We start from the raw sequence: 288,358 nt of genomic DNA, 5'->3' as shown, positions 1-288,358 counted from the left end.
TGGTTATTATAATGTGTGGCTGCTGTCAAAGAGAGAGGCTTTTGTTGTGTGTTGCTTTTAAATGTGTTCCCTGACTGAGGTGCACTTTCAGACTAACTTCAGAATAGACCAAAGTCCAGATTTTTCTCTCATTTACACTAGAATAAACCCAAAGTAATGCTGTTGATATCCTTGGTGGTACTCTAATTTATGTTGGTGTAAATGAAAACAGAATTTGGCTGCTAGGGCCTGATTCTCCACTCATACTAATTTTCCCCTGGTGTAATTAGGGAGGCATCTGGTCTGGAATAGGACTCAGGAGGCCTGGGTTCTGTTTCCACTCTGCCACTGACCTGCTGTGTGACTTTGAGCACATCCCTTTCCCCCTCTGTACCCTGGTCTCATCATTCATAATAGGTAATAATGAATGCCACTTTCCTTTGTAAAACTGTTTGACATCTATTGATGAAAATCGCTAGGGAAGAACTCAGTATTAGATTCTAAGGCCTGTGTTATACAGGTCAGACCACATGATCACAATGGTCCCTTCTGGCTTTTAAATATGAATCTGCATTGACTTAAATGGAGCCACTCATGATTTACACCAGTGCAAGTGAGAGGCCTATGGGGTCTAATATTCCACTGCCTTGCAGTTTATGTAGTCATTTACTCAATGGGGTGGAGAATCACGCCTATTGTCTTTAAAATGCGTGAAATTTTACTAGCTGTAAAACAGTGACAAATGGCTCCATTAGTCCTATGGTCCCTAATCACTGATCCTCGTCCTTTCCTAGAAGTTTCTTTTTACAAATGACCTGTAGTTAACCCAGCCTTGTAAAACTGTCATGGACACTTAGTCCAGATACAAGAGGCACCTATATTTTCCATGATTATTATTACTACTATTATTATTATAAAATAGTGGAGTGATATTTTACTTGTTCGTTTTAAAAAAAAGAAAATCTCAATACAAGTGCATGAGTAGAATTTTTCAAAGGGGCATGAACCCATTCCTTACTGTTCTACTTCCCTACACTTTTATCCCACTATTGGGGAGCTTATTGTAGAATAGAGGGCAAAACTTCTTCTTACTTGTTATAGTTCTATGATACCAGGCCCTATGTGTTGCTCCTTTTATTATGTCAGCAGATGGTGCCAAAAGAATGGCAAGAAAAGTCATCCTATTAGGCCAAGAGAAAATTCATCACTTCCATTTTATACCCTGCAGTTCTCTCGGCGTATGGATATTCAAGGGTTTATCAATGACATGTTCAACAGAGCTGTGAGTATCTACAATATTATGTCTTGTTCCTGAATTCCTTATGCCCATGAATACTTCCATTGAAGTCAATGGAACTACACATATATCAGGCCTTTAATTTTGAAAGAATATGCTATTCCTAGTCAGGATTATAGAGTAAAACAAAGAGACTAAACAGGTGACTACAATTATTTAGACAATTTAAGAACAGGCACCATTTTAATTCCAAGTATTAGTACCAAACACATTTTCTTTCAGTTTCTAAAGCCATTTATGTAAAAATAAATTACATGTATTGGTAATAACTTTTCAGATTGCATGTTACATTGCATCTGCATTCATCTATGTGGGCTTTCTTTTGTTGCAAGTGCTTTGGGAATCTACATAAATATTTCTACAGTTCTTTTGTAAATGTTGACAAACAAAAGACAGAAATTTTCAGGCTGAGAGCACAGTCTGATAGAGGAAATCAAGTCAGTCATTCAAAAGACTTAGCAACCTATGTAAATCAGGAGTAGTGAAGGCAATGGCATAAGTAAAAGGAGAATCAGGCCCATTATATGAAGACTTTCTTGTAGCAAAGGATGGCTTTTGTAGCTTTTTGGCCAGTTTGTCGTGTAGTTGCACACATAGATTGTCAAAATGAAAACAAATTTTAAGAATAGATTGCAGAATGGAAATTTTCTGTGTTTTCCCTTTCATCTGTGTTAAGTGAGATATTTTTAGGTAAGCAGGGGATTTGTCCCATCATAGTAGGGGAATTTCTCTATGTTCACAGTACCCCAGCTGAACTGAGTGATGAAGATGTTTGAGTCCTCGCTCCGATTCACTTCACCCCGGAACCTGTCCACCTTGACTTTCTCTCCCAGCCCCATGTGAACAGGACTCGCATCACACAGGGAAGACTGAGCCCAGGAGTTCCTGGGTGTTTTATCTCAGTTTCTCCGTGGGTACTCCTACTCGAAGATATTCCTCAATCACTTGTTAGGAATTTAGTTACACCAAAACCTAGTTCTTTGGGGATTAAAGACCACTTCACAGCATAAGCACTGTGAGGACATGGCTTGGGTAATGTTCAATGCAGCAGTCTCTAAAGTGCAAAAAAACTTTACAATTACAATAAAATGTATGAGTTCAGTGTCTTCTCCCTGGAGCTGGATGTGCTGTTGTGTTGCTGCAAGGGTGGCACTTGGCCAGGATGGGTTTGGCCTCTATGTGACAGAACCCGTTCTTCCACCTTTGGCCTTCTGGCCTTCCTGTCAGGCCACATCCCTCTCTGGGTCTGGCACTTAATGTCCTCTTGACAGACTTTGGGAAAGAGGCCCATCTCTTCCTCTCTCCTCAGACCAGCATATACAACCCGGCTGTGAGAGAAGGAGATTCACCCCACCAGTATCACTCCAGTCCCTCTCTGTCTCCAGCTGCTGCTCTGGCTGCTCTGAGCCGCTGCTCTGAGCCACTGCTCTGGCTGCCCAGGCTCTTGCACTTTCCTGGCTGTGCCCCGGCAGTCCCAGCTCACATGGAGGATGGGGTCTGGGCTTTCAGCTCCCACACTGGCCTGCCTGACCTGTCAATCCAGCTGACTTGGAGCAATGGCCTCTCCCCATGGGCCCAGCCCCTCCGTGGCCCCACCCCACCCCTTCCACCCGAGGTCCCACCCCTCCTCTTCCACCTGAGGCCCCACCCCACCTTGCCCCTTCCATCCGAGGCCCCGCCCCCAACTGCTTCTGTCTGAGGCTCCACACCTGCCCCTTCTGCCCAAGGCCCCACCTTGCCCCTCCTCTTCCACTGGAGGCCCTGCCGAAGGCAGAAGGGGTTGGGAGCTGTGGACCCTCCACCTGGCTGGCGGTGGGAAAGCTGAGAGCAATCCCCGGCTCTTGTCCCCACCCCACTGGCCCCCCGCCCAGGACAGGAGAGTCCACGGCTCCCCACAGCTGCCCGTGAAGCTCTTACCATGGCCGGGCTGTGGCCCCCCAGCCAGAGTCAGGTTGGGGTAAGAGCTGCGTGCAGCGCCACAACCCTCCACTTGCCTGGGGTGGGGGGCGGAGAGCAGCCCCCTGGGCAGCGAGCCTGCGGGATGGAGACACAGGTCAGGGGCTGCTCTTCACCTCCCCAACCCGGGCAAGTGGAGGGTCCACGGTGCGGTGCCCCACAGCTGCCTGGGCTTGCTGACTGGCCGGGCACGGCGGGGCCTCAGGGTGAATAGGAGGGGTGTGGGCAGGGCCAGTGGGAAAAAGTGGATGGGGCAGGCCCGTGCACTTTCAAAAAGTGGGAGGGCCACGGCACCCTGGCTCTTCCTGTTCCGGCACCCTGGCTCTTCCTGTTCCAGCACCCCTGCTCTGGGCTATTGTTGTGGTTACTCTGGCTGTTTGGGCTGTTGCACTCTTCCTGGCTCTGCGCTGGCCTGCTGCATTCTCCCTTGCTTTGCCTCACTATACCTGGGCAGCTGCAGCTCACATGGGTGGAGGAGGGCCTTGGACTCTCTTGGACCCTCATTGGCCTGCCTGTCCTGTCAATCTGGATGACTTGGCGTGCTTGCCTCTCCCCATTGGCCCTGGGGACCTATCTGTCTGATCCTGACTCCTCTCTCTCCTGAGATTGTGAGAGGGCCAACAAAAACAAACGAAACAAAAAACATACACTGACATACACTGTCCTTTTTCTGCTTTGGGCTACATCTTGGGCTCTGCTCAGAGCAACTTCACAGAGCCCCTTCAGTCTTTCATGGTGACCTTTGATCCAGTCATCAATGGTGGTCATATCTTCCTTCTTGGAACCTTCTTTGGTCAGGATGTCCAGTGGCAACCTAGGATCTCTGCCGAACATATGATAAAAAGGAGTGTAACCGGTGGAAGAGTGAACATGACAGCTGTAAGCCAATACTTAACTCAGGGAGATGCTTCTTCCAGGTTCGCTTCTTTTTGGGTGGAAGTATCCTTAACATGTCATGCATGGTCCCGTTAAATCTCTTACACTGAACATCTCCTTGTGGGTGGTAGGGCATTGTCCAGCTCTTAGGTATGTCATAATGCTTACACAATTCGGTGATAACCTCTGTCTCAAAATTCCTTCCCTGGTCCAAATACAGTGGTGGTGGACAAGTGTAACATATGAGCCAGTGCTTTATGAGGATCTGGGCAATCGTCCGCTCTGATTTCTGTTTGGAACAGCAATGGTAAAGGGGTAGACATGTCAGTGAGGATGAATATATTTTCATATGCATCTGAAGACCTTTTTAGCTGGGTGCAGCCCATTGCTAAGACTTCCTTTGGATCTGTAACACTGGTGCAAGTTAAAGGAGCACTAGTATGAGAAAATATGTCTTCAGCTAGGGAGCATTGCATTCATTGCTTAACCCAGAACTAGACATCCCTAACCACCATGAGCCAGTAGTAACTTCTCATCATCATCTCATCATATCTCCAAAGTGCTCTCTGTGGTCATGTGTAGCCGCATAGACTTTCTTGAATAGTGATACTGGCACAACCAGTTGCCACATCTCTTCTCCATCTCTTGGGTCTTATAGCAGCTAGAATGCCACTCCATGGTGTAATTTAAATTATTCCCACTGCTGGATTAATTTCTCAGATTGTGGGTGCTTGGTTCCAAATGTCCAAATAGGCCTTGTTAGCTTCATGACTGCTGCTAGGATTGTTTCAATGTCACCCTGCTGCTGCAGGACCCCAAATCTCTTCCCAGGATTACCTTGAAATCATTGTGCCATTCCTGGAAGACACAGGATCCCCCCTGGCCACCACTGCATTCTGGGGAGCATTCCTTACATCTCTATCACACTCAGGTTCAGGCTGCTCCAGCCACAGGCAGGCCTGTGTGACATCTTCAGGGATTACTAGGAAATTTCTCTCCTCCTGTTCCTCCATTAGGAGCAGTTGAGACAGTGTGTCAGCGTGGTGTTTTGTCTTCCCAGTTTGTAATGCACTTCAAAAGCAAATTGTGTGAGCTGGGCCACCCATGTATGCTTAACAGCACCTTTGTTGATGGTTGCCAGGTATCAGAGAGGATTGTGGTCTGAAACAACCCTGAACTTCAAATACATTAAATAGTCCTTAAACTTTTCTGTGATTGCGCACTTAAGGGCAAGCAGCTCCAGCTGAAAGGCACTGTAGTTCTTGTAGTTTTTCTCTGAACACCTAAACCCATGACTTGCATACACAACCACGCTTTCAGCCCCCTTTGCTTTTGACTGAGTACCATGCCCAGGCTGTGAAGGCTCCCATCTGTGGTCACTATGAAAGGCAAACTGAAATCAGATTTTGCGAGTAAAGGTGGTGTCATTAACTGTCGTCTGAGCTCATTGATGGCTTCTTGATGTGTCATCCCACGCAAACTGTAGAGACTGGCCTTTCCCCTTCTTTTGGTCTTATTGGCCCACTAGTCAATGTAAAAGTGCAGCATTGTGTGAGGATTTTGGGACAAATCGTCTGTAATTACTCATGAAACCCAACGCCTGTCTCACTTGTTTGGCATTCTTAGGGACAGGTCAGTTTTTCAATGCCTTGATCTTCTCTTTGTCTACCTGAATGCCCTGTCTTGAGATCACATGGCCCAGGAATTTGACTTCAGTTTGTAGGAAGCAACACTTGCTAGGTTTCAGTTTCAAGCCATGCTCCTTCAAACATGTGAAGACCAAATCCAGCTTTTCCATATGACTTTCAAAGTCTCTGGAGAACACAATAATATCATCTAGATATATCAACAAGATGTCCAGAATGTAGATTCCCAGTACTCTCTCCATTAGCCTCTGGAACACAGTGGATGCATTGGACAACTGAAATGGCATATGTGTCCATTCAGACAGTCCTAAAGGAATCATCACTGCAGTCTTTTCCCTGTCTTGTTTCTCCACTGCTACTTGGAAATGGCCCAAAGTCAAATTGAGGATTGAGAACACTCTCGCATTTCCCAATGCATCTAATGGTTCTTCCACCTGGGGCAGTGGGTAGGTGTCCAGGAACGTCACTTCATTCAGTTTACTGAAATTGCAGCAGAACCACACTCCACCACCCTTTTAGATCACATTACTGCAGGCATTCGTCAGGGACTGTGGTTTTCCTTAAGAACACCTTGCGAGATCAGATCCTGGACAAGCTTTTTAACCTCTTGAAACACTTGTGGCAAAATTCTCCGATGACTCTTCTTCATTGAGGTGGCATCTCTTGTGGATATACAATGCATCACTGTGGTGGTATAATCAAAGTCTCACTCATCCTTAGAAAAGACTTCTGGATGCTTCTCTAGCAGTGCCTTCAAAGGTAACCTCCACCTGAGGGACCACTTTCTCAGGCCGGTGTATCTCTGTAACTCTGGTTTGAGGATATAACTCCACAGCCTTCACACCTGAGTTTAGGAGTCTCACTGGTACTCTTCCTTTGATGGTGTAGTCCATTGTGGGTGGAGTGGCTCCCCCCCTCCAGGTCTGTGGGTGGCCAATCCGCCCCACTACTTCTCCGGGGGGGGGGTCACCTGATGTGAGGAATCAGCAGGGCAACGGAAGATGGGAACTCAGGCCTGTGATCAGGGCCGAACAACAAACAGTTACGGAACCCCCGCCCGTGGGTGGGGTGGGACAGCAAAGAGTCTCGGGCTTAGGCCTGTACGCAGGCTGGGCAGCAACCGGTCAGTTAGCCCAGGCCCTTGATCAAGGTGCGGTAGTAGAGAGTCAGAGGGCTCAGGCCTGCACTCAGGCTGAGCTACAAACAGTCGGGTCTCCTAGCTCTGGCAGAGGGCTGACAAGCCAGGTTTCTTCCCTAAGCGAGGGGGAGACTGCCACCCACGGATTGGGGTGGCGGGGGGGACGGGGACGCAGGCCCACCCACTCCACTGTGTTCTGGCCCAGGGCCCTAGCAGCGGCAGAGCGGTCTGCCACTGGGTCAGCAGGGATCCTGACCGCAACACGCTGCTTGCCGTCAGCGTTGCAGCCAGACGGGGTCGGCCACCCGTGGGCCACTTCCCAACTCCTTCTCAGGATGTACCTGGCTCTGTAGAGGGTCATCCTGGTTGTCGGGGAAGAAGACCTCTGTCAGTGCTTGCAGCTCCTCCATGCTCGGGTCCGTAAATGGCCCTGGCGGTCCTGGCCAGTCCTCGGCTCCCTTGGGGTCTGCAGTGGCCTCCCAGCTCGGGAGCCCACAGGAGATGTCTGGCTCCACCAGCGGCTGCCTCCCAACTGAGTTCTCCGGCACGCCTTTTGTACTTCTGGTCCTGGTTACTGACTTCCGGTGGGAGGGTTGAGCGTGGTCTGCCTCTGCCCACCAGGGTTCAGTGAGGGGCTTCTCCCCGTCTGGGTCTGTGGGCGGCCAATCCGCCCCATGACAGATGGCATTAGCCAGTATATTGGCTAACAGGAACCCATTAGGTAGGCTTGCCCCAGACGTAGGCTCTACAATCACTTGATGTCCGTTAGTATTTCCTGGTACTCAGCAGTGTGCATCACTGATCTTCTCACTCCAGGGAGGAATGACCACTTTCTTTTCTTCTTTACCATATCCAGTTTGCCCAGTGGGACTCAGGGATTGGCTCTGTCTCTCCACTCGAGCCAGTACTCTATTCAGCACAGCATTCTGCTTAGACTGCCCATGCCAGTTCATCCTCCTGGTTTCTTCTCTTGGCAACAGTAGCTCCTTCAGCTCACTATTGATGTTCATCCATAGAATTGCTGGGACTCCATCTTCTATAGGACTTCCTTCAGGGACTGTGTCTTTCAGTATGAATTTTCATTTTCTTGGCAACATCTGACCCATGTATTCTACATCTGCTTCTAGGCATCCCACTATAGGGATTGCCAATCCATTAGCTGCACAAACCCTGTGTTGTGCATAGTCAGCTCCTTATCCTTGAAATATTTTTGAAAATGTGACTCAGTAATGGTGAAAAGAAAAGGAGTACTTGTGGCACCTTAGAGACTAACCAATTTATTTGAGCATGTGGTGACTTCTGAGCCCATATCTAACAAACAGCTGATCTTCACCCCTGCTATAGATACTTCAGCAGTTAAGCAGTCTCCAAAGCTCGCTCAGAGTGTTGCTAGATACACTAGTGCTGTCCGAGTTCCTTTCAACACTGTCTGCAGGTTGATTTTCCACCAAGGACTGGCCTAGGTATCCTTACATCCTTGCTTGGCCTTCTAATGTAGAAGGGCTGCTTGTTTTCAATGTCTCACTATCCTTGGGCACCTAAGACTTTGATTTCCTTCTTGAGGGACATTCTCTACTTGTATGCCCAAGCTTCTCACACATGTAGCAAATGTACCATCCCTAACTGTTCTTCAGAGGAGATTGTTTGAATCCAGATGACTTCTGGTACTTCAGTATACTTCTTGATATTTTCTCCTTTATCACCACCTTCAGTATCTCTCCCTGCTGTACAACCAGTTCCTGGATAGCCTCATGTAAATTTTCTTACGTTGTGTCTGTGAAGAAGCTCTTTCCATGGCAGCTGATTCACTACCCAGCCTCTCCTTGTTTGGGGGATGGGCCCAGCATCATCCTTCACAAGGATCTCCTCTTCCTCAGACCACATAATGGCAGTTTACATGAAACTGTGGAATTTCTCATCTGGCTCCTTCTCAGCTTTCCTCTTCATTTCACAATGGAGTGTCCGTAATCATCTCTGAGCCCAATCACTAACTGCTCCTTCCAGATCAGATACCCAACTGGAACTTGTCGTGGGTCCTGGTACTCCACCTTGCTCATTTTCTCCTGGAGTTCAGGCATTTCTGGATGTTTACCTCTTTTTTTTCCATGGGCAACTCTGGGCAGGGATGAGAGTGTCCCTATTCCAGGATACTCCCAACTCACTTGTTACCCTTTTAACCTGTAATCACAGCAATTGATTTAAACATATATACAATTTATTTACACTAAAAACTATTTATTTGGGGATTAAAGAGCACTTACAGCATAAGCACTGTGAGGACATGGCTTGGGTAAGGTTTAATGCAGCAATCTCTAAAGTGCAAAAAACTTTACAGTTACAACAAATTTACAAGTCTGGTGTCTTCTTCCTGGAGCTGGATGTGCTGCTGAGGTGGTAGCATTTGCCAGGATGGGTTTGGGCTCTGTGTGACAGATCTTGTTCTCCACCTTCAGTTCTGGCCTTCCTGCCATGACACATCCACTTCTGGGTCTGGCACTTAATGTCCTCTTGACACGCTTTGGGAAAGAGGCCCATCTCTTCCTCTCTCCTTAGACCAGCATATACAACCCGGCTGTGAGAGAAGGAGATTCACCCCACCACTATCACTCCAGTGCCTCTCTGTCTCCAGCTGCTGCTGTGGCTGCTTTGAGCTGCTGCTCTGGCTGCCCAGGCTCTTGCACTCTTCCTGGCTGTGCCCTGGCAGTCCCAGCTCACACGGAGGATGGGCCCTAGGCTTTCAGCTCCCACATTGGCCTGCCTGTCCTGTCAATCCAGCTGACTTGGAGCACTGGCCTCTCCCCATGGGCCCTGGGGACCTTTCCTTTTCAGGATCCGGACTCCTTTTCAGCCCTTCCCCTTTCTCCTGGAATTGCAAGAGGACCAAACAAAGAAACCAAACACCAAGTTTCTGTAAGGGCCAACGGCCCCTTTACAGTTGGTTATATAGAAAATGATACTTAGGAAGACTTCCAGATGTTTCTTATTTAGGCACCTCAGAACCTTTCCATGCATCCCTTTTTACACTTGAAGAAAAGACCTTCAACTTTGGTGTTCACAAAAAGAAAAGGAGTACTTGTGGCACCTTAGAGACTAACCAATTTATTTGAGCATAAGCTTTCGTGAGCTACAGCTCACTTCATCGGATGCATTCAGTGGAAAATACAGTGAGGAGATTTATATACACACAGAACATGAAAAAATGGGTGTTATCATACACACTGTAAGGAGAGTGATCACTTAAGATGAGGTATTACCAGCAGGAGAGTGGGGAGGGGGGACCTTTTGTAGTGATAATCAAGGTGGGCCATTTCCAGCAGTTCACAGGAACGTCTGAGGAACAGTGGGGTGTGTATGTGGGGGGAAATAAACATGGGGAAATAGTTTTACTTTGTGTAATGACCCATCCACTCGCAGTCTCTATTCAAGCCTAAGTTAATTGTATCCAGTTTGCAAATTAATTCCAATTCAGCAGTCTCTCATTGGAGTCTGTTTTTGAAGTCTTTTTGTTGTAATATTGCAACTTTTAGGTCTGTAATCGAGTGAACAGAGAGATTGAAGTGTTCTCTGACTGGTTTTTGAATGTTATAATTCTTGACATCTGATTTGTTTCCATTTATTCTTTTACATAGAGACTGTCCAGTTTGACCAATGTACATGGCAGAGGGGCACTGCTGGCACATGATGGCATATATCACATTGGTAGATGTGCAGGTGAATGAGCCTCTGATAGTGTGGCTGATGTGATTAGGCCCTATGATGGTGTCCCTCGAATAGATATGTGGACACAGTTGGCAACGGGCTTTGTTGCAAGGAGGGATTCCTGGGTTAGCGGTTCTGTTGTGTGGTGTGTGGTTGCTGGTGAGTATTTCCTTCAGGTTGGGGGTGCTGTCTGTAAGCAAGGACTGGCCTGTCTCCCAAGATTTGTGAGAGTGATGGGTTGTCCTTCAGGATAGGTTGTAGATCCCTGATGAGGCATTGGAGAGGTTTTAATTGGGGGCTGAAGGAGATGGCTAGTGGCATTTTGTTAATTTCTTTGTTGGGCCTGTCCTGTAGTAGGTGACTTCTGGGTACTCTTCTGACTCTGTCAATTTGTTTCTTCACTTCAGCAGGTGGGTATTGTAGTTGTAAGAATGCTTGATAGAGATCTTGTAGGTGTTTGTCTCTGTCTGAGGGGTTGGAGCAAATGTGGTTGCATCATAGAGCTTGGCTGTAGACGATGGATTGTGTGGTGTGGTCTGGGTGAAAGCTGGAGGCATGTAGGTAGGAATAGCGGTCAGTAGGTTTCCGGTATAGGGTGGTGTTTAAGTGACCATCGCTTATTAGCACTGTGGTGTCCACGTTTCTGCTGCTGTCATTATCTTCATCATTAGTGATTTCACATTCTGGATCACATTGGTTTTTGTATCCCTTTAATGTTTTATTACTTCTGTTTTTGTGCTTTCCTTATGTTTCTGGAAAGAAGTTGCCTCTTTCTTTTCCTAGTCTTGTTTCTGCTTGTTCTTTCTCATGGATGCCAATTAATAATGAAGGCTATGTGTGTGCTTCCCCTCCCTATGGCACAATGTGGCTTTCCCTAGATCTCACTTTCTGTGAGAAGTAGGCCATCTACTGTTGCTTTCTAGTATGGATTCTAAACCACCAGATAGTTTGCCATTTGCTGTGCATTATATTGTAATGTTACATACATAGTTCCCCAACAGTAAATGCATCCAAAGATAGAAAGCATATATTACACTATTTATTGGACACTTATTATTTTTAAAATATATTTTAATACAACATAACCCCTCCATAACTCTAAAACGCTAAAACCTTACCTAGTTTTTTACATGATAAATGATGTGTTTGGGTTACGTGCCAAACCGCTGTATTTTGCTCCTAATTTTATTGTTTTACAGGTTTTGATTTCAGATTTACTTTTTATAAAATAAACAGTGCTCAATAGTAAGTCTTAGTAATTTAAAAGTTTTTTCAGAACAAAAGTTTTTCATAGTAATAAAGTAAACTTATCAGTAAAAAAAACCCCAAAAACTAGGTTACAGGACAGGAGGTGGTTGCTAACAGCCAAGAGAAGATGCGTTAATGACAGTTTGCAGCAGTTTAGCAGTTTTTTTGTGTTGTTTTTTTCTTAAGTGTGGTTATGAACAGAAAAGTGACTCTTTAAAAATGGCATCTTGGTACTGTAGATATCTACTCTCCATATGTCTTCTGAGTCATATCTGGATAGTATATTGACAAAAACAAGTTCTAATGCCGTCAGAACTGCACAGCCAATATAGCTGTGAAAAGGGAGCTGGAACAGCTTTTAATTCTGCCTATTGCATGATCAGCTGAGTGACCAGAAAGGTTCTGATTCCTGAATCGTTATTTCTGGTGGTGATGCAGAAGCTGGCAGAGCCCAGCTACATTTTTAAACTCTGTAGCAGGGTGAGCTTGTAGTACAGGCAGGTGTTTTCAATTTGATTTGGCAATCATTGCTGGAAAAGAATGAAATACAACAAAATTACACTTTTTGGACCATAACCGCTCACTCAAAATCACTTTTTATAGGTTGAAGTCAGATACTTCCTCCTTTTCTTCCTACGTTGACTAGCTACTCTACTACATTATCAGTGGAAAAACTGACTTTATCAAAGAGGAATAAATGGAAAATATACAGTATCTGTTCACAAAGAAAAGATTTGCATAGTAATCTAATTGCATATCTATGTTCACATAACTAAGTCTAAGGTAGTGGTCTTCATGTACTTCAGTTGGAATACTTGCATGAGTAAAGTAAGCAGAATTTAGCCCAGTCTCCAATAAAATATTTATCATAGGGTTAATTAATAAGCCAATAGTGAGCTTACATTACTATGTGCAGTTCATTCATTGGTCAATTTCAAGAGTATATAATGTTCTAGTGTATTGCTTCTTTTTACAGAGTTCTATGGAATACTATGGTGGTTGAACTTAAAATGTTCATTCTGGTTTTAGAGATATTCAAGTAGAATACAACTAGGATGGTAATATCTGTAGCGCTGGAATGAACTTAAATGTGCATGAACAAAATTGCAAAACAAATGTCACCTCTTTGGATATATTATCCCTTTTAAATTGAACAATAACAGAGACAGTCCTGCAGTGGATATTATGATTACACAGAAAATCAAAATTACAATTAAAAGCACACAGCATAGGACCATGGAAATGACTCAGAGAATGGAAATATGGAACCTCACACTTCTAGGTCAGTGATGAAAATGGATGGCAAATAGAAGCAACATGCTTTTCATAAAGAAGACAGTTGTGCTTTTTAAAATTGTTTTTTGGACTGAACTCCTGCTGTGACAATATTTTTTCTTTAAATAAAACCTTGTACGTTGATGTTTCTGAGTGGGAAGGTCCCCCAATGTCTACTGTCTGGAATTGTTGCCATCAATGTTATTTTCTTTTTGTGTTCTTTCCCTCCTTCCCAGATTTATACATGATAGGTGGGTCTAGTGGAAATGTACTTTGTTGTTGCCTCATGTACTTTGTTGCAAGAGGACTTAAATTCCATGGCAGGTCCTCAGAGGCACTTTGGTGTGGCAGACTGGAAATTCTGTGACAGCTTTATTTAAATTTGAAATGGTAGGCTTTTAATCAATTAAATATGAAATTGAACAATGTAATCAGTATAATAGCCCTCATGTTATCTATTCTGATATTAAATTCAATTTATTTTACATTGATTCCACATTTGAAATTGTTGACTTTTGTACTGACCTCTTATAAGAATTACTTTTTACAGTAGCACCTAGAGGCCACAACCAAGATCAGGGCCCCACTGTGCTAGGCACTGTGCAAACATGTAATAAGAGACAGTGCCTGCCTCAAAGAGCTTACAATGTAAATAAACAAGACAGACAAAAGTTGGGTGCAAAGTAGTAGTATTATCATTCCCATTTTACCTATGGGTATATGGGCCACAGAGTCCCTTTCAAGTTACCTAAATTCATACAGGAAGCCCAAGGTCACAAAAGATGAAGAACCAGGAACTGACCTCAGAGCTCCTTGGTCCTAGTTTAATGTCTTAACTACAAGGTCACCTTGCTACTCTGGAGCCATTGTATTCTAGAAGTTGTCAGGAATGGAGCTGGATGTTTTGGCAGTTGAATATGAGGCATTTGGAGCTTTTGGCACCTAAAGAGGTTTGGGAGGCAGTCTGGGATTGTCAGATAAGTACATTAGCTGGCTGTTTCTGCTGAAATGATCAGCTGTGCAATAGTTCACAGTGTCGCCATTTAAATGATCATCTTTAGGTTTCAGACTTAACCAAGTAAGATGAATGGGGTGAGTCTCAGAGCTATTACTTCAGACAGCTGCAGACTCAGGAAGGATACATGCTGCCTCAGTGTACATTTGGTTCATGTTTTCAAGAGGGTTTTTTGATTAGTTGTTGTTTTTTCTTTTCCTGAACTATAAGGTATAGAAAATTTTTTTTTTAATTGAAACTTGGATTTTGTAGTACAGTTCTTCCATGACAGTTGGAGTCTCTGGCAAATTCTGTGACCATGGAATCTCAGAATATGCTGGGCCCTGACAGCTGGCTAAATCACTGTTTCAGTTTAAGATTAATGTGAGGCATTCCTGGAGATAATATCATTTTCTTAAGAGACCACACTCTTGCTTTGTGTTTCTATTACATGTGACCTTGGTGAGATGCTTTTTTCTTTGACTACTGCAACTACTGCTCATCTTTGCTCCCCATCTAAACTCTGGGAAGGTTCTCAGGCAATTGCACTAGTCAAAACATTGCTTTTATTTCCCTCATCTTTCTTATCTATGCATTGAATTTGTTTGAAAATTGGTCATTTAGAGCGCAAACTCTTCTATAATGTGGGAACAATAACTGTGTTTGTTTACTAAGCATCTCTGACTTACTTGAGGAGGGGAATTGATCTGTAAGTTAACAGTGTCAAGCAGTGATCATCTTGCCATATGATTTTTATAGCTGTCTGCACATCTCTTTTAGCCCCTTCGTTTGCTTGGAGATATTGAGGGCTGGTGGTAATGTGCTGGAAATTATATCTTGCCATGGAAGCTTTGAAATCTTGCCCTATAAATAGTGGCCCATTTTTTGTAATGGTTCCTCTGGAATTCCCCAGTAAGCAGACATACTCCTAACCTTTCCAATAACACTTAGTCTCATTCTATCTAGCAAGCATGCAGTCTCTAAGTATCCTGAGTAATACTCTATTGCAGCTAGATATTTCTCTCCATTTAGCTCAGAGATTGACACCCACTCCTCTCCCATGGCCTGTCAGACCCAGGTGTTTTACGAAAGGCTCTTCCCTTTTGTGTTGGCTTATTGACCTAGCAGAACCCACAGGTTCTCAAGATTCTTTACTTGTTACAGGCTAATATAGAGTCAAACTGGAGAAATGGTCTGAAGTAAATAGGATGAAATTCAATAAGGAAGCATGCTTTTAAGATCGAGTAAGTGGTTTCTTTGTTTAGAAGACACATATTTTGAGGCTTATTTTTAATATATTGACCCTTTATCCCAGTATGAGTTACAGCAGGAGGTTTTGGTCTGCCTATCTAGTTTGCCAGCTTTGACTTTTTTCCAAAGAACATTGGCCTATAGATTTCTGTGACCCCTATAATTGCTTCTCCTTCTTCTAGCATGTGAATATATTTTGAATTTGTTGTGATTGGTTTCATGTTATCACATATCACATGTAAAATAGGAAAAAGTAATATTACAATCTATAGGGAAGGCATTAGTACAAAGAATACTCTTCTTTTTATGACTTGGAAGGAACAATTTGAGACAACTAGAACATTATACAATATGTTGTTTTGGAGAAACAAAAGAATAAACATGTTTTTTCCATTCTGGCATAGGTAAACATTACTCTGTTAATTAACTGTTGAGACAGCCTTACTTTAGGGAAACAGTGAAACTCAAAGGATTATCAGATAGTATAATTGTCTTCATATGTTTCATTTCACACAAGAACAGTCATGGGACAGACAAGTGTTTCTCTTATTTCCCTCTATATCAGCATAGAACAACATATCATGCATGTGTTGCCCCTGTATTATTTTGGTAATTTAGGCCCTGATTCAGGAAAGCACTTATACACTTGCTTAAGTCAATCCTATTCAGAAGAACACTTAAGCACCTGATTAAAGTTAAGCAGGTGCTTAAGCTGATTGATTTCATTTAAATTAAGCACATGCTGATGCACTGCCCTGAATAAGGATGATTTTCTGAATTAGGCCCTTACTGTTGAAATATTTTAGGATCACTGCTAATATCAAAAAGCTAAACAACCAAGAAAAAAGAAAATAAATGAAAAAATTAAGTAATTAACAAATGTGAATTTGGCACTGTCTGGATGCAGTAGGTTCTACCAAAGTTTGCTTGAAGTATCAATTAATGGGGAAACATGCACGCCTTCTATCTTTGGGATTATATCTTCTACTGTTAAATGAGAGTATCACTCCCATTCCCCTGTTTTGTTAATTTGTTTCTGGTCAACATGTATTCTTACATTGCCAATCTTGTCCATTGTGTAGGTTCTGTTATTGTTGCATTTTAACCTTTCTAACGTTCCTCCTTGATCTTGAGAAAAAATGGGACTCAGTGGTCTTTGTTAATGCTATAAGGAATTGTCCCTTCAGTTTTATCCTCACTGACTCACAATTCAAGAGAGACACATTTCCTAAATGCTCCCTTCAATGTTCTGTATCAGTTCTATTCTTATAACATTACAACTCCACAGGTTGTTAACCTATGACCTTCTTATACTCTAACCTTGACAAATAGTCATTGTCTGTTGCCTCATTTATAAACTGCCCTTTCAAGTCCAGTTTGTCCACTGGGCTATTCTGGATAACATGTGATTTTAGCTTGGGTTGGTAATGAAGACCACTGTATATTGACTGACAATAGATGCATTAGCTCCTGTGTCTATTTTAAATCTCACCGGTTTACCATGAATTAGCAAATCCACTTTTCAGGGTTCATCAGTGTTATCGGCACAAATAATTGAGCTAAGAAGAATGTCTCTGCGTGTTACTTCTTAATACCTTTTGTTCAGCACAAGACTGCAAAAGACTTGCAAAAGACTTTTCTTAAGGCATTTTTGCATTTTATATTTCTGGCTGTATACTCAGCTTCACATGTGTGCTGCTTTTGTGAGTTCTCTGTGTATTTAACTGTGTATGCTTGCTTTGTCTGTGCCCTTTTGTTGCTTGGGAATATTTTAATAATGTCTGCCTCAACTACTTGGGCAGCCTCTTGACCGGACTTCTTAGTGATGTGTCATCTCGGTGGCATTCTCTAGGGTTCAATTTGTTTATGACTGGAGATCCTCCCTTCAGTCCTTTTCAGAAATACCAATTACCAGTCTATCTCAAATGTGTTCACTTTTACTAGCCCCAAAGTTACAGCGTTATGTCTTGACAGATGCTTCAGTGGATTTCCCTTGTCTTTTTTTTGTGTGCTGGTAAAAACCCTGTTGTATATGCTATGTGTGGGCAGTGTAGGAGTACCCCTCACCTTTTGAGTGCTTCCCTACGTCCAAGTGTGGTGCTGCAGGGGTCTTTTCATTCTAGTGCCCCTTCCAGTACTTCTAGCACAGTCATTCCCAAACTTTAATAACCTGTGAACCCCTTTCATTAAAATGTCAAGTCTTGCGAACCCCCTCCTAAAAATGAATATTTCCAGGGATTTTCTCCTTGACCTGAGTATAAATTATAAAAGCAGTGATCTTGGAAATATGAAATTTGTTTTTATGACGTTTATTACACACTATTTATTATGAATTATTATCATTACAGTATTTTATTACATTATGAAAACGGCAACACTCTTCCAAGATCTCACTTTCGTAGCTTGTATCACTTTGAATAAGCCTGTTATAAGACAAGGCTCCTATGTTTCATCAAGGAATATCAGATGTGAAACAGCATGAAGGTATTTAAGAAGCCAACTCAAAGAGTTCCTTGCATTCACGCATTCAGGTCTTGAGCAGTCCAGGCAAACGACACACATTACAACAAAGCTTAAACTTGTTCTTCATAATTTTAAAAACAATACTAGCTGCCTATATAATTTTAAAAACAGCAAAAAATATCCACCTCCCTTTCCATTTCTTATAAGAAGTCTTGAAGTTTCAATCTCCTCAGTGTGATAGACATGCTTGCTTTGATCTGCTTAGCTCTTGGAAGTCCAGGGGCTCCAGGCTGCTGGCCCCGTGCTGCCCGGGGTCCCTAGGGACAGCTCTGTCCACCATTAGGGAATTTTTTCCTGAGAACCCCCTGTAACATTTCGCGAACCCCCAGGGGTTCACGAATCCCAGTTTGGGAACCACTGTTCTAGCATCAAGACAGTCTGTTGTCTTATGTGGCCTAGCTCTCCTACTAAATCACTGCTCAGTCTGTCCCCTCTCATGGTTAACAGAAAAGTCCAAAAATAAGGAAATCAAAGACCAGTGGTCTCAGAGTCTTTCCTCCAGCCTATGTCTAACCCTTGTAGTCCTTGACCATTTTCCCTCTCCTTTCTGAGTCTGGGGAAGAGCTGGGTTCCAGTCAGGGCCATGGTTCAGAGCAGCCAGAGTTAACCCTTCTCAAGTCCCTTGCTGCTCCCAAAGCTGTTGCCTACCTTAGTGGCCTTTTCAGCCTCTTGATTTGTTTCTCTGGAATGTTGGTTCTCTGACAGCTTCTCACCAGTTTGTTGGCAGGAACTTTTTTCCACAGTCCCTCTACTCCTCTGGCAACTATCCTGCCCGCCTCCCTTACAGTCCATTTACCCTCACACAGGGCTGGACTACCCAATAGGCAGACTAAGCACGTACTTAGGGCACCATCAAAGCAGGGAGCACCAAAAAAAATGAGATTTTTTTTGAAAAAATTTGATATTTGATATTTCAAAAAAAGCATTGAAGTAGTCATCATGGGAAAAATCAGAACTTTGTTAGACTTCCTTACACTCCACTACACACTCTTCCCCCGTTTTTCTGTTCTCTTTTTATTACTTATCCCCACCTAAACCAGGGGGGTGTCCTACTAATATGATCAAAATAATGTGAGGAAATCAGACCCCGTCAGGTATTGCAATAAATTTATGTTTTATTATTGATATATTCTTCTGAGTTATATGTACTTGATTGTTTTTTTCTTTCATATATATATTTTATATATATACATAAAAATAGTGTATGTTGTGTAATTTCGTTTTTTTTTTAAGTTCAGATAACTGAGATAAGGGGCAGGATGAAACGTAACCACAGAAGCATAAACTGGCAGAAGAAAAGAAACAAAAAACTAGAGAAATTTTCCAAAATCTTCCAAAGCTGACATCATTTTTCAAAGCAAATCTGTCAGAAGCAACATCTTCTCTCAGTAGCACAGACATCGTTCCAAAACCTGCAGGTGTTTTAGAGACTGACCCTTCTTCTATTGGTGAAACAAACACCATTCCAGAACATGTGGATGTGTCAGAGACTGTAACTGATCATCCTACTCCTGGTGGTAAAACAGACATTGTTCTAGAAGGTGTGGATATGTCAGAGACTGAACCGGCTCATGCTGTAAATAATAGAAGAAAAGACCTGGTATTTGGGTTGATTTCAGTACCGATGATGTAACTTACCGGATAGATCATGGACCAAATGACTGTCAACACCACACTGGGCCATTTGAGAAATCACGTTGGACTTTTACCAATGGCAAACAAACAAGATATTGTCCACAAAAAATATTTTTTGGCATGAAAGCGAATGGTGAGCAATACACTCGAGAATGGCTACTGTATTCACCATCAACAGAGTCTGTGTACTGTTTTGTTTGCAAACTTTTTGCATATAAACCTTCAACATCACGATTTGCTGCAGATGGATTTAGTGACTGGTGGAATACTATTTTAATTGAACCGAAAATAGCACTACTCACAGAGATTCAATGTTGACATATTTAAATCGAAGACAGGGCTTTGGATTGACACAAAAATTGGAAGAACAAATTAAAGGGGAGCGTGAATACTGGCAACATGTCTTGCAGAGTGTTGTAGCTGTTATTCAAACATTAGCTGAACGTGGTCTGCCTTTCCGGGGATCAAATGACACATTTGGATCATTGCAGAATGGAAATTTCTTGGGATTGTTGGAGCTTGTGGCTCACTTTGACCCATTTTTAGCAGGCCATATCTCAAAATATGGGAATGCTGGCAAAGGTAACTCATCATACTTATCCAAGACAATATGTGATGAACTCATTGGTCTAATGAGTGACAAAGTTCGTTCAGCTATTTTGGATGAAATAAGTACTGCTGGGTACTTCAGTTTATCTGTCAATTCTACACCTGATCTTTCACATATTGATCAATTGAATATTGTACTAAGATATGTGTCTCCCACAGATGGAAAACCAGTTGAACAATTTATAACATTCTTCAATTTGAAAAGCCACACTGGTGAAGAAATGGCAAATCAAGTACTGCATTATCTGTGCCAAGTTTGTAAACTAGATTTCTCAAAGTGCAGAGGTCAATCTTATGACAACGCTGCCAACATGTCAGGGCGTTATCAAGGAATGCAGAAGAAGCTTTTAGAACAGAACAAATATGCCATATTCATACCATGTGCTCAGTGGCAGATTCATGATTTTGCCGCCCCTAGGCCCTGAAATAATTGCTGCCCCCGGCCCCATATGAACTTGTTTTAGTTTTTGTACAAATTCGTTTGAACCGACCAGCAGCTGTTTCCTGTGGCAAGCCTAGGAGGGAGGGGGTAGAAGCAGAGCGGCTGTGTGCTCGGGGGAGGAGGCAGCAGTGGAGCGGAGGTGAGCTGGGGCAGGGTGCGATTCCTCTGCCGCCCCCCCCCCCCAGGTTACTTGCTGCGGCCCTCCCCGCTCCCCCAGCTCACCTCCACTCCACGTCCTCCCCTGAGCGTGCCGCTGCTCCGCTTCTCCTCCCTCCCAGCGCTTTCTTGCAGCAAGACTGGGACAGACGGGGAAGGAGGCAGGGCTGGGTATTTGGGGGGCAGAGTTGAGACAGGGGGGCGCAAGCACCCACCAGCATCGGTTAAAGTCAGCTATGGCTATTATAAATTTGCCCCCCCTGCAAGTTTGCCGCGCTAGGCCTAAGCCTTGTTGGCCTAGGCGATAATACGCCGCTGCATGTGCTGCACACTCTCTCAGTCTTGCTGGCCACAGTGCTGTTGATTGTTGTCCGGTGGCAGTAAGTTTTTTCTCAACAGTCCAGTTACTTTATACATTTTTCTGTGCCTCCACACACCAATGGGGAGTTCTTTAAACGTATTTGAGCAATGATCATGTGTTGAAATCTCTTTCTAATACTCGCTGGGAGGCACATGCAGGGGCAAAAAGTGCAATTCTGGAGTCCTACTCAAAGATTGTGGGTGCATTAGAAAGTACAGCTGAAGACCAATCACTAAGGGAGAAACTATACAAGAGGCAGAAAACATTGCAAACAAGATGCAAGAACTAGAGTTTGTATTCATGTTGACCATGTGGAATGAAATTTTACAACACTTTTACCACACAAGTCAAGCTCTCCAAGAAAAAGAATTGGATTTGAAAACATGTGTAGACCTCTGTCAATCATTAGCAGACCACTTACACACTTTGAGGAATGATTTTGAAAGATTTGAAGACAGTATCAGGCCAGATATCTTTTGATATAACTACAAAGAAGCCCAGTCCCACAAGCGAATCAGGAAAAAACAAGCAAATGATAGCAGTGCAACAGAAACAGCATTGAATCCTAGAGACAAATTTCACGTATCTACTTACTATGCTATAATTGATACACTTGAAGCTCATATGAAGAGGAGTTGTGAAGTGTACAAGGAAGTATCAAGTAGATTTTCTTTTCTAAACGATATGGACTTATCTGACGAACAATATTCACAAGGTTCCCAAAAGCTAGTTGACTTCTACCCTGTTGACTTGAACATGAATCTCTGTGGATAAGTACGGCAGTTCCACTGTTATATGCACGCAAAGTTTAATGAAACAGGAAAAATTCAATTCAGTCACATTCATCTTCATGACACAATATTGAAAGACGGAATACAAGATGTATTTCCAAATGTAGAGATCACACTACGTATTTTTCTCACATTGATGATTACTAACTGCTCTGCAGAACGCTCTTTTTCTCAGCTGAAAAGAATAAAAAACCCCCAGAGAACAACAATGTGTCAGGACAGACTTGATTCGCTTTCCCTATTACGTATGGAAGAGGACATGCTTCGTCGAGTCAGCTTCAATGAATTTATCCAGAATTTTGCAATCAGAAAATCTAAAAAGAAGCTATTTTAATTTCAGCATACATGTAAGTTTTGTCTCATTTAGAAAAACAAAATTTTATTTTACGGTATAGTATTGTTTTTATTTTGAATTACATATGGGGGGGGGCACCATAATCTTTTCAGTGTTTAGGGCCTCTAAAGGTCTTAATCCGGCCCTGCCCTCACAGCTACTGTGGGGCTGCCAGTCAGCTCTGACCCTTTGGTTGCCAAAGCAGCATGGGGTGTATAGGCCCCATGACAGATTTACTGTAGCCAACTGGGCTATAGGTGGTCAGGCCTCATGGTGAAAAAGCAAGAGTTCAGCCTACCGGTGGGCGGAATCCAGGAAATGATCCAAGGGTCAGTACCAGAGGGGCAGTGGCCAAATGCTCTCCTTTTCCTGGGAGAATAAATCTGCATTCTTCTTCTAATGACTGGAGCGATACTCCACCAAAAAGGAGTAAGGCTGCAGGCTAAGATACCACCTCATAACTCTTGCACTCATGTCCTTCACACAGTTCAGCCTCTTCAGTGGAGTGTGGTCGACTAACTGAAAGTGGTTGCATAGTAGAAATCAGCCGTGTTTCAATGGCCTCCTTTACCATGAGACACACCTTTTCAATTATTTCACAGGCTCTTCCATGGACAAGCAACTTGTGATTGAAGTATAACACCAGATGCTCCTCTTTGTCATATTTTTTGGACAGTACTTCCCCTATGGTGATGTCTGAGGCATCAGTCTGGAATATAAAGGGCCTTTCAAAATCTGGGGTCTGTAAGACCAGTTGGCTGCATAGAATCTCTTTAATTTTTTGGAATGCTGCCTGGCATTCAGCACTCCATCATACTTTCTGGGGTGTTGCTAATATGGCAAACATCACTACGAATTTTCTATAATCACCAGGTAGGCCTAAAATGGACCACACCTGTTTTTTTTATCATGGGGGTAGGACAGTCTCTCAAGGCCTGTACCTTCATCAGTTAAGGTTCTGATTACCCCATCTCCCAGGAGGTACTCTAGGTATTGTGTCTTCTTCTTGCTGAAAGCACATTTGGCCAGGTTTGCTGTTAGCCCAGCAGCCCATAAAGAGCATACAGCAGCTGTCACTTTCTCTAAATGTGACTCCCAGTCATGACTGAAGATTACTACATTGTCCAAACAGGTGGCCACATAATCTGTATGTAGTCGTAGGTCCTCATCCATCAAGCTTTGGAAGGTGGCTGCTGTGCTGTGTAGGCCAAAGGCCATGGCTATAAACTCAGAGTCCCGAGGACATAGAGAAGGCAATCTTCTCCCAAGACACTCTCATCAGAAGGATTTGCCAATATTTCTTCTTCAGATCCAATGTTGTTATATATTGGGATTCCTCCAGGCACTTGAAGAGGTCATCTACATGAGGGATAGCGTAGACATTGAACTTAGAGATCTCATTTACTTTATTGAAGTCTATGCAGAGCCTGAGAGGTTGGGTTTGGGGACCAGAAGTGTTGGACTGCGTCAAGTGCTTTTGAGATTCCACGATGGCACCCCAGCTTCTGCATCTTTTCCATGTCTTCTTTGACTAGGGCCTGCATCTTCTTAGCTGGCAGTTGTATGGTTCCTGCACCACCTTCCCTAGCTCAGGGCTGGTCTATACTACCATAGTAAATAGATTTAACTTATGCAACTTCAGTTACGTGAATAATGTACTTGATGTCAACGTAGTTAGATCCACTTACCACAATGGCTACACTGCCCTGTGTCGATGGGAGAGTATCTCCTGTTGACTTCCCTTACGCTTCTCGGGCTGGTGGAGTACACAAATCGACAGGAGAGTGCTCTCCCATTGATTTAGCGTGTCTTCACCAGACCCGCTAAATTGACACTCGCTGTATCGATCGCAGCAGTGCTGATCTACCAGTAAGTGTAGATATGCCCTCAGTCTTGATGTGGTGGAGTATCAGATCCATTTGTCCTGGCCTCTCTGAGAAGATGGCTTTGAACTTGCTTACCAGGAGTTTGGCCTGCCTTTGTTGCTTGGGGGTCAAGTGTTCCCTCAGTTGGATCTCTGAGCCTGTAACAGGCATTGGTATTTGTGGTCTTTGTTTTGGTTCATGGAAGTACAGAGATATACTATACTCTGGCTGTCCAGGGTTTTAACAGATTGACATGATAGATTTGTTTTTCCTTCTTCTGATCTGGCTGACGAACCTCAGAATCTACAGGGCCGACCCTTTAAGTAATCTCATATGGGTCTTGCTACCTGTCAATAGCTTAGATTCTGAAGTAGGTAACAGCACTAAGACCCATTCATTGAGCCCAAACTCTCTTAGTCAGGCCCCTTTGTTGTAGTCTGTTCTTGAATAATTTGGGTAGGTTCTGCTGTGAAAAATCATGTAAATCCTTCAAGCGGTCTCTCAGTTGTAGAACATACTATACCACACTGGGTGTTGTATTGACTTGTTCCTCCCAGACCTGAAAGTACCAAAGCTTTTGCAATTCCTACCCATTAACCTGTTCCACTGTTGTTAACTTTGGACTGGCGGATGTTTGGTTAAGGCTGGAAGAGCTTAACTCTGCTCCATAATTGCATTCCAGAGTCGGACAATCTTTCTTGATATGTCTGTTTTGCTCACACTGGAAACAGATCACCTCTCCTGGTGAAGTATGAGGTGGCAGATTGTAAGAGGCATTGGCCTGACTGTGCCACCATGGTTTAGACTTTGGAAAGTGTGGGGGAGAGTAGATTGGGGTAGCTTCTGTCATAAGGTCTGATCTGTCCAGGGTGAAGAGAGTCCCTTGGAACTGTATGACCTTGAAGTGGCCAACCCTCATATGGACCCCTGTTATGGGCCTTGGAGAGGTGGGCTCTCTCCCTGGTATCTTGCGAGGTGTCAGTCTTTAAGTAATTTTCAGTGAGCCTCACTGCTTCGTCGAGAGTCTCCAGTTGGTGTCTCTGTACCCACTCTCATATAGCAGCAGGGAGAACTCAGAGGAATTTCTCCATAGTTATCAACTCAGCCACCTGCCTGCCCGTCCTGACTTCTGGTTTCATCCACTTCCACTTGCGATCTTTAAGATTCAGTGCTAGCAGCTTGGGTTGTGTGAACAGGCTAAACTTCTGTTTGCTGAAACTGTGACAGTAAGTCTCTTCGCTTATTTTGAATATGGCTGCTTTTACCATTGGCTAATTGAAGGTGGCTTGATGATCTAGCGCCCCATAGGCCGCCTGTGCTGCTCTCATCAAGACACCTGCCAAGCAGATGGCCCGCATTTCAGGGTTCCAGTGAGCATAACTTGCAACACATTGTAAGGTCTCCAAAAAGGCCTCTGGATTATTGCTGGGCCTTACCTTAGATAGCATAGGGCCTCCTGACCAACCTCCCAACCCTGTCTTAGCTTCAGCCATCAAAGGTGAAGCTCTTCCAGCCAACAGTCAAACTAAGTTGTCCAGATGCTGTTGCTGCGCAACTACCATCTCTAGCATTTGCTGGTTTCACTATTGAGCCAGGGTTTGGGCTTCTTGTTGCTGTTGCTGGGCCACCGCTTGCAGCTCATTCGTGCTGGGCCTGCGAAGTGTTGTGTCAGAGCTTGCATTTGTCGTTGTTGCTCTTGCACGGCTGTCTGTTCTAGGAGTGCAGCATATTGCTTGGCAAACAATCAGAAAGATTCCTCCATCCTAAAATTCTGTGGGGATTCGTGGGCCTTTGCTGTGGTTATATGCCAAATCCCACTTCAGTACCACATATAGGTGGACACCCTTGCATCCAGAGTACCTCCCTATATCCAGGTGCAGTGCTACAGGTGTCCTTTCAGTCTCGCACATCCTTATGGCTTCAACATAGTCTATTATCTTATGTGGCCTAGCTCTCCTGATACGTCACTGTGCAGTCAATCACCTTTTGTGGCTAACAGAGAAGTCCAAAAATAAGGAACTCAAAGTCCAGTGGCCTGAGAGCCTCTCCTCTGGCCTTTGTCTGACACTTGTAGTCCTTGACCTTCCCCCTGTCCCAAGGAAGGGATAGGGGAACCCAGGTCCACCTGCTCCACTGGGCTCCAGCTCAGGGCTCTTGTTCAGAGCAGCCAAAATTAACCCTTCTGAAGTCCCTTGTTGTTCCCTCAGCTGCTTCCTACCTCTGAGGGCTTTCCAGCCTCTTGTTCTGTTTCTCTCTCTCTGGAGTGTTGGCTTCTCGGGCAGATTCTCACCATTTGTTGGCAGGAGCTTCTTTCCACATTTCCTCTGCCTCTCTGGCAGCTGCCCCGCTCTCCTCCCTTACAGCTGCTGTGAGGCTGCTAATCAGCTCTGGCTGGGCAAGCAGGCAATTTCTGTGTTGAACTTTGGTTGCCAAACCAGCATGGGTTGTATACACCCCATGCCAGGCAAGAAGTAGTAACTGAATTTTTTGAGGAGTATATCAGAGTCATTCAGTTTCCCTTTCTCTATAATTACCAAAACTTTGAAAATGTGCTCAGCCTCTCATCCCATTGCAGACTGAGTGAGCTCACCTATATTTAACTATCCGTTTCTTAGGAATTGATAGCAATTTGAAAGTGTTTCTTCCATTCTGGTCATTCTGTGTGTTTGTTTTATTTTGAAATATTCTGGAGCACTAGGGTCAGAGTTAGGCCTTGTCCATGTCAGAGTTGCAGCAATTTAACTTTAAATCTGATTTTAAATTATTTAGTTAAACTGTTCTAAATTCCAGTGTGGACATTCTTCATTAGCTCAAAACTAGATAATATTGATTTAGCTTATCCGTTAAATTAAAATGAACTGATTTGAGCCAGATTTAAATCAGATTAAGACTGTCCACACAGGAATTGTACTAGTTTAATGAAATAGGTTTAAAATCTAACTTTCAGTTAATCTGTAATTTTTAAATGCACTTATAGTTTTGTTAGTTACTTTTCTTTCTTTACTCCTATCTTCTATTCCCTAGTCATGAGAATTACCCCCATCTGAAACTCCATTAGATCTAATGGGACAAATTTGGAGGTAATGGGTGAGGGTGTTCATATTACATATTGGGAAGTCGGTATAAATCTAAATTGGTGTAAATTGATGTTGCTTCCATAGACATCAGTGTGAGTTTGTGACGGATTTCAGTGAGGGAAAGGTGTGGGCCCATATCATAAGACATAAAGTCAAAGCTTTTCTTAAACAAGATGCCTTTAAGAACAACAGCAAGCTGCAAATCAAACAGTTGGAACTTCTTCTTGGGTGGAAGTGAGATCTTGTGGTTAAGACATTGTGCTTGGAGTCAGGAAAAGAGGGTTAAATTCCTGGCTCTGCCACAGACTTCCAGTGTGACCTTGGGCAAGACACTTAACTTTTCTTTTCTCAGCTCCCCAACTGTAAACATGGGGATAATAATATTTTCCTGCCTAAAAGGGATGTTGTGAGAATTAATTCATTGATGTTTGAAGAGTCTCTGATTCTGTGGTGATGGAGTCCAGATGAATACCTAGATAAAATAGAAATTTGCAAATATACTCTCTGTTTTATTTATAACTAGAAAGGAACTCTCCTTGTTCAGTAAGCTAAGCCTAATGCAGAGAAGATTTCACTTCTGTGCCTGGTTAATAATACTAATGCTAAAGATTCAAAAAAAGTGTCCCTAACATCTTTTGAAAATTCATCTGTCAATATTTGTACTTAGCTAATATCTAATTGGCTTTATAACTCATTGCCACGGGTTTTCTATATGTGATAAAGTTAATGGAATTCTATCTTCTGATTGAGCACACTATGTTACGGAAAGATAAGGGCTGAAGTATTCATCAAAAATACAAAGCTAGAGCATATATTTTCAAACTGATCCAGGAGATCCCAGGGCACCGGGCCAGCTAACATGACTTTTCTGATATCTGTAGATTGTATGCAGCAGTTAAAAGGCAATTGCCAGGGAGTGGGAGAGAGATATTTTTGTCCTTTTTTTCTTTAGCATGTGTAAAAGCCGTAAATGTTTTTGAGTCTGAAGTCTTTGTTTGTTTTTCTTACATTAGAAATCCAGGTCTGTTATTCCTGAAAGACTGGAGGATGTAAAGGATGGTGATATTAGAGATGTCATGCAGGTGAAACCTGATTAAATTGGAGGGAAAATGATTTTTATTCAATCTATTTAAAATTGTTCTTTAACACTCAAATGCTCAAATAAACTGTTGGAGAAAAGCTGACTTTGTTAAATGTTCAACAGTCGGACCCTTCTCTTAAGGACTGAGAGGCCACAAAACACATCTGAAATCTTTAACAAATCCTTCAGCTATAGAAGAGAGTTTCTGATATAAAAAAGCAGAAACTAAAAGAGAAATTAAAACATTGGGTGAACACTGCTCCCCTTGAAGTAAATGGTTTTGAAAAAGAAACGTGGTGTCTTTCTTTATATATAATGAAGAAGCAAAAAAGATCGCAAACTTGAATTTGATTTCTCTTTACAAGTTAAATTAAACCAAAATATCCAAGGATTCAATTAAAAAAAATCATTTGGTCCCTGATCCAACATTCATGGAAGTCAATGAAAGGACTCCCATTGACTGTAACGGACACTGGATTGGGCCCTTTCAGGATATATTTTGGGCAACACTTGTCCAACCGTTATTTCATGTAAGAGAAATGGGGTTTATCTCCCTTGTGCACTCTAGCCTTCTATCAGCGACATGACATGCAAATAAGTGAGCCAAGTAAAAGAAAAGCAAAAACTGTTCCCATAGTACAAGCTCAGTGGATAGGGTGACCAGATGTCCCGATTTTATAGGGACAAACCCGATTTTGGGGTCTTTTTCTTATATAGGCTCCTATTATCCCCCACCCCCCGTCCCGATTTTTCACACTTGCTGTCTCGTCACCCTAACAGTGGGTATGGTTTTTGTTAAAGAATATCAACAAAATGACAGAGAGAGACAATAAATCACAGAACAAGACTGGGAGGCAAAGGGGTAGAGAGGGTGGAAGCAATTCCAGTTTGTCTGAATACAAAAACAGTCCAGTCATGTTAAGACCTGAGCCAGTGGGAAAATACGGTTTCACCGTGTTAAAATTTTTATTGTTTTTCAGCTGTAACAAAAAGGAGAGGTTTTTTTAAAAAAGTGAAAAATGTTCCAGCAAGATTAGGAACAGGAAGCTAACTCTGTGCCAAATTATCACTGATGTTCAGCCTTTACAGGTGCATGCTCTCCCTCGCCCTAATTCAGAGATGGGAAATCCCCCTACTTTTGTTCACACAATGTAGCAGTATGAATCTAAATATCTGACCTAGTTTATGCCCCTTTCTCAAGATTCTGGAGACTGACCAATGAGATAGAAATGAAGGCCCCAGTCATGCAACTGGCTTCATGTGGAGAAATCCTGGACTTGCACAGAGCTCCACTGATGTCACTTGGCTCCACAAAGATGCAAGGGGGAGACTAGGATATTGTTGTAGGATATTAACTAGATCTTTGCCCTTCTAGGAAAATTTCCCTCACCCTCTCAGAATGAAATATTTCAACATAAATAATTTAATACAGTCATTACACTATTTCTGAAACAAAATGTTTTGGAATTTTCATCTTTGGCAAATTTTGACTTTTTGTCCTGATTCAGAAATTCCATTTTCTGGCCAGCTCTAAGGCATACCTTAACATTATTCTCCTCTCATTTGCACATGATGCATCTCAGTTCGGATATTCTGCTCTTCTCTCATTTGCAGTTCTCTAATTCACTCCTACCCCGCCTCAGCCAGAAAGCTTGCCCCCTGGACTGCTCAGTGATGCAAACAGTGCTAGCTGTTCCTCCCTTCCTTTCACTCCTCAGTATGTGGTATGGGTGCAGTTTGGATGGGGGGAAATAAGAACATTCTTCATCTTCCATCCATCTAGACTGTTTATGCGGGAGGAACCATAATTAAGATCTCAGTCCAACTCTGACAGAAGTCATTGGAGTTGTGGCAGACTTTTAATTATGCACTCAGTGTTTTTTTTAGTAAATTTTAGTGTAGTTCTAGAAAGATGTTCAAAAATTCCAGAGGCTAAAGTTTACCCAGGGGCTAGATACAGTGTCGACTATGGATATCAGCCTGCCCAGCTTACTGCATCATAGTAGTTCTGCTCTGAGTTTGTATTGGTCAGCAACTGTGTGATGCAACATAACCCAGAGGCCAGTGGATTGAAATAATTGTTTGCACCACTTCTTTAGGTGCTCAGATACCACGAGCCTGGTATAAGAACCTAGTTAGATTGAACAAAAGGGAGACCATGTCAGGCTTTAGTCAGGCTTATTTAAGTCTGGTGAGATATTTTCTTTAGGTTTTCTAACTAATGCGTGGCTTATTGATATGATGGAGAGAATGGAAGCTGTGTGAGCCAATGCACTTTAGTCCTCATCATATAAACCTACCACTAGGGAAAATATCTATTTCATTGTATTATTTGATAGCAAATAGATATATGCAATGCTGCCTCTGACTGTGCAATGAAAATGTATGACATACTCCTATATCACTGAATTAAAAAGCATGCTTTGTTGAAAATCTTATTGTATAGCTAGCTAGCTATAAATATTCCATGAGTTCTGAAGTGCCATCTACAACAAAACAAATATCTTTCAATCTTTTTCATTATTGCTTTTTAAGTCATAACCAGTCAAATCACTAGAAATGAAATGCTGAAATGAAGTGAGCTGAACAACAAACTGGAACATGCCTAGAGCAGTGAACACGTTTTTAATTATTTTTTTGATTAATTTCCATCTCTTTATTCTCTGACTGTGATGAGTGATATAACAAAAGACTCTTCTGTAAGGGCCTGATCCAAAGCCTATTAAAGGTAATAGGGTCTGTCATACTTCCATTAAAATCAATGGAAAAGATCTCACATCAGTGGGAATAAGATTTAGAATTAGGGGAGCGTGGAGCACTTTTGAAAATCGCACACTACAGTTTGAATGCAAAGTGCCAATTCCTGCAATTAGAGGGTCAAAAATTTTCTGATGGAGATTTTCTGTGAGCAAATGCTAATTTAACTAACCTGAAATGTTTTGTGGGAATGTATTGATCTTTTTGACATTTTTGTGAGAAATTACCAAAATGTTTCATTTCAATAAGGCCAGAGCATTTTGTTTTGATGTTATCTTTTCAACTTTTGTATTACATATTGCATTATATATATATATATATATATATATATTAGTTATCATTTTAACTTTTGTTACATAACATAAGTAAAAACAATAAAGTTGAAAAAAACAGAGTTCAAGGGCTTGTCTATATGTGTTCCTCTTCTACTGGCCGTCTGTCCCACGTGCCAGAGATCAGAACGCTTTAGCCAGCAGTGTCCGTTGGTCTCACCTGCATCCTTCGCATCAACAAGCCCCTTCATAAAGGCATAAATGGGACAGAGCAACCATCCAACCTTCTCATCACCTATGTTTTAGGAAACATTCTTAGATTTCAATATTCTGATTTTGGATGAAATCAGATTTTGAAATCTTGGAATTTTCCCGCAGGATGAAAATTCCAAATTTCAACTACCTCTACCTGGAAACTTTTGTCAAATGAGTGGTCTTGTTATGCCATTAACTGAAATGGGACCGGGCTAATAGACTTTATTTGTGTTTTTTTTAATAAATATATATTGTTCCTACTTCCTCCTTTTACTTCATCATCATCATCATGCCCTTTCCCTTTGCTTCTCCACTGCCATTTCTTATTTTACACTTCTCCATTATAAGCCCTGTAGTCCACACAATTTATTTTTTAAATGAGCCAGACTAGGATTCAGGAGTTTCAGGCTCCAACTCCTGTGCTTAGACAATGCCTTTCTCTCTCTCAGTAAAATATATTATTTACTAGATGCTCACTGTTTAAATGCTTAGCCAAGCCCCATGAGAGCCTAGCTCCTTGATCAAAGAATACATGTTATTTCGCTAGAAGAGAAGAGGATTGAGAGAGGAAGTATAGGTTGCTGGGTAGAGTGTTGGTTTGGGATTCTGGAGATGTGGATTGGGTTCCTTGTTCCATCCCAGGCTTCCTATGTGACCATGAACAAGTCACTTAGTTTGTCAGTGCCTAAGTTCTCTATCTGTAAAATAGGGATAATAGCTGTTCCCTACTTCGTAAGGGTGTTGTGGAATAAACACATTATGAGGTGCTACAGAAATACAGGCCATATAAGTAACCACAGGTAATAGACTTGTTACTTCCATCTTCAGGTTCTAGTTGATTTTAACCAAGTCGTTACACATCCTGGGATTTCTGCCATTAGATTTCCAGCTGCTTTCATTCAGTATTCAGGCAACTTTATTATTGTTTGATAATGAAAAGTTACTGTAGCTGCTTCTTTGATAATGAAAAGTTATTGTAGTTGCTTTTTGAAAACACCTAAGGGCTGCCTGGTGATGTGCTCTATTTAGGCATGTGGGAGACCTGGGTTCAATTTTCAACTTATTCTCCCATTCTGGTGGAAAGAAAGGAAGAGGCATTTCTTGTCATTAAAAAAACAATTTTACTTAGCCCAGCAGATTGAAAATTCTAAATTAAGAAACACTGGTCACCATGATTAAAATCTAAAGCATATTTGACAATAGTTAGCATTTTTGAGCCGACTTGTGGTAGCCATCTTGATAAAAACGAAATGAAATTAAAATTTGTCACCTTTTTAAAAAATCTTTTAAAACCTTTCTTTCTACCACTGACTTTCCTAGTGCCGTCTTTTGTGAAACTGCAGTCTCTTCTTCATTAGGAAAAAAAGTGTATTTTAAAACTATGTTAAACTAACCCATATTAACCTGTGATAAAATTTCAGTGATGACAAGGCTGTTGTAATTTTAAATCATGTTAGATGGCTGTTGGGATCAACCCTAAGAGGAATCAGGGGGCTTTTAATACAACTTTTAATAGAAAACTTATTTTTATCATTATGAAGTCATAACAATAATAATAGTACAAAAGTATTTGGTACAGTTGAATGTCATGGGTTCTGTTGTAATTCACCCTATATTGTGTCAGACCATAATTTGACAGAAGTGTGTATTTTGTGTATGTCTTCACTGATCTTTAAAGCTTACCCAGACTGACCAAAAAGATGTCAACATGGGAGAGAGGGAGTAATATATCTTTAGTTTCCTGCAAAAAAGTATAGAAAAGAGCTGTATGCAATTAATAGCAGTGCCCAAATCCTTCAGCTTTTTTCAAAGGTCTCAGACACCAGCTTAGTTCTCAAATAACTGTGAGCTGGAAAAGCAATAAGAGGCATAAATGTGAAATGAGCATCTCATTCTGCCACAGAGCCATGCTATGTATATTACCACAGTGTGATTGTCAGAGCCAGGGACTAGAAGTCAGAACTCTTAGAATCTGATCCAAAGCCCATTCAAGTCAATGTGCGTCCTAGAATGGACTTCAATGGACTTTGGATTAGGTCCTTGGTTTGCATTTCTGAATCTGCTACTGACTCACTCAAAATCCTTGAATGAATCACGTGGAGAGAACTTTTTTTAAAAAAATCCCCTGTGGTTTTTTTTTAGAAGTCCAGATTTAGACATCTACTGTTAAGTGTCTCAAGCCAGACAACCATAAACAGGGGCATACAAAATCAGTGGACACATTTGACCATATCTACCAAATTCATCTCTGGCATAACTCAAGAGACAATTGAATTACATCAGGGCTGAATTTGCTTTTCTGTATCTCAGTACATCTATCTGTAAAAATCTCAGCTAACTCAGTTAATCTTAAATTAAATGAATGCTTATAAATTCCTTTAGATGAAAGGAACTATGACCCAAAATTTCAAACTTGAGTGCCAATGTTAGGCACTTAAACAATTGGCTTGATTTGCGGAGCTCCTGAATCTCCCACTGAAGTTGAGGGGTTTTGAACTGGAGTTTGGTTCATTAAGCTCAGGTATGCAACTGTAGGCCATGTGTTGCTATTATGAAACATAGCAGGCCTATTTTTCTTACAAATCTCTGTAAAAAAATGTATGTTTTGGACATACTGTGTTAGATGATTGGCTTCTTTCTTTCTTGGTGAGGGGAAAGCGTAATTTGGTGGTTGCATCTTTTGCTACTATTCTTATCAATATTACACGGATATTAAAGTAAAATCAAGAACCAAAACATACAAAACAATGAAATCCACAAGAAAAAGAATTTGACTCATGAAAGGGATACCCCTACTTTCCCTCTTGGTAAAAATGAATCACTACTGTATGTGAGCCTTAGGTACAAAAGTTTAACTGTAAGTATTTGCTTTCTTTTTTTACCCCTTTTTCTGTTTTAATCTTGCACCTACAGGTTTGTGGTTGCTATGAAACATAAATGACATTTACTTCAGTGGTATCCACAGAGGGCAGGGCCTTTACTAAACTCAGTCAACAAGCCTGGAAATTATTTTACTGTCCCCCTGTTTTGCTCAGTTGCGTTGGCACTGAATAAAATATGACAAGACTATCCTTTGTAAAGACTCAGGTGATTTGTGCTCAGACATGGAACCAACTTTTTCACATCTAAGGCCTAATGCTAGGCTCCATACCCAGCCAAATTTCAAATAGGAATTTTGCCTGAATAAGCAGCTCCTAATAGGCTCCTTAGAACAAGTATAGACTTCGATGAAGAATCCCGCTGATATTTTGCTTAGCATTCCAGTTAGATAAATCTATTCAAGCCCCTCCATCACTTTGGTACTCAGACGAGCTCCATGAATGAGTAGGGATTTTCTTCAGCGAGATCTGTGATAGTGCAATAACGATGATTCAAAACTAAAGATTGTTTGCCTGGGAAGCTGACAGAAACTATGGGCCTGATCCAGATCCCACTGATGTCAGTGAGAGTCTTTCCACTTACTATAATGGACCTATGATTGTAGGCCAAACATATAGGCCTCAACACGGTCAGTATAATTTACTGTGAAATATACACGTAATGAGTAAGGCACAAAGAAGTTAACATTAGTAGATTTTTCAGATAAAAGATCCTATATAAACCAGAATTCTAATTTTTCTGCCCTTATTGTTACAAACTGTTACAAAACTCAGCGAGTAATTATAATAACACCACATATTTATTCTGGCAAAACAAATTAAAATAATTGGGCCAAATCCTCCGCTTGTACAAATTAGTCAATTTATACCAGCTGAGGATCTGTCTCCTTGTATTTAAATGATCAAAGTTTAAACTAATGGATAAAAATAATATCTAAATGGTAATATGCTATTGAGGAGTGGCTGTTATAACTGCAAAAGTTCTACACTAGAGGCTACGAAGTATTAGTTTAAATACAGGTTAGTTTCTGTTGCACACTTGCTGAAATAAAGTTTCAAAGGCTATGAAAGTTGAAATGAATGGGAAAGAGATTAGGATCATTGTTCTGTCAAGCAAATAACCTTTTCATTTGACTCAGAGAGGAAAACAAAGTTTTTAAGCTGCTATCTGCAAATATGGCATTGTGAATTCACCCCATCAATGTTAGACAAACTTTCTATGACCTTTAATCCTAACCTTTCAGAAATCAATCAATTATAGAAAAAGTAAAATGACTGAACATTGCGAAGCAAAAAATTGTTTACAGTAGGCAAAACAGCATTTAACAAGATCTGTTATATTCCTATAACAAAAATGTAGAATTCTATCCTGACAGTTGTTAGTAATAATTAGGGTTTTAGGTTTGGAATTGGGAAGTCAGACATGTTCTCATAAAAGTTGGAACCATCATAAAATATAAGACAAATATAATATACCTTTCAAAAATAGCTTCTCTGGGTAGTGCTTACTCCCTTGTATGCTCAACCAGGTTCTCCGTTTCTGTTTAAAATCCTAAGTCTTTAAAAAAAAAGGCCATGTGTTTTCTTTTGAGAGGTGCTGGAATGTAGTGCTTTAGTTTAGAGTATGTTTCATATACTGTTTTTACCATCTCCACTTCCCACTTCATTGCAATAGAGCTGAATCATGAATCCTTCACTAATTCCAGCTATTAGTGGGGGGAAACATCAATCTCACTGGGGGTGAGGAGCAGGAGACAAGTAACAAGAAAGATCTGGGAGTTTAGGAGCAAAGTGTGTGAGATAGAAGAAGAAAAGGAGTACTTGTGGCACCTTAGAGACTAACAAATTTATTTGAGCGTAAGCTTTCGTGAGCTACAGCTCACTTCATCAGATGCATGTAGTGGAAAATACAGTGGGGAGATTTTATATACAGAGAGGACATGAAACAATGGGTGTTACCATACGCACTGTAACAAGAGTGATCAGGTAAGGTGAGCTATTACCAGCAGGAGAGCGGGAGGGGGGCGGGAGGGAGGAAACCTTTGTAGCGATAATCAAGGTGGGCCATTGACAAGAACGTGTGAGGAACAGTGGGGTGGGGGGGGGGAAATAAACATGGGGAAATAGTTTCACTTTGTGTAATGACACATCCACTCCCAGTCTTTATTCAAGCCTAAGTTAATTGTATCCAGTTTGCAAATTAATTCCAATTCAGCAAACTGGATACAATTAACTTAAGCTTGAATAAGAACTGGGAGTGAATGTGTCATTACACAAAGTAAAACTATTTCCCCATGTTTATTTCCCCCACCCCCGCCAAACTGTTCCTCACACGTTCTTGTCAATGGCCCACCTTGATTATCGCTACAAAGGTTTCCTCCCTCCCGCTCCCCCCCGGCTCTCCTGCTGGTAATAGCTCACCTTACCTGATCACTCTTGTTACAGTGCGTATGGTAACACCCATTGTTTCATGTCCTCTGTGTATATAAAATCTCCCCACTGTATTTTCCACTACATGCGTCCGATGAAGTGAGCTGTAGCTCACGAAAGCTTACGCTCAAATAAATTTGTTAGTCTCTAAGGTGCCACAAGTACTCCTTTTCTTTTTGTGAATACAGACTAACACAGCTGCTGCTCTGAAACCTGAGATAGAAGAGACGTCAAAATGGAAAGGAGCAGCTTAGTTAGGTAGAAAAAGAGAAGATGGGGAGAGAGAGAGAGAGAGAGAGAGAGAGAGAGAGAGGAGCAGGGGAAGGATAGAGAAGTAGGAGTGAGAGAGAAACAGGAGAAAGGAGCAGAACATAACTGTCCAACTTCAGCCTTTGGGGGGATTTCACCGACATGAAGGCCTGCCTCCAAAAATCCCAGACTTTTAGCAGTATTATGACAGTGGGGGTCACAGCCACAGATACTACAGCTATGATGCTGAATACAACAGAGGAAAAGCACTGAGTCTGTTACAATGCAGACAGGCCATAGAGAAGGTGGTTCTTGAATTCTTGAGCCCCATTGTGTTTGCTTTCATGTGAAATAGAGACTATATTATTGCTCTATTATTTATGGGGGAGATTTTAAAAATCACAGAAGGCAGTGAGGTGCCCAGCTCCCACTGAAAGTCAAAGGGATTTGGGCATCTAACTGCTGATTGTGCCTTCCCTCTGTATTATTTAAGCAGCAGAGTCAGCCAAAAGAAAGTCTCAGATTTTTCAGTTTTGCAGGTGTGGGGTGAATGTGACGGGGGTGGGGGCAGGGAGGGTGAAAAGAGGAAGGGGGATGAGATGAACAGTAAAACCCATATAGAGCCTGGGGCTAAAAGGAACTAGCAGTAGGTAGGGGGGAAGGAGGCTTGAGAGCAGCAGGAGGTGTATCTGGAGCAAGAAAACATGTCTGAGGCCTGAAGTAAAATCTGTTTTTTAACAAAAGGATATTACGTGTAATTACAGGTTTCATATGTTAAAACCAATTATTTCTTCATTAGGGAATCTTGCAACGTGACTGGTCAATGACTATCATTTCTGGAAGTGCACTGATACCTTTTGTTCTACAGTCCAAGCAGTTCTGTCTGACCTAGAGTGATGTGTTCAGGGTATCATGATGGTTACTGACAGAGTGCCATTTTCTACAATGCAATATATCACTTTGCCAAAATAAATGGAGGAGGAGGATGGAGACTGGAGGAAAGGAGAGGGACAGTGACTGACAGCATAATGTTTAAACTGTCAAATTCCTTATGAACAAATTAGCTGATGCTTATCTAGTTGACATTTTGGAGGCAATCCAGGGTTTTTATTTTTATTTTATTTTTTTTATCAAATGTGGCTTTTTATTGGAGCTGAAACAACTATCACTTGGCACCAGTTGTATTCTCCTGACAGAAGGCTTGTCTACACTTATATTTTATAGCGCTCTAACTTGCTGGCTCAGGGGGGTGAAAAATCACCCCCCTGAGCTCAGCAAGTCTGAGCGCTTTAAAGCGCTAATGTGGACAGGCTCCGAGCACTGGGAGCCGTGCTCCCAAAACTCTGAGCTAATTCCCTGGTGGAGATAGTTTACCAGGAGTGCTGGGAGAGCTCTCTCCCAGCGCTCGTGCTTGACCACATTCGCACTTCAAAGTGCTCCCGCGGCAGTGTTTTGAAGTTTCCAGTGTAGCCAGGCCCTTTAAAGTGTCGTATCTGGCTAACCGGGAGTAAACTTCTTCAAGTTTATGAAAACAGCTCATTAGGAAGGTTAAAGAGGATCAATTAGCAGGCTCAACCTAGAGCTAGGCCACAACACCAGATTACAAAAGACTGGGTTTTGTTATATGCTTGCTCAAGCAGGTCCTTTTTGCTATTCCATTTATTTTGCATCACGTTGTGTTTTCTTTCTGTTAAAACCTGTTGAAGTCAAACCCCTGACAATAAACACACGGAAGATAAACTCTCTGTGTGAAAGACTGAGGCTGTTGAATTGTTTTGGGCGGTTGTGCCAATGTACAGTTTGTAAAGGCGATTTCCCTCGGTGCAGATGAATGCTTTAAATGTGCTGTTTGGAAGAGCTCTTCAGAAGACCCTACTCAGGTTTTGTTCCAGTTCCAGCAGGTTGATCCATCAGCAGAGCATTTTAGTTGGAGAATGAACAATTTGTTACTTCAAATACCTTTGGGTTATAGATTATCTGGGAGGTTTTGGCTGAATATCAATGGGTGGTTAATGGCCTGGTGGACGTAGGGGATACTGTTGCCTGGGAGAACCCAAAGGCCACAATCAGAGGGAAGATAAATAGTTTCACTTCCTCTGTTCAGAAACAAAGACTAAGGAATATGAAAACCTTTGAAAGGGAAAATTTAAGAGTTACAGCAACCACATATTAGAGCTAATTGCCCGGACACTTTGCGAAATTTGATTTCAGCGTGGGGGGAACTTAATTTGCTCTTGGCAAACAAAGCAGAATGCTTAATTAAACTTAACAAAAATACGTTTTTCGAGAGAGGAAACAAGACTGACAGAACTTTGGCTTATCAACAAAAGGAAAGAACACAAAGAGAAAAGGATTAGTGAAAATGAAGATCAAGAGAGGATCAGAAATATATTGGCCAAAATCCAGGAAACATTTGTTACATTTTATAAGCAACTCTGTTCTTCCCAAGTGTGTAGAACAGAGGAACTAGCTGATTTTCTCCTAAAGGGATATTGACCACCCTGTATGTTAGTGAACAGATGCCCCTATAGCTATCAAGGAAGTGTTGATTGCAATATAGTCATTGAAACTGAATAAACTGCTGGGTTCAAATACATTGAAATCTAAATGGAAGGTTCATAAAGAATTGACACAATCATGTTGATTAATATAGAGGACATTAATGTCCAGTACATTATGCATGACAGAATGAACTTGCTCCGTGATTAGCAACAGTTTTCTTGGACTTTTCTTTCTGGTTAGCATGTTGATTCAGTGCACAGGCTTGATTCTTTGCTGCTTTGCCCTGGGTACCTTTTACACGTGTGAAAATTAGATGAACTACATTACTGTCTGATCTGATAGTGTTTTACACTCCAGGTGTTTTTCAGAACAGTAAATATTCTATATTTCTTTTCAACAGGTATAAGTGACCATACAAAGTGCAGGCAGTGGAGAATCGGGCCTTGTTCACATGAAATTTACTCCAGTATAGAACATTCATGCAAAGTTTTAAGCACCACTTACATATTGTATAAAAGGTGTAAGTGTTGCATAACATGATGTAGCCCTTCTGCAGTGGGACAACTTTCACCATGAAACTTATTTAAGCCCATCTTTTTTTTTTTTAATCAACAGTAATGATAGGAGCCTAAAGAACTGAACTTCAACACAAAAGAATGAGAATAGTATTCATAGTGGACAGGTGACAATGTACTAAAGCCTTCCATAATAATCTGAACAGATTCACAGTTTTAGTCAAGAATTGCATTGTAACAGCATGGCTTGCCCTTGGGTGGGAGAGCCTGGAGCTAAGCCAGCACTAATTACATGGCGATCTGCACCTGAGGGGAATCAGGTGATCCCAGGGTAAAGGGGCAGTAGGCAGAGGGTATTGAGAGTGTAATTGAGAAGCGGGGGACAGGGAGATGGGCAGAAGCTTGACAGTAAACAAGAGAAAACTCTCTAGGCAGGGAGGCCTGGGCTGGGAGAGATTCTGTCCAAGAAGCAGAGGAGAAACTGACAGACAGACAGACCGATCTATCCTCAGGGAGGAGGGGGCTGTGCCCATCTGAAACTGGGGCAAAGACTGTTTAAATTTGTATTTTGTTTGGAAAGACTTTGCGTTGGACTACTGGGAGAGAGACACTGAATGCGGATAGGGGCCTGAAGGGCTCATATGCACCTGAGGACTAAATCAATGGGACCCCTTCTGGGGATTGTCTGAATTACTTTGTGAACTGAATTCTTAAAAGGCCCCTGAAGAGATGGGATGGATGAGAGAGGCAGGGTGGTAGAGTGACCTCTGTCCACAAAGGGAGTGCATAAGAGGCGATCAGTGGCCACACCACTGTATGCATAAACAAGGAGATTAAACTACTGGAGTTCTAGGCTTATAATTTTAGGGAACTGATTTTCATTATACATTTTGTCAAGTCAATTCCACTGAAAACAGCAAACAACAAATAAACTTTTTGATCCTAAAGAAATTTGTGGCTGTTTTGTTGTGTGTTTGGATATAGCTCCCTCTCCTTCTGTTTAGGGGCTAAAACCCAGATCTGTAAAGATTGTTAGGTGCCTATAGGAGTTAGGCACCTCAATACCTTTAAAAATCTGGGCCTAAGGGCTTGATCCAAAGTCCAGTAGGGAAAACAGAAAAACTCCCATTGATTTAAATAAGCTTTGGATCATTGACTAAGTCAGTGGCTCTCAACCTTTCCAGACTACTGATTTCAAGAGTCTGATTTGTCTTGTGTACCTGCAAGCTTCACCTCACTTAAAAACTTACCAAATCAGACATAAAAATACAAAAGTGTCCCAGCACACTATTACTGAAAAATTGCTGACTTTCTCATTTTTGTCATATAATTATAAAATAAATCAACTGAAATATAAATATTGTACTTACATTTCAGTGTATAGTATATAGAGTAGAATAAACAAGTCATTGCTTATGACATTTTAGTTTGTATTGCCTTTGCTAGTGCTTTTTCTGTAGCCTGTTGTAAAACTAGGCAAAAATCTAGATATGTGATGTACCCCGTGGAAGACCTCTGAGTACCCTCAGGGGTACACGTACCCTTGGTTGAGAACCACTGAGCTAAGTAACAGAGACTTGTCAGGGGTATTTGCCATAGTGCCTGAAACCTTAGGGCTTTCTTGCATAATTTTTGCACTGCTTATACTATATCAGTTTAGAAACCAATATAGTTAAAGTGGTAGTACTCCCTAGTACCAATATAGTTATAGACTATAAAGGTGGTTATTCTACTGTAGTGTAGTCCCCTAAATGTACAGGAATATGCAAGCATCTTTATACCTGCTTACTGCATTCGTGCTGGGGATTGTACTGATTTAATTATAAAATCACACTCCTGCCTGAAATAGTTAAATAGGTACAGAAACTACTTGTAGTCCAGACCTTAGCTTAGGTTATGACACTGTGTTCTGATGTCACATACTCTTGTAATTAATTTTGAGAATAAACTTGCACTTTGTGAGGATAATATTTTTTACATTTCCCTTTCAATCCCTATCCTCCATCTCATTAAGAAGAGTTCCTGTATTTAAATTTAATCTGCTAGAAACTCTGTCATTGCAGGCTATTTTAAGTAGTTTAGTGCTGAGTGATTACATTATTTCTCCTACTAAAATAGTACTTCACCAAAACATGTAAATATTTATGTCATGGATAGACACATGGGTTAAGATATATAGAAAACCAATCTGAAGCTTTACTTAGAACTCAAAATGAACCCCAAACTCTTTTGAACGTTGAAAAAGGAAGGTACATTTTTGCACCATGTAAAGTTCCTGGTTTTACCCATGAAAAAAATCAGGTCTAGAAATACTGTAAGAGAGGGTCTTCTTGGGGTATCTTTGATCTTATCTACACTGTTGAAGCACCAGTGGTCTTGCAGAGAAGACAGGACTAAACCATTTTAAAAATGTGTTTCTGAGCTGTGCTGCAACCCTGATAAACTTCACAGCTGTAGCATGGTTCAGAAACACGAATTAAACACAGGTCAATCGTGTCTCTACTGCAAAACTGAACGGTTTTAGCTCTGTACGTGCACTATAAATGTGGTTTCTGGACTGTGGACAGGACCCTTGGCTTACTGTAGATGACACCAAGTTGTACTGGAAATCTAGTGAGTGAGCTTCACCTCGTACAATTTCCAGTTCTATTTCCAAATCAAAGAAGATTTGGAGCTGCTGCAGTTGCTTGTCCACATAAAACTTTTTGTGGCTAGTTTATAAAACCCATCATTTGGAAGAGCTAGGGTCACAGCTGAGGCTGGGTGGCTCAGGGGATTAAAGCACTACTCAGTCTTTCACCTCTAAGGCCTTGCCTACACAGGAAGGTTTTTTCAGTATAATCATTCTAAGGTGTGAATTTAAACTGAAATTGTTATATTGACATGTTCAGTGGCATATTCATGAGAGTTTTGTGGGCCCAGTCCAGTTCCTAGAAGACAGATGACCACTGCCACCAGATTTAGTACTAAATCATGGTCTGAGTCTCAGCAGTGAAGGAAGAACTGAATCTGCCATAGAGACTGAACAGTGTTAGAGAAGGGTCAATGTTTGAAGGGTACTGCCAGGGAAGTATGAAGAAACTTACCCTACTGCTGTCCATGATTATAACTGTTGTGGGGATAAAAAAAAAAAAGACTTCAGAATTAGAGGCTGTCAATCTGGAAAACAGCCCCAAGAATATTTTTTTAAATTGTGTTTGGAAATAAGTGAAGTTTACTTTAACCAGCAAAGATTATTATCACGTTTTTTTTACAAAATAATTAGCAGTGAATCATAAGGGACTATTTACAATGAGTCATACTGTGGTCAGATTTTCATGTATCAAGCAGGTATTTTTCTCAAAGAATACCTTTTGGTGGTTTTCTTAGTTTTCAGTTATTCAGGATATATCGTTTCTTAACGGTACTGAGACTTCCACAGCAGTTCATACTATGAATACTTCAGATTCAGATTGTCTGATCTAACTGATCACGCAACACTTCGTTCCTCTATCCAGTGCAGCTCAGTCCTTGCAAATTTTAAACTAGTCAAGTCAAAACAAAGACAGTTGAATTGACTTTAGTGTTAAAGTGTGGTGAGCAGGCAAATGTGTACATATGCAGAACCACTTTCCTGCTGATTGCTGTTATATGTGTTGTATAGACTTCTTCCCTTAGCAGAGCTTTCAACAGAGCCTCTCTGCCCCAATCAACTTAGGCCTCCCCCAAAGACCATTGAAGCTGATGGAAAGACTCTTACTGGCTTCACTGGGCTTTGGATCAGGTTTCTTGTACAGAATGTGGCCGTAACCTTGTTCATTGACCTAACTGCCTATAATGAAGACTAACCGATTTTTAGCTGAGTGCTGGTGCAGTATTAAAATCCATAATACAGAGGAATGTGTCTTTGGTGAAGATCTCCTCGACTCTCATTTTGGTGGTCATCTATGCTGTGACACCTTTTAGAGATTCAACAGTAGCAGTTTATGTAGGGAAGTGACTCAGACTTGCTGAGGTGCATTCCACCATGTGGAGTTCACTCCTTCTGGACATCAACCTAAGATCACTCCTCCCACTTTCAAAAAGCAATTAGAAATATTTGGTAAAGTTTTCTGTTTTGACTATCCATTGTAATGATGCCCCTTTCTTTGAATTTTTTTTTTTACTTATTTTTATACTGTGTATTTTATGCTTCTGATTGTTTTTCATTATTTTCACAATTAGTGTGGTAGGATGCTTTATAAATATAATTTATTGTTGTTATTCCATATTATAACAATCAGAGCTGAATATGCACCATGGAATTTCCCTGGATGTTTATTTCCTTAAATACTAAAAATATTTTTGAAATATTGTGAATAGCAAAAACTGACTTTTTAATCCCCATACTCTGTCTAAATGCCTCATATTAATTGTGTACTGAATAGAATGTTTGCAGCTCTGAGGAAAAAATAAGTTTTGTTCCCAGATACAGCACATTTTTAATATGTTGGGCCTGATTCTGCACACAACATTTGCTCTAAAGTTAATACACTTTTGGGGTATAGGAAGGAGTTCAGGATCACATCCATAAAATAGCTTTTGTAGTAGCTGCCTCCCCACCCACTCCCTCCTGGCTTCCCTGGAGTATGGGGTGTGTTATGCGTGTGATAGGAGCATTTTGTGGAACAGCTCCTGAGGGATCATTACAGCCAGCATAGGTTAGAGCAGCGCAGAGTATTCACTAATCTACACCAGTGGTCAAACTGGACCACAACTGCAAAAGTGACTTTAAACCAGCTTTGCCCATTTTCCCCATCCCCCAGGTCCTGTACTGAGTGGAATTTGGCTGGATCAGAGGAATTGGCTGCAAATGCTTCCTCTCGCCTACTATATAAGTATATTTCTATTGCATGTATGAAACAATGTGGTTTAGAATTGTATTATCTCCTTTTTGTTTTTTGACAGACTTTTGATCCCTTGCTGACTCATAAAAAGAGAGTTGGCAGGGAGTTGAGATGGCACATGTCAACTTGTGCCCCAGTCTTGATAGCAATGAAAAACCAATGCCTTTAACTGAAAGTCTGTTTCAGCCTTTGTTTCAGAAGATACCCTTTCGTTATCAGTGCCTGTTTTGAAACTCATATCTTAAAATAAGTTGAGTGCAAATTTTGACCTTGCACCAAATTCAAATGTGTCCCTTTAGTAAAAATATTTTATGTTTCTGGTTTCTGGGACATTCTTATAGTTTAACTTTTGAGCTTTTCTGCCAGTATATTTCAGAGATATTATGTCTCACACTTTCAAAACTGCCTCCCTAAATTATATCTGCAAATTCTGCATTCAGAATATCCTTCATTTACATATTTAAATAGGTATTTGCATATTAAAATGGCCACATCAATGGGCAAATAGGCAGTTGTCCATATTGCACACACACACGTTCATTTGTATATGCAGATGCAGCCCATTTTGAAAATACTTTTATACCAGTTTGTATTCACTCTGCATTGAGGGTTTTTCATGACACAGTATATATGGTGATTTCACAGAGTTATGAAATATCTTTCAAATCAAAAGAAAGAGAAAAAATAGTCCTTGAGCAAAACCTGCTCTCATTTATAACCAGGCTCCTCAATATTCAGTGACTCTGAGACTGTGAATTTGCCACAGAATTCAGCTCCAGAATTTAAGCTTTCATGGGGGGAGAGGGGGAGTTACTTACCCTTATGGTTGTGAAAAGACCTACCAAATGTGAACCAAGAGTAATAGATACAACACTGTCTACGTGATTCTGCAGACATCCTGAAATAATAGCTCTTACTGGTCAGGAAAGGGTTGTTAACTTTGAAATCTAATGAGTATAGTGGATATAAATACAATTTTCTAGTGTGGTGTCATTGTGGGCCTTTTAACTCTATCAACACTTTAATAAAACCTTTCTCCAGTCTATTTAGGAATGGTATATTCCTTCATTGCTTTGGTTCTTTCTACCTTAAAAATGTTTTTCAGTATTTTTTGGTACTTTTGTATCTTGGCCTGACTTTAGTCATTTCTGAATTTCTGGTACGTGGGGTCTTTTAGGGTCTTTTAGCACCTGTTGGTTGTATCATTTCCCACACTTTGTGAGGTCATGTGATAACACCTGCTGCAGAGCTAAAGGGCTTCTGCTGAGACACCAACCACAAAAGCAGACTGTGGTTTTGAGAAAAGTACATCTTGTTGAGGGTGACATCCAGCACTGTTGTGACACCACCTGCCTCCATGTTTGAAGTATTCTCTCAAGCAATGTGAATCATGTTTGACTTTGTGCTAATGTCGAAAGTCCAGTGCAAAACCTTGAAAATAAGTGTAAGTAGTATCAAAGGAAAAATAGAGAAGGGGAATAATTTTTAAGCAGCAGAGTTTATACTTATAGATTTGAAAGATGCACAAGGCCAGATTAAGGCAATCTGAGGCCCTAAGCACACCCCTACATGGGCATTCCTTTGCAGTGGCTCTGCTCCCTTGGCTACAGCCCCCATCCATCCCTGCTTGGGGTGGCAATGGCAGGGCTACCCACAGAAAGTCTGTCTGGTGGGCATGTGAGAGTCTGAAGTGTTCTTCTTTGGCAGGATGGAAACTCCCTCCTTCCTGGATCATTGTTCATTGTCTTCAGATGAACTGAGGTCAGAAGGAGGGGGAATATAGCCTCCCACAATCCCTGAGGGCTTGAACAGAGAACTTGAACAGAGGACCAACCACATCCTAGCAGAGCCCTCTTGCCCCCGACCTACAGTCATCTGCTAGAATGGCATCAGTGGGGGGCTCCAACATGCAGCAATCCGAGCTCCACCTCCAGCCAATTTTTGTGTAGATACACAATGATGTTTGAAAGATACACATTGACAAAAACATGAGAAACAGTGACGAATTTCAGAGACCAATAAAATTGAAGGTGCCTGTCTTCATCTTTAGATGCCCAAATACCTTTAAAAATGTGCCCCTTAGTTTCTTAGTGCCTCTCTGACCCATCTGTAAAATGGGGATAAAAATACTTACTACCTCACAGGGGCATTGTGTGGTAAACATGCCAGAGATTGTGAGGTGCTTGGTTACTATGGTAATGGGTGGGCATATCTTAAATATATACTAGTTAAGGCAACGGAGATGAAGGAATGCATAAGGTTTCTAGCATAAGGGGAGTTAAGGCAGTGAGGTAGTAGGGTGACACTGCAGAGATAGTAATAGTCAGATTGGAGATGGAGTCCTCAGGATCAAGAATGACTGCAAACTCAGACAGAGGAGGTCACTGAAAGGTCTCGCTCAAGAAGGGAAACAGGGGTGATGGATTTGTGATTTTAGATGCCACTTTTGATCAGTTCTGTCTCTGAAACACCTACCTGGAGGAGGTTCAGATGAAGCCACATGTATACCTGAGAACACAGAAAAGAAAGAGGTGGTGACCCTGGAAAGGAATCTTAAATGTCTAGAAAAACATGCACAGTTCGGTGCCATCTACGTAAAAGTGGTGGCTATCAAAAGCTTAAAGGTAGATCTTAATGACTGTGGTAGATAAAAGATAACATGCGTCTACATATTGATCATATATGAACATGAAATATGTGCAAAGGATCTAGCTCTCGGCGTTGTTAGCGGAAAGAGTCTCTGACTTCAGTAGGAGCTGGACCAAGTGTCAAGAGTTAAACATATCAAAATGGGTGCCTGTCCTTTTTGTCTTTGTGACTAAGAGCATGTGCCATCACTAATCAGGCTCTCAATCTGTTTAACTTGTCTTGTTATAAATGCTTTCTTGGTTTCACAGACATTTTTTATGGTTGTGCAGAATCAGACGGGTTGCAAGAGTGGGGTTGGAAATAATAACATTGAAATCCCCTCTCTGTTTTTGTTTCTCAGTGAGAGGCCCTCAAGGAACAGCAAAAAATAAAATTCTGCAGTCCAGAGAGGTTTAACGAGATAATGTGTGTTGGGTACTGAAGCCTATTCTGTGACCTTTTATAGGCCATTTATTTGATTAGCACAGAGCCCTTATTGTTAGTGGTGTGTAAAACCACCAAGAATGGTCACAGTAAAATTGCGTAATCAACCATTTAATATTGAGTAGGAGAAATTTCCACTAAGGAGTGGGAGATTCTTTGAAAAATACTCTGTGGTGTCAATTATCAATTAAATGAACTAAACACAATTTTTAAAAGGAAGGTGTAATGCATATTAATATGTAATTTGTCCATTTATTTTGACATCTGTAGTTTAGTTGTAATTTTTTTTATGATAAAAAGGAAAGAGAAGCATGAGTGATAAACAGCAGCTGCAGAGTTAGGGCTATGCTCTTAAGTAGGTGTATATTGATCTGTTTTCCCAGGTCACCCTCTTCTCTCACACACACTGAGCCCAGCATGTTGATCGCCTGATTCTTAATCTGTGGTCCCGTCTGACATTTGTGCTATGGTGTCAGAGCAAAATTTGAATTCTTCCATCTTCACCCACCCCACTGCTTGAAAAGTTGTACTCTGGCTTCACTTCCTGACTTTCTGCTCCATGCTTTGTTTCCCAGATGCTGCAGAGCCTCTGTAAACAGGTAATGGTGCACCGGGGTTCACTCAGTTTGCAGGGGTGAGGCCAGGGTCACATGCAAGCAACAGGAAATCACCAGCGACAGGAACAAATTGTGGTAATTTATGTACAATATTGATAGGCATTCAAAATACAGGAAAGCATATATGATTGCTTACATCCATGGAGGATGAATCATGCTGCTCTACATCATACAGTGCATTCCAGGGAGCAAACTCTGCCTGATATGCATACAAGGCTTCCATTGGCTTCACTAAGATTTTCACACACTCAACCAATGGCATAATGTATCCTCCAATTTTAAAGTACACTTCCACTGTGCGCCACTGTTTTGCTGAGTCATGGCTCTGCACTTATACAAATCTATATGTATTTTGTTTTTTGCTCGGGTTGGTCCCCCTTTTCACGTCACGATGGGAAAAGGAATAGTAAGATAACATAGATTATATATGCACTGTATTCATGTTACAGAAATGACCATTTTAAAAATAGCTGTTTTATTTTATGTGCAAAATGGGGCTGCAATTATGTTAGGCCAGATAGGATCTATTGTTACCTGCCTGGTTCCTATTCTTTTAGGAAGAATCTTTACCAGTGTGAAAGTCATTCTTCAGGTGCTTCTTTCCTGTCTCCCACAGTAAACGTTGCATTGGCCCAGCATAGTAAATAGCAATCACTTAAGAGCCTGATCCAAAGCCCATCAAATTCAGTGTGAACTTTTACAGTGACTTCAGTGGGCTTTGGATCAGATCCTAAAACAACAAGATCACAAATCCTGTAAAACTCTATTCCTTGGAGGAGAAGTTGCCTTATCCCTCTCAGGGTATGTCTACCCTACAGTCACTTCAGCAGTACAGCTGCAGCGCTCCAGGTAATCCATCTCTCCAAGAGGCAGTAGCTAGACGAATCCTTCCGGTGACCTTCCCGCGTCTACACCAGAGGTTAGATCAACTAACTATGGTGCTCAGGGTGTGAAATTTTTTACAGCCCTGAGTGAACTAGCTAGGTGGACCTATATTTAGATGTAGATCAGGCCTCAGTAAATACTCTGTGCCATGTGGCAGTGCTTACAAACAAACACTTTCTTAAGCTAGCAGAGTATTTTCTGTTCACAGAATTAAGTGCATTAAGTATGCAGTTGGCTTAGACTATAAATAATCACATTTGCTTATACCTTGAACAGATTGTCAGTTTAAGTTTTCTCATACGTATAAAACGTGTTACACTGGAGCAACACTTTCATCCATTCACTAGTTAAAACAGTGCAACTTTCCCCTCAACATTGCTGATGTAAAGAGATCAAGGGTTTAACCCTGTGTATCTATACTGTACTGTTAGTTACTGGTATATAACATTTTACAAGAGAAGTTTAATTCTCAAAGCAAAGGCGTAGGCTAGTTAAGTGACTAACAGCCTATTCATTGGCATGGGTGGTTTAAGACTTACGCAGCCCCAGCCCATCAGACCTTTGTGCCTTCTCCCAGTCTTGCACATCCCTTTAGACCTCCCTCAATTATTATTCTCCTTCTTAGTGTATATTCTTCTCACACTTCTTGTGTAAACTACCCCTCACTATAATTTGTTTAATCTTTTCCCCATGTCAACTTCAAAATAAAGGTAAGGCCGCCATGCCTGTGAGACTGGAATGTGGACATTGAACCTTGATCACCCATAAGGTATTGCAAAGAATTAACCACCATTATAAATATTCAACCAATTTGTGGAGGCAAAATACAGTAGAATCCTCTTCACTGGAACACATAGTGAATGGCCTTTGTCCCCTTTAAGGGGAATTCCAGTTAATATAAGAACAGCAGTGGAATTATACTAATTTAAAACAGGGATGAGTGCAGGGAGAATCAGGCCCACAGTGTGAAATATTTACATTTGTTACTGCGGTATATTTGATACGGATAAAAATCTTTCACTGGAAATGGTTAACAACCAGTGCAGACTATCCCAGCCTAGCACTACATTAGCAGGTGCTTAAGTGAAGAATTTAGGAAATTAGTACCACATGGCCACACCTGATAGGCAGTTCATATCACCTCTTGTCAAAACATAAAGTGTTAAACTATACTAACTAATTAATAACTGGATCATAAAAGACATGCCGGCATCAGTTTGGTGGTGGTTTTGATCCAGAGTGACTTTGATTTTAAATTGAATAATTATTCAATAAATAAATAAATATAATCATTTGACCAGCTACTGGAGACTGATAAAGAGAGGTTTCCTGAAGATATGGGTCAGTGAATTGTAAGCTGCGGTTTGTTTTTGCTTTCTGATATTCTTATTCAAAAATTGACAAGTTGTAAGTAAATACCAATGAGGATAAAACACCTATGCAAAGTAGGCCAGATCCCACTACGGCTGCTTTGAGCGACTCCAGTGGCACAGAACAACTGTAACGCCAGCTCAGTCAGATGGTGGAATAATCCCTTTGTATGCTCCTTTTGTTTGGCCAGCTGATGCATCAGGGAAAGGGTGTCTCTACATATTGGCAATCCCCAGCTGCTGGCAGGCATAGAGCTTTGGAGCTATTGGCAACCAGGCATAAATTAGAGCACCCTTAAGGCTGCTCTCATATGTGCTGGGGACCATTCTGGTTTCCTGGAACACCAAGGATGACGTAGATACAGCACAGATTACATCTTCACATGGTGAAAGGTACAAGAGCAGCAGACCCAGTGGGTCTACATATATGCATTTCTTTCTTTAAAGGAAAATAAGTTATTGCTTGAGCCCCAACTCCAAGGCTACTTGGAAGCTTTGACAATAAATACCATTATATCATTATTTAGGGCCTGATTCTGATCTAAGTCATGTTGGTTTAAATCAGAAGTAATTCATTTAAATCAAGTGTGTTACACAGGTGTAAAATTGCTGTCGGATTGGAATTAGGGCCTTAACATATGAATATTCTCTAGGTATTAGATCACAGATAGATTTATGTGTAACTATATTTATATTTGGGATGCCACTTCCCTCTATCCTTCTTCCCTCGTTTTTGAAAACAGTTACCTTTAAAATTATTAAAATACAATGTTTAAAAGATCAAGTCATTTGGACAACAATCGTTTCCTTTTTTCTTTGGTAGGTGATCATTCTCCTTCGAGTAACGTTTCTGTGGGTGCTCCACTTCAGGTGTGCATACGCCCCATGCACCTTTGATCAGCAGTGCCTTTTCGGTCTGCACATGCACCCTAGCTATCCTCACGCTCCGTACCAAGGATATATAAGGCAGTGGTGGACATATTGCCCTCAGTTCCTTCTCAGCTGCCTAGGCCTGAGATAGAGTGTGTTGCAGTCCTCATTTCTAAGCTAGATTCATTCCTCTTAGGGAATAGCTTAACTCTTACATTTGTTGTTTTAGGCCTTGTCTTTAATTAGTAGCTTTAGTTTTGTATGAGGGGATTTCTTTGCAAGATCTTCTCCTCCCCCCCCCCCCCCCCCAGCTCCCCGCAGGAGATCTCTCTCCCCTTTTGGGGGGTTTTATCCTCAGGTCATGCAGGATTTAAAGATTGTCTCACTTGCTGGGATTCTATCCCAGTTAGTGATGGTGTCTCTTCCTGTATCAGCTGCTTAGAGAAGCTGGTGCCAAGAAACCTAGGTCACCCCAGAGACCTGCTGTTTTGGAGATCTTGCTTCCCAGAAAGGGTATTGATGAGGTTCCAGGTGCCTCTGGTACTGAGGGCTCGTCAGCTAAATTTTCAGGCTCTTCTAAGTCCCACGGTACCTGATATACCTTGGTACCTAAACTGGCTATGAATGCTGTGCTAGGGGTCCTAAGAACTCTGCCTCAAAGAGGTCAGTACTGATTGCTAGCCCTGCTCCCACATTACCTGCCATTCTCAAATGGGTGTCGTAAAACAGTAGACTGGTACTGTTGAAGCCAAGGTCATCCTCTGTATCACCAGCAGAGCCTTGCCAGGTTTTGGTACAGATCCACCCAGCACCACAGGAGTTTAGATTCCCCAGAGACTTATTCACCTTGGATGAGCCGGAGTCCCCTCTACTAATGGGTACTGAAAGACTTAGTACCAGAACCTCAGGTGTCACTGGTACTGCACCTTTCTCCAGTACCTCCTGGCTCCCCAGTACTCACTAAAAGAGACAGGCAACCTCTCTCATCACAACCCCTGTCTGCTCCTCTCTTGGACTTTGAAGAGGATAAGTTCTTCTGACTCTTAGATTTCAGTATGAGACTCACTTGATTACCAGCCCAGAACTGCTTCTCCTGATATTTTTTCTGAGAAAGAAGCTATGAGACACAGACAGATTCATGTCAATCCTCATTCCTCCTGGCATGATCAATCCTGGATGCCCCCTCCTTTTCTTATGACCCTCCTCAATTGCAATATTGGAACCCATGAGTTACCTATTGGCAGCTCCACCCATAGGGAGCGCCAGAGACAGCAGTCACCTGCTCCTTCTGTCCCTCCGCATAAATCTCCACCTCAGGAAATCTTTTGAGGAGCAGGAGGCAAATGTTGATGAGGAAGAGACACCACAAACTAACATCTCCTCCTCACCAGATGGCAGTAATGCTTCTCCACCTCTTATGTGAATGATTTTAAATAGCTCCAGGAGGTTATGAAGAGGATCGCTGACTTCTTCTGAATCCATTAAAGGAGATTCACAAGACCCAACATAAACTTTTAGACATTCCACATTATGCAACCTTGGGTCAGGTAGCCTTACCCATGAATAAGGTTCTACTTGAACCTGCCAAAACAATTTGGCAGACCCCAGCCACCACATGTCCAACATGTAAAAGATCAGACAAAAACATTATGTTCCAGCTTAGGGTTACAGATTTTTGTTCATGAAATCACCTAATTCTTTGGTTGTTGATGTGGCAGGTAAAGTCATTCTAAAGCCACCCCATATGATAAGGACCAAAAATACCTGGACCTCTTCAGTTGCAAGAGCTACTCTTCCATGATGTTGCAATTCAGAATCGTCAACTACCAAGCGCTGATGGCTAAGTATAATCATACCACCTACAGCAAACTTAACTCTGTTATTGAATATCTCCGTCTAGAAAATAGGACCAATTTCAGAGAATCATCACGGAGGGCCTGTTAATAGTGAGAAATTACAGGCTTCCCTAAATGTGGCTAACATGGCAGCTTACTCTATTTTTACAGCCATTGTCATGCATCATGCCTCCTGGCTGCAATCCTCAGGAATCCCAAAGGAGGACCAGAACACCACTGAGGACCTTTTTTTTGATGGGCCCAAGTTCTTTAGAGAGTCCAACAATGGATCCTTGCATTCTCTCAAGGATCTACATACCTGCAAACAAAATAGGATTCAGCAGCTCACAGACAGTGCAGATATCCCACCCAGCCCAATTGCCTGTCTACTACAGGTCTTTGGAACTACCTAAGAAGAGATCTAGGTTCCAGAAGAGAAAAACATCTGCCACCTTTAGGACCTCTACTCAGCCTTCGTCATCATCCAAGTGTCAATTCTGATATTTTTGGTAGAGCATCAAGAACAGTCCCACCTTCAGAATCTAAAGCTGTGTTATTTTGACTCCCACCCTTTGAAGATTGTCTTTTCCTTTCCAAACCTCATGGGAGCAGATTAATTCCGACAGATGGGTTTTGGAGGTCAGAACATTGGGCTACTCCATCCATTTCACCTCTATTCCCCCACCCTATCCCTCTTCCCTATCACTTTTTCAGGGACACATCTCATGAACATCTGTTGAGATAAGAAGTCCTATCCCTTCTTCACACAGGAGCCATAGAACAACTTCATGCCCAACACAGAGGAAGGGGGTTTTATTCCAAGTACTTTCTGGTTCTCAAAAAGAAGGGTGGATAGAGACCAATCTTATATTTCAGATTGTTGAACACTTTCATCAAAACACTGAAGTTCAGGATGGTGACACTCACAGCTATAATTCCTTCTAGATGGCTCTCAACCTGAGCCATGTACTTTCATATCATAATGCCTCCATCTCACAAAAGGCTCCTACACTTCATGGTTATCCAGGAGCACTGTCAGTATCGAGTGTTCCCCTTCTGACTCTCTACTGCCACCAGGGTCTTTATGAAGTTTTTTCTGGTGCTGGCTGCTCAGCTACATCCATAGGTACATCCAACTATCTTCCTTTATCTTAATGATTAGCTCTTCAAGGGCATCTTGCACAACTAAGTACTATGACGGGCTATAGGAAAGTAGTGGGAGACAGATATATTAGCCCCAGGCTAAACAAATCCCTGTTACCAGGGTAAACAAATGACCGTTGCTCCAGGTTAATTAAGATCCTTCCAGAAAGCAGGGAAGACAGCTAGGTTGATTGGGACACCTGAAGCCAATCAGGGGCTGGCTGAAACTAGTTAAAAGTCTCCCAGTTAATCAGGTGGGGGCGTGTGTCAGGAGCTGCAGGAGGAAGCTACGCTGCTGGAGAAATGGAGCAGTACAAACCCTATCAGGCACAAGGAAGGAGGCCCTGAGGTAAGGGTGATGTAGATATTGAGGAAGTGGGGGCTGCTGTGGGGAAGTGGCCCAGGGAATTGTACTCGTCCTGTTTTCAAAAAGTCAGCTACCAAGAGCTGCTACTAACAGGGTCCCTGGGCTGGAGCCTGGAGTAGAGGGCGGGCCCAGGCTCCCCACTCCCCTTCCTGACTAATCACTGAGACTGGGAGACAACAGAGACTGTGCAAGGGAGGATAGCTTCTCCGCACCTCCCTTGCTGGCTTATGATGAAAATGGCTCAGTAGGCTGTGACCAGAGCCAGTGCAACCACTAGGTGAACTAGGTGGTGGCCTAGGGCACCAAGTGGTTTGGGGCGGTGGTGGAGCGGAGGTGAGCTGGGGCAGGGGGGCATGGGGAAAGGCCACCTGCAGCAAGTAATGGCGGGGGGGGGCGGCGCACAACCGCTCCCCGCCCCAGCTCACCTCTGCTCTGCCTCCTCCCCTGAGCACCGCCCCGCTCTGCTTCTCTCCCTCCCAGGCTGGCGCGCCAAACAGCTGATTGGTGCTGCAAGCCTGGGAGGCAGGAGAAGTCGTGGCATGCTCGGAGAGGAGGCGGACAGAGGTGAGCTGGGGCAGGGAGCTGCTGCACGCGGCTCCCCAGGCCGAGGGGAGAGAGGGGGCAGTGGGGAGTTGCCGCAGGGGGGGCTCCCCAGGCCGAGGGGAGGGGGTGTTGGCAGCGGGGAGCTGCCGCAGAGCAGGGCGGGGGCGGCGCAAGGTGGAAGTTTCGCCTAGGGCTCGAAACCTCCTTGCACGGGCCCTGGCTGTGACCCTTGCCTCTAGAGAGAGAAGGGCTATGTGGAGGGTCACGGTGAGCCTCTAAGGCTAGCATAATCCTCCAGGAAGCACAGGACTCACTGAGACAAGGTCAGAGCTTTGTCACAGTACTTTCTGCAGTAAGGGTAGCTATGGCCTTATTTGACAAGCTGGGACTTCAACTTAACAGAGGAAGGTTCACTTTGACACCAGTTCAGTGAATAAAGTTTATAAGAGCCTACCTAAATGCCACAACAACCAGAGCTTACCTACCAATGGAAAAGTTTTTGACATTTATGAATTTAATTGTGCAGGTTCAGTTGAGCCCACAGACATCAGCCAAAACTTGTCTGCAACTCCTAGGTCAAATGGCAGCTTGCACCTTTGTCATACTGCAGCCCAGGCTGTATCTACACTGCTCCCAGGTATGGGTGAGAACTGTTTACAACCCTAACAAACACAGTCTGAACAAATTATTGTTGATCCCTGAGTTCTAGACTCATTCAATTGGTAGCAAGACCCAGACAAGGTCTGTTGCTGGATTCTCTGTCACTCCACCTCACCCCACTTCCACCATAGTATCAGATGCATCTCCTGTGGGATGGAGAGCTCATCTATGAACACATACTATTGAAAGCAAATGGACCACCGAAGAGTCCTTTCTCCATATCAGCCTCTTGGAATTCAGAATTGTCAGATATGCCTGCAAGGACTTCCTTCCAGTGAGTAAGGGTGAATCCATCAAGATCATGACAGACAACATAACCTGCATGAACTAAAGAAATCATCAAGGAGGAGCACGATCCCCCTCAGTTGGTGCAGAAGCAATAGAACTGGTGCATAGACCACTGGATTTTCATTTTGGCCTGGGATTTACTGGGTCTTCAGAATACCATAGTCAATGGCTGAACAGACACTTCTGCCACAATCATGACTGGGAAATGAATAATCTGATTCTGAAACATATATTCTTTACTTGGGGTTTTCCAGAAATAGACCTCTTTGCCATCATCACCAACAGAAAGTGCCAAAAATTCTGCTCAAGAGGGGATCTAGGCCATCAATTTCTGGCAGACGCCTTCCTCATCTCCTAGTTGAGGACTCTCCTCTATGCTTATCCTCTGACCCATTGCTACTCAGAGTCCTAGACAAAGTCAAGCAGGACAGAGCCAAAGCAATCTTAATTGCACCATCTTGGCCAGGCAAATTTGGTTCCTGTACCTCAGTATTTCCCAGGTGCTGGGTCCTGATCCACCAGTTGGTGGTAGGAAGGTTCTAGATGGGTCGCCACATTCATAGCTGGATTAACCCATCACTGCGTCCTGGCCTAGGTAAACATACATTCATACATTCTCCTGGCCTGGGACGGAGGTGAGGCACTGAAGTGGGCAGTGGTTGGAAGGCAAACCCATCCGATATTCATCCCCACAGTGGTGGCTCCTTTCTTGCCAGGCCCAGCCCTACAGGACAGGAGCCACTGCTGTGGATTGAGTGCGGGGAGCAGCTCATTCTCAAGCTCCCTCCTCCCCTCTCTGGACCTCCGCTCTGCATTAGGCTGGGATTAGGGTTGTGATGTTGGCATGGAGTGTGCATATATTTAATCCTGGTTCACAGAACAAAGACCAAATGCAAAATGTAGTTGGTATATGTGATATATGTTGATCCTGTTCCTTGTTAAATTTCCAGTGACTCTAACTTTTCTTTGAATACTGAGAATGAGGCAACCAATATACCAGAGGGGTATCATGTCATTACCATAAATTGTAGTCTCAATATTAAGGTTCCAAATCCAGCAAAGTACTTAAGTATCTACTTAGACATCTGCTTTATGTATTTTGCTGGAGCAGGACCTAACTGGGTAGTAGCTACTAAAATTTAAAAGTATGGGGCTATATTCAACCCTGATGAGACCTTGCACTGAAATTACTTCAAGGATGAATTTGCCCAATAGTTCTTATCTCTAATTGTCAACTAAATTATTATTAATGCATAAATCCATTCCTGCTACAGTCGACTCAATTATTAAACACTATACTAGAGAGTACTGTATTGTCCCCTGACTCTCTTACTACCAGCTTTAGTTTGATTGACTATATACAACGTCTCAGACTTCAGTATCAGTATCTCCCAATCAAAAAAATGTGTTGGTTTAAAATCTTGATCTGGCAAGATTGTAAAAAGAGAGTAAACTTAATTCCTGAAAAGTCAGAAAATACCGAGCAAAGAGGGACTTTATTGCTCTTAGAAACTAAGGCCCTATTCACTCTGGGAACAGAACGGTACTAGCCTCAATTGTGTTTAAGCATATTGTAGTTGTTGTTAGCAGGTCTCTAGAAACTAACAAATTTATCCAATGAAGTGAGCTGTAGCTCACGAAAGCTTATGCCTAAATAAATTTGTTAGTCTCTAAGGTGCCACAAGTCCTCCTTTTCTTTTTGCGGATAGAGACTAACACAGCTGCTACTCTGAAACAGGTCTCTAGAGTTGCATTTAAATGCTGTTAGCCATGAAGGAAAATATCTGCAGTAACGATCAGCACAGAATACACATGCAACTTGAATTTTGGTGGGAAATTGTTATTTTGTGTATGGTAAGGGAAGGGATGGATGTGTATCCTGTTTCTCTTCTATTGTGTACATATTTTGGGGAGAATAACTTAAATTCTGAAAAAATTTCAGCTTGCACCACAACTTATTATTTGTGCCTTTCTCAATGAATTATTCCTCTGTATACACATATGAGAAAAATGATGCCATTCATGTAAGAACCTAATTCAGCACATCTGCAATCTACAAAGAAATCAAATACAGCAAATTATAATGTTTAGATTAATGTTGCTTTGCACAGTGTTTATACAATTAATCTAGAGTCAGATATACCTTAATAACTAACACTAGTACACTTTTAGGAAAGTGGCAATAATTTGGAAGTACAATGTGCAATTGCAGCAGATGAACCTATTAACTACTAGCACCAAAATAAAAAATAAGCATTTGTAATGTCTAATTCATTATTTGCTGTTATACATTATGGGAATATGAAAATAGGAAAGATGAATAGATATCTATAATGTAGCGGAAGTACAGCTAGACAAGGCAGTTTTTGTGGCACCAAAAGAATGCATACATCTCTGTGTTATAAAGACTCCAGAATGCATTAGGAAATTTTGACTAGAACTTTTTTTATTCATGTATCTCCTTTACACTTTGTGGCTAAAGTTTTCCCATTATCAAGACCTTGCATATTTTCAGCACCCACCCAGCCACATGGTATTATTATTATTTTTTAAAGGTCTGAGTGACAAGTACATTGATATAAATGAATCATCATTGTGCAGGCATGAAATGTTATCAGATTGGTTTTCAAGTAGATTTATACATTTGAGAAAGTGCATCTGCCATAGAAGATTAGTCTCTGGAAGATAGGACATTTGTTCTAGTAATGGGTGATAGAATTTTACATTTTAGACATGTGAAGCAAATTAGATAGTACATTGACATCTTGGTGAGTAGTTCCTGGTTATCAGATCCAGTGACAAAAACTAAGCTGAAAGGATAGTATTGTGCAAGATTATTGGTGCAGGGCCAAGTTTCCATTCTCTACTGGTTCCACTGCTTTGTGTTCCAAAACTGCAAATTTGAGTCTAGTATCTGGTCTTAATATAAAATTAAGCTAGCTGAACATGAAGAAGGGAAGTAAATAAACCTTCAAAGTGCCTGTGATTCCATGATGAAATGGCAATGTCTGCTGCAGAATTTTTCCAGGGCTACAGTAAAAGAGGGAGCTAGGGGGAACAGAGAAAAAGACACCACATTGAACTCAAGATTCTCCTGAGCAACCTCAAAGACTTTAGTCGCAGACCAAAGTATAATGTTATCAGTTTGAATGTGGCCATATGCCTCATGGCAATTGTGATGCTCCATGTCACACTTAAAAACAATATAATCAAATACATTATGTACATCATTACATTTTTCAGCCACAAATGCTCCACAATTCCATAGGCTTGATCCTGAGCTCACTTATGCAAAGAAATGTAAGTGGGGAAAAACTTGCATGCAGCAACACACAATCACAATGATGGTTGTTCCAGGCCAGCAACTTTTACTCATATAACAGGTTGTGTATATTCTAGGAACTGCTGATGGTTTTTCTTATGTTTTTCATACACAGAACAACCATATTTTTTACTCTGACAACTTGTATTTAGAATAACAAAACAACAAGAAAAACAACAAAGAACAAGAGTAAACTCCCCACAAGACAGCATTGTATGGATTTCCTTGGTAACATGCTGGTTCTGCTCAATTTACCAACAGCAAATTCACAGAAATTGTAAAGTTCATAACACAGAAAACAAAATCAAAAAAATTACCAGCTAAATACACCCCAGTTTAACAAGCTACTCTCCCAACAAGCAACTATAATTGTATATCCCCCTGCTATGGGGATATGTATGTCAGCAAATTTTTAATGCTAAGTGTTGCGTCAAGAATTTTGGTAGTGAGATGTCTTTATGTGGCTAATATAATCAATGGCTGCATCCAGATGAGGTGGATTTTGTAAAAAGTAATGGAAATTTCTGATCTATCTTCTGTATGCCCTCGTTATTCTATACATTTATCATGTCCTCTCTTCTTCATTTCCTCTATAAGGTAAATCCCAATTTTTTCAATGTCTCTTCATATAAGAGATTTTCCATGCCCCTAATAATTCTTATCATCCATTTTTGAACCTCCTTTATTTCTGTGATATTCTTTTAGGGGTTACGAGAACTGAACACACTGTTGTATGAGAGGGAATACCATTGATTTACATAATAGCATTACAGTATTTCCATATAATTTTCTGTTTGATTTGTCATGCATCCTAGAATATTGTTTGCTTTTCAGCTGCTGAAGCATATTGAGCAGAGGGCTTCACTGAATGGCCCTGTGATGGGGTGTACCAGCCTTGCACTGGACAAGAAGGTGTTAACCCCATATTGTGGGCAGAGGAAGCCATACACCCCCACCACTGCTGGGCATGTTCCAACTGGACCCTCAGTATAAAAGGGAGCAGCCCAGCTCAGTTTGAGCTAGCTGCTGAGGAGGGAGGATGCAGACTGCAGGCTCACTTCTAGGAACTGCTGGAGCCCTAGATCGCAGAGGCCAAGTGTGCTGAAACCCAGGCAGATACCCGACTACCTGCAGAAGCCCAAGAGGAGATGGAGTCATTGAGAGGTTCTCCAGCTGATGACCCCAGAGGCCCAGGAGACATGTGGACAGCAACACTGGAAAGCAGCATAGGAAGTAACCCAGGGGAACTAGACATTGATCCGGTTGTGGAACTGGGACGAAGGCAGTGTGTTTCAGACAGACCCCCACTGACCTAGTGGCAAATCCATTTGCTGCTATCAAGGCCCTGGGTTGGGATCTGGTGGAGTAGGGAGGACCGGGGTTCCCCTAGCCCAGATGCCACCCAGTCCTGGTGGCGGCCCACTTCCCCTGTTGGCCACTAGGCCAAACAGCCCTGTTGAGGAGGGCAGCCATATCGATTCTGGCCACGAAGCCCCGCCACGGAGGGGTGCCTTATTGACTCTGGCCATACTTCCCTGAAGTTAAGTGTAGTCATTTGGACTCAGCTGAGGGGCTATAATGCCCCTCCCTAAAGTGTGATGGGGGTAACGGCCCTGCAACAGGCTTACAGTGATGTCCAGGTCTTTTTCCTGGGTTGCTACAGTTAATTTAGGACCTTGTAAGGTGTATAAATAGTAACAGTTGTTCCATCCAAATATGCACTACTTCGCATTTGTCAACACTGAATTTCATTTACCATCTTGTTGCCCATTCATATAGTTTAATTAGGTCCCTCTGAAGTTCCTCATAATATTCTCTCGTCTGGACTAACCTAAATAATTTTGTCTTATATGAAACTTTTGTTACTCTGTAGCTCACCCCATTTTCCAGATCATGAATACAACAACACTGATCACAATTTGCAAACTTGTGATGCCCACTGTAAATCTAATACTGTGTTGCAAAATGATTTATTCCCACTCTTTTGTCTCCTAGCCAGTTTCTGAGCTAGATAGTGTCCTTTTTAAATAAAGATATACATGTATTAAATGGGTTCAGATCTTTTGAGAAATTCAGATCATTTATCAGTTAGATACATATTTAGTGACACTGACATTATATTTTAAAACTTAACCCCAAAGTGACACATGACAGTGCAGTAAGCCATCTGGAATTAGTTTTCTCCAAACCATGCCCTGTTTAGTTGTGGTTTTAAAAGGAGTGTTTAAGCACAATCTTTGTATTGAGTGCTTGATACTTAAAGCTTTTTAGACAGTTACAGGGTTGAGTAACCTGGGAATGAGTGGGGACTGTTCTTCCACTACGAGCAGGTAGGAGAAGGTAGCCTGTACAATATTTCTCTGTTCAGAAAACTGAAGGCCTTGTTAGACATTTAAACACAGTCGAGAACTGAGTAATTACTACTGAGTAATCTTGTTGTGAACCTTTTGGGGACTTAGAATTATACAAGATGAGTAGAAAAGAAGTTCTTTTGAAAATTTGTTGTGAGATCCTCAGAAGACATTTTACTTGTCAAAAACAGTAAAAACGAAAACTATACTTTTTTAAAGAAAATAAACACTATCTAGGAGTTTTATCCCATAAGCAGCATAAATTAGTATGAAATCTTTAATTAAATGATAATTTACTTTTTTAAATGTACTAACACAGGAAGCTATCTGACAGATGATTACTAATGGATTATGGATACCTCCAGGTCAACAGTTCAGATCAGCAAATTGATAACTACCAAAAATCATTACTATCTGCTGGCTGTTTGACGGCCTGTCATAAATATAAAGGGAAGGGTAAACCCCTTTGAAATCCCTCCTGGCCAGGGGAAAGCTCCTCTCACCTGTAAAGGGTTAAGAAGCTAAAGGTAACCTCGCTGGCACCTGACCAATGAGGAGACAAGATACTTTCAAAAGCTGGGAGGAGGGAGAGAAACAAAGGGTCTGGGTCTGTCTGTATGCTGTGCTTGGCCAGGGATAGACCAGGAATGGAGTCTTAGAACTTTTAGTAAGTAATCTAGCTAGGTATGTGTTAGATTATGATTTCTTTAAATGGCTGAGAAAAGAATTGTGCTGAATAGAATAACTATTTCTGTCTGTGTATCTTTTTTGTAACTTAAGGTTTTGCCTAGAGGGGTTCTCTATGTTTTCTAATCTAATTACCCTGTAAGATATCTACCATCCTGATTTTACAGGGGGGATTTCTTCATTTCTATTTACTTCTATTTTCTATTAAAAGTCTTCTTGTAAAAGACTGAATGCTTTTTCATTGTTCTCAGATCCAAGGGTTTGGGTCTGTGGTCACCTATGCAAATTGGTGAGGCTTTTTATCCAACATTTCCCAGGAAAGGGGGGGTGCAAGTGTTGGGAGGATTGTTCATTGTTCTTAAGATCCAAGGGTCTGGGTCTGTAGTCACCTAGGCAAATTGGTGAGGCTTTTTACCAAACCTTGTCCAGGAAGTGGGGTGCAGGGTTTTGGGAAGTATTTTGGGGGGAAAGACGCGTCCAAACAGCTCTTCCCCAGTAACCAGTATTAGTTTGGTGGTGGTAGCGGCCATTCCAAGGACCACGGGTGGAATACTTTGTACCTTGGGGAAGTTTTGACTTAAGCTGGTAAAGATAAGCTTAGGAGGTTTTTCATGCAGGTCCCCACATCTGTACCCTAGAGTTCAGAGTGGGGGAGGAACCTTGACATGGTGGCATAGTGGTGGGATTAACCTGAAATCATTTTGAGATCCAGTTGAGATTTTTTGAACTAGAAATACAGATTTTAAAAAGGAATTTTTTTTTCCTGTGGCTTTGAAGCAGCTTTGAAACTGAAAGCATCTTGGGTTTTCCCTGCTTTGTGGCCAAGCAGAGACAAAAGGGGATTATCTTGTGAATTGCAGGTTTTCTTTGCCTGGAGGCAGGGTACTTAACTCCTGCAGGGAAATTCACAGTCTTCCAACCCAGAGGTTTTTTTTTTCTTTTCTTCCTAAAAGTAAATAGGGGGTGTGTGTTCTACCCATTTGCTTTTTCTTTGGGCTGGGTAAGCAGGTTTCCAAGTAGTTTGGAGGTTTTTTGCTTTAAGTTGGGCCCAGAACAGAGACAAGGGAATTGTCTTTTTCTGTAGGCTGACAATCACTATCAGAGAATAGGTATTCTATTCCAGCACAGCAAAATTTTACAGCCAAGTTTTGTTTGTTTATTTCTAAACCTCGGGTGTAAAGTTAGTTAAAAACAGAGAGGTTAGAATGACCAAATCCTCAGCTCGACTACAGCTGGAATTAGCCAAATTTCAGGCTGAGGAAAGACAAAGGGAACATGAAAGACAGATAGAACTCATGCGGCTGAAGAAGGAACAAGAAAGGGAGGCAGAACAACACCAAGCGGCTGCTCACAGGAGAGCTATGGAAGCGAGGGACAAAGAACTGGAGGAGAAGGAAAAAGAGAGGAAGTATGTGGAGGAGATGGAGAAGATAAAGGCTCAGCAGAATATCCCAACAAACCCTAGTAATCCTTCTCCAAGTACCACTTCCCATCCCAGAAAGTTCCCCACCTACAAGGCAGGCGATGATACTGAGGCCTTCCTAGAAAACTTCGAAAGGGCCTGCCTTGGATACAACCTCTCTACTGACCAGTACATGGTAGAGCTGAGGCCGCAGCTCAGTGGACCCTTAGCTGAGGTGGCAGCTGAAATGCCTAAAGAACACATGAACAAGTATGAACTGTTTAAATCCAAGGCGAGAGTCAGAATGGGGATAACACCCGAGCAGTCTCGTCGGAGGTTCAGAGCCCTAAGGTGGAAACCAGACATGTCATTTACCCGACATGCCTACCACATTGTGAAACATTGGGATGCCTGGATATCAGGAGCAAGTGTTGAATCTCCAGTAAATTTGCCCTTCCTAATGCAAATGGAACAGTTCTTAGAGGGTGTTCCTGAGGAAATAGAAAGATACATCCTAGATGGGAAACCCAAAACTGTAATCGAGGCAGGAGAGATTGGAGCCAGATGGGTGGAGGTGGCAGAGAAGAAGAAAACTGGTCGCAGTTGGAGCGGAGACCAGAAGGGACCACCCCAGACCACACCCTATTACCGGGGGCCGCCCAAGGCCCCACCTACCTCCCAAAGAACCCTCCAGACCCCTTATCGTCCTGCCACCCCGTTCTCCAGCAACCCTCCTCGCCCCAGTGACCCGTCAGCTGGACGATGTTTTAAATGTAACGAGCTGGGGCATGTAAAGGCCAACTGCCCCAAGAACCCCAACAGATTACAGTTCATTGCACCGGAATCACACCAGAGGTCCACAGGCCCAGATACTTCCCAGATACCCTTAGAGCGGAGGGAAACTGTGAGTGTGGGCGGGAAGAAGGTCACCGCGTGGAGGGACACCGGAGCACAAGTGTCAGCTATCCATGCTTCCTTAGTGGACCCCAATTTAATCAACCCAGAGATCCAAGTGACGATTCAACCCTTCAAGTCCAACTCTTTCAATTTGCCTACAGCCAAGTTGCCTGTCCAGTACAAGGGCTGGTCAGGAATGTGGACTTTTGCAGTCTATGATGATTATCCCATCCCCATGCTGTTGGGGGAAGACTTGGCCAATCATGTGAAGCAGGCCAAGAGGGTGGGAACGGTCACCCGCAGCCAGGCTAAACAAGCCGTGAGGCCTAGCTCTGTTCCGGAAACTGCTATCAGGACCCAGTCAGAGGTGATGGACCTGGACCTTAGGCCAATGTCTGCAACAGCAGTAGTGGATCCAGTCCCAGAGACCCAGACGGAACCAGTCCCAGAACCGGAACCAGCCGAACAACCAACACCAGACCCTGTGTCAGCACTGAATCCAGTACTTGCAACCTCAACACCAGAGGGCCCCACTGAACCTGAACTGGCAGCAGCCGATAACCCTACACAAGAGGCTCAGCCGGAGCCTGAATCCCAACATAGTGCACCAGCGGAGAGCGGTTCACAGTCAACAGAAACAGCTCCATCCCCTATATTGCTTCCAGAGGGACCAAGCCTAGGTCCACAATCCAATGAGGGACTGATGTCTCCAGCATCAAGGGAACAGTTCCAGACCGAACAGGAAGCAGATGAAAGCCTCCAGAGAGCTTGGACAGCGGCACGGAGCAACCCACCGCCTCTCAGCTCTTCTAATCGATCCAGGTTTGTTGTAGAAAGAGGACTTTTATACAAGGAAACTCTTTCTGGTGGACACCAGGAAGACTGGCATCCTCAGAGACAGTTGGTAGTTCCAACTAAATACCGGGCCAAGCTCTTGAGCTTAGCCCACGATCACCCTAGTGGCCATGCTGGGGTGAACAGGACCAAAGACCGTTTGGGGGGGTCATTCCACTGGGAGGGAATGGGCAAGGATGTTTCTACCTATGTCCAGTCTTGTGAGGTGTGCCAAAGAGTGGGAAAACCCCAAGACCAGGTCAAAGCCCCTCTACAACCACTCCCCATCATTGAAGTTCCATTTCAGCGAGTAGCTGTGGATATTCTGGGTCCTTTTCCGAAAAAGACAGCCAGAGGAAAGCAGTACATACTGACTTTCATGGATTTTGCCACCCGATGGCCGGAAGCAGTAGCTCTAAGCAACACCAGGGCTAAAAGTGTATGCCAGGCACTAGCAGACATTTTTGCCAGGGTAGGTTGGCCCTCCGACATCCTCACAGATGCAGGGACTAATTTCCTGGCAGGAACTATGAAAAACCTTTGGGAAGCTCATGGGGTAAATCACTTGGTTGCCACTCCTTACCACCATCAAACAAATGGCATGGTGGAGAAGTTTAATGGAACTTTGGGGGCCATGATACGTAAATTCGTAAATGAGCACTCCAATGATTGGGACCTAGTGTTGCAGCAGTTGCTCTTTGCCTACAGAGCTGTACCACATCCCAGTTTAGGGTTTTCCCCATTTGAACTTGTATATGGCCGTGAGGTTAAGGGGCCATTGCAGTTGGTGAAGCAGCAATGGGAGGGATTTACACCTTCTCCAGGAACTAACATTCTGGACTTTGTAACCAACCTACAAAACACCCTCCGAACCTCTTTAGCCCTTGCTAAAGAAAACTTACAGGATGCTCAAAAAGAGCAAAAAGCCTGGTATGATAAACATGCCAGAGAGCGTTCCTTCAAAGTAGGAGACCAGGTCATGGTCTTAAGGGCGCTCCAGGCCCATAAAATGGAAGCATCGTGGGAAGGGCCATTCACGGTCCAGGAGCGCCTGGGAGCTGTTAATTATCTCATAGCATTCCCCACCTCCAACCGAAAGCCTAAGGTGTACCATATTAATTCTCTAAAGCCCTTTTATTCCAGAGAATTAAAGGTTTGTCAGTTTACAGCCCAGGGAGAAGATGATGCTGAGTGGCCTGAAGGTGTCTACTACGAAGGGAAATGTGCTGGTGGTGTGGAAGAGGTGAACCTCTCCATGACCCTTGGGCGTATGCAGCGACAGCAGATCCAGGAGCTGTGCACTAGCTACGCGCCAACGTTCTCAGCCACCCCAGGACTGACTGAACGGGCATACCACTCCATTGACACAGGTAATGCTCACCCAATTAGGGTCCAACCTTACCGGGTGTCTCCTCAAGCTAAAACTGCTATAGAACGGGAGATCCAGGATATGTTACAGATGGGTGTAATCCGCCCCTCTGAAAGTGCATGGGCATCTCCAGTGGTTCTAGTTCCCAAACCAGATGGGGAAATACGTTTTTGCGTGGACTACCGTAAGCTAAATGCTGTAACTCGCCCAGACAACTATCCAATGCCACGCACAGATGAACTGTTAGAGAAACTGGGACGGGCCCAGTTCATCTCTACCTTGGACTTAACAAAGGGGTACTGGCAGGTACCGCTAGATGAATCTGCCAAGGAAAGGTCAGCCTTCATCACACATCTCGGGCTGTATGAATTTAATGTACTCCCTTTCGGGCTGCGAAATGCACCTGCCACTTTCCAAAGACTTGTAGATGGTCTCCTAGCGGGATTAGGAGAATATGCAGTCGCCTACCTTGATGATGTGGCCATATTTTCGGATTCCTGGGCAGACCACCTGGAACATCTACAAAAAGTCCTTGAGCGCATAAGGGAGGCAGGACTAACTGTTAAGGCTAAGAAGTGTCAAATAGGCCTAAACAGAGTGACTTACCTTGGACACCAGGTGGGTCAAGGAACTATCAGCCCCCTACAGGCCAAAGTGGATGCTATCCAAAAGTGGCCTGTCCCAAAGTCAAAGAAACAGGTTCAATCCTTCTTAGGCTTGGCTGGTTATTACAGACGATTTGTACCGCACTACAGCCAAATCGCTGCCCCACTGACAGACCTAACCAAAAAGAAACAGCCAAATGCTGTTCAGTGGACCGGAAAGTGTCAGAAGGCCTTTAACAAGCTTAAAGCGACACTCATGTCTGACCCTGTACTAAGGGCCCCAGACTTTGACAAACCGTTCCTAGTAACCACAGATGCATCCGAGCGTGGTGTGGGAGCAGTTTTAATGCAAAAAGGACCTGATCAAGAATTCCACCCTGTAGTGTTTCTCAGCAAAAAACTGTCTGAGAGGGAAAGCAACTGGTCAGTCACTGAAAAAGAATGTTATGCCATTGTCTACGCTCTGGAAAAGCTACGCCCATATGTTTGGGGACGGCGTTTCCACCTGCAAACCGACCATGCTGCACTAAAGTGGCTTCACACCGTCAAAGAAACTAACAAAAAACTTCTTCGGTGGAGTTTAGCTCTCCAAGATTTTGATTTCGACATCCAACACATCTCAGGAGCTTCTAACAAAGTGGCTGATGCACTCTCCCGTGCAAGTTTCCCAGAATCAACTGGTTAAAATCGTCCTTGAGATGTGGAAAATATTGTTAGTCTTTATGTACTTGGTAGTATATTTAGAGATGCATGTGTCTTATTAACTCTGTTTTTCCTAGAGCTCCAGGAAGAAATCCCAGCCAGTGTTTCACCCTAGCTGAGATTTGGGGGGCGTGTCATAAATATAAAGGGAAGGGTAAACCCCTTTGAAATCCCTCCTGGCCAGGGGAAAGCTCCTCTCACCTGTAAAGGGTTAAGAAGCTAAAGGTAACCTCGCTGGCACCTGACCAATGAGGAGACAAGATACTTTCAAAAGCTGGGAGGAGGGAGAGAAACAAAGGGTCTGGGTCTGTCTGTATGCTGTGCTTGGCCAGGGATAGACCAGGAATGGAGTCTTAGAACTTTTAGTAAGTAATCTAGCTAGGTATGTGTTAGATTATGATTTCTTTAAATGGCTGAGAAAAGAATTGTGCTGAATAGAATAACTATTTCTGTCTGTGTATCTTTTTTGTAACTTAAGGTTTTGCCTAGAGGGGTTCTCTATGTTTTCTAATCTAATTACCCTGTAAGATATCTACCATCCTGATTTTACAGGGGGGATTTCTTCATTTCTATTTACTTCTATTTTCTATTAAAAGTCTTCTTGTAAAAGACTGAATGCTTTTTCATTGTTCTCAGATCCAAGGGTTTGGGTCTGTGGTCACCTATGCAAATTGGTGAGGCTTTTTATCCAACATTTCCCAGGAAAGGGGGGGTGCAAGTGTTGGGAGGATTGTTCATTGTTCTTAAGATCCAAGGGTCTGGGTCTGTAGTCACCTAGGCAAATTGGTGAGGCTTTTTACCAAACCTTGTCCAGGAAGTGGGGTGCAGGGTTTTGGGAAGTATTTTGGGGGGAAAGACGCGTCCAAACAGCTCTTCCCCAGTAACCAGTATTAGTTTGGTGGTGGTAGCGGCCATTCCAAGGACCACGGGTGGAATACTTTGTACCTTGGGGAAGTTTTGACTTAAGCTGGTAAAGATAAGCTTAGGAGGTTTTTCATGCAGGTCCCCACATCTGTACCCTAGAGTTCAGAGTGGGGGAGGAACCTTGACACGGCCTCTGAAAAATACATTGGTGATCTCAATTCAGTTCCCAGTACACAGGTCCTTACATAAGAAATATCACTTCAAGGCAGTCTCAGTGAAGGGTCTAGGGTCTGAATGATCATAGAGAATGAACCTGTTCACCTCAAGAGGAGCTAGCTCCAGGTTAAAGATTTTGGAGGCAGATTGGTAGGATACTGTGTCAGTGCTTGAATTGCTGTTATCCTATTGCACATGATCTGTGGCTAGACAGAGGTTTTAATTTATGTCCTTTGCTATTAGTCTTGTACCTTTGGCCTGGTCTACACTAAAAAATTAGGTCAATCCAGCTACGTCGCTCACTGATGTGACAAATCTACACTCCTGAACAATGTAGTTAAGCTGATCTAACCCCCAGTGTAGACGGTGCTAGGTTGATGAAACAATTCTTCCATTGACTTAGCTACTGCATCTCGGGGAGAACCCCTCCTGTAGGTGTAGGTAGTGTCTACACTGAAGCACTACAGTGGTGCAGCTGCAGCACTGTGGCTGAACCACTGTAGCATTTAAATGGGGGTAAACCCTTTCATGAGCATTACATTCACTTTAAAAGAATGCCACTAACTGAGCTTTAAATATAGCTTTAAAAATATGACACTGTCACATGGTTCTTGAACAGTTCGTTAGCTGGTCATCATCTCCAAATATTTATATCGGGCTCAGAGTGAACAGTACCTAGGGAAGGCCTATGGCACATTTATTATTATTATTATTTGCATTACAGTGGTGTCCTCATCATGGACTAGGACCCCATTGTGCTGGGTGCTTTCCAAAGAGAACAAAGATGGGGCCATCCTGAGCTCTATTGCAATACAAAAATAATAATACTTCTGCATGCTATTGTCCTTGGAATGCACTGTTGTTAGGTCTTCTTTTCAAACTATCTGCTAAGTGATAATTACACATTAAACTAAGACATATTGTAAGTTACAGGTTCCTTTTAAAGGTTACATCTGCTTTACCATTAAAATTATTGCTTCAGGGAAGCTTTGTATTATTGGCATGTATGGATTATACTACGTAGATTCTCCTGCATTGCAGAGTAGTTATGTTTATATTTTCTAGTGCCATTATTTAAGTTATTCACTTTAAATAAAACTTCCTAAGTCTTGAAAACAGTGTTAGGTTTGGTTATCAAATAAAGGGTATGTGGTTTTTGTCCCAAAAATTAGGGGTAATAAAAAAAGTGATAAATAAGCCAGTAAAACTGGTACCAAAATTCAAGGAAGTGTGATAAAATGATAAATTGATAAGAGACTGATGAGATTTGTGTTAAAAATATGAACAAGTTTAACAAAAGTGTTATATGAAATAGAAAAGACGCTGTTACTTTAGTGTGTTTAATATTTATCACAGATTTTAACATTTGAAAAGACCTAGTCATCGAGAGCAGTGTTTCTCAACCGTTTTGATACCAGGGACTGGCATACTGCGTTCCTGAACTGTGTCAGGGAGATCTCGGGGACTGGCGCTGGTCCACGCACCCGTTGTTGAGAAACACTGGTTTAGAGCATTTTGAGATGCATCAGTAAAGGTCCAGACTGAAGTCATTTGTTCTCCAAACCATTCATGATTTTACAGATCCTATCATATCCCCCCTTAGTTGTCTCTTTTCCAAGCTGAGCAGTCCCAGTCCCACACCCAAACTCTCCTCCAGAGCCTGTACCCCAAACCCTGTCCCACACCCAAATTCCCTCCCAGACCCTTAGGCAAGTGCGGTCAGAGGGAGGGGGGCAGGACTTGGACCTGTTCTGGGCACCACCGAAAATTATACAAACCAATTATAATTATGCAAATTATATTTGCCGCTCGGGGCCTGTTGATCTGGGTGTCAGGGCAATTTTGACTGGGCAGTGGCTCAGCTTGGGGAGTTCGGGGGGGGCGGGGGGGGCGGCGTACACCGGGAAGAAGGGCAGGGTGCAGTGTGTGTGGAAGGGGCAGTGTGGCTGGTACACGGGATCGGGGATGGCCTGGTCCGTGTGTGGGGGGTAGGCCAGGGACGGGCTAGGTGGGGTACAGCGCAGTCAGGGCCGTGGATGGAGTGACTGGCGTGGGCGGAGGTGCGCAGGGACCGCGACGGGTTCTGAGGGGGCGCGGGTGAGAGGCGCTCTGGGGCGGTTATTCGCAGCGCAGATGGCGTGGGGGGGTGCGCGTGGGGGGTGACGTAATTCGGGTTTGGCAGGGTGTGCACGTGTCGGGGACGGCGGGGCACAGACTGGGCGGTGCTGCCAGGCGGGCTGCGTTGGCCGCAGGGCGGGGTCAGGCTAAACGAGCCGGAGGGAAGTGGGAGGGGGAGCTGACGCGGCTCTGGGCAAGGGAAAACTCGCACTCAGAGCAGCTCCTCCGGCTGGGCAGTTGGCGAGGGAGTGCGCATGCGCATACAAAACGTCCGGGAGGGGGGCTGTTCCGCGCATGCGCACAGCGATTCGTAGAGGCCAGGCGGAGACCAAGATGGCGGCCTAGGGCTGCGGCCGCCAACGCCACCGAGTGTGAGCGACGTCGCTGCCGCCGCCATGGCCCGGCACAGGAACGTCCGAGGCTATAACTACGACGAAGGTAGTGAGAAGCCTCCGCCTTTCACATCCCCGGTCCCTACCAGTACCCCCCCCCCACCCCCCGGCAGGAAGCACCAGCGGCATTAACACGTCTCCCAGGCGGCCTCGCAGGGAGGGAAGGGGGGTGTTGTGTGTACGCCAGACCATGGACGGGGCTAGGCCCCGGGAACAGGAGTGGAATGTATGGGGAGGTGCTAAGCCCCGGGGGAGTGGGAGGGGGCTATTTTTCCTCTAACTTCCAGGGATTGTTTAGGGAGCGCATTTGACAGCAGTGTGGGTGTGCTCAGTCTAATTCTCTCCCTTGTGGAAACCAGTTCACCCGTTTCCATCGCTGTGTGGGACTTTCACAGCATGGCACGGGAGAGAGAAATATTTAAAAAGTAAAAACGCATTTTAAAAGCACAGAAATTGGCAGGGGAGGACAGGGCGGGTGTAGTACCTCACAACTTTCAGCTCTGTTTGAAACAGGCTACGTTTCAAGTGGATAGTGTTACCTTAAAACTTACGACAAGCTTATTTTCACCTAACCTGGCTGTGCACTGAGTGTTCAATGTGTCTCCCGGAACAATTTATGCCATCACAACCACTTGAAACATCAAGGTGGTGTTAGTTGTCTTCCTCTGTGTTTTAAGTTTGGTTGATGTCCCTAATCTCTTGGGGAGGACATGCAGGTCCCTGAAAGGGCATTTGCAGGGCATGTAATAAAGCATTTCGTTTCCAGACAACTTGTCTTAAGATGGGATTATTTAAGGCTCTGTGTATTTTAAATTTGCCTTCATATAACTATATTCTTACGAACACCTTCGTTAGTGCAGCTTTCTTTGGTATACTATCCCATTTACCTACACTGCAGTTTATATTAGGTGCGCATATACTCTTGTAACTATACCAGTGATTTTAAATAATGATTTTGCACTTCTCTTTAATCAGGTTCTGTAGCTCCCTGCTGCAATTCAGGTCTAATTTGTATCTGTTCACTCTCAAACTATATTATGAAAATAAGAGTTTCAGATCATGCAGTCACTAAAATCTTTTCCTTATTTTTCAGTAGAGCAGCTATAGTGTTTCAGCCTCCTCAGTGTAGTTGTTTCACTGGTGTAAAATGAGGTTTGCACTAGTGGCGTTTATAGCTTATTGGAGTAAGCTACACCAATGAAAGTGACACTACATCAATCCAACGCATCTACATTAGGAATGCAAATTAACCTAATATAGACAAACCTTAAGACTTGCTTGGAGATTTCTCTGCTTGATTGTTTCACCCCTTGGAGATGAACTCAGTTTCACCTAGTCTGTGATGGGGCTAAACCAGTGGTTCTGAAACTTTTGTACTGGTGACCCCTTTCACATAGCAAACCTCTGAGTGCAACCCCCCCTCCCCCTTATAAATTAAAAACACTTTTCAATATATTTAACACCATTATAAATGCTGGAGGCAAAGCAGGGTTTGGGGTGGAGGCTGACAGCTTGCAATCCCCCCGTACAATAACCTTGCAACTCCCTGAGGGTTCCTGACCCCCAGTTTGAGAACCCTTGGGCTAAACTCTACAAATGTCCCTACTTTTAAGTGGTTTTCAGTTTTCCTGTTAAACACTTGGGTCCCAATCATGGAAACACACATGGACATCTTTACACATGAGTAATCCTTTTCATTAAGACTACACTACTCACACATCTAAAGTTACTTGCATAAGTGTTTGCTGGATTGCAGTCTTTAATTGCTATATGTGTATAATGAACATCTTATTATGTACATCAGAAACTTGGTCTACAAATTCTGTTGTATCCAAATTTGTTAGTTTTGGGTGTGTGTTTGTATGTATACATGCGTTCACATACGTACATATATACACACCCAGAGACTCATATTATGGGGACATGCTACCTGTAGCATAGTTAGGGTTTTGCTGTGAGTTTACTTTTTGCATAGATGATGTAATTTTGTATTTTTGTGTAGGTAAATTTAAAAAAATCACTTCAATTGCCTGACTGGCCATATTAAATCTTTTGCATTCCAGTACTGACGATTATTCATCATGGAAATTAGGGACAGGAAAGACCATTTATACATCGAATATGTATATTTACTGTATTTCTGTCTTAAAATTTGCTGCTGGTTCAGTTCCACCGGGAGTAGTCATGGTTGAGTCCTAGTACATATCTGAATGACTCCATGGCTAAATCACAGGAAGGTGTTGGCCCTTTCTCTACACTAGCTTGCCCATCATTGCTGCCTCTGCTGAAGCTGCATTGAATGTGGAAAAATTTTAGGAGAAAACAAAAGAAGAAAATCCATCTTCTTCCCAGTGCAAAATCAAACTACTCTTGTGCTCACTTGATGCAGTATGAGTTCTTGGGGGCAGGCTTTCTTTTTAATAATTCTGATGTTCTTCCTTTACCTTTTTCAAAAATTAGAAATCATAAATACAAAAGGAGAGGGAGCTATTTTCAGATGGGTAAAAATGAATATAGTAGTAATTGCCCCACTTATTTATGAATAAATCTCGTAATGTCCAAAGAGAAGAGCGATGTTGTTTTTTGTTGTAATGCAATTGTGGTTTAAATCATGTATTTATGTAAATTTAAATATACCTGTTGCTGGTTTGGGGATGGGAACTCAAGAATTACCATAAGAGATCAAACCAGTGGTCCATCTGTCTAGTTGGAGTCCGGTGGCACCTTGAAGACTAACAAATTTATTTGGGCATAAGCTCTCGTGGGTAAAAAACCCACTTCTTCAGATGCATGGAGTGAAAATTACAGGTACAGGCATAAATATACTAGCACATGAAGAGAAGGGAGTTATCTTACAAATGGAGAACCAGTGATGACTAGGCCAGTTCAGTCATAGTGGATGTGATCCACTCCCAATAACTGATGAGGCGGTATCAATACCAAGAGAGGGAAAATTGCCTGTATCTGTAATTTTCATTTTCCTTCTCTTGGTATGGACACCTCCTCATCAATTGTTGGGATGGACCACATCCACTGTGACTGAATTGGCCTAGTCAACACTCGTTCTCCACTTGTAAGGTAACTCCCTTCTCTTCATATGCCAGTATATTTATGCCTGTATCTAGTCTTTTTTTCCCTATCAAGTTACAGTTAATTTAGGACCCAGTAAGGAGTGTGAGTGATTCAAATTATTATTTGCAATGTGTGTTGCCTTGCATTTGTCAACACTGGAATTGCACTTATCAGTGTGTATTTGTTCATTTTGTTTGAATTTCATCATGATTTGCTCTCCTCGTGGCTAATTCAATAATTTTGTTTCATCTGCAAAATTTCCCACATCACTGCTCAGCCCCCTTTCCAGATTAATAGGAAATATATTAATAAACACCAGTCCTAGTGTGGAACCATGGGACACTTCACTGTTAGTTTCTGACCATGTTGAAAAATGATCTCCCCTCGCCCCCATTAACCAGTTTCCAATCCGTGGCGGTACTTTACTTTTCACCCTATGGCTGCTATTTAGTTTCCTTAGCAACTGCTTGTGAGGAACTTTGTCAAATGGTTAATGAAAGTCCAAATAATTATGACAGCCTGTTCTCCATTATTCACTGGCTTATTGACATATCCAAAGAATTCTAATAGAGGTATGATTATTCTTTACAGAACCTGATTTGTCCATGTCACATTAAGTAGTCAGAACAATAAGCCTTTAATTCCCCAGATCGATGTGAGTGCCTTTTGTAGGGAAGGGTACAACATTTGCTTTGGTGTAGAAGCTGTTATTAAGGAGTGTGCATTGTTTTGTTAACATGCTAGCTACTTCATTCTTCATGACTTTTTAAAACAAATTATATATATTTTAAACTGTTGAGTGTGTACTAGTATTTTTTAAACAATATTTTAGTATATATTTTATTCTTTATGTTCACTGTGTATCTGTAAATACTAAGCCTTGAAAATAAGTTTCTTTTCCATATTATTGGTATCATTTGCTTCCTTTTAATGAGCTTTGAGAGCCATATCCTGATCTGAATAAACATAGACATATTTATTAGAAATAATTAATATTATCTTTCCATAGCTTTACATGTCCATACAGCTGCTCTGTTAATCTTCTCAGTACTCTTATAGTATTTTCCTATTTTATAGATGGAGAAGTGAGGCAAGAGATGGAACAGTCATTGAAAGAGCCAGGACATTGTGGCTCTCAATCTTATGCTCCTTCCTTCAAAATAGATCATGCTTCTTCCCAAGGAGGCCAAAGAGTTTATTCAACTGAGGATATGGTTATTACTTAATGACATTGTAATTCATATTTAAAAGGAAATAAAAGGAAAATCTACAAAAAACATGAGCAATCACATTGCTAGAAGGACACTTACTCGGTGCTAAATGTTTTCCATTCCTTCTCTAAAAGTCAGCAAAGTTCTTATTCTTGGAATAACTGTAATATAAGGGGACGATAAATTTAAAAAAATGCAGAACTGATAGTGATTTTTTTTTTAAATGAGAGTGGGAGAAGGAGAGAGACACAGAAATATAGGGGAGAAGTTGTAGAACAGACCACAGTGTAAAGAGAAAAAAGAGAGAAAATATGTAAATGGATGGAGAGAGTAAAAAGGATATGAGGGAACATCACACTTAACATATCAGAAAGAGAACAATCTACAAGAGAAAAGAAAAAGTGTAGTGAAGGTAGGAAAGAGAAACAAAGTATAACATTAATACAGGAAAGAGAGTAAACTACAATTGTTAAAGTTTCCCAAAATAGGAAGTTGATAGTGCCATAGTTACCTTTTTTTTTGTTTTAATGGTTTAATATGCAAGGTTGTGAATAGCTGGGGGATGGCAACACTGGTGTTCTTCACCTTGCTAGAAAATATCGGGGAAATCTTTCAAACCCTGCAGGTTAGACCAATCAATTTGCTGAGTGCAGAGAAATTCCTGGTTGGGAAAATGTATGTTATATTTCAATAATGGTACAGTATCCTTGCTTTTTGGCTGAAATAATTGCATTTAGTATAATTTTCTGTTATAGACTCATAGACATTAAGGTCAGAAGGGACCATTATGATCATCGAGTCTGACTTCCTGCACAATGCAGGCCACAGAATCTCACCCACCCTCTCCTGCAATAAACCTCTCACCTATGTCTGAGCTATTGAAGTCCTCAGATCATGGTTTAAAGACTTCAAGGTGCAGAGAATCCTCCAGCAAGTGACCCATGCCCCATGCTACAGAGGAAGGTGAAACCCCCCCCACAAGGGCTTCTTCCAATCTGCCCTGGAGGAAAATTTCTTCCCGACTCCAAGTATGGCGATCAGCTAAACCCTGAGCTAAACACCAGCTAGATACCCAGGAAAGAATTCTCTGTAGGAACTCAGATCCCACCCCATCTAACATCCCATCGCAGGCCATTGGGCCTGTTTACCATGAATAAAGATCAATTAATTGGCAAAATCATGTTACCCATCATACCATCTCCTCCATAAACTTATCGAGTTTAATCTTGAAGCCAGATAGGTCTTTTGCCCCTACTGCTTCCCTTGGAAGGCTATTCCAGAACTTCGCTCCTCTGATGGTTAGAAACCTTCGTTTAATTTCAAGTCTAAACTTCCCGATGGCCAGTTTATATCCATTTGTTCTTGTGTCCACACTGGTACCGAGCTTAAATAATTCCTCTCCCTCTCTGGTACGTATCCCTCTGATATATTTATAGAGAGCAATCATATCTCCCCTCAACCTTCTTTTGGTTAGGCTAAACAAGCCAAGCTCCTTGAGTTTCCTTTCATAAGACAAGTTTTCCATTCCTCAGATCATCCTAGTAGCCCTTCTCTATTATGTACTATGTTATATAATATATTACAGTAATAGAAGTACAGTTGTAGTTGCATTTTCTTTTGTGTAAGTGTGTTCTATTGTAGTATCTTATACTGAACCATCCTGCGTGTCTGAATGCTCAGTGCACATGAAAGTACTTTAGGTATGTGGTTTTATAAATTTATCCTTGAAGTTAAATATTCTAGTAGGAAATAGTCTGATTATACAGACAGTCCCATGATTTGCTTAGGTTCCATGTTAGAGGGGTGCAGAAAAGAATTAGAAGGTTCTTGAATTTTTTTCACTGTCCTATACATAGCCTATTGAATATTAACAATACATGTATTACTGTTCTTACTTATAGCTGATTAAAAGACACTTTTTATTGATGAACCTTAGAAATACTGAAGTGGAATAATTATGTAACTGGGGAGAGGGTTTTTAAAAATATTTAAGAAATTGCTTTTAAACACTCCGTACTTGTTAAATATTTAAAAATAAATTATATGCAGATTAATTCTTACTGTTTCTGCCCCTTAGATTTTGAAGATGATGATCTTTATGGCCAATCAGTAGAGGATGATTGTTGTATTTCCCCTTCAACAGGTTAGTTCAATGTTTGTCTATGCAAGTCTCATTTGGAGAAATTTGAACAAATATAGATGATAAAAAATTATACAGAATATTGGGACTTTCTGATGGGTAAAAGAACTGAGAAGTCAACGAAGGCAAGGCTGGCTGAGTAGTGCTATATTTGGAATGTGATTGGAGCAGCAGTTGCAAAAACGTACATTTATTTCCAGAACAAAGCTATTTGGACCAGATTTTTAAAAGTAGTTAGGTGCATTACTGCTATTGAAATCAGTTGGAATTAGGGTCCTAGGCACTTGACACACATCTTCTTGTTTAGGCAACTAAATATCTTTAAAAATATAGTCATTTGTCAGTCTGATTACTCTTTATTCTATAGTAAGCAGTTGCAGACATAGGTATGTATTTACAATATTTTTGGTCATGTTCCCCTATTTAAAATTAAATTGCTTCGTGTTCATTTTTAAACTTTGCTGATGGGTTTTTTTGTCCTTTTTGTAAGGAGTGAGGAGGTCCTCTCACCTTGTAAACAAACAAACAAACAAATGAAAAGACACTCTAGATGTATTCTCTTTTTAAACAAGTGGGTTGCATAGTTGTGCTGAGGCTTGTGTGCACCTGATTCCCTACAAAATCTTTCAACAGTAAGGTTTTATTTAAAAAGTGCCTAATGCTGGTTACATCTAGAAAGATAGCTTTGCAAGATAGCAGCAACTAAGATGATTGAATATAAACTATTGGGTGATGTGCATTTAAGAAACATTTGCTAAGACTATAACTTCTTAAAAGATGAGATTATCAAATTTGTATTTGTTCACAATAAAAGTTGGCGTTTTGCGAATATTACATTATGGTGTATGGGACCACTTGGTCAAATAATGAATAGCTGTTTTCTTTGACCATGTCTGTATGGTGTGTGTTTTTGCTACTCGTGATCATTTGTAGAAATTATTATTATTTATTATTACAGCAAAGTTTGAGGAGTCACTGAACTCTTGTTTTTGCATGGAAGCTAGAACATTTGTGTGTGGACAAGGCTTGCTTTTCTCATTTAAAAAGCTTTAGCCATCCAGGGACAAAGTAGAAACAAAACCAAATGTTTCAAGAAATCTGCTCACACACCATAAATAAAATATAGCAAATAGTTGTAGTGAATGTTCACAGACGACTCCTAGTCTGAAATTTCTTTACATAAACTTTGAAAATTATGAATAATGACTAGGGCCAGGATTCAGCAAAGCATTTAAGCATATGATTTAGGTGCTTCGCTTATTAGGGGTGGGATTTATGCATGTGTTTAAATTTTAAACATATGCTAAAGTACTTTGAATCATGGCCTGTTTTTGTAAAAATTAAAGCTCAAGAACAGAAAAATGGGCTGAATTAATTGAATAAACTTTGTTATGAATAGATAGAAACTAGTAAAAGCTACTTTAACCCTACACCACACTGGACTTTAAAACAAACTAATTATGGCTAATGTGCTTTTTTTAAAGCTGAAATAGTGCAAAGGTTTTTGAGATTTGGGGTCATAAAGTTATAAGTTGAGTCCTAAGTAAAAATACTTGAGAACTCTTGGTCTAAATTTTTTTTTTGCCTTTGAAAGTCTTCATAAACTTGATATTTTTGTTACAGAATACTGAACTGGGTAGAATTGTGCGTTATATTAAAAGGTACATGGATATTGACTTCTCCATAGGGTCTCTCCTCTTTTGGTGGAAGGGGGCCATCCGCAGTATTTAAGTATGGACTTTCCTTTGCCCAGTGCAGTCCTCGAGGCTAATAATTACAAAATGAGATTCTTTTTTCCAGATTAATTAATGCAGGCTACCATCAGTATGTATTTTCTTTAGCTAGCTTTTGTATTCAAACAATGGGATACTTGTTTGAAGGGAAACTATTCTTAATGTTCTGCTCCTGGTTGTTGTAGCTGCTCAGTTTATTTACTCAAGACGTGACAAACCCTCAGCATTTGCTGAGCGATTAGAAGAAGAGTATGGCTATGAAGATGTGCAGGAACCTGCCAAGAATATTACATCCAATCATCAGCTAACTGGAGTTGATCAAGGTAATTGTTAAGAACAGTTAATCAGTTCAGTCATGTTTTCATTCTTCTGTGATTTAAAGCCCTTTGTTGAAATCCTCTTATATTGAATTATCTTTTATTGCTAACCGACTTTTATTACTAACTGACTTTATCAAACTGCCCACCATTTTGGGGCCAAATAGTAGAACACCCATAAATTCTAAGGAATGGTCATATCTAATAATACATTCAAAAATAATCTCTAGAAGGCTTCAATTTCTAGCTTTTGAATCTTATGTCTTTCTACGCTAGATTAAAGAGTCCTTTAGTGTACCCAGTATTTTGTCCTTGTGAAGGTACTTTATATATTATAATCAAGTCACCGCTACTTCTTTTTTGTGGACACCAGAACTGGGTACAATATTCCAGTATTGGTTTCACAAATGTCATACAGAGGTAAAATTGCCTCCCCACTCTTTCTTACAACTTCCCTGTTTATCCAAGGATTGCATTTGTCCTTCTAGCCACAGCTTTGCACTGGAAACTCCTGTTGAATTGCTTGGCCACTATGACTCTTAAATCCTTTTGAGAGTTATAGCTTTCTAGAATACAGACACCCCACCCATTCTTTAGATATGGCCTGAATTCCTTGTTTCCTGACCGTATAACTTTCATTTTGCTGTATTAAAATGCATTTTGTTTGAATGGCTCCAGTTTACTAAGAGATACAGATCTCTCTCTGTGACTGCCTTGTCCTGGTCATTATTTACTACTCTGCCAATCTTTGTGGTCACAGGCAAGTTTTGTCAGTAGTGTTTTTATATTTACTTCCAGGTCACTGATGAAAATGTGGACTAAAGTCTCGTACCGATTCCTCTGGACCCCCTTTAGAAATATTCCCATTCAATGATAATTCCCTGTTGTAAACTTTGTGAGATCTGTCAGCCAGTTTTTAATCCATTTTGTGTGTGCTTTACTGATATTATATAGTGCTAATTTTTTAATTGGAAGGTTGTGTGGTATGAAGTTAAATGTCATACAAAAGTGTAAGTATATTACATCTGTCTTCAGAGTTACCTTTATCAACCAAACTTGTAATTTCATCAAAGAATGAAATCAGATTTTTTGACCTTTTTTCTTTTATGCCATGTTTACTGGCATTAGCTATATTTCTATCCTTTAATTCGTTATTAATTGAATCTTGTATCAGCTTTTCATTACTTTGCCTGGGATTTATGTCAGTCTAATAGGGCCATTGTCCAGGTTATCTCACTTGCCCTTTTTTTTGAATAATGGCACTACATTAGTACTCTTCAAGTCTTTTGGAATTTATTTGGTATTACAAGATACATTAAAAATTAACATCGGCAGGCCAGAGGTCTTCCGAGCCAACTCTTTTGGACTTTTGGGTGCAAGTTATCTGGGCCTCCTGATTTAAATATGTTTATCCTTGGTAAATGAGGTTTCGTGTCCTCCTTGATTACTAAGGGACTGGAAGGTACTTCATCATCCTCATGTGTTATGAATTCATTATCCTGTTTTCTTTTCAAATGCAGACCAGAAAGATTAATTGAACGCCCTGCTTTGTCTGCATCCTGATTAAGAATTTTGCCATCTCCATCAAGTAATGGACTTATTCCATTATTAGGATTACTTACGTTGCTTACATACTTAAAATAAAACAAAACAAAAAATAAAACCTCCACCTTTTTATTGTCCGTAGTTCTGCCAACCATATATTTTTCCCTGTTGCCTTCAGCTTCCCTTATCAATTTTCAGCACTTTTAACTTCTAATTTTTATCGATTGCTATCTATTTTTCATGTGTTATAAATTGCTTTTTCATTTCCAATTACTGCCTGCACTTGGGCACTAAACCAGGATAGGTTTTAGCCACAGTTGTCCTCTCTTTTGATAGTAGAATTGTAACTTTTTGGTCATCTAATAAACTCTTCTTAAAGAACTCACAATTTTCATTGACATTTTTCTTTCTGAATTTTCCTCCCAACCAATTTTGTTCATAATTGTTCTCAGCATTGGGAACTTAGCACTTTTGAAGTACCAAGTATATATCTTACTGGTTGGAACCATCCTCTTTTTGCCCGTAATATAATCAGGTCATGATAAGTGATCACTAGTCAACCACAAACTCTGAGTCCAGTGATTAATTCAGCTTTATTCACCATAATGAGGTCCAAAATAGTTCTTATATGGGTGCAATACTTTTTGTGTTAGACAACCATCTTAAATAAGTGAGAAATTTTAATGATATTTTATTACTATCTGCATGAGACTTCCAGCATATATTTCCCAAATTGGATTTCCTATAAGAGTTTTTCTTTCCACACGTTTCAGAGGAGGAGTTAAAGGAGTAATTCATCCTGTTCTCTGGTTTGATTTGGTGATCTGTGAAAGACCCCCACCATTGTTAAATTAGCCACATTGATTATACTACATGTATCATTGTTAGTTTTCTTGTTAAATATGTAGTTTGTTAAATGTATACCATAAAATAGTCAGCATGTAGAACCTTTCCAAGTTAACTTTACTCTGAATACTGTATCATCATTTATGAAAGCCTCTGTACATTTCCATTTAAGGGGAACAATGCGCTGGTTGCACAAACCCTGTGGAAAACTGACTCTGACGTAGCATGAGTGATGCCATTTGGCACTTGTATAAGAGACTGTATGACTGAGCACGGTTGATTGTCACTTGATCACATTTATAATGTGCAAGCTGAATAAAGGCCAGACCAGTAATATATGTATTTGGTGCTTTAATAGGGCAAATTTCACAAAGCTGAAAACAATTTTGAGGCAAGTCAGCTAGCTGGAAGAATTTAATCAGAAAAATGTGAATGAGAACTGGGAATCATTTAAGAACACTTTACTAGATGCCCCAAAAGCCACAATAGAGGAAGAAGGTTGTACTGGTTTAAAAACTGACCTTGTTTAGAGGGGAAGTGAAGGGAGCTATACATTTTTTAAAGATTATTTTTATATATATATATATATATATATATATATATATATATAAAAAGAGGAAGTTGATAATAATGAATATAAATTGGAAGTTAGAAATTGTAGAATAATGATAAGGGAAGCTAAGGGACACATGGAGAAATTTTTGGTCAGCAGAATTAAGGACATTAAGAGGTTTTTTTTAAAAAAAGGTTAGGAACAAAAAGACTCCTCACGATGGTATTGATCCATTATTAGATGGTAATGGTAGAATTATCAATAATAATGCAGTAAAGGCATTCAATAAATATTTCTGTTCTGTATGCGGGGAGGGGGAGATATAGTCTCACATATGGCGATAACATTCTTTCCATTCCACTAGTATCTCAGGAGGATGTTAAACAAAAGCTAAATTTAGACATGTTTAAATCGGAAAGGCCAGATAACTTCTACCCAAGAGTTCCAAAAGAGCTGGCTGAGAAGTTCACTGGACCGTTAAGGTTGCTTTTCAGTAAGTTTTGGAACAGTAGGGAAGTTCCAGAAGACTGGAAGTCGTCTAATGTTGTCCCAATATTTAAAAACGGTAAATGGGATGACCTGGGTAATTTATAGGCCTGGCAGCCTGACACCAGTCCTAGGCAAGATAATGGAGTGACTGATATGGGACTTGATTAATAAAGAATTAAACGAGGGTAATGTAATTAATGCAGTCAGCATGGGTTTATGGAAAATAGATCCTGTCAAACTAACTTGATACCTTTTTTGGATGAGATAAGTTTGGTTGATAAAGGTAACAGTGTTAGTGTAATATATTTAGACTTCTGTAAGGTGATTGACTTGGTATCACACAACATTTTGATTTAAAAAAATCAGAACGATATAAAATTAATGTTTGTTGTTTGCCATGTTGTTGTAGCCATATTGGTCCCAGGATATGAAATCTACAGCGTGGATGAGGTGATTTCTCTTGTTGGGCCAATTGTCCGAATTAGACCCGAAGAAGAGCTCTGTGGAGCTCAAAAGCTTGCCTCTTTAATGAACAGAAGTTGGTCCAATAAAAGATATTACCTCACCCACCTTGTGTCTCTTACAAAATTAAAGTCTTGTACTTTAAATGGTTTAAAAACTGGCAAACTGTTAGGTCTCAAAATGTAATTGTCATCAAGCATGTGTGTGTCCAGCATCAGTTCTTGGTCCTGAGCTAATTAACATTTATATCCATGACCTGGTAGAAAACCTGTCAGCATCACTGATAAGATTTGCAGATGACACACAAATTGGGGGAGTGGTAAGTGATGAAGAGGACATGTCAATGGTTAAGAGTGATCTGGATCGCTTGGATAACTGGGTGCAGGAAAACAAAATGTTTTAATATGGCTAAATGTAAATGTATACAAATAGGAACAAGAATGTAGGTCATATTACAGAATGGGGGACTCTATCCTGGGAAGTAGTGATTACGAAAAAGATTTGGAAGTCATAGTGCATAGTCAGCTGAACATGAGCTCCCATGTGGGGATGCTGTGCCAAAAGAACTTATGTGATTCTTGGATGCATAAAGGGGAACCTCGAGTAGGAGTAAACAGGTTTTATCTCCCCTATATTTGGCACTAGAGTGGCTGCATCTGGAACACTGTGTCCTGTTTTGATGTCCACAATTCAGGAAGGAGGTGGTAAATTGGAGAAGGCTCAAAGAAGAGCCATGAGAATGATTAAAGGATTGGAGAACCTGCCTTATAGTGATAGACTCAAATAACTCAATTATTTAGCTTAACAAAGAGAAGGTTAAGGGATGACTTGATTAGTCTGTAAGTATTTACATGGGGAGCAAATATTTAATAATGGGCTCTTCAGTCTAGTAGGATCGGTATAATGATGTAAGGCTGGAAGTTGAAGCTAAATAAATTCAGACTGGAAATAAGGCTTATCAGTGAGCCTAATTAACCACTGGAACAGTTTACCAACTGTTGTGGTGGATTCTCCATCACTGACAATTTTTAAATACATGCTCTAGGAATTATTTTGGGGAGGTTTTGTGAGCTGTGTTATACTGGAGTTCAGGCTAGATGATCACAATGATCCCTTTGGTCTTGTAATCTTTGACAGCATCAGTTTCTTTACTGTTGTGGTGGAGAGTATACAGAAACCCTTGCTGTGTCCATGCCCGCACCTTCAGACCCTTACTTAGCACGTCTTCTCAGCTTTATATACATGGGTGTGGGTGTGTTTATAGTTAGTAGTGGATTTTTGGTAGTTTTGAGAGAGTTTCTGCTTTTTTTGTGTAACTTGCACGACTTTACATAAAAATATAAGCATGGCTATACTTGATTAGACCAGTGGTCCATCTGTTCCAGGATCATGTCTTCCAACAGTGGCTGGTGCCAGAAACTTCAGAGAGAGTGAACAGAACAGGGTATTTATTGTGTTGTCCAGTCCCTGCTTCCAGCAGTCATAATTTTAAGGACTTTGAGTGTAGGGGTTGAGTTGCTGATCATCTTGGCTAATAGCCATTGATGGATCCATGAACTTTTCTGATTCTTTCTTTTTTGAACCCAGTTATACTTTTGTCCTTTACAGTATCCCCTGGCAGTGAATTCCACAGGTTGACTGTGCATTGTCTGAAGAAGTCCTTCTTTATGTTACTTTGCTGCCTATTGATTTCATTGTGTATCCCCTCATCCCTGTGTTATGTGAAGGGGTAAATAGCACTTCCTTACTCACTTACTCCACACATGATTTTATAGACCTCTATCATACTCCCCCCTCAGTTGTCTCTTTGAAACCTCAGTGGTCCTACACCTGGTCTCCCAAAGGGTTTGTGATATCCCTCAATTTTGGGGGAAAATCTGATGTGCATGCATGGTGTCTCATCTGCCTGAGAGGGCCCGCTCTGTAGTAACGTTGGTTTGCAAGGCTCTCTAAACTCAAGCTTGTTTGGACAGACAACTCTGACTCTATGGGTATGTCTACACTATGAAATCAGGTCGAATTTATAGAAGTCAGTTTTTTAGAAATCGGTTTTATATATTCGAGTGTGTGTGTCCCCACAGAAAATGCTCTAAGTGCATTAAGTGCATTAACTCGGCGGAGTGCTTCCACAGTACCGAGGCTAGCGTCGACTTCCGGAGTGTTGCACTGTGGGTGGCTATCCCACAGTTCCCGCAGTCTCCACTCCCCATTGGAATTCTGGGTTGAGATCCCAATGCCTGATGGGGCTAAAACATTGTCGCGGGTGGTTCTGGGTACATATCGTCAGGCCCCCGTTCCCTCCCTCCCTCCGTGAAAGCAAGGGCAGACAATCGTTTCGCGCGTTTTTTCCTGAGTTACCTGTGCAGACGCCATACCACAGCAAGCATGGAGCCTGCTCAGGTAACCATCACCCTATGTCTCCCGGGTGCTGGCAGACATGGTACTGCATTGCTACACAGTAGCAGCAACCCATTGCCTTGTGGCAGCTGACGGTGCAATACGACTGGTAGCCGTCCTCGTCATGTCCGAGGTGCTCCTGGCCATGTTGGCCAGGAACGCCTGGGCAGACATGGGCGCAGGGACTAAATTTGGAGTGACTCGACCAGGTCATTCTCTTTAGTCCTGCAGTCAGTCCTACTGAACCGTCTTATGGTGAGCAGGCAGGTGATACGGAATGCTAGCAGTCCTATTGCATCATCTTCTGCCGGGCAGCCATGAGATGTGGATGGCATGCAGTCCTTCTGCACCGTTTGTTGCCAGCCAAAGATGTAAAAGATAGATGGAGTGGATCAAAACAAGAAATAGACCAGATTTGTTTTGTACTCATTTCCTTCCCCCCCCCCCCCTTCCCCGTCTAGGGGACTCATTCCTCTAGGTCACACTGCAGTCACTCACAGAGAAGGTGCAGCAAGGTAAATCTAGCCATGTATCAATCAGAGGCCAGACTAACCTCCTTGTTCCAATAAGAACAATAACTTAGGTGCACGATTTCTTATTGGAACCCTCCGTGAAGTCCTGCCTGAAATACTCCTTGATGTAAAGCCACCCCCTTTGTTGATTTTAGCTCCCTGAAGCCAACCCTGTAAGCCATGTCGTCAGTCGCCCCTCCCTCCGTCAGAGCAACGGCAGACAATCGTTCCGCGCCTTTTTTCTGTGCGGACGCCATACCAAGGCAAGCATGGAGGCTGCTCAGCTCACTTTGGCAATTAGGAGCACATTAAACACCACACGCATTATCCAGCAGTATATGCAGCACTAGAACCTGGCAGAGCGATACCGGGCGAGGAGGCGACGTCAGCGCGGTCACATGAGTGATCAGGACATGGACACAGATTTCTCTGAAAGCATGGGCCCTGCCAATGCATGCATCATGGTGCTAATGGGACAGGCTCATGCTGTGGAACGCCGATTCTGGGCTCGGGAAACAAGCAGAGAGTGGTGGGACCGCATAGTGTTGCAGGTCTGGGACGATTCCCAGTGGCTGCGCAACTTTCGCATGCGTAAGGGCACTTTCATGGAACTTTGTGATTTGCTTTCCCCTGCCCTGAAGCGCATGAATACCAAGATGAGAGCAGCCCTCACAGTTGAGAAGCGAGTGGCGATAGCCCTGTGGAAGCTTGCAACGCCAGACAGCTACCGGTCAGTTGGGAATCAATTTGGAGTGGGCAAATCTACTGTTGGGACTGCTGTGATGCAAGTAGTCCACGCAATCAAAGATCTGCTGATATCAAGGGTAGTGACCCTGGGAAATGTGCAGGTCATAGTGGATGACTTTACTGCAATGGGATTCCCTAACTGTTGTGGGGCCATAGACGGAACCCATATCCCTATCGTGGCACCGGAGCACCAAGCCGGCGAGTACAAAAACCGCAAGGGGTACTTTCAAATAGTGCTGCAAGCTCTGGTGGATCACAAGGGACGTTTCACCAACATCAGCGTGGGATGGCCAGGAAACGTACAGGATGCTCGTATCTTCAGGAACTCTGGTCTGTTTCAAAAGCTGCAGGAAGGGACTTTATTCCCAGACCAGAAAATAACTGTTGGGGATGTTGAAATGCCTATATGTATCCTTGGGGACCCAGCCTACCCCTTAATGCCATGGCTCATGAAGCCGTATGCAGGCAGCCTGGACAGTAGTCAGGAGCTGAGCAAGTGCAGAATAGTGGTAGAATGTGCGTTTGGATGTTTAAAGGCGCGCTGGCGCAGTTTACTGACTTGCTTAGACCTCAGCGAAACCAATATTCCCACTGTTATTACTGCTTGCTGTGTGCTCCACAATATCTGTGAGAGTAAGGGGGAGACGTTTATGGCAGGGTGGGAGGTTGAGGCAAATCGCCTGGCTGCTGGTTACACGCAGCCAGACACCAGGGCGGTTAGAAGAGCACAGGAGGGCGCGGTACGCATCAGAGAAGCTTTGAAAACCAGTTTCATGACTGGCCTGGCTATGGTGTGAAAGTTCTGTTTGTTTCTCGTTCATGAAACCCGCCGCCCCTTGGTTCACTCTACTTCCCTGCAAGCTAACCACCCGCCCCTCCTCCCTTCAGTCCCCGCTTGCAGAGGCAATAAAGTCATTGTTGCTTCACATTCATGCATTTTTTATTTATTCATCACACAAATAGGGGGATGACTACCAAGGTAGCCCAGGAGGGGTGGTGAAGGAGGGAAGGAAAATGCCACACAGCACTTTAAAATTTATTGAATGCCAGCCTTCTTTTTTTTGGGCAATCCTCTGTGGTAGAGTGGCTGGTTGGCCGGTGACCCCCCCCCACCGCGTTCTTGGGCGTCTGGATGTGGAGGCTATGGAACTTGGGGAGGAGGGTGGTTGGTTACACAGGGGCTGTAGTGGCAGTCTGTGCTCCAGCTGCCTTTGCTGCAGCTCAACCATACACTGGAGCATACTGGTTTGGTCCTTCAGCAGCCTCAGCATTGAATCCTGCCTCCTCTCATCACGCTGCCACCACATTTGAGCTTCAGCCCTCTCTTCATCCCGCCACTTACTCTCTTCATCCCGCCACTTACTCTCTTCAGCCCGCCACCTCTCCTCCCGGTCATTTTGTGCTTTCTTGCACTCTGACATTATTTGCCTCCACGCATTCGTCTGTGCTTTGTCAGTGTGGGAGGACAGCATGAGCTCAGGGAACATTTCATCACGAGTACGTTTTTTTTTTCTTTCTAATCTTCACTAGCCTCTGGGAAGGAGAAGATCCTGTGATCATTGAAACACATGCAGCTGGTGGAGAAAAAAAAGGGACAGCGGTATTTAAAAAGACACATTTTATAAAACAGTGGTTACACTCTTTCAGGGTAAACCTTGCTGTTAACATTACATACATAGCACATGTGCTTTCGTTACAAGGTCGCATTTTGCCTCCCCCTACCGCGTGGCTACCCCCTCAACCCTCCCCCCTCCCCGTGGCTAACAGCAGGGAACATTTCTGTTCAGCCACAGGTAAACAGCCCAGCAGGAACGGGCTCCTCTGAGTGTCCCCTGAAGAAAAGCACCTTATTTCAACCAGGTGACCATGAATCATATCTCACTCTCCTGAGGGTAACACAGAGGGATAAAGAACGGATGATGTTTGAACGCCAGCAAACATACACTGCAATGCTTTGTTGTACAATGATTCTCGAGTACGTGTTACTGGCCTGGAGTGGTAAAGTGTCCTACCTTGAAGTACGCAATAAGGCTCCCCTCCCCAGAAACGTTTTGCAAAGGCTTTGGGAGTACATCCAGGAGAGCCGCGAATGCCAGGGCAAAGTAATCCTTTCACATGCTTGCTTTTAAACCATGTATAATATTTTAAAAGGTACACTCACCGGAGGTCCCTTCTCTGCCTGCCGGGTCCAGGAAGCAGCCTTATGTGGGTTCGGGGGGTACTGTCTCCAGGTCCAGGGTGAGAAACAGTTCCTGGCTGTCTGGAAAACTGGTTTCTCCGCTTGCTTGCTGTGAGCTATCTACAACCTCATCATCATCATCTTCTTCGTCCCCAAAACCTGCTTCCGTGTTGCCTCCATCTCCATTAAAGGAGTCAAACAACATGGCTGGGATAGTGGTGGCTGAACTCCCTAAAATGGCATGCAGCTCATCATAGAAGCGGCATGTTTGGGGCTCTGACCCGGAGCGGCCGTTCGCCTCTCTGGTTTTCTGGTAGGCTTGCCTCAGCTCCTTAAGTTTCATGCGGCACTGCTTCGGATCCCTGTTATGGCCTCTGTCCTTCATGCCCTGGGAGATTTTGACAAAGGTTTTGGCATTTCGAAAACTGGAACGGAGTTCTGATAGCATGGATTCCTCTCCCCATGCAGCGATCAGATCCCGTACCTCCCGTTCAGTCCATGCTGGAGCTCTTTTGCGATTCTGGGACTCCATGATGGTCACCTCTGCTGATGAGCTCTGCATGGTCACCTGCAGCTTGCCACGGTGGCCAAACAGGAAATGAGATTCAAAAGTTCGCAGTTCTTTTCCTGTCTACCTGGCCAGTGCATCTGAGTTGAGAGTGCTGTCCAGAGCGGTCACAATGGAGCACTCTGGGGTAGCTCCCAGAGGCCAATACCGTCGAATTGTGTCCACAGTACCCCAAATTCGAGCCAGCAAGGCCGATTTAAGCGCTAATCCACTTGTCAGGGGTGGAGTAAGGAAATCGATTTTAAGAGCCCTTTAAGTCGAAATAAAGGGCTTCATTGTGTGGACGGGTGCAGGTTTACATCGATTTAACGCTGCTAAATTCGACCTAAAGTCCTAGTGTAGACCAGGGCTTATACTCCGTTTTAAACCGACATTTCTTTTGTATATTCTTTCATTCCATCACTGGAGATTTTTAAGAGCACGTGAGACAAACACCTGTCAGGGATGGTCTAGATAATACTTAGTCCTGCCATGAGTGCAGCGGAGTGGACTAGATGACCTCTCAAGGTCCTTTCTAGTGCTATGATTTTGGTTTATTGTTTTTAGGATTGTCCATCACTTTATTCTGCAGTCTCCCTTTAATTTCCCTTTACTTTCTGTAATGTATGCAATATTAATGGAGAAGTCTGTCTTCAAAGAATATGGATTTTAAGACCCAGAAATCTCTCTCAGTTCTAGGAAAGGTAAGATTTCAGGTAGCTTTAATGCTAAAGTGTTAATCTAAAGATGAGACCATTTATTTTTATTCAGCTGCTAAGTTCCAAGGCCTGAAAAGATGCTGTTCACCGTAAAAGTTAAATACACTATCTGTAAACACTTAAAATGTCCTGTTAAATGGATATCACATGATTTATCAAATTACTTGGAATAGTTTTAAGATGAATGATTGCATTTCTTCTTTGGCATGAATACTGTTCATGCTGGTAACACCTCATAATTAAGTGTTCAGCCCTTTAAAGACAATTTAAAAATCATTAGATGTATTTCTTATAGTAATGTTTTGGTGAAATAATTGGAAAAACCTCTTCAGTGCTGGGGGTGAGAGAGCCTGCCAGAGGAAGAAATCAGGTTGCAATGATTTTATAATTACTATTCCTGCCCCACCCCAAATATATTTATTGCAAGTATGGTTTTAGTAATTTATTGTGCTATTTTATGAAAACACACGTTTTATAATTTTATAACTACTGATGTCTTTTGTAGCTCGTCTTTATTCGTGCCTTGACCAGATGAGAGAAGTGCTGGGGGAAGCTGTACCAGAGCAGGTGATGGTGGAAGCAGTGTTGAATTGTAAATTTGATGTACAGAAGGCTTTGGATCTTGTGCTTGCACAAGACAGTAAGCAAAATGTGAAGACCAAGAATGAAGAAGCTGTGACTACAGGAAAGACAACAAAAGGTATGCTTTTATTTAATTATGTTTTGGTTTAGATCAGTGGTTCCCAAAATTTAACAACCTGTGAACCCCTTTCACTAAAATGGCGTCTGACGAACGCCCTCCTAAAAATGAATATTTCCAGGGATTTTCTCCTTTACCTGAGTATAAATTATTAAAGCAGTGATCTTGGAAATATAAAATGTATTCTTATGACATGCTTATTACACACACTTTATTATTATTTATAATTACAGTATTTTTATTACATTATGAAAACAGCAACACTCTTCCAAGATCTCACTTTCATAGCTTGTATCACTTTGAATAAGCCTGTTATTAGACAAGGCTCCTATGTTTCATCAAGGAGTATCAGATGTGGAACAGCATGAAGGTATTTAAGAAGCCAACTCAAAGAGTTCGTCCTACACAAGCATTCAGGTCTTGAACAGTCCAGGCAAACAACGCTTGTTACAACAAAGCTTAAACTTGTTCTTCATAATAATTTAAAAAACAATACTAGCTGCCTATATAATTTTAAAAACAGCAAAAAATATCCACCTCCCTTTCCATTTCTTATAAGAAGTCTTGAAGTTTCAATCTCCTCTGTGTGATAGATATGCTTACTTGATCTGCTTAGCTCTTGGAAGTCCAGGGGCTCTGGCTGCTGACCCTGTGCTTCCTGGAGTCCGTAGGGACAGCTCTGTCCACCATTAGGGAATTTTTTCCTGAGAACCTCCTCTAACATTTCACGAACACCAGTTTGGGAACCACTGGTTTAGATTAAAGTTCACTGGCTGTGCATAGGATACTCGTGAGTTTAGAACTGGAAGATACTTGCACTATTGTATCAAAATGACTCATTGGAAAACAAAACAAAGTTCTCAATCTTCTATTTCTAAATACATTTCACAGTTTTAGGAAATATACAGAACATCTCTTTAAAGGAAGCAATAGTTTTTACTAAACTTAAAATCAAGTTTTAGTTTTAGGCTTGGTCCTCTCTGCTAAATTCAGAATGTAAGCAATCACACTTCCCAATGAAATTCTATTTTCTAATAAATACCTTAGTTATGTTACTACTTAAATAAAAAGTTAGCAGTTGGATAACTTATTTTAAAATTTTTTTGAGACAGCAAATTTTAAGACATTTTAAATGTTTGCTTGCGATATAGCAAGACTGTTTTTGTAGAGCTAGTACAATAGCTTGGTTGTGTAGATTCAGACCTCTTAAGGGTTGATATTAATTTACTAACTTAGTGTTTCTTTTAGTGGATAATTGGATAATTGTTGTTTTGCTAAATGATTGAATAAATGCCCTTCAGAACTCTGTTGTATTTGATTATAGAGACTATGATGCAATGCAATTTTTCAAATAACATTTAGTAATTAAAATGCCTTTCATGTTTCTTCTTAACTTCGCTGTTGCTGTCTCCTTAAAAAAAAAATGGAATTTTCGTTGTGACCGTGCATCTATCTGAAAATTATTGGCTATTGTAAGGTAAGGAGATTTACTTTATTCAGAAACTTTTACTTATTTGGAGAACTTGTCTTACTTAATAGAAAACACTTCAGCAAACACCAGCATGTCTGAGCTCAGTAGCCTAACAGTCAAAACTAAATCACCTTGTTACTTTTCAACTTTAAGTGACAAAACACTCTTCAAAGCTAAACATTCTAATATATCCTCAATTGAAAAGAAAATATCTGAATCTTCTCATAAATCTTCAGGAGTTCTACATTCTTCTCTCAGTAATAATATGTGTGAAGAATCATGTTATGAATCTGTCAGTAAACGTGTAGCAGTACAATTACCAGACAATACCAGCACAGTGAGTTTGATTTCCAGCAATGAAGGCAAAATTTGCTTTAGTGTAGGTGCTGAATTATTGGAAGCTAGTCCATCTGAAAATCCTTCCTGGAAGCAGTTGGAGTGCAAGGAATCACAAGACTTGAAATCTTTGATGATGCAGAATATAACTTACGATTATTTAAGTCTCCAAGACAGGGGACTACTTGGGGTCCAGAATTCTTCAGATCATAATAGTAAAGGAAGTATGGATAGTAGTCCTGGCTTAATGAGTGCTGTACGGAAACTGGCACTTGATAATGATATAAACTCTACTCAGAATAGAAAGACTGAGCTTTTTGAAAATTTTCCTTCATTTCTACAAAGTACCAGGCAAGACATCTCATCTTCAGAAATGGATAATTTGCCATTTTCAAAATCTGGAGGTCCATCACTGGCTGACCTACTTCAAGAGCACCAGAAAAGTAATTCAAGGCACTGTTCTTTGTCTGATCTTTATAATCAATCATCTACGAGTTTTACAGATTTGAAATTGGGATCCTCACCATTGTCACAACTAGCTAGTCAACATCAAACTGCAACTGGGATGTCAGAATTAACAGGATCTCTGTCTTCTCTGGCATTGTCTAAGGCTTCTCCAGTAAGAGAACTTGAGAATTTGTCACTTTCAGATTTAATTGCAGAAACCATTGAAGTAGATAAGCCTCAAGAAGCAAAAGACTGTTCGAGGTTCAGTATCACTGAAACGTGGCCTTCTGCAGGAGTAAATACAAACATTGACCTAAGTGTCCTTATAAAAAATCCAGACGTATCTGCAGAATCAGTAGTATGCCAGTCAAATACCATAATCCCAGAAACTAAAGTTTTAAGTTCAAAGCAAGGAAAAAATATTATTTTAGTGAAAGGAAATAAAAAAAGCAAAAAAAGGCATATTTCTAAGAGCCAGGATCTCTCTCTCTCGTGGATGAAGGCTCTCTGTGCCAGACCTTCAGCTTTTGCTTTAACTTTGTGTCTCCGTTATCCTCCAAAAGGATGTAAACGGCGCACAATTGATATCCATAAGACTTTCCTATACAGTAGGCAAGTACAAGAAATAAAAAATAAGGAAATTGGTCCTTTAATATCAATAACACCATTTGACTTTAAATCAGCATCTCCTGATGACATTGTAAAAGCTGGACAAAAAAGAGCCTTTACAAGAGAATAGTGTAAAGTAGGGGAAAGAAATAGTATTTATCCTTCAGAGCCTTTTTAAATGATTTTATAAATTTTGTATAGGGTGACTTTATAACTCAGAATTCACATTCTATATTTTTTAATTATACATTTGATAATTCTCAACAAATAGTTGGTGATAAAATTTGTGAATTTTTAAACTACTGCACTGAGTCTGTATTTTTATTTTTTGCATACTTTTAATCAACAAAGATACAACATGTTAATTTTCAAAGTCTTAATCTTTAATACGTAGGAATTGCATATATATAGAGTACTACTATACAAAAGTACATTTCTAAGTAAGAAAAAATAGACTTAATTTGAAAAAATCCTAGATTTGCCATTCAATTTTACTGTTTGGTTATATTGCAGAACGAAACTTAAAATAGATATTGCTCTGGATTAATTTGATTAGATGTACTTAAATTTAAAGATTAAGGTTTCTGATACGTTCCATAATTACTGTCTTGTGGCATGGTTTAATTCCCAACTGTTGCTTATTTCATTCTCAATTTCATTATTCTTTATATACTTTTTTTGGTCATAGTGATGTCACTAATCTTAGAAAATTGTGTTATTTTCTCAGAAGCACCAGTCATTTAAAAGAAATAACTCCAGAAAAATCTGTCATTGACCACTATGCTTGAAAAACCATTTGCTAGCTTTTCGGTGGGACCAGACTTTCTTATGACAGCAAAGTACTATAACTTGGGTGTTTTGAACAGATACAAAAATTGTAACTTTAAGTGCTAAAACTGGACATTTAAGGACATTTGAAAACAATTGTGGTGTTGTATATATTTCATCAAAATTTTTCTACTTGGAATCCATCACTTATTTTAAGTCTGTTTGAAGTGTGTAGGAAGAACTCCCCTTTTTTTTCCCCTTTGGTATTAGTCATTGCCTAGTGAAATGGACATGTTTCAGGACAAGCTATAGGTGCTATTTCTCCTTTTAGGAAAAAGTTACTTTTAGTAATGGAAATGTGTAATTTTACCTTCTCTTTTATTGTTGGAGCCAGTGCTCGTTATTTTGAGCCTTAATATGTGAGGCCAAAGTCAGGTCTTGAACTTCATTTCTTATCCAATAGTCATTGGACTCTGATGCTGTCTGTAGGTAGTCGCACCTTTACACAGGTATTTGTGTTTGTCAGATATTAGTAGCTTTTCACTTGGATTCAGGGACTACCAGTTAGTATGTTCAACAGTCAATCTGCAATATATCCTATAAAGGTACTATTACTACTAGAAAAATAAGCTTGTTCATAGTTTACCATAACTTTATTCAAATAGAAACAGGAAACTTATGAAATAATGGGTTAAATCTTAATGGTGGAGCTTTAATAAGGTGATTTATAAAAAATAAAACTTAATATTTAGAATTGTTCCTAGCTTTAAGAAGCTGTGTCAGTTTAGTCATAAAAATGTATTTGAAAGCACTGGAATGCAGGTTTCATTTGCTGTACATTACTTTGTTTAGCTGGTAGATATTTGTAAATTGTCACTATTTTCTTTAAACATTTTCTTTAAACATAGGAGTATCAGATTTTTTTTCTGATCTTCTAACCTCTCTAGAATAGAGTTCATGGTTCTAGTGCCTTTTAATAAAGATGGTAGCACTTCAGTGTTTATATTCTAACTGTTCAGCTTGCTTTTTGTTTTTGTTTGTTTAGTCACTCATATCCAGAAGTCTTTAGGAGCCTTAAATAGGTTAAAACATAATTACTGTAAACATAGCTTATTTAGGTAACTCAAAGAACAGAAGTAAAACCAAACGTCATCCTATTTTGCTCACAAATTGTATATATTTTTCCCGTCATAAACTAACATGGAAACAGTTTCTTGAGCCTTGTCCAGAAGGATGTCACATTCTCTCAAATTATGAGAAGAACTTTCCGCTGTCTCACACCTTAAACAGAGAAAGCCCTTAATGACTTTTGTTGCTATCACAGGGCAATCCCTCAAGTATGCTAGTTCTTTTATCATTTAAGATTTTCATAGTAGGTGCTCCAGTTTTACTTGCTGAACAATAAGCAAGCAAGGTAGATCATGGTGAGGCTGTTCACTGGCTCAAAATACTGACTAAATAGCTCAAAAATGTTTTAAAAAAATCTTCATTCAAGTTAGCTGTTTTCTGAAGTCTCTCTAAATATGAACAGCCCTTTACTTGATACCCAGAATCTATTTTTCCCATTAAGATTTTAGGTCTTATCTGAAGAATTTGTGCAACAAACAGATCTCCAAATTTATTTTAAATGGGATAGTGTTCTGACAGTGATGAAAAAATTGTTTAACATTTTAATAATTTTTTTTTTAATGGCCCAGTCTTTTTTAGTTTACTTTAGGTGATTTGGTCTTTTCTTGTTCCTGCCACTTCCTGATGGCTTGAATTGGCTTTTCTAATGGAGATGTTACTAATCTCTGGTGGAAGAAGTGCTGTTATATTTAGTGGAATAAATTGTTTCTTTGCTTCTGTCTTGTCTTCGTCCTGTTCTGTCTAGTCTTATTGTATTGTCTCTGTTCTCTCATTTCCTTTTTGCTACTCTTCTCCCAAACCCTTCTTTAACATTAGATGCTGCTAGCAGTTTGAGCCAAATTCTGCAGAAATCATACCTGCACAGAACTCCTGTTGATTCAATCACAACTTATGTGCAAGTCTCTGATGAAAGAATTCAGCACTTAGAACCCAGTCCTGCAATGATATCTGTGCAGATGAACCCATGGGCCTACACAGAGCTCCATTGACTTCAGTCGGACTCCAACCACATGTTGCTGTCCACCCACACAGATGTCATTGCAGATTGGGGCCTCAGTGTCTAACTTTACATGTAAGTACTAGGTGACTAACCCTTAATATTTCGCACATCTGTTGCATTAGTACTGTTGGTGATCCTGAGGATGCAATGCATAATGCTGTTCAGGAGGATAAAAATCATGCAGCGTGTGGTGGGGATTTTCTGACTAGACTGTAATCCTGCAGCCTGAAACGACCCTTGAATAAATTTGCACGGAGGCTAAAATTTTCAAAAGCACCAAAGTGACATCCTACATCACTTAGGAGCCCAACTCCCATTGAATACAATGAGATTTAGGCTCCTATGCCACTTAAGCACTTTTGAAAATTTTACCCAGTTTTGATTTATAACTAAATGGTAGCATGTTACTGTATTTTTAAAATTGAAACGGGTGTATAAATCAGTTACTCAATAAGAACTATGTTTATGTGGTTCACCACAGAATATTCTTAATTTTCTTCAACTACTGCATGATATTATGGCACCTGGAATTTTCATATAGCATTTGGTTGGTTGGTTGGTTCCAAAAGTATTTCTACCTAATGAACATTAAAATCTGTTAGTGAAATCCCTCTTTGTTTATGTTTTATATAAAATAGTCAGGGAGGTGGTTTGTTATAAATATTTCCTTAATAGTTTGCAGCCAGTCTTTAACTTTGCATTTGTGTATATGGGTCTCTTGTACTAATTGCTTATATATTGATATTCAGATTTTGAAATCGTAAAGTATTTGTGTCTATGCACACACAATGTAGACGTGAAAGAAAGCATTAAGCTACATGGAATATACTGCTTACAGTGTTCAGACTGTTGTAAAGTATAAATCTTTTGTACATTAAAGTGTTTTTATATGTAATTTTTTAAAATTAAGTGGGTCATTTAGTATTTTTTTAATGAAATTTCTTTGTGAATACTGTTTTTCATTTATGTACAAAAAAATAAAACACTCTGTAAAGACTGATTAAATAACACATGATTTCTTGCTAGTAATTTGTCTTGTACAAATTTTGTCGCTGTTAGCAGTGCACTAGCCATTTCTTTTGGGGAGGTAGGCCCCAGTGTATGACTAGATTTGCACAGATGTACTCCTGTTCCCATACAAGTTTCCGGAAATGACTCAGGCTCTATGCAGACAAATATATCCACACATATGGAATCCAGGTGCAGTATAGGGGTCATAGTTGGCCTTTTTTAGAAATGTAATTGAGAACCTTCAAGCTGTTAGATTATGGATAAAATTTTTAAGCTTCTCTAAGTTCTAAGCAAAAAGTAAAAGGGAACAGATATTAATGAAATAACCATCTAGCTCTAAAGAAAAAGTTCTGTGCCTGACATTCATTCTCAGGGATTGTTTATACTTACAGCTAAATTGGCACTGCTGCGATGGATGCAGCAGTGTCCATTTAGTGGGTCTTGTGAAGACCCGCTAAGTTGATGGGAAAGTCAACTCTCCCGTCGACGTCTGTACTTCAGGTCTCCAAGAAGCGTAAGGTAAGTCAGTCGGAGAGTGCTCTCCTGTCAACACAGCGCAGTGCAGACATGTTGTAAGTCAACCTTAGGTATGTGAACTTCAGTTAAGTAATTTATGTAACTGAAGTAGCATATCGTAGGTCAACTTTCAGCTTTAGTTAGACCAGCTTCAGACTGTACATTACAGTGGGGGCTATCAGTGCTGCTGCATTTAAGGTTGTACAGGTGTTCAGGCATTTATAACTGTCTGACACTTTTATCTTTCAGACTTAAATTTTCCAGGTTATTGTGTCTGCCTCTGGGTGTACTTGTTTTGGAAAAATTGAGCAACAACAACAACAAAAAAAAAAACTGAGTACAAGGCGAGTGGAAAATTAAACTTTCTCCATCAATTAAAAATAAACTTCTTTTAACAGCTTGTCTATGTAGTTCAGGAAGGCTATACTGCATATATGTGCAGACCAGTTATAGTCCTTGCCTCAGTCTCTATGCATCTTGCAGGTGAAAGCTGCACAGCTCCTAAGTAGTCCAGGTCTCCTGTGGCATGCCCTTCTGCAGACCTGGACTATTAGGAATCTGATACAGAGGATTCCAGTGATATCTAGGCAAATGAGTAGTTGCATGACATGGAATTTATTTTTCTGTTTGATAAAACTTAGGAATTTCATCCAAATAATTATGTTAAGAGAAATTAAGGTTGCATGGTGAAACATCCAAAAAAATCAGGAAATGATAGATAAGGCTGCACATGCATTCTTTTCCCCCTCTCCTCTCATCTAGAGCCTCATGATTTCTGTTTAGGTGTGGAATCTCTGCCACTCTGCCCTTCTGTCCTCCAGGCCGTTTTCAGAGAGCAAAGGGTATCATTGCTTTTGGGTTCTCTTCTCTCCTGAATAGTTGTGATGCAGGGCTTTTGCTGTGCTAATTTTCCTAAGTAGGAATAGAGTGTCATTGATTTGATTGTCAGTTTTGCTGTTGTCCACCAGACTCAGTAAACAGCAGTGAAAATGATCAGGGTCTTCATTTTCACTATGTTGCTGCTCATAGCTCTTCAACAAGCAACAGCACAGACACTAGAGTGGTTTCCAGGCATAACAAGAAAAGGCTGCATGGATTAATTTACAGGAGGTTAACTTCTTTTAAATGAAAGCTTAACTTTTACAGAAATAAAATGGTTAAACGTCTCTCGTCACATAGGAAGATTTAATTTGTAATTGACAAGTGACTTTTGAATGCTGTCCCATAGTTAGGGCCCTACCAAATTAAGAGTCTGTTTTGGTCAATTTCATGGCCATAGGATTTTAAAAATAGTAAATGTCATGATTTCAGCTATTTAAATCTGAAATTTCACAGTGTTGTAATTGTAGGGGTCCTGACCCAAAAAGGAGTTGTGTGTGTGGGGGGAGGTAATCGCAAGGTTTTTGTAGAGGGGGGTTGCGGTACTGCTACCCTTACTTCTGCTGTTGCTGGCAGTGGTGCTGCCTTCAGAGCAGCGCAACTGGAGAGCGGTGGCTGCTGGCTGGGAGCCCAGCTGTGAAGGCAGAGCCACAGCAGCGCAGAAATAAGAATGGCATGGCATGGTATGGTATTGTCACCCTTACTTCTGTGCTGCTGCTGGCAGAACACTACCTTCAGAACTGGGTGCCTGGCCAACAGCTGCTACTTTCCGGCCATCCAGTTCTGAAGGCAGCGGAGAAGTAAGGGTGGCAATACCATGACCCCCTGCCCGCAACTCCCTTTTGGGTCAGGACCCGCAATTTGAGAAATGCTTGTCTTCCCCTGTGAAATCTGTATAGTATGGGGGAGGAGGGGGAAGCACACAAGAGGCCAGATTTCACGAGGGTGAGACCAGATTTCACAGTCTGTGACGTGTTTTTCATGGCTGAGAATTTGGTAGGGCCCTACCTATACTTTGCATGAACCAATAACTAAACTTGGCAAATAAAAACTGTACACTAAGGACTTTCAGAAAGCAGAAAAATTAAATATATTAGATTTAAACAAATTTATCCAACTTGTTTTTCATATTTTCCCTGTTAGCTTGCTGATTACCAAAGCTGTTTGTGATTAAATAAGAGACTGCTCTATCACAGTCCATGTTCTATTTAATCCTTCAGTGAAGTGCTAAATTTGACACCTCACAGTCATTCATAGAGCAAAAATACTATCATAAATGCAAAAATACTAACTGCAGGATCAAGCAGGAATAGAAACTCTATTTGGAGGATAGCTCTTGTAGAACATGCATCTTGCATAATTATCAGATATGCAAAGAAAACACTGAAAAGCAAAGTAGTTTGGTATAATAAAAGCGTCCGTGAGGAAGATAAAACTACAGTAAATTCATAGATCAATGTTCTATTTCATACCAATTGGATTGACTGAATAGTGAAATTATAATGTTATAATCAGCAATGTGCAAGCTCAGTTGGCACATTGTGTTCTGTTCTGGTTACGGTCTCAAAAAAGATACTAGATATAGTAGGGGTTCAGCGATAGGTGCCAAAATTGATTTAAGGCTTGGAGAATCTTCCATGTATGACACTGAAAAGATTGAGGCTCTTTAATTTGGAGAAGAAATGAGTACGAGGGCATGTGGAAGAGGCACACAAAATAATAATACAGAGCAGGTCAGGCAGGCACTTACTGTTTTACATAATGCAAGGACAAGGGCCATTCAATGAAGAATTGAAAGACAACCAATTTGAAGTGGAGTAAAGGAAATACTACTTTGCGTGATACATGAATAACCTGTGGAATTAATTGCCACAAGGTACTGAGGTCAAGAGACATGTTACAACATGAGACTTAAAGGCAAACAGATATGCTGTTTAAACTAACAAAAACGTAGTTAACCTAAACCGTTGCAGTATACTTGTGTAGATGTAGAAATTACATCAATGCTTATAAGCGTTGTCATCAATGTCTGAAGGAAAAAGGTAGTACCTTGAAATGGTATGTTCAGTTTACCTTTTAAAATGTGTTACAGAAGAGTGGTAAGAATGGGGCCTGAACATGTTGATACAGTAAGACACTGTCCTTGACCCAGCAAGCTTACATTTTGAGACCATGATTCTGCAATGGGGCTCCACATGGATGGGCCCCTTGCATTCATGCAGAGTTGATTGCAGGAATGTGGACTAATTTTGTCATGTTCATATTTTACATTTAGTTCATTTTTGAAGGAATCAAGATTGATTGCCTTTGCTCTTTCCTTTTGTCTTGTAGAAAGTTGAGGAGAAAAAGTCTTAAGCTTGCTGCCTTAGACTTTTGATTGCCTTCAAAAAGCATGTGCAATAAGCTTAAAGGCACTGGTTGTTTGTTGATGGGGTTTATTTGGAGAATAGACATACAGAATAATTCCTTTCTCCAATTTATTTATCTGATACTCTTAAGTATGTAAACAAAATGATAAAATACTTTAAAAGCTTTTCATAAAATTCTCAGAATCTTAGACCCAGAAGGAACAGGTTTTCACACACAGGTCTTTCTGAATCACACTGCTTCATGAGAATTTCTGTATTCTTTGCAGTGCCCAAAGGTCTAACTGAGAGAGGTAATCTTTGGAATTTTGTGCTCTGCCCTATCCAACCCAATTACATGCATTTCAACTATATTTTTCACTAGACTACTTGTCTGCAAATAAGCCTTTCTGCAAAACAAATAGAGTAACCAGTGGCTATAGAAAGTAGGTAGCTGTACTGAATACTTGTGAACAGTGAGATGCTTCTTCCAAGTTCTGAACTATCAGTTTCATTCTGTGTTGCACAGTGATTCCTGCAATTATTTCTTTAGAAAGCCATGCTTTGTAATGGCATTGGGAGGAAGCATAAAAATAGTATGTGGTCATAATTACTTTCACAATGCATGTACACAAGGGGGCCTACTTAGGGTTGCATGGGCAACCTTAATTCTGGCATTTCCTAACTTTTCAGTGGTTAATTTTGTAACCTTAATTTTCTTTTAATGTAGGTTTGTTTGTTTTATATAATATAGATCAGTAGCTGCCAAATTTTTTTCTGCCAAGGATCTCTTTGGCATCTGACTACATGTTCTAGCCCCTTTCATTTCTGGTACTATTAGAATGACCCTGCCAGCGTGGGAATGCCCCTGCCATCATGACCTCTCTGCCATGCTGTTGAAGGACGCCATTTTGTCTCCATGCAGCAAAAGCAGTGGAATACTGTTCTGGCACATTCCAGCCCTGGCTCAAGAGACGGACCCCTGCATAACCCACAGCAGACCCCCCAGGGATCACTTTGGGGAACCACTGATACAGATTATATGCTTTTGGGCCGAAAACCATTTTAAAGCTTGAGGCTGTGCTACAGTATGTATTCATTGGTTATTACATGGAATGTGTTCAGAAAACTTAACTTCACAATAAAGTCAAGTAGGCTACGGTACTACTTTTAATGACGCTAGCTTTGTCTTGAGCCAGAATTGTTTTGGAAATTGAGCTAATGAGTTTTTGCCTTAGTTTGTAAGAGAGAGACTGTAGGGAGATTTAAATGGAGTAGAAGATTGGACATCATGATGGAAGATGAAATAAACTTAACTAAATTTAAGGTAATGCATATGGGCACAAATAGTATATACTTCTCATACACTAATGGCTTTAAACTTGCAGGATTTTCTGAGGGGGGCAAAAAAGGGAATAAGTCTCCATGCATCTGTAATGTACATTTAGAAATAAGTCTTTGCATTTTCTCTGCAGCTGGAACTCCACTCCTCTCCTCCTTTAAGTTGCTTTTTCCAGGGAGGTCACTCACTTTGAGTGCTTCCCAGAGAATGTTGCTGTGCTATACAAATTACTATGTATGTCTAATTTAATGTTTGTCTGATGTATATTAGCAGTTAGGGTCAAATAAGAAACTTTGAGTGTATTAAAGAATAGAAATTACTGCATTTCATGTTGCTATATTGGACAATGGTACACCATTGAATAGAGTGCTGTGTTCTTTACCTTAGGAAACAAAAGTGAAGTTTTTCAAGGGAAGAGCAAAGAATATGGTTAGATGTACACCAGAGATTGCAGAGACTAAAATTATGTAGAGGATGAGAATAATAAGGGGACCAGACAGAAATCCCAGACTAATGAAGGGCAAAGCAGAATTTGATATTTTTTCCTTTCTTGAGAATGTAGAGACATTAGATGATGGAAAAAGGACAAATTTAGAATTAATAGAATATAGTCAGCCTGTGAAATTTATTGCTCAAGGAAGTGGATGCAAATACTGTTAGAATGTTAAAAATGGTTAATTTTATGTCCATTAAAATGTGTAGCTATACTGTCTAAGGCAGTGGTTCTCAACTGAGATCCACTGCTTGTTCAGGGAAAGGCCCTGGCGTGCCGGGCTGGTTCGTTTACCTGCTGCGTCCGCAGGTTCGGCCGATCGCGGCTTCCACTGGCTGCGGTTCTCCGCTCCAGGCCAACGGGGGCTGTGGGAAGTGGAGTGGGCCGAAGGATGTGCTGGCCGCCCTTCCTGCATCCCCCATTTGCAGTTATTCAGGTGAATCTTTTGCCTTCTGAAACATTGGAAATAGACTGATCCAGGGTGTGATCCAATATTTGCAACTTGGATTGCAACTTCTCTGAGAAATCTTTAAAAAAAAAAAAACACTTCCAGCATAATTCTCATCTGAAAAATGCTTATGTAAAAAAATGGCACCCTCTTAGTCAAAAGGATGTGCTTCTTAGGCATATTCATTTTCATTTCTACTTGCTTTTTACTGTTAAAGATGTTTTCATTACTTTTTTTACTCCTGTTAGTACTATAGAACACACAAAAAGAAAAGGAGTACTTGTGGCACCTTAGAGACTAACCAATTTATTCTCTAAGGTGCCACAAGTACTCCTTTTCTTTTTGCGAATACAGACTAACACGGCTGTTACTCTGAAACCTATAGAACACACAGACATGCATACTGGTGAGTGAGCTAGATTTTATTCCATCTTGGGCCTCATTAAGAGAATTGTTAACCACTTTGATTAAGATTTTTATTTTCAGTGATGCATGAACCAGAAAAAGTCAGATCTCTGGTAAAATTTTTGGGGTTGAAAAAAAAAAAAATCCTGTAAATCTTCTTGTCCTCTCCTTCAGGATCCTTTTCTGCTTCCTCTACTGAGGAAGCATCAGTGTTTGGCTAGTGGAGCAACAGGTCTGTCATGCAGTTTTATCACCAGCTTCAGGGTCATGCTACAAGCTTCCTTTGCCAAGTCATTCTGTGCTGTTCTGTTCCAACTGATTTGCTGCCCCAATAAAGGACATCCCCTGCTATTGCCTGTACAATGTTTGGGCAAGTTACTTAGCTGGAATTTTTCAAAGGTGCTTATGGGAGTTTGGTGCCTAAATCCCATTAATTGCTCCATGACTCACTTCATCTATCCCTAAAATGGTGGTACTAACAGAACATTTGATCTGCAAGTTATTGAAGCAATAAAAATGGAATTCTGCTGCGTCTATTTTTACAAAATAATTTTTCAAATTCTGGTTGAAGATATTCTGTTTAATGCATATTAATTATTAACTTATGATACACAAAGCACTATATACTACTGTCCACAAACAAGAATGAAGCCTCATTCTGCCAGGTACTACAAAATGCATGGTAACAGACAATCTCTACACTAAAAATACTTAAAATCAAAATAGATAAGGCAAAGGGTTGGGGGAAATAGGCACAGAGAATTAAAGAGGCTTGCCCCAAGGTCTGACAGCTTGTCGTTGGCAGAGTTGGGAATAGAACCAAGGTCTTCGCAAACCAGTCCAGTGCCCTATCCATTAGTCCTCAGTGCCTCACTGGCAGAGATACAGACTACAGGGGAGACAGTATTTACTTAGTATAAATTGCTAATTTATTATTTTTGTTCATGAATGTCAAGTATTCTGGGAATTTTACAGACATGTCTGAAGACAAATTTTTTCTCCAACATACAGATAAAGGGGGCGTGATGGGGGCCGGGGCGGGAAGGAGAAAAGGATGCAACATAAAAGCAAAGTAAGCAGATGTGTGGTATATTTTTTAGCTCTACATTTTATTCTAAGTTAATCACCTTCCTCTGTCTCAACCCCTTCCCTTCCTCTTTCTTTATATCAAAACCTGTCCCAGTTCTATTCCATAAACAATTTTTGGCATATGAGCATAGCTTAGGTATGACAACACACTGGAACAAGAAACAGCCACTCAGATAAATGCCACAGAAGTGCCTTGCACTAACCCCTTTAGCTTACTATAGTGGTTCCTACTTTTTTGCTCCATGGTGATGGGGGTTTCCCCAATGACAGACACTTGATGGTCTGGCTTTCATGCTTCTAGATGTGCATTACAGTTGCAACAGCTGTCTATTCCAGAGTGCACTATAGTGGAATGTAAACAATCATATTTGTACAATTTGGGGATTAATATGCGACTTGAAAGGTGGGTAAAAAAAAATGGTTAAAGGGGGGACTAAAGTGGGTCATACTGAAAGGGTAGCTGTCAGGCTGGAGGGAGGTTTAGTGAACTTCCTCAAGGATTTCATTAATTACCTTGGCACAAAAAGTGGGAGTGTCCGAATAAAATTTGTGGATGACACAAAGTTAGGAGGTAATACCAATGCAGAGAAGGAGTGGAATATCATACAAGATGATTTGGATGACCTTGGAAACTGGGGTAATAGAAATGGGGTGAAATTTGGTAGTGCAAAGTGCAAGCTCATGCAATTAGGGACTAACAACAAGATTTTTTTTTTGCTATAAGTTGGAAGTGACATAGGAGGAGAAAGACCTGGGTGTATTGGTTGATCACAGGTGATTATGAACTGCCAGTGTGATGTGGCCATGAGAGAGGCAATGCAATCCTAGCATGCATCAGGCGAGGTATTTCCAGCAGAGACAGGGAAGTGTTAGTACCATTGTACAAGGCACTGGTGAGTCCTTATCTGGAATAGTAGGTGCAATTCTGATCCTCCATGTTTAAGACAGGTGACTTCAAATTTGAACAGGTGCAGAGAAGAGCTTCTAGGATGATCAGATGAATGGAGAACCTATCATGATAAAAGGCTTAAGGAGCTTGTGTTGTTTAGCCTCACCAAATGAAGGCTCAGAGGAGATAGGATTGCTCTCTACTTATATATCAGAGGGATAGACTCCAGGGAGCGAGGGGAGTTATTTAAGTTAGGGACCAATGTTGGCCCAAGAATAAATGGATATAAACTAGACATCAGTTTTTAAGCTTGAAATTAGACATTGATTTCTAACTATCAGAGGGCTGAATTTCTGCAACAGCCTTGAAAGGGGCGTAGCCTGGGCCAAAAAAACCCAAAAAACTAACTTGTTTCGAGACTGAGCTTGTTACATTTATGGAGGAGATGATATGATGAAGTTGCCTACAATGGTATATGGCACTGCTGCTCCCGCTATTAGCAAGTATCTCCAACAGCTGGAGATGGGACACTAGATGGGAAGGGCTCTGTGTTACAGCATTAAATTCTTTCTCAGGTGTTTGGCTGGTGGGTCTCTCTACATGTGCAGGTTCTAACTGATCAATATATTTGGGGTCAGGATGGAATTTGCCCCCAGGTCAGATTGGCAGAGACGTAGGGTTTTTTTTGTTGTTGTTTTTTTTTTGCCTTCCTCTGCAGCGTGGGGCACAGGCGACTTGCTGGTTTAATCTAGACTAAATGGTGGATTCTCTGTAACTTGCAGTCTTTCAAATCAAGATTTGAGGATATCAGTAACTCAGCTAGAGATTGTGGCTCTATTACAGGAGTGAGTGAGTAAGGTTCTATGGCCAGCAATGTGCAGGAGATCAGACTAGATGATCAAGATGGTCCCTTCTGGCTTTAAAGTCTATGATTAACTTTTGGCTGTTTTGTGAGTTCATAAAAATCTAAGTCAAACTAGAAAAACATACATCCAAATGCTAGACTTTCACATTGCATCCCTAGGGAGGATTCCCAGGAATTACAGTGAAAAATAAGTGTTCTGATGCTTATAATAATAGTGATTAATATATTTGTTTGCTTAAGATGCCTACAGCTTTTGTTCAGGATATAGGAACTATCATGCTTGGTTGTTGTATTCTGACCCACTCCAGTCTGCAAATCATTTTCATATTTACATCTAAACTTCCCAGTAGGAAACTGGAAATGTTGTCATGGTCTTTTACTGGTCACATTTTTATTTATTAAACATTTGTTATGGTAGCACCCAGATGCTTCAGTTAGTGATGTGCTAGGTGCTGTATAAATAAGTGTATAAAAATGTTTCCTGACCAACAGAGCTTAATGTTTTAGCTCTGATATAAAGCACTTGAAATCCAATATAACTGATTATTCAACTAGCTTTTAAATCATGGGATATAATGAGCTACTTCAAGACTGTTTTGTGTACTGAAAATATGTCTGCACAGACATTAGGACTTACTGAATCTCTGCACTAAAATACTGTGTGGGCTTTAGAAAGGAAGTGGCTTATTTCACAGAAAAATGTGTCATCAGCAGTGAAAAGCTTTTAAAATGTTCTGAGATACCTTTTTGAGATTCTCTTTATATACTGTACACCTACACTGGAAAAAATGACACTCCAGCCTTTTTTCTGAGAGAGAGAAGTTTTGCCTTGCAGCATTTTAACACTACAGTAATATAGTTTATTTTTCAAAGAATAGCAATCTATACAAAGTAGGTCATATAGCTAGCTATAGTACACATGAATACTGTGTATTTAGAAAATTTAAATTGATGATATCCAGTTGGAACTCTGTAGGGTTCCACAGGAGCCAGCAAAAGAATCATAGAAATGTAGGGCTGGAAGGGATCTTGAGAGATCTTCAAGTCCAGTCCCCTGCCATGAGGCAGGACCAAGTAAACAGACCATCCCTGACAGGTGTATGACTAACCTCCTTTTAAAAAAAAATCTCCAGCAGAATTAGTATTCTGGTTCCTGATATCCAGGTGTGGCCTATTTGTATCCCCCTGGATCATGTCTTGAGCAGATGATTAGTATGTATATCCGTTAATTTTCTGTTTGCCTTAGGAGAATAATATTTTCATTTTTGTTCCATACACTGAAGCGAACAATCAATCTGATCTCTAAACTGTGGGATTCTCTAAACAACAGCTTGCGTTCTGGAGCATTGTAGAAGCCTGATTGGAAAAATTTAAATAAACTAAACAGGTTTTTAAAAAAAAATTCTCCACAGTATGACAAACTTCACTCCCAATTTTTTGGTAGGAGCCAAATGCTTTTCTCATATGCTTATGGCAGAACTTGACTCCAATATACTTTTCTCCTTATATATGTAGTTTTTTCTCCTGCTGTCAGCATGAAGTGTGTGCAGTTATGGAGCCCATCTTATTTGCATAAAGATCCGCCAGGAGAGCAGAATTTTTCTTTAAGACAGTAACATTCTGCACCCCAGTTTGGTATCTGAAAATGTGTGGAGTAGGAAGGATAAGCTTTCATTGCGTCCGTGCTTGCATTTTGTTTTTTTGTGGATAAATGGAGAACAGTGTTTAATGTTGTCAATCCAGCACCTTCTGTGAGCACTACATTCCTTTAGCGCCTCTTCCTTTTATAGACCGGTATTTCTTAAAGGTGTTAGTTTTTCATTATATGTGATTTTTGTCTCTGCTGTTCAGATAGGTGCAGTTCTCAGGAGATCAGTTAATCTGCTTCAGAGTAATATTGTCAAAATTTTGATCAGTCTTCTACTGGTTGATGATAGATGTCTTATTGTCTAGAATGACTTTGAAAATTTCAGAGGAAATTAACTTGTTTATCACCTATATATCACAGGATTTCAAAGCACCGTATAGACCACTGCAGAATTAAGTCAATATGTAAACACTTTAGTGACCAAATATATAAATGAATACTTTGCCATTTCCATAAGATTATGGAAGAGAACATTCCTTCTTTAGTTGAGAATGTAGGAAGCTTTCCATTGTAAGGCTGATTTTGCCTTTTGTTTCCCCATTGTGTATCTCTGCAGTTCATATTTCATGTGTGAGATTTGAGTGAAGAACTTTTCCCCAAAACTTTGAGGTGAAATGGATAGTTTATTTATAAGTTATTGGACTTAAACAAAATTCAAGTAGGGGATGGGGGGAAAAACAATCCTACTCAGGTCCTTTTTTTGTGATGTCATCACTCCAAAAGAAATTAACAACTCGACCTAGAAACTTCAGATTTAGTCTTTTATCCATCCTTGCTGAAGTTCAGTTCATTATTTTTTGAGAATGGAGCTACTTTTTTTATATATATTCAATTTGGCACTTGGAAAGAGAAAAATCTCTCTTTTGAAGTCCAAAGGTCTGAGAGACCTTATGGATCTTCAGAAAGGTCATGTGGCCTGAGGCTAACTTTGGTAATGTCTCTCATGACTTTGCTGCTATTGTGCATAGCTGTTAGATTACAGATGTCTCCTGAAGTGTGTAGCTAAGCAGCCAAAGATTAGAGGAGCTCCACTTTGAAGATGTTGTTACTACCTACAGAGGTTTATGTCACATTAATGTTTCACAATTCTAAACAAACATTCCAGCTTTTGAATCTAGTAATAGACATCTAAGTATCAAAAGGACAAAAATCTTTAAGAAATCAGAGGGGTGGGAAAAAACCTTTAAACTGGATTTACATTTGTAAGTATGTATAAATAACATAAGGGAAAGAGCCTAAAAGAACATTGTAGCTTAAAAAATAAATGTACAAACTCAGGAAAAGCGAAGTTAAGTGTAAGTTTAAAAAAAGGGGGGCGGGAGGGAAGTATGCAAATGCAGACTTAAATAACAATAATGTTTCGAGTATCTTAGTACCCAAGTGTGCTAGGCATCTTACAATACAAGTAGAAAGGCATGGCTTTGACGTTTCTGTGTATTCTCTTCTCCACCTACGCTTACATCATAAGACAGCTTTCCGGCTGCATTTTGTTCATCCTCCTCATAGAAAGCATTAAGTACATATTCTAGTACATTATATCATACATGAAATAATAACCGCTACCCACCCATTATGTGTGTTCCCACATCTACACCGGAGAACATACTCCATTTCATTCTGCTGATATCACACTTTATATAAAGAAATCATCCAATCCTCATCTATACTTCTGGTATAGTTCCTTCATATAAGTCCCATGCATTTCCCCCATTCTAAACCTTTACAAATGATCTGTACATTAGTCCCATTTTAAGTCCTATATTTCTGTTCTGCATACCCTGCATATCTTTATGGTGATAGACAGAAAATTTTTAAGTGGACTGTCAAGGTACATGGTGATAAGATTTTCCTGGTTGAAATGCCAAAGAATAGGGAGGAGTGTAAGGTGCAAGTAACTTTGATACTTAGCATAGATACATATCTACTGTTTACCAGGATGCACAATGTGGGAGAAATAGGGAATAGTTATGGTCATTTGGGTTGCCCCAGCTCCACTTTCATACTTTGCTGTGTTTAAAATATTAAATTTGAGTTGTTAACTTTAAATCTAATAAATGCCAAAAAAAGTTTTAAAATAATTTCAGGTACTACAGCCATTTGAGTCCCTGCTGCTACTTTCCGTGGTTTTACAATCACATTTTCCTATATTTTTATGTTTTTCTCTTCCCTGTTGACCCACATAAAAAGAGGAAAATGACTAACCTGGCAATACAGGGGAAATGATGACACTATACACAAAGGACTATTCAGTGCACAAAGTAAGCTGAAAAACAGCGATAATTGTTTTCCTTGTAATTTTCCTGTTATAGACATCTTGCAATAATATTACTTTAAGTAAATATTTTTCATGGTGAAGTATGATTTGAATTTCCTGGCTTCTAATATTTGATATTTTTAAATCCTATGTTTTCTTAGGGTTACCTTCCCTAAAGTAATATATTTATAACCTTACCAGTAGTTTAAGGAAGCCTTTTTTTAATTTCAGCACCTGGGAATAGAGCTGTAAGTGTTCACCCTAGCTGTCTGCTAATTTACCTCACTGTACTAGTTTGTTCATTGTACTTCTCATTATTATACAGTGTAATTTGATTTTGTAAAGACCATTGATCTGGGTAGGGTCTCACAGCTCAGTTTTGATTCTGGTCTAGAGGTAACTTTTTATTTTTATTACAGATAGAGGGTGTTATCCATGCTTTTTTCTAATATATTTCCATGTCTTTTCTTACTAACTACCAAACACTTCGCTACTACTGAGATGGTGGTAATGTAAGTTCCTATGTAGATCTACTGGTGTCATACTTGGGAAGTCTTAAAAGATTTGCAGAGGTGTGTAATCACTGTTTTTCTCCAGTTTCTGTCTCTTCCCCCCTCCCCCCTTTGAAGCTGGAGAATGGGGGATGGGGTGAAGAGGACAAATGGACAGAGTATTGTGGCTGGCATCAAAGTTATTCAGAGTTTTAAAAAACTATGTACTATTACTTTGGAAATACATAAGTTTAGTTTACGGTTACAGTATATGCCCACAGTACTATTCTTTCCCCATGAAAGTTCTTTCCTTTTTGTAGATCATATCTTCATTTTCTTAGAGTCAGAAAATGGATGCTTACTTGCCTTTATGGGCTTGTCTACACTACCCGCCGGATTGGTGGGCAGCAATTGATCCAGCGGGGGTGATAAATCGCTCTCCCGTCAACTCCGGTACTCCACCAGAATGAGGAGCGCAAGCAGAGTCAACGGGAGAGTGTGAGCTGTCGACTTACCACAGTGAAGACACCCTGGTAAGTAGAAGTAAGTACGTCGACTTCAGCTATGCTATTCACGTAGCTGAAGTTGCGTATCTTAGATTGACCTTACAATGTGTATGATAATCAAGGTGGGCCATTTCCTGCACAAATCCAGGGTTTAACAAGAACGTCTGAGGAACGGGGGGGTAGCTTATGCTCAAATAAATTGGTTAGTCTCTAAGGTGCCCCAAGTACTCCTTTTATTTTTGCGGATACAGATCCAACAAACAGGCCCCCCCCCCCCCCGTTCCCTCAGACATTCTTGTTAAACCCTGGATTTATGCTGGAAACGGCCCACCTTGATCATCATACACATTGTAAGGAGAGTGATCACTTTAGATAAGCTATTACCAGCAGGAGAGTGGGGTGGGGGGGAGAGAAAACCTTTTGAAGTGGTAAACACCCATTTTTTCATGATCTGTGTGTATAAAAACATCCTCACTGCATTTTCCACTTCTATGCATCCGATGAAGTGAGCTGTAGCTCACGAAAGCTTATGCTCAAATAAATTGGTTAGTCTCTAAGGTGCCACAAGTACTCCTTTTCTTTTTGCGAATACAGACTAACATGGCTGCTACTCTGAAACATCTCAAAAATGCTGTAAGGATTACTTTGCTTTAAAAAAGCATGTAATTTGAGACCATGCATGTAAAGAACCCACCCCAAAAGATACTAATTTCTGAAATTTCTGTTCAAAGAGCGTTATAATAATGAATAGGATGATTCTGTGATGGAGACTCTGTACAGAAATTTTACAGGTTTTGTTTTCATACAAAAGTGAATCTGAAATTTTGTTTGAATCTTTGATACTTAAAATAGCAAATGGCATTCGGTGCTGGAATTTTAAACATAGCCTGTCTTCCTCCAGTCTGATTCCAAACCTGGTCTCCCCTCCCTGCCCCCCCCAGCTCTCTCTTGGATAGATGCAACCAGAATCAAAGATTATGGTTTGATACCAGATTACTAGTGATAGCCATTCTGTTACCTGAACAGTCAATTTAGTACTGGATTCACCATATACTTACGTATATGGCTACCCCACAGAGTTCTGATACATGCACACACCAGTCTGGCTGGTGGCTTCTGTTTCACACTATGCTTTTTGATGGGACCATGCATTTTTCATGCAATGCATTGGTGCCAGCTATGTAATCTGTGCTATCTGAATGTTTGGATGAATAATTTTAGGGCTTGTCTACACTTACCGGGGTTTGACGTGTGGCGATTGATGCATCAGCGGTTGATTTAGTGGGTCTAATGAAGACCTGCTAAATTGCCCACTGATCGCTCTCTAGTCAGTTCCTGAACAAAAAGCACAAGGGGAGTCGATGGGAGAGTGTCTCCAGTTGACATTGCATAGTGTGAACCCCGTGGTAAGTAGTTCTAAGTATGTCAACTTCAGCTATGTTATTCACGTAGCTGAAGTTGCATAACTTAGATTGATCTCTCCCCATAGTGTAGACAAGGCCTTAGTCTAAGAAAACTGCCTTCCTAGCTTTTTGTATAATTTAAGGTTTGTCACCATAGTTCTAGTAATGAGATGTGAATTTTTATCAGTGTACTTTTTACTGCTAATATATTGTTTTTAAATACCACAAAAGTTGTTGTTGCAGATAAACTCAGACTATGCTTAATCAGCCTGCTGCATTGATACAGCTTGGTTTTATGTTTTTCAAGTTGGATTCAAAGGAGCTTTAGCAGTTTCACACCTAGATTTCAAAGGTTTTTTTTTTCTGTAAATGTGTTGCCACTAACACATTTAAATAACAAAGAATACTAAAGCTTTTTCTCAGTATTTTTAATGCCCTCCCCTTCCTCTGCACTTTGCTCTTATTCAAATGTACTGTATATGTATACAGTCCAGGATGGTGAGGATGCAAGAGAGGAGAGTGGCAAACTCTGGTTGATTTAATTTTTTACTTCAGAAAAATACCAGGAGACTGAAATGAGCGGTAAGAAACGTAAGAGTTAAAGTGAATCTTCAAGCCTGTTAACCTGGCAGATGAGATGCTAAAAACAAAGAGGCATTTTCTCTAAATCAAGGAGGAAAACAATTTAGCACTAAAATTAGTCTCAAGAGAGACTTATTTCAAACTGTTTTCTGTCAGCCTGTTTGTAAAGTGAGAATCCCCAGACCTTGTGTGCTGTGAATAAGGTCCACAATGTCTTTGGAAACCAACTACAGTACATTAAATATCCAATCATACCAGAGCATGTTTGGAGCATCAGATTTTTTCTTTTGTAGCGGGGTCAGGATAACAGTTAATTTTTCTAGGTTCTGCCCCTTCTCCTGTTCTAAGTTGGTGCAACTGTACATGGGGGTGATATTCATCAGAGAAGTGTCCATTAAGCAGATAGAATTTCAGTCTCCCTCTGCCGCCTCCTTCAGGCTCCATCATGGGGGTGGGAAGTAGCATTGAGGAAAAATGCTAGATCTTGTTTAACATCGGGCAAATGTTCTGACTTCTGAGCCTCATGTTCCTAATTTAAAATAGGAATAGCACATAGGTAATGGGGGTGTTGTGAAACTTAATTGAGATAAAGAAGTGAAGATGGCTGGTTGGGAGAGAGCAACTGGAAGGTCTGGCAAAGACCTTTTATTAGAGGGTACATCCACAGTTTCATTCGAGCTTACAATATGGGGATCGTACGAGATACCTAACTGCCTTTAGATGATTGCATGGCAGCTGTGGCCAGAGCTGCTTTTCTTCCCCCGTTTACAGCTCCAATGCAATTTATAACTTTTTATTTTGGATTGTGAACCTCCTAATATATATGTCATCTTCACCTCAAGTTTAAAGTTGTCATGTTCCCTGCCTGGGACTATTGTGCATTTTAAAATAATTTGGAAAACAAAAGTTGCTGTAGGGTATAGCAGCATAAAAATCATAATGTATGAGCGTTTTAACACTTAGAGAGATTTGTTGTATCATACAAATGTTGAAATACTTTAAACAAATGCATTAGCATGAGGAATAAAATCCTTAAGCAAATACTGTAAACGTGTGCTGGCCATTTATTGGAGTTACATATCTCTACAAAATACCAGAACTGACTGGACTATATAATGGACTTCACTTGGCAAATTTTATTTCTTTTAATTGGGTTACGTATAATAGCAACCAGATGTGTTAAGCTAATTATCTTCATTTTATATTCACAATTCAATATTTTTATGACATTTGTTTTATATAAATGTTGCTCTGGATGGAGTAGTCGCTGTTTTTTAAATTAAACAAATAATTACTGAAAAAACAGGATTTGATAATGGAGACTTCACCAAATCCTAGGTTATAGTGGCACAAAACAGCCCTTCCAATATCTGAAAACCACATGAAACAATTAATGGTAACAGTCTTCAGTACATGAATAAAATGCAGGTTTCTGCCTTTCTGTTTTAAATATAACAATACCATTCACTTAGTTTTGTTTTTAAAAAAAGTTTACATGATTGTGTGTGGATAGGTAACTGTTGTATATCTGCTGCATATTTTTTAAACTTTAGTAAAACTAATACTATAAAAGGTATATGTATTCTCAGCAAACTTCATTTTTAACAGATCGTGTGAAATGTTTAACTGTACCTAATTTACATGTGCAAAGGAAAACAATTCATTTCCCATGATTCCTCTTACCATCATTTTTTTGTTCTTTAAAGGCTAAGAATATTTTTTATAAATCTTCCCCTACTTTACTACTAAATTTATTCAAAATGAGTATGTATTACTAAATGATTACATTTCACAAGCACTGTATTACATATTAAATATAATATTTTAAGATGTTAAATGTTAAGGATTTAACTTTCAAAAACTTAATTTTGACATTTGTAAATCAGTTAGGTCTGTTAATATTTTCTTAAACATTTTCCAAAGGGTAAAGGTTTCCAATAGTTCCTTAAACATTTTGAATGTAGCAGGCTTGTAACAGGCTAATCCCAGCTCCCATTCATACTCCCAGCATAATCTTTGACAAAACACTTTTAATCTGTTTTAACACTACACTGTAATAAGGTGGGGCACTCACCGCCACAGCACCTCCTGCTGGTCAGTCTGGGAATTAGGTCATCCAGTTCCAGAGCTCCCTCCTCTGACCGGTTTCTCCCCTGCCCTTACCTGCCCCTCTGCCGTCCCTTTATCTCCACCAGTTCAGGCCCCATGTCCCTCCCAGACCATGGTGCCCCTTACCTTGGAGTGCTGCCCTACGGCAGGGTCACCACACTCTGGGTCTCCCCTCCGAGGGGAATCCCAATCCCTTGTACCTACCTTGCCTCAGTGGCTACTGCCAGTCATCATTTAGTCCCTTCTCTCAGGGGCAAACTGCAGTCTGAAATGGCCACTCATCACTGGCAAGGGGGTTGGACTTGCTGCATTTTCTTTCCCTGGCTGCCTCCCTGCAGCACTAGTACCTCCTCAGGCCTTTGCCTCAAGGCCTCAGCCTGGGAGGTTGCCAGGCCAGAGCTCAGCTTGCCCTTTCCCTCTACTGCTCTGTCCAAGGTACCCCTGTCTCTACCAGGCAGCTAGGTCTTTCTGGAGCAAGACTGACCTCCTTCTCCCCAGGAGCCCTTCTTATACTGGCCCAGCTGGGCCCTGATTGGCTGCCTCAAGCTCGCTCATGATTGGCTTCCTGCGGCAGCCTTTTCCCAGGGTGTTTTTAACCCGTTCCAAACTGGAGCAGGGTGACCACCACACTACACCTCCCCCTCAAAATCCCACGCCTGGCGATAAGGGGGTCCTCTTGCCTGTGTGACCCAGAGATGTCCTTCCAGTTGAGCTCACTTCTCTTCACTTTCCTTCAACTTCAGGGCCAGGTCTTCCTTCTCCTTGTGGGCTTTCTGCAGCTCCACCTCCACCGTCCAGAGGGCCTGTTCCGTGGCCATCAGCTGCATACATAGGCTAATGTCCCCTGGACCCTCTAACGTCAGGGTTGGGGTTCCCGTTGTAGCTTGCTTGCTCACAGCCTGGGTCCTGACCTCTCACTGGGTCCACTCTGTCTCAGTCCCTTTTTCTGCCACCTCATGCTCTCGGGCAGGTCTACCGCCTTCACTGCAGTGTTGACCACGCTCATCTTTGCCTGTTCTGGGTCGCCAGGCACCTTCTTCTTCGGCCGCCCTCCCCTGAGGGGGCAGTGCCTCTTAATATGGCCCCGCTCGCGGCAGCCAAAGTAGACTCCCTGCTCCTCTGCAGCCTTGGGCCTCTCATAGTCTGTCTTGGGTCTCCCCTTCTCGCTGGGGCTCAACTGGATCCTCCACCTTGGGCCTGGGGACTCACACTGTAGGTGTCCGCATTGCCCGCAGGCCCAACGTGTCCATCATCCCCTGTCCAAGGTACCCTTGTCTCTACCAGGCAGCTACGTCCTTCTGAAGCAAGACTGACCTCCTCCTTCCCAGGAGCCCTTCTGATACTGACCCAGCTGGGCTGTGATTGGCTGCTGCAAGCCCACTCGTGATTGGCTCACTTTTCCAGGGCTATTTTTAACCCCTTCCAAACCGGAGTGGTGTGACTGCCCTGTTACAAACACTAACAATATTTCTAGTCTAACTGTTCTTGTATTGAATCCATCTCTATATTGCTTAACCTATAAAGGGAGTGGGTGGTGATAGAGAGGTATTATGATTTATTAATGTATATAAAATGTCAATGTATAGACAGTTTTACATACTACTAGACCTGATCAGACATCAGGATGTAATTTTTTGAAAAATATTACAAAACTTTTTGTAGTTTTGAAAATTTTGAAGCAGTGCTATATGCTACTAATTTATGTACGCAAAATAGTTACTTTTTTTAAATGCTAGATGCAATAGGTAGCACATTTTCATCCTTTTATATAAACATTAAGTAATAAGGGCCTGTTGTGTAGCTCAGATGATGATTATCTAAAAGAAGAGAAATGTCCATCATATTTAACAGTTTGTTTCCATCCTCTCTGATCATCCTCCCAGCATTAGAGACAAAGTGTGAGGGGTTTCTTTTTGCTTCATTGCCCTAATTTGAGTGTCATCCAGCCCTAATGCCACAATGCTTTCCTTGTGACTTGGCTAGCACATTACAGTACTATAAAATAATAAATGCTTTCCTTTGCTACTCCCTTGTCTCCTTTGGAGCTTACTGTACTCCAGTTAATGAATTATAACTGTTAGAGGACCCAGTTACAACACAGTAGTTTTTGTAATGTAGATGACCCTAAAGAAAAGTAAATTGCCTTTTACCTTCCTTTCTTTCTTACATTTGATCCTGTGTCCTCAAAATGGTTACTCCCATTATCTTGATTACCACCAACTCCATTTTTCTCTAACTTCCTCAACTCCCAGAAATATGATAGAATTCTCTTAGACCCTCGTGTGGCCAAGATACTCATAGGCATTAACTACTGCCTCATTTTTAACTGCATTTTGCAGCAAAGTGCTGTTCTAATGTCCTCCAATCACCTTTTGCACAACCATATCTTTGATAGATTTCTCTTCGGGTTTTCTCTGGCTATAGCATCGAAAGGGTCCTCCAGCATATCTACAGTGACTTCTTTTTGTTGATTATGGGTACTGCTTTTATGCTTACCTCAGTGCAGCTTTTGACACTATGGGCTGCTTCATCATTTGGTATTGTCTCTTACAGATGTAGGCATTTCTGGTTCTCTCTTGAAAATCTACACTGAAATCTGTCAAAGACATGCAAAAGGTGATTAGAGGAAATTAGAATAGCACTTTTCGTGCAAACACAATATGGTGGGGAAGAGTCAACATGGCTTTTGTAAAAGGAAAACATGGATCAAGAATGTTAGAATTATTTGAGAGGTCAACAAACGTGGACAATGGTGATCCAGTGAATATAGTGTATTTGGACTTCCAGAAGGCCTTTGATAAGTTTCCGTCACCAAAGGCTCTTATGCCAGTGTCAGCAGTAATGGGATAAGATGGAAGGTCCTCTCATGGATCAGTAACTGGTTGAAAGGAAAACAAAGGATAGGATTAAATTATCAGCTTTCACAGTGTAGAGAGGTAAATAGCAGGGCCTCCCAAGGATCTGTACTGGGACCGGTGCAGTTCAACATCTTCATAAGTGATCTGGAAAAAGGGGTAAACAGTGTGGTGGCAAAGTTTGCAGACTATAAAAATGACTCAGTATAGTTAAGTTGAAAGCGGACTGCAAAGAGTTACAGTGGGATCTCACAAAACTGGGTGACTGGGCAAGAAAATGGCAGAAGAAATTCAGTGTTGATAAATGCCAAATAAGGCACATTGGAAAACATAATCCCAACTATACGTACAAAATGACGGGGTCTAGATTAGCTGTTACAACTCAAGAAAGATCCTGGAGTCATGGTTAGTTCTCTGAAAACATGTTCAATGTGTAGCGACAGTCAAAAAAGCTAACAGAATGTTAGGAACCATTAGGAAAGGGATAGATAATAAGACAGAAAAGATCATAATGTCACTACATAAAACAATGGTACACCCACACCTTGAATACAGCATGCAGTTCTGGTCACCCCATCTGTAAAAAGGTATATTAGAACTGGAAAAAGTACAAGGAAGGGCATCAAAAATTATTAGGGAGATGGAACAACTTTCATGCATGGATAGATGAAAATGACTGGGGCTGTTCATCTTAAAAGAGATGACTGGGGGAGGGATATAGTAGAGGTCTATAAAATCATGAATGTTGTGGAGAAAGTGAATAAGGAAGTGTTATTTACCCTTTCACGTAACACAAGAACCAGGAGTCACCCAATGAAATTAATAGGCAACAGGTTTAAAACAAAGTAAGTACTTCTTCATACAACACACAGTCAATCTGTGGAACTCATTGCCAGGGCATGTTGTGAAGGCCAAAAGCATAACAGGGTACAACAAAGAAGTTTATGGAGTATAGGTCCATCAATGGCTGTTAGCCAAGATGTTCAAGGATGTAACCCTGTGGTCTAGGTGTCCCTAAACCTTTGGCTGCTAGAAGCTGGGACTGGAAGACAGGGAATGGATCACTTGATAAATTGCCTTGTTCTGTTCACTCCCTCTGCAGTGTCTGGTACTGGCCACTGGGGGAAGACAGGATTCTGTGCTAGATGTTGGACTGTTGGTCTGACCCAATCTGCCCCACTCTTACATTCTTATGACATAGTTCTGTTTCTGTTATTGCTCTTTTGTAGTCTTTGAGAATGACCTCTTCTCTGAGATCCATAGGTACATTTCCTGAACTTGTGTTTCTCTTCTTCCTACCATTTCTCCTGTATGCAAACCATAGCCAGTTTACATTAGGAGCTTCAGTTTTCTCTTAAATGAAATCCTCAGCCAAGTTTTCATTTCCTCTTGTCTTCACTATTGCAACGCTTTTCACCAAGGCTTTCCAGAGTCCAGAACGTTGTTAGCCATTTATAAAGTCTGTAGGCCAGGTAGTTTTAGATTTGCATCATTTTTTAGAAGAATACCCCAAGCAACTTAATTGGGAAAACACTGTAAATTCCCTGTTAAAGTTGCACAATTAAAATCACAAATAGGAAATGCAAAAATTAACACTCATGGTTAAGCTGGCTGCATTGCACCAGTGTTGTCCATGGTTTTTCTGATTAAATATGTCTCTTAAAATATTACTTTTTAAACTTACCAAAAGAATGTTCAACACAGCAAATGAATATTGCTGTTTGAACCTTAATGTTTGTACTTCTTTACTTTGATTTTTAGCCGTTACCTTTTTTGTGACACTATCTGACAGTATGGCCTGAAAATACTCTATTTTTTTTTAAATTGAAGGGTTTTCAATATATAATTGGATTATTTTTTTAGTTCTCTGAAGTCACAAGTCTTCCAGTCTGTGAGATTCCTCAACATGCACTCTGCTAGTGACATTGCAGCCTCTATGGGCATCCTTTGAATTATGGGAGGTGTGTGGTGGAGGATCAAGTAAGTACAGTTTTCATACACAATGACCTGGTTTTGCAAAGTAGTAAAAAGAAATAAGAGAAAGTGGAAAGCAAAGATAAAAGTAACACTAAGAGAACATCACTCACTTTCCCCAGATAGGTCAGGTCTTTGACCATTCATGGTCGGGTGTGGTTGTAATTTCACCAGTAGAGTGCACACTAGGGTACTAACAGAGTAGAAGTTCTGCGACTTCACAGGGCCTAAAGGAAATTAGATAAGATATTAAAACTAGTTATATGTTAGGGTGTCTCCAGATTGGGAATTTAAAAATCAGTTATGTGCTGATTGATTATCTTCTTTAGCTCTTTGGGACATGATCTTGTAACTCTAGTTACTGTACTTAATATCTTACAACTTTGATTGATATGCCACTTCCGTGTTACATTTCTGGAAGGTGTTTATTGAATAATGTTAGATAAATTGAACAGCAGATTTGAGGTAATCTTTCTTTTTGTTTAGGAAATAACCTTTATTCCAATATTATCCTGCTTCACTACCTTTCACACTTCAAATATATTTGAGTAATTTAACTTGTGTTTCTTGGGATCAGCTAAAGGCAATTCTGGTGCATAAGTATAAGCTTTGGGTCAGGACAGTTCTTACATTTGCACAGCACCTTGCATATTTGGGTGCTACTGTAATCCAAATAATAAAAATATATATGTGGTATACCTATATATGCATAAAACACTAACATCTTTGTTTCTAAAATACTTTGTCAACACAGACTAATAGCACCATCCTCTGGTGCTGTAATGTAAGTTTTAGATCAAACCTGACATTACTAACTGCATTATTTTTGGAAATGAAATTACATTTAATGTACCTGGTTTGTACATATTGTACTTTCAGTTTTACACACTCATATTGGGCCAAAGTCTCAACAGAAATTCTGTTAATTTGCATCGACTGTAATCAGTTCTTTTCAATTTAGGTTACTGGCTAATGGATATACCTTTTTAGGGCTATCCTACATATAATGCTGACTCTGCTCTATGTGTGCCCATTTATGGTCAGAGCTAAACTTCAGAAATATTGGGCTGAGTTTTTTCTAAATCTCAGTGAAAGCCATAATACAGTCATTTAAGTAAAATACGTTGAATAAGAAAACACCACCAACGATTCGTGGTTGTATGTGTGTGAGAATCAGATATTGTGGTGTTCTGTTATAGAAATGTACGGAGTGCAAATTTTTAATGTACAAATGATTGTTTATAACAAATTATGAGTTCAGATAAAATGCAGGGAGTTATAGATTGAGAAAGGATCTTGTTGAGCCTTACTAGGCAGATTAGCAAAGAAGCATGTATCCCACAAATCATGACTTTCCATAGGTACAGAATAAGCTGTATTGTCTTGTGATCATGTTAATTACTGGATTTTAGTCCATGGACTACAGGAATTTGGCACCAAAAATTCCAATGGAACTTTCTTGTTAGAAAATTGACAAGTGAGAAAATAATTCTTTTGGCTGACACATCACTCACTACTGGATCTTTAGGATTCTGCAAGGCAGAAACATCAGATAAGGCAGCTGATACGCATGCAATCTCTATGGAAACTGAAATGTGTGTGCCCCATCCAAAGCAGATCTTTGTTGTTGTTGTATGCTTGAGTGCTGCTTTGATGAAACTGGAAATCTTGAAACAAGCATTATACTCTTAACAGCAGCGCTTTTCTTATACTATATTAGATGTGAATGAGAAATAGCAGTCCACTTAGCCCTATTTGCATGTATGGTATACAGATGCTCCATATATGTGACTGAAATATAGTCCAGTTTAATGAGCTTCTAAGGTATTTGCATATTACACACAAAAACTGTGCTAAACTATTAATGTTGCAAAGTCAAGCATTCAAAAGTTAGGAAATGCCAAAATTAAGCCACAGAATTTTTCCCTATTGTGCCATATACCCTCTGTACTTACATGAGCACATACTACTTTTTGCCACAGGATGCCTGCCTCATTCAGTGCCCAGGATAGACCTGCTTTGGGGATGAACCAGAATTGGGCAGTGAAAGGAAATTGTTGTCTGTAGGATCCTGATTTATTTATTGCAGAAGTTGGAAGGAGTGTAGTGAGTGAGGCAGGGGATTGCAGGGAAAGAAAGGGTGGTGGTATGGTTAAGGCAGTTGAATGCTGCCTGGGAAGATTGGATTCCAAGGTTAGAAGGGACAATTTTGATTATCTGCTCTAACCTCCTGTATAACATGCCATAGAATTTCCCCAAAATAATTCCTAGAACATGCCTTTTAGAAAAGAAAATAATCCAGTATGACCCTTGATACATTATTCAAATGGTTAATTACTCTCACTGTTAAAAATGTTTGCCTTATTTCCAGTCTGAATTTGGTCTAATTCTAGTCATTGAATCATGTTCTGTCTTTCTCTACTAAATTGAAGAGTCTGTTATTAAATATTTTCCCCCATATATGTATTTACAAACTGTAATCAAGTCACCCCTTAATCTTCTCTTGCTAAACGAATAGATTGAGCTCCTTGAGTCTGTCACTGTAAGGCTTATTTCTTAATCCTTTAATTATTCTCAAGGCTTCTCTGAACACACTCCAATGTAGCAACATCCTTCTTGGATTGTGGACACCAGAATTGGACACAGTGTTGCAGCAGCTGTTGCATCAGTGCCAAATAAAGAAGTAAAATATCCACTTTACTCCTATTTGAGGTTTCCCTGTTTATACATTCAAGGATAGCTTTTGCCTTTTTGGACACCACATCACACTATGAGCTCATGTTCAGGTGATTATCCACAACAACTACCAAATCTTTTTCAGCGTTCCTGGCTTCCTAGGATAGAGTCCCCCATTCGGTAAGTGTGGCCTACCTTCTTTGTTCTTAGATGTACACATTTACATTTTGCCATATTGAGACACACGTCGTTTACTTGCATCCAGAATTCCAAGTGATCTAGATCAAGATGAATCAGTGAACTGTCCTCTTCATTGTTTACCACTCCCCCATATTTGTGTCCATTACAAACTGTTAGTGATGATTTTATGTTTTCTTCCGGGTCATTAATAAAAATGTTAAATAACGTAGGTACAGTAATCAATCTCTGTAGGATCCCACTAGAAACACAGCCATTTGGTGATGTTTCCCTGTTTATATATACATTTTGAGACCTGTCAGTTAGCCAGTAATACATATAATGCGTGCTAGGTTAATTTTTTTTTCTAGTTTTTTTAATCAAAGTGTCATGAGGTACCAAGTCAAATGTCCCTTCTGACCTTAAAATCTATGAGTCTTACAGAAGTCTATATTACATCAACACTATTACCTTTGTCAACCAAACTGGTAATCTCATTGAAAAAAGATATCAAGATAGTTTGACAGGATCTATTTTCCATAAGCACCTGTTGATTGGCATTAAATACATTACGCTCCTTTAATTCTTTATTTATCAAGTCCCATATCAGCCTCTCTGTTTTCTTGTGCAAGATCAGTGTCAGGCTGCCAGGCCTATAAATTACCCAGGTCATCCTGTTTACCCTTTTTAAATATTGGCATGTTAGCTTTCTTTTAATGTTCTGGAACTTTCCCAGTGCTCCAAGGCTTATTGAAAAGCAGCATTAATGGTCTAGCAAGCTCCATAGCCAGCTGTTTTAAAACTCTTGGATGCAAGTAATCTGGGCCTGCTGATTTAAGAATGTCTAACTTTAGTAGCTGCTGTTCAACATCCTCCTGAGATATTAGTGGAACGGAAAGAGTGTTAGAATTTGATATGACTATCTCATCTGTTTTTCTCCCAAATACAGAACAGAAATATTTATTGAACACTCCTGCCATTTCTCTATTTTTGTTGATAATTCTACCGCTTCCATCTAGTAATGAACCAGTATCATTGTTAGGATTCTTTTTGTTCCTGTTATCTATCTGTCTATTTATTTAATTTTATTATTGACATCTAATGCCACTCAACCTCCCCTTTTGCCCACTTAATCTTTTCAAAACGGGTCATAACCAGTGATTGTAACATTTCAGTCATGGCAGTCCTCCTACCATGTTTCAGTAATACCAGCTAGATCAAATTTACTCTCATAAATGAGCAATTCCAGTTCCTCTTGATTGTTACCCAGTCTCCTAGCATTAATGTATAGGCAGTGCAAGAATTTCTTCTTTTTGTGTCCTTTGGTTCCTTGATAAATTTTGTTCTCTCATCCTTGATTTTGTGCTGAATGCTCACATCTTCTCCTGACTTCTCTTGCCAGCCTGTCCCCAAGGAAATGGTCCCCCATCTACTGAGTCTGGAAGCCGTCCAAACTCTATAGCCCCTTCTCCCTATAGAAGGTGGACCAATGTTTTCCAAACCAAAACCCTACACCACTTACCTAGCCAGCAATCCACTTCCAAAATCTTCTGACTACTGTCTTTGTTTGTGGGACAGGAAGGATCTCAGAAAAGATTGCTCTATCCCTGTTTCAGGCGCAAAGTTCCCATGTGGTGCTAAGCAGTCACTTAGACCAGACTTTTCCCAGATGATCACTAATTTTATGTTCTTCATATTCTGGGTGCCTGACTTGAGACCCTGGAGTCTGATTTACAGAAGCACTGAGCACTCATAACTGCAACTGAAGTCAATGGGAGCTGTGCTTTGAACATATAAAGTGCTGTATAATGCTAAGTACTCTGAAAAATCAGGTGCTAGGTATCTTAAATTGGGCACTGAAAATTTCTGGATACTTTTTACATTAATCTTTGTGCCATAGTTCTCCATCTGTAACATGGGAATAATCATACTCCTTCACAGGCTTGTTGTGAAAATAAATCTGTTCATTAAATCTATTCATATTTGTGAAGTATTTGGATACTATTGTGATGAGCACCATAGAAAAAACCTCTAAGGAAATGAATAATTCTGTCTTCAGAACAGAGCATGAACAATGCACAGAAAATTAGGCATGAAGCGACACTTTGAACAAGGATGAGGAAAAACTATGAATAGCTGCTTAAAAGAGCACCCTACATTCTGTGTACGGAATGAGGCAAGAGTCCTGTGGACAAAAATGGTATGTGATCATGTATATTAAAGACTGTATCATAATGCATATGCACAAAGGAGCCGAATTAAGGTTGCATAGGCAACCTAAGTTCTGGCATTTTCTAACTTTTGAATATTTGACGTTACAACCTTTAATAATGATTTTTAATATAGTTTTTAAATGCAATTTCCTAGGTTTTTAAAAAATCAAACTGAAAAAATAGAAAATTCATTATGTGGCATTATCTTGACACCCATGTTGGTCATTGACAGGATTGGAATTTTTATGTTCATCGTACAGGCCTCTGCTGCTTGAGCTAACAGAGCAACTGATAGCAGTGGTAAGCTGTCATCCTGTGTGGGGACCAGTACTAGAGAGGGATGAAACACACAATTTGCCAGTGGGTTTTACAGATGTTTGCTCTCAGCAGAGGAATGGTGAGACTCTGGAATCCTGGATTCCACTCCAGGCGGTGGAGGGGCATGTCTAATGACACAGACTCTTCTACCTCTAAGCTGACTCTGTCCCAGTCCGGTCTCTTTCCTACCCTTGGGTCCTCATGCCAGTCCTTTCTCTTCACTTGGCCAGTTCCAGTCTCTACTACTCAGATTTCTCATCCTAGTCGTCTTGCCCTACTAGGCTCACCTCTCCATAATTCCCATCCCAGTTCCAGTCTTCCCCCAGCTCCTTGTTTTCTGTCTCCTGGCCTGGCCAGTTCTCCCCCAATCCCTGTCTTCCCCTCACCCTGGCCTTCAGTCGCCTCCCCAGCCCTACTACTCCTAGTCCACAGTGCTACTGCATCCAATCTTAATGACTCCCCTGCCCTCTTCACTCTCTCCAGTTCCTTGTCCCAGTCTCTTTGCCCAACCAGGCTCAGTTCTCCCCCTGCATCCTAACTTCTCATCAGATCTGTCTTCCTGTCCTCCACTCCTCCTTCCTGTACCCCACTGGTTCTCAGTGCCTGTCTCTCCCCCCCCTCCCCAACTATTTGTTTTCCTCTCCCTCCTGCCAACCTCCAGTTCCCTCACCTCACCCCAGGCTCCTTGTCCTAATTTACTCCCCCCTGCAGGTATGCCTCTTGTCCCCTCTGCGTTTGAATTAGGCGGTTTCCTCCTCCACACTGTGTGAGCCCAGCAAGGGGGTCATTGAGAGCACAGGAAAGACAGTCTGCTCACTCTCAGTTCAGGTGGCTGAACCTAAGTTCCCTGTAAGCTGTGTGGGTGCGAAGGTGGGGAGAGGCATTTCTCCCTCAGCCCCAGAGCTGCCACCTTTGGGGAGAGGCTCTCGGCCCTGACCCCAGAGCTGCTGCAGCTTGGGAGAGGCGATCTCCCCTAGCCCCAGCCCTGGAGCTGCCCTGGTCGAGGAGGCACCTCTCCCCCTGGCTCCAGGCTGCTGTGGCGAGAGAGGGCTGGGAGGAGTCCTCTCTCCCCGGGGCAGCCTGCACCCTGAGTCCCTCGGCCCCAGCTAGAGCCCACACCGCAACCCTCTGCCTTAGCCTTGAGCCCCTTCCTGCACCCCAAACTCCTCATCCCTAGGCCCACCCCACAGCCAGCACCCTCAGAGTCCTCACCCTCCCTGCACCCAAATCCTCTGCCCCAGCTCTGAGGCCCCTCCCACATTCCGAACCCCTCAGCCCCACCCCCACCATACATCATCTCCATATTGGTGCACATGACAAAATTCATTCCCCACATGGATGTAAAAAATTAGAGGGATCATTGGCCTGGACCCAGTACGGTGCGACGCACAGCTCCTCAGAGCAGCAGTTAAAGTTTCAGGTTGGGGCATGCCCCGTGCAGATGGAATCTGGGGAATTTTGCTGCTAAAGTCTGTCTGTACTGAGCATGTGCCAACTGTAGTTTTTCAAAAGCTTAGAACTTGGGCCAAATTTTGGATGGATTTTCACAGCAAAAAGCTAGACCCTGACACACAGCCAACCTCTCTGCCAAATTTCAAGTCCCCAAAGCATGTCAATACTAAACTTTTCAAAAAAAAAGGTTTCCAGGATTTTAACATGGGCAAAATGTATTTTTCACTAGCCTTATAACTGAATCGTTTTGGCTGAAAAATTTTAAAAAAAATTCAGTCTGAGGCAGACACCTGACATGGAAGTTTTTTGCCTAAACAGTTGAAATTCGGCAAAGTTATAAGAAACAGAAAACAGGGTTATGTACTTGGAAGTGTTGGACAACTTTGATAATAAGGGATGCTATTGACTCTGGCTATAATACTGCACAGTAATGAACTGTTCAAGACATAAGTTGTTGCTGGAAGTAATGTGGAGAAATCAAATTGGATGCTGTTTGCATTACTGTGTGTTCTGATAATTCAAACTAATCCTAATAATATACAGGAATTTGTTTTCAGTACCCTCCTGTATCACCTTCTGAATCAGAACCTTACCACTCTTGAAATTAAATATCCCTATATTCAGGCACACGCATAGAGTTACATTTTTAGCATTTTTCACTGAAAATGCCCGCTGGTAGTTTCATTGAAAAATTTTAAAAAATATTTTCATATGTTCACTGATTGAAACCTTACAGAGAAGATAATAGTTGGTAATAAGCCTAAGTTACCTGGAAAACCCCTATCTGTGGTTTGTATTTAGGAAATAACCTTTCTTTTAAAAAGAAAAACAAAACTCAGTGTTCTTATTTGAGGAATTGTTTTCAATAATGTCTTGTGAATAGCTGAATCTCAATATTGTGGGACTGACTTACTTTGCCTCCCCCCCCCCCCGCCCCCGTTTAAAATTTTAAAGTTTTCAGTTACAGATGTTCAGTAGTATCAACTGTACATTGCAAGTATCTTATTTATAAATGTTGTATTTGGTTGCAATGTTGTGACTTTTACTAAAAATGGCTTAGTTTTGAGTTTGTATAAGTTAAAATTGTAGAAAAACAGAGTTCTTTGCAAAGCAGAATTTTACATTAATATAGTTATAGTGTGAAGTTTGAGCTAGTTGGTGTATCTTTGCTCTTTGTGTTATCACTCCTTAAAGAGCTGCTGATGCCTCTTGGCAAATATAGAAAAGTCTGTTCTGTTTCATATGTTTTTAAGTTTTCCTTTCCTAGAGTCCTTTACTACTTTGTATACTTGTCTGAAAACCACATCCTATTTGTTCCAACTGGTACTTGTTTCTCATGTGCAGTGGACTTTGCTTTTAAGTTTTCTTGCTTGGTCAAAAGTGCCTTCTAGTGATGAGGACATTGTAAAACATATTTCAGCAGAACGTAAACTTTTAAAGATTTAAGTTCAGCAAACCTTTCAGATACTTTAGGAAGTCTGGAGGGGACATTGTAAAATCTGAGGATGAGGTAGTAGTGGTCTCCTAATTCTGAGTCACGAGGCATAAAGAGCTCATGGTCGAGAATCCTGAACTTTTGAGCTCTATTCCCAAGATCTAGTCCCAAGATTGCTGACTGCCCCTTAATACCTTGTACTTGTAGAGCAGTGGTCTACAACCTTTTTATGCACAAGTTCACTTTTTGAATGTAAGTGCAACCCAAGAGCTACCCTGTCCCTTCCCCAGAGACCCACCCCACCCGCTCACTCTTCCCCTACCCCCACTCACTTTCACTGGGCTGGGCCAGGGGGTTGGGGTTCGGGAGGGGGAGTGGGCTCTGGGCTGGGGCGAGGGGTTCGGCATGTAGGAGGGGGCTCTGGGATGAGCTTGGGGCAGGGGGTTGGAGTGCAAGCTCTGGGAGGGAGTTTGGGTGCAGGAGCGGTCTCCGGGCTGGGGCAGAATGTTGGGATGCAGGAGGAGGTACAGGGTGCTGGCCCTGGGAGGGGAGTTGGGGTGCAGGAGGGAGCAGGTGCTGGAACATGGGGTTGGGGTGCTGGGGCAGGGGGTTGGGAGTCAAGAGGGGGTTGAGGGTACAGGACAGCGTATGGGGTGCTGGCTTCAGGAAGGGGCTCAGGGCTAGGGGTTGGGGTGCAGGCTCCCTGCTTGCCCCGGCCCCACTCAGGCACATCAGAACCTTCTCCCCATCATGAGCTGGGCCACCTCCCACTCCCCCGCCAGCCAGTAGTGCACCATGTGGCCACACCACTCTCGGAAGGGGCCAACGTGACTCTGCGGCCCCTGGGGTTGGGCATGTGGCTACACATGCAGCCCCTCTCTGCAGCTCCCGTTGACCACAGCTCCTCGTTCCCGGCCAATGGGAGCTGTGGGGGCAGTGCTTGCAGGCAGGAGCAGCGCGCAGAGAACCCATCCCCCGCCCTGGGGACGCTGCTGCAGCCAGAGATTGCAATCAACTGGGAGTCTCCAGGATTGACCAATCGATTGTGATCGACCGGTTGGTGACCATGGTTATAGATCATTGTACAAACTCTTAGGTGGGCCTCAATGCATCCATGTAAATTAGATAATTGCCATTGAAGGTCCCATGGCAATCTTGATCTGCATTGTGTAGTAAGATTCCTGAGTTCGGCAGTTCTCTAGTACAGCAGACTGGAGATTTTGTGGCAGCTTCAAATATATTAAATTGAGTGTTTTATTGAATTAAATACGAAAACAAAAAATGAAAGCAAATCAATATAATATTCCCCATTTCTTAATTTGTTATAACATTTAATTTTATATTATCTCTTTTTAACTTTTCCGTGTGCTGCAGAGTTTTGATTGGGAAATGCATAATTATATTATGGAAGTTGTCAAGAAGCTGGAAGTTGGGTAAGAAACAGTGGAGATTTATGGCCCAGAGAAAGCTGCTGGAGATGCACATGAGCTGGGTGTTATAATGATTAACAGTGAAATAGTTAACTCTATTGATACTGAAATTTGCATGAATAGATGTCCCTCTAAACTTCCCATTGAGATGAAGGGGTGCAGTTCACACGTCACACAAGTGAAACAGAGTAGACTCAGGCTGACATCTCTGCATCCATTATCTTGCACAATGCTCATGTTTGGAATGTTTTTACAATAGTAATGGCATAGAAACTTTTTTTTAAACGATAGCATGGATTCTGGAGCATCATTCTGTCACAAGGGATGGATTTTGTGGACATGGGCCTTGGTTATCATCATAGTCACTTTACAGATGGGGTAATATTAAGTAGAGAAAGGGTGCCTCTATACTAGAAAAAATGACTTATTACAAACAGTACAGCACCACTACTGTAGTCCAGGGTAAAGCTTATTTTTCTTGATGCCGTAAAATCAGACCTGGAGCAGATTTATGTTACATAGAACCTGAGCACAGTCTGGTAGTACTTACATCATTGGTGGCTGTTGCCACAATACAGGTAGACTTAAGTGTAAACGACTACTTGCTCATGGGCATATAGAAAGTCTGTGACAGAGCAACGAATGGTGAATGGAGAAAGTGAATAATAAAGTGTTATTTACCCCCTCATGTAACATAAGAACCAAGGGTCACCCAATAAAATTAATTGACATCAGGTTTAAAAAAAACAAAAAGAAGTGCTTCTTCATGCAGTGCACAATCAACCTGCGGAAATTGTTGCCTGGGGATGTTGTGAAGGGCAAAACTATAACTAGTTTAAAAAAAGAATTAGATAAGTGCATGGAGGATAGATCCATCAATGACTTATTAGCCAAGATGGTCAGGGATGCAACCCCATACTCTGGGTGATCATAGTTCTCTGACTGCCATATGCTGGGACTAGATGATGGAGGATGAATGACTGGATGATTGCTCTGTTCTTTTCATTCCCTTTGAAGCATCTGGCATTGACTGCTCTCAGACGAAAGGATATTGGGCTGTTTGGACCATTGGTGTCACCCAGTATCATGGACGCTGACTCCGTGGGTGCTCCAGGGCTGGAGCACCCATGGAAAAAAATTAGTGGGTGTTTAGCACCCACCAGTAGCCAGCTCCCCGCTCCGCCCCCAGTGCCTCCCATCTGCCTGCAGCCCCGCCAATCAGTGACTCCCCCTCCCCCTCCCTCCCAGTGCCTTCTGCTCAGTGCAGTCAGCTGTTCTGTGACATGCAGGAAGCGCTGAGGACAGGGCCCACTAGTGGGAGGGGATGGAATGGGGAAGGAGGAGGCAGAGTGAGGTGGAGCAGGGGCAGGAAGAGGCGAGACGGGAGCTTAGGAGAAGGGGTGGAGTGGAGTTGGGCGGGGGTGATAGTTTGAGGGAAGGGAGCTGGTGGGGGTGGTGCCTGAGGTGGAATGGAGGGTTGAGCACCCCCGGGGCCTTGAGGAAGCCAGCGCCTTTGCCCAGTATGGCCATTCTTATGTTCTTGTGAATGGAAGCCAAAATATCTGGTTCTCAATTCCATTGCTTAAGAACAAGACTATCCTTCCTCACCTTTTAAATTAATTGACACATTCAGAACCTACAAGTGAGACTGATTCAAAGCTGAAATGATTCATGGCTTCTCAATGATTGAATTGATTTTTTTTAAAAAAGAACTAATATTTTGACCTTACTAACTTTAAATGTTCATAAATTAAAAGCTACTAAATCATTTCTTCAGATTTGGCATGTTCTGTAGAACTTATTGAGACGCCAAACCATGTACTGTAGAGTTCTCTATAAATGTGTAAGAAATTCTGGTTTATTATATTTGACAAATTATTTTATAGTAATACTGAGATCATATTTTACGTCACAAGCATGGGCAGAATTAAAGCTCAGTTTTCAACATTAACTCTGCATACTCTGAATTGTTGAATGTTTGTTTAAACATTAGTGCTGAGTAATCAATGGTAGGTATTGGCATATGTTTCTTCTAAAGATTGGAAGTGCATAATTTATTTAGACTGGAGATACAGTAATGTAATTTATAAGATAATGGGAAGGTACATATGCAGGGCTTCTAGTTTTAGGTTTAAATAAGTATTTAAATGGCAAATGCCTGCTATTAACAAAGCCAGAAAATATACTGAGAAATTAATCTATGCTGAAAATATCTCATGGTCTCTTCATCCTTTGCAATAATCAGTTTCACATCTTCCATATGTAGTTTATTTGAATCTAACTTCATTTCCTGGCAGGAGGATTCTGATGAATATATTTGACAATCACTGACAATTTTCAAATCAAGATTAGATTTTTTTTCAATACAATACGTGCTCTGAATTATTTTGGGGAAGTTCTATGGCCTACAGGAGGTGAGATTAGAGGTCCCTTCTGACCTTAGAATTTGTGAATATGTGAATCTATGATCATATGAATCTATGAAACGGATGCTGAGTTTTCAGTGCACAAATGTCCACAGCTACTATCATAACTGCCACTGATTTTTGGTAATCTCAGCAGAGAGTCCGAGGACTGAAAGGGCATTGAAACTGAATCATACTCCTTCTTAGAGGAGGCCCTTCCAGGTTAGGGTTAAGAGAGACGGGCTGAATGTTTGCGGAAGGTTGCATTGCTGCTTGCTTTGTTGTTGATTAAACTGGTCTTCCGTCTCCAAGGTAGTCAGTGTGACACTCTGTAAGGGCATTACATTTACACACAGTTGCTAAAAGTAGAAAATAGAAGTCCCACATATGTAAATGTAAAATAAAGGGAATATAGATTGATGTAAAATTTACAGAAGCACTTGTCTCGTTTTCAAAACTGACTTAGACACTTAGAAGTCGACGTCCCATTGGCTGTAAGCACTTAAGAGTTTAAGACACTTTTGAAAATGGAACATAGGCTCCTAAATTACTTAAGTGCATTTGAAAAATTTACCCTTGATCTATATTGTTGTTGTGTACAGCGATGTTAACAGTTTGAGGAGATATAACTGCAGCTTCCAGTTGCCATTGAAACAAGTAGGATGTAAATATTAGTCCAAATTCTCTGTGTGGCAGAGCCTTTGAACTGCTCAGGCAGAGCAAAGATGCTGTAATCTGGCTTTCAATATCCAGCAGAGAATTCCTTTGTTGGAGGAGAACTCCCCTGCTGGTACAAATATAGTACAGCAAGGTTCTGTGCCTGTGTCCTGCTGTTGGACTGCTTTGGTTCACATTAGGGCTGGGGCTGGCCCTGAGAATCAAGGAGTCCTAACTAGCTCCTTCATATTCCACCTTTCCCCTTTGCCAAAATGATCTTTGGCTCGATCGAATTCTGGGCCATTGTATCTGACCCTACCAAAGTAGACCCTAAACATTTAATCTTGTAGTCATAGAAATGTAGGGCTGGAAAAGACACTGAGAAGTCAAGTCCAGCTCCCTGTGCTGAGGCAGACCAAGTAAACCTGGAGTACCCCTGACAGGTGTTTGTCCAATCTGTTTTTAAAAACCTCTAATAATGGGAATTCCACAATCTCCCTTGAATCCTATTCCAGAGCTTAACTACTGTTATAGTTAGAAAGTTTTCCTAATATCTAACCTAAATCTCCCTTGCTGCAGTTTAAGCCCATTACTTCTTTTCCTATCTTAAAGGACATGGAGAACAATTGCTCACCATCCTCTTTGTAACAGCCCTTAACATATTTGAAGACTGTTATCAGGTCCTTCCTCAGTTATCTTTTCTTAAGACTAAAAATGCCCAGTTTTTTAACCTTTCTTCATAGGTCAGGTTTTCAAAACCTTTTATCATATTTGTCGCTCTCCTCTGGACTCAATTTCCCATTTGTCATCTTCTTTCCCATAATGTGGTGCTCAGAACTGGACACAGTACTCCAGCTGAGGCCTCACCAGTGCTGAGTAGATTGGGACAATTACCTCCCATGTCTTAAATATGACATTCCTGTTACTGCACCTCAGGATGATATTAGCCTTTTTTGCAGCTGTGTGATGTTGACTCATGTTCAATTTGTGATTCCCTATAACCTTCAGATCCTTTTCAGTAGTACTCACATCTAGCCAGTTATTTCCCATTTTGTAGCTATGCATTTGATTTTTTTCTTCCCAACTGAAGTACTTTGCACTTGTCTTTATTGAATTTCATCTTGCTGAATTCAGACCAGTTCTTCAGTTTATTAAGATAGTTTTGAATTTTAGTCCTGTCCTCCAAAATCTTGCGAGCCCTCCTAGTTTGGTGTTAACTGCACATTTTATAAGCATCCTCTCCAGTACCCATTATTCAAGTCATTAATGAAATATTGAATAGTAAACCTGGGGCACAGCTGGGGAACCATTTAAAGACTTACCAGAAACAGACAGGAGTGGAGGAGCTTCGTCGCTGCACTAAACGCCAGAAGCATAAAGGGAACATGATGACTGGATCCAGGACTGACCTTTCTTGGACCTCATTAGATATGCTCTCCTAGTTTGATAGTGAACCATTGGTAACTACTCTTTATCTTTAACAGTCTTTCAACCAGTTTTGCATCCACTTCATAGTAATTTCATCTAGAGCACTTTTCCTATTTTGCTTATTAGAAGGTCATGTGGGACTGTGTCAAAAGCCTTACTATATTCAAGATATGTCACATCTACTCTTCCCCTCCCCCCCCCAAGACCACTAAACACATCAAAGAAGGAAATTAGGTTGGTTTAGCATGGTTTGTTCTTGACAAATCCATGCTGGCTATTCCTTATAAACCTAATATTCTCCCTGTACTTACAAATTTATGGTTTAATAATTTATTCCAGTATCTTTCCAAGTATCAAACTGACTGGTATAATTCCCAGAACATAAGAACGGCCATACTGGGTCAGACCAAAGGTCCATCGAGCCCAGTATCCTGTTTTCTGACCGTGGCCAGTGCTAGGTGCCCCACAGGGAATGAACAGAACAAGCAATCATCAAGTGATCCATCCCCTATCGCCCATTCCCAGCTTCTGGCAAACAGAGGCTAGGGACACCATCCCTGCCCATCCTGGCTAATAGCCATTGATAGACCCATCTTCCATGAACTTATCTAGTTCTTTTTTGAACTCTGTTATAGTCTTGACCTTCTTGACATCCTCTCGCAAGGAGTTCCGCAGGTTGACTCTGTGTTCTGTAAAAAAAAAAAATATATATTTCCTTTTTGTTTTAAACCTGCTGCCTATTAATTTAATTTGGTGAACCCTAGTTCTTATGAGAAGGAGAAATAACAGTTCCTTATTTGCTTTCTCCACACTAGTCATCATTTTATAGACCTCAATTATATCCCCACTTAGTCCTCTCTTTTCCAAGCTGAAAAGTCCCAATCTTATTTATCTCTCCTCATATGGCAGCCTTTCCATACCCCAATAATTTCTATTGCCATTTTCTGAACCTTTTCCAATTCCAATATATCTTTGTTGAGATGGGGTGACCACATCTGCATGTAATATGCAAGATGAGGGTATACCATGGATTTATATAGAGGCAATATGATATTTTCTGTCTTATTATCTATGACTTCCTTCATGATTCCCAACCTTCTGTTAGCTTTTTTGACTGCTGCTGCACAGTGAGTGGATGTCTTCAGAGAGCACAATGACTCCAAGATCTCTTTCTTGAGTGGTAACAGCTAATTGAGACCCCATCATTTTATATGTATAGTTGGGATTATGTTTTCCAGTGTGGATTACTTTGCATTTATCAACATTGAATTTCATCTGCCATTTTGATGCCCAGTCACCCATTTTTGAGAGATCCATTTGTAGCTCTTTGCCGTCTGCTTGGGACTTAACTATCTCAAGTAGTTTTGTATCATCTGCAAATTTTACCACCTCACTGTTTACCCCTTTTTCCAGATCATTTCTGAATATGTTGAATAGAACTGGTCCCACTACAGATCCCTGGGGGACACCACTATTTACCCCTCTCCATTCTGAAAATTGACCATTTATTCCTGTCCTTTAACCAGTTACCAGTCCTTGAGAGGACCTTCCCTCTTATCTCATGACAGCTTACTTTGCTTAAGAGCCTTTGGTGAGGAGCTTTGTCAAAGGCTTTCTGAAAATCTAAGTACACCATATCCCCTGAATCCCCCTTGTCCACATGCTTGTTGACCCCCTCAAAGAATTCTAGTAGATTGATGAGGCATAATTTCCCTTTACAAAAAACATGTTGACTCTTTCCCAACAAATTATGTTCATCTATGCGTCTGACCATTTTGTTCTTTACTGTAGTTTCAACTGGTTTGCCTGGTACTGAAGTCAGGCTTACCAGCCTGTAATTGCTGGGATCACTTCTGATGCCCTTTTTAAAAATTGGTGTCACATTAGCTATCTTCCAGTCATTTGGTACAGAAGCTGATTTAAATGATAGGTTATAAACTGGTCGCTAACCAGTCTGGAGTGGGAAAGTCGACCATTGGACTCGTGTTGATGGAAGTGTGCAGGGCCATTAATCGCATCCTGCTCTGAAAGACCATGACTCTGGGCAACGTGCGTGACCTTGTGGATGGCTTTGCACAAATGGGCATCCCTAACTGCGGAGGGACGATAGATGGCGCGCACATTCCAATTCTGGCACCAGACCACTAAGCCACCGAGTACATTAATCGGAAGGGGTATTTCTCTGTGGTTGTCCAGGTGCTTGTGGATCATCATGGGCGTTTCAGGGACATTAATGCAAGCTGGTCCGGAAAGGTGCATGACGCACGCATCTTTTGGAACACAGGAAGCTGCAAGCAGGGACTTCCTTCCCGGACCAGAAGATCACCGTAGGGGATGTCGAAATGCCCATTGTGATCCTGGGAGACCCTGCCTACCCCTTAATGCTGCGCCTTATGAAGCCATACATGGGGCACCTTGACAGCAGCAAGCAGCACTGTGCGTTTGGCCATTTAAAGGCCTGCTGGCACTGCCTATATGAGAGGCTGGACAATATTCCCATGCTTATAGCTGCGTGCTGTATGCTCCATAATATTTGTGAAGAGAAGGGAGAAACTTCACTCAGGGCTGGACCACTGCGGCTCAGCTCCTGGAGTCTGAATTTGAAGAGACAGAGACCAGGGCTATTAGAGGGGCGCAGCACGGGGCCATAAGGATCAGAGATGCCTTGAGGCAACAATTTGAAGCTGAAAGCCACTAATATTTGCTGCTATGCTCGGGAGTGCAGTGCTTGTAATGCTGGGAGGTGATTGTGATTGGCACAGACAATGCACTATGAAGGTTTAAGAAAATTGCCTGTTGCTTTGCAGGGCTCCGTCTGCTTTCAATTAATAGAATAAAGATTGCTTTCAAACCAACACAATTCTTTTATTAAAAAACAACAACCGGAGGAGAGAGACAAACAAAAAAACACATCTGCACTGAAGGGGATGGGAGAAGGGAAGGTCCCAGAAGGTGGTGGGGTCCTGGAATGGTTAAAGATTTGTATATGGCCAGGTGTCTCATCATATATATCCAACCTTCTCCTTTGGAGTACAGTGCAGTGGGTACTGCACTTTAGCAGTGCTAAATTGCAGAGGGATGGGTATTGAGTGCAGTGGTACTGGGAATCCTCAGTGCTGGCTGTGATGGAGGAGTGGAATACAGTGGGTACAGACTGGCGCCAGGAGGTTGATAAGAGTGTGTTGGCAGTGTCTGGGGGGTTCATGGGAAAAAGTTTTGCGACAATGGCTGCAGGGGAGGGCGGGCGTGGAGCTGCTTGTTTTGCAGTGCCAGTGGTGCCTGGAATGTGTCTGCTTGGTGCTCCGTAATGTTTAAGAACCGCTCTGTAGCTTCGTTCTGGCCTGCCGCGTTTTCCTTTCGGTCCCTCTTCTCGCTGTCCTTCCACTCCTTCAATTCTTGTTTTTTGGCCGCGGAGTGCATCATGGCCTCATGCAGAAAGTCCTGCTTAGTTCTTTGTGGCCGCTTTCTAATTCTGCACAGCCGTTCAGCTGGCGATAATGAAGAGGGAGACTGGGCTGCCAAGGTCATATCTGTGAAGCCAAAATGCAACGTTTTAGAGAAGCAGTATTGTTTGCAACACACAGACCACTTATTCAGTGATTTAAAACTCAGCCACTATTCACATACCCTGTCACTAACTGGCTGACCCCAGGCAAGCACACATGACCCACAAGACCCCCAGAATGGTGAGTAACCGCAGGGGCAGGGGAAATCAGTGTTCCAGGACTGTACGGGGCACGTGGCTCTTGGGGAGAGCCAGCACTGTAGGTGGGGGGCCTTATAATCATTACTATCCCCACATTTTCCACAGGCTGTGTTCATTATGGAAGATATCTTGCTGGTGAGGGTGAGCAGGGATTCAAGGGTGGGACTTCTGCAAGACTGCGGCTTCTGCCCTGGCCCTTATGCGGCTCGCCTGTGTGCAGCAATGGTCCCGTCCCCCCCAACCCAGTGATGGCAGAGTGCTGCGGGAAAGTTACCCTTAATGGGGCAAGAAACAAAGCAGCTCTGCCAAAGAACCTGTGGCTGTGGATTTCCCAGTATCTTCATGAGAGTTTCCTGTAGATCTCTGAGGCAGATTCCTGTGAAGTGAGGGAGTCAATCAACACCCTGTTCTGCCACACAAAGACTTGGCATGTGGTGGTACACGCATCACACAAACACAAGCCTTCTTTCTACAACCCTCCTGCCCCCCAAAATTCGCTTCAGCGATTCCCAAAATCAAAGCCACTTACCAGGGGCCTCCTCTCCTGTTTGCGCTTCATGAAATCTGACTGCTGTGGCTGGCTAGCATCCTCCGGGATAGAGAAGAGCTCCTGGCTGCATGCATCTGTAGCCTCCGAGTCATCCTCTGCCTCTATGTCCCCCTCTCCCTCCACATCCTTGTCCAAGATTTCCTCCTCCTGGCTCAATTCACTCTCGACTGGCACATGAACCACCAAAGTATCTACAGTGACCTTCGCAATGGAGGTGGCGTCTCCACCAAGTATCGCATCCAGCTCTTTATAGAACCAGCAGCTCCTTCACTTTGACCCTGCACTGCAGTGTGTCCTGGTCATGGCCCCTTTCTGTCATGCATCATGAAATTTGTCAGTATGTATCATAATTCCTATGGCTGGAGCACAGCTGGGACTGGACAGCCTCCTCTCCCCAAATGCTGATGAGGTCCTACAGCTTGGCATTGCTCGAAGTGGGATTGTCTGGTGTGTGGAATAGGCATGGTCACCTGGAAAGATGCACTGAGACCACTGCACGCATCACCAAGCAAACAGGAAGGGGACTTTCAAAATTCCCAAGGAATTTAAGGGGTGGGGCTCACGGTCACCCGAGGGCAGGGCAGTAGAGTTCAAACTGATAACCAGAGAGGCAAAAACAGGCATTGTGGGACATCTCCTGGATGCCAGTTGCAGCGCTGTAATCGACCAGGGTGTCTACACTGGCACCGCTGCACTGTACCCCCGGTGCAGAAAGCTGTAACGCCGCTCTTTGGCGTGGTGGTTTTATAGCCCTGCAGCTGTGCAGTTTCTGATCACTAAGTGCCTTGGCAGTGTGTACACCTCGGGAGTTACAATGCAGAAAGCTGCTTTACTGCGCCGAAACTTCCTAGTGTAGACAAGGTCTTATTGTTCCTAGGGCACTATACAAGGACAATTCATTCTCCTTGCCTTCCTTTGGGGGGAGTGGATTGATGGGGAACAGGAACAGAAAGGAGAAGAGAGAGTTTTGTTTGTATTGAGTTGGGAGACTTTCTTGCTAACATTTTATGTATATATTTTCATTGACGTCCACAGTGTGTGAGGTATTTTCCAAAAAGAGAAGAAGGCACAGTCCTTACCCGAAGTGCTCACAGTCCAGTATTGCTCCATTTATTATATTGTGTTTTTATAAACAACTAAAGTGCATAGAGTGCCTCAGATGTGCCCCTGATCAGTATAAATAATAAAGTAACCTTGGTTTGAAGTTATATCTATTTGTGTGCTACAGTGGTATCTTCTTGCAGTTCCATTTGTGTGTTCGTTGTTTGCTCTGAACCTGCTTCCTGTACTGAAGTGGTATTGCAATGTTAAAAAGTTTATTTTTAATGTAAATGCTGACATGATTGCATTATTTTTACAGTTTGGGAGATAATCAACAGACAACTTTCCCCATCTAATTCTTCATGACGTTCACATTTTGTTCCCACTTCTTTGTCCAGCTCTTACAATTTTCTAGATTTAGATCCAACTTACTGCCTAATATTGTACAACATGAATGCTTTAGGCTTTGGTTTAACTCTCTCTTTCAATCCTGATTTCTTGGTTATATACAGAATCTTCCTAAGGAATCATATTAGCTTAATTGAATAACTTGATGTCTGTTCTACAATATAAAATGTAGTTTTTACTGCATGCAATTTTGAGTGCTTAAACATTACTACCAAAGTGGAAATACACAATTTGAAATGTCAAAAAGACATTGTAATCTTAATGCTCAGGTTTTGAAAAATTTTATCAGACAAGTGAGAAATTAAATTGTTTAATGCGTTTGAAGATATTTGGTTTGCTTTCTCAGAAACAGATGACAAATACATTCAGGGAATTAAAATTACATGGGGACTTGAGGTATTTAGCCCTTGGATCGTTGTCAAAAACATGCTACTTGATGTAGAGACCAGTGAAACTTTTAATATTAAATCTCATGAATCTTCAGGTTTAGAAATAATTACTGTATACCATTCCAAACACAGGACTTTCAGATTTCAGACGGTATGTAGCCTGTGTCCTTATCCCTACTAGGTTGCGAGATAGATCCAAAAATTACATATTACTGTTCATTATCTTGATTTCTCCACCGGCATTTCAGTTTCTTTCTCCTGTCCTCCCACTCATTTCAGTTTTTATCATTCACTGTGTCAAATAGCTAGATTTAGAAATCAGAGCTGTTTCTGTATACTAACTCAGAGTGTTCCAACTGGTGCAATCAGCTCATGGCCCTCAGAGACCAAGTATGGGCTCCTGAGACCAGAGTGGCTGAACTGGGGGAGCTAAGGGAGACCAAGGTATGCAGACAAGACTTTCAAGGACACGGTATAGTGGTCCCACCCTCATCCTGACAGTATCTGTGCTGTTGAGGAGGCTGAAAGTCTCTGAGAAAGGGAACATTAAACTGGCACAGAGGGAAATGATCCCATAGTTAGAACCTTCCTTGCAGAGGATGTCATGGTATCCTCTCACACTGAGGATATTTCTCCAGCGGAAGGAACCACTGTTGTAGGGAAGAGACAGGTATTAGTAATGGGATATTCAGTTATTAGAAATATAGCTGGGTTTGTGATTACTGGGAGAACAGCATGGTGAATTGCGTTCGGGGTACGAAGGTAGTAGACCTCTCAAGTCATCTAGATTGACTTATATGCAGTGCTGGGGAGGTGGTCATGGTACATGTAGATACCAATGACATAGGGAAATGTAGGAGAGAGGTCCTGGAGGCTAAATATAGGCTGCTAGGTAAGAGAGTAAAGTCCAGGACCTCCATGGTAGAATTCTCTGAAATGTTTGCAGTTCCACGTGTAGGGCCAGTTAGACAGGCAGAACTGGAGGATCTTGATGCATGGATATGAGAATGGTGTAGAGAGGAGGGATTTAGGTTTATTAGGAACTGTGGAACCTTTTGGGAAATGAGGAGCTTATACAGGAAAGATAGGCTCCACCTAAACCAAAACGGAACCAGATTGTTGTCATGTAAATTTTAGAAGGTAATAGAGTAGTATTTAAACTAAGAGCTGGGGGAAAGCTGAGAGGTGCATAAGTGCCCACAGTTTGGACAGACATATCCCTTAGGGGAGGATTTATTAAAGGAGATACTCTATATCCTAGTAAAGAGAGATGATGGAAGTTTATAAAGTACAGGTAGAAATGGAAAAGAAACAGTTAAACAAAAAAGAGTTCCATTAATTTACATCACATAATGGTAGATAGCTAAATTGTGACAAATTTTATGAGTGCTTGTATACAAATGCTACAACGCTAAGTAAGATTGGTGATCTTGAGAGCTTTGTTGTAAATGAGGATATTGATGTAATAGGCATCACAGAACTTGGGTGAACAATGATAATCAATGGAATACGGTAATACCAGAGTATAAAATATATAGGAATGACAGAGTAGGTCGCACTGGTGGGGAGTGGCACTATAAGTGAAAGAAAGCATAGAGTCAAATATAGTAAAATCTTAAATAAATCAAACTGTACCATAGAATCTCTATGGATAGAAATTCCGTGCTTGAATAATGAGTATAGCAGTAGTAATATATTAATGACCACCTGACCAGAATGGTGATTGTGAAATGCTCAGGGAGATTAGAGAGGCTACAATAATAGAAAACCCAATAATAACAAGAAATTTCAGTTATCCCTGTATTAACTGGGAACATGTCACCTCAGGACGGGATAGAGAGATAAAATGTTTAGACGCTGTTAAAGACTGCTTCTTGTGGGTTCCAGGACTAGCTGCTCCAAGGGGAGAGGCAATTCTTGATTTAGTCCTAAGTGGCGCACAGATTCTGGTCCAAGAGGTGAATATAGCTGAATCACTTGGTAATAGTTACTATAATGTAATTAAATGTAACATCCTTGTACAGGGGAAATGCCAAAGAAGATAACCACAGTAACGTTTTACTTCAAAAAGGGGAACAACACAAAAATGAGTAGTTAGTTAAATGGAAATTAATAGGAACAGTCACAAGAGTGAAATGCCTGCAAGCTACATGAATTTTTTTTTTTAAATACCATAATAGAGGCTCAAAATGTGTGTGTCTACACACACACCAAATGTAACAAACAAAAAAAAAGTAAGAGCATGAAAAAATGCTACTGTCTCTAAACAGCAGAGTTAAAGAGGTGGTTAGAGACAAAAAGACATCTTTAAAAAATTGGAAGTCAGGTCCTACTGAGGAAAATAGAATGGAACATAAACTCTGGCAAGTCAAGAATAAAAGTATAATTAGGCTGGCCAAAAAAGAATTTGAAGAGTACTTAGTAAAAGACACACAAAGTAATAGCAATTTTTTAAAAAGTTCATCCGAAGCAGAAAGCCTGCAAAACAATCAGTGAGGCCTCTGGGTGATTCAGATGCTAAAGGAGCACTCAAGAAAGACAAGGCTGTTGTGGAGATGCTAAAAGAATTCTTTAAAATGGTCTTCACTGCAGAGGACGTGAGGGAGATTCCCAGATCTGAGCTATGCTTTCTAAGACCACATCTACACTACAGCCGGGATTGAGGCTCTGAGATCGATCAACCGGCGGTTGATTTAACGGGTCTAGTGAAGACACGCCAAATTAACAGCAGATCGTTCTTCAGTCAACCCCTGTATTTGACCCCTGTATTCTACCCCCGATGAGAAGAGTAAGGTAAGTCGACGGGAGAGTTTCTCCTGTTGACCCCCTGTGGTGTAGACCCTGCGGTAACTTGACCTAAGGTTGACTCCAGCTACATTATTCACGTAGCTGAAGTTGCATTGCGTAGGTTGACTTACCATGGTAGTGTAGACATAGCCTAAGTGACAGATCAGTAAAGGAGGTTTTGGAACAAATTGGTAAATTAAACAGTAAGAAGTCACCAGGACCAGATGGTATTCACCCAAGAGTTCTGAAGGACCTGAGATTTGAAATTGCAGTACTACTAACTCTAGTATATAATCTATTGTTTAATCAGCCTCTGTACCAGATGACTGGAGGATAGCTAATGTAACACCTATTTTTATAAAATGGCTCCATCAGTGATACTGGCAATTGCAGCCCAGTAAGCCTAATGTCAGTACCAGGGAAACTGATAATTCTGTTCTTTACTATAATTGCAAACAGAGACACAGATGAACATGATATGATGGGGAAGAGTCAAAGAAAATTATGTCTCACCAATCTATTAGAATTCTTTGAGGGAGTCAACAAACGTGGACAAGGGTGATCCAGTGGATATACTGTACTTGGACTTTCAGAAAGCCTTTGACAAGGTTCCTCACCAAAGGCTCTTAAGTAAAGTAAGCCTGTCATGGGAAAAGAGAGAAGATCCTCTCATGGATCAGTAACTGGTTAAAAGAAAGAAAACAAAGGGTAGAAATAAAAGGTCATTTTTCACAGTGGAGAGAGGTAAATAACGGAATCCCTTGAGGATTTGTGCTGTGACTGGTGTAGTTAAAAAATTTTTTATAAATGATCTGGAAACGGGTAAACAGTGAGGTGGCAAAGTTTGAAGACAATAAAAATGACTCAGTATAGTTAAGTCCAAAGTGGACTGCAGAGAATTACAGGGGGATCTCACAAAACTGGTGGCTGGGGAACAAAATGACAGATGAAATTCAGAGTTGATAAATGTACAGTAATTTACATAATTCCATCTATACATACAAAATGTAATCTAAATGAGCTGTTAGCACTCAAGAAAAAGATCTTGGAGTCATTGTGGACAGTTCTCTGAAAAGATCAGCTCAATGTGTAATGGAGTCAAAAAAAGCTAATAGAATGTTAGGAACCATTAGTAAAGGGGTAGATAGATCATAAGGGGAACACAGAATGCCAGTATATAAATCCATGGTACTTCCACAACTTCAGTACTGTGTGCAATTCTGGTCACCCCATCTGAGAAAAGGTATGCTAGAACTGGAAAAAGTACAGAAAGGGCAACAGAAATGGTTAGGGGTTTGTAACCACTTCCACAAGAGGAGAGATTAAAAAGACTGGAACGGTTCATCTTAGAAAAGAGACAACAAGGGGGATATGATAGAGATCTATAAAATCATGAATGTTGTGGAGAAAGTGAATAAGGAAGTGTTATTTATTTGTTCAGTGAACACAAGAACCAGGAATCACCCAATGAAGTTAATAACTCAACAGTTTTAAAGCAAATATAAGGAAATACTTCCTTCATACAATGCACAGTCAACCTGTGGAACTTGTTGCCAGGGGATGTTGTGAAGACCCAAAGTATAACTGGGTTCAAAAAAAGAATTAGGTAAGTTCATACCATAGGTCGATCAATGGCCATTAGAATCATAGAATAGAATCATAGAATATCAGGGTTGGAAGGGACCTTAGGAGGTCATCTAGTCCAACCCCCTACTCAAAGCAGGGCTGATCCCCAATTAAATCATCCCAGCCAGGGCTTTGTCAAGCCTGACCTTAAAAACTTCTAAGGAAGGAGATTCCACCACCTCCCTAGGTAACGCATTCCAGTGTTTCACCACCCTCCTAGTGAAAAAGTTTTTCCTAATATCCAACCTAAATCTCCCCCACTGCAACTTGAGACCATTACTCCTTGTTCTGTCATCTGCTATCACTGAGAACAGTCTAGAGCCATCCTCTTTGGAACCCCCTTTCAGGTAGTTGAAAGCAGCTATCAAATCCCCCCTCATTCTTCTCTTCCCTAGACTAAACATCCCCAGTTCCCTCAGCCTCTCCTCATAAGTCATGTGTTCCAGTCCCCTAATCATTTTTGTTGCCCTCCGCTGGACTCTTTCCCATTTTTCCACATCCTTCTTGTAGTGTGGGGCCCAAACCTGGGCACAGTACTCCAGATGAGGCCTCACCAGTGTCGAATAGAGGGGAACGATCACGTCCCTCGATCTGCTGGCAATGCCCCTACTTATACATCCCAAAATGCCATTGACCTTCTTGGCAACAAGGGCACACTGTTGACTCATATCCAGCTTCTCGTCCACTGTAACCCCAGGTCCTTTTCTGCAGAACTGCTGCCTAGCCATTCAGTCCCTAGTCTGTAACGGTGCATGGCATTCTTCCGTCCTAAGTGCAGGACTCTGCACTTGTCCTTGTTGAACCTCATCAGATTTCTTTTGGCCCAATCCTCCAATTTGTCTAGGTCCCTCTGTATCCTATCCCTACCTTCCAGCGTATCTACCTCTCCTCCCAGTTTAGTGTCATCTGCAGACTTGCTGAGGGTGCAATCCACACCATCCTCCAGATCATTTATGAAGATATTGAACAAAACCGGCCCCAGGACTGACCCTTGGGGCACTCCACTTGATACCAGCTGCCAACTAGACATGGAGCCATTGATCACTACCTGTTGAGCCCAACAATCTAGCCAGCTTTCTATCCACCTTATAGTCCATTCATCCATACTTCTTTAACTTGCTGGCAAGAATACTGTGGGAGACCATGTCAAAAGCTTTGCTAAAGTCAAGGAACAACACGTCCACTGTTTTCCCTTCATCCACAGGACCAGTTATCTTGTCATAGAAGGCAATTAGATTAGTCACACTTGCCCTTGGTGAGTCCATGCTGACTGTTCCTGATCACTTTCCTCTCCTCTAAGTGCTTCAGAATTGATTCCTTGAGGACTTGCTCCATGATTTTTCCAGGGACTGAGGTGAGGCTGACTGGCCTGTAGTTCCCAGGATCCTCCTTCTTCCCTTTTTTAAAGATGGGCACTACATTAGCCTTTTTCCAGTCGTCCGGGACTTCCCCCGATCGCCATGAGTTTTCAAAGATAATGGCCAAGATGATCAGGGACACAACCCCATGCTCTCTCTGGGTGTCCCTAAACCTCTGACTGCCAGAAGCTGGGACTGGCTGACAGGTGATGGATCACTCAATAAATTGCCCTGTTCTGTGCATTCCTCTGAAGTATCTGGCACTGGCCACTGGCGGAAGACAGGATACTGGTCTAGATGAACCATTGATCTGATCCACTATGGCCATTCTTATGTTAAAATTTTTCTCTGGGGGGGCTGGATACTAGTTTTCTGTGAGCTACAAAAAGAAATATAATTACAGATTCTAGAATCAGATTTTTTTTAGGATTTAAGTTTTAGTTTTTAAGGCATTAAGGGGGTCAAGAAGTAATAAAATTAAATTAAATAAGCATTTTGAGATATGGCTGCTAGAGAGATGTCAGTGGGAAGAGAAAAAGCAAAATGATGTAATTTTTCAGGTTGAATAGCTCTCAGTTTAGATAGTCTTTAGTTGACCTGTGTAAGTGCTTTAAAACCAAACAAATACTTTGTTTTCAACCAGTGGTCTGTGAGCCATGCAACATGAGAAGTTTTCAATCCCCACCATTTATTTTAGACAGTTGTGTAATTTATGCATTACTAGCTGCATCGTATTTGTGTATGATCCATAAACTTAATAGCATCTCATGCATATGTCATAAGTAACTGAGTTTTTTGTGTCTATCACTCCTTTATTTTCTTGCGTTTTATTTTATTTTATCCCTTATTTACAACTCCTCTGGATGTGTGTGTGCTTGATCAAAACCAATTATTATTTTTCATATTTGAATAAAGTTTTTTAAATCTAAAAATTTGCAGTTTTTCTCAGTGTGTATATATATCTACACATATAAAAAAATCCTTGTATTAATATACTTAGCTCTTGTAAGCACATTTCACCCATAGATCTCCAAATGCTTTACAAATAAAAGTGAGCATCATTATCCCCATTTTAAAGGTGGGGAAAATTGAGCAAAGAGAGATGAAGATAAACTCATTAATTAAATATTTAATATTGTGACCAGTTGTGGGATCATAAAAAAAAAAAAAAAATGCACATGCTCTTTTGGCTTGCTCTCTATTAAAGAACTGTCTGTGGTATTCTGTTTCCTCACCTGAAACATAACTTTAAGAGCTTTGACCACAATTATATATAACCTGTATAGCAATTTGATTGTGTGGTTTTGAAGATATAGCTGTTGTGCTTAAAATACAATAAAAATTAACCATTGAGTGGTAGGATCAAACGACTCTTAACCCATCTTACTGTAGTCAGGCAGAACAATTTAAATACTTATTCATCAAGAAAGAATTGTTCATTTGGTTGAAAATTAGAATTACTGGTTTATTGGACAATATGACTGCATCTCAGAGCCATGACTTAAGAAGAAGGTTGCTGGGATTGTGAGATTCTTCTCTTTCAGAGGTCAATGACCCTTTTGCACAGCCTTCAAAGGAATTTGATTGCAAATTTGTTAGGTTTTGCAAGACCACTGGAATACCAGTTCACATAATTCAAAGTAAAACCGTATTATATGCGTGGTTTGGTTTGTTTAGTTTTAAATAGTAGTAAAAATATGTGACCTGAAACTCTCTCATTTAAGATACATACATTCAACAAGAACAAATCAACTCCACTCTGCTAGCCAGTGAATGAAGTACAGAACTTTTTTTCATTCTCATTGTCTGTGGGAAGATACCCTCGATCTTCTGCAAAAACTCTATAAAATAAATTATGTAACTTTTGAATGACACTGTCTGCATCTAAATCAGTGGAGAAACAATAGAGCCTTTCACTGGAAATACATTTGTTTATGTCGTCCCATGGGTAATTACATTGTAGATACACAATGAAAATGTTTGTATTTTACTTTAAGTGTGAAATTCACACTTTCTGGGCTGTCAGAAAATGGATTACATTAGGAGTTTAATTTGTAAAATCTTCTATTATGCTATCAATGTTCGTTCCAATTTTGAGTTCACACTTTAATTTTTCTGCTGCTAGGAAAACCAAGAGATTCCCAGTCAACCAGAATCGATTCTAAAATTGTGCCGAAAGTTACCAAAATGACTGTGTCTGGAAAGAAACAAGCTATGGGATTTGAAGTGCCAAGGTAAACCAAGCTTTATACCTCAAGATACTTTAACAGTTCTTCTTTCAGACTGGTGCACCTGTAGCAAGTTTACTTCTTTTTTATATATTTTTACAGAGTTTTTAGTGTACATTCTGCAAAACTAACCATCTTGGCTTCTTGTTTGACTCATAATTACTTTCAGAAGAAGGCATCTCACGTTGTGAGTTTAACAAATCCTTTCACTATGAATAGTGCAGAGATATCAACTAGTCAGATTATTTAAACATCCGCTTCATAGAATGCTAACGCTTATCTTTCTGGAGGCTAGTTTATTTAAAAATAAATTTTCTAAATGGAATTATGAGACAAGTCACTAAAACTATAATTGGTTATTCATTGAAAGGAAATAGCTTAAACAATGAGAACATAATTTATGGAGAAAATAATCACTTCAGGCTAATTGCCCTCCATTGCACATGCAACTTCCATTGCTTTAAGTGGAAGGCCTATACACATGATATTAGAAGGCAGAATTTGGCCATTTTTGTGCTTTCTCTAAAATAATACGATGATTGAGCAAAATTAGGAGGGTCAGATTAAATTAGGAGTTGTTGAGTAGTAGTCTTTCTTTTCACAGATTAAAGACCAAACAGATTAAAGAAAACAGTTCTGAAAATAATTTGAGTTCAGAGAGCTGAATCTTTAATAGTGAGCGACTGATAGCTAAGTGTCATACATTGCAACAGTAGAATCTCCTATTCCTTTTTTTATGTATTTAAAAAAGAAAGTTAGTGGAAGATGTAGTTTTAGAAATATATCAGGAATAAAGTGAGAGTGAAGTTGAGCTATGAGAGCATTGTGTGGGATGTCAGCTTTCTTCCATAGTAAAACTCATTCATTTGATAGGAAAAATATAGCAACATGTTAAGTGTCTGAATCAGAAAAAGGACATCACAAGCACCAGCAGAAAAAACTGCCCTGCACGGCTCATCAGTGTGTACAACTCTGCTCTGGAGTGATCATTTTAGAAATGAGAGAGTGTTCATGTGCATTCTGTGTTCTGCCTCTGCTAAGACTGCCAAGAAAGTTGGCAATTCTGTCTGTTACAGGATTTTCATTACTGTCCATCAACCATGCTATCTAAGGGCAATTAATTTCAGTTGTGATAGTGGCTTTGTAATATGGTGTCAACTCATGGGGCACTGCACTGAGATTATAATTTCATGCAGGCCGCTGAATATTCATCAGGTGGCAATAACTACTTTTAGCTACTTACCTGGAGCAAATTATAATATGTGAGTTGGAAGTTGAATCTAACATGTAACTCCTTGAGTCTTTCAAAATCCTGCCACTACTGCTGGGGAATCTGTGAAATAGAGTTAAGATATGACCAGGACTCTGGATGAAATCTTTTCCCTATTGAAATCAGTGGCAAAACTCTCATTGACTTCAGTACGGACAGAAGATCACCCTCCCTCTCTAGTGTTTCCTATGGCACCTTTTATAGTCTGTGGTTCTGCATGGGAAGTGGTAAAACTCGTTGCTCTGAGTAAAAGTTTCTAAAAAAGAAAGAGAAAAAGTAGATGGAAGTGATAAAGCTCTCCATCCTTCAACAGTCCTATAAGGATTGTAGGAATAGTTTTGTTTTTAAGTGCCCAACAAAAATCACAATTAAAAATATTCTTCATATTAAAAAAAAGCAGTTTGGAGCTGACCATGCATGTACCGTTGGTTGAACAACAGCCACACTTTGAGTTCCTGTGTTGTCCATTTCTTGGGGCAACTGGGAGGTAAACTCTGGAAGACTACTCCCATATCCAGAGGCTAAAGTAAATTCAGGATAGGCAGCTGGTGGTCCATTTCCTTCTTGAAATCATCAGTAGTTTTGGCAGGGTTGTCACTATCCCTTTCTCTCCTCTAGTGACCCTAAACTGGAACTGTATATGCCTCCCTTTTAGTGGCGGTGCTGTTTTGTATGCTAGCAGTCTTCAACTCTGAAGTAGCTGCTTGTCATCCAGCTGAGTTTGAATGCTCAGTATTCTGAGAGAGGTTTAATTTCTCATGCAGTACTTCCTTCAAAAATAGTTGGGAACATGATAGAAGTGATGCACTAATTAGGATGGGGGAAGACTTTGTTCTGTGCAAAAAGCTACCATTGTTTGAATGGAGCCTGCCTTCTTAATGGAGCTTTACTCTAGTGGAACCATGGAAAGGTCATTATTGATTATGTAAGATGTGAGATCTGAAGAGAGTCCTGCTAGACGGCCAGAGAAGCATCCTGGCAAACAAGGAGCACTTTTTGGAGGGTTAGTTGATCAGATTTGTGTTTTACATGCATAGTCAGGTTGGAGAAGGCCGTACAATGGACAGTTTAGTCTGTAGGAAGCCTAGTGGCGGTGCCTGTAGCTAGACCCAGAGTTGTTAGCCAAAATATGAGTGTTGCTTTACAAGCTTATCACTCCTTTGCAGCTGTTACACATGTAGTTCTGAACTTGAAACAAACAAAAAAGCCAACACTGAGTCTCTGTACTACAGTGTTTTCTTTTACACTAGTATGATCTGGAACACTGAAAGCATAATAGTATGTTGTTTAGGATCAGGGGGAATTGCAAAGTTTATTAATACCTATGAAAGATTCTTTATTAGCTTTCTTTGGTCACTCTTGATGTTAAGGTTCCATCTATAAATGGCTTACAAAGGTTTAAAAAATAGATTTTTTTTTATAAGTGCACTACAGAGGTTAGTATGTGCTTATAGCCATTAATCCACTTCACTGTTACAGAAGGTTATAAGGAATCTGTTGGACTCCATAACAATCAATTAAGCATTTATTGAAACATTTTATAAATACTTTATCCCTTATAAACTCTGTAAATGGAACCTTAATATAAAGTGTGATCTTTTCTTCTTTAAAGAAGCTTATTAAAACAAATGGATGGTTACTGGCAGTTGTGAATTGCTTATAGAGTTCTGGTTGCCTTTCTTGGTGTTGGTGGATATTTTACAGGGATTATCCTGGAAAAATGTGATTTGTTCATTTCTGACAAACTGCTTCTCTGCTCCACTAACTAAAGAAAATATTATCATTTTCTGTCTGTGCCTGAATTCATGAAAGAAACGAAAGCAAATGAGGATTAATTCAGCCATGCTGACCAAATGTGTGTAACTATGATTTGGAATGGGCAAACCAATTTGGAGAGCTTCCTTAATAAATGTAAGTTTCCCAAAGAGAGCTTGCTGTACAAAAGAGGTTTAGTATCCCTGGTGACTGGAAGATTACAAAGAATATTTAACTGAAATTCACATAATTAAACCGTATCAGAAGAAATTGCACATTTTATAATGCATTCACACAATTAAACCAAACAGATGGAACTGCACATTTTCTGTTGCATTTTACTTAATTTGCAGTATTGAGACAGACAGACATTCTAACACATCAGTCTCTAAAAGTACATAGATCACAAAGTGGTGTATGCATGTATTATTTGAGAACACTCAACTGCGTAAGCACTTTGAGAATTCTTCTAGGATAGAGGTTGTTGAAGCTTCTTTTCCTTCCATAAATTAATGAAAGAGTTTCCTCCTACTGTGTTTTGAACTGCTTCACTTTTTCTTAGTTTTTTTGCTTTTTGCCTATTTGAGGGAAGTTTGATGATCAATTTAAATACAGCTTCTGGTTTTTCAACTGAGGCTCCATGAGTATTTGGTACTATGATTCATCATCTTGATGCTTCTATTCACATCATGGTGTTGCATCAGTGATAGTAATGTCTCGTGTTGTGGCAATATTGTCATGTGTTTGATAAAATGTCATTGTGGTGCTTCCTCTTCTAGCAGTGACATCATAGTACCTGAAATAAAGTTTTGGGTCAAGTTGAGAACTTGGATTTGATTAACTGAGACCCTCACTCTATTTGCCAAGCGCCTCAATTTTCCCTGTCCCATTTATAAGCAGGTCCCCCAACCTATTTGCCTGACCCTCTACTTTGCAAAGTCCATTTTCTCCTTCCTCCCATCTTCAGTTGCACCATCACACTCCCTTCTGCTTCTCCAATCCTGATCCTTGAATTCCCAAATCTCCCCTCCCCTTATTACTCTTAGGTTTATACTCAAACCAAAATATAAGTATACAAATAAATACATTTAATAATCTTAAGATTGTGACTTCACTTACTTTTTCTTTCCTTTTCTCCTTTCTTTATTCCTTTTCTACCTTACATCAGCTACTCAGCGTAATTCTTCTCTTCCATTTTTCTTCTATAGTTTCTCTTCCTTTTACCCTCATCCCCTTTTTCCTCACCTCCTTTCCTTTCTTCCCTATTGTGCTTTCATCTCCCTTTGCAACCAGCACACCTAGTGTGTCACTCCTCAAGAGTCTCCAAACCCTCCTTTATAAAATCTTTCCCTCCTCGTGTTTCCCAAGTCCCCTTCCCAGTTCCCATCATGCAGCTCTCACAGAAGTGAGATGAGGAAAGGCTTTGTTTAAGTGTCCACTGTTTCAAAACTGCATTACCAGGGAAGGACACTCTGGGGACTCAGGCAAGGCTTCTTGCTGCATGGCAGCAGGACTTCTTTTCTGGGAGGACTTCCAACAGTAAGCTTTTTTTCCCCACTAATTTGGAAGGGAGGAGTGACTCCCCACCCTGGACTTGACATTCTGTTTTTAATTTCTTCAGTCCCATGGAGAGTGAACTATAGGTAAGGGTACTTATGTGACAAATAGCTAATGACTAAGTGGGGGGAAGTGGTAGCCAGCCATTAGGGGCCTCATTGAAAAGGTTCATAGTATTGCTGGAGGAGGATGGATAGTTAAGGCTGTGCACATAGGCTTCCAGTGATGAGATTTATGACCTCTATAAATTGATGGTCTCTTTGACTGTGCATTTTGAGATCCCTAAAGACTGCTGTACTTGCAATTGCACCCAGAACTCTGAAGAAAGAAAATCCCCTAGCATATAAAGCTTTACATTTTCTAAGTAATTATCAAAGACTAATTTTCTGAGAAAATTCTAATTATTACACAGCCATAAAAGATTACTGCTAAGAAATTGAGACTTTCATAAATATAGTTAAGCCAATAAAAAAGTTATAACCTGTGATTAACTTCTGAATCTGTTGTTCAGTGCTCTTGGTTTTTTGTCTTTGCCTTGGTATTTGGGTAGCCTTAGTATAAAAATCTCTAGAACAGTGCTTGAAAAGCTGCAGAAAAACTTCTGAATTCTGCTTTTGGGGTTGCATTAATTGTAGTTTCATATAGTTTCTTCTCTTTTAACCTTTGTTTTTAATTAGCCTGGGAAGTCATGTAGACAGTGAAAGGGGAGGTAGTGGGTCGCCATCTACAAAGTCAAGTTTGACCTCTTTTCTTATGCAAGAACTTCTCTCTAGATCTTTAAATGTCATAAGGAGACCCATATAAAGTATATCTGTTCTTTTGAATATGTGCAAGCATTACACTTTAGTCTGAAAGCACTGGGTGTGAAAATTACGAAGTATAAGTACCTAAAAAAAAGTCTCAGAGAAAAGGCTGGAAGAGCCTCTTAATCTTGATGGGAAAAGCCTCATACAAGTAAAGTATGTTTACATATTTAAGTCCGAAATAATGCATGACTTCCGTCAAAACTGATTTGGCCTACTTTATAACTTCTGATATTTAAAATCTACTGTTCAGGTAGTGGGAAAAGCTCTCTCACTACAGTTCTCTGTGCATGTGTATTTGGAGCAAAAACTAATTATATATTTTGTTTTATGAAATAGATGTCTAAACAGACAGGAATTGGGGAAGGTGATTTTGAATGAAATGAACGTAGTACTGGTTTGTTTCTAGAACAGGCATTCAGTTTAAACTTGACATACTATTTGTTTAAGTAATTTAAAAAAAAATGAAGGACTTTGGTATACAATGCAGAATAGGTGCTGATTTGAAATATTGTCTAGTAAAAGCAAGCATGGATGAGCGATGTTATATTTTTCTGTAGATTAGTTCAGATGCCGTCATTTTTCCCCCGTAACTACTTTTAAATATGAATGTTTTAATGATCCATTTCTTTCAGATCTTTAGCACAGGAAGTGAAGAATAGCTTCTTCAGTTTAAATTACAAGGGGAATTTATTTTGTTTGAATGTAACCAAGACAAAAGTGCTCACACACACCTAAATGGGGTGCCATGGGGACAGGGTCTTTAATGACCATCAGAAGTCATGGCCTTGGCTTTAGATCTCATCAGGAAGATGGCATCTTCAGCAGCACGTTGTCCTGATACAGTACGGGACCATTTCGTTTAGTTCTGAATTTGAGGAAAGAGTGTGACCTATGAAATCACCAGTGCCGCTTCCTGTATCACATGTGGTAGACTTCCTTTGCAGGTGTGCAACGTGGGTCCTCACCAGGCTTAATTTTTTTTTAGTTAGAAACCTGACTAGATCATAAGCTATTCTGTCTCTGACACTACAATTATAAGAGTTAGAAAATCTGGGTTAAATTGTTCCCTATAATTTGTGTCATGGAAAATAGCCCAAAGCAGTGGTTTTCATCCCTTTTTCATTTGTGGACTCTTAAAAAATTTCAAATGGATGTATGGACCCCTTCGGAAATCTTAGACATAATCTATGGACCTGCTGGGGTCCACGGATCACAGCTTGAAAACCATTGGCCTAAAGTAAGAAAGAGATTCCTAATAGGGTTGAAAACTGGCAGAAAATGAGTCAGCTACCCTGTTGGATGCCATCATGTGATAAAAGGATGAAGTGGAACACCATGCTGATCACAAAATTCTGATGTATATGGAAAAGTAGTTTTGGTTATGAAAGCTGAAGGGGAGGAAACAGAGAAATATACTCTTACAGGTAAATGGAAAGTGAATCATGAAAACTCACTCTGATGCAACTTGAGACTGCATTAGCTTCCATTGGTAGGCCTTCTTGGGACAAAAGTGATTAATAAAATTATCTGCCTACAGAAAAGCCAACGGCAAAAGGGTAATGGGGTTTGGAGGCGGGGGGGGGGAGGGGACACAGATACGATTATTGCAGTAACATCCTTCCATTCCCTATAAATATTTTTTTAAAGTGAAGTGTGGTTATGTGGCACTGCCTGGAGCACTTTCCAATGGCAAGCTGGTGCAGAACATGTACACCTGCCTCAGTTTCCCCTTGAAATCCACTCGTGAAAAGTAATATTTTATCTTAGTGGCAGTTTTGTAACCTTTTATTAATTTAAAGGGATGCAGTCCACAAATCTTCTCAAAAACAATTCTTCTAAAAATCCTAAAGTAAAACAAGTGTTTACTATGCAGAAGCTCTTCAATCCCATTCAAAGGTCACTGTTCCCAGATCACCTATCCGAGAGTCATTCACTTGGTCACAGTTCCTTTTAGCCTCTGTGTCAAGGCTGGATTCTCTAGGCCACCTACCTGAGATTTCCAAGACCTGCTTCTCGCCCACATTTTCTCCCATAGCCCCAAGTCATGTATCCCACAACAGAACTCCCTGCAGTGTTCCACTGACCAGACCTCTCTGCCTGTGAGTCCTACCCCTGCTCCTTGGATCTATCCTTCAGTATCAACCCTCTTGTACTGGGCTCAGCTTCTCTTAACCAGGCTGGTTCTTATCCTTCTTTATAGGGGCTGATTCACAAGGGGTTCCCCAGCTCTGGCCAGTCCTCACCATCAACCTTTTGCTCTTCCCAGTTGCTTATTGTACCAGCTCGCTGCTGCTGCTGCTGCTGCTGGGTCTCTCCTGTCCTCCTCCTGACACTGTCAGCTCTCTGTGTCCTCTTTTAAGCCCAGTTGAGGGTTAGCTGAGAAGTCACAGGTGCATTGGCTTTTTCCCTCTTAAAGGGCCAGTGTCACCCTCTGACATGCAGTATTTTGCAGTAATTGTTCAAAACAGTGCAGTCTCGGTAGTTTGATGTATTTGGGCCATTACACTATAATACTGTAGTATTGTTTAATGAGGTCTTTCATATCTTGCTGTGTGCACTTATGCCTTCCCATTGATCCCATCCTAGTTCACCAGGCAGCTTACATGCACAGAGACTGAATGAGTAGATTTTTCTGAAGCTCTGGGTATAAGCCAGAATGGGAAATTTTTCGGTCTTCAATTTTTGTTTACTGTGTTTGGCTTTTCTGTGGTGGACATCACCATAAGTATCTGAGCAACTCTAATTAATGAATTTATCCTTATGACACCTCTGTGCATTAGGGATTGTTAGCCTTATTTTACAGATGGGGAACTGAGTCAGAAAGAGAAAGGAAATGCTGTAACCAGGGTCACACAGAAGATCTGTGGTAGAGTTGGGAAGACAGCTCTTCCCGCAGATGTCCTGAATCCAAGGCCATCGCCTTAATCATAAGACCATCCTTCCCCTTTTTTTTTTTTAATTAAACCTACCTTCCCCAACACAACTCTCCATAAACATGGCAACCATGCTGACTTTTGGGAAGGCATTGGAGAACTCCTAGCACTCGAGTGGTTTAGCCTGCATGCATGCAACAAAGTGGGTGCATTATCAGCCCAAGTATTAGCAACACTCAGGCTTTAACCTATATCCGAGGACTAGTCAGCTAAGCTGTTTGTAAAACACCACCACAGTTGGGTGAGAGGTTCTTGTGTATGGACAGGAACCAGGTTAGGAACAACCTCCAGGTAAGAGTCCAAGTTAACTCTGCAGCAAAGACAACCCCTCATTAGTTGCTTCTCATAACTGTCTCTTCCCTCCCCATCAAAAGAAGTGGCCATGAGGAAGGGTTTTTTTGTCTTATCTGAATTTCAAATAGTACATGGGATGTTTTCTTCTTTTGCTTTTGTTCAGGCTGCTTTTCAGGCAGAATATTCAGAGCCTGTATCTGTCATTTGTGTTCCGTTGTTTATCACTTCCATTTTAATAGTCTCTAACTACTTATCAGAGATTCTTAATTTGAAGGGTTGGACTGTACTTGAAGAGACACTCCCTTTGTTCTCTGAAGCTGTAGGGCTTCAGTGACATTCCCTATAAATCTTTGTTTTCTCTTTGCTTTCCCTAGTGTGATTGCTGAAGAGAATGGTCATAGTGCTAATACACCTCAAAAAAGACCATCATCTGAAGATTCCAGTGTCACTTCTGGAATAGTTGAGTTGGTCTCTAAATCAGCTCTTCCATCCCAAACAATTCAGATTCCAGAAGAGCAGAGTACAGTACCTACTCCAGTGAAAAAGTCCAGCAAGACAAGACAACAAATAGATGTGAAAGCAGAGCTGGAGAAGAGGCAAGAAGGAAAACAGCTGCTGAATTTAGTGGTCATAGGTAATACCCTTTTTTCTTTATTTTAATTCCAAATTGAATACATTTTGGGCCAGAAATGTGTGCTTGTTGAGTCTGGGAGTGATGCAGAAGCAAGACACTTCTCCGTTTAGGAAAGGAAACATCTCAGATTGCACTAAAAACCTGTCTGCTTTACCCTCCTCTGTGGAGGGAGCCACTGCATGGACTAAAGTAGTAACTAGGCCTTCTGCCTATCCCTCATCCTCACCTTGTCAAAATAAAAAATACTTTAAAGTTGACTCATTTTTTTAGCATTATTCTTTTTAACATGTGTTTGGCAGAACAGAGGTCATTGTCAAACTTCACCTATTTCTTCTCTCTAGAACCCCCCCCCCCCCCCACTATGTATGATTATCAGACTCTGTGAATTGCATGAGCATGAAACAAAACTTCAGGGGATTAGATTCCCATATCTGCCAGTGTGTTTCTTTTCCAGCTGTATTATGAAGTCTAAAATGTGTAAATTAGTAATAGTAGTCTAATGGTTACTTCCCTTTTTAGGACATGTTGATGCAGGTAAAAGTACTCTAATGGGTCATTTACTCTACCTTCTGGGCAACGTGAACAAACGAACTATGCACAAATACGAGCAGGAATCCAAAAAGGCTGGCAAAGCTTCATTTGCGTATGCATGGGTCTTGGATGAAACTGGGGAAGAAAGAGAAAGGTAGGCAAGTTATCTTCTAGTGTGAACTAATGTTCTCTCTGATTGTAACGTGTTATTAATGTCATTCTACTAATTAGCTATGTGCTACCTATATTAAATGTTTTAAAATGTTTGGTAGGAAATATTTTATCCTCTTTGTGTACATAGATATACACCATTTTGAAAGAAAAGTCAGTGTCTTATCTTGGTTGTGGAAATGGAATGGCATTGAGAAGTTGGGTGTTTTTTGTTAAAATCCTCAGTATGAGGAGCTGATAGAATTTGTTTTATCAAGGCACCAGCATAGGTGAGGAGTTTAAGGAAGGTGAAATTTTTGGTCTAATATATCTGACTCGTTAAATTAATATTAGAACTATTTTTGAAAAGTCCCTGCCAGTAACATATTACATTGAAATAAAATCTGTAAATATTTTTTCTGTGTAATGCATTTTAAATTGTATTACAGTGAGGAAATACATGAGGAGGAAGTGATGTGGATAATTTAAAAAAAATTCATAAAATGGCTTTTTAAAACTGTAGAAATTGGATCTGTGGACAATGACCTTCTGTGTTCAGAAAAACATGAACTAAACTGTAGAATTAATATCTTACCACAGTTTTTGTGGTATTCACCAGTATCTTTGGTTTCATTTAAAACCACAGAAAGAAATTTGTTTATCTAATGTAATTGTATTTTTATGTCATGCTCATCACCCATGGTATCATTTTATTCAAGCTCCTCTGGTTGCATAGATAACCTTGAAAATGTAAACTGATGCAGAGGAATAGAGAGTGGGGTGGGCTGCAGAGCGTCTAGCTTTTTAAAAAATAAGAGAAATGAACTTGTGCAGTTCATACCTATAACTAAACTTCTGCATATGCCAGTCTTCCCGTACATATGTTCAGTACAAGCTTGTGTGTGAAAAGGCCAAAAAACCCCACTCCACCAAAAATCAGTGTTGCAGACAAAAATGTGAAAAATGTTTTTGTCTCAAAGTTTAAACGGAATTTGGCCATCTGTTAATAAAATATTTCTAAATGTTGCCTTCAAACGAAAGTGTTCTTAAACATCAGGACATACATAATGGAAACAATGTCTTTTCGCCTTTATTTCTGTAAATAAAAGATTTATTCCATGTTTTAAGGGAAACTTAGAGAATTTCCACCCTCAAAACAGGCTAAGAACTTCTTGAATGATTTTTCCCTCATCCTTCTCTGCTCTCAAGCCTATATTTTAAAACTAAAATGTTCTGAAGCTCTCCTCAAATATTTAGATAGTTCTTTGCTGTCATTTGGTGTCATGAGTAAAAAATAGATGGGCCAAGGCAATTTCCCCTGGGTGCTATTTAGTCAAATTTAGAATTGAGTCCAGAACTATTCTGCCCTTTCTGAATGATAACAGGCATATGTGAATGGGGGGGACATTTACGAAAATATAATCTTATTCCTGTAGTTATATACGCAGTAATTTTTTCTTGGTTGTGCTCTTGCTGGTGTTGATGCCTATTTTTGCAGGGGTGGAGAACTTCAAAATACTGACTTACAAAATATGACAGCTGCTTTGCGCTTTAGTAGTTAATTCTGAACTTTGCTACTTGTTCTTTGATTTGAGGCATAATCCATTATTGTATACAACTATCATATTATCAGCTTCTAGGACTTCAACTGTTTGCCTGTTCTCTTCCTATCTACATTTTTTGGCTGACTATACATCTCTCCTGCCTGGCATAGCAGAATTAGATTTGAATATCTTTATACATAGCAAAGCAGCATATAAAGGGGAAGGAGAGTAAAACTTCTCTCAGCAGCACGTGCTTTCTTAACTTCTTTAAGATGAAATTCCAATGCAGATGGATAGTTTCTCCAATGAAAGGGAAAGTCAGTGTCACAAATAGACTTATTAAATTGGCCAAAATTTAGTTCTGGTTAAATCAAAAGGCAGCCACAGTGTTCTGATTTGTTAAGTCTACTATTTAATAACTTTGTGTGGTGAACTTTGGAAGCAGTTGTAATGGTGTATTACATGTTTGTTTTATTTAAGGGGAGTAACAATGGATGTGGGTATGACCAAATTTGAGACAAAGACTAAAGTTATTACACTGATGGATGCTCCAGGACATAAAGATTTCATCCCAAATATGATCACAGGAGCTGCACAGGTAGAGAACATTTCTTAACTGCACCTATCAAATATAATGTGATGTTTTATAATTTCGTATTCTATTTTATTTGAATCTAACCTTTTTAAACAAAAAAAAAAAGTGGAATCTTTAACAGAGTTTCTATATGCTGCATATTATCAGTTAATAAATCTTATTCTGTTCTGTTCAAAATATCATAAATGTAAATTTATTCTGTGCTTCCTAACCTGTAGAAAAAATATGGGGAAAAATAAGTCTTTATTTTTATGTCTTAATCTTTTTCTAAACTGAAAGCTGACATTCTTTTCTGGACATTTTAAAGGCAGTATTTTAGGTTAGTCAACTATATTGAGGTAAAAGGTTTTCACATTCATTAACGAACTACTTTGAATACTTTATTGCACTAGGATAACTCCAAGAACAGTTTAGCTTTAAATATTCAAACTTGAGATGTATGTACTGCTCAACAGGTAGTGCTGAAAAAGTTTTATAGGGTAAAGTGTTGTAAGAAGCTTTGAGTGAAAACAGGAGATAACATACTATGTGGGTGTACAGGTGAAGACATTCAGGAGACTGAAGCTGGTGCAGATTGTATTGGCTAGCTTACTGGGCAGGCCATCTTGCTGGAAGCACATGACACTAATGCTCTGGGATTTGCATTTGCTGTCTGTTGGTCTCCGGGTGAAGTTTCAGGTGTTGGTAGTTACATGTTAAAGCCCTGAATGGCTGGGACCTGCCTGCCAGAGAGATCACCACTTGACATACTGACACAGTTGCAGTCTTGCAGAGGTGCTTGAGCTGGATTTCCCCTGTTATGAAATGAAGGGGACTGCCAGCAGGGTAGTCTCTGTGGGAGTCCTGGGACTCTGGAACTTGCTTTGCAATGTGGTCTTGAAATAGCCTGAATTCAGTGACCTACCAGGCATGCTTCAAAAGCTACCATCAATTTAATAGGGTTTTCTGGAGAGGATTTGAGGGTATGTTCTCAGAATGATGGGGAATGGAAGGAAGCTTTTCTTGCTGGCTGTCTGGGCTGAATTAAATCTGTTCCTTCGTGAAAGTTTGGTTTTTCAGTGTTGCTGGGTGTGTTTATGTTGTAAGATTGAGAGTAATGGCTGCTACAGCTTTGTATAGATGTTTTTTAATTAAATAAATTGAATGAGAGAGATTAACAGAGCTACATTTAAATGTATCTATCTGTGTGATAATTTTTTTCTTTAAAAGCATAGACTTAAATTTAAAAAACTATTAACAGAATTGATTATTTACATGCAGAGAAGTCAGGGTAGTCAGTTTGGGTTCTCACAAAGTACTGTTTTGAGCTGCTGCTTCTGCTGTGCACGATGCAGTCCATATTCCTGTTACTGGTTCGAATGTTAGAAGTTAAAATGTGTTGTAATGTTTTCTTTCCTATTAGAACTAATTCCTGTTTTACAATGTCCGCTTTACATTTTTGCCAGTTAGTTGGCCTTAGATGCTGACACTATAATGGCCTGCAGGAAAGTCTGACTAAACTATTGTGCAGACATAATTGCCAAAGTTTCAGTAACAGGCAAGAAGCAAATTTGGGCTCTACTCTCATTACTGTATATTTGTTTGAAAAGTAATTCCTAGTCATATTTGTTATAATGAGTCTTACCCAATACTAGTATAGAGGGCCTTATGTAATGTCTCAAAGTGCATCACAAAGGTGGATATTATCATAATTTTTCAGATGGAGAAATTGTAGCACACTGGGAAATTGTATGCCCAAAATCATACAAGTAGTCTATGGCAGATCTACTGGGCTGTGTTTTTTTTATGGTGTGGATGCTTATGCATGTTACAGAATGTCCATGATTTATTTTTAATTTTTTAAGTAGAAAAGGGGATCTTTAATCTCAGAAATATTGGAAAATGCTGCACTTAACTGTACTGTTTCCTTTAATTCTATTTAAATTATTGATTCATATTGGTGACTGTACAAGTAAGTAACATGGTGAGAATATACAAGTCCAGATCTTCAAATGCACCAGAGCTTGGGTCTGCAGGTGAAGATTAGGTGGGGCAGAGGAAGTTTTAATCCTCCTTTACACTCCTTCCATCCTTCGGCTGCCAGGGGCCATTCTAGCCTTTAATGTAATTAGAGGCTTGACTGATGTTCTATTGTAGGAGATTACTGGAGGCCTGCTATTGCCATGCTCCAGCACTATGAGGAAGTGTTTATAAAGAGGTGGTGTAGAACAGACTCTGATGGCTCTACAGAAATTGGGAGTTTTGCCATTCTGAGGGAATCCCCAACTGCTGTTCTGCAAAATGCAAAGCAGCCCTATCAAAGGCCATGATCTGTCCTGCAGTACACAGTGTTAATAAAATAGTTTATGCATTTTTCAGCCCTGAGCGTAATTTTTTTTTTAGGGCAACTGTAGATATTTGGAGGGTTACATTTTATTTGTTGCAGCTTTGGCAGTTTCGAGGTGTGGTTGGTTGGTTAAATGAGAGTCTGATGTGAGTTCCCTGTAACCTAAGGGGCTGCTTGGGCATTGTCATGACATTACAGAGTGATGAGGTATGATATGTCTCTGGGTCAGTTGGTGTGTGGCTCAGCTCACCTCATTTTATCCCCCTTATCACTTGTGTGAAGGAAGGGCATGAATTGGGACTCTGGCTTGGACCCAGGGTTCCTGGGCAGGCCTGAGGGCACGGAGAAGGCATTTCCCTTATACCCATTCTCTGGTTAGTAGAACGCAGGGCCTTTGATGCCCATTTGAAATCCACACTGGAACAGCTCTGTCAGGTAGTTTTAATAGTAGCTCCAGCTGGTTAATAGTTTTAATAAAGTTGCTGTCTCCATATTTAACCATACTCATAGTTACATGAGTGTATGTACATGTCTCATTGTTTCCCTGTCCACATTAGTGATCTAGAAATCAATCCTCATTCAACTGAAGTCATGCTGATATTCTCTTGGTGACCATAGAGGGTTAAGATGTGTTTTTGTGTGACCACTCAGGACCATATTTATCCATAATCCATTCTTCTTGTTGAAATTATTTTCCTAACCATCTTTTTTCTTACCTAGGCTGATGTGGCTATTTTGGTTGTGGATGCTAGCAGGGGGGAGTTTGAAGCAGGGTTCGAGACTGGTGGACAGACTCGAGAACATGGGTTATTGGTTCGCTCTCTTGGAGTAACACAACTGGCAGTTGCAGTCAATAAAATGGACCAGGTACTTGCTTAATAGTTTCCTTTAGTGAACAGTCTTGCGTCCCTTCCTGTGTGCCCTAAATTAAGGGGATCTGTGTTCTGAGGCCAGAAGGTTTGCCCTTTATAGAATAAGGCCCTCAGTTCATTTTCTTTCATAGTGTGCTCTATGCTGTTTTTCTCAAAAATATGGAAGAAACATTATGAACATTTTATTCATTAGGCTTAATCTTTGAACTGAAGTTTTCATAGAAGATCTTAGGGAAGGTACAGTATAAGAGGTCAATATAATTTGTATAGAGAAATATGCCAAAATCCAATATTTTTATCGAAATATGTTTTTATTTTAGGTCAGTTGGCAACAGGAGAGATTTCAGGAAATTACCAGTAAACTTGGCCAGTTTCTTAAACAAGCTGGCTTTAAGGTAAAGTAAATTTAAGATTATGAGATTTGTAAAGGATTGGGGCCTCCTATACAGCACCCTCTTCCTGCTAGATCCAGGCTTGTGCCTGCAGAGCCAGCTCCTTCACTGGGAAAATCCTGCCTAGGGTCCTCACAGAATCCAGGGAGGAGAGTTTTTTCAGTCATTCATTGCTGTGGGATTTTTATTTCAAGCCTTCTTAGTGAAAACCAGGATCAACACTTCACAGCCTCTTGTTTTTGTTGTGTGTGTGAGAGAGAGAGACAGCAAGTTGCCAGTCTTTTCCTATGTGCAGTGGGTAGGGTTTAATCAGCCAGCCAGCTACCAGCCTCTGAACCGAGGGGTATACCATCCCTTATACCTTCACAGATTGTTAACACTTTGTTCATACCTTGCTGGTACACTGGGACTAAGGTGGGATGAGTTTGTATCAGGTTTGCCTGGGCATATCAGCAAGGTCTGGGTTTTTGCTGTGCCGCCTGTGCTGAACCCATTAGTGGGTTAATGGGACATAGCAGAGTCTGAATTGTACCCCACATGCCCTACTAGTGGGTATTTAGGCAGTGTCAGGTGTGGACAGCGAGTGTTTGGTGCCCTTCCAGCAGTCCCACCCTCCCCTTACTTTAGATCTCCTGGGATGCCAGAGTTGTGGCTGGTTGCCTTCTTTGGAGTCTGGAAGGAGTGTTTTCATCAAGGCAGAAGAAAACACTTTCCACATTTTATACATCTTTCTTCTGGTATCCAAGAGGTCTTGTTTAGGGGACTTACTGTAGATAGTACACATTGTGAGTTAGCAAGTGCAATTTTGGGACCCTTCTCATTTGAGAAGGAAGCAGGCTTTGGTCCTGACACTCTTATTGCATGATGGGTGGGGGATGTCATGGGGTCTCCTGAGAGTCTTTTCCAGCCTCAGTAACTGCTCCGATTGTTCTTAACCACCCTTGTACTTTATTATATCTCTTCAGTAGGCCACAGTCGGGAGTATTGTGTACATATTTTTCACAGAGAATAGCCAGCTTCTTCTGCTTGCTTCTGGGGAAGGATACAGGATTAGCTGCAGCCAGTCCTGCCTTGCTTGAGGCTCCCTACTCTCCTCCCTAGCATTTCCTTCCTGTCTGCTTATATAGTCACAATTGTTGTGATTCCTTCCATCCAATTAAGCCCTCAGCTGTATCTCTGCTCAGTCAATTAGCACCCTCTGCCAACTGCCTGGCTTTCAGTCAGGTCCCAATTAATGTATATTGGTGGGGATTTGATGACCCTGTTACAGTGTCACAGTTTAGGGCAACTGCACCTGTATTTCCCCTCTATGGTCTGGCAAGGGCACCCACTTTCAGGCTTCCGGCTCTGCAGCTGGTGCCTTTCTTGGGTAGAGACCCACATCTTGCTCCCATCTGACCAGGGTATTTCCAGGCTGGCAAGTTTCCTGCCTTCCCTGTGTATTCCCAGCAAAAGCCAGTCTGCCTAAGCAGGGCATGCTTTGCTTCTCTTCCCAGAGACTGTACACAGTTTATTTGCCCCAGTTATAAGTCACCACACAGTTCTTTCTAATCAAGCCTATTTTATTCTTCAGGCAAAAACACTGCAGGGAAACAATAAAAGAGCCCACATGCATGGTAATAAGTTTGCCAGAGATCACCCCTTCCAACATGAAGAGAAGTCCTTCAGATCCCTGCCCAGAAGTTTTCCTGTGGTTTCAAGTTCACCACACTGTTTGCTCTGAACAAGAACACAGTCTTATGGGGCCTAAGTAGCCATCCTTTCTAAATGATTGGGGCCTTCTTTGGACCGGAGGTCCTGCCCATTTACTGGATCGGAATAAAACCCTGAATCAGTTCATCACCAGATTATTTATCTCAACCTCCATTCTTTGTCTGCTGGTCTCTTGAGAATCCAGTTTGAACCTTTGAAGAAACTGTGACTAGGTAATCAGCCAGATAATGGTTCCCTTCCCCAGAATAAAGCTTTGAGAGGCTGCTAACCAGAGGAATTTCAGCAGCATGCCCCCTTCTCCTAGAGACATTACATACTTATATGTTGTTGTGAGATTGTAATTGCATTGTTAATACAGTTGCCCACAAAGGTATTGCATTTAATGCAGTAAAGTTTAACTTAATTCCGTAAGGTTTATCCAGGGTATTGCATTATCTGTCACAAGGGGTATATGCATCAATGTCTTAAGCAGTGAGGTTTCTTCTTTGCATAGTGTCCCTATGGGTGCTCCACTGTAAGTGTGTTTGAATCCCTGCGCTGCTGATCAGAGAATTTCGGTAGCAATGTCCATTAGGCCTGCACATGTGCTGTATCTCCTCGTGCTGCGCTAGCCAGCGCATGCAGGCTAACCCCCTCAGTTCCTTCTCAACAGCCCCTGGCTAGAGGCGGAGCCATTAGCAGTCCATTAAGACTGTCGTTTTATTTTACATACCTATAGTTAGTCTCCTAGTTCTAGTTGTAGTCTTCTTCTCCTTTCTTATTTTATTGGAGGGAGGGGAAAAGACTTCAATTTCTTGCCTGCTTTTTCTCCCCTGTCGGGGACCCTTCCCCACAACTGGGTGTGCCCGGTATGCTGGTCTTCAAAAAATGTCTCACTACTAAAGAGGCGATCCCGATTGCAGAGAAGTACTCTCAGTGCATTCACTGCCTCGGGGAAGGCCACATACAACAAATGTGTGGTCTTTGTCAACAACTCTGGCCCAGATCTCACAAAGACAGAGAGGTCTGCCAGAAGACCATCTTCATGGAGGCAGCTCTCACCCCAGTCACCTGGTAGACATGAGTCTTCCCCACAGCCTTCTATGTCTAAGGGCTGTGGGTCGAGAAAACAAGCTACGGACTCCTCTCATAAATCATCTAAGAAGAGAGAGTGAGGTCCCCACAGTGAGCCTTGAGATAGCCATAAGCGATCACCATCTCGCTCGGTGTCTTTGGCACCGAGACCATCTCATGGTCTTAGTACTGAAGATTCCCTTGGCTCATGGAGGCCAGCAGCAACCGGTACTACTGACAGGCCCATGGACCTGATGGGCACGGGCACCGAGTCATCAGCACTGAAGGACAGGAGTAAGCACTCCTCTAAAAAGACACTCCCAGTATGCAAGTCCACATTAGCGCTGCCAGTGACAACTTCAGAACTGCTTCAAGATATTGAGGAACGGGAAGCCGGTACTGAGAACTATGTTCTCCTCCTTCTCCAGATGAAGCTGTCATGCCTCCTCCACCGTCTCTGGCAGATGACTTTTGATCCTTCCAGGAGCTGGCAAAGAGAGTGGCAGACACTCTTTAGATACCATTGGAGGAATTCAAGGACACCCACCATCAACTCCTTGACATCCTCCACTATACATCCTCCTCAAAGATCGCCCTCCTGATTAATGAGGCCGTTTTAGACCCGGCAAAGACTGTGTGGCAGAACCCAGAATCAGTGGTGCCAACCTGCAAGCGAGCAGACAAAAAATACTATGTGCCTGCTAAGGAATCTGAATTCCTATTCTCCCACCTGCCACCCAACCCCATCATGGTGGACGCCTTAAACTCCCGGGGATGACAACACCAGTCAAGGGCTACTCCCTAGGATAGGGATTAGAAGAGTCTTGACATTTTTGGTAGAAAAGCATACTCCTCAGCCATTCTACAATTTTATATCGCCAACTACTAGGCCCTCACGGAGAAATATGATTACATAAATTACTTAAAACTCAATAAGAAAAGGAGGACTTGTGGTACCTTAGAGACTAACAAGTCCTCCTTTTCTTTTTGCGGATACAGACGAACACGGCTGCTACTCTTAAAACTCAATGACTTTATTGAAAAGATGCCAGAAGCATATCGCGACCAATTTAAGGCCATTATCCAGGAGGACCAATTAGTGGCAAAGACATTACTGCAGTTTGCACTCGATACGGCAGCTAGGTCCATCTCCACACCTACGGTGATGCTATGAACGTCATGGCTTCGTTTGTCGGGCTTCCCGAAAGAGGTACCCTACGTCATTCTGATTGCTCCTATTTGGCCAAGACAGACTTACTTGTCACAGCTCGCATCGTGCCCAATGATCCCTCTCCCGGACATTCCGCACCTCCTCTTGCAGAACACTGAAAAATATTTGGGGGTCATGATGAATAATTATATGAACATTAGCTTCTGGTGCGGTGTTGTGGCCAAAATGGCTAATGTGGTCCTGGGATGCATAAACAGGGGAGCCTCAAATAGGAGAAGAGAGGTTATCGTACCTCTGTATTTGGCACCGGTGTGACCGCTGCTCGAATACTGTGTCCATTTCTGGTGCCCACAATTCAAAAAGGATGTTGATAAATTGGAGAGGATTCAGAGAAGAGTCAAAAGAAATGATTAAAGGATTAAAACATGCCTTATAGTGATAGGCTCAAGGAGCTCAGTCTATTTAGCTTAACAAAGAAAAGGGTAAGGGGTGATTTGCTTACAGTCTGTAAGTGCCTGCGTGAGCACAGATATTTAATAATGGGCTTTTCATTCCAGCAGAGAAAGGTATAATATAATCCAGTGGCTGGAAGTTGAAGCTTGACAAATTCATACTGCAAATAAGGTGTAAATTTTTAACAGTGAGGGTGAATAACTATTGGAACAATTTACCAGGAGCTGTAATAGATTCTAAATCACTGACCATTTTTAAATCAAGATTGGATGTGTTTCTAAAAGATATGCTTTAGGAATTATTTTGGGGAAGTTCTATGGGCTGTGTTATAAAGAAGGTCACACTGGATGATCGCAGTTGTCCTTTCTGGTCTTGGAATCTGTGAATCTAGGCCATTGTGGCAAACTAGCAACCTGCACTGGAAAATTCCTGCCAGTTGAGGGATAGGGTTAGGGGTTCTTCGCTGAGTTCAGTTGTTGATTACAGTTAATAGAGTTGCAGCCTTGACATGTAACCTATATTTCTGTGTTTGTCTCATTGCTTCGATGTACAGTAAATAGAAGGAAGCTGGATCAGCCAGAAAGGCCTTCAAATTTTGAATAAATTGAGTGTCCATCTTAATAGAAGCCAAGTGTTATCTTATTGGGCACAGTATTTTCTTTTTCATTCAAGGGAAATGTGGAATAGTAAGCAAAGGGTCCATAAGCTTAAAAACAGTTATAATATTGAAAATGTGCTCTTTGCTGCTGCTTTTTCATGAAGGTACCATTTTAGAGAAACACTGTATATTTATTGTAGACTTTTGTTTTGTTTTGTTAATAAGGAGTCCGATGTAGCTTATATCCCTACAAGTGGTCTTGGTGGTGAAAATCTAGTCACAAGCTGTCGATCAAGTGAACTCACTGAATGGTATAAGGGAAAATGTTTGTTAGAACAAATTGGTGAGTGTACCATTCTGCTTGATTTAATATTTATTTGGTACATTGTAATCTTGTTTATATCAAAAATGTTCTTTTGTGGGGAGGGAAGTTGGGTGGGGGAATAGAATGCAATATAGTTGATTACTTAAGTGAGAAATTGTGAGATGGTCTTTTTGATTACTAAATACAGGAAATCTCAAGGTATTATCAATTTTTTTTTCAGATTCTTTCAAGCCACCACAGAGATCAGTGGATAAACCATTTAGATTATGCGTGTCTGATGTTTTTAAAGGTTGGTTTTACTGTGTATAAATTTTATTTGACCAATCATTTTGAAGATGTAAATAAATCTCTCACATGAATGCACACACATGTAATATGTATGTGTGTGTGTATTCTGAAATAATTTTAAATAATTTTAAAATCATATTTCTTATACTGTTAAAATCTGACCATAAAATAAGTGTAAAAAGAGACTTCTGTTCAGGGGATTATTCTTCTTTTCTGTGTGCAAAGCACTTTTATTATTGTGTGTATTATTATTCATATGGTAGAGAAACTGAGGTAAAAGATTGTGGCTTGCTCATGGCCATACAATGAGTTGGTTGCAGAATGGGGAATAGAAATCAGGGGTCCTGGCTTCCAATCCAGTTCTTATTCTTTGAGACCATTACTAAGTGACACCGTGATCTGAGATTTAATATCCAACCTGACATAGTATCCATTAACGTATTGCCATATCATAAATTGTATTGTTTTACTGTTGAAACTTTAAGATTTTATCATATTGTTTGTATAGTGTGTACATACTTGGAATCAGAGTGATCGTATAGTAATCTGAACATCAGGTTTAAAAAGCCAGTGAAAATGGAATTAGGTTCAAATATTGGCAATGGTAGAAAAATGCATTCCATGCAGATTGGGAGAGGGTCTTTTTCAAAGAGACCTTTAAAAACTTAGGACCTATCAGCTCTGCAAGAACATTGAGGATCTCATGGTAAATACTGTAACACTAGATAAGGGTTTGTCCCAGTACCTTGGCCAAAATTTCCAGTACTACCACCATGACTGTACTGTGTATTGCATATGAGAGTAAATGTCATTACAGTTTTGCTATATGTATATAGTATGTAAAGCTCATTGAGAACCTTTGTGATGAAAGGCTTTATTATTTGCAGTAACTAATTTTGCATTGAGCTTAGTTTTACAGATATACTAAAGAACTAAAATGAATAATTTCAGTAAGCCTACTCTATAAGAAAATCTGCATTTTCCAAGTTTATTGGTGGTGGTGATTATGGGAAGTATATCCCTGTTTACAGATATAGGGTCTGTTGTTTAAATAGTAAATATTATTATAGTTGCACATACAGATCACACCAAGAATTTCTGCATTCAAAGCTAGCTTTGAACATGCATCCAGCTTTGAAATTTGGGCTCATAGTTTTTGATTTTAGGTTTTTGGTTTTTTTCTAGCATACACAGTTCTCTCACTTTCCACACTTTTGGGGTGTTATGTTTTTTATCATTTGACCAACACAGTAATAATTCATCTATAAGTTTGCTCTAATGGAGAGGAAAAATGTCCCATTGGCACATCTGGTAATGCTTTTCTAGGTACATATACTGGAGCACCTTACAGTAATGGCAATGAGTAGGAAAGGAGGAAATGTATTCCATCTCTGATGAATATAGCATACATACATACATAGAAGAAGTGTTTCCAGATGCACACTGAAACTTTAAAAACTTTGTTTAAAAAGACATTTTGTGTAAAACCAAACATACCTGCATATATGCAGTCTCCATAGTTTGGGAGAAACAACTTTGCTTCAAGTGTGTCCGTAAGAGCAAGAATAGTAACATACGACTCACCTTTTAATAAATAACCAATGTGAACATTCCTATGACTAGAAATGTACCCAGTATATAGACCTTCAAAGTGAGAAATATACTTTGTAAATCCAATACTTCTTTATTCATAAAATATGCTACACTCTTCCACCATTATTGCGGTAAGTTTGGGTGGCAAACCAATCTTTAGCTGATTTTCCGAGAGTATAAAATGCCAATAGAGCTCCCATAATTTCTGGTTCATTGGACAATAAACATGCATGAGGGTTTATTAAGGTGTCTCAATAAATATTTTTGTCTGTAAACAGTGTTTGGGGTGCTTAAAATAGGCTAATGATCTAATTCTTGTATTGAAGAGCTAAAAACTGGATATTTATGCAACCACATGAATTTTAAAGTACAGGTTTCTGCTCTTAGTTAAGAAAAATATCAGATCAAGGGGTTTTGGAATTAATGGTTTGTTTTCAGTATGATGTAAAACTGGTGACTTTACAAGTAATGAATACTGACTCAGCTGAGAAAATGCTTTTTATCACATTAAAATCTGTCTACATTGCTAATGGGTTAATTGTATATAAAAATGCATCTTACCATATAGTTAATTGTTTTATTATTTTAAATGATTAACATGCTTGTTACAGACCAAGGATCAGGATTTTGTGTGACTGGTAAAATAGAAGCAGGATATATACAGACTGGAGACCGACTTCTGGCTATGCCTCCCAATGAAACTTGCACTGCAAAAGGTATAGTATTCAAAAGCTTGTTTACTTTCAGGTCAATACTGGTCTAGGAACAGTTACTGAAATGGTAACAGGTTGTCAAACTGATACTAACTGTCAAACATAACATGTGAAAGCATAAACGAATTTTAGATGTGACGGTATAAATATCTGTCTTTGAAAGATATGTGAAAGTTCGTATGGGTTTTCATCTTTTTTACAGTGCTAGTTATACCAAATTTGTCAGCCTCATGTTTTTTTGAGTGAAAATATGAGAATTCTGCAGTTCATAGCTATAAAATGTATGAAACACAAAAAATCATTAGTAGTCAGATTTACTTATGAGCATTGCTATTTTTGTGTGGGTTTTAAACAGCCCTTGCAGGTAAACCTTAACTGCTGAAGATTTTTATATCCTGTTGTGCTGTAAGACATTCCTTGCTGGTGATGGAGGTACTTAGCAGACCAACTGGATCCCAGGTGCTCAGGGGAGAATTGCAAATATATTTCTGCAGTCTTAAAAATTTCAAGGAACAAAAGAGTGTTAAATCATATTTCCCTTTCAAAATATGCCAAATAAATTTCAGCATTTAATTTTATTTTTTCACGGTTTTCTTAATTCCTGTATCAACAAATGGAAGAGAGAATGGAATTTGTGTTGAAAATAAGTTTTGTTTCAGTGTATTTTTCTGATGATGGTAAAAAGTTACATAACTGAGGAAAATTGCTGAATATCTATTTGTGTTAACAATTAAGTATATAGTATTCAGCATTGGGGGAAATTAAAACCCATTTTTCTGATTTCGTCATATGGAAGAGTTGATGCTAAATTTATTATTTGTTTTGTACCACTGGTTAATGACTGAACAATTTAGCCCTCGTGAAAAAAAATTCAAAATATTTGTGCGCTGATATTAATATGCAAAGTAATGGCTGGTACATTTAAATATGTTAAGGTGAAAATGCTTCTCCATTACATGGAACAGAAGTAAAAAACATAACATTATTATGTGTTGGAACAAAATCGGCAAAATCTTCATACAGTTTGCAGTAGTAAAATGCATAGATATGCCCTGCTAGATATATTTAAACTAGATGAAAAATAACAATGGTTTAAAACATATGTTTATATGTGTCTTTTCTCCAGTGCACTCTGTTGCTCTGGTTCTCTAGTGCATTAGAGTCCAAGGGCAAGTTACAGCAGTCAGAGTATGCTAAGTGCGGGGATGCCCTGGCCACTTTCCTACACAGGTTGCAGGAGAGGAGGAGGTAGCACAGAAACTACTATGATTGGTCTACGTCATCTGGGGATCCTCCATCCTATGTTGGGAAGATCCATCCGGTGCTGGAGCATCACATAGTGGCTCAAATGTAGCTGAGGATTTGGAGTCATTATTTATTACATGCTTACATTTAAGGAAGAGAAAATAATGTAATATATTTATATTTCAATACAAACTTGAGGCATGCTAACTTGTATATGGTATGCTATTAGCTTATCACTTCTAACAGAAAGAAAAGTCTGAAGTTCATTTATCCATGTATGGGAGTGCCACCTGTAGGTGAAGTAATTATCAACACGGCTTAACAAAGTAGTTCCTCATGACATTGACATGCTTGAATTTGAATGACTCTATGCCTGTTCTGGAAGGGAGCAGGAGAGAGAGATTTGAAAACTAAGAAATACAGTTTGGTACATGTTAACATGGAATGTGTTTTGTTTAAATTGTTGTGATCTGCAGTGAAACAGACCTAGGTCTGTGGATGTGTGCAGTATTTACCAAAGTTTTCATTTTATAACACTTACCTTTCTTCTGATCAATATCATTCATTTAAAAGTCATGATGAATTTTTTATTCTCACCTATAAGTCTACACCAGTGGTCACCAACTGGTCGATCGCGATCTCCAGTGATGCAGTGTGCCCACCTCCCTCCCACACTGCTCCCGGAAGTGGCCAGTGCAGCCCAGGGGGCAGGGGTCTCCCTCCGCGTGCTGCTCCTGCCTGCAAACACCACCCATCCCCGCAGCTCCCATTGGCCGGGAGAGCTGCGGGGGCAGTGCTTGCAGAGAGGGTCAGTGCATGGAGCCACGTGCCCCCCGTCAGTCTCCCCCCCGGGGGCGCATTGGCCTTTTCCGGGAGTGGTGTGGGACTGGAGTAGGCATAGGAGTCGCTGGAGGTAAGTGCTGCCCGGCAGGAGGCCACACCCTAAACCTCATCCCTGAGTCCCCTCCCAGAGCCAGCACCCCATACCCCCTCCTGCACCCTGAACCCTCTCCTGTACCCCAAGCCCTACCCTGAGCCCCCTCCCAGAGCCAGCATCCCAAATCCCCTCCTGTACCCCAGCCCTGAGTCCCCTCTTGAAGCCAGTATCCCATACCCCCTTCTTCACCCCGAACCTCCTCCTGCACCCCAAGCTGCAGCCTGGAGCCCCCTCGCAGAGCCAGCACCCTGTACCCCCTCCTGCACCTCAGCACTGCCCCACCGTGGAGCCCCCTCCTGCACCCAAACTCCCTCCCAGAGCCTGCACCCTGCAACCCCTCCTGCACCCCAACACTCTGCCCCAGCCAGGAGCCCCCTCCTGCACCCAAACTCCCTCCTAGAGTTTGCACCTCTCACCCCCTCCTGCACCCCAAACCCCTATCCCAGGGTCAGCCCAGAGCCCCCCCCCCCCCCCCCCGAACCCCAACACTCTACCCCAGCCTGGTGAAAGTGAGTGAGGGTGGGGGAGAGCAAGCAATGGAGAAAAGGGGAGATGGAACGAGCAGGGTGGGGCTTTGGGGAAGGGGCGGGCATCAGGGAAGGGGAAGGGTAGATCCTGTGTTGCCCTTAGATTAAAAAAGTGATCTTGAGCGTAAAAAGGTTGGAGATCACTGGTCTACACCCATGAGTGCATACCTCACAAACAGAATATAATACCTATTTAGTAGCTTTCTAATAGATAACATGATGCTGCAACCCAAAATCATTTGTTGCATCCTTCTATGACAGTGAGCCAGCGAGCGCTAACCCATGTAGGGTAAATGAAAGTTGACACTAGAACCATTAAGGAACATGAAAGGCGGTGTAAAATATTCATGTGCATCAGAGGATGGGTGGGGCAAGCACTGTGGTATTAGTGCACAGTAGTATTTTCGAGACCGCATCATCTGCACTGTGTGACTAGCGGCAGGTCCACTCCCATGACTTAGACAAAGCCATATTAATATACAGGGTGGAGTGAGAGCGATAAGTCCTGACCAAAAAAAAAAATTGTTTCCTTTGTGCTTTTAATCAAAAGCTTTTACTCTCAGCCCATTCATATTGAAAATTGATGAGTAATGGTTGATGAAGCACAAATGGCCCAAACAGAGCTGTATGTTTGTAGCTCAGAACCTAGGTACTTCACTGTGAGGTTCTGTTCTTACTCATTTCCAGGAATCACACTGCATGATGAACCAGTTGATTGGGCTGCAGCAGGAGATCACGTTAGTCTCACTTTGACCGGCATGGATATCATCAAAATCAAGTGAGTCCAAATCTGAGTTTCAGTCTAAGCAACCGTTTGTTTTTAATGAAAAACCTTGTAACTACTACACTTTACAGTCAGCGGTTTACTTGAAGAATGATTTGGTTACCAGGATATTTAAAACCAAAGTGATGCATATCACCTGGCCTGCATGTACAAACGTTGGAAACATCTGCTGCATGTGCAACGGCAACCTCAGAAGAACACTGTTCGTGTTCATGATTAATTCACCCTAATAATGGCAGAAGTGACTGTAAAAGCCTTTTGCTTATGCTTCCCATTCTTGGAATCTTAAAACATACATCTTAATTGCTAAATGGAACTTCAGAGAATACTCTAATATTATATTTAGAATTTAGATAGTATAAAAGATTTACCAAGAATTCACCAAATTGTAAATCATCCAGACAACAAAGCATGTCTAAACTGCCAGCACGTACAAGCCTTGTACCAGTAACTAAATATGGCCAAATTTGTAGTGAACAATTCATTCAATAAATTTAGGCCCTTATTCTGTTTCTAAATTATTGGGAAACAGATGTCAATTTTTCAAATAAATAATAAATGGTTTATATAAGCATATTTCAGCCTACTCATATCTAACAATGTGTTTGCCACAACTGTTGCAATGAGTATTGGCTATTTGTAAATTGCTATTCATGCAACATTGTTGGTAACATAATCCATATGGCTTCTTTTCTGCTTCTGGGTCAGACTGCCAAACTCACATGGGTCTTTCAAGCTGGTTGACCAAATGCTTCTAGCCTCTATATTTGTGCAAATTTATACTTTGTTTATGAAAGGAAAGAAGACAGTTATTTTGATTTCCTTCACTGCAGTGGTATTCCTGTGAGAAGTCCTTGTGCTGTTGTCAAATGGAGTTAGGGTGGGATTTGTGCTGTCCATGTTCTGTAGGTGGTTTATCTTGGGTGATGTAAATTTTTGGGAAGTAGAGGTCCTTAAGTTTCAGGTCTATTGAAATTGTTGGTATTTTGTTCTGTCCAATTCCTAGGGCATGGCTGCGTTGCCCAGATCCCTTGGCCAAAGTTTTTTTTATGGTCATGTTTAAAAGGGTACAACTGATGATGTTGTGTGTGAGTAGCAAAGTGATGTATGCATGGGATAGGGCATTGGTTTTCTTTCTGTATGTTTTTTTTGTTAGTGGAGATCTGGTTAGTTCTGAGTGACACAGGGCAACGCTCATCCCCATCTCCCTTTGCCCACAAAAAAATGATTTCTTGATTTAACATTGCCAGTTGCTCTTCTTAGATTCAGTATAGTTCTATTATGAAGGTGGATTTATTTTTTGCAACTGAATATAGTGCTGATGAAAGTTGCAAGGTTTGACAATGCTGGAGATTGAAGCCCTCAAGGTACAGAACAGGTAAATAATAGGCAGCAGCACTGCAAATTTGCCCATCCCAAAATATCTTGCAGAGAGATGACCTCTGGGTGACAGGCTAATTTATTCTCCTAAGTGTCTTTTCTCACCAAATAATGTCATTTCAGAAGAATTTTAGCAGTGGAGGTACTTGTCCATTTGGATCTTGCCATAATTCTTTGTGCTCACCCATAAAACAGCTTTTATATCCTGTAGTAATGCACTTGACTGGGTGCTTTAACAGTGTGATGTTTTCTTTTCACATACAGCATATTAATGTGTCACTTCTTTAACTTAGTGTTTACTTAAAAATATACTGCTTAACATTTTTCCAATATGCTATCAGAATATTTGTCTTTTTTCTTCCTCTTGTAGTGTTGGCTGTATATTTTGTGGTCTCAAGGAACCCATCAAAGCCTGCACTCGTTTCAGAGCTCGAGTCCTCATCTTTAATATTGATGTCCCCATTACTAAAGGATTCCCAGTAAGTCTTGAAATATTCTTCTCTTTGAATGTTCTGATTTTCTTTCTAGGTGGCTCAGTATTCTTTTTGATAAAAACCAATTTTAAACTCGGAGAGGAAAAACTTAGTAAACAAAATTGTGAAATCAGTGGCATTCTCTTGAAATTCCAGATTCTAGTTTAAAGAGGCTGCAGAGTTACAGCTTTGGAGGTAGATGCCTGTGTCTGCTGGTTTCTGATATGATGATATGCCCTGTTCAGAGAATGTGGGGGTTTCAGCCATGCCTGTCATTAATAAGACAGTATATGCGTGATTGTAGAAATGCACTTGGCTGTAAATTACCTAAAAATCTCAGTACCTGCCACAGGACTGCACTGATGTGGTAGGGTTCAAAAATGGATAGTAACCAAAAAACTTAGAGTGAATGAAGTATTTATTGTAATGTGTAAAAGTATAACTCATAAGAGTGATCTAGCAGTCATGTCCACAAAGATCCCATAAAGTCCAGGATGTGGCTCCCCAGGAGATAAGCTCTGAGTGAAAGAACATGTTTATGTTTACATTGTAATTTGAGGTGTGATTGCAGCAAGCACAGACACCCCTGAGTTAGCTTGGATCTAGCTAGCTTGAGTAACAATAGCCGTGTAGCCATAGCAGTATGGGCTCTATAAGTCTGCCTGGGACCCTGGGTATATACTCAGGAGGCTATCCCTCGCTTCCACTGCTTCATTGCTATTGTTACTTGAGCTAGTGCTAGCTCAGGTCTGTCTACATGTGCTGCAGTTGCATCTCAAATTGCAGTGAGTGTTTGTGAACATGAGGTACAAATGCTTCACTGAGGAATGTCCATCAGTAAAGCAATGGATTTTATACGGATGCCAGCGTGTTGTGCTACCATTGGGCCAGTTCTTTATTTTGGCATGTGCATTAGTAGACAGAATTTTTCAGAAGTCAAACTTCAGAGCTTGAGGATCTTTCAGGCTCTTACAATGTAGGTAGGTGTAAATGTAGAATTTTAAAATGCAAGTTACTAACTGAAAAAAGTAAACTATTGTTATTTTAGGTGCTTTTACACTATCAAACTGTAAGTGAGCCTGCCACTATTAGACGATTATTGAGTATCCTTCACAAGAGTACTGGCGAAGTCACAAAGAAAAAACCGAAGTAAGTATTTGCAAGGTGAACATTAATTACCATAGAAATTTGGCAGGTTCAAATTGGTTAATATAAAACAAATTGGATCATATTATTCCCAAACATATTCTGTTTAACGATAAAGTAATAATATACTTGCATATTCTATACTGCTTTTCATCTGTAGAGCTCAAAGCACTTTATAAAGCAAGGTGAGTATCTTTAGCCTTGTTTTGCAGCTGCTAAGGCACAGAGAAGTGAATTGACTTGCCCAGTGTCACACAACAGGTCATTAGCAGAGTCAGGAATAAAACATGGATTCCCTGATTCCCACCTCAGTGCCCTGTTCACTAGATCATGCTGCTGTAGTTTTATTTCCTGAAACAGGATAGAGTCTACAGTATGGTTTTAGACACTGGTTGACATATTGTTGCATGGCTGTGACATCGCCAAAATGGCCCACTCCCAGCGAATGCATGGCTGGACCTCGCACTGAAAAGAAATGCAGAGGAAATCCTGAATCCTAGAAAAAAGATTCGTGTGTTTTGTCTCTAGAGAAGAGATGATATCAGTGCCCCTCAGTATTCTGCACTTTCTCTCTCATCTCACACTGATTTTTTTTCTTCTGCTCTCACAAGCTAAGCAGAGATAGCAGACTCACTACTTGGTTGGGTGACCACTAGGGGGGAAATGGAGGTGATGGTGATTCAGTAGAGAGCACTCATCTGTCTAAAGCAGTATTAAATCAATGCCCCAGCTTGCCGGTATTGTCGTTCACATGAGACTTAAAACTGAGATCCTGCTGCTTGTGGTCATTAAAGATCCCTTGATCTTTCACAAGAGTAGGGTTATTAGCCTTGGTGTTTAACCAACATCCCTCTTGGGTAATTACATTCTGCTTGATTGAATTTAAAAATCCAACGTGTAGTTTCAGTTGGACACAACATTTTTCCCTGTTTGCCCTAAGCTGTTGTGTGTTAGTACTGTGCACTGTTAAACAGTTGTCCCATGTTGTTCTACATATGGAAGTATTTAATTCCTGTAATTTCTAGTGTCTGTAACACACTTTGACATGCACCTAGATCGGGGTTCTCAAACTAGGGGTTGTGACCCTTCAGGGGGTCACAGTGTTATTACATGGGGGGTCGTGAGCTGTCAGCCTCCATCCCAAGCTCCGCTTTGCCTCCAGCATTTATAATGGTGTTAAATATATTAAAAAGTATTTTTAATTTATAAGGGGGGGTCGCACTCAGAGGCATGCTATGTGAAAGGGGTCACCAGTACAGAAGTTTGAGAACCACTGACCTAGATGAAAACTGCTATGTAAATGAAACATCATTAATTATTAACAGCAATTTAGAAAGAGACTACACATCCAACTTGTGGAAAAAATTATCTACAGTGTTTGGCATTTAGTAATAATAGAGAAAGTTGGGAGAGAGCTTTTAAAAATTTACATTTTATTTCAGAACACAAATAGATGAAGCAATATTTAAGTAATCTGAAAGGAAAATGCACAGGGAGCTCTTAGTTCAGCTGGAGTTTACAAAATTCTCTAACTAGAGTTGTCTGCTTTAAAAAGGAGAATTTCACAAAGCTGAAAACAATTTATGAGCTAAATCAGTTGGGAGAAATTATTTAAACAAAAGAAATATGAATGATAATTGGGAGTTATTTAAGAACATTTTAATAGATGCCCCAAAAGCCTCATTTGGGAAAGAAGGCTGTATTGGTTGGCTGAGAGGGAAATGAAAGCAGCTATTTAAAAAAAATTCTGTAATATATAACAAATGAAAAAAGAGGAAGTTGATAGTAATGAATATAAATTCCAAGATAGGATTTGTAGAAAATTGAGAAGGGAAGCGTTCGGACACAAGGAGAATCTATGACCAGCACAGTTGAGGACAATAAGGAGGCGTTTTAAAAGTGCATTAGGAACAAAAGGAATCTTAACAACGGTATTGGTCCATTACTAGATTGAAATAATAGTAGTAATGCAATATAAGTCAATGATAATGCAGAAAAGGCAGAAGTATTCAGTAAAAATGTCTGTTTTAGAGAAAAAGCCAGATGATGTATTCATATCACACGATGACCATGAAATACTTTCCATTTCAAATGAAATTGAAAATGCTAAGTAAGCAGCTACTAAAGTCAGCAGGTCCAGATAACTTGCATACAAGAGTTTTAAAAGAGCTGGCTGAGGAGCTCTCTGGACCATTAATGCTGTTTTTCAATAAGTATTGGAACATTGGGGAAGTTCCAGAGAACTGAAAGAAAGCTTAATATTGTGCCACTATTTAAAAAGGGGAAATGGAATGACTTTAGTAATTATAGGTCTGTCAGCCTTACTTCCGTCCTGGCCAAAATAATGGCATGGTTGATACAGGACTTGAAAAAGAATTAAAGGAGAATAATATAACTAATGGCAATCAGCATGGTTTATGGTAAACAGATCCTGTCAAACTAACTTGATATCTTTATTCAATAAGATCATAAGTTTAGTTGATAAAGATAATAACGTTGATGTAATATATATAGACTTCTGTAAGGTATTTCATTTGGTTCCATATGACATTTTGATTAAGAAACTAGATTGATACAAAATCAACGTGGTATATACATTAACTGGATTAAAGCGCGGTTAACTGATAAGTCTCAAAATGTAATTGTAAATGGGGAATCATCATCAAGCAGCTGTGTTTCTAATGGAGTCCTACAAGGATTGGTTCTTAGCCCGACACTATTTAACATTTTCATCAGTGACCTGGAAGAAAAGACAAAATCATCACTGATAAAGCTTGTGGAGAACACAAAATTTGGGGGAGTGGTACATAATGAAGAGGACAGGTTACCGATCAAATGCAATCTGGATAGCTTGGTAAACTGGGTGCAAGCAGACAATATGCATTTTAGTACAGCCGAGTGTACACTCATAATGTTTAGGGACAAAGGATGTGGGTCATACTTACAGGATGGGGTTCTCTATCCTAGGAAGCCATGACTCTGAAAAAGTCTTGGGAGTGAGGGTGAATAATCAGCTGAACATGAGCTTCCATTGCAATGCTGTGGCCCAAAAGGCTACTGCTATCCTTGGATGTATAAACAGAGGAATATTGAGTAGGACTAGGAAGGTTTATTACTGCTGTATTTGGCAGTGGTGTGACTGCTGTTGGAATACTGTGTTCAGGTCTGCTATCCACAGTTCAAGAAGGATGTTAATTAATTGTACAGGTTTCAGAGAAGAACCATGAGAATGGGGGGAGGGATAGCTCAGTGGTTTGAGCATTGGCCTGCTAAATCCAGGGTTGTGAGTTCAATCCTTGAGGGGGCCAATTCGGATTTTGGGGCAAAAATTGGGGATTGGTCCTACTTTGAGCAGGGGTTGGACTAGGTGACCTCCTGAGGTCCCTTCCAACCCTGATATTCTATGAATGATTAAAGGATTGGAAAACATGCCTTATAGTGATAGACGCAAGGTGCTCCATCTGTTTTACTTAACAAAGTGAAGGTTGGGGGTAACTTGGTCACAGTCTGTAAGTACCTACTTGGGGAACAGAAATTTGATAATAGAAGGTTCTTTAGTCCAACAAACAAAGGTATAAAAGATCCAGTGGCTGGAAGTTGAAGCTAGACAAGTTCAAACTAGAAATATGGCACAAATCTTTAACAGTGAGGGTAATTAACCATTGGAACAACTTTCCAAGAGGGATAGTCACTCAAAAGTTTTAAATGAAGATTGGATGTTTTTCTAAAAGATTCTCAAACAAGAATTAATTAAGGGAAGTCTTATGGTCTGTGTTAAACCTGAGGTCAGACTCAATTATCATAGTGGTCCCTGCTGGCCTTATAATGTATTAATCTATAACTTGCAATTGGATTAGATTTTTTATCTGCTGACAGATGTTTCACTGTTATTTTATAGATATATTGATAGATATAAAAATTGGGTGTTTTAATATTTTGTTTGCAGGGTCCTCACTAAAGGACAGAATGCTTTAATAGAACTACAAACACAAAGGCCTGTTGCCCTGGAATTGTACAAAGATTTTAAAGAACTTGGAAGGTTTATGTTACGCTACAGCGGATCCACTATAGCTGCAGGAGTTGTCACAGAGGTACGATGCTTTTGTAACAGACTTTCTAGAATGTTGATTATGGAGAGGTGGCAGCTTCTCCATAATAAAGGTTTGCAATCAGTTTCCATGACAAAGCCCTATTTTATCAGCCCCATTACTATGGATTGGGAAATTAATTTGACCTGAAAATTGCCAGATGTACTGTGAAGACAAAGGAGAACGCTTCTGCAAAGTTTTGAGGAAAATTTGTCAAACTGTTCTTTGAATTACAGGTCATTAAATGAAAAGAACCACGGTTTGAAATTTTAAAATGTCTCTTCTTCATATCACTCCAGCTAAAAAATGGCTTATTACTATCCCTTCAAAGTTTCCACATAGATAAACTTTCCTGAAAACTTTTCCCCCAACTATGTTTAAAGAAAATAGGTTGCAATTAAGCAACATTGTTAATTTTTGTTGTTACTAGCTTTGGGCCCAGTCCTAGTCCCACTGAATTTAAAGGGCTTGTAAACCGAATCCTGCTTGCACAGATGGCTGTAGGAGTTTTCTGCTGTTAACTTCAGAAGACTCAGGGACAGGCACTATGCGCATGTGTAAAGACTTTTTGTCTTCTATTATCAGGATTGCACCTTTGAAAATATAAAGATTCTTCTAAACTGACAGACAGTGTCGTCTTTTTTGAGGCCTGTGTTTTTGGATCTGTAGGACCTGAGTTCTCGTTCCAGCTGTGTTTAGTGTGTTATGGAAAGGTGCTGGTATCATCCCACTTTTATACAGAGGCCCATGGTTTAATTATTAGAACTCTTATCCCTGTGCTTAAAACAATTTCCCAGAGCTCGTGAGGCTTTGTGAACTATGTTACAAAGGTGTCTTAACATACTTTCTTGTCACAGTTTACACAGGACTCCGAGCTAGGGCCATGATCTTATAAATCACTTGCACACATTTAACGTCGCTACTGTGAGGTGTCCCATTGGGACTCCTCATAGTAATAAAGTTAAGCACATGCCTAAGTGCCAGTAGGTTGGGGCCTAAATAAGCTTGTGGCTTGTTAGGCCCTTCTTTGGAAATAACTTTTTGTAGGACTCAGTGTTGTTTCAAAGAATTTTAGAGAAAATTCAGACTATTGTCCCTGAAAATGTATCGGTAGATAATCTATTAGAATGTATACATTATGACCCTTTGGTGGTGGTCTCTGTTTTTTTGCTGTAGTATTTTCATTTGTTTTGTTTTTTTTATGAAATGACAACAAAACCTACAGCTTTTCTTCTTCTTCTTTTTAGATTAAAGAATGACAGTGGTGCTAAGTCTTCCATGACCCAACCAAAATGCAATCAGCCATCCAAACCGCTTTCCGAATCCAGTTACTTCAGCTGAAGGAACTAAGTGCAATTAAATTTAAAAAAAAAATAAAATTTAAATCCACATTGGACATTTAGTGAACTTTTTATCAGTCTCTGCCTACTGCGAAACAAATGCCAACTGACATGGAAATGCTAATGTTGCACAATCTCATTTCAAAAGGTTCCATATTTCTCTGTGAAATTCACCCCACATTTGCAGCTCATAGAGCTTTATGGAAACTTGATTGGAAAGGTGCATTAGAAGATAAGATTGTTCCATGATGATTCACCATCTTGCTACTTCCAGCCATAGACTGTTTACATTTTTTCTTTGATTTGCTCATTGCTGCACATTAATCCAGTAAAGTAACTTAATTGGTCTAATGTATTTTAAGGTTTGAGATGAATGCATTTTCAGGGAAAAAATAATTGTTTACTTCAGTTTCAGAGAATGGTATGTAATGTCATCCACAAGATTATTTCCCGCATCCCAAAATTTATTTAAAATAAGAAAGTTTAATTTCATGTGTAGTGGAAGCTGTGCCAACAATGACTAATTTTATTTTTGAAGTATAAAAATATAATAAAGTAGCCTGGTCTGAGCATAATGTTTTGCCTCCTTCAAACTGTATTATTCAATTTAAACCCGTGCTAAATTCCATTACACTGAGTATAATTTTGCAGAACAAAACATTTCTATGTAAACATTATAAAATAAAACTAGAAACTGCATACTTAGCATGTGAGAGTATGTCTTCACTGCAGAGTTAGTCCAGGCTCTTATTTGCGCATTGCACCAACACCCCTCCCATCATCGGAAAAACCCACTGATCCAATTTTAGTGATGCTTTCAACACGAGATTCCTTTCCCGCGGTACAGGCTGTAGCCTGAATGATGTTTTCACTTGGGCTGGTAACCTGCTTATTTTGCAGTGAGGATGCATGCTAAACCACTCGAGTGCTGGTAGTCCTTCAGTGCCTTCCCACAATTCCCCCTGTGTGCCCTGAAGGACAGGCAAGTTCTCCCACTATTCATTGGGACTCAGCGTGACTCAGCTTGCTGGATATGACCCCAGAAGTCCTAGCAAGTGCAGGACACAGTAACTTGGGTAGCTCTTTGCAGTGCGACTGTTCCCATCCATGCTATTCTGATCTGGGTGCCCAGACATGAATGCGATGACCTTGATTAACTCTGTGATAAAGACATACCCTGAGATGTGAAGAACACTGAAGACTGGGCTTATAATTCTATTCAAGTGATTGCCCAAAAACATTCCCATAGGCATCTACCTATGCTCATCTATCCTTACTCTTCTCATACTGGTGGAAGTTACTTTGACTACAATCAAATGCATAGATCCCAGTTCTGCAAATACTTACACAAGTGTTTAACTTTACACATGTGAATTATCCCATTGACTTCAGTGGGAGTACTTATGTGTGTCAACTTAAGCATGTGCTAAGTATTTGCAGAATTGAGGCCTAAAGATGTGTCTTCACTGCACGTTTAACATGGGTAATTGACACCTCTGTGAGCTTAGGCCAGGTATGAATCACTGTTCTTGCACTCAGCCGTGTGTGTCTTGGGAGCTTATCCCATGGTTCTTTGTGGTGAGAAACACTAAGATTGTTTCACAGTCTGTTGCATCAGTTGTGGGAGGAGTAGTCTGTCCTTCAGGGGGAACTGTGAGAAGGGCACAGTAGTGCTATTAGCACTTAAATTATTTTGCCTGCATCCTCAGTGTGAAGTGGGCAGGTTTTGGCCCCAGGTAAACCAAAGCTGGGTTCTAACCAGAGGCCATGTTGATCTCAGGTTACGTGAATTTCTGGGCCTGTTACCCTCAAAACTGAACACTCGTCTTGTGAATTATACCATTATACCAGTACCATTAGTTACGGCTTCCAGTAGATCTTTAACAATGCATGTCTTTAAAGTTGCACTTAAACCATTATGGCAGCAGTCCTGAGGCTGACAAGATTCCAGAGCTTTCATACTCCCAAACACTTGCATTGAGCCACCTCAGTAGACTTACTTAAAACCAAGGTAACACTGTTTATAGATCTGAAATCCCAGGAGAGCTGAAGTCCTGGGAGTGGAAGAAAAGTATCCCCAAACTGAAAATTTTAGTCTAGTTCCTAACTCTTGTGCATGAGGAACCATATACATCAGAGCCTCTTTTCATCTTAAAAATGCAAATTGACCCAAGTGTTACACCTGGTTAGTACAAGGGACAGAAATAAATAAATGGTGGAAAAAATGAAGGAAAGACATGCTACAACTTCGAGATCAGTGATTTTTTTAATTTTAAAAGTACAGGTTCCACCACATTATTATTATTTCTCAGGCACAGCATGTCCTAGAGTTCTGTATGTTTTGGGTTAGAACAGTGGTTTTCAAACTTTTTGAGCTGAGGACCTCCCCGCCGCTCCCTTTGAGTTACAATTTTTGGTTGCATTCCCCCAACCCAGACAAAAATAGATACAATACCTGCCCCTCCCTCTTTGGGTTTTCAGGGTGGGGGAAGGCAGGTATGACGGTCTCTGGGGGCGGAGCCAGTGCTGGGTGCAGAGGCTGCTGGGAGCAGAAATTGGTGTGGACACGGTGGCCGTTGACACTCACTGGCTTGGGTGGCTTGCTGAGGTGAGTCAGGGGGTAGAGGTGGTGCTCCTTTTCTGAGCCCCACCATGTGGGGCAGTGGGTTGCTGCTCTCCCACAAATGTTCCTCTGTGCCCCCTTCCCCAGTTTGAAAACCTCTGGGTTAGAAGATGATGGTAAAATGTTTCCAGTGGAACTTGAGTCAAATATCTGGAATCTCTGGGTGAATTTCTAGCCTAACTTTAATAGGGCCAAGATTTTACCCCCATCTTTTTCCTGTCTGCTATTGAAGATGGACTTGCAAAGCCCTAGTGTAGTACCTAAAATGTGAGTCATGGCTCTCTGAGGGCAATGTGCAAGGGTTGCTTGTGTGTTGTCTGTTTCCCAGTTCTTAAACAAAAAATAGAATTCAGGAGGATTTCCCAGATCTCTTTAGCTGGTAGCTTTAGGCTCTCCAGATTAATCTCCTTATAGAAGTATCTAACAATACTCTGTCTTAGGGATGTAGTCGCAGAAAAATTCTAGGGATGAGCAATACCGCTCACATTGTTTACAAAACTCTCTTTGCAAAATGTAAAGTCCTTGTTGGATGGCTGCATGGGTATCCCCTATTAGGAATTTCATAAAACGCATGGTATTTTGTGTGATCGGTGCATTACAAAGGTGAAAAAAATTGTTCCTCCTAAAAGTACTTTTATTACATTTAATGTGCTCTTTTTCCTTGTGCCCCAGTCCCCATTTTACCCTGGATCAGTGCTAAGTGGAGAACCCAGAAGTCCTGAGTACTGCATGAACTTTACCAACTAATTCCACTTGATCTTCTCCCCTGCCCCCCCACCCCCAATCCCCATGAACACACCTTTTACTATTACAATACAAATGAACAAGCAATATATAAAATAAATCATATGTATTTGCATTATACAAGTGAGATGGTAGCCACACAAAGCCTGACTCACTATTGTGCTGTTTGTGTATACGCAACTTGTGGGGAGCTGCAGTCCATCTTTCCAACCAGGGGCTGAGGTGTGGTGGTTTCATTGCACTGTACCACTTGTGCAACGTGCCTGGTCCCAGCAATGAAGTTCCTGTGGCACCTCTCCATTATGCTATCCGGTAAGGCTTGAGATTCAATGCCCAGTGGGTACAGCAGAACGGCTGAATGGCTGGTTTTGCCTGCAGCCCTTCCGGTTTCAAAACACACGAAAAGGCCATTGTACTGGCTTTTGACACCAGTCTGCATGCTGTCTGGGTACTTATCTGACCCTGTTGTTGTAGCACTGTTCATTGAGTTTGAAGTTGGGGTTGTTGAGGAATACGTTTTGAATACAGCAATATGATGATGTATACACTTTGATGACAGGGGATTTCCTTATTGAAACAATCTGCACAGTTTGAGAAAAATCTCGGCAGACAATATTTATGTCTGCTTCTATTTCTCAGGCAAGTAAAACAAAACTGCTTAAGTAAACGACAGAAGAAACTTCCTGATGGGAAGGTGTTTTATACTGTGGAATTGTTACGCAAGGGATCTTTAGACTGAAAAAGAAGCTAGAAAATGTACTGGAGGGGAGCAATTTCCCCCCCCCCCCCCCACACACACACGGTTTGTCCCGCTCTGTTCTAGTTTGGGGCTTTACATCTTTTTTGTCCTGCCATCAAGATTTTTGCTGATCCTGCCACCCTTCTTAGACAACACAGAATATTCTTGGTGAACGGTAGGAAAAGCAACTCTTTTCCTGCTCATTTGTTTCTGCTGGCACACAAGGGGTTATTTGTCGCGTTTCTCTCACTCACACTGGAGAGGGAGAGCGAGAAAGAAGGGGTGGAGCTCAGGCTTGTAGTGTAACTAGATATGGGATCAGCAGTATAAACTGACAGCTGAAAGAAATCGCAGATGAAGCCAGCTGTTGACAATGGCTGGCCCAAAGACTCTCTTAGTGTTGGAGAACTTCATAAATGGTAAATTTGTCCCTTGTTCCTCCTACATAGACTCCTATGATCCATCCACGGGAGACGTGTATTGCAGAGTACCAGACAGCGGAAAAGAAGAGGTGAGTACAGCAGTTTCACTAACAGAAGGCAAAATAAGAATGGGAGCATAAATAACATCAGTGCAGTTGTTTGTGGGGTGGAAGGTGGAGAAATCAGGAAGAGGAATGTTCTAGTGATTAATTGTTTATATTTAAATGAATAAGTTCTTAACATTACTACAAGGCCAGGTAACATTGCTCCAGGAACAAATCCTTTTTGACACACTGTTCACTATTAAAAGCTATGGATCTGGTCCTCATCTAGTGTCAATCAGTGCAGTTTTCAATTACTTCACTGGAGGTTCGTCAATTACACCAGCAGAGGATGGAGTCCTCCGTCTTGCAGAATGCAAGTTGAAGGCAATGGTCACATCAGCAGTTTGCAGATGATAACACCAGAGTCAGGAAAAAAGGAGCTGTTCATCTCCACTCCGTGAACAGCCCTGGAGACACTGTATCCAAATGAGTATCTTCTTCCTTAATATCTTTAATTTCTACTACTCGTTCAAAGGACTTTGCACACCAGGGCTCTTTCCATGAAACAGGATCAAAATCTCTCAGCCTTCCTGAGGTTTGATCTCTGCAGATGGAGTTTGAGCATTTAGAACATTGATATTGCAGGTGAAAGGGTAACAAATCATTTTAGTGCAGCTGCATGAATGTGATTTCTGTACACTGCAGTAGCCTGCTCTAATCAATGAGAGCAGAAAAGCAATATTCCTTTTCAGCCCTGCAATTAATCTTTGCTGCATGTTTTTTGCCACATCATTTGCAACAAGACGCATATTCTGGAAACTGCCATTTAGTTTATGGCGAAGTACTGCTTATAAGCAACGAAGTTAGAGGTGTGTACAATGTAGTGTGCTGGGTTCAGCGAGGGGACAGATGAACGGAAAGGAGTTATATTACACTCCAAGGGCTTTCAAAATGTTGACTAATAAGTGCTCAAAATTGTTTCATTTTCAGAATAAGTGGTCTTATTAAAAGACCTGTTACTGTACATGAATACCTCTTTCACATATGTATTAATCGTGTTGATCTCATTTTCCTTTTTCAGCAGAAACCTTTAGCACCATAATTTTGGTTGGGTAAATATTTGCAAGGTGCTGATAACTAATAGTTAAAGTGTAACCAGGCTGCCTTTGCTAGAATATGCTTAATGTAAAATCATGTCAGTACAAAACCTCGTTGTGCTTGAAGAATTGTTTCTTTCATGCATAAACGCTACGTGGGTCCCCATTTTGTTTATTCACATAAGTAGATGCACAAATAATTATAACAGTAACAGGGAGATTTGTGAGCATGCCAGAAGGACCGAACAAAAATAGGTTATGGGGCATCATAGCAGGCTAAATTCTAGATATCTAAGTGTAAGGTAATGCATATTTGAAGGAACACTAGCTTCTCATTCAGTTTTCGGAGTCAACTGCAGCATGTGCCTTAGGAACTACACTTAGGCACCAATCAACTTAGTGAAGTTTTTTGCTTAGGCCTGTGGGCTGCTGAACACAAGTGGAGAGGCTCTACAAAGCTGGGAGTTAGAGGCGGGTCTAGAGTCCTCCAGTGGAAGATATTGAAATACCAAAAAAAGAAAAGGAGTACTTGTGGCACCTTAGAGACTAACAAATTTATTAGAACATAAGCTTTTGTGGGCTACATCCCATTTCATCGGATGCATAGAATGGAACATATAGTAAGAAGATTATACACACACACACACACACACACACACAGAGAACATGAAAAGGTAGAAGTAGCCATACCAACTGTTAGAGGCTAATTAATTAAGATGAGCTATAATCAGCAGGAGAAAAAAACTTTTGTAGTGATAATCAAGATGACCCATTTAGACAGTTCACAAGAAGGTGTGAGGATACTTAACATGGGGAAATAGATTCAATATGTGTAATGACCCAGCCACTCCCAGTCTCTATTCAAATCCAGGTTAATGGTATCTAGTTTGCATATTAATTCAAGCTCAGCAGTTTCTAGTTGGAGTCTGTTTTTGAAGCTTTTCTGTTGCAAAATTGCCACCTTTAAGTCTGTTACTGAGTGACCAGAGAGGTTGAAGTGTTCTCCTACCGGTTTTTGAATGTTATGATTCCTGATGTCAGATTTGTGTCCATTTATTCTTTTGCATAGAGACTGTCCGGTTTGGCCAATGTACATGGCAGAGGGGCATTGCTGGCACATGATGACATATATCACATTGGTAGATGTGCAGGTGAACGAACCCCTGATAGTGTGGCTAATGTGATTAGGTTCTATGATGGTGTCACTTGAATAAATATGTGGACAGAGTTGGCATCGGGCTTTGTTGCAAGGATAGGTTCCTGGGTTAGTGTGTTTGTTGTGTGGTGTGTGGTTGCTGGAGAGTATTTGCTTCAGGTTGGGGGGCTGTCTGTAAGCGAGGACTGGTCTGTCTCCCAAGATCTGTGAGAGTGATGGGTCGTCCTTCAGGATAGGTTGTAGATCCTTGATGATGTGTTGGAGAGGTTTTAGTTGGGGGCTGAAGGTGATGGCTAGTGGTGTTCTGTTGTTTTCTTTGTTGGGCCTGTCCTGTAGTAGGTGACTTCTGGGTACTCTTCTGGCTCTGTCAATCTGTTTTTTCACTTCAGCAGGTGGGTATTGTAGTTTTAAGAATGCTTGATAGAGATCTTTTAGGTGTTTGTCTCTGTCTGAGGGATTGGAGCAAATGCGGTTGTATCTTAGAGCTTGGCTGTAGACAATGGATCGTGTGGTGTGTCCTGGATGGAAGCTGGAAGCATGTAGGTAAGTATAGCCGTCAGTAGGTTTCCAGTATAGGGTGGTGGTTATGTGACCATTGCTTATTAGCACAGTAATATAAAATACCAGGTGCAGTTGCCTGCATTTTAGGAGAGATATTAAGACATTTAAAATGAAAATAAGCACCTGCTGTATTAGAATTCAGTACTGGGTCAGTGGCCACGTAAGTAGGGCTATTCACATGCGTAAGGGTTTGCAGGATTGGGCTCATATAAATATTCAAACAGCCAACATCAAACTTAACCCTAGTAAGTAGGTTAGTCTCCCTCATTCACATACAGGAACACTGGTTCCCATGGACAACGAGGTCTGGCAAAACCCCTTTATCCTAAGGGGTCTTGTCTTCCTACAATTCCTGATGGAGAGAAACAAATTTACTTTACCATGTGTACTTTGGCTAACATTTTAACATCCAGCTTTTTTTAAATTGTGCTTTCTCTCCGGTTTTTAGTCTGTTATTTCTCCTTTCTTATATGGAGGAGGGCAGGGGAAGTATATATGACAATAAACATGGGTTTATAATTACATTTTGATTACACACATTGTCTGTCTTGGCTCATTTGTTTTTGTTTTTTTGTTTTTTTTTGACCCTTCTCTCTCTGATTCTTTTCCTCAGTCAACTTCAGTCTATTTTCTCTATAACTCTTTGCACCATCCCTCTCATTGTATTTCTATCTCCATATCTCCTCTTCCTTTTCGTTTTCTCCTTAGATTAATTCCCTTCCATTTCCTTCTTCCCCATCTCTCCTCCTTGCCCCCACGTTTTTTTTTTCTTTTCCTCAGGCTGTCTTCCCTCTTGGCCTGGGAGAATCCCTCTGTAGTGCTCATACCCCATGCCTATAAAAATCACCAAAATGTTCAGGAAGAGGGGAATCTCTGGATACTACATGGGGCAATTAGTTCTGGATCAGGCAGCTTCCTCCTCTGATGAGCTACTGCACTGAGGCATACAGCATGGTGTGGAAGTGGCAGTGGAAAGAGGAAAGGGAGAAGCAGCCACAGCAGCAGGATGGCACCTAGTGGCGGAAGGGTGGATGAGCAGGGTATTTTAAAAAAGGAGTCGGGGGTGGGTCAATGTGGTCAAATGAATAGGGAGTCCGGAGCCCCGTGTTCTGTTCCTGGCTTAGCCAGTGACCTGCTGTGTGACCTTGTGCAGGACACTTCACTTCTCTGTGCCCCTATTTCTCCCAGCCTTTGTCTCATCTCTTTAAATGGTAAACTCATCACCTCACCATAATGTGTGAAAAGGAAAGGTATGTTACAGGGGACTTCAACTGGAGTGATGAGTGCTGGATCCAGTCAGCAGCTATGCAAGCAGTATTAAAACACCATTAGAGTTCATAGATGATAATTTCCTAACATAAACTGTATTGCACCCAACCCAAGGCAATTCTATTTTTGACCTCATCATGACAGATAAAGATAAATTAATCATAGGTCTGGAAGTTAGTGGTTACCTTAAGACCAGTGATACTGACCTGATTATATTCAGCATGGGCAAAGAGAGGGCAGTCCCAACCTGTGTCTGGCGTGCACACGTCTTTAAAAAGGGCTAATTTCCTAAAGCTGAGGGAAATTGTTTGGGAAGAAAAATATAGACAGGAAAATGTGACTGAAAATTGAGAGCTCTTTAAGAATGGTTTATTAGATGGCCAAAAGTCATGAATCCCCAATCAAGAAACGAAGCCCATTCTAGTTCAGTGGCAAAGTGAAGGCAGTAATTAGAATTTAAAAACACCCTATAGGAAATGGATAAAAAGAGAAACTGGTAGCTGTCGATATAAATTAGAAGCTATGAAGTGTAAAAAATAGAAAGGGGAAGCTAAAGACACCAGGGAAAATTTCATGGGTGGCAGAGCTAAGGACAATAGGAATTTTTTTTATATACTAGGGACAAAAGAAATCCTATAAAAGGTATACACTCATTACTGTATGGAGATGATGAAATTGTTAATGATTCATAAATATAGTATTTTTTGTATTTGGAAAGCAGGATATCATGTACTTATATCCTGAGGATGATGAAGTACTTTCTATTCCATTAGTAACAAAGGAGGATGTTAAAAACATCTGTTAGGGATAAACATTTTTAAATCAGCAGATCTGGATTAATTGCCCCCAAAAGGGCTAAAAGAATTGGCTGAATAGATCTCTGGCCCGCTGATTTTCATGTTTATTATACCTTGGAATACTGGAGAACTTCGTGAAGACTGGAAGAGTACTAATGTGCTAATATTCAAAAAGGGGAAGCAGGATAACCCAGTAACTATAGTCTGATATAAATCCTAGGCAAAATAATGGAAAAGCTGATGTGGGAAACAGTTGATAAAGAATTAAAGGATAGGTATATAATTGATGCCATTTAACATGGTTTTATGGAAAATAGGTCCTGACAAGCAAACCTGATTTCATTCTTCGATGAGATTACAAGTTTGGTTAATAATGGTAAGTGTGTAAATGTAGAAGACTTTTGTAAGGCATTTGATGTAATAGCGTTTGACATTCTGCTTAAAAAATTAGCACTATACAATATCAATAAGCAACCATTAAATAGACTACAAACTGGCTAACTAACAGATATCAAAAAGGTAGTCATCAATGGGGAATCATTCAACTGGGGGTGTTTCAAATGGAGTTCTGCAGGGATCAGTAATAGGCCTGATGCGATTCAAAATTTTCAACAATGATCTGGAAGTAAATATAAAATCACTGCTGATAAAATTTGTGGGTGACACAAAGATTAGCAGAGTCAGGACGGGGCAGTCGTACAGAGCTATCTGGATTGCTGGCGAAGCTGGCCCTATTCCAACAAAATGTTTCAGTACAGCCAAATGAAAGTAATATCTCTAGAGGTAAGGAATGAAGGCCCACGCAATGTGGGGCTCTATCCTGGAAAGCAATGACTCTGAAGAGAAACTCAGAAGCATAGACGACAAGTAACTAAATGTGAGCTTCCAGTGTGACGCTGTGGCAAAAAAAGGGCTTCATAGAGTCCTAGATTCCAAGGTTAGAAGGGACCATTGTGATCATCTAGTCTGCTGTCCTGTACCACACTGAACTTCCCCAAAATAGTTTCTAGAGCAGATCTTTTAGATAAATATCCAAATCTTGATTTAAAAGTTGTCATTGATGGAGAATCCACCACAACCCTTGGTACATTGTTCCAATGGATAATCACTGTCATAGATTTATGCCTATTTCCAGCCTGAAAACTGGGCTTGTCCAGGATTTGAACACAGGACTGCTTATATCCTAAGTGAGAATCCGACCTCTAGACCAACAAGCCATCCAAAGCTTGGGTGATCCTTGGATGTATAAGTAGAGAAGTAGCACTCAGGCGTAGGGAGGTGATTTCACCTCTATAACTGGCGTTGGTGATACTGATTCAGGAATCCAGTTCTGGTATCCACATTTTTAAAAGGATGTTGAATAAATGGAGTGGGTATAAAAAAAAAAAGAGCCACAAAAAAGGATTTAAGGGCTGGAGAAGATACCTTACAGTGAGACACTGAAGAAGCTCAGTCTGTTTAGCTTATCAAAAAAAAGATGGTGAGGTGACCAGTTTACAGTGTATAAGTACCTACATGGGAAGAAAATACAAGGTATTAAAGGGCTGTCAATCTAGCGGAGAAAGGTATAACAAGACCAATGGCTGGAAGCTGAAGCCCAATTAATTCAAATTAGAAATAAAAATTTGTGTCTTGACCGTGAAGGTGATTTACTATTGGAACAAACTACCAGCTACATCTCTTGATGTCTTCAGAACAAAACTGGATGCTTTTCTAGAAGACACGCTTTAGCCAAACAGGGCTTAATATGGGGGTAACTGGGTGAAATTTAATAGCTTGTGATACACAGGAGATCAGACTAGATGATGTAATGGTTCTGTTTTACCTTCCTCCTGAGGGTTGGCAGAGGTCAGAGAAGGTAATGCGGGAGGCACTGCCTCAAATGAGGGGCCTGCATCTGCAAAATATGCTGCAGTGTTCCTAGAAGGGACTGAGATAGGCCATATATGAGACTGCATCTGGGATGCTGTTTATTGTCCTGGGCACCTCACACTAGTAAGAATGAAAAACCCCAGAGCTTTGGAAGGGAGATAAATTCTCTTGTTTTGGGGCATAAGTGAAGTTCCAAATTATAGGATTAGCATGAAACTTTTCCTTTGGGCAGGTTATTCCATAGCTGTATTGCTTGCACTTTCCTCTGAAGCATCTTATCTTGGCTACTGCTGGAGACAGGAGGGTGGAGTAGATGGTCTACAGGTCTAATCTGATATGGCAACGCCCATGTTCCTAGAGAGACACCAGGAAACTGGAAGGAATTTCTAGAAGGGCCACTGCAATGATTAACCAGATGAGAGGGACTGACCTACAGGAAAGATTTTAAAGAATGAAATATGTTTCATTTGTTTAAATGAGTGGGACAAAAGGAAAAGAGAAGTAACTGTCTCAAAAAAACGGAAGGCTGTAACCATCAAGAAGTGATAAAAAAGGAGTATAACTAGAAGAAAGAAGAGAGTTAAATTTTAGGCAGAGTATCAAGAAGAATGCCCTCTTAATGTTGGTTAGATTGTGGGTTGTCTCTTGAGAAGACTGAGGGATGGCAACTGGACACACCGCCTGAGACTATAATGTAAGGAAGGAACAGTCTTCTGCAAGGACAAGGTGACTCAAAAGATCTTTAGTCTCAATGGCTCTATTGATTTTGTTTTCCCCCCATGAAGCACTCTTGAAGTTTGCCATCTCTGCTTTATTCTTTCAGGTAGAAGCTGCAGTCACAGCTGCCAGAGATGCCTTTCTAGGCTGGTCCTCCAAAAGCCCTCAGGAAAGATCTCAGATAATGAACAAGTTAGCAGACCTGATCGAGCATGACCTGGAGGCATTTGCACAAGCAGAATCAAAAGATCAAGGTAAAGGAAGAATTCATCCATCTCTTTGTCTGTTCCCCAAAGAGGTTATAGAGAAGGAGGGTCTTGTTAAATATCAGGACTGAGTCACAATGGCCAGGTCCTATTCTTGACTCTAATGCAGGCTGTCTGTGTGATTGGATCCGTTCGAGTCAAATTTTTAAAGTTGCCACAAATTTTGTGTGCCAAACTAGACAGTCCTTGGGTTTGATTTTCAGAAGTGCTATGTTTCTAATCTTGGACACTCAGTACTAGATGCTGGTTTTGAAAACGTGGGCCTCTTGACTCCTCCATGCCTCTGTTTTCTTCGCTACAAAATATGGATGGCAATACCTGCGGCACAGAGGGGCTGAGGCTAAATTTAATCACTATTCATACAGCACTTTGAGGTCCTCAGACAGAGGATGCTCCCGAAGAGCGAAGCATTACCAGTCCTATGGATGTACTATAAAATCATCTATTTAATCTATAGTGGTAGTGGTGCCTAGAGGCTCCCAGACAAGAATCCAGGGCCTCATTGTGCCCGGCACAGTGCGCACACAGATGACAAAAACAGCCGCCAAAGAGCTTATCCTCTAAATGGTTGTTTACGCTATAATTTGTACTTACGCTATTCACGATGCTTTCCAAGCATCTAATTACTTCACCATTTATCATCACCAACAAAGTTTTTCCCTAGGTAGTGGGTAGGAATCCTAGTTCAGGGCTCTTCATTTGGAAGCTCTTCAGGGCAGATGCTTGTCTTCCTGTGTGTACAGCAGTATGCACACTTATGGCATTATATAAATATGTTAGTTTTTCCCTTGGGATAAAGTGCTTGATAATGACACAATGGCATGCTTGTTACTTTTCTCTTTCAGGAAAAACAATTACATTTGCTAGAACAGTGGACATCCCACGGGCAGCATACAATTTCCGGTTCTTTGCATCTTCTATCCTTCACCATACCACAGAATGCACTCAGATGGACCACGTGGACTGTATGCATTACACAATGAGAACTCCAGTAGGCATTGGTGGGTATTCTCAAAGGACAAATGCTGAAAAGCTAGGCAGGATGTCTACCAAGAGAGGGAAAAAGTAAGAAAAACGGGGGCCTTGAGCTCTGCTGCTTATTTTTTTAACTTCAGGCAGCATTCACAAGCGCAGAGGGAGAAAGGATTCTCATAAAGTTAATGTTTACTGCTTCTAGATCCCATGTTAAGCTTGGACACTCCACTGTGAACTCTGGCACCCGCATGCCGCAAAATCAGTGAACAATTACAACATTTATCCTATTACAACATTTATCGCGCTATTCCAACATTTATCCTAAAAAGTTCCCTCTTCCCACAGTAGGACACTTCCCATCCTCAAAATCTTCTCTGTATTTGTATTTATCATATGTCTGGAAGTATGTACATGTGGTATATAGACACATACTGTCTGGATGGGTGGGATTTTCAAAAACACTTAGAATTGACTTAATTCTGCTCTGGTTGATACCAATTGGCAAAGCTCACAATGACTTCAGTGGGAGCAGAGCTATGTCAATGGTGAGCATTTTTTAATGCTTGCAATTTATATCTGTTGTTTTTGGAAAGCTAGCTACAAGATGGCGCTGTCACGTCAGAGAAAGTCTGAATACATATATTGTTTTAGAGCTACGTGAATAATGGTGCAAATATTTTATATCAGTTTGATTATTTAATACATTGTTTAATGAATTTGACCTGTTTAGTTCTCTTCTCATGAGCAATTGAAAATCTGAGTCTTACTGACCAAAAATGCTCACAGACATCAAATTTTAAATTCGTTACACATGCTTTTGTTGGAACTCTGTTCACTCTCTTTCAATCTAACATAAGAACGTCCATACGGGGTCAGACCAAAGATCCATCTAGCCCAGTATCCTGTCTTCCGACAGTGGCCAATGCCAGGTGCCCCAGAGAGAATGAACAGAACAGGTAACCATCAAGTGATCCATTCCCTGTCGCCCATTCCCAGCATCTGGCAAACAGAGGCTAGGGACACCATTCCTGCCCATCCTGGCTAATAGCCATTGATGGACCTATCTAGCAACAAGGAGTATCACATAACCAATCACAACTAAGCATCACAGCTTGGGTTTCAAATATTTGTGATAAATACACAAAGTAAAAATATTCATGAAGATAGTAATTGAATAAATTTAAATAGCACAGCAATTTGAGGAAGGCAGTCTGTTCATTATTATCCTGGACTAAATTCATCAGGTAAATTATTCATTGTGCCTGATGCACTCAGCTCTAATATTTGACAAGGGCCAGAAGTGGCAATCTATGCATATTTGTTAAAACAAAACAAAAATTTTCGATTTGCACATCATTGAATTGTGAATTCTGAACACCTGGACCTGACTGTAGAGCATGACAAAGCTCCTACTGCAATGTCTCTCTGCTACATTGGGACAAAAGTACAGCAAAAATCAGTTGTTCAGTTGAGGCGGTCAAATATATTTGCACTGGAAATGTTTGGCATAGTTTAGACGGGTTATTCAGAAGGCGTTGGTCATTAGAAATGGCCCTTATTGTAGGATTCACTGTACCATTAAGAATAAGGTACGGGTGTAAAAGCTATAGCAGAATTTCCTTCATTGTCCTGCCATACTGAAGCTTTGGCTTCCATCTGGGTAGGAGGTGCCAAGCCTGGGCATCAAATTCAAATCTCCTGTCCTAATACATTTGGCCTCTTGATTTTGTCCTTTTCTTTTTTCCTTTGTAGCTGGTTTAATAAGTCCTTGGAATTTGCCACTTTACTTGCTGACCTGGAAAATAGCCCCAGCCATTGCATCTGGAAACACTGTCATCGCCAAGCCCAGTGAGATGACATCTGTCACTGCTTGGATGATGTGCAAACTTCTGGGTAAAGCAGGTAATTTGGAAACGCCTTCGGCACAGGGACCCCTACTGTCTGTTGCCTCCTTTGTTGCAGAAGTTGGAAGGTGCCCAGTGAATGAGGCTGAGGATTGCAGGAGGAGAAAGGATGATCACCGGGTTAAGGGAGCTGAATTCTGCCCTGGAGAACTGATTTCTATCCCTGCCTCTCTCCCATACCTTCCCTCCCCCTGCCACCATCTCCTCGTCGCCATGTATTCCCTTCACCTCACCTCTGCATTCCATTAGGCTGTTTCTCCCTCCACAGTACTTGAGTGCCAGCAGGGGGAATGTGGAGAGCATAGGGAAAAGTCTGTCTGTTCTCAGTTCCTGTGCCTGGTGCCACATTGGTCCCCAGTGGCTGGAAGCAGCAATTGCAGAGAAAGTACTGCTCATCCCTTCATCCCCAGGCTGAAGCATGCTCAGTACAGATGGAAGCTTCAGAAAATAGAGCTGCCAACCTCTAAGGCTGTGTCTTCACGAAGAAAAACTCGCTACTTTCAGTTAACTAACACAAGGTAAAATTCTAGTGAAGACAAGGCACTTAGTGGTCCTCACACAAATTAGCAGGTCAAGTTAACCCCTAGGTCTACCCCATAGTCTTCAGTTCAACCTGCTAACTTGTGTGAAAGCTGCAACGCTCTTCTCTTCACTGATTTTAGTTCATGTTAGCCAGCTCGAGTTAAGAATACACTTTTTTTTCCTAGTAAAGATTCGCAGTTAACAAACCTCCACTGACCATGTACAGTCTGTGATTTTTCAGTGTCTTATAACTTGTCCCGATGGGTGCAGGTTTTCACAGCACCAGCAAAAGGCCCATTTCTGACATCAAAGGGACTTCTCTGCCAAACCTCAAGTCCCTCTCCTCGAGTATATAGGCACTAGATCTTCCAGAGGAAATGGTTGCAGGAATATCTTTAACCTGGGCAAAACAATGAGTTTTTTCTTAAATTAATTCTCAGAAATGGCTGAACCGTTGACTGTTTGCTGAAACTTTAAAAGAAAGAACAGGGAAAAAAAAGAAAGAAAAGTGTATCAGCCTAAAGCAGACACCCAACATGGAAAATTTCGGACCTAATGGTGAAAGTTTGGCGCAAGTTTATATCCAGTGATGAGCTGCCAAAATCTTAACAACAGGTTCCCTCGTCACCCCACGAGGGGGTCGTTGCCCACCCCCACCCCCCGGGACTCCTGCCCCATCCAACCCCCCCACGTTCCTTGATGCCCCCCCCCCAGAACTCCTGCCCCATCCACCCCTGTTCCCTGACTGCCCCCAGAACCGGGCAGCAGGGTCTCGTGGGCCACTGTAGTGGGTGCCCATCCCACCCCTAAGAGCCAGAGGTACCTGCCGGGGGGTGAGGTGGGGAGTCCCTGGGGCAGCTCCCAGGAAGCATCCGGCAGGTCCCTCTGGCTCCTAGGGGCGGGGGAGCGTAGCTGGGGGGGGAGCAGGGGGAGCAGCCGCTCCCCCACTGATCGCATCAAAAGTGGCACCTTAGGTGCCAACTCCGTGGGTGCTCCAGGGCTGGAGCACCCACGGGGAAATTTGGTGGGTGCAGAGCACCCACTGGCAGCTCCCCACCCCGCGCCTGGACTCAGGTCACCTCCCCTCCACTCCGCCTCCTCCACTGAACGCACCGCCCTGCTCTACTTCTCCGCTCCCTCCCCTGGCTTCCCGCGAATCAGCTGTTCGGCAGGAAGCTGGGGAGGGTTGAGAAGCAGGCGGTGGCTTCACACTCAGGCCAAGGGTGGCGGAGGTGAGCTGGGGTGGGGAGCGATTCCTCTGCGCCCCTCCCCCACCCCGGTTACCTGCTGCGGCACGGGAGGCCCTCCTCGCGCCCACCCTCACCTCCGCCTCCCTGGGCCTGAGTGGGAAGCTGCAGGCTGCTTCTCGGCCTGCCCCAGCTTCCCGCGTGAACAGCTGATTCACGGGAAGCCTGGGGCGGGGGGGGAGAGAAGCGGGGTGGGGCGGGGCGGCGCGTTCAGGGGAGGAGGCGGAGGTGGAGCAGAGGTGAGCTGGGGGTGGGGCGGGAAGCTGCCGGTGGGTGCGCTGCACCCTCCAAATTTTCCCCTTGGGTGCTCCAGGGCTGGAGCCGGTTATCCCTCGTGGAACAACCGGTTCTAAAAGGGCTTCTAAATTTAACAACCGGCTCCAGCTCACCACTGGTTATATCCCACTGAAAACTGGGCCTTATAATGGGAGGTGTCAGGCAACCTTAACTATTGGCAGGGCTACCAGGTCCCCCTGTAGTAATACAAGAACAGAGATTAAAACCCAATAGTTCAATGTTTTATCTAGTTATTTCTCCTATTTTGCTCAACCACCCTTAAAGTCAAGGGCATCCTCGTTAATGTAGCACTATTAGTAGTTTGCTGGCTTCCGAGGGGAGTGCAGAATTAACCTAGCTACCCCAAAGTAAAGGACATGAGTGTTTTGTGTGTTTGTTCCCATGAGGAATCCCTCCAGGGGTGGTGAACACTGTGTTTGGAACTGGCCCCAAAGCTGGGGAGGCTATTGTCTCCCATCCTGACGTGCCACTGATCTCCTTCACTGGAAGCACGCTCACGGCCCAGCACATCAGGGAGAGGAGTGCCCCACACTGCAAAAAGCTCTCTCTGGAACTGGGAGGCAAGAACCCTGCAATCATCTTTGAGGATGCTCAGCTGGACCAGTGCATCCCTACCACTGTGAGATCCAGCTTTGCAAATCAGGTAAAGGGAGATGCTCCTCTCTTAACCTTGTTACATATTAAGTGTGTAAACAGCAATGTGTGCATGTGCATGCATTTCTCCTTGTCTGACTCTTAAACAGTCAAAGGCATTTTATTAAGATTCCATATCATTAGCAGGGTGCAGGTAGAAACTTATGAAGTTGATGTTTTCTTGATCCTAGCAGCAGAGAAACAATGATAGTAAATAATTTGATATTATAGGAAATGAAAAGGAGGACTTGTGGCACCTTAGAGACTAGCCAATTTATTTGAGCATAAGCTTTCGTGAGCTACAGCTCACTTCATCGGTGCATCTGATGAAGTGAGCTGTAGCTCACGAAAGCTCATGCTCAAATAAATTGGTTAGTCTCTAAGGTGCCACAAGTCCTCCTTTTCTTTTTGCGAATACAGACTAACACGGCTGTTACTCTGAAACCTATGGGAAATGAGTTACTTATCCCCCTAGAAAGTAGGTAAGTTATTTATCTAGAAGGGAACAACTGAGAGGTCAGGTAGCTTCCCCAGAATCAAATGAGTCTATACAACAGATAGGTATAAACCCCTAGGAGTTCCAATTACCTGATTCAACTACTAGATGCTCCCATTCTTTGTCAACATCTTCAGCAACGATCAGCAAGCCTATGAAAATTATTTCAGTGGGTACGAAGATAACTTGGCAAGTCAGGAAAAGAAAAAAAGCATTTCCAGGATGTCAGGGTAATGATCATTCAGACATGGAAAGTAATGTTTCTGTGAGAAGTGATGGGGAAGATAAATAACCAAGACTTAATAATAAACTCAACAGTCAAGATGTCTACATCCCTTATTGAGTGACCGTGTGATTTTATTATTGTCCCCGTTTCTTCTTTCTCCCCTCCAGTCTGTTTAGGACTCTCAATTTTGAGTGTCTTTAAATTTAGTTTGTGCTCTTTGTGGGGTAGGGACTATCTTTACGTGTTTTGTGAGGGGCCTAGCACATTTCTGGGCACTCAGCAGTAACAATATTGCAATTAATTGACAGTATCTTTGTTTCTCTCCTCATGTTTGATAGGGTGAAATCTGTCTTTGCACCAGCAGGATCTTTGTTCAGAGGAGCATTTATAATGAGTTTTTGAAGAGGTTTGTAGAAGAAGCCAGAAAGTGGAAGGTTGGGAGTCCCTCAGATCCCACAGCCAGTATCGGGGCACTGATAAGTAAAGAGCATTTAGAAAAGGTAACTGCAGAGGAAATCCTGTGTGAACTATAGTCACATTTTAAAGCTCCAGAAAAGATGACTTGTACATGACTGTGGTGAGGACCATGTCATCGTCTGTGTTAGTACCATGCCAGTCACACTGTCATTTCCCCATAAATGGTCATTAAAAAGTGTCTGATGATAAAGGTGTCTGCTGTGTATGGGCTAGGTTCACATTATTGCCTCAGAAAAAATAAAGTCTGTGGACAAATAATTTTAAACTAAGCGATCAAGCTGTTATTGTGAAAGTACTTAAATGAATCTTACAGTGCCAAATTAGGCAACATTTTCATTGACTTAAGTGTTGGGCCTATAGCGGTGACCTATTTGCCTCATAAAACAAGTTGCATTTAGATTGCAGTATATCCGATTTATAATGCAACTACTGAGGAATGCAAAAGCACACTTTCTCTGGGATACTGAGTGGCTTTGGGGCAATTGGTAATGGTATATACATGGAGACTTGTAGTCCACAAATTCCAGGAATTCCGCTTCGGCCATGAGTGGCTGACAGTGACAGTAGTTACCCTCTGGTGGCTGCTGGGTGGTTGATGTGAAATGAGTATAATGGTCTCAGCCAGTGTGCTGGAGATCAGGTGTCCATATCATAAAACCCACTGATGCAAATGGCATGAGCTGGTAACATGCTGACAATCTTGCACAGAAGAGAAGGTTCATATAGGCAGAGAGACTGATCTCTTCCTTTGGGCCCTAGTGCTGGGCCCTCCAGGTCAGTGATGACACGTATTGGTGAATTACCCTACACTGTTGCTGCCTCTGCTGTACCTGTTCTTTGGCTACATGGAGGACTTAAGTCTCAGGGAGTCTCTCTGGGCACCTTTCAGGGCTTCTTTCACACGGAGCATTTAAAAGAAAGGAGTGGAAAAAACCCGGTGATTTATCTGTGGAATTCCTAGAGTGGGAGAAAGCACCCAGTAGTTTCAAAGCTGTAGATGGAACAAGATCAATAGCACGACCTGTATGCTCAAGATAGCATATGATAGCAGCAACCACATAAATTGTTGTAATGGTTTATTGACTGTGTTTTCTGTTGTGCTCATCACTGTAGCGTCTGAGTGCCATGACAACATGTAGTGAGCTTCCTTGTATGGTAGGAAAATGTAATCTCTCCCATGTGACACCTGGGGAAACTGTGGCAAAGAGAGGTGTGGTGTGTTGCCCATGGTCATAGATGAAGTCTATGATACATAAGGGATAGGAGCCAGGTCTTCTGTGCTTTAATAATGTGACTATTGTTCCACCCCTTCCAAATATATTTAGAGGAAGGAACAAATTAATGTTTTGGCTAGCAGATTAATGAGAGAAAGGGAACAGTTTACTTACAGGGGAAAATGCTCTGACTTCTTTTTACATATATTTGGCTGCAAAACCTAGGGAATGAGACCCTGTCAATGACAGGGGGAAAATGCCAACGTGGATCAGTGGGAAATGCTCCTAGGTTCCCTGTTGATTTATCCGTATTGAAAATATGAACTTTACAGCATTTTCAGTCTCCCGCATTAACTTTTTGCCCTCCCCCATTCAGGTAAAGAATTATGTGAAGAAGGCTCGAGCTGAAGGAGCTAGAATTCTCTGTGGAGAAGGAGTAGATTCTTTGGCTCTTCCAACTGGAAATCAGAATGGCTATTTCATGCTGCCTACAGTCATTGCTGAAGTCAAGGATGAATCCTGCTGCATGCAAGAAGAGATCTTTGGTCCCGTGACATGTGTGGTACCGTTTGATACGGAAGAGGAAGTGATTAAAAGAGCCAATGGTGTCAAGTATGGCCTGGCAGCCACGATATGGTCAAGCAATGGGGGGCGAGTTCATCGTGTGGCGAAGAGACTGCAAGCTGGCCTGGTGTGGACCAACTGCTGGCTAGTCAGGGAACTGAACTTGCCATTTGGTGGAATGAAAGCATCAGGGATAGGCAGGGAGGGAGCAAAGGAGTCTTACGAGTTTTTCACTGAAGTCAAAACCATTACAATAAAACACTGAAATTTGTCCATTAAGTATTTTACGGCAAAATAAACAACCGACATTTGTGCTTACAAGCGTCTCTGAGATATGCCAAGACATCATGGCCTGCTTATAGTTAATTTTTATAGAAATCCATTAGTTTATAAATACCAGCTAAAGATGCACAACTGGCAGCAGAGAAAGTAGATTCTGTATCATATCCAAGCCACAAACCTGATTCGCAGGGCTCAAGGAGATCCTGAGGATTCCAAAGTTAATTCACCATTTCTTTCTCAAGCTGTTCCAATAAAAGGTATTACCTCACGCATCTTCTCTCTCTCATATCTTGGGATCGCCGCAACAACACTGCGAATACATGTCCCCCAAAAAGGCCGATTAGAGACAGGGTGATAAATAATGATGGTTGTGGTCAACAAATCACCTTGAGTGACAAAGATACAAGCAAGTGATGATGATATGTTCTAGTAGGAATAAACATATTTCCTCTCTAAATGGGTAATTCCCATGAACAATATGGTTTGCACTTTGATTGCATCATTAAACTAGTACTAATGAAATTTCACACTAAAATCCCCAAGGCAGTGCTGCTAATCTATTTAGTTGTGCTAAACTCTAGAGCGGAGTGGGCAAACTTTTTGGCCCGTCACATCGGGGTTGTGAAACTGTATGGAGGGTCAGGTAGGGAAGGCTGTGCCTCCCTAAACAGCCTGGCTACCGCCCCCTCCCACTTCCTGCCCCCTGACTGCCCCCCTGAGAACCCCCGACCCATCCAACCCCCCTGCTCCTTGTCCCCTGACCACCCCCTCCAGGGATCCCCAGGACCCCACCTATCCAACCTCCCCTGCTCCTGTCCCCCCTGATCCCTATCCACATCGCCGCCCCCTGACAGACCCCCCGGGACTCCCATGCCTATGCAGCTGACCTGTTCCCAGTCCCCTGACTGCCACACCCCGAACCTCCACCCCATCCAACTGCCTTGCTCCCTTACCATGCCACTCAGAGCAGCAGGAGATCGCATCCCTACCACCCGGCTGGAGCCTGCTGCGCTGCGCGGCAGGAGTGGCGGGCCTGAGCACTGGCGGCGCGGTGATCTGAGGCTGCAGGGGAGGGGAGACAGCAGAGGAGGGGCCGGGGGCCATAGTTTGCCCACCTCTGCTCTAGACCCAGGATATTCCTGTAAGGCACAAATAAAGCAAACATATTTTCATCATAACTCTTTTTTAAGGTATGTAGCTGTATTGTCGTCCTTCTAAAATGGTTATTTTGATGTTATAAACTTTCATCATGTAGATTGCTCCTATGCTGGTATTTTTCACATTCCTAAAAGTAATTTGGCTGGCAGAACTAGTCACAGATATACCCATTGATAAAGGCTGGAAGTGACACCTTTTAGCAGGACTGTTTGAAATATTTGTTAAAAAATAAAAAAAAAAAAAACCGACTTAAAATTAGCCAATTTTTCATTTTCAGGCTTCTGTCAAAATGGCCCAGCTTGCAAAACTTTCCCATTGGTGAAAATGGAGTTGAAGTTGGGCACAATTTCTCTCCTACCCCAAGTAAATGCCAGTGGACATATCAGAGCAGTTTTTTGTGGTGTATTCTTCATGTTTTGAGCTGGATTTTATCACTCGGTTGAAGTTGCATGGTGGTCTTTCAGGTTCCAGGGCCATTTTGACTAATTTTCTCATGAATTAGTCTCAGGACTAATTTTTTTGTGGGGGAAGAAGGAGATATTCCCCCTAGACACTTACAGGTGTTGAGTAACCAGAGACTGACCATATGGGGGAGTAGCAAATTATTGCTCCTCTGCCCAGAACAGAGAAAACACAAGGGAAAGGATTCAGGGTTGACTAGGAGAAGGATCTTTTTTCAGGGCCTGTTGGGAAGAGGGATAAGGAGCTGAGATGGCAGGCCAAGGTGTACCTGGTAGCAGTAACTCAGGTAATGTTTGGAGAACCGTTCAGACTTGAATACTAATTCATAATTTACCTTTTGAGGTTCCCACATGAGTAGTTTGATATTTTTGCCATTGTGTTACAGCTGGATTACTTTGCACACTCTGAAATGTCTGGTTTCTAAGGAGGCTTTTACTGCATGTAGCTTGGCTATGCTAATGCTGGGATTTGCATCCTTTTTCTATTAAAATTCAAAGGGTCCAAAGGCTGCTCTAAATTGCCCCAGTCCCTGTGTATGCCTCCTTCGGAGATGGAGACACCGGGTATAATCGGCTACTTCATGGTCCCTTTGTATTTCTTTCATGGTGGCACAGGGCCAAAGTTAGCATGGGCCAAAGATCTGGCCCGTCTCAGGTTGAAAAGCCTTTCGTTCCTGTGGGCTGCTTTGTCTGCTGTGTTTGCAGTTTGTGACCATATGGTGGCAGCAGAGTACTTGGTTCATTTGTTTTCCTTTCTGTTGCTGACCTTGCCACCAGAAAAATTAACAATTAAAAGGGGTCTGCTGGTAGTATACTGAACTCTTTTGAGGAATCAAGTACTCCAAGGCTGTGAAACCACTTAATCTGAGAGCAGATGCCCTCGGTAGTGGGGCCTGGCACATCACACAGAAGGCTAGTTTGAAGTATCACCTGAGTCTTGCATGGGTGTAGCTTAGGTGAGCTGCTTTTCCTCCAGGTGTGGATTTTGGCTGAGCATTGAGCAAGCTGGGGAATAATGTTGTTTACCTGTGATGTAAAGGAATTATCTGAGTGTTGTCTGTGTGCTGCTTGTCCTTCAGCCCACAATGTCTTACCAGCTCCAGGCACAAATACTGAGTGGAGAAAGGTCGACTGAGCCTTGCAGCAATCTTCAGATGAGGACTATGTGGGTGGTGCAGCACTTGTCCAAAGTGACCCTCTGGGTTCACTCTGAGAGAGAGAACCTGAGCTAGTTCAGAACTTCTTCATTCACTCTTGCAGCTTCTTGAAGACAGGAGGAAATAGGTAATCAACGGTGTCAAATGCCATGGGGAGGTTAAGGAGGACCAGCAGGCTGAGTGTATATGATATTTCCCTTGTCTCTGGGCATGAGGAAATCACACACCAGAACAATGAATACTGTCTTTGGTCCACATTTTCCACAAGCTCTAGCTTTCTTCCTTTTCACTCTGTTTTTTGTTGTTGTTGTTTGTTTTTTTTAGTTGTAGATCTGATTAAACAAATGGAGGTCTCCACAGGCAGAGGGCTGGGACAGGGCGCTTCGGTGATAATGTGTGTGTAGCTCAGTGGTCCCCAAACTTTTCAGTCCCTCTCCCCTGCCCCATACCCATGGAGCCGGGGCCAGGAGCAGGGCCGCAGTTCCCGGTGGGGGGGGGGGGCACAGAGAGGGGTAAGAGGGCTGGGGCTGCAGCTGGGGGAGGTCTGGGGCTGCGAACGGAGCCAAGGCAGGGAGCAAAGCCATTGCTGGGGGGCTGAGGCTGGGGGGGAGGGGAGCAGCAACTGGGAATTGGGGTAGAGCGGAGGGCACAGAGTGGGACCGGGTGGTGCTCCCTCCCCGCCCCCATGGGTGTGGCCCCCCCAATGTTCCTCTGCACCACCCTATGGGGACGTTTCCCATAGTTTGGGGTGCTGTAGCTGTAGTCAGGAAGTAGTTTTAGTATTCACTTATTCTTTTATTCCTTGCCCTCTTGAATGAGTAGAGTTTCCTATGTGTGTGTTTTGTAATTCAGCAGGGTCCAGGACTTGTAGGATGGACCACGGTGGTTGGTTTCTTTTTGCCTTGTGATAAGGAGAATTCTTGTGTCTCTACTGTCCATCTCCAGCCTCAGATGGCAGTTAGCAATATGGGCAGGGTCTGGTGATCAACTATAAAGTGGAGAGTTCAGACAGGGGCCTGGTCTGCTGTAACCAAGTGCTATTTACATGGAGACTGAAGTCTCTCAAGTAACAAAATGGTGTGAACTTCATTTCCACATCGAACAGATCTCTCACAGTTCCTCTGGGCCGAGTTCAGGGTCTAGAAATTTATAGAAAAGTACAATGCATTGATTAATCTTGCCTCTGAATTCAGATTACGTGGATGCACTCAAACAATTTTCTTCGGGGTGAGCTTTTCCTTTGTTTGAGCCTGCCAGAGAATAGAATGGCTACTCTGTCTCCAGATTTTCCTCCCTGCGTTGAGCTGTGGTTAATAAAATATCCTGAAGGACAAGGTGAGCTAACACCAGGCCTGAAGCATCATTCTGCCAGGTTTCTGGTATGCTGTCAGGGTTGGATAACTTTGAGTTTTCCAACCCTGTGGGGAAGTTTTATTACAAGCTGCCCTGACTGGCAAGAGAAATCATGTGACTGTTATGAGGATTTGTTTAATTACTTTTATGTAAGCCCTGAAGAGTTTGGCCATCTGTTCATCCTTACAGATGGCATAAGTATAGTTCTATGTAACACCCAGAGATTATCTCACTGGGGTGAGATGATTCCTACACATAGATGTGGAGCTGTGTATGCACCATACTGTACAATGGTTAATTAGGGCTTTTTTGTTCTTCATCAGGGCTTTTCTTAACATGTTTAGATCTGTAGCCACTTGAACGTGCTGTGTTAGTGGTCATATGGTGCTTGAAAAAACAGGTTTGCTTGTATATACTGTTGGCAGGAGTGTGAAGGGAAACAGGGTGTATACAAATATCAAATTGTGTTACATCCCTACCCCTACAGTCTTCTCAGCTTTGACAAAGGCCAGTCCTTTTGCTTGTCTCCTAATTATGCCTAATTATGGAAATGGGATACAACCCCTTCCCGTAACAGACATTTCCCGTCTAATGGTAGGTACTGGAATACAATGGCAGGGATATGGAGTCAGAATTAAGGTTGTTTGTGGATTTCTAGGCTTTCAATGCCAGGCTTTAAAATTCATCTGCATGCAGAGCTAAGCTCCACACCTGTGAGGTCAAGGCCTAAAACTTTCTTCTTCCAGTAGAGAAGTATAGAGCTGGAGTCCTGAGGGACTAAGATGACCTTATACCTGCCACAGGACTGGCCTCCAGAGACATACGAATTAGTTTGTACTAGACATGGGTGAGTGTTTGCTGAAAACCTACCAAGGCTATAGTAGTTAGAGTTTCAACTGTCCACAGTCCTTGCCTTTGAGATCGTCATTCACTTGGTACACAACTAAGCATTTGAAAGGGTTTGCTGGGCTAGTGGATTCATGGTGTTATCCTGTAGGGGGATTGGCTGCATTTCCTTAAAAATACTCTTAGGCAGTTGTTCTAACTGAAGAAAAATGCAACAAATTTGGGGCCAGTTTCTAACCCCTTCACTCATGCTCATTGAGAATTTCAGTGAGACCACTTGTGGAGTAAGGTCAGACTCAGTATAAGTAAGAGTATCAGAATCTGTTCAAGGATGTTTCTAAGCCAAGCCTCTTTTGAAAATATCAAATCAAAGACTTTTAACCCCTCTCCTCCCTTCCACCCCCCGCCCTACCCCTGTCATGTCACCAAATGCCTTGTGCAGTTGGCCTCCCACTTTTGCAAAACATTATTTTTTGGCTAGAGACAACCCATGAAAAATGTCAAGTAGATAAGATCAGTTCTAAGAAGTTGATACTAAGTACTTGATAATGAGCTTTTTAATGGAATGATCTTTAACTCTACAGTTGCTACCATAATAGAAATGTATTGGAGTTGGTGTTTTTGTTAAAAAATCTTCCCCTGTCTCCCCCCCTCCCCCCAGTTGTTCCAGGTTTGGAAGTGTAACATTTTAAAATCTCCACTGATACGTTTCCTTACAACCTTTCCAAAAATATCGATGTTTTCTACTACTTGGGAGAACTGCCACAGAAGATCCTAGGGTATATTTGAGCACCAGAGATGCCATCTAACTTCCATGTTGCCCTCTATCCTGCCACCCCGAATGTCTGTTACCCGGACAAAGGAAATTGATATTCCCTTTGTCCAGGTAACGGAAATTAGATTTCATCACCTTCTTTAGATGTGACCCAACATCCTTTCCACCAGTTGCTGAGGTGTCTCCTTTACAGAAAATATCTCGGGATGAGTCCAAGCACCCAAGAAGCAGGATTTCAGAGTTCAGTGAAAGGTAAGGCAAGAAAGTGTGGTCCAGAGGTTAGAGTTCTAGCCTGTGACTTAGGAGACCTTGGTTCAGTCCCCTGCTCTGCCACAGACTTCCTGTGTACCCTGGGACAAGTCACTTAGCCTCTCTGTGCCTCAGTTCCCATCTGTCAAATGAGGATAATATCATGGCCCTACCTCACAGGGGTGGTTGTGAAGACGAATACATTAAAGGTTGTGAGGTGCTCAGAACCAGAACTAGGTGAGTCTCTCAATACTTGTACATGTGGGACTCTCAATTAATGCTAATGGCAGATTCCAGAGAAGCATACAGAAGTTCTAGGTAATTATAGACCATTTATCTCGGAGACCTAAAGAGACGTATATATTCAGGAAGTACTAAACATGTCCAATTAATTCTGAGTGCCTGAGTTAATAGAGAAAAGACAAAACCACCATTTTAATCATTCATTTTCCTCCTCCTTTGGGAGCAGCACCAGTTAAAGCAAGGATTTACTCAATATTACAGAGAGAATTCTTTTTTCTGTAGATCTAGCTGCATCAGTACAAGAGCTAGGCAAAAATCCCTCTTGCTGGTGGAAAAAATAACATTTTCTTGGATTTGTGAAAAAATCATTGTCTCGATTTCTTAAAATGGAAGACAAGAAACTATGTATGCGGTCACTTGGCCTGAAGAGGATTAATTGTTTGCCTACTGAAAATTCATGCTTTTGTCTTGGGAAGGAATGTCACAGCATTTGCTGATAGAAAATGCCAAAAATCAATCGTGGGTTCAATTTAGGAGCGGGTGCTAAAATAACCTTGTTTGCATGTGATAATTGGGACTAGATAATTTTGCCCATGTTTAATCACTATATTTCTATCTCTCTGCTCTTCCTCCCCCCCCCCCCCCCAACAAGAGACTGTAGCTAGCATGCTATGTACTCTACACAGAGTAGCTATGGAAATTTGATTAGGAAACTGTCCTTCCCGTGCTGCATAGTGTTCTCAGAATAGAACTAGGTTACTTCAGAGCAGAAAGAGTTCTTTTGTAGCTCAGAATTATATTCCTACAGTTGTTGTGGGAATCATTTTTTCAGAGCTGACAGCTTTCCCTCTTCTCATGCATGGTGGGAAGAGTCTGCTATCCCAGGGCGTCAAGTGTATCTTTGGGCATCTCTGTGGCTCTGAGTCATATTGCGTGTGATGGCACTTGGGCGTACTACGTAATGACATGCACAAAAGCCTGCTCCGAATCAAAAAGGATTTTGTGACCATAAAGAAGAGTGTGTTTTTTCTAAATTAGTTGACTCTGGGGATGGTTGCAGGCCATTTCCTTCCCTGGGGCAATGTTCACCTAACTCCTCCTTTCCATTAAAAACAATTAAAATCCTGTGTCGTAATGCTGTAGTAAGGGGAGCACCTTCTCCAAAACCTGGATCATAGAAACGTAATAACCGCATAGACAATACCTTCTTCCAAGTAGTCCAAAAGATTTTACCAACAATTACTTAAACCTTTGGATCAAGATATTAATTATAGGTGGGTAAACTGAGGCATTAATCTATATGTCTGCAATGAGAAATTTAAAGACCTGACTCTTTCCCCTTCGCTGATGCTCTCCCTTATCTGGTTTCTCTCTGCTAATTGAAAACCAAAACAAAATATAGCTTCAAATGGGAATGTTTGTTTTATTCATGTTTGCACTGTTGTAACTGTGTTGGGCCCAGGATATTAGAGAGACTAGCTGGGCAAGGCAATATCTTTTATTGGACCAGCTTCTGTTGGTGAGAGAGACAAGCTTTTGAGCTACATAGAGCTTCCTGGACACTACGGTGCTAATAAGCAATGGTCACGTAAACACCACCCTATGCCGGAAACCTACTGTCCGCTATTCCTAGCTACATGCCTCCAGCTTTCTTCCAGACCAGATCACACGATCCATTGTCTACAGCCAAACTCTACGATACAACCGCATTTGCTCCAACCCCTCAGACAGAGACAAACACCTACAAGATCTCTGTCAAGCATTCTTACAACTACAATACCCACCTGCTGAAGTGAAGAAACAGATTGACAGAGCCAGAAGAGTACCCAGAAGTCACCTACTACAGGACAGGCCCAACAAAGAAAATAACAGAACGCCACTAGCCATCACCTTCAGCCCCCAACTAAAACCTCTCCAGGGCATCATCAAGGATCTACAACCTATCCTGAAGAACGACCCATCACTCTTACAGCTCTTGGGAGACAGGCCAGTCCTTGCCTACAGACAGCCCCCCAACCTGAAGCAAATACTCACCAGCAACCACACACCACACAACAGAACCACTAACCCAGGAACCTATCCTTGCAACAAAGCCCATTGCCAACTGTGTCCACGTATCTATTCAGGGGACACCATCATAGGGCCTAATCACATCAGCCACACTATCAGAGGCTCGTTCACCTGCACATCTACCAATGTGATATATGCCATCATGTGCCAGCAATGCCCCTCTGCCATGTAAATTGGTCAAACTGGACAGTCTCTACGTAAAAGAATAAATGGACACAAATCAGATGTCAAGAATTATAACATTCAAAAACCAGTTGGAGAACACTTCAGTCTCTCTGGTCACTTGATTACAGACCTAAAAGTTGCAATTCTTCAACAAAAAAACTTCAAAAACAGACTCCAACGAGAGACTGCTGAATTGGAATTAATTTGCAAACTGGATACAATTAACTTAGGCTTGAATAGAGACTGGGAGTGGATGGGTCATTACACAAAGTAAAACTATTTCCCCATGTTTATTCCTCCCCTCCCCCCCCCCCGCCCCGCTGTTCCTCAGATGTTCTTGTCAACTGCTGGAAATGGCCCACCTTGATTATCACTACAAAAGGTTCCCCCCCACCCTCGCTCTCCTGCTGGTAATAGCTCACCTTAAGTGATCACTCTGGTTAGAAAGTGTATGGTAACACCCATTGTTTCACATTCTCTATGTATATAAATCTCCCCACTGTATTCCACTGAATGCATCCGATGAAGTGAGCTGTAGCTCACAAAAGCTTATGCTCAAATAAATTGTTTAGTCTCTCAGGTGCCACAAGTCCTCCTTTTCTTTTTGCGAATACAGACTAACATGCCTGCTACTCTGAAACCTGCCATAGAGCTAGATGTTTGCACAAGGCTTAGCACAATGGAGTGCCAACTTGGTTGGCTTCCAGGCACTACCATAATGTAAATGTTAAATAACTCAAACGAAGAAGACATTTATTATTAAGTTCAGATGCTAGAGGAACTCAAGAATATAAAAATATGGAGTCAGATTCTCAGCTTGTGTAAACTGGGTGAGCTACATTTGATCGACTAAGAATCTGACCCATGTCTTTTTTCTAGACTTCTATGATGGGACCCATCTCTCTCTTCCTTCCCATATCTATTCAATGTTACTTTCACAGTTGGGGCTAGAGATGGGCAAAAAATAATAAAAATGTGTCTTGAATATTCAGTGGAATAGTGAAATGAGTGTGCTCCGACTATAAACCTGTTGCTTTGTTTGCTTTCCATAAGACAATTGAATGATAGGCTTACTTTGCTCTTTCTCTTGATCCAAGACACATTCACTTATTCAGATAACCTTCACACGTGGAAAATGTGTATTCCAACCACACCGTTTCTGAGGTTTTGCTAAAATATTACAGTTTATAGCATTTTGGCAACAGGGAGTGAACATTCTGTCCAGGAGCACAGTCTGAGTTTTCTGGACAGAGCAAGAAACTGCTCTTTGGCCTGATAACATATACATTTTCTCGTTCTTCCCCCTAGCTATTCATATTTTACCTATGCTATCACACACTTGGATGTACTTGTCAGCATTGTTTTGCAACCATTTCTGACTAGTGTTAGTCAATACTGTGAATTCTCTGCTGAACTATTCACTACTCCTGGAAAAGAGCATTCTTGACTGAGGTGGGCATGTAGTTTAGACAGAGAACTATTAGTACTTATTATTTGTATTACTATAGTACTTAGGAGTCTTAGTCACGGACCAGGGCCCCATTGTACAAACACAGATCAAAAAGATGGCCCTGATCCAAAGAGCTGACAATCTAAGTATAGCACAAGAGACAACAGATGGACACATACAGACAAATGGGGGAGTTCAAGGAAACAATGAGACAATATAGGTCAGCTTCGTAGGAGTGGCCTCAGCACACTAGCAACCTAACTATCGTCAAGCTTTTTAGAGAGACAAGTTGGGTGTTTGAGAGAGACAAGGAAATAGCTTTTTTTGCCTCTTTCACCAGCAAAAGTTGGTCCAATATAAGATATTACCTGCCCCACCTTGTCTTGCTCATATCCTGGGACCAACATGGTTATAAGAACGCTCAAACAAGAGTCCATTTTTTGTAAGCCTCACAGCAAAGGAGAGTTTTGAGGAAAGTTTTGAAGGAGGGTCATAGAATTTAAGATCAGAAGGGACTACCTGATTTTCTGAGTTGACTTCTCTGCAGGGCTCTGGAATCCCTGACATTTGTAAGGAACCAAATGTGCAGACCCCTAATTTCTAAGGAAATTTCATAGCAAAACAGCAGTAATTAATCTAATGTCCACATCAAGTGTTCCCTCAAATCATATGTGGTGTGAAACCAGTCCTCTGCTAAAGATATTGCCAGCAAACACCAGCTTTTAAAGAACCTCTGGGGCCCTGCAGGAAACTTTGTCAAATAAATTCTGCTGATATATATTTCCTGTGTGACTGTGGTCTATCTTTTTTATGCCAGAAAGATTTTGCATAAAAGAAGGGTTTTTGTTTGGCCTCTGCTATTAATAATCCCGAGCACTTTCCGTCTTCAAAGCACTGTATCACCATTAAGCTAATTAAGCCTCACAGCACATCTGTGAAGTAGGAAGGATTTTTTTCATTTTACTGCTGGAGAAACTCGTGTAGCAAATTTAATCTAATACCTGCAAGGTGTTTACTTCAAAAGGAGTTGAGGATGCTCATCCTCTCATGGAGTCATATCCGAAGCCACTTGAACGACCCCACAGAAGAAATTAGGGTCAGCATCTGGGCTAGAAAGTTCTTGGTTGAAATTCTCATGCCTGCTCTGCCACCTATTGGTTGGATAAAAGGGACAGACTGGCATATAGGGGCTCTTGAAGCCCTGCATCCTGCTGCCGGAAAAGTCCCTTGATGCAGGAACTGAGGTAGACAGCTTGTGGATGCCTTCTAATTCTTCATAAATCCTGGCATAAGGGGATGTGCCAGTGTGGGGCTAAGAGTTGGACGGGAGCTGTAGTTTGTGTTACTATGGAGATTCCAGACAGCACTCCTGCTCAAAGTCACATGGGGACAGGCTGCTATAACTAACGCCCCTAGGCCTGTTCACATTACACTGGGGACTACACTGTCCCCTGGAGCATCCCAGAATTTGGAGGGTGCAAAGGCAGTTTAAAGTAACTTCAGCTCTGCTTCCCCCTGGTCTGAGAGATCTGACTTGCACCACTTAGAAGCTCAGAACAGAATCTCACCTCCTGGCTCCTACCCTGTGCTCTGACTGCTAGGGTACAGCTCTTTTTCGGATTCCGCTTGAACAGGCCATGTCCTCCTTTTGAGTTTTGTACTGAGTTGAACTTATTGTGAGCACTTTAAGGAATAACAGTAATAACTCATAATTACTTTTCATAATCTCCACTGCAACCACTTGTCAGGAACACAGGTTTATGTCTTCAACAGAAGAAGTGGATCAGTTCTTAAGAAAGTAAGTTCCTGGTTTTATGTAAATCTCCTTCGTAATAAAAGGAGTGGGAGTGGAGGAAGCATAGCGAGAAAATAAACAGCATTGTCTTAAAATAGAAAAGCTTGTTTCTCAGTTACATCAGGCCCTTCCATGTATTTACACCTATGTAAAAGCTTCTTGGTGTAAAGAGGCCAAAGTGTGGATGAGAATCCGGTCCAGACAGAGATTTTTCAGAAGAGTTCCTCAAGCAGTAGTGGCTCTTAGAGGCTTCAAACTGTTTCAAAGCTATCAGGGCTGCCCTGGTGTGTGAACACACAAAGGAAAAAACTGATGCTTCACATTAGAGTGTGTGGCAAGTAAAACATTTGCAAATCTGCAACAATGTGGATTTCACTGCACCATTAACAGAAGAGCTGCTTAATATACTTTGGAGTAAGGAATAAGGGATTATGGGTATGGAAAGAGTTGCACTTCATTAAACAGCCATCGGGGACTTTTTGGTACGTGACGGGGGGTAAATCTTTAGTGCAGAATGCGCATGGAAAGGTGGTGGAGGTGAGTTGTTGTTAAACATGAGAGATGTCAAGCTAGGGCTACCTCTGTACTTTCTTTGAAGCCTGGGCCCAAGCACTTCTATGACACCAGCATTGCTCTTTCTTCTTCTAGACCACTCAGATATTCACTCAGTTTAAGTCCAGAAATTAGAATGCCTTTGGGGCACTCATCTCATCTAGTCCCTGCATGCCTTGGATGGCAGCAGGAATGCTACATGAGCCAAAAGAAGCCGCCTTCTGGGCTAGGAAGTAGGAGCTGTGTTCTCTTGTCTACTGGAAGCTGCCCTCTGTATGTCTTAGGCCGTGCCATATATGAAATCTGTTTTCTCGTTATATAAACTTTTGCATATGCACCTGTGGGCCTCATCTCTGAGCTTGCTGATGTTAAGGCAAAACTTCCAGTGACTATTATGGGAGCAGGCTCAGGGGCCTAAGAAACTATGTTTGCCTCTGTAGAGGGACCATGATCCACCGTTAAATGCTGCTGACAGGACACAAATTGATGGGCAAAATTCTCTCCAACCTGCACAGCAAACCTCACGTCTGGTGTTCCGTTCGCCCCACGTACCTGGGTGTCTCACTGACATCAGCAGGAGTTTCAGCTCATGCAGGGGGAGAGAGCAGTACTGGAGTTGAGATCCACTGTGTAGATCTGAGAGGAGAATTGGCCCTTTATGATTTGGTTGGCTTGCTGTTTTGTACTAGCTGGTTCAGCCCTGTGCAGGTTAATTCTGCAGGGAAAGCTCTAAACTTTCCCTTTAGCACCACAACTCTCCAGCTGAGTGGGGTGGAGACCAGGATAAAGGGACAGTCAGAAGGTTGTGCAAGCAGCGTATTGTATAACAGTGACGGTGCAAAAAGGATTGGTTTTGTCTCTCTTTTCCTCTTTCCCGCAACAAGCCCCGCAGAAGGTTAATATAGTTCAGGCATTCTGGACAGCAGTCACACAAAGCGTACTGCACCCTTTCCTCAGGATGTATCCATTGCAGTGTAATCTTTATAAAGACCAAGGCCTGAACTGCAAGGTTAGGGTCAGGCTGCAGCATGTGGAAAAGAAAAACCGTCCCCCAGGCTTCTGGTAAATGTCAAAGTGATGAGTGCTGTAAAAGCTGCCTGGGTGAGGAGAAGCTTCCCAGCCCATCCATGAACCTTTGTCACCATATTGTGTAGAAGTGAAACACATGCTGCCGTACATGATAAAGGGAGTGCTGCTATTTTTGCTTTTGGCCGTATTCTCTCCCTACCATGGGTTCCTATTATAAAGGGCTGGAAGCTCCTAAAACTGTGTGGCCAGGGGGGCTGGTGGATGAAGTACAAACTGGGGCCCCTTCTCATTCCATCAGTGTAAGGTACACCTCACCGCCAGGGAATGAGGAGCTCCTCCTCTTTGCCACAGCTAATTTGTGAGATGTTCTAATCTATTCCTGAAATTAAATGCATGTGGAATCAGAGCCTCTTTCCTCATGACATTACACTTAGCAAAGGGGCCTTTCTCTGGCTCTGTGTGATTTCAGTTACAACTCTGTGCCATATGTTTAATGCTGTACCTCTTATATATTTTGCCCTGGGGGCCCTGTTGGGCTTATTTTCTATTTGTAAGGCAAAGGTGATGCTGCATTGTGAGCCTTGGAGACCTAAGTCTGACTTTTTCCTGTGTATACAGGAACGGTGCAAGCCCCCTGATGTTTGCCAATGTGCCACAGTTCTGACTGGGTGGGGTCACCTCTTGGGCTGAAGGAAAGTAGGTCAGTCTCAATACCCAGCAGACTACCAGCAAAAGTGCCAGCGGTGAGGAGCTCATCAGCTCAGTTCAGACTAGCAGTCAAAAGTCATCAAATAGTACAAACATTCTGCCTTTACTGATTTGAGCCAGTGACACTGAGAGGAAGGGCACCATGATCTGACCCAGTGTCTTTAGGAGAGCTCCCCTCCTACCAAGAGGAAAATGTAAAGCAGGGGTGGACAAACTACGGGCCAGATCTGGCCCACCAGCCATTCCAAACCGTTCCTCGAGCTCCCGCTGGGAAGCAGGATCTGAGTCTTGCCCCGCACTGGCACTACAGCTGGGGAGCAGGGTTGGGGGCCACTCCACGTGACTCCCAGAAGCTGTGTCATGGCCTCGCTCCAGCTCCTACACACTCCAATGGCCCCCTCAGGTGCTCCAGTGGGAGCTGCAGGGGCAGTGCCTGTGGATGGGGCAGCGTGCAGAGCCACCTGGCCATGCCTCCGCTTAGGAGCTGGAGAGGGGACATGTTTGCAGTAAGCACCATCCGGAGCCTGCCCCCATGCCCCAACCCCCTGCCCCAGCCCTGATCACCCTCTGAACCCCTCGATCCCAGCCCAGAGCACCCTCCTGCACCCCAACCCCCCCTTCCCCAGCCCTGATCCCCCTCCAACCCAGACTCCTCATCCCCAGATCCACCCCAGAGCCCATGCCCCCAGGTGGACCCCTGACCCCACTCTCCTCTGCCCCAGAACCTCCTCCCGTGCCCTGAACTCCTCATTTCTGGCCCCACTCCGGAGCCCACATTCCCAACCAGAGTCCTCACCCCCTCCTACACCCCAACCCCAATTTTGTGAACATTCATGGCCCACCATACAATTTCCATACCCAGATGAGGCCCTCGGGCCAAAAAGTTTGCCCACCCCTGATGTAAAGGGATGTACACTGCTGTCTATATGCATACATTTCTCCCATACTCAGATATAAAATGGGTGTGGGTGTGTGGGGGAGGAAGCAGAATAAACTCTTAGTGTATAAAGTTTTTGAACTGATAAAGTCTGGGGGAAAGTGGCTTAATCATCAGGAGAAAGGAAGATCAGGCTTTTTTCTACCACATGGTCTCTGATTCCTCTGTCCTGCTCAATCCATGAATAGTGGGTTAGGAGGTGCTTCCTGCAAGTGGTTTCAGTATCTCTGCTGGAGAATCTCAGCGACAGGTCAGAACAGGGCTTGGATCAAGGGTGAGGAGTATGGGTGACTGATCTCAGCTGATGGAAAACATGACTATCAAGGCAGCTGGCCTAATTCCCAAAAAGAATCCACTGCTGTGGAAAAGAGATTAATAAACTAGAGACAGTGGTTACACCAGACTCAGAACAGCAGTTTACATTGTAGCCACCGGATGAAGAGTTTAATTGTGTTATAAAGTGATTATTTATATCTTCCGTTGAATGGCCCATTTGTTTCCCTAAAACTGCGTGGTTGTATAATTTGCCTTTTTTTAAAAAATTCTTTATTAGGTTCTAAATATAAAGCAGGACAGAAGGGTGTGTATCTGCAGCACTGGCCTGTTCCCTGGCCAGGGGCCCATGGTCCCATCACTTTTTACCAGCCATAAGGGCGAGCGACATTGCGGCAAGGGGCGGAGAGGAGGGAGCCAGAGGCGGGGTCTTGGGGAAAGAGGTGGCGTGAGTACAGGGTTCAGGGAGAATGGGCGACGCAAGGGGGGGCCTCAGAGAGAAGGGGCGGCATGGAGGGGCAGGGCATAGTTCGGGTGCCTCTGTCCACTCCCCCCTCACACTTTTAGGGTGCTCCTGCCACTCCTGTCCCTGGCTCTACACTTTTAATAACTTAGTCTAGGAATGAATTTCCCCTGCTGCTTCTAAATGTAAGCAGTGTCTGAATGAGCTCTCTCCAGACAGCTAGTGATGAGCTGGGGAGGGGAAAAGGCTTCAGGACCAGACTGTGTTTACATGAACACACCCACTCTGCCTAGGTATGAGCAGATAGAGCTGCATTGTCAAAGTGATCAACTTTGGCTGGTGTTGGGTTACAAATCACTTTAGTATTGAATGCAGGGGTCATTAAACGTTGTTCTCCTTACTGTATGAGTAAAGGGTAGCAGAACTGTAATTAGCTGGTCTCAACAGAGGGGGGTCACCCTCAACTGAACTCACTAAATAGGGGAGTTGGTTGCCAGTGAAGAGCAAGAGCGGGTGGGGACACATGCAGAGGTCACAGTAAAGAAACAGCTGACATCCAAAGGCGATGGTGTGCATCGGTGCAGGATGGCAGAGTGGCGCGGAGCGTGGCTGGCAGGGTAGACAGCGGAGTGGCGGCTGGTGGAGTGGCGTGGTGGGTGGGGTGGTACCAGAGGAAGCACCCGGATGGTGGAGCGAGTAAGGTGCTTTTCCCCCCTCCCTCCCTGCCAGAGTGGGAGGTGAACTCATGCAGATGCACCTCTGAACTCTGGATCTTCACTGACCAACGCCAATAACTGTGAGTGGGGTGTGGTGGAGGAAAAAGAGAGGTTTATATTAAAGGAACTTTTGATTGTTGGACTCAAGAACCTGAGGCAAAAAAGACACTGCCAAATGTACTTGGCTAATGGTTTTATGTTTATCAAACCTGCTTGCGGTGTTTTCCCAAATTAATGCCAGGTTACTTCCCTCCTTTCATTAAAAGTTTCTTTTCTACACTCAGACTCTGTGCTTGTGAGAGAGGAAGTTTTGCCTCTAGAGGCACCCAGGGGGTGGTGTGTAATTTTCTTAGGTTACTGAGTGGGGGCTTGGTTCTGTGTTGTATTGTTGAAAAGGAACCTCTAGGTATTGAGCCCAGCCCGATTGCTGCCAACTCCACCTGGCAGAAGGGTTACATACATAATTTACTAAACACACAGTTTGCCTTGGTCTATGCTTTAAGGCCTTTCTGTGGCTCCGCTCACCTGCATTCACAAAGAATTTCACCAGTAAAATAACTCCAGCATAGTGTGTGCTTTTAGCTATAACTTACAGTGAGCACACATCTTGATATGTACAAACATCACTGGGAATAAATGGGAAGGAGTGTTCAGATTATGAGGTGTGTTAGGAGTTTTCTAACCACAAAACAATGTCTTCATGAACTCTGACAACTAATGCAGTTTGTAAAAATCTAAATTTTAAGAAAGGGACGGCTGAGATAAACCTGATATTTCCATGACAAGCTGATTATTTTTGTGATTAAATAAATGAAGCCCAAGATCTCAGCAAAGTCCAATATAATTCATCTTTGAGGCTTACTTCCACTGTGGGACCTTCTCAGTTTGGACCAGGAAATCCAAGGCCTGTGAAGCATAACTTTTGAGGCTTGCCCATACTCCTCTGTAAAGACAAATTTTTCCCTACTGTTGAATTTCCGATAACTTCTCTTTAAATGCTACAGCTTCTCTCAGGATAGGAAGGATGAACAAGCCTCCATCTCATAACCTATCAATGTCATGTCTCTGTCAGGCAATAAGGTTCAGTATATAATACATAAGATGGAGGAACACAATTCAGGTAAAATAAGAACCTACCTGAAACTTCACCCATTCCTTGAACCCAGATAATTTGCTTTTGATGTTCCAAAAGCTGTTGTTGGTTTCTTTCCCCATCAAATTCTTTTCCATTTTGCCCTTCCCCCCAAACTCTCTCACTCAAAGTGCCCAAATCTCACAAGGAAAGCTGGTTTTGTAGTATTTTTGGCCCCACTGGATGCAGAAGGGACCTATGAGGCAACTGGTCCAGTCTTATGTTCCCAAGAGGTTTAGATGGTTTGGAGACAATTCAGATACCATACAAACCAAAGCTTTTGAAATTTTTTATAGCTAGTCAAAACTTGTGCAATGGGAGACTCCCTTGCTTGATGGCATGGAGTACTCTGCTGCTGTGTCCTCTTCAGCTCCCACCTGCCAGCCAAATTAGAGACTCGGGCTCAACCTAGACCAGTGGTTCTCAAACTTTTTTTTTTTTTTTGCAAACCACTTGAAAATTGCTGAGGGTCTCGGCGGACCACTTAATGATCTTTCCAAATGTTGTTTGTACCGTTAACTAACTATTGTAAAGCGCTTTGGATAAAAGCACTATATATAAAAAAATTAATAATTATTAACTTTTTTTTGTTCTACAAATAAAAGCACACAACTCATATTTTAGTACCAGCAGTCTTACCTTTCTAATGCGATGGATGTGCCCTCCCTCCCCCGCTGTGGAAGCCTCCGAGCTGGGAAGGAGCAGGGTCTCTCCCCCGTCACAGCAGCCACAGAGCTGAGGCTGGGAAGGAGGGGGCTCTCCCTCTCTCCCCACCGCCGCATCCCCCAAGCTGGCCTGGGAAGGAGGGGGGGGTCTCTCCCTCTCTCCCCTGCCACAGCAGCCACAGAGCTGAGGCTGGGAAGGACGACTGTCTCTCCCCGGCAGCCGCAGCCCTGGAGCTGGGGAAAGTCACCTCTTTCTCTGGTTGCTGCAGCCCTGCACATCCCAAATTCCCATGCTTGCATGGCTCCGCTAATGAGATGGGTGGCCGTTCATTCTCTTGTGTGTGGCTGTCCAGGTGCGCGCCTTAGAGGGAACGATCTGCGGACGACCTGAATGGAGCTTGCGGACCACTGGTGGTCCATGGACCGCAGTTTGAGAACCTCTGACCTAGATTTTTCAATGGCAGTGTATGGCTGTAGTATGAACAATCATGACACAGGCTTGATCTTAAATGTTAAGAACTTGGAGAATTGCAGGCAACTGGCTCAACGAGCAAATAAGGCTGAAGTAAAGGAAAGCTTAAGTGCAATGAAATGGAGAAGTAAGGCAGAATGAGAAATGAATTGGGCACGAAGGGGCAGTTATGATTTGGTTGCCTGAAAGCTGGAGGAGACAGGGACTATTTGAAACAATAGGAAGCCACTGCCCAGTGCAATGGGCCATATCATGGTGAGGTTGATCAGAAGCTAAACTGCATGGTCTGATGGATTTCCCTGGGACTAGTTGCAAACACAGGTGTGAGGGGATTTATTGATTGATTGCAGCTGTGTGTGTCTCTCTGTGTGTGTTGGAGCCAGAGAACCAGCAAACAGGGAGAGAAGCAGAGTCATGAACGTGGACCTGAGAGGGGGCAGAGAGACAGAGCTTCTTTTGGGCAGGGGACTCGCTGGAAAGGCAGACTTGGAAACTGTGAGCAAGGAAACTGCCTGCTTCTGTTTGTTTCACACCTGTGTAGGGAAACAGGACTTGGTGTATATTCACTGTGAATAGAAGTGCACTGAAGAAATATTTGATTCATACCCTTAATTTCTCCTCCTAATGGGAACAGCCTGGCAAGATTCCAAATATTAGTGAACCACTCGGGCCAAAAAGGGGCAACCATTCTCTCCCCCCCCCCCCCCCCCCCCCCCCCCCCAAAGAGAGCTTTCATTTTGAGACAGGTGAGACTCACAAATGTCAGCTTGGGATAAACAAAAGAAATAGTACTGTATGAGGTGAACTGAAAAATACCATTTCTTTTGCTTATGCTTTTTACAGTGCAAATATTTGTAATAAAAATAATAAAATAAAGTGAGCAGTGTACACTTTTTATTCTGTGTTGTAATTGAAATCAATGTATTAGAAAACATAGAAAAGCATCCAAAATATTTATAATACATTTACATTGGAATTTTATTATTGTTTAATGGTGCGATTAAACCTGCGATTAACCACGATTAATTGTTTAATTGAGTTAATTTGTTTTGAGTTAATTGCTTGAGTTAACTGGAATTAATCAATAGCCCAATTTTTTTACCAACATAGTTAAACTGGTACAATCTATAGAGTGGATACAGTTATATGGATGTAGCTTATTCCCACAGGTGGCACGTAATGGAGGCTGGAGGAGGCTAAGCCTCCCCAAACCTTGCACCACTTGGAGGAGGGCAGTGGTGGATTTCGGGGCCCTGGAAAATCTCCCCCTGCCATGGCCTGGAGGAGCTCTCATGCCCCATCATGGCAACAGGGCCATGGTGGGAGCACAGAGCTTTTCTGGTCCCAGGGCCACAGTGGGGGCAAGGAGGCAGAAGAAGCGAGGCACAGGGGGAAGAAGCAGAGTGGGGGCATAACAGGGGCAGCCGACAGACCCCGGTTGTTGGTGGGCAGGATTGAGCCTAAGACCTCTGGAGCTTAGTGCATGAGTGTCTACCGCATGAGCTAAAAGCCAACTGGCTGCTAGATAAGGCTGTAGAGCAAACTCGTTAATCTCTCTGTCTGTCTTGGTGCCACTTGATGGGACGGAACACCACCCAGGAGGTGTGTGGGTTACACAGGGCTGTGGTGGAATGAGGTGGGGCCGTGGGCAGAAGGGGCAGAACATGGGAAGGGCTCCGGGCTTGAACCTCCAACCAGGACTGAGAGCTCCACTGAAGTCTCAGCTGAGGCGGAGAATTAGACCCAGGCCAGGTCTAGATCTTAGCTGCCCACCCGGCCCGGCCGAAGCCATGTGGGGAGCTGAGAGCAGTGAGCGGGGGCATGGCCTCGGCTGGAGGAGGCAGGGCCTCAGCTGGAAGAGGTGGGGTAGGGGGCTAGCCTCCCCACAGAGAAGCTTCACCCTCCCCAGATGCTTATTCCCCTTTCTGTATGGGAATGAAATATACCAGTATAACTGTGTCCACACTAGGGTCAGGTATTGTACCACTTTAACTATTCTGGTATAGTTAGTCATCCAACTTTTGTGTGTAGACAAGGCTTTAGTGCAGAGACCTTAACCTATAGTTCAACCCGCTAAGACTGAGCTAAAAGTGTCCACACTAATGGTGAGTGAATAATTGATATTTTGGTTTACAGGCCAAACTGAAAAATAATAATAATAAAAAATTGGTTCAGTTCAAACCAAACTTGAATGTTTATTGGTTTACTCACCAAAATGAAAACAAACAAAAACATCCTTTGGGGTCATTTTGGGGTGTTTTAAATCCTTTTGTTTTTTAAAAATTAGCAAAATTTCAAAATGAGATGACATTTCCAAACAAAAAGTCAAAACATCTTACAGTAACTCCACACTTAAAGTCGTCCTGGTTAACATTGTTTCATGACTAGGTTGCTGATCTGTTAGTGAACATACTCATTTAAAGTTGCACAATGTTCCGTCATAAGATTGTTTAGCTTGCCCTGCCCCGCTCTGCCTGCCTGGCGCTCCTGTCGGGGATTGGGGGTTGGGGTGTGGGGGCTTGTCCCATTCTGCCTGCCTGGTGTTCCAGCCGGGGAGTGGGCAAGCCCGCGACCATGCTCCCCGGCAGGATTGCTGGGCAGAGCGGGACAAGCCCCCATGTCCCGACCCCACTGTGCTCCTGCCTCAACTAAGCTTCACAATCATCATTGGTGAGTACTGTATTAAATTGTTTGTTTAAAATTATTTAAAACTTACACTGTACATGTATATAGTGCCTTTTGTCTGGTGAAAACATTTCCCTGTTACCTAACCCCCCCTATTTACATTAATTCCTATGGGGAAATTGGATTCACTTAACATCGTTTTGCTTAAAGTCGCATTTTTCAGGAACAGAACTACAAGTTAAGTGAGGAGTTGCTATCTTTCAAAATGGCTCAGACAAACAGTTGAGACTTTTTTGGGGAAAAAAAAATCCCTCCACCCTCTTTTTTAGGTCATAAATATTTGTTGAATCTGATCCAAATGCATGAACAAATTTGGTGCCCTGAAAAATGCATTTTTCAACACATTTACTATTTGTTGTATACCAATGTAGGCACAGCCTAACCAGAAAGAAGCTCACTTCCTAGACCAGGCATTTAATGTTGTTTCATGTGTCATTTGAAAAGACATTTCCCCAAGACTTTCAAAAAAACCTCACATTTCATATGACCTCAATGCCATGCCCATCTGTTTTGTTGTAATGCATGAACTCCTTATTAAAAAAGGCTTAATTTTGTCATTCTTAATATAGGTATTCTTCGGAAAGGTACCTACACTTTGAGAAATAAAATGGCATTGGTGGGGGGAACCGGTGAATACTTCATAGGGGTGAAAATACAACTCAAACAAAAAAGTAGGTGTAATTAGTTCCTCTTGGCCTCTGCCTGGGTAATCTGAGCTAAATAGTGCTATTTTTTGTTTTCTCTGCAAAAGGACACAGAAGAACTGTAATGGGGAGAATTCCAACTTTTTGCCTATCTATTCCCCCATCACTGGCACTCCCATTATAATGATAGACAGCTAAGATTCTGCGGGTGGGGGGAACTCCAGCCTATTGGCTTCATCCTGTAATCCTCACTCCGCCAGCAAACATACATCACTGTCAATGGAATGTTTTGTGTGAATAATCACTGCACAACTGAGCCCACAGGCTCTGTAAATGATGGCGGCAATACACCTAATTCCCCATCAACTTTGGTGCCGTGCAGGAAGTCCCAGTAAAGCTCTTTTCTGAGCTGGCTCCTGGGTGCTGTGACTTTCAATAAAATACCTTATTCACGAGACGCAGCTATTAAGATGATAATAAGCTCTGCTGCTAGCTTTCTTGAATCTTCTTAATGCGTTTGAAGGGTGATATGTTGTCTAACATACAATGTTTTTATGCTCTCCCATAAATATTTTATCCCAATGCACACAATTAATCCGTTCACTGCGAATCATGAAATTGTCAACACGGAGATTATTTGCTTCTCTGAACAGTAATTTTCCGCTCATGGAGTTGTTGAGAACTCTCTAGTACCAGTTTTTAGTTTTATAGTGCCATTAGACAAGATGTGATGGATATAGCACCATTTGGAACAATACACACAGCCTGGCTCACTAATAAAGAAACTAACAAGCCTGCGCTGCTCTTAGCCATGTCTGCACAGTTAAACTCCTTGCAAGATGCAGCTGCTGTTCTTTGAGGGATGGCAATGCTTCCCTTGATGTGCCATTCTCATGCTTAGCACACCTTCACTTTGATAGCCTGCTAGACACAGTTCTCCTAGCCCTCGGTCTTTATTTACAGTGTGTAGGATAAGGATCCCAAAGTGAATATCACCGTTTGCCAGAAAACTTACACACTGCCCTTGAAACTCCTTGTGATGTAAGTTTCAGTCACAAACGCTTATTGGAACAATCATCAATTGTTCAATGAGGCCACAACCCAGCAAAGCACTTTAAGCACATGGTTAACTTTCAGGAGGTGTCTCACTAAAGTCATACCATCCAGAACATAAAATTATTACTGATAAAGTCTGCAGAGGAGATAAAGATTGGGGGAATGGTAAAAATGAAGAGGACAGATCACTGATTCAGAGCGATCTGGATTGCTTGGTAAACTGGGCCCAAGCAAAGAATATATGTTTTAATATTGCTAAATGTAAATGTACGCATCTAGGAACAAAGAATGTGGACTGTATTTGCAGGATGGGGGATTATAGCCTCAGAAGCAGGGATGGAAAAAGATTTGCGGGTTTTGGTGGCTAATGAGCTGAACGTGAGCTTGTAATGTGACACTGTGGCCAAAAGGGCTAATGCCATCCTGGGATACATAAACAGGGGAATCTTGAATAGGAGGAGAGAGGTTATTTTAGCTCTGAGTTTGGTACTGGTATGACCTTGCATACTACAGATGTCAAACTAACAGGCCTATAGTTACCCGGATCACTTTTTTTCCTTTTCTTAAAAATAAGAACTATGTTAGCAATTCTCCAATCATAGGGTACAACCCCTGAGTTTACAGATTCATTAAAAATTCTTGCTCATGGGCTTGCAAGTCCCATCCCCCTCTCACATTTCTCCTGGAAATGCCCTGGAGGACCAGGAGATGTGGTGTAGAATTCCTACAGTGGAGTTTAGTCATAGGCTCTGACTTACTCAGTTTCTGGGGGACGCTCAACCCCTACTCTGCCACAGGACCCACCCTCACTCCATCCCTTCCTCCAAGCCCCCACCTCTGCTCTACCCTAGGCCCTGCCCCCGCTCTAGGCCGCACCCCCACTCCACCCCTTCCTCCAAGCCTCCACCCCACCTCTTCCTTCCCCTGCCCTAGGCCCTGTCCCATTCCATCCCTTCCTCCAAGCCCCCACCCTGCTCTGCCTTTTCCCATCCCCGCCTCCACCCCACCTTTTTCAGCCTCCTCCCCCCACCTCTTCCTGCCCCCACTCCTCTCCGTCCCCCCTTCCTGCATGCCATGGAACAGCTGATTGCGGCGGGCAGGAGGCGCTGGGAGGGAGGTGGAGGAGCTGATCAGCGGGTGGGAAGCACTAGGGGAGGAAGTGGGATGCACTGACCTGCAGGGCTGCCAGTGGGTGCTGAGCACCCACAATTTTTTTCTTGTGGCTACTCCAGCCCCGGAGCACCCATGGAGTTGGTGCCTATGAGTTTAGTATCCAATAACCCTATTTTGACTAGACAAAACACAGCTGGGATTTGTATGTGTAAGAACTGGGGCTCTTTTCTTGTGCGTAGACAGAGAGCCCTGGGAGGCCTCCAAACATTTATAACCATTTTCTTTTCTTTTGGAGGCGGACAAGAAGTCTCAAAGAGATTTATAATGGTTCTGACATGAAATCCACTGAGAACAGTTCAGGCTGATAAAAATCTTCAGAGCCCCTCTGGAAAGTTTTGCCATTATTATTAATAATGATAGAATAACCTGAGATACAATGTTTTTCTGAGCCTGTAATTCAGTCTGCTAATCCTTACCTTTGGAATAAAGATTGTTTCCAAGGGGAAGGAATGTAGCTTTTCATTTAGAAGGAATCTGCAATGTTGAATATTTATAGTTTGGGGGAGGAGGGCGTTCTGTACTCTCACCTAGTTCATCTTACAGTTATTTCCATCCAAGGCCACTAACTTTTATGAAAGGAAATCAAATAAGCATAATGTTCTCTGACTGCTTGCAACAAGGGTAACGTAAAAGCATTGAGAAGAAGGACACAATACAAACATGAGATTACAGAAGTAATGGAGATTTCAAGACACAATCATTATCATGCTTGACTATATGTTGGAAAAAAATTCAGAAATAAGATTTTTGATGGTGAACCAAACTGGGAAACGAACTTCATGTACTTGCTTTTAGGAATCATAGTTTCATATCACTGGGAGGATAGCTGGGTGAAAAATTTCACATGAAAGTTGACACTGAAATGTTTCATTAATTCAGCTTGATTTTGCCAAATGGTTTTGGTTAGGAAAAAAAAACAACTGAAAACAACAACAAAACAACCCTGGAAAAATTGGAACATTTTGTGTAGATATTTTCAAAACAAATTTGGGGGGGGGGGGGGTGTGGGCTAAAATGACTTCAAAATTTTCTGTAATTTTATTTTTAAAAAATCAAAAATGTTAAAAAATGCTTGAAATTGAAACAAAACACTCTGGTTTTGGTCAAATGAAAAGTTTTAGCTCAACCCCGAATGATTTTTTTTTTTTTTACTTTTCTATATGCCAAAAATTTAGGAAATAATCATTTTTCATTTGAGCTGAAATGATTTTTAATTTTTTTTTCAGAACTGCTAACAAACCGAAAATTCCTTTATTCTGCCTTGATCTGCTAGTGAGTGGTTTGATCATATGACTACTTCCAGACATCATGTACTTCATAAATGCAAATGAAGCAAAGCAAAACAAGCATACTGTACAGAAAGGTCAAAAAAAAAAAAAAAAAAAAGAGAGAAAGAGAAAAGAAAGAAAATCGCTTCTGTCCAATGAACTAAGGTACTAAATCTCTGCCAAGGAACTAGAAAAGGGAAAGCAGGTAAGTAGAACAACTTGGTTTTATAAACATCTAGTATTAACCAGCTTTGGTGCACTAATATGTTGAGATGTAGGAATTTAACAGGTGGTTAGATTGGCAAAGTTGCTATATATACTCAGAAGTAAAATTCTGAAGTGAGCTGTAGCTCACAAAAGCTTATGCTCAAATAAATTGGTTAGTCTCTAAGGTGCCACAAGTCCTCCTTTTCATTTTGCGGCTACAGACTAACACAGCTGCTACTCTGAAATCTGGCAGTTTTGTGACTTAGACTGCATGGAGTTATAGCAGAGGCCAAGGGCCTGATCCGGCAAATACTTGCAGAAATGCTTAACTCTAGGCATGTGCATACTTCCATTGAGGTCAATGAGACTACTTACATACTTAATATTAAGCATGTGTATAAGTTTTTGGTTTCAGTTTTTGCAGGATCATGGTCCAAGTCTCCTTAGATGTTTGCAGATCAGTAGCACATTGTCAGTCCTCAGCGTGTATATATATGTATGTGTGTGTTTTTCTAGTGACCTCTTGACCTCTTTTCTGCTTTCTATATCCATTTAATGTGATTATGTCCAGTTTTTTTCAGTTTCCTTATTGCATAGAATAACCATTCTTTAGGTATTACATGGAAATATTACATTATTTTGGGCTGAGAACCGCAGGAAAAAAATGTCATTTTCACCCTTCAACCTTTTCACTCCCAAGCAAGCAAGCAAAAAAAAACAACAAAAAACAAACAAACAAGCCAACCCCACCCCCCCCAAGGAATACGGAAAACTATAACCCAGAACAAAAGACAGTTACAAGGCAATTGTATCCTAGGTTTTAATATCTGCATATTACAGCCACTTGGAAAGCAGACCAAGGAGCGCAAACCAACCCAATGCAAGTAAGCATGACATTCCAAGGCTCATGGCCTAAATTCCTTGTGTTAAAAATAAACTATTGCCCACCAAATTCTCTGGGTGAGATTTTCAATGCCAACCAGAGGATTTGGATGTCAGTTTGCATTAAAATAACTGTGTATAGGGCATCCAGATCCCATAGGTGGCTCTGAAAGCCTATAGCTTTTTATCAAAAAGAAAAGGAGTACTTGTGGCACCTTAGAGACTAACCAATTTATTTGAGCATGAGCTTTCGTGAGCTACAGCTCACTTCATCGGATGCATACTGTGGAAAGTGTAGAAGATCTTTTTATACAAACAAAGCATGAAAAAATACCTCCCCCCACCCCACTCTCCTGCTGGTAATAGCTTATCTAAAGTGATCACTCTCCTTACAATGTGTATGATAATCAAGTTGGACCATTTCCAGCACCAATCCAGGTTTTCTTCCCCCCCCCTCCCCACACACACACAAACCCACTCTCCTGTTGATTATCATACACATTGTAAGGAGAGTGATCACTTTAGATAAGCTATTACCAGCAGGAGATTGGGGTGGGGGGAGGTATTTTTTCATGCTTTGTGTGTATAAAAAGATCTTCTACACTTTCCACAGTATGCATCCGATGAAGTGAGCTGTAGCTCATGAAAGCTTATGCTCAAATAAATTGGTTAGTCTCTAAGGTGCCACAAGTACTCCTTTTCTTTTTGTGAATACAGACTAACATGGCTGTTACTCTGAAACCTATAGCTTTTTATGTTATAAAAAAGTTCCATGAATTTTATAAATGAACCATGAACTTTCACTTATAATTAGCTAATCAGAAGAACAAAATAAACTGTCATCCAAGGGTGATTTATTGCTAAAGCCTTGTAATTCACAGATATGTGAGCTCAGAAGTCAAGCGATCAATTTCTGCCAGCGTCAGCCCTTATAATTGTTTCATTCCTACTTGTTCTGATAGAATCACTTCCTCTTCCTTTCTGATATTTTTGAGGGGGATGGGTGTATTTTCAAAAGGCCCTAAGGAAATTAGATTCCCAGTTTCCCTTGAAATTCAATAGGAGATGAGCACCTAACTTTCGTAGGTCCCTTTGAAAATCTCAGCATGGATGGATAACAAGAGCTGAATAACAAGGCCCAGTTCTGACTACAGAACAATCCATGTTTGAAAACCTGGGTTACACTTTAGATTCAGGGTACATTTAGAAAAGGTTCATCAATGAAGGTAGCACAAGAAGTAATCAGCAAATGTGCAGCAAAGGAGACTTAAGTGAAATATTAGGTAAAACTTTCTAACTATAAGGGTAGTTAAGCTCTGAAACAGGCTTCCAAGGGAGGTTGTGGAATTTCCACCACTGAAGACAAGTTAGACAAACTCCTGTCAGGGATTGTCTAGGTTTACTTAATCTTGCCCCAGTGCAGGGGGCTGGACTAGATGATCTATCAAGGTGCCTTCCAGCCCTCCATTTTTATGATTCTACAAATCATTAGCAGATTTTTAAATAAGCGGCTAATGAATTGTTAGATTGTTATAGATTCCAATGGGTCAATAAATTCCTTGTAACCCTGGCTAAATCCCGCCTGTAATACGTTCTGCTGCTGTACTTGGAACATACAACTATCAGGAACATGCTTATAAAATCTATTAATCATTTACTGACCCTTTATAAACAATTTAGAAATGTACCCCTCATGTCAAATGTGACCTAAAGCTGGGTTAAATCAGTTCAGAGATTGCAACTGCACAGCTGGTTTTGAACTCTATTGGCCAGCTGATGTGTTGCCCTGACAGTTCCAGACTGGTGGCTTTCTAACATGACTCAGACTGATGGAGCCAAAGAGGCAAAATGTGGGAAGGAAGGTAGATTATAACAGTACTGTTATAGGCGTGGTCCCCTGACTATAGAGAGGCCCACCCAATGATCCTGCTTTATTGACTGTTGTAGGCATTCCTTGCTTGATAGTTTCTTCAGAATTTGTCTCCTCCACCCCTAGTGGAACCGAACCAAGAGGGGAACACATGGATATCCAAAGTTTCATGTAGGCTATGAGCCCCTGCACTTCTGCCAAGGTGTCACTGAGTGTCCCTGCTGTCAATCTCTCTCTCCCCCCCCCTCCCCCCCCCCCGGTAAGGACAGGCAGGGAGGAGGGCGATGGGTGCTGGGCAGTGAGGGAACCAGGAAATCAGCATAAATTACTGATGGAGTCAGCATTACATTATGGCAAGAATCTTCACAAGCTGGAAGGGGGAACAATGCAGCAGAAAGTGGATGTTTCCCAGGCCCTCGCCATCTACTGATTACATGATTTAAGATCACACAGGAAATCTATCCCTGATTCCCAGTTGCCTGGTGTAACCACCAGAGATCTCTGAGCTCCTGCTGTCATCAGCCTTCCCGCTACCCACCCACAGTGGTGCATCCATGCAAGGGTTGCCTTGCAATCAGTGGAAAGGGGAAATCACGTGTTTCTTGCACGATCCCACTCCCGCAGCTACTATTTAACAGCTTTGTTTCCCTTCCTTTCATTGAAGCAGAGGGGAAGGTCTGGTCCCAAATGAGCAAGGTCCATGCATTATAACCGTTGTAGCAAAGGGTTAAAACTCCAGGGCAACAATGTGAGGGGAGAGCCTGTGCAGCTGAGCAGGACGCTAACTGGTTAGCGGCTGAACATTAGGAGGAAGCATTGAGAAGGGGGAGGTGAAATTCTATGGCTCGAAGAACAACACTAATGCTGATCCTTACAGCTGAAAGATACACAGATTGAACTTTTTCTCTGTGCTGCAGCCTTCCTGTCATCTATCCTCTGGTGCGATTAAAAGAGGCAGCCTGTAAATATTTTAGCAACTCTAACTTGCCCACTGAGCTTCCATCCCCTTTGTGTTCTCCTCCCTCTCTATTAACATCAGCACATCTGAACTGCCCTAATCCTGGTATGCACATATGGACCATTCTCGGAATCTGTGGTCATTCCATTAGTTAAACTTGTTATTCAAGCCAACTGTTTTAGACACTCTACTCACCGTACAATAAATCAGTACAGGGGAAATGCAGCTGCTGATCATTTCCATCTAATTTCATTTCACCTAATCATTTCCAACTAATCCCAGGGGCTACAGCATGAGATGGACTGGAAAGGCACTGGTGTGCTCTAGTGATGCATGGCCAGCTAACTGGGGAATGCTGAGATCCTGCAGATTGTAGCATTTCTACAAGAAGTTATACCAGTATGACTGCTCAGAGCTCTGGTACGAAACTGCAGAAAAACCTGAGTGTCTCTGGATTAAGTTTAGAAGTGTGAGCAACAAGAGTGATGTAGTGGTGGGAGTCTGCTATAGACCACCGGACCAGGGGGATGAGGTGGATGAGGCTTTCTTCCAGCAGCTCGCAGAAGCTACTAGATCGCACGCCCTGGTTCTCATGGGTGACTTTAATTTTCCTGATATCTGCTGGGAGAGCAATACAGAGGTGCATAGACAATCCAGGAAGTTTTTGGAAAGCGTAGGGGACAATTTCCTGGTGCAAGTGCTGGAGGAGCCAACTACGGGGGGGCGCTTTTCTTGACCTGCTGCTCACAAACCGGGAAGAATTAGTGGGGGAAGCAAAAGTGGATGGGAATCTGGGAGGCAGTGACCATGAGTTGGTTGAGTTCAGGATCCTGACACAGGGAAGAAAGGTAAGCAGCAGGATACGGACCCTGGACTTCAGGAAAGCAGACTTCGACTCCCTCAGGGAACGGATGGGTAGGATCCCCTGGGGGACTAACATGAAGGGGAAAGGAGTCCAGGAGAGCTGGCTGTATTTCAAGGAATCCCTGTTGAGGTTACAAGGACAAACCATCCCGATGTGTCGAAAGAATAGTAAATATGGCAGGCGACCAGCTTGGCTTAACGGTGAAATCCTAGCGGATCTTAAACATAAAAAAAGAAACTTACAAGAAGTGGAAGGTTGGACATATGACCAGGGAAGAGTATAAAAATATTGCTCGGGCATGTAGGAATGAAATCAGGAGGGCCAAATCGCACCTGGAGCTGCAGCTAGCGAGAGATGTTAAGAGTAACAAGAAGGGTTTCTTCAGGTATGTTGGCAACAAGAAGAAAACCAAGGAAAGTGTGGGCCCCTTACTGAATGAGGGAGGCAACCTAGTGACAGAGGATGTGGAAAAAGCTAATGTACTCAATGCTTTTTTTGCCTCTGTCTTCACTAACAAGGTCAGCTCCCAGACTGCTGCGCTGGGCATCACAACATGGGGAATAGATGGCCAGCCCTCTGTGGAGAAAGAGGTGGTTAGGGACTATTTAGAAAAGCTGGACGTGCACAAGTCCATGGGGCTGGACGAGTTGCATCCGAGAGTGCTAAAGGAACTGGCGGCTGTGATTGCAGAGCCATTGGCCATTATCTTTGAAAACTCGTGGCGAACGGGGGAAGACCCGGATGACTGGAAAAAGGCTAATGTAGTGCCAATCTTTAAAAAAGGGAAGAAGGAGGATCCTGGGAACTACAGGCCAGACAGCCTCACTTCAGTCCCTGGAAAAATCATGGAGCAGGTCCTCAGAGAATCAATCCTGAAGCACTTACATGAGAGGAAAGTGATCAGGAACAGTCAGCATGGATTCACCAAGGGAAGGTCATGCCTGACTAATCTAATCGCCTTCTATGATGAGATTACTGGTTCTGTGGATGAAGGGAAAGCAGTGGATGTATTGTTTCTTGACTTTAGCAAAGCTTTTGACACAGTCTCCCACGGTATTCTTGTCAGCAAGTTAAAGAAGTACGGGCTGGATGAATGCACTATAAGGTGGGTAGAAAGTTGGCTAGATTGTCGGGCTCAACGGGTAGTGATCAATGGGTCCATGTCTAGTTGGCAGCCGGTGTCAAGTGGAGTGCCCCAGGGGTCGGTCCTGGGGCCGGTTTTGTTCAATATCTTCATAAATGATCTGGAGGATGGTGTGGATTGCACTCTCAGCAAATTTGCGGATGATACTAAACTGGGAGGAGTGGTAGATACGCTGGAGGGCAGGGATAGGATACAGAGGGACCTAGACAAATTGGAGGATTGGGCCAAAAGAAATCTGATGAGGTTCAATAAGGATAAGTGCAGGGTCCTGCATTTAGGAGGGAAGAACCCAATGCACAGCTACAGACTAGGACCGAATGGCTAGGCAGCAGTTCTGCGGAAAAGAACCTAGGGGTGACAGTGGACGAGAAGCTGGATATGAGTCAGCAGTGTGCCCTTGTTGCCAAGAAGGCCAATGGCATTTTGGGATGTATAAGTAGGGGCATAGCGAGCAGATCGAGGGACGTGATCGTCCCCCTCTATTCGACATTGGTGAGGCCTCATCTGGAGTACTGTGTCCAGTTTTGGGCCCCACACTACAAGAAGGATGTGGATAAATTGGAAAGAGTCCAGCGAAGGGCAACAAAAATGATTAGGGGTCTGGAACACGTGACTTATGAGGAGAGGCTGAGGGAACTGGGATTGTTTAGTCTGCAGAAGAGAAGAATGAGGGGGGATTTGATAGCTGCTTTCAACTACCTGAGAGGTGGTTCCAGAGAGGATGGTTCTAGACTATTCTCAGTGGTAGAAGAGGACAGGACAAGGAGTAATGGTCTCAAGTTGCAGTGGGGGAGGTTTAAGTTGGATATTAGGAAAAACTTTTTCACTAGGAGGGTGGTGAAACACTGGAATGCGTTACCTAGGGAGGTGGTGGAATCTCCTTCCTTAGAAGTTTTTAAGGTCAGGCTTGACAAAGCCCTGGCTGGGATGATTTAATTGGGGATTGGCCCTGCTTTTGAGCAGGGGGTTGGACTAGATGACCTCCTGAGGTCCCTTCCAACCCTGATATTCTATGATATTCTAAGATACATCAAGTGCGTGTTCATAGAGAGCTCTCGTAATAAGGACTTGTCTACATTTGGAATGTGTATTAGTGATTATAGCTAGGTAGTGCTATGAAAGGAAAGTAGGTCATAGCCTACGATACCCCTGGGATAAACGAACATTAACAGGCATAGTGAAGAGGGCACCAAATGGGGAGCCAGGAGACTTGAGATCTGTTGTCCAGACTGCTCCTGTCCTGCTGTGTGATGTTAAGCACGTCGCTTCATACTTTGGGCCTCTGTTTTCCCTTCCACCTGCTGTCTGTCTTGGCTCTTTAGGGTGTGGGGACTGTCTCTCACTATGTGTTTGTAAAGGACCGAGTACCATGGGGCCTCCAGGTACAACTGTCAGACAAATAAGCATTATATCTGGAGCATTTAGAGATCTCACCTTTCTACCTTTCAATCTTCTTTCTTTCTTTTCTCCTTCTCGGTGTTTAAAGACAGCATATGAGCTGGTTTTACATTATTTCAGACTTTCCTGTACTGCTAACTGTTGGCCACAGGCAATATAAATACAAGAGAAAACAAGAGCAGAGTGTGCAATATCAAAGAGGAAAAAAGGAAAGGAAATAATGGTGGGATCTCCAGGTTCAGTTGCAACTTTCAGATAAAGGTGTTTGCCTCAGGACAAAGAGGAACCCCTTAGAGAATTAGCCAGGTTCAACCTTGGCACAACTTGATTGACTTTAGTGAAGTTATACCAGTGATGAATTTGGCCAACTTTGCTTTTTGAACTGGAAAAGATACAGAGAACAACTTGCATCATGAGTGGTTGGAGAATAAATATATTATCTCACATCTGTGTTTCTTTTCTCCAGCCCATTCGTTATCCACATTAGATTTTCCACACCCCTGAGTGACATAGTTATACCGACATAAGTCTGTAGTGTAGACCAAGCCTTGCTGAGCATCACACAGCAAATCATAAAGGAGCCAGGAAGAAACCTTAGGTCTCCTGACTTCCAGGCTCATGACTTATTTATTGATGGAGCTATGATGCTGGCACGTAGCAACTCAACAACAGAAGTTAGACCTCTAGTCAGTGTGTCATATGCCAGTGGCTCACAATGACTGCACAATTATCAGAGGAATTATCATGGGACTTTGTGGTCACTCCATTTTACAATGTAGTATTGTGTCATGAATTATGTGATTTTACTGTGTGTCACCACCATATCCATAGAAATGTGTGTATTGAATATTGCAATTAAAATTCTTTCTTTGTTCTAGAGTGGTTTCCTTTATTTCCCTTTTCCTCTTTCAATTTTATTTCAACACCCACGAACGTGAATTTTAAAAACTGCATAATAAAAAAATTTGGGACAAGTTGCTACTTTTTTAATTGAAATCAAAATTTGAAATTGTCTCTTTTCCTAAGTGTAACCTAAAAAGAGTTAGGTATGCTAAAGTCCTCTCTGTTGTTCCTAGTGCTCTTCCCTTGTAATTTTTACTTTCTCTAATTTTTAGGGACTCAGAAGGCTTGTGTTTGTTCTTTGTAGCTCATTAGCATATGTGGGCCAGGAATCTGTGGGGATTTCTCTGCTAAATACACAGTGTTTTCTTTTCCAGTGATGACAGACTTATGAAAGTGTTTGTTTTTAAAGCTCATTTTGAACGGTGGTGTGTGCTGAAGGAGATGAATGGTGGATATGGCTACTCCTCTTTAGATTTATGATCAGTTAAATACACTAAATGCACTCCATTTCATCTATCACGCTCCTGGTATGCTGTTGCTTTCGTTTGTTGGCTCTCTCCGCTTGCTGATAGGGTACATGGTAATGCATATTTTTCACGGTACAGAAACAAGTCAAATCAGATCCAATTTAGCCTGCTCCTATGGAGTCCAGAGGGTTATGCCTTCAAACACATTTGACTAATTCTAATTCTTCTAATATAGTCTCTAACAAATAGCACTTGTTTTCTTTAACAATCCTTGACACAGCTGTGTGGTTTTGTTTTGTCCAGCAAATTGCCCATCACATTTTAATTTTCTTCTAGAGAAGCACAGTTTGTTTCTGTAAATCTTTGTTAGAGTGATTATCCGGGCAAGAGGAAAAAATGATAAGTATGTTCAGTTTCTATAATTCTGTGATGTCTTGGGAAATGACAGTTAGAAAGTCTGCTGGCTTCATATGTTTTGTGACATCTTCTTCATCTGCAGCACCACACTTTGTTCTTTAAAAAAGAAAACAAAGAAAAGAAAAGAAAATGAAATCATCCAGTTGAATCTAAAATATTATGGCCAACAGTCTCTGGTCTGTCTGGACTGGGCTTTGTGAGGGAGTGGGAGAGAGCTGATGGAAGACAGAGACATCTTTTATGCAACCCTGACCCCAGCCTTGTGTTCCTCCAATCCTGAGGCTATCCAGAGGCTGGTCTAGCCCCTGGCATAAATTAGAATAGCCGCAAGGTTGCTGTGTCTTGCACTTGGCTACCCAAGGCCCCCTCAGAGACTGCTCTGACAGCTGAGGATCACCCAAACATAAGAATGCCCTGGCAACAGCCCAGCCCCCCCAGCTACCTGTATTAAGGTGGTTTCCCTTTAAAAATATGCTTAGTCTTGTAACTTTCAGACAGCTGTATGTATGTGGTTGCTCTAGCTACTCTTTGCTTTCTTGCTCCTGGTGGCTTGTAGGAGGAGATCGGAGGCAACTGACAGAGGAGAGCAGCTCCCCATTTTCACTTGCTCACATTAGTCCACGCAGGGGTAAAGGCTACATTGCATCTGGCTTCTCTGCAGCACTTTTTCCTCCTCTTTAGACTCCAGAGCTTGGGCTGGGAGCCACTGAGTGACACCTGGCCCATGGTGACATTCAAGGAAATTGGGACTCATTATGGACTCCATTATGGCATGGAGAGTCCTGGCATCTCCTTTTACCTGCTCAGGTGACCAAAGGAATGTCATGAGAGGAGAAAGATGTGGCTCTCAAATAGGTAACACAGTTCAACCTACCTTCACCACATACCACTGGTGATCATATTAAAGAAGTTCTGTATTAAAATCACAAATGAGTTTGATTCCCCATAGTTTAAATTCCAGGGTATTACTAATTAAGAGGTCTCTTGGTGTTTGGTTTTGTTTCTCTCCCTCTATGTGTGAAACTTGCAAGCTGCTAATTGTGTCAGTACATTCTAAGACAGAGTCTGTTCTCAAAGCAATTCACAGAGAGAGAGACTCAAAGCAATACTCTAACAACAGAAACAGCATCCAGAGACTCCCCGCCCTTTTGTTGTATTAACAATTGTGATTAAAATAGAGATAGAGGATGTATGTGGATGGATGCTTGGTGTGGATAATAACTGAATGATCAGGGAGGTGCCAGCCTAAGAATCCAGTGTCCATCGGCTGAAGAAGGCGTCAAGTGGAAATAACCAGAGGACCCCCGGAGGGCAGACTGGAATCCACCCAAAAGCCTCAAGAATGGGAGAACCAAAGAACAAGATAACATCTTGGAGCACGGAGCCGTCAGGAATGTGCTATCTGCTGATTGATTCAGCAACAGCATGATGAAGCAATTCCCATAGACTGGCATAGGAAGAAATTCCTATAAAAATAGACTCTAAAAAGTGAGAACTTTGGGGTCTGATTCTGCAGACCAACTTCCAGGAGCATCAGATGAGCATCTGACAAGGCCCTGCTCCCTCCTCATGTGCAGGCCACCTGGCCAGTGGCTTGGCATGAGCAACTCTAAGGCTGGTAACTATGATAACAACCTTGCAGAACCTGTGTGTGTGTGTGTGGTTATATGAATGAATGTGTGAATAAATATGAGATTGAATGGAATGTTATAACTATAACTTACTATGCTTACTATGATTCTTTCTGTATTCACAATAAATGTGGTATTTTGCCTTTTTCCCTTTAATAAGATCCTGCTGGTTTTTATTTTATTGGTATAACACCACCACACCATTACCACCACATGGCCCACAGCCTGGACGAGATCAGCTCATGGATGAAGAACTGCTGGCTGAAGCTGAACTCGAACAAGACAAAGCTTATGCGAGTGGGCAGAGGAAAGCATCAGTCTCCTTTGGCTGAAAGGTACACACCCACAATCAGTCAGTTCAGTCTGTAGCATAGGAGTGCTCCTTCATCACTGTTGCTAAGTTCTCACATAGCAGCATTTGCAAGTAATGCTTTTCTCTGTCTCCAGTTGGTTAAGAGAGACCCATGCTATATTGGTGGATGGTGACCTGACCTCAGTTATTTACACTTTTATCACCTCTCATCTGGATTAAACCAATGTGATATACCTGAGCATGAAGCCTTCAGTGCTTAGGAAACTTCAACTAGTACAGAACACTGCAGCACGTCTCCTCAGCAAAACACATCAAACCTGTTCTCCATTCTCTATACCCACTTTGCAGAGAATTTTGAATCAAGTTCAAGGTCTTGGCCATTATCTTCAAGGGACTCAATGTCCTGGGAACCAGATGTATAAAAGATCCCCTAAAGCTCCGGAATGAAGACTGTGGTCAACAACTTGGTTCCTCTGGCACAATGGAACTCTTTACAGTATGGGTAAAGCCATGTGTGTGTGAGACAGAACTTCCTTGTGGGCTAGTGAGATTGTGAAATGAATTCCCATTGGAACAAAGGACCATCACAAACCTCAAATTTCAAAATACTCCACTCACACAATTGTACTGCTGGGGAGAGGAGGAGAGAACGAACACATAACAAATGTTAGCCACATTGCGTAAGGCAATCCTGGAAGGTGCTCGGATGCTGTAATAATAAATGTGGTGTAAGGACTCATAAAGAATAGTTGATAATGCTGCGTGTAAATTACTGACCAACAACAACATTCACCTTTTAAGTAGCTAACTGTTGATCCTTTTCAAACTGGGGACATAAGTATTAGGCAGTATATGAACTTTGCCATTCATTTGGCTGGCAGTCTGAAGAATGCCTGTGTTATTTAAGAGACATCTTTGAAAAGTTATTTAAGCTGACACCTTTGAAAACAATTCTATTTAATGAGTCAATTCAAACTGTCTGTCATAGATTTCTCTGTTGTTCTTCCCAAGATTTTAATTATATGGGATATTTTCATGGAGACAGATGGTTTTGGCTTCCGAGTTCATCTGCTTCTCTGCTTAGCCCCTAATTGAACTCCTAATTACAACTTCAATTCAGTGGTGGGCAGCCATGAAACTGACAAGAAGCATGTCAATTTCACTCAGCAGTTGCTATCTGTGGGAGTATATATAGTTTCAGAAACACCACCTGTTAGTGTAAACACATGTTTAACTCTGGAGGTCTCTGGTGTCAGCCAAGTTGGTGACTATCACATCACTAATTATAGTGTCATGTGGTTAATGAGCAGCAGGGGCCAATGAAGTGTCTTGTCTTCACACATCCTTCGTGATAAAGTCAAGGGGGAAAGAGAAATGCAGGCAACGTATGACAGATAAGCAGAATTTGTTCTAAAAAGAATGTCCAGTAACATGTTCCTCAAGAGGACAGCAGGGCTCTAAAACATAAAGGTGATCCTTAGTGGGTGTGATGAAGAGACCTGATTATCTACTACCTTCTGACCATTTTATACTGCTGTTACTCCTTTTCGCTTGCATAAAACTGATATGATGCAGTGGAGGTTCAGTTGCAAAAGCTACAGCAAATGAGACTGTCACTAGGGACTGAAGACTAAGAGGATATTTGATGGGCACATGTAGCAGGTGGCTTTTAAACCTTACCTACACTTTTCTGTACCCACAAAGTTTCAGGTGAAGAAAGGAAGGCCAGGCTTTGGCTAGTCTAAAAGGAGGTCTGGGGAAAGTAAAGTAAAGCAAAGCTGTGGAATTGTGTAGATGCTTTCGGTTAGATTCTGGCCCAGATCTTCAGTAGCTTAGCTCTGTTTAAATCAATGGAGGCATACTGGCCCTTTAACACAGGCTGCCTGTCCAATACTATGCTTGTTTTGGCAGCAAGGCCATCTGAGACTTCTGGTCTACCACAAGGCATGCTAGGAAAGAAGTCAAACTATACAAACAGCCTCCTTCCCTCAGACCAAAGAAGTGGAGCTGCTTGGAGGTGTCTCCAGCAAAGGCGCTTTGGAAGAAGCCTTAGAAAGAGCTGGGTGATCAAGAAGAGGAAACCCAGGAGAGGGGCTAGTTGATTTTCTCTTGGGACTTTGTTGTCCTGTAGTTTGTAAGGACATGGGGAGAAGATTGAGAACAAGGTGGAGGAAGAGGCCTTGGGGGAAAAAGCAGCATGTGCTTGAGGCCCAGACTGCGTGCCTGCTCCTTCCAGGGGTCCAAGAGCCAGAGCGTCCCCTTCAACACCCCACCATGCCAACGTGGGACACGGACCCAAATGAGAAATCTGTGCCCCCCAACAGACTGAGGGGAAACTTCCTTTAGTTACACGGAACTTTCGTCACCCTAGAAGAGGTGGGATGTTAGTACATGCAGAGGGCTGAACCACCTTAGCAAGAGAAGGAAACTGAGGCAGCAGCTGTCTTACTGTGACAGTCAGGTCAGCCACTGTTACAAGGACCTACACCTGTTGAGCAGTATTTAAAACTCAGGTCCTGCGTCTTTGAATATATTGCATTCAGAAGGCTTCAGAGGTTAACAGCTACCCAAATAAAATGTTGGCTATCCAGTAGCCCTGAGGTTTACTGTCCATAAATCTCTGCAGCCTTAACAGGAATTCCTGAGGGGGCAAAGGCAGTGGAATGCACTGTACCTTCAGATGGAAAATTAATAGCATTCATTCCTTTTATAGATAATGCTGCTATATAGGAAGTTCCAAAGTACACTGTGTCTTCGTTGATTACATTTCCTGTGTAAGCAAAATGCTCATAAAATTACCTAACACCATTTTTCTTCCTATTTGTTTGTTGGCAGTAGCAGCAGGTCATATGGATGCCTGGAGCATTAGAGCAGTAAGCTCTCCTTTGCCTTCCTTCCGTTTCTTGCTCAGCCTAATAGCAACAAAAATGCTATGAGGGCAAAGAAAGGGAATTGAGGGAGAAGGATGAGGCAAGCAGCCCTATCATAGATGCTACATCACCCTGGGTTGCTTCTCTTTCTGCCTCCACATAGACCCGTCGCATAACTGAATGCTCAGCCAAAGCCACAGGTGTGAGCTCCCTTGCTTCTCACCTGGAGTCAATCCTGGAACATTCCTTGCCTTCACTCTATGCAGCCACATGCTCAACGGTCAACCTGCTCTTCATCTCGACCCCTACCTATTAGACCTGCAGCACTAAAGCTGTGCTTCCCATTGTGGTGGGTGGGAGGTTTGAATTCTAACAAATCAGGCAACACTTCCCTGTTCACTTATGATTGTGTTTCTAAAAGTACTTAGCTAGACTTGGAAAGCGTAAACCATTCTGTGTCTTTGTCAGCTTCAAAAGTCAAAATCAAAAGCTGAAAGGCATCTGTTAGGGAAAATTCAAGCGGAAACTGTCAAGAAATGGGAACAGGAGATATATGATGAGACTGGACATCTCTTGAAAGACTCTGAGAGGACCTTTGACTTTCACTGGCATTAAGCAGGCCCTTGTTAACTATTTATAAGGATGCCTTTCTGTCACAAGCCCTGGTTCCACTCTAATCTATGGTCTGGCTCTGGAATCATCTGAGAATAGTTTCCAGAAGAATCCTCTGCCTGTTAGAACAAAATAAAATAGCTAAACATAAACACACATGCTGCATCCCCTTATGCCCCAAGAACTAGAGAGAGTGTTTAGGTTGTCTTGAAGGATCAGCAACAATCCCCATGCAAACCACATGCCGTGGGAAGACAACTCTCTCTCCCTTCAGTTGAAGGTTTTCTTTGCAATGCACTTTGTCTTATTTTTGGCAATGATCAGCATTTTTGTTCCATGCATGTGTAATGCTTGCTACAGACAATTTGCAAACACCCAGGGCAGAAAAAAGGAGGCGGTAGAGGATTTTTACATTATCATAAGCCACTGAAAAAACAAAACAAGCTTTTTCGTCTGCACAGTGCAAATGTTTGTGCAAAATAATTAGCCAAAAATGATCTGTTAACTCAAGACTGTGCGAACTTTTCTTTTTTCAGCATCGTGCGACAGCTCTTATCTGTTCACCGATGGGCATGTTTTCCTCAGCATGTGTGAGTGTTTTGGCCATGAGGAAGGCTGAATTGCTATTTTGCATGGTTGGATTTTGAAACGGAAATGTGCACAATGTGACGTGGCATGAAAGAAACTGCACGGAAATGTGGCTGCACTTTGATTAATAGGTTTTTCATATGGTGGGTACTTTATGAACATTACCACAGTCCTACTTTTTTGTAAATTCAAATGATCATGTCTGCATGTATTATACCCTTTGGCATATACTGGCAGAGCTACTGATGCCACTTCATTCCAGATGGGCCATGTTTCTGCAGGGGAGACTGCTAGCAGTAATGTTTCAAACTGAAGCAGCACCTCTGACTGACAGGCAGTACAGTGTGTACTGTATTTATCTGATTGTTTCTACTTGGAATCTGGGCAGACAAGACTACAGCTGCATACCAACAGCAATCATCATCTGTCCAGCAATTGGCGGAGTGGAACTCACAATCTTTGGTGTCAAAGACACAGGCTTCTTGAGCTGCCCCATAGGTTAAGCCAGAGGATAGTACACCACGGGATACTCTATGCAGAAGAAGGCACTGTTGAGCTCACGCAAGCCAATATAAGACATTATAATACCCACAATTTCATTAAAAGCAGTGCATTTATTTAAATAAAGAGTTGGTGTCTCCCAGGTCTTAAATTACACTAAAAACCCCACCAGAATTCCATGAATCAGAGAAAATAAAAGGATCGGAGTCTAAATGTTGTAAAGGGTGACAACAACGAGATTGTGCATCTGTTATACAGAATTTGAGGATTTGTACTTTGGAAGATATTGAATGTTTTAAAGGTTATATGTAAAAGGGAAAGTCACTAGAGGACAAGGTGTTATGAGGAGGTCTGACCCAAGGACCTCATGATGCCAACTGGCAGAGGGCACAGGGATACACAAGAGTAACAGGGATCCCCCGGGTCTGGCATCTATCTGCTAGTATGTCAAAGAATGTTGTGTAATGTCTCAAACAAAAGCCTGTGTTACACGGGTCACCATACTCATTGTGAAATGTATGTATGGGAACTATATGAAGAGTTATGTGTGTGTATATATGTATACACACACACACACACACACTAAAAATTAATGTTCTCTAGGTCTGTGTTAAGGCAAGTCACTGAAGGGTGATCCACATCACCAGTCAGGCAGGGCCAAAGAGGCACTTATCTCACTCTGGCTGGGCAAATGCAAATTAAGTATTGCATGGTTCACAATGGCTGCCTATTTATAGTCTGAGCAAAATGCTAACCAATAGATAACCCCTGCTGGTTTTGTTTTTTCCTCTAGCCATGGCTATCTTGTTTTAGGAGTAAGAAAATGAACTTTTGAAACTATACCTAGGGTGCAGAAGAACTCCCAGGTATACCTTCAGTCTGTGAGGACAAGCCACCTGATCTTATGAGAAGGTGTCATAAATATAAAGGGAAGGGTAAACCCCTTTAAAATCCCTCCTGGCCAGAGGAAAAATCCTCTCACCTATAAAGGGTTAAGAAGCTAGGATAACCTTGCTGGCACCTGACCAAAATGACCAATGAGGAGACAAGATACTTTCAAAAGCTGGGGGGAGGGAAAAACAGAGGGTCTGTCTGTGTGATGCTTTTGCCGGGGACAGAACAGGAATGGAGTCTTAGAATTTAGTAAGTAATCTAGCTAGTTTTGCGTTAGATTATGATTTCTTTAAATGGCTGAGAAATTAAGCTGTGCTGAATAGAATGGATATTCCTGTCTGTGTCTCTTTTTGTAACTTAAGGTTTTACCAAGAGGGATTCTCTATGTTTTGAATCTAATTACCCTGTAAGGTATTTACCATCCTGATTTTACAGAGGTGATTCTTTTTATTATTGCTTCTTTTTTACTGTTTCTTCTATTAAAATTCTTCTTGTAAGACCTGAATGCTTTTTTCATTGTTCTTAAAATCCAAGGGTTTGGGTCTGTGGTCACCTATGCAAATTGGTGAGGATTTTTATCAAACCTCCCCCAGGAAGTGGGGTGCAAGGGTTGGGAGGATTTTGAGGGGAAAGACGTTTCCAAACAACGCTTTCCTAATAAAATAAACCCAGATAAACATTTGGTGGTGGCAGTGGAAGTCCAAGGGCAAAGGGTAAAATAGTTTGTACCTTGGGGAAGTTTTAACCTAAGCTGGTAAAAGTAAGTTTAGGAGGTTTTCATGCAGGTCCCCACATCTGTATCCTAGAGTTCAGAGTGGGGAAGGAACCTTGACAGAAGGGTTCTCAGCCAAGGGTTCTGATTGAGAATGCAGGGGAAAGGAGTTGGGGTAAGCTATCTTGTAGGAGATGGGGGGAATGTCTTGTGAGTTAAGTTAATGCTCTAGAAAAAGCGTGTTATGATTTTATTTTGTATGTAACCATTTGTTTCTACTATTCTTGCTGTCTATCACTTGAATCCCTGTTCTTTGATGATGAACTTATTCTTGTTTTCACTCTTTCTGTGTGCAGATATGTCTAAGTGCTGTGTGTAGTGCAGAGTGGAGATCCTGAGTGGAATGCTGCAAGCTGGCTTGCACTGTTCCTTTGGGAGCAGTGAATCTGGGAGCTTTGTGAGAGGTCAGTGGAACAGGGGCTGAACACTCCTGAGGGTGGCTTGGCAGACTCGGGAGTTGGTGCGGGCCTATTGCTAACCTGCACGGAGCGAGCGAGGCCTGTGGACTCCTGAAAAATTGCACTTGTGCTGCCAGTGGCTGGTGGTTTCAGGCAGCTGATCCACAGCAGGCACAGACAAGACTTCCTCAAGGGGCAGAAGGGAACCCCAGAAGGCAGGTGGTGGCGAGGTGCCTCACAACCTGGGGTACCCTGGGAAGCGTCACAGTGGTGTAGTCAGCAGGACATACGCCCAGTTTGCTGGTTAGCTAAGCATCATGCTCCAGGCACTTAATTAGCAAATACTTTAGACACTAAGAGATTCACAAATGAGAAGGTTGGGAACAGGTACAGGAAAGTTTATTTACAGGTACAGGTTTATTGTTTTCTGTTTATTTTGAGTAGGGAATAGAGCAGCAGAAAAGGCAGGATGAGCAAAGAACCGTATGCTAAATATACCAGAAAGTAGTTGGAAGACTTGTGTACAGAGTGCTGCTTGTTTGTCACCAGAACAAGCGTGGAGGGGTTGAAAGCCCTGGCTGTGGCATAGGACAAGCAACATGAAGGGCAGCCAGATTTCCTGAGTGTGCCTACAGACTTGGAAAACCAGCCTGACCCAATTCTTGGTAAGACAGCCATGAAACTCATACTGGCTGAGATAGAGGTCCAGAAGATGGCAACAGCAGAAATACAGAACAGGAGCAGGAGGCAGAGAAGCAAAAGTGGGAGGCAGAGGAAGCAGCCCTGGAAGTGGTCCACCAAGAGCACTGGAGCTAGAAGACAAAAAAGCATGAAACCCAAGAAGCAGAAGCCCTAGAAAAAGCATAAGAGAGATTGCAAGCCCTGAGCAGATGTGCCAAACCTGCGGGAAAAAAGCAAAAATTGGGCTTGTTTTTGGCTTAATTGGCTTGTGAGTTGCGTGTTGGCTAGTTTTTGGCTTGTAGTTTTTTGCTTGTTTGGCTTGTAGCTTGTTGTTTGTTGTTGCTTGCTTCTTTTTTTTTGGTTGGCTCCTGCAAGCTGGGGCAAGGGGGGGCAAGGGGCAAGCAGGGGCAAGGCAGGGAGAGAGTTGGGGTGCACAGCGGGCCCACCACAGTCCCAGACTGCACGCCGGGGGGATCTAGGCACATAGACTGTTGGGGTTCTTAGGGATCGGCTTGTTTTGGCCTTGTTCTGAAATGGGATTAGCTTCATTTTTGGCTTATTGTGAAAGTCGGGGTGCTTATTTACCGCATGAAAGTTGGCAACTGTGGCCCTGAGCATGCTGGCCTTACAAAAACTGATCTCTCAGCCTGTGAGTAATCCCTGCCAGGGGATCACACAGCTGGGCCAAGCTGGACCCAAGCTTCGGAGAGTCTGATTGCACTGAAGAATATCTAACTGCCTTCGAAAGAATATGCAGGGTACACAAAATCCCTGATGGCTAGAGAATGACTGTCCTAATTCCCAAACAGACTGGAGAAGTTTTGCAAGTATTTAATGATGTGGATGTCAGTGAAGTTATGAAATACGTTTAATTCCAGGAGTCTGTGTTAAAAAGATTACTCCAGAGGCATATTGTCTCTAATTCAGAAACCTCAAAAAGGTTGTTAAGTGAAGTCCTGGGGGGTATGTGCACAAAATGTTGGATTATTTGAGCAAATGTATAAAGAGTAAAGGGGATAAAGACAAGCTGGTCGATCTGTTTTCTCAGGCATAGTTCTTTGAGGTTTGCTCTCAGGAAGTGCGAGCGGCTGTGTGGGAGCAGTGGAAGTTCCATCAGTGGAAGCAGCTGCGGCAGCAGCTGACTTGTACCTGACAAGTGAGACTATTTAGGGAACACAAGTCCCAAAGGACAGGGCACAATCCTGGCATAAAAGAGAGTTCATTCCAGGGAAAAAGGAGGGAGGAGAGGGAATTAAATCCATACCACCCCAGTTTCAATCACCTTCTCGTAACCCTAATGACTGGACCCCAGACCAAGAGGAAGGCCCAAGAAAGTGTTACTTATGTGGGTCACTTGATCAAATGAAAAGGCAATGCCCTAAGTGAGGGGGTCCAAGTTCAGTCTTCTATCAGTTCAGGTGAATGAAGCTACCCTTGAGTCAGAGGATTCAATGGTGGCAGAGGAGGTTCTGGTTAACTTTGTCGGGTCTGACAGGTTTCAGAGTAGCAGCCATGTTAGTCTGTATCCGTAAAAAGAACCGGAGTACTTGTGGCACCTTAGAGACTAACAAATTTATTAGAGCATAAGCTTTCGTGAGCATCCGATGAAGTGAGCTGTAGCTCACTCTACGGTGCCACAATTACTCCTTTTGTCAGGTCTGTCCACCTGGCGGTAGGTAAATAGTTTATGAAACAGGCCAAGATAATGGTACAGTGTGCCAGGGGTGGCGAGACACTGGTGCTCAGATTTCCCTGCTCAGGAGGGATGTGATTCGGGAGAATGCTATGCTCCCTGGAAGGAGGTGAAACTTCTAGCTTTAGGACAGTATAAAACCACAGTACTTTTGATTAGCATTGAACTGAAGTGGGAAGGTTTAAGGAGTACTTAAGAATTTACCACCTAATGTGTTGGCTGGGAAGGGACATACTAGTGCTGCCCAAAGCAGTTAATATTGAGGCCTGTAGTAAAAGGGAATACCTCCCTGAGTTCACAGAGATAACCTCAGAGGAGGGAAAGGCAGCTGAGAGGGAAGGAGAAGCCCCTGTCCCCTTATCAGCAGGGAATGTCCAAAGGAAGGGGGAGGAGGAATCTTTGACCCTGCCAATGACAGCAAACAGAGTTTGCTGCAGAGCAAAATGCTGACAGTATTCTAGAGAGTATTAGCAAAGCCGTCCACAGTAAGAACCCAGACAGAGAAAGCCAGGGGCAGGTTCTTATAGAGGAGGGTAGGCTGTACTGGGAGGCCCCGGTGAGGAAAAATAGAAGGTCTGGGAAACCCTACAAATAATTGATTGGGCCCAATAAAGAACATTTTTTATTGGCCCAATATTCAAAGAGAGGTAAAGGATCAACGCAGGCCTTGTGACTTATATTAGAAGTGGAAAAGGCCTGTCAGGTATCTCCAGGAGGCACAATGAGGGCAGTCAGAGACCCTGTCTGTGAACCATGGTGTGCTTAAGCCACACAGAAAGTATTGACTCAAGTATCTCATTGGTTCCTTTTGGTTCCTTTTGAAAGGCAGATGCCTCGGAGAATGCCTGTGGAAGCTGAATCCAGGTCAGTGCAGCAATCAGCATGGAAGGAGTTAATGGCTGATAAGTCTCTGTATCTCCTACATGTCAATGAGGTGTGAGAGCCCAATAGTGTACTCTCATCTCACAAATGGGTGGTTGGGATTCCTGATTACCAGCAAGTTCTTTGGGGAGGTCACATGCAGAGGCACCCTGGCCTGGAGAAATATTTTCCTGTGATATGTGACATAACACCCCTTTCACTGTAGGTTTGCCGGTGCACATGCTATTGCCATATTTGTGTTCCCATTGTACTAGCTCAGTTTTAACTTCCTGGAGCCCAGTTTGGTGCATCATCTTGAACAGATCTTTTATTAACCCACTGCTAGACGTCTAGGTTTAGTGGCCCTCACTGAGGCTTCCCATTGATATTCCATGATCATATATGAGATGGAATTTGGCCAGTTGTGTGCAAAGATTTTATATTCATTATTCTAAGAAATTTCTCCTGAATTTTGTTTGTTTTAAAGCAGCTGCTCAAAGTCTGAACTCCAAACTTCAGGTTTTATAGTTTAGAGGTGATCAATGGAATAAGTCACCTGGTATTGTTTCCCCGCCAAATATATGAATGTAGTTATAACCTTGTGCAAATGCTTACGGAAAGAGAACTTAAAATCCGTGAGTGTTTGAGTGTGTGTGTGTAAAATTTGCTTTCTGCTGCCATTAGTGCTAAATAAACAGTGGTGTGAATGTTTGCAGGAAGGGAGCACAAGGGATGTGAGAATATTCATGGAACTTTTTATTTAGTATTCACACAGTTCTTACTGTGTGTAATGGCAAATATACATTGGGAGTTTGTAGGCTTATCGTGCACTGGGGGGCAGTGAACTGGCCTTTGTGTAGATAAATATCAAATGGCTGGCTACACCTTTGGATCTAATTATTTTGCTACAGGTGTGCGAATACACTCTCCACTCTAACTCCAGTAGTTCTACCACTCTGGTAGATTTGGGATGAAGACTACAAAATCTGGTTGAATGAGGGAATGCTGCAGTCACCATTTAAGTGTTGTGAGAAATGAGTTAACGTTGAAGTTAGACTTCAATATGAGCATTAAAAAACACGGGGAATGTAGCAATAGTGTCTGATCCAAGCTGGCCATGGTGTAGACTAGTACTGCACTGAAGTTTATTGACCTGACTTGTTTTACAAGTGTGCTGACTTTTGCGCTAGAACCATGATCTTCTATCAGCCAGCTCATGGAACATCTGTTTGATCAGAAAATGGGCACTGACATGTCAGCTGATTCAGATTGGCTTGTGCCTCACACACCCCTTGTTACTCTGACAAATCACTAGGTCTGATTGAGATGGGCTGTCCAAAATAGCTTTTACAAAACCTTGGCTCTGGGCCCTGCTGGTGTCCGTGATAATGAGGAACACTGATGCATATACTTGTTACGCATTCCCTTGTCTATTTAACCTATTGGGAAGGAACACTAGTGTAATCTGAAGCAATACAGCATAGCCTATGTTATTTTAAAAAATAGATCACCTAATTCTCTTTGTATTTGATTTTATTTGTGTTTTGCCAATGTTACTGTCTGGCCCTTGAGCAATGGTATGTAGCAACTCCAAGAGGAATTCTAAGGATCCTCCAACCTTTCAAGAAGTCCCTTCCCTTATTCCTCTAATTCCTCTCTTTTTAGATTGCAGTGAATGCAGCACTCAACATCTGGCATGAAGGATGAATGGACGGCCTTCTCCAAGGCAGACTGGGTGACGAGAGTTGCTTGGGAAGAACTGAGTGCCTCTACTCCCACCATCTCCTCCCAGTGGCTGACAAGCCTCCTTTGCTATGGGCTGCGAGTAAGAGACCTGAAGCTATTCCAGAACTCATGCCTTGTCACTGTGGCACTCTTGCTGCTAATCCCTACAGCTAGCTGGCTGACCTTCAGCTTTCTCATGCCGTTATCTGTTGCGTAATGAACTAGAATCAGGTAGGTAACTTTGGTTTTAACTATTACAAAAAGCAAACATGCATTTTGAAAGCAGCTGTTTGTAACAGTGCGTCAGTCCCTAACAGAGTATTCGGGGTCATTCTAGACTAGCTGGCTTGGATAAAATAAGAAATGATCCAAAACCTCAAATGGAATCTTCAGAAAAAGTTTCAGAGTAACAGCCGTGTTAGTCTGTATTCGCAAAAAGAAAAGGAGTACTTGTGGCACTTTAGAGACTAACCAATTTATTTGAGCATGAAAGCTCATGCTCAAATAAATTGGTTAGTCTCTAAGGTGCTACAAGTACTCCTTTTCTTTTTTCAGAAAAAGTGTAATTCCTGTATTGATATTTGTCCTTTCTAATTTTGGCTGGGACTGGAAATGCAAGTGAGTTTTCGTAAGTTTTCCAGCTAGATCTCTAGAATGATCTGTTTCCAATATGTGCAGCCAGACATTTGATTATCTGAACCAAAGCTCTGAATCTTCTGAGGTTTGCACAGCCTGTGTAACAATGAAGGCAGCAATCTTTTTATATTACAGGATTCTTATCCTAATATATAAATATTATCTCACTGATGCTTCAAATGATGCTACTGGTTTGGAACGAAAGGTATGTGTCATTCAGATATTTTTTGCCTTCCTATTTTGTGAGGACCATTAATTGGGAATGGATTTGCAAGAGTACTTTTATTTCATTCTTCCCTTTTGGTCTTGTCTACCCTGGGCATATTCCCTGATCACATCCACTGAGTTCCATTGACCAGTTTAATAGCACTGGGGCCAATCCCAAGAATAGCCAGCCAAAATTTCTCTTTGCCCCAGGTGGGCTTACCCCAGTTTTAAGCAGTGATAAGCTGCACCTTTGCAAATTGTGGCTTAGTGTGTCTACACCAATGTGTGGCCACCAATGCCTGTAATCAGGGCAAATCCCCAGTATAGACAAAACCTTAGTTTTTCAGGTGGGAGGGCCCCTCAGGGCATTGTTGTGTACTTGTTGATTATACGGGCATTATATTCATCAACCACCTTTCTGCTTTCTATTCTCACCCTTTAGGCTCCAACCACTGCCTATGCCCTTCAGTAAGAAGGGTGGAATACTGCAATGTCTCATAACTATGGTTTCAGCAAGCAAGTGTGAAAATGTCATTAGAAAGACTTCTCTGCAACAAGATGGCTGCTTAGAGAACTGTGGGAGTCGGAAGGTTCCCAGAAATATTTTGTGAGCAGCGCTATGGCATAGATTTATGTAGGATAGCTCCTGTGTCTAACACACCCACCACCACCACCATGATCTGAGCCTCCTAGGCTTCCTTTGGCCGAGTTCTAGCAAAAGCTGACAACTGTGCTGTTTTGTGGAAACTTGTGAGGTTTAGAAATTTGTTTTCCTTCCATATTGGAACAAAATCAAACCCTTTAGAACATTGTCACAGAAATGGAATTGTGTCAAAATGTCTGGTTTTGGATCAAAACCTGAGCTATTTGAGAAGTAAATTTGCATGAGTGCATGCTCTTTCTCCCTCTTTCTCGTCGAAACCCATATGTCTCTGTGAAACAGCATATTTCGCCAAAATTTCATTTAGTCAAAAATGTCCCGACCAGTTCTAGTTCTTGCTGTTCCTACGTCTGCTTTGCTGACGTGGCAAAAAAGCTCTCAGGCTATTCGTCCATGATTTAATAAATGTCCACATTAGACAAAACAACTATTTATTTTGCATACAAACAAACATACAATGGCATACTTTCCTCCCCTCCCCTCCAGCCAGTACTCCCATTCCATAAATGTGAGCGGTAAAAGCCCGCCCCAGATCATCGGAGAGTGCAACAATGTTACACAAGCTGTTTTTTTCCCAAGTTTTCTAAATGTTTTCCAACTTCTATTACATACTATTGTCTCCATGCTGTGAACTCTTGCCAAAACTCCCCCAACAGCATTCTTCACTGACTTTGCAAATCTTTTAGACCGCAAACAAACCTTTTAAAGAGTCATTGATTTCTGCAAGAAAGCATTTATGTTTATTATATATGAAATAAAAACAACTAGAATGCACATTTACAACTCACAGATCTCCAGTGAAAGCCATCAACAAAAACTCCTGTGACAGCTCAGAATTTTATTCTCTTCTATGCATTTAAATTTGGGAATAATACTTCTTACCTTCCAGAGCAATCGGGACACCCCTCTGTGTATAAAGCAGTTTTAGTTGCTACCAACTCAACATAACTTCACCTACACCTGGGAAGCACTGAATCTCAGCTGACTTAATTCTTTATTACTTCTCCATTTGCCAGTTGTCCCCTTGCTTTTCTATGGTATAGCTCTTCTATATTTCTGTACGGTAAGGTCACCACTTTATACAACTAGCAACGTACTGTTCTACTGTTTGCTATTTGTCTTTTGACCCTCCTCCTATTTGTTGATGGCATTCTAAGCATAGACGTATAATCTAGTGGCTAAAGCACCAGGACTGGTGTCGCTAGATTTGGGTTCTATTCCTGACCGTGAAACAGGGTTGCTGTGTAATTTTGTGCAAGCAGGTGAGTGACGTAGGCCCGTATCTTCAAAAATTGTCTCTGATTTTGGGTTGTTTCCATTTTTGGGCCCTCCGCTTGTTCCTACTCTCACTCAGAACAGTGCAGATCCCTTGACTCCTGTGCAGTTGCTCCTGATTTACACTGGGATTCAGGAGAATTGGGCACCCAGCCTCCGATTTCCCATTGACTTCGAGTGGAGTTCCTGGTGAGCAGAATTTCTGAAAATGTGAATTTATGTGTCTCATGTTGGGCTCCCAGGACTGAGGCATCCAAAATTAGAGGCTGCTCCTGAAAATCTTGGCCTTTCACTCTCTCTGTGTCAGTTGTTCCAATTGTTTAATGCAAATATTTGAATGCAAATATTTGAATGGGATGCTCTGACATCTTTGGGTGCATAAATATATCTTTGCTGCAGACAAGTGAAATGTGCTCTATAGTAATATGGGACATTCACTGATGTATTTCAAAGTAAATGTCTAAACAGTTCCACACATTATTTTTTCACACCTGTTACATGGTAGCTTAAAAAGCCCTTCTCGACATTCCTAAATGTTGAAATTCTGAGATGAACTGAACAACTCTAATCATTTAGCTCAGGGGATGCATTGACTGTTCAGAAGAAATAATACACATGTTGTAAGACAGCTGGTCTATCTGTTTTATGGCTTTTCTGAGCAAAGTTGACAAATAGATCTTATGCCTTCCCTGTCAGAGAGTGATCAATTTGCTGTCACATTCCTTTAGTAATCTTGGAATTTTGTTCCCCCACCCACGTTGATGATGGTATCACAATGTACTTCCTTGTACTGAGTAAAGGACTGCCTCCTCAGGACATGTGAATTTGCCAAATTTAGAATTGATTGTATTAAATAAGCCAAATTGACTTTTCCATGTCTATTCAGCTCTGCGTATTAAACTCAGTTGACTCTTAGGGTATATCTACACTGCAATTAGACACCCGCAGCTGGCTTGTGCCAGCTGACTTGGGCTCATGGGGCTTGGGCTGCAGGGCTGTTCAATTGCAGTGTAGACTTTGGGGAGACGGCTGCAGCCCAAGCCCTGGGACCCTCACACCTTGCAAGGCCCTAGATCCTGGGCTCCAGCCCAAGCCTGGACGTTTACACTGCAATTAAACAGCCCTGCAGTCTGAGCCCCATGAGCACGAGTCAGCTAGCATGGCCAGTCATGGGATTTTAATTGCAGTGTAGACATACCCTCCGACATATTGCTCCATGATCACATACCGAATGAAGAGATCGGAAGGCGTACAGAGGTGACCAATGCAGTGCAGGCGATGTATGACACAAAGCAAAGATGGGCGGGTCCTGTAGTCCGCAGGCAAGACAATCGGAGGACAACCCGAATCAGGGACTGGATAGCTAGAGGCTACAAGTGACCGCTGGGCAGACCGAAAACGCGCTGGCCCGACCCCGTGACAAAGCTCTTTGGCCAAAAATGGAAAGAACGTGCTCACAACAAAATAGAATGGTGTAGCATTGACTTGCATTTGTGGAAGGATGGATAAGGGCAAGGCGGACAAAGGTGACATACCCATAAATGCTGATTCCCCGCTCATTTATAGCAGCTTTACACCAGTGTAACTCCATTCACTTCAGTGGTGTTACTCCTGATTTGCACTGGTGTAAGGGAGAGGACACCCAGACCCCCTAATCTCCTGTGATTTTTTTTCTTTGGATCAGAGTCTATTACCATGCACACAACAAATAACACTTTACTACCTGTCAGTAAAAGCATGTAGCCTATACTTCATTTAAATCTGTATACTGACAACATAATGTTGTCAGAGAACCAGCACAAGGGGAAATAAACAGGAAAAAGCCTGTGGAACCAATCTTTAGCTGGTGTAAATGGTCATAGCTCCATTATGGAGCTAAGTCAATTTACACGAGCTGAGGATCTGCCCCTGCGTTTCTATTGCTTCCCCACCCCCCATTTATTTATGGTTCAGAGGGCTTTTAATTAGGATTTTAGAAAAATTGCCAGTTGCTTTAATGGTTTTTTATTTATCTGACTCACCAACAACCTCATCGACTGGCAGTTCTTCTTTCTGAGTGTGCATTTCATAACTCTGATATGTCAAGTTTGCCGGAGATATAAACTGCCAATTTGCTTAAGTATTTTTCCATGTTGGTGTTGACAGTTAATAAGAATTGATATATTGCTCTGCTTTCCTCCAGAGTCTACTCTCTCCTTTCATATTAATAGGGAATTCGATGTGCTCACTGAATGGAGAATATTTCCTCTTGTGAATAATTGGTCTCTCCTTTCTGAAGCAGGCAGTGCACGTTCAAAATAGAGAGGCTGAGAGAGAAACAGCAGCAGTGTTAGGCAGCTTCCAGTGGATGCAATTGCACCCACAGAAATCAGGCCTGGATTAACCAATGTGCACTGTGTACACTTGCACAACCCCTCCCCCCCTCATCTCAAGGTTGTCCTCACCTCCCCTTTGTTATGACAGGGGGTGCCTGGGACAAATTTGAGTGAGTGGCATTGTGACCTGGCGCACGGGTTGCAGCACCACTCAGGTTTGTCCTGGCTGTCCCTCCGTCATGGTGGAGGAGCAGCGGGGCCAAACCTGAGTGATGCTGTCACCCTGTGCACCAAGTTGCAATGCCTGGAGCAGGAAGCTGGGCCCAGTCCCATGGGATAGGACCTGCCACAGTGTGGTGCGTGCGGGGCAGGCTCACTTTCCAGCCCCTCCACCTGGGACATCCCCCTCCACACCAGGCCAGGATTAGGGTTGCGGTGCCAGGGCTAGGTTGCTGCTGTGCGTGGTTGGTGCCCCCTCGATGGTGTGTGGAGGAGGTGGTGATGTGCATCCACTGACCTGGGAGGCTACATCTGCCCCTGGAGAGGAGAGAGACATATTCTAACATCAGCTTAATTCCTTACAGATCTCTGAATGAATAATTACTATTATTATATTTATTATTTAGTATTAGTATTATCATAGTGCCAAGCAGTCCTTGTCATGGACCAGGACCCCGCTGTGCTCGGTGCTGTACAAGCACAGAACAAAAAAATGATCCCTGCCCCAGAGAGCTTACAAACTAAACATAAGACTAAGGTCAACACGTGGGGGAGCACTAAGAAATAACACGACGATACTGGTTAGGAATATTGGTCAATTTTCAACACTTCACCACCACCATTTTGTTCTGGCAAAAGGAGACGGTTTCCTTCTGAGCTTGCCATTATGTTCAGAAATCTATTTTGTGACTAATATTTCCCCCAGCTCGACTAGAGACATTTAGAAAGTCAACATGTCATTGATATGCAGAAAATCATAAATGACAAATGGATCCCTGGGCTTTGTAGGACTCCTGTAGATGCTGGTGTCAAAGAGGAGATTCTTTAACAGCTCATGGAAAATAAGGATTATTTTTTCTGGCTGTTATTCACACCCCTTGGCCTCTCTTTGCTAATGTTTAACAGGAGTCTATTGATTACAACAGCCAGTGAGCACTGTAAATGGGAACTGAAGGTTATATTTTTGGCCCACAGCTGGTATGTGCATACACAGAAAGTGGAAGTTACATATTTCACAAACCAATACTACTGTGGGACGAATTCCCAGTCATTACATAGCTGGCTGGGAGAAAAAGGGGGTGTCATTTTATCTAGATACAGAGTGCTCTCCACTGCTGTAGTATCGCGAGTGTCGCTGGTATTAGCCTCACGGCATCCGAGGTGAAAATTCACTTGCATGCACATTGTGCGCATTGTGTCTGTCGGCAGCCACCTGCTTAGCCTGCTGCACGAGTAGGGCAGCCTCCCAACCCGCTTTGGCCAGGCTGCCAGAAAGTTCACCCTCCATGGCTCATTGCCAGCTCCCAGAGCCCTCGGTGGCCACCTGACTTAATTCACAACTCACCTCAAAAGCATATAGAAAGCACATCTGTGTCACCTCCCTCCCTACAGCAAGGTAGCAATTTAGAATCTATGCCTGCTGAGGTCTGCCTTCACCTACAAGGCCAAGGTGCTGCTGGTGCATTTTCTCCTCTTCAAGTTCATGTTGCAGCTTTTCTCAAACTGCAGGTTTCCTCCACAAGCCGGTCTCTTCAGCTGCTGAGGAAAAAGTGAACTCGGACTGGACGAGTTCCATCAGCTTCTTCCCTGTTTCCCTTGAGGCACTGCTGTTCCATTCTGGCCTCCAGCAACTTTGGCTCTGGTACCCCATCAGTGATCTGGATGCTTCTCTTGAATGCCCTCCCAATCCTGGAATATCATTTCTTTTCTTGTCCTCAGAATACAGCAGGTTGACCTGCTGTGCCTTTGTCAGCTCTTGAGAGGTTAGCTGTGTCTGCATAACTGTACCAGCTGCCTTCTCTTGAATTGCTCATAACTCATCTTTCCTGCCTGTCTTTTCTCTACCTTCTCCCTAGAAAAGAACACTGGACTGTTTTGCTCTTGCTCTTCCGTCTACAATACTTACTTTCCTTGCTGTTGGCACTTGTTGGAATCTCACAACTGTCACAGTTACTGGGCTAACTGCACCTCTGACATTTCCAACCCATGTCTAACTTGCTTGTCTCTTCATGTGCATTTCCCTCAGGCCTTGAGTCATCACCTCTCTTTCCAGGTGCAATTACATGATTTGACCACTTCTGACTGTGCTTTGGGCTACAGTCCCCTGGTACTAACTGTGGTTAGCTCAGCCAGTTCGACTGAAGCTTAGAACCTGGAGTTCTGTTCCCTCTGAGAGCAGTGCCAGTGGTAGCAGGTGACCAAACAACGTTCCCAAAGCAAATATTCTTTATTTAGAACCACACCATTTACCATTCCCTGAATCCCAACTTCTTCAGACTCCCTCCACAGAGCCTCTTTCTGTGTCAGCTGTCCCTCCAGACTGCCCCTGCCAGCTGACACCCCCTTCTACTATGGAGAGCACCCTTACCTGTGGTTGATCTCAAAGTTCCCAGCCTGGCAAAACAGCTGTGTGATTTTAGGCCGGAGCCTGGAAGAAAGCCATTGTCCTGTAATTGCCTTTCCCCCCTCACCCCAGTGTTTGCTGGGATGCTGCTCATTACAGCTATTGTGGTGCTTTCCTATTTTTTCTTCCCATAGCCTCATATTAAGCTAGATCAATGCAGTGATACAGGAAAGTCTTATAACTGAACTTACAATAACTTCACCTCACTGGCCTGATCACACACAGTGTTCATAAAATTATTACATATTGTAGGGTTGCCAGGTGTCCGGTTTTCAACCGGAACACCTGGTCGAAAAGGGACCCTCCCCAGCCCAGTGAAAATGAGCGAGTGAGTGAGGGTGGAGGAGAGCGAGCGATGGAGGGAAGAGGGATGGCACAAGGGGGGCGGGGCCTCGGAGAAGGGGCAGGGCAAGAGTGTTCGGTTTTGTTCGGTTAGAAAGTTGGCAACCAGTATTAGAGCATTACCTAGCAGCTCCACATCCATCACAAATGCCTTCCTTTCTAGTCCTATTTTGTGTGGCAATCATGTCCTAACTGGAGGTATTTACACTGTCCTTCTCTTGACTGAAGACCTACAGTCAGAAGCCAAATAGCTAATATTGGATAACTGCTTGTTAAAACTACTCATTCTGCTGTCCTACTGATGTCTTTTAGTACTCTGCACTGTGAGTACCTCACCACATGAAAATATCTGAAGTTGAACTTCTTTGAAGGTGTTTAGAATGTGGCTTGGCTCTCTAGTATTGGCTTTTGGGTTATCTTCCCAATTGCTCTGCAACAGAGCAGTCACCAGCTATTCTTAAAGAAGCAAGTTTTTTTTTTCTAACAAGTTCTTTCTTTTACTTCTTCTGTCTCTTACAGGCCAAGATTTCAAAAGTGACTATTGATTTTGGATGCCTGACCTGAGTCACCTTAAAAGGGCCAGAGTTTTTTCAGAAAAGTCCTGAGTGTCCAACCTCTGAAAAATTAACCCCTTTGAGATGCCTCAAGTTGGGCACCCAAAACCACTAGCCACTTTTGAAAGTCTTGGTCATGCTCTAACTGGGCCAGTACTTGCACTTTCCTACATTAACTATGAACATCTATAGTAGAACCTCAGAATTACGAACACCAGAGTTATGAACTGACCGGTCAACCACACACCTCATTTGGAACTGGAAGTACACAATCAGGCAGCAGCAGAGACAAAAATTAAACAACCAACCAACCAAATACAGCACAGTACCATGTTAAAGGTAAACTACTAAAAAAATAAAGGGAAATTTAAAAAAAAAGTTTTGACAAGGTAAGGAAACTCTTTCTGTGCTTGTTTCATTTAAATTAAGATGGTTAAAAGCAGCATTTTTCTTCTGCATAGTAGAGTTTCCAAGTTGTATTAAGTCAATGTTCAGTTGTTAACTTTTGAAAGAACAATCATAACGTTTTGTTCAGAGTTATGAACAACCTCCATTTGTGATGTTTTCATAATTCTGAGGTTCTACTGTATATGACCCTCTTCCTTTATCATAGAATTGCAGAATTACATCATAAGGGATAAAAAAAAAAAGACGTATTTGGTCATATAATCAGGAACTACTGCCTCATCTCTCTGCTGACATTTCCAACTCATAGCTAACTTGCTATCTAATGCTTCCCCTGGATCTCTTTCAGTGTCACCGCTTTCCAGGTTTCTCCTTCTTTTTGAATATTTTGTACAGTATTTCGGATTATTGGTTGTATGCATCAAGCTGAGTCTCAATTTTCTAAAGCCTGCCCTTCTTTGTATCTCTTTGGACCAAGCCCTCTGCCCCAATGTAACCTCTTCACACTGATCTGGTGGGACAAAAGGGCTGCAAGCTGCCCTAGCAGCATGGCTGGGGGCTCCTCTAGCAAGGAAATCACTGACTGGCCTCTACGGTGCTGCCAACTCCCATGATTTTTTATCCTGAGTCTTGTGATATTTTGTGTTTTTCTTCAAGCCCCATCTGCTGGAGTGAGGTGGTTACATGAGAATCTCAGCTTTCATTCAATAAAAAATCGCACGTTTCCAGTTTGAAAACATGACATAAGTGCACCCTAAAGGCTCACAAACCAGAAGAACTCTATTTATACTACTTTTGTAAAATCTCATGATTTTTTTCGAGGCCCAACTCATGCTTTTTGAATGTTGGGGGTTGGCAATACCCCATACAGTTGGCAGAGCTGACTCCACATCACCACCTTCTATCGTCCCTGCGATAGGGTGGATGTGCCCGAATATTGCCTGGAAGACGACTGTGCTCCAGACATACCCAGCCAGAGTAACCATCTCTTAGGGTACGTCTGCACAAAAAGACCCTGAACCCCCCACGGCGGCGAGTCTCAGAGCCTAGGTCAACAAAACCAGCAGTGTAGATGTTTCTGCTTAGGCCGAAGCTCAGGCTCTGAGACACACCTCTCTCACCGAGTTTCAGAGTCTGAGCTCCAGCCTGAGCAGGAATGTCTACACTGCTAGGCTTAACCTTGTAGCATGAGCCCCACGAGCCTGAGTCAGTTGACCCACTCTCTGAGACTCGCTGCCATGGGTTTTTTTTTCACTGTAGATGTACCTATAGGGTCCATACCTCCCAGCAGCTGGAGGCTGATTTGGTTCCCAGCATCCACAGAGATCAGGAAACCACAAAGGTGAAGCACAGCTGCTTTAGGCCCTCCCCAACCCCTGAATGCAGATTGGCCAGACCTGAGGATCACAGTCTCTATGTTCCTTAGTATTTGCAACTTCCTCCAGTTTAGTAGCATCTGGAAAGTTCATCAACGTATGTTATGTATTTCCTCCACCAGAACATTCCTATACATATTGTAACTTAAGACTGCAGCTCGCAGTGTTCTGATTGACTTCAAGGGGAGTTGCACCCATGTAACTGACAGCAGGTCTGAGATCAGTAACTCCAGTTGCAACAGGAAGGAATTCTTTGGCTCTTCCCATCAAGATATTGTAGTCCTTTTGCTTTGTGGCTGTAGAGGTGTTACTTGGGAGCATGCAGCCATATAATGAATATAATGGATATGACTCGGTTAACACTATGCTTTTTTTCAGCAGGTGTCCATTTGATGGCAAGTATGTTAGTGGCATGACATCAGGCATCAACAGCAGCAGTGACAGTACACATTTATAACTGCATTATTTAAGTCTGCCAAGTATTTTCAGGATACAGGTAGCATAAGGACATCATATGAACCATAGTTGTATTTATGTAATCCAACTTTGATTGAGGAAGGAGAAGAATATACTCTGTTGATAAGAATGCAGCCCCAGGAGTAGTTGTGGACCACTTTCCCCTTTCTGAGTTTCCATTATCGTTGACTTTTTTCAGACTTAGACTTTGTTAGAGATGAATTTCCTAAGGGTATGAGCTGGGAAGATGACATTTCATTGACATACAGGATGTATAAAACGCCAAAGAAAGACTGAGGTAAATTACAAGGTTGTTTTGATAGATTATTGAGGTAGCAGAAGTAGTTTGCTGTGATGTAATGAAAAGACAGGAAGTTGTGGTTAAGGCATAGGGTTAGGAATCTGTTCTATACCCAGCCCTACCACAAACTTCCTGTGTCACTTTGACAATGTGTTTCTAATGTACCTACTAATTTTGGATGTCCAAAAAGGGCCCAATTTTCAGAGATGCTGAAGCCAACAGAAGCTGGGGCTGCTCAGTGGCTCTCAGAATCAGGCCCAAGGTGTGTCAAGGAAGGCACTCAAAATTAACGGGAGCTTTTGAAAATAACAGTCTAAGCATGTGTGTCTGCCTCAGTTTCTCTTTCTGCCTCTTAGTGGTCTTAGGAAAAATTACTTCATTAATGTGTGTGGGATGCTAAGCTACTAAACTGAGGAATTCCATAGAAATGCCTATAAATGACCAAGTTTATTTAAATGTAATGGATGTCCAAGACTTTTCAAATAAAAATAAAAATGTTTCTTTTACATTGTTTAAGGGAAATGTGTGAATTTTCTTTTCAGTACAGCTTGGTTTGAAATGTGTGTGAAATTGGTTTCCAAAGTGTTTGGACTTAAATTTATAAGAATACTACTTCTACTACTAATAATTACAAAAATTTTGATTCTTCTAACTCAGGTGAGGAGATTTGCTAACTGATCCTCTCTCCCCTCCCTGACCTCACTCAATTCCTTCTGTCTATACACTTCCTCATGCTTCCTGAAATCCACTGATCTTACAACTCCTTCCGGTCACTCTTCAGTGCCAAATACACCAGTGATGGGTTTTTTAAAAGCGCTCAGAATTGACCCTGACCCTAAAGGGAGTTTGATCATTGACTTCAATGGGAGCAGAATTGTGCCATTGCTGAGCCCTTTTGAAAATCCCTCCCCATGCTTCTTAACCAGTGGTTCCCAAACTTCTTCCGCGGCTTGTGCAGGGAAAGCCCCTGGCCGGCCGGGCCGGTTTGTTTATCTGCTGCATCCGCAGGTTCGTCCGATTGCGGCTCCCAGTGGCCACGGTTCGCCGCTCCAGGCCAATGGGAGCTGCTGGAAGTGGTGTGGGCTGAGGGACGTACTGGCTGCCGATTCCAGCAGCTCCAATTGGCCTGGAGCAGTGAACTGCGGCCAGTGGGAGCCGTGATTGGCCGAACCTGCGGATGCGGCAGGTAAACAAACTGGCCCGGCCCGGCAGGGGCTTTCCCTGCACAAGCGGCGTAACAAGTTTGGGAACCACTGTTCTAAACCTGCCAAGGCCCACGTGTGGGAGGCAGTGTGTAACACAGATCGCAAACGAGGGACACAAAGTAAAATATTCATGCAGGAAACTTAAAATGCTGTGGTGTCCATTTCTTACAGTATAATATTAATATTGAATTTCTTAAATAGCTGTCTATAATCTCAGTTGAATTATTCTGTATTTCTGATGTAAATAACTGTTGTCAATAAAAATGAGGGGATGCCAAATTTGTGTGGAACACTGGGGCTAAAACAAGTCCAGTCCCTTGACTGGAGGAACGGTTGAGTGGTCCGCCCCCCACTCCCGCAGTACTCACACAGGCCAGCAGGGGCCACCATAACATTCTCACTATAACAGGCTATGGTTATGTGCACTTGTTCCTCTGCCATAGTGATCTTGAAGGGGAGAGTCCAGAAGATTTGTCTCCCTCCTCCCTTCAGGAGGATTCCTCTGTCACTTCTTTCAGGTGGAAACCGTTAGGCACAGAGGCATAATGATTAGTGCATTAGCTCCAAACAAAAGTACTCTTACCATATCTCCCAAATCTGTCAGTTCATTACTCTCTCCTCATAGGTCCACCCCCAAATTCAGCAGTTTTCTTTTCCTTCCCCACTCAAACTCATTTATTCTCTCTTCCCCTCAACCCTATGCTGCTTCACCATGGATTTTTATTTCTTTCCCTCTCCCCAGAAGGAACATGAAGGGGCTATGAGGAGGGCTCTTTGCTTGCCTCTCGTCCATGGACGTATGGGGAGGAGTCTAGCCTGTTACCAGCTTTTATAGAAGGGATTGATTCTCCAGTGCCTTCTATCTTGTATTATTACATAAGCGTGCACAAAGTGAGTGGAAAACATGACCCCTGTCCTGATTTAGTAGTGTTTCAAACTAACTTTGCACAGCTGTAATGGTGACACAAGGCAGGGGTGAATCAAATTCTCGGGGCCCAATTCTCTGTTGTCCTAACTCTTCCTTTCCTCATTCTGATGCCATAAAAGAGGTATAAAAGCTATGGAATACCCTGGCATAGGGGGCTTCACAGCCAGCCTACACTTCTCCCCCTTGCAGCTTCCAAAATAGAGGGCCTGGCAGGGATGTGCTGTGGGAGTGGGCTGGACCAAACTGCCACTGAAGTCTGGCTACATGAGGATATGGGCATCCTGAACTTAAGTTAGTGTACCCTGGAGACTGCTCTAACTTACGTTGGGGGCTGACCAAGCTCAGAATAGAGGGAGAGTGAAAGAGGTCTTAAAGTCACCTTTGTAGCTCACCCTCCCCTGTTACTGCGCTGAGTGTATCTCAGCTAGAATGGAAGAATTGGGTCCTCTGTTTTTATGAGAGTGAGCAAGAGCCCCAATTATGGTGCTTGATAAGTCAACACCAGACTGGCCAATAAGAGCTCAATGTAAGGCAGCATTGGTAGCGGTGGTTTAACTGGATATTTGTTAGTGCACCATGGATAAGGCTCGGAGATGCAGGAAAGTGGATGGTAATAGGCAATTGGCCCACAGGCCATAGAATGAATAAGAAGCCCTAGATTGACTTCTCCTTCCTAATGATAGGTATTGATTTGCCTTTCTCAAATGCCACATACAGGAAGCCAGGATTGTTCTGGACATTTCAGCTCCTCTGGCTTTTTTTAAGTGAATCTTTTAAAGCATCATTAATACTAATTATTCCTGAGCAATGGAAGTGAGCAACCTCATAAAACTGTTGGATCTATACCAGTGTTTACAATTTAGCATGACTGCCTTAAGGCTCAAGATGACTTTTTTCTTCACAACATTGATTGAACTCTGATAAAACACATTTTCCCCTCTATGTACTCTTATCCTGTGAGATGGCTGCTGTATGCATAAATTACACAGTGGGAACTAAATGAAAAGATTTCATACTGATCATCATGTGCATATTTTAGTTCTCCCTGGTGTTTGCTTTGCCATAATCTCTGCTCTAATACAGCTGTGTACAGTCAGACCTCTCCCCTGTCCCTCAGCATGAAGGATGGCCCTTCTCTTTCAGACAAGCTTGATGTTGTCTTTTATTTTTGTAAATTCTTCCAGAAATGGGGGATTATGAAAAGGAGGTTAGAGAAATTCTACAAAATGAACCCCACATCAAGTTAAATTTCTTCCCCTAATACATTTCTGGTGTCTCTCACTTTTAGTCATAAAGTATCCCATATTTGGCTGTTGGAAGAGACTGAGGCATAACCATGGCATCCTATGGCTTGAAGGGGCAGGCTGCTGAAGTTCACTACTAATACTTCTTATAATTTATGCAATTCAAATTTGAGTCTAATCTCAAAGACAGTGGGGTCCAGGCTTCTAGAAAGTCACAGGGATGATATTGCAATCCACAAAGCCTGAGTTAGGTCCATATACAATGAATGAGGAGATTTAGAATGTGATCCACAAAATCCAGCATTTTAGGCAGGGAGTCGCGGTGGAGATTAAAGATAATCTAGGCGTGGCCAACCCCTTAAACAAATACTTTATCTCAATGTTTAATAAGGGTAATGAGGCGTTTGGGGCCAGTGGCCAGGTAGCTAACGGGAAGAAGGATGTGGAAGTAGAAATTACCAAATGCAAGGTGGAAGCCAGACTCATACATCTTAATGGGACCAAACTAGGGGGTCTAGGAAATCTCCAGCCAAAAAGACTAAAGGAATTACCACATAAAATTGCAAGCCCAATAGCAAGGATTTTTAATCAATCCGTAAACTCAAGGGTTGTACACTATGACTGGAGAATTGCTAATATAGCACCTATATTTAAGAAAGGGGAAAAAAGTGATCTGGAAAACTATAGGCATGTTAGTTTGACCTCAATTGTATGCAAGGTCTTAGAACAAATTTTGAAAGAGAGAGTAATTAAAAGACACAAAGGTGAACGGCAATTGGCATAAAAGACACCGTAGTTTTACAAAAGTTAGATCAAGCCAGACTAATCCGATCCCTTTCTTTGAGAAGATAACTGATTTTTCAGACAAAGGAAATACAGTAGATCTAATCTACCTGGATTTCAGTAAAGCATTCAATACAGTTCTACATGGGAAATTATTAGTTAAATTGGAGAAGATGGGAATTAATATAAAAATTGAAAGGTGGGCGGCAAGGAACTGGTTAAAGGGAAGACGACAACACGTCATACTGAAAGGTGAATTGTCATACTGGAAGGAGGTTATTACTGGCGTTTCTCAAAGGAACTTTTACTACAAAAAGTTAGGCACCTAGTGAGCTTAGCCATCTGCAGGGTTTGGCAGTGTCTGAGCAGAGTTTTGTGGATCACAGTGGTGCCTAAAAATGGGATTTAGGCACCGAAACCTAATAGCAGGTTAGACTGTTTAAATCACCCTAAGGATTTTGTACATATTTTCCAAGAGCCTTCAGGTATCTGGACAATCAACATAAGGGACCAAATCCATCCCTGCCATTGATGGAGTTGTATCTAGCTTATTTCCAGGTGAGAGGGAAGAGGAAAGGCAATCTACTAAAAGTATTACGCATGGAGGCTAAATATAGGTGGTAGAGTGAATAGTACATTTGGAGAGAACACACTAGGGGGCTCTTTCTAAATAAATATTTTAGTAACTTGAGACTCATGCCTGTCTTATACTATTAGTAGGGCCCTACCAAATTCACAGTCCATTTTGATCAATTTCTCTGTCATAGGATTTTAAAAATAATAAATTTCATGATTTCAGCTATTTAAATCTGAAATTTCATTGTGTTGTAATTGTAGGGGTCCTGACCCAAAAAAGGAGTGTGTGTGGGTTTTTTCGCAAGGTTATTGTGGCGGGGGAGGGAATGTGGTACTGCTACCCTTACTTCTGTGCTGTTGCTGGTGGCGACGCTGACTTCAGAGCTGGGCAGCTGGAGCGCGGTGGCTGCTGGCTGGGTGCCCATCTCTGAAGGCAGAGCCACTGCCAGCAGCAGCACTGAAGTAAGGGTGGCATGGTATGGTGTTGTCACTCTTCTGCGCTGCTGCCTGCAGAGCTGGGCCCTCAGCAGCTTCCACTCTCTGGCCACCCAGCTCTGAAGGCAGCGGTGCAGAAGTAAGGGTGGCATGGTATGGTATTGCCACCTTACTTCTGCGCTGCTGCTGGCGGGGCACTGCCTTCAGAGCTGGGCACCCGGCTAACAGCCACCACTCTCCGGTCACCCAGCTCTGAAGGCAGCGCAGAGGCAATACCACGACCCCCTTAAAATAACCTTGTGGCCCCCCCTGCAAATCCCTTTTGGGTCAGGACCCCCAGTTTGAGAAACACTGGTCTCCCCTGTGAAATCTGGTCTTTTGTGTGCTTTTACCCTATACTGTACAGATTTCACAGGCAGAGACCAGATTTCACGGTTCATGACACATTTTTGGTAGCCATGAATTTGGTAGGGCCCCAGCTATTAGGAGGAGAAAGATTAAAATTGAATCCTTATGGCTAACGCATGGGCCATGAAGTCCAGTGATCTCAGTTCTGTTCTTAACTTTAGTATGCACTTCCTATGCAGCCTTAGCAAAGTCCCTAACACTGCTGCACCACTGTGCTGGACCTGTTGTAAATTTCCCCATCAGTGTAATATGGGGATAATAGTAGAGGAGTCTTGCAGGGCTTCATTCCTTAAAGTTTGTAATGGGCTTTGAGCCCTTCTCAAGGAAAGTGCTGAGTTAAAAGCCAGTATTATTATTTTCAATAACCTACCTACGGCATGCTGCACGTCAGTATCATAAACAGCTTCACCAATAGTTAATTTGGAAGTAGTTGAAAACAGCCCTCTGTGAGCATACTTATTTGCATGAAAATTTAAAGTGATTAAAATAATGTTGAGGCTTTTAAAAAAACAGAACTGTCAGCTACGTTGCAGAGGTATATTTTATTGTTGTATATCTATCTTGAAAAACTTTTAAAGCTTCTTTTCCTTATTTAGCTGGGTTTGGGAACCAACTGATCATTATGATTTTTTGTTTTACACAGTATTTCTTCTCCTCTCAGACAGTTCCAAAAGGCAAGTTTCTTTCAAAAAAATGTGCCCTCAAAAATAATAATTATGATATTGAGTTTTGCTCCTCGAGATCTTGGGTGACTGTTGATGAAATCTTTTTTTTCTGTCCTGTTCAATGGTCAAATATTATTCAACAAAAAATGAATCCATCTATTTATGTGGGTTTCTTTCCTGGCTGTAATATGATTAAAGAAATCATTTCTTCAGTAACCTGCTCTAATACAATAGATTTCAATGACTAAGCTAAATATCCTTGTGCCTTTTCCTTGCTTCCAAAGACAACTTTCAGTAAAATTCACCCCTGTGCTGAGGGCCAGAGATGTCAGGACCTATGCACCACTCCCATTTAAACTCTTAATACAGCTATGAAGGGCCTGATCTTGCAAGCTGTTGCGCACCTTCTTTGAGGTGCTGAAGGCCCTCAATTTCCATGAAATCAGGATGCATCTCTTCCTCATTCTGCACCTGCACGTGGGTTAGAATGCTGGCTATGGGAGGATATCCCAAGCACTGCCAATACTGTGATAAGGGACTTGTTAATAAGGGACTCTTTTTTCTGTAGGGGTTATAGATTTTAAGGCCAGAAGGGACCATTGTGATCATCTAGTCTGTATAGCACAGGCCACAGAACTTCCACAAAATAATTCCTAGGCCATATCCTGCTGCCCCTTGTCCTATTGGTGCCTCTACCAAGACAGACAGTGGAACTGGGATTTCTGGACACCCCGAAAGAGTTTTCAGGGACCCACCTGGGAGTGCCTCATTCTGATCAGGAATTGTGCAAAGCTGAGGCTAATTAGCCTCACAGCCCTAAAGAATGCAGGCTAGTCTCATGAGAGAAAGCCAGTCAGTGAAGGTATTCTGTGTTTATGCTGGTGAAACTGGGCTCCTTGAGTTTCAATAGCAGGTATGTGGTGAATGTTCTTCTGCCCTTTGTTATTACAGAAAAATTAATAGAATTCAGTTTTTGAAAAGAACAGTTGCAAGTTACAGAAGGCAGCCCAGATGTGTCTTGAGTCATGAACTTCTGTTTATGTTGTTTACAAAATTGGACTTTGCAGAGTATTAAGGGGATGTGGCTAAATTTGCTGGTCTGTGCTCTTTTGGTTAAACAAGTATTCTTGTAACGAACTAAAAAAAATAGATTTTTTTTACAATTTTAATTTGGTTTTGTTGAACCCAAGCCACTTGGGGAAACTTTCTTGTTAGTTGCTCAAAGAAGGAGGCAGAATTCCATGGCATACGAACATATTAAGCTGCACTCTGTTGGGGTTATGTATAATTTTACTTCAGAAAGCTACACTGAGTACACTGGTAGAATAACAACTTGCATAACTAGAATTGGGGATAAAAACCTTTTTAGAGGAGTCTGGGAGTATCCTCCCCTGGGCAATCTGATTCCAAATGCAAATAACTTGCTCTTCAGAAATAGTTCTGAGTCCCAGGGATGGGTCACCTCTAGCAAAGATGACTTAGGAATATGTGGAGAAGGGGTAACTCTAATATCTTCAGTTTGGTGTTAAAACCTTAACAACTGGCTTTTGGGAGCTCCTCTGCCATGTGGCGTGGCTTTATTTCACTTCTGTCTAAACTCTGAGACAAGCTAATGTCTGCAGTAAAATGGGCCTCAAAGGGTTAAGTCGGTTACTCAGAGTATTGTGGTAGTATTCCCTTCCTTTCTGGTTAGTTAGCGGGTGTTTTTCCCCCACTCTGTTTGTTAGTTAAATAAAGCAGCATGTGCCTAGCCTGCAGTCCTGTAAGTAGAGTATGTTCTCCTGAGCAGGGAGCAGTCCCCTTTACAGAAGAACTTAACCATGATTTCTCTGCTTCCCTCCCCTTCTCATGGATGGTGAGTAGTCAGAGTGGGGCATAGGGAGCACCACAGGGCAGTACACTTTACCTTTTTAAGGATAGGAGCCTGCAGTTCTGTTTTTTTCACCCTTCCTAGAAAGAGAAAAGCATTTTAGCTAGCACATTTCCTTTAGCTTGCACAGTTGTGTTGCAAAATAGTAGTTTTTTTAAAAAAACAAAATCCTCAAACAATAATTTGTCACCTCTTCTCTTCTCCCCGCCCCCAACAGAGAGAGACAACAACATCTCTGACCTCATCGCTAATGATTGCAATTACAATAATAACATCAAAATGAGAATTTGAGACAAACCAGAAACTGGTTTTCTCCTCACAGGATGGGCTCAGGAAGTGACTTTTAATTGCCTAAGTAGAGACATGCTTTAGTATTAAATTTTATTGGATCGCTTTATTTATACAGGAAAAGCTCTCTGAGAGAGCTGGCTCCATGGCAGGCTTTCAGGAGCATCCTGTTGTCTGCTCTGTGATAAAGTTACTGATTACACAAATATTGTGACCTCAAATTAAGAGAATAGCCATGTTTCTTTTCATGTGCCTCTCCCCAGGTTTTACCAGTCTAATATGGAACCAATCACATGGAGGCTCCATCCTGTGAGGAGTGGTGTGTTCCTAACTCTCATTGACTTCAGTGGAAGTTGAGGGCCCAGTGAGCACCCTGCATGATTGAGGTCATAAACGAGTTCCCAGAAGTTACCTACTACAGGACAGGCCTAACAAAGAAAATAACAGAACGCCACTAGCCGTCACCTTCAGCCCCCAACTAAAACCCCTCCAACGCATTATTAAGGATCTACAACCTATCCTAAAGGATGACCCAACACTCTCACAAATCTTGGGAGACAGGCCAGTCCTTGCCTACAGACAGCCCCGCAACCTGAAGCAAATACTCACCAACAACCACATACCACACAACAGAACCACTAACCCAGGAACTTATCCTTGCAACAAAGCCCGTTGCCAATTGTGCCCACATATCTATTCAGGGGACACCATCACAGGGCCTAATAACATCAGCCACACTATCAGAGGCTCGTTCACCTGCACATCCACCAATGTGATTTATGCCATCATGTGCCAGCAATGCCCCTCTGCCATGTACATTGGTGAAACTGGACAGTCTCTACGTAAAAGAATAAATGGACACAAATCAGATGTCAAGAATTATAAAAATCATAAACCAGTCGGAGAACACTTCAATCTCTCTGGTCACGCAATCACAGACATGAAGGTCGCTATCTTAAAACAAAAAAACTTCAAATCCAGACTCCAGCGAGAAACTGCTGAATTGGAATTCATTTGCAAATTGGATACTATTAATTTAGGCTTAAATAGAGACTGGGAGTGGCTAAGTCATTATGCAAGGTAGCCTATTTCCTCTTGTTTTTTCCTACCCCCCCCCCCCCAGATGTTCTGGTTTAACTTGGATTTAAACTTGGAGAGTGGTCAGTTTGGATGAGCTATTACCAGCAGGAGAGTGAGTTTGTGTGTGTATGGGGGTGGGTTTTTGGAGGGGGGTGAGGGAGTGAGAGAACCTGGATTTGTGCAGGAAATGGCCTAACTTCATTATCATGCACATTGTGTAAAGAGTTGTCACTTTAGATGGGCTATCACCAGCAGGAAAGTGAATTTGTGTGGGGGGGTGGAGGGTGAGAAAACCTGGCTTTGTGCTGGAAATGGCCTAACCTGAAGATTACTTTAGATAAGCTATTACCAGCAGGACAGTGGGGTGGGAGGAGGTATTGTTTCATATTCTCTGTGTATATATAAAGTCTGCTGCAGTTTCCACGGTATGCATCTGATGAAGTGAGCTGTAGCTCACGAAAGCTCATGCTCAAATAAATTGGTTAGTCTCTAAGGTGCCACAAGTACTCCTTTTCTTTTTATAAACCTCTCTGAGTCACAAAATCTTACGCTAATTTATTATCACACTGATGGTGAGTAAGTCAGTTAGCTAACTGCTGACCCAGCTTGTCTAAACATACCCATGCTGTATGCAGTGTAGTTTGTAGCTGTGTCAGTCCCAGGATATTAGAGAGAGAAGGTGGGTGAGGGAATATCTGTTGTTGGACCAACTTGCGAGGGAGACAAGCTTTTGAGCCACACAGAGCTCTTCAGGTCTGGGGAAGGTGCTCAAAGCATCACAGCAAAATGCCAGGTGGTACAGATTGTTTAGCAGAAGTAGTTAACAATCTGTTTCACCGGACATTTTTGCTGTGATGCTGGACGTCCTTTCCCAGAACTGATGAAGGGCTCTGTGTGGCTCGAAGGCTTGTCTCTCACATAAACAGAAGTTGGTCCAATAACAGATATTGCATCATCTACCTTCTCTCTACACATACCTATGTTCATGTGTGAGTCTGTTCTTTTATGATAGGATTTAGGTGCCCCATTTGTACCTCAGGTAAAACCAGCTGCACCCAAGACTAACCAGAAGGATGTACAGTATGAAATTTACACTGCTGTGGAATAATCTGCCGTGAGCGCACCTTTTAAAAAGGGCTGGACTGTTTTATGAGCAACACTCCAATTTGCATGCAAAGTAAAGGATAATCAGATCTCAGTTCTGTTCCTGTGGATTAAGGAGTTCTCAAACTTTTCATAATGTGAACCACACTTTAATAGTGATTGTCTTGTGAATAAGTCTTCCCCCATTCGTGACTGTGTAGACAAACCCTTCTCATTCACAGTCAGATGCACTACTTCCCTACCCTGTTCATGAGTTGCGTGGGTGGGTGGGTGTGGGGAGGGGGGATAAAGGGTGAGATTCTGTAATGTGCCTTTCTGACTGCAGCACAGAATGTGCAGCCTAATGGAAGGGGGTGCTATAGTAGCTTTTAAACCACCTTTGTGTTCTGATTCTGGGCTGTTCTAGGGGCCTGATAGGTATATTGTGAGGCTAATTTAATACTTTTAAAGCGCTCTGAAAGGCTGACAGATAATAGACAATTTAGAGATGCTACATATTATCAAAACAGTGTGTGAGTTTAGCATGTCTTTACTTGAACACCCAGTCTCATATGTTGACTTCCAAAGTATATGAACAACTGCCTGTCCAGGCGTAACTGTAGTCATTAGAAAGAGGTGGGCACTTATAATAACTAATACATAAATCACTGGTGCTAGAAGAGAAAGGGATTAAAAAGGATATATCTGAAAAGGAAACAGAATAAAATAGCAAGAGAGATTTTCTGTGAATTCCAAATTAAGGCAGAGATGGCCTTAATTTCAAGTGTCCCAAGCTAGACAAGAGTACCCGTATGGGTGCCCCATAATGGTAGCTGCTTGTTTCAAGTGTCCTTAAAGATGACTGCAAACTATGGAAATGATTGGTTGGTTTTTTTTTTTTTTTTTTGCTTCTGGGTGCTCCTGTCTGCTTTTCTTCAGTGAGCACTGTCCCTCCTTCACTGCAGAGAGGAGGAAAAGCAGAAGCTGTTCTGACTTTCCTTTTCAGTTAGCACCATCTAATGAAAGCTGCTTTACTGGAGCCCAAATAGTCTTTCATTTCCAGCTTGCTATAAATTATATAAGGTTCTTACACTGATGTGTAGTCCCTTTTTAAGGTGGCAGGCTGCCAATGGTAAGAAATGAAATTCTGCTGTAATGACCAGGAGGATCAGAGCAGATTCCGGTGATGAAGATGTTTCCTAATTACACTTAGATAACTGATTAAAATAATCTGTTAGAAGTTAACATTTTTATACAGTATGATGAGTTTACCACTAGAATCCCCGTCCCCTCGTACAATAAGGACTCTGAGCATTTCTCTCTCTTAAAGAGTTTGACAGAATAATTAGATCCATTCAGCAGCCGCAGCACTGGCTGCAGAGGATGACAACAGTGGCAACAATTGCTGAATGTTAGAGTAACAAATGAGGCTGGATCAAGATGAAAATTCATCAACGTGGGTGGGTGTCCCAGATGGACAGGAGAGAGAACATCATAATTACGTAGCATAATTTACAGGATCCATTAAAAACCAAACACTCAGCGCTGAAATGAATAATAATAGAAAAGAAGTAATTTCTTTGCTGGGAAATTGAGCTCTTGCATCTCCTATCTGGTCTGGCCAGCCTTCCTTAACGTCACTTGGTCTGTAAATTGACTCTGACAACTGAGTTTAGGAGCAAAATGTAGCTTTTTCTCTTTAAAAGTGCATTATAAAACCTGAGATGTATAGAAAACTCTTCATTTTCTGTATACCGTTTCAGTGACAAGTTTATCTGGGATTTAAACTTTCTCTTCAGTGTTGTAACCCAGACTCAGCACTGTTGTGCTAGGCCCGCAGTGATTCTCAACCAGAGGTACACGTACCCCTGGGGTTCATAGAGGTGTTGTAGGGGGTACATCAACTCATCTAGATGTTTGCTTAGTGTTACAACAGGCTACAGAAAAAACACTAGCAAAGTCGGTACAAACCAAAATATCATACAGACAATGATTTGTTTATGCTGCTCTACATATTATACTTACATTTCAGTGTATAGTATTTATATTTCAATTGATTTATTGGTAAATTATATGGTAATGACAAATTAAACAATACTTCAATAATTGTGTGCTGTGACACTTTTTTGTATTTTATATCTGATTTTGTAAGCAAGTAGTTTTTAAGTGAGGTGAAACTTGGGGGGTATGCAAGACAAATCAAACTCCTGAAAGGGGTTCAGTCATCTGGAAATGTTGAGAGCCACTGTCCTAGGGCAATATTGACTGTAAACAAAAGAGGAACTACCAGTTCAGTTCCCATGCTCCTTGCTGAACTCAACATGTTATAAAATGTGAAAGTAGCTAAGATTTTTATGGGCTTGTCAACACACAGCATTTAATCCAGAATAAAATAGAGTACAAATTTAAAGCATATTAACTATTACTGATCAACTCTAAATGTGGATTAAACTAGTTTGGAATAAGGCACTTCTATTCCAGAATGAATATCCACAAATGGGGTTAATTAGGATTAGCTATCCTGGAATAAATCCCTGTGTAGACAAGTCGTATGTTTTAATAACCTAAGGTGGTGTTAGTAGTCCAGGTAAAGTAACTTTACACCATATTAAAAAAGTAAACTGAAATTTGCTCCCTTTGCTTGTGACCAGATCAGAATGGCAGTGTTTTGCACCTACTTCACACTCACTGTTGTAAAAGAGTGTGCAGGACAACAGTGAATCAGGCTCTGTGAAGGTAATGACTAAAACCAGTTGTAAAATTAGAAAACTGGTGTTAGGGACACTCAAAACGCTGCAGCACAGCTCACCACAATAGAAGTTCACAGACCTAGAATAGTCTTTGAGTTATGACCTTTGAGCTTTTGGGGGATGTTGGTGATAAGTGGTGGTAACAGTGGCAGTGCTTCTAGCAGATGATAATCTACATCAGACAAGATACCACTGTCCAAGGATTATGGGTCAGTAACAAATCAGGTGTATTGCAAATAAGAGCTGAGGTCAGAATTTATTTATTTTCTTGGATTGTGTGGAAAGTTCTAATTTCTTGCTAGACCCCACTTTTGGCACCTGGCTTTTCTCACTAGAATGGGTGACACCAAAACCCTGGTTCTCTGAACCCAGGAACTTTAGGGAATTCCAATCTGGTCACAATTTTGTGGGCTCAGCACCTGTATATATTAAGCAGCAGAGAAATACATCATTACAAGAGAATGGCCCTCTTCTGAGCCAGGCTGAGTCGGAGTACAGACCCAATAAAGGATTTACATAAGCCCCCAGATGCAGATGAATGAAAGCTTGCAGATCCTTCTCAATCCAAAAAATAGTCTATGAAAAACGTCATCCAGGGTGCAAGGAGGATGAAGGGGGAATTAGAGAAGACTGTTATCCATGTGTGACAGACCCAGCAGCTGTTGCACTAGAAATGAACTGTTGTCATGCCAGATTCTGCAAACCGTGCAGGGAAGAGAGGAGCAGGCATGTGAAAAAATGACAGAGACGATTAACACAGACTTTTGTTTACTATCTGATTTTTTTCTTTAAATTAACCCCTTCATTGCCTTTGGAGGTTTAATATGCGTCCTGTAACACTGCATCCATGTCACCCGTTGGACGTAATTTATGTGGACTATCACCACATTACTAGCTGGGCCCTGAAAAGGAATGGCATGTGAAATAGGTTTCACAAAGAGAACTAAAATGAAACCTTCAAAAAAAGATTCCCAAAAGTTAGAGAAATCCCCCAACTCACATGTTGTAGGAAGGTAGTGTGTTTTTTGTTTTTTTTTCAAAAGCCCACAATCCTGGCAGACGAACATCTTATTTTATTTGTGCAATACCTATTTTATTTGCCACCTTAGTATTAGATAAATAGACATTAACATAATTAATTTGCTGCAACAAAATTTGTATTGGAATTTAGTGCTCGTAAAAGGTGTTAGGCTGTCAGCTGTATGGACTGTCTGCTGGAAGAGGAACATTACCAGTGCAGTCTTCCTCACAGCGCCCTTAGACCAGAAAGCCTAGCTCCAGGGCTTATAATTCAACCTCCACTGTTGGCCTCTTTAGTACTGGGCTTTTCTAGTGAAATGGGTACTTGGGTATACATTCTTGTATGGGGATGAGATGCTCCAGGTAGGATTGGAAACTGGGAATTAAGAGTTCTACTCCTGTCTCTGACACAAACTTTGTTTTTGGCCTGCTGAACGTCTCCACAGGCCTTACCCAAAGCTTGCTCAAGTCAATGGAAAGACTTCCACTGGGCTTTGGATCCTTAGTTGCTTTTGCTTCACCTTCCCCCCGTACTATGAAGACGGTGCTTCCCTAATAGGGTGTTGTCAGAATTTCCTAACGTTAAAGTGTTCTGCTTACTTTTAAGTAGTATGGGTACACCCATCCACTGCAAAGAAGGAGGCAACTATTGTGGAACTAGCTATATATTTGCAACTGAAAATATTTTTGTGACAAAACCAAGCATTATTTTTACTGTGACTTACTAGTCCTCTAGTACCTGAAAAAAGATGATGAGAATGATGGCACAAATAATTACTTTTGTGTTTAAGAACCTAGCGATGCACCTGAGCAATCTTTGGGACACTATTTTTGTTTGTTTGTTTTTTCCTTCAACAGTATCTCCCCACCCTCCCTCCAAAACAAAGACCATGATCATATCCATTATGTAGGGGCAGAAAGTGCACTAAAAGAGGTAGGACTGGAAGTGAGGACAGAGCATGCTCATAACTTTATGCTAGGCCAGGGACTGAGTATATTTTAAAACCAAAATATTTGAAAAATCATTTTCCCCTCTCAGTATTTTATGGCTTTATCAGGGGTCCATCATTCTGGTATCTTGGCACAATGCCAGAATCTGAGCCTGTATGAGAACCCCACAGCTTTCAGTATGCATTTGGTTTGTGTATTAAAACCTGGGAGCTTAGATTACAGGGGGTGGGCAATGGTTTAGTCTCCTTGTGCTCATTTAGAGGACATACACACACTAGCAGACCTGATTTATTTGGCTGACTGGCTGGAAATTGCCAGCATCCTATGGGTTAATTGAAAGGCTTCCTTTAAACTACTTACTGAGGTGGTTAAGGAGTTACAGTTCTTTTCAGAGACTTACTGCATTACCCCATTTCAACAGTGCTGAACGGATGTAATATCAAAGAGATTTTAATAGGTGATAACTATTGCTGGGAAAATATTATTTGTTCTCTATCTAAACCATGTAAAGTTTGTCCTGATGCTAGACGTCCGCTGGAAGAGGAACATTACCAGTGCAGGCTTCCTGACATGCACTTTCTAAATATGCATCATCATCATCAAACTATATCATAACTTCTGGAAGTTGATCATGGTTGCTCAAAGGATGTCACGCTGCATAATGTCTCCTGGTTTCTTCTTATTCTTCTGATATAAGCGTTATTATACTGACCACACTTGCTGATATTCTCAATGGACAGAATCTCTCAAGCTAATCGTAACTATCAGTGGTCAGAGATGTTTAATACTGTTGTCCAAACTAGTCAGCTGTTGCAAACCTCAAGGCAATGCAGGAGTAAGAGGATGTCCTGAATAATTTGTGGATCAAGGCAAAACGCAGTCCAACGGGGCATGAGAGGAACGTGTTTTAGGAGAAGGTTTCAATTACAAAAGCAGTCAGGGGGCCAAGGGGACATTCTGGCATGGACCCTATGGCACAGCAGGAATTTGGAAGGAAGCCTCCAAGGGCCTGATTTTCAAAAGAGCTGAGTAGATTGGGTACTGATAGCTTTTGAAAAACCTGGTTGTAAGTGTCACGATGGGAGCTGCTGCTTGCTGAGCTTGCTTGAAAATCTGCCTGCTCATCTCTTTCCCTGAGATATCTGATTCTAGTTACATGTTGCTGCGGCATACAGTCTGTAGGATAAAGTTTTCAAAAGCACTTAGCATTGACCTAACTCTGCTTCCATTGATGTCTGTGGGAAAACTCCTGTTGCACGGGAGCAGAGGTAGGCCGTCACTGAGTGCTGCTGGAATATCTCCTCCTATATAGCTATGTAAATGAAGAGTTATGATTCTGTTAGGGTGGCCAGGCATTCGGTTTTTGACCAGAACACCTGGTTGAAAAGGGACCCTGACGGCTCCAGTCAGGCTGTGTGAAAGTAGAATGAATTATATTGAAATTATAATTCATTAAAGAAATGCTACTTGAACAGTTTGTTGAAATATAGTTGTCAGGAAGAGAAATATTAAGGAGTGTGAGACAATGGGTCCTCAAACGTTAGTATGCAAATAAGATATGTATGTATATTTGTCAGTTTCTGCTTCCTTTTGTCTCTTATGTTAAATTGGCTTTCGCTTATTTATATAAATAAGTTAATTTGAGCCTCAGAGAGGGGCTCATATATCTGGGTGCATTGGCAAAACGCTTTGCTAATAAACAGAGTGGTCTGACAAATTATGTGAGTCCTGAATCTGACTTTGACAATTTGGAGGTCCCACCGAGATGGCAACTGTCTTCACCGGGGCCGTGTGACTCCTGACTGTTCTTAGGACGGCCGTGGAAAGCCGGCACCTGGGCATTTGACCCGAGCGGTCCTCCACCAGAATGGAAGGGTGCATGACCACAGTGAAGTCTACGCCATCGAACCTGTTGGTTCCCACTCTGTTCTGGTAGGGATCCCAGGATCTGACATCATCAATCTGGTCAGGTAATTATTTCTGTGTTTTGTCCGGACTGAGGACTGTCTTGTCTCTGTGTCTATCCGTCCTCCCTGTGGTGTGTTTGAGTCTGGGCGCCGTCTCCGTCCGGGGATCGGCTGACCAAAGGGTTCCTGTCCCCATGGTCTGAGTAAGTGAAATCTGCACAATCGCAGCCGCACCGTGCCTTGGGTAAAACCCTTGGTGTGAAAGCAAGGGCGAGAGAGGCAGTAGCCTGTGGGCTCCTTTTGTGTGTTGCACCGGGCATTGCTCTGATGAACCCAACTTTCCTTCTTGTGTGATTGGTGTGTAAAGTCCTCCTGTATGAGTAACCAGACGTCTAAGTCGGGACAGTTCCCTAAAGGAACGCCGGCTCATTTTATGTATTTTAGGAAGGGTCCGGACTCCTGTAAATTTCTGGAAAAATGGTCTAGGTTAACTCAGGAGAATCCCAAAATTCAGTGGCCATGGTTAGGCTCTTGGGACAAAGACTGAGTAGACGTCTTAAAAGACAAACTCGGCCAACCTAAAACTAAACTGGCAAAAGGAGAGGTTGATTGTTTCATGCAGTGGTGGGAAGAGGCAAATCATAGGTGGACAGAATCAAAACTTGCCTCTCTCAAAGATTCTGGCTTCTATCCCACCAGATGCAACTCATTTTACTATTGATGACTTGTACTCTGCTTTCTTTTCTGTCCCGGTTCACCCTGACTCCCAGTTCCTGTTTGCCTTTTCTTACAAGGGGCAACAGTACACATGGACCACACTGCCTCAGGGGTATACTGAAAGCCCGTCATATTTTTCCCAAGCATTAGCCCGAGACCTTGCTGACCTTGTTTTCCTGTCCAGGTCCACACTAGTCCAATACGTAGATGATCTACTCCTCTGTTCTCCTTCATTGTCTGCCTCTGAAACTGACTCTTTAGTGCTCCTTACTGCCCTAGCAAATAAGGGTCATAAAGCTTCTCGCTCTAAACTACAACTCTGTCAAGTTTCTGTCACATACCTTGGCTTTCTCCTCTCCCAGGGTTCCTGTGCACTTTCTGCCACCCATGTCCAAGCTATCCTTAGCTTTCCCCAACCCCGCTCCCCACACCAGGTCCAGAAGTTTTTAGGCATGGCTGGATTTTGCAGACAGTAGATTCCCCAATATGCCTCCCTTGCAAAACCTCTCCAGGAACTCACTCGATTCTCTGTGCCTGACCCCATGCCGTGGCCCCCTGAGGCCAATTCTGCCTTTGTTTCCTTCAAACAGGGATTGGCTTCTGCCCCTGCCTTAGGGCTGCCTGAATATTCTAAGCCTTTTACCCTTTTCTGCCACGAACAATCTGGGTGTGCACTCTGAGTTCTCACTAAGATGCATGGAGAAAAGAACCGCCCAGTGGCTTATTTCTCTGCCACTTTAGACCCTGTTGCTCAAGGCTTACCTCCCTGCCTGCGTGCTGTGGCTGCTGCAGCGCGCCTAGTCGAAATGTCTGATTCCCTTGTTCTCCGCTCTCCTCTTACCCTCCTGGTCCCACACTGACCTCACCCTCCTCCAAGACTCTGCCCCAGAAACCGAGAGAGAATCCTGGGTTGCCCAAGGTTGCTCTCTACATCCCGATTCTCTTTGGCGCTCGCCTACTGGTGCTTTTGTAGCCCCCTTTTCACTCTACCCATCTCTGGCCGCCCTGCTACACGGTGTTTCGCATGTCAGAAAGGAGGGGATGGTCTCTGCTGTAACTAAGACAGGATGGTGGCCCCCACCCCCCCATTTTAGCTCTTTTGCAGCCCGCCACTGTGCAGCCTGTACCATTTGCTAAAGCAATAGTATTGGTAAACCTGTAAAAGCGGTCCAGGGGTTCTGGGGTCTGCCTCAAGCACCGTTCTTTCATTGGCAACTTGATTTTGTACAAATGCCTAAGTGTCAACAATATGAATTTATATTGGTTATGGTATGTTTATTCTCTGATTGGATTGAAGCCTTTCCTTGTCGCAAGGTTGACTCACTGTCTGTTGCCAAATGTTTGTTAAATCATATTATGCCTGCCAAGGGAATTCCTGCTACTCTGTCCAGTGATCGGGGTACACATTTTACTGGACAACTTGTTCAACACCTGGACCGTGTATTACATATCAAACACCTGTTGCATTGTCCCTACCACCCACAGAGTGCAGGTGCAGTTGAAAGACGAAATGGTGTACTTAAGAATAAGCTTGCTAAAATTTGTGACTCTACAGGATTAAGCTGGCCAGTAGCCTTACCATTAGCCCTTATGGACATGAGATCCACTCTATCCCAAAGGCATAAATTAAGTCCCTTTGAAATTGTTATGGGACGCCCTATGCGAGCTATGACTACCATTACTCCCGTTCCAGATTTGAACTTGACTCACAGTGCGCTCCTTCAGTATTGCAAGGGACTAATGCAAGCTGTAAGTCACTTCCATTCACAGGTTCGAGCTGCCTGGCCCACGGAACCCACCTCCGACGCTTGCCACAACCTCGAGCCAGGTGATTGGGTCTATGTACGGCGCCATCATCGAAAGCATGCCTTGGAGCCCTGGTGGAAGGGTCCTCATCAGGTACTGCTCACTACACAGACGGTTGTTAAACTATCTGGCATCACAGCGTGGATACATGCTTCACAGTGTAAGAAGGCACCATCCCCAGAGAACCAATCATCACCTCAGGACAACGCAGAGCCAATTTTGACTCCAGAAGAAGATGTAGAGGAACAGTCTGCAATACCTTACAATCTACACTCTCATAAGGGTTGCCAGAAGCAGACGCTGTTCCTCGGCTGCTGGTATCTTATGGTCTGGGGAGACCACGATGACAATTCTTTTATCCAGCAGCAGGTGTGGATAGCTCAGACCCTTAATATTTCTAATTGCTGGGTCTGCAGCCACATCCCAGCCCACTCTCAAACTGGTGTTCCTGTCCTGGCTAACCCACTCAAGTCCCCAGACCTCACTGGAGGGCCTCGTCCGTTTAACAAAATATGGAACAGCAATGACACTTGGGAAGTGGTGGGAATAAATGCATCTAAATGGATAAGTGTGGTGGAGGGAAAAGGTCATTGGTGTTGGGTGTGTAATGGGACAGGGCTGGATCTGGGGAAAAGCCGTTGCCTTCAGCATATTGTTGCCAATGGTGTATGGGATTATTCAAACAAAACTAAAAAGTGGTGGGCCGGGTATGGAGATATGAATCTTTTTCTCAACCTGGGATCAAACAGAGAAATCAATCTCATGTTCTCCCTACAGTCATGCAATTAACACCACTCCTCGTAAGGAGAATTACCCTGTACCCTTTGGGGGCTACTCCTCCTCCTTTGCAAACACCTATATGACAAATGGGTGCAACTGACCCTTCCCGGCCTTAATAGGCCATCATTGGGTGTGCAGGACCAGAGCTTATACTGCACTACCAGCTAATTGGTCAGGAATCTGTTATCCCACACGACTCTTCCCACAATTCTGAGTGCTAGGAACCTTCCCTCGAGAACGCCTCCGCAAATTCAGGCGAAAAAGAAGGGACATAACAGATGCCCAATGGTATGTAAATAACATAAGCCCCTTAACCTGGGAAGAGGCCACTGGCAGTTCCTTCATACCATTAGGGGGAGTAATACACCATGCAAAAAGGCTCCTAAGGATACAAGCAGTAGTTGAAATAATGGCAAATGAAACCGGAGAAAGTTTAAGAGCCCTGGCCAAAGAAACAGGGACAATCTGACAGATAGCCCTCTAAAACCGTCAGGCATTGGACATAGTGCTGGCAGCAAAAGGAGGGACTTGTGCTCTCATTGGAAAAGACTGCTGTGTGTATATACCAGACAACACCAATGAGGTAATAGATCATGCTAGCCACTTAGAACAAATCGCATATCTTCCCCATGAAGAGCCAAGTTCTTTATGGAAGTGGCTAAGTAACCTTTTCAATTTCTCTGGCATAGGAAACTGGTTGTTTCAGGGAGCCCTAACTCTCCTGTTTGGAATCCTAATAATTTTTTATGTTTTCAGTTACTTTCCTGTTGTAGCCAAAATTGTGTCAGGCATGCTACACAGATAGCTGCCCCAAACCAGAGTGCTAATTTGATGATTTTAAATATCACTGATGAACAAAGAGAGAAAGAACGATTGATATGTGGAACCCAGTCATTGTTGGTCATTGCGTAGCTTGACCAAAAGGAGGGATTGTGAAAGTAGAATGAATTATATTGAAAATATAATTCATTAAAGAAATGCTACTTGAAGGGTTTGTTGAAATGTAGTTGTCAGGAAGAGAAACATTAAGGAGTGTGAGACAATGGGTCCTCAAACTAATTAACTTAGCGTTCCTACTGAGCTAGGAGATTGGTAAACGTTAGTATGCAAATAAGATATGTATGTATATTTGTCAGTTTCTGCTTCCTTTTGTCTCTTATGTTAAATTGGCTTTGGCTTATTTGTATAAATAAGTTAACTTGAGCCTCAGAGAGGGGCTCACATATCTGGGTGCATTGGCAAAGCGCTTTGCTAATAAACAGAGTGGTCTGACAAATTATGTGAGTCCTGAATCTGACTTTGACAGCTGTTAAA

At 41.9% G+C, this 288,358-nt stretch overlaps 2 protein-coding genes across 7 annotated transcripts; both read left to right on the top strand.

Moving 5' to 3' along the window:
* Positions 1-72,239: 72,239 nt before the first annotated feature.
* On the top strand, positions 72,240-186,743 carry HBS1L (HBS1 like translational GTPase). Of its 5 annotated transcripts, XM_077813067.1 has the most exons (18): positions 72,258-72,412; positions 78,727-78,792; positions 80,708-80,845; positions 92,341-92,535; positions 150,580-150,688; positions 159,672-159,931; positions 160,451-160,616; positions 162,637-162,754; positions 165,798-165,944; positions 166,270-166,344; positions 171,555-171,672; positions 171,875-171,943; positions 174,147-174,251; positions 177,645-177,735; positions 179,492-179,600; positions 180,643-180,743; positions 184,687-184,831; positions 186,076-186,743. In XM_077813067.1, the coding sequence occupies exons 1-18, from the start codon at positions 72,370-72,372 to the stop codon at positions 186,085-186,087; spliced, it is 2,067 nt and encodes a 688-aa protein (XP_077669193.1). In that variant the 5' UTR covers positions 72,258-72,369; the 3' UTR covers positions 186,088-186,743. The 5 variants fall into 5 exon arrangements, with proteins under 5 accessions (XP_077669195.1, XP_077669193.1, XP_077669196.1 ...); XM_077813070.1 differs by lacking the exon at positions 80,708-80,845; XM_077813072.1 differs by lacking the exons at positions 72,258-72,412; positions 78,727-78,792; positions 80,708-80,845; positions 92,341-92,535 and adding an exon at positions 113,376-113,502.
* Positions 186,744-190,647: 3,904 nt separating this feature from the next.
* Positions 190,648-207,627, top strand: ALDH8A1 (aldehyde dehydrogenase 8 family member A1). 2 transcript variants are annotated; one of them, XM_077813065.1, is made up of 7 exons: positions 190,648-190,785; positions 198,316-198,463; positions 199,321-199,476; positions 201,203-201,352; positions 203,807-204,063; positions 205,114-205,275; positions 206,843-207,627. In XM_077813065.1, exons 1-7 carry the CDS (start codon positions 190,648-190,650, stop codon positions 207,293-207,295), a joined length of 1,464 nt encoding a protein of 487 aa, XP_077669191.1. In that variant the 3' UTR covers positions 207,296-207,627. The 2 variants fall into 2 exon arrangements, with proteins under 2 accessions (XP_077669191.1, XP_077669192.1); XM_077813066.1 differs by lacking the exon at positions 205,114-205,275.
* Positions 207,628-288,358: the final 80,731 nt, after the last annotated feature.

This window comes from Eretmochelys imbricata, chromosome 3, assembly GCF_965152235.1.
Source record: "Eretmochelys imbricata isolate rEreImb1 chromosome 3, rEreImb1.hap1, whole genome shotgun sequence".
Lineage (NCBI taxonomy): Eukaryota > Metazoa > Chordata > Testudines > Cheloniidae > Eretmochelys > Eretmochelys imbricata.
This window is presented reverse-complemented; position numbering and strand designations above follow the sequence as displayed.

Excerpts from the sequence above, each read along its gene's own strand:
- ALDH8A1 (XM_077813065.1), top strand. The coding sequence starts at position 190,648 with ATGGCTGGCCCAAAGACTCTCTTAGTGTTGGAGAACTTCATAAATGGT. Across the intron at positions 190,786-198,315 it reads CAGACAGCGGAAAAGAAGAG|GTAGAAGCTGCAGTCACAGC; the intron begins GTGAGTACAGCA and ends TTATTCTTTCAG. Across the intron at positions 204,064-205,113 it reads GATCCAGCTTTGCAAATCAG|GGTGAAATCTGTCTTTGCAC; the intron begins GTAAAGGGAGAT and ends CATGTTTGATAG.
- HBS1L (XM_077813067.1), top strand. The coding sequence starts at position 72,370 with ATGGCCCGGCACAGGAACGTCCGAGGCTATAACTACGACGAAG. Across the intron at positions 72,413-78,726 it reads AGGCTATAACTACGACGAAG|ATTTTGAAGATGATGATCTT; the intron begins GTAGTGAGAAGC and ends TCTGCCCCTTAG. Across the intron at positions 165,945-166,269 it reads CAGTCAATAAAATGGACCAG|GTCAGTTGGCAACAGGAGAG; the intron begins GTACTTGCTTAA and ends TTTTTATTTTAG.